Genomic DNA, 288,358 nt, shown 5'->3' with positions numbered 1-288,358 from the left:
CTGAGTCAGCTTTCTTTATTCTCTATCAGTGATTCTGAATTTCTTTGCTAAGTGGGGAGAGAGGTGTCCATTACCCAACTCTTCTTTGTTTCTGATCCTTGAACTCCTGGTTTGGGGAGACATTATTTCCTGCCTCTTTCTTCTTCCATTTGTCTCTCAAGCTTTGCTACCCTCTTACTGAAACAAAGGAGAAAACCACTAGACTCTACTGTTGCAAAGTATAGCAGTAGCAATAGCAGTTAAACATATATTGCTTCATAGTGCTTTTATAGCCTCCCTTTACAATATCAGCATGCTGCCCCCAACAATGTGGCTCCTCATTTTACTGACCTTGGGAGGATGGAAGGCAGAGTTAACACTGAACCAGTTAGAATTGAACCCTTTCAGTGAGCAGTGAGTTAGCCAGCTTATGTGGTGATGCAGCTCAAAATAAGATGCTGCTTGATAGGAATAGTTGCCTGGTGAAGCTAAATCTTCTTTGAAATTACTAAACATGATTTCTCTCTTTTCCCCTTCCTTCCCCACTCTTTCCTAACTCCTTTCCTACCCCATCCCTTCCCTACTCACCTCAATAACATCTGGTTTTACTCCTTTTGTCACACTTCCTCTTGCTCCACCTTCAACTTCCCCTTCCCTTTTCTGTTTCTGATTAAAGGTAGCAGGAGAAGGTGTTTGCATTTGATTAAATTGGCATATAAGAAAACCAGAACTGTTGATGCTTGCAAGGGGAAATCAATTATATTGTGCTTTATTTTACAAGCAGTTAATTTTGATTGATTTTTATACATTCAATTAATAAAAATTAGGCTGTTTTTGTGAGAGGGACAACCCTGGCCCTTCCCTTTTCTTGGAATGTGACTTTTGTCAGGCATATATTCATATATACCTAGAGACACACATGCGTGTCATGTGCATATTCTTTATGGAGAAAACAAAATCTCTTGGTTTCCATTAGAGTTGGTACCCTGAGGTTGACTTGGTTTGGGGAAATAGATCATTACACAAGATATGTTGCTTTTCTATTCTTTCTTTTGAGGGAAAGGAAGAACTGCCTTAGAATGAAGGATTGTCTTCTTTTTGCAGATAATTGGTACCAAAGCATGTAAAATGGTCAAAACTTTCACAGTGGATTGGTTCCAGATATAAGATTTCTTAAATATCTAAATACCTTGGGCTGTGTCTCATCTCATCATTGTAGTTGACTAGCATCTAAGTTAAATGGCAGTTCTCCTTTTTTGCTTCTTTCCTTCACTCCTTTCTTTTCATTAAGACAGAAGTGGTTTACTTGAGCTTTCTTTTAATTTCCCAGGAAGCCTATAACCAAGCAGTAGGAAGTCTGATCTTACTTGGTTTCTAAACCCAGACATGGCTAACTAGATGTTGCCATCTGCTGCAGCTAAACAGGCTTCACACATTAAATGGTAGAGTCTTATACACTTGTCCTATTGATCTCACCAGTATTTAACAGTATTTAGAGAGGCATTTTGTTGTAGCATGTAAATTTCTGGGTTAAATAGTGGGAGATTCTTATGGACATGAAAGCTGGCAAAGTGATATTTGGCCAGTCATTCTCTCTTAGCTCAATTCATTTCATTCATCTCTCTTGTTGTGGGGAGAAAAGGAGGTAAGAACAAAATAGTTGTACAAAATAAGGGAAGATATAAATCTAATTAATAATAATTCAATGCTAATTTACTGAGCTCAGGAATACAGTCTTTCATTACATAGTCTGTCAAGTCTTATGCATAGAGATGCCACGTGAAAGAGATTTCTTTGTTGAATGCTGTTATTTGAAAACTAATCAGCCTATATCTCGAAAAACCCTAGCATATTTATTTGCAATTTATTTTTTGAGAAGAGAACTGGAAATTCTCTTTGCATATTATTACTTTCATATGTAATTTATACAATTTATTTGAAAAATGCTATGAAGTGTCATGCTCTCTACAAATGTGCATTACATGACAACAAAATAAGAATTACCTTCTTTAATCATATTTTCCCCAAGAAAACCATGCTTGAGTTGATTAGAGAGTTTTCTAAACAAAAAGAAAAGGAGCCCTCAGAATCTTTTCTCCCCAACATATGAAATCCCCCCTCCCCTCCATCCTCAACTATATTTTTTCCAAACTAGCATCTAAATCAGAGGTTTTCAAACTTGGAAGCTTTAAAATGTGTGAACTTCAACTCCCAGAATTTCCCAGCTCAATTCAAGTTGTATACCACCCAAAACCTCTCTCTGAAGGAAATGGGCCATTAAGAAATGGGAAAACAAGCAAACAAACAAATAAATACACAAGTAAAATAAAGTCCATCTATATTTATAACACTCTGTCATATTTGGAGCCATTCACAACAGCCTAGCCCTTTCAACCTCACAGAATTTGAATATAAAACACATAATAATAGGGTTAGAATCCCAAAAGTACTTTTTCAAGAGGCAACTGGACATTTTGGTTTTTCTTTGAAGATGTTTTGCTTCTCATCCAAGAAGCTTCTTCAGCTCTGAGCTGGGTGACTAAGAATCTCCATATACCATAGAGTTAGAAAGTACCTTGGAGGTCATTTAGTTCAAACTAAAGCAGGAGATCTCCAAACTATGGCCCACGAACTATCCCTGACACCCAGAAGATTCCTTCTAGCCCACCAGTTCCTCCTATATGCTATGCTCTGATTCTTTTCAAACAGTACAGGGAGGGAAAGAAGGGTTGTATTCACCAGTTTTTGGAAAGGAGGGAGGCAGTCCCTCAATTTTTCTGAAGCGGGTTGCAAGCCAGCTGAAAGATTGCTGAACAAGGAAGGGGAAGCATCTTCTTCCCTTCTCTTTAAAATTTGTGCCAGCATTGAGCTGGCTGAAGGGTTGTTTCCTTTGCTTCCTTTGTGGGGAGGGAGTGATCCAAGCCCCCCCCCCTTAGATCATTTGCCTGCCACCATGTGAAGAAAGTCCTGTCCAAACTGGCTTAGGGATGGCTGGACAAGAAAGAGGAAGACAGCTGGAGGGTTGCTTCCTTTGCCTACATGGGGGAGAGGAGTGATCTGGACTGGTTGGACATTATTTGGACTGGCTGGGCACCAGCATAGCTTCTTTCTCTTTTTATGTTTTATGCCAGACATAAGATCTGATGGCACCCACTGCTCTTTGTTTAGTGCAGATATTCAGTTATACATTTCTTTTTTGCTGTGTTTGTGAATCATACCACACTGAGGAAACTAAAACACATTCATTCAATTAAACTTTATTCGCTCATTTATAAAATTGGTTTTTTTTTCCCTTGAATGTTTGCAAAATGTCCAATGTAGCCCTCAGACTGAAAAGTTTGGAGACCTCTGCCCTATATTATTCTGGACAAATGACTGCCCAGTCTTTTCCTAAAAACTACCAGTGATAGAGCACCCACAACTTCCAGAGGTAAATATTAGAGGAACTGCTATATATATTGCCTTGAGCTCTTGGCCTCCAGCAGAACAAAAATCTAATTACTGAATTAATAAGCATTTACTTAGAAGAAAATAGCTTCAGGAACCAAGGGCCACTATAGCTTTAGAAAGGAAAGGGGGGAAATACTCACTTTTCAGAAGAGATTTCTGTCTTGTCTTTATCCTTCTTCAGTGTTAAGAAGATGCTAACTGCAAAAATTTATAAATGAACATATTTCAAATCTTACGCCAGTTGAAGAGAAAGGGGCCTGTCCTTATAAATCATTTTTTTCTAATTGTTACATATTCATAAATCATTTGCCATTTAAACCGATCTTCCTGCATGTTGTTAATGTCACCCTTCTACTGACAGTAACGCTGACTGAAATACAGAATCAACTGAGACTTCATACTGTAAAGCAATCCAGAATAGAAGACCTTTTAGTTATGGGTATTCAGTCAAAGCTGTCCAGATCTCAGCAGGAGATTCTGCTAAACATATTTACAAGATGTCTGGTCAAAGTAATTATACAAATCATGAAGTGAAACAAAAACAAGAAATAACACATATTCTGCCAAAAATTTATATATATGTGTGTGTGTGTGTGTGTGTATGTGTGTGTGTATGTATATGTATATGTATATGTATATGTATATGTATATGTATGTATGTATGTATGGTATTCAGCTTTGTTCGGGTATTTTCCCACGTCATTATAGTTGTGCTTTTAAAGTTGTAGCTAGAGTTGTAGAAGATATTAGAAACACCAATCAAGCATAACACAGCAAACTCCAAAACCAATAAACACAGACCAAGACTCCCAACCAATCAGGATAAAGAAAAAACCATTCTGGCACAGCAATAGGCTGCCCCAAATTCAAATCTGAAACCACTGTAAAAGTCTGACTCACAGACGGACACAATACAGAAGCCTGATGATGGCAGATGAGATTCTGCTGAAACGTTGCTACAACTTTAAAAGAACAACTACAATGACGTGGGAAAATACCGAACCAAGCCGAACACCATACATGTAAGTACCTGAAAACTTAAGAAAATATATATATATATATATATATATATATATATATATATATATATATATATATATATATATATATATATATGGATTTTACTTTATTTGTATTATTTATGGCATGTTCAATATTCAGATTTTGGAAATACTTTCCAAAAATACCGTACAATTAAAAGTGAATTAACAAGAGTGATATAGACTAGAATTCAAAATTTAATTTTTAAATTTCCTGGCTGTCTATTATTTTGGGTTTTTTTTTGTCAGGTTTGACCCTTCCTGCACATATTTAGTACAAATAAGAGCCAGGACCATGTACCTCTTCATGGACAAACTCTTAGAGATAAAGTCTTCTACAGGAGTTGATCTAGTAAAGTGTATGTCTCAACTTTGGCAATTGTAAGATGTGCAGACTTCAATTCCCAGATTTGAATTCTGGAAGTAGAAGTCCACAAATCTTAAAGTTGTTAAGATTGAAAAACACTTATCTAGTGTAATCTCACATACATGGAAGTTTGCATGTGCAGCCTTTTCTGAGTTGGTGGCCCTATCTAATTTATACAGCTTGAGGATAGGGTTGCTCTAACATTGTTAGTTTGGAAATGTATTTAGTATCCTTTAATGCTTGGAACTCCTTGGAAAGATTTTTTTTTACAAATAATTTATAGGCTTACCACAGAGTAGTAAATTATCAGAATCCGTTGCACTAAAACAGAAACATGGACACTGTTTTCTCAGTATGATGCACAGTTTTATCAGATAAGCAGCAATTAAGGCCAACAGGGAACAATTATATTCTGAACTTTGCAGGACATTGCTATCACATAAAACTATATTCTTGTATGATACTATGACAGCCGTTCATATCACTGCCTGAACATCTTAACAACATATAACCAACTGGTCCATCGTATTGCAAGAAATCCTTTACGCCACCACAATAAAAAGAGGATATTACTATATGAATTTTAAATAAAATAGTGTCTTATTAGCCAACATATTATTAGCTGGAATTGGGTATGTCTAGTTTAATTAAAAGAAGGACTAGGGGTGATAGCAGTGTCCCAATATCTCTGGGGTTGCCACAAAGAAGAAAGGATCATGCTATTTGCCAAAGCACCTGAAGGCAGGACAAGAGGCAATGGATGGAGCTAATCAAGGAAAGAAGCAACCTAGAATAAGAAGAAATTTCCTGACAGTTAGAACAATTAATCTGTGGAACAACTTGCCTCCAGAAGTTGTAAACATTCCAACACTGGAAGTTTTTAAGAAGAGATTGGGCAACAACCATTTGTCTGAAATGGTATAAGCTTTCCTACCTGAGCAGGGTGTTGGACTAGAAGATCTCCCATGTCCCTTCCAACTCTGTTATTCTATTCTATTCATACTGTTTTAGGAAAAATAAAACAGATTTCTTCATCTTTATTTTTTAATTTTAATTTTCCCCCTATCATTGTAGCTTTATTGTTGACAACTGAGATATAGGATTTCCTTTGTCAAACTGTCATTGTGTTTTAAAGGTACTTTTTGGAGAGAGATTTAATCTGTCAAATCAGGAATGGCTGAACAAGAAACAATGGATGGAAACTAATCAAAGAGAGAAGCAACCTGGAATAAGGAGCAACTTCATAACCGTGAGGACAATTAACCAGTGAAACAGCTTGCCTCCAAAAATCATGGGCCTCCATCACTGGATGTTTTTAAGAAGAGTCTAGACAGTCACCTATCTGAAATGGCATAGGTTCTCCTGCTTGAGCAGTGGGCTGGGCTAGAAGACCTCCAAGGTCCCTTCCAGCTCATTCATTCATTCATATGAATCAGCACAGAATAAGGTATGTGGTCTTTTGGCTCACTATATCCCTCATCTCCATAATTCACATGTGACTAAGTAACTCTTGTGCCTCTTCTACATTCTGAAAGAGAAAGGATAATTAGTATAAAACCAAAAGGGTCTTTACAGAAATGTTTTTCATCTCTATTTTTTCCAGTTTCAACTTCCTTGCTAAATCCATGTCTGAAATCTGAATGCCACATCAATCTGAAAGAAATGGAGCTATAAATTTTCAATATGATATAACCAGGCTTAAGTAATGTTATGTGTCATTTCAGCAGGAAAATCCAAGAACATCTGAAAACATTTCTGCAAGTGACTTATAATTAACTGTGGGAAGGAATGCTTTAGTCTTCAGATCATCAACATAACTGTTGACAGGCATTGAAGGTAGGGCGAATGGAAAGTGGTACATGACTCCAATATCATACTTTGCAAAAGGGAAAATCAGTTCTGTCAAGAAAATCTGTTGGGAGACACTAGAAATCTGTGAAATCATTAGGCTGCTTCCCAAAGTTTAAAAGAATTTTCCTTGGGATGCCCATCAGGAAAGTTTGAAGATACTTGATATCTCCTACTGTTCAACAGTTAATATTTATGGCCAGCTGTGAATGAATTAAAATTTCATTTTAAACACCCTTTCCAACATTGACAGACTTTTAGACCTTTTCATAAATGTGTCAATCTGAACTGTTACAACTCTGTAAATTAATTAGATATTATATGGGTTGCTTTCTTTTTCTGATCATAATCAATGGCCCATTCATTTCACTGACTGGACAAAAATTGTAGTAGAAGGTGGAGAAAAAAAAATTTCTACAGACACACTCTCCTCATTCATACATTTCTGATTCTCCAGAGCATCCCAAGGATGCTTTACCAAAAGGCATCTGGACTTCCTTGATTTTGTTTTCCTTTCCAACAAAGTCCAGTTGCCTTTTGGAAAAGCACATATCAGACAACCATGATCTGGATGATTGAGAATTTCCATAGACTTTGTTTAATTTTTTAAGTCATATCATTCTTTATAACTCTTCCAAAATATACACCAAAAGTGATCATGTCTCCCCCTTTTTTTTTTTAAATAGCAATGATTTTTACTGCTTAATTTACTTTGTGGTCATAAGTTTTACTTTTCAGAGAAGAGCCATCTTTTGAAGCACAGTCCTCAAACTGCTTTCAGTTTGAAAACATCACATCTGATGCAAATCTCTTTAAAGATAATGAAAAGCAAGAAAGAAGAGCAGCAATGGCTTTAAAAGTGTTCACTGGCAGTTATAGTAGCAACTCAGCTGTTTGTCTCCCATATGTTGAGATGTGTTGCATTCCAATATAATTTGTAGTAATTATTTCTAACTATAAAAACCAATTTGGTGTAGTGGTTAAGACACCAGGTTAGAAACCTGGAAACTCTGAGTTCTTGTCCTGCTTTAGGCACAAAGCTTAGGTGACCTTGGGCCAGACACTCTCTCTTAGCCCATGAAATCAGCCAATGGCAAAAACCACATCTAAAAAAGCATGCCAAGAAAACTGTAGGGACCTGTATAAGCAGTTGCCAAGAGTACACGATTACTGAAAAGCACCTCCCCAAAATATCTAACTATAAGTGACTCTGTCTATAAATTAACAGATGTGTCTACTCTGCTGCTGTAGAAGAACTTGTCCAAAGGAAAATCCTCTTTGCCAATGCTAGCAGAGCTAATTGACAAGATTCTGTTGCTCCCAACAGTGCTTGTATTTTATATATATTGAATCCTCCAATAATTTCCCCACACATATATTTCTTTTGGTTTAAACATATACCCAGCCTGAAATACTGTTTGGTTCTTACTAGCTCAGTGCTTCAGCTTTCAGGATGCAGGCATGTTCTTTCCATTCCTACACGGTCTTTGTGAAATACGCTTGTGAGATGATTGGCTGACCTAAATTATTCTTCCGCTTCAAACAAGATGGTGGAAGCTTATGCAAATTTGGGCATCATTTCACCCACATCTCATAGTGTGCCCATCTTATATTTGATCCACCACATTTTTTGTGGATATTGTGCTGCTTCCCTAGTATGCACATGAAGGTGCCTAGCCAATAAAGTTCTCATATTTTTCACTTCACATGACAGTATGATTATCTTCCTCTCCCTCCCTCCCTCCCTCCCTCCTTCTCTCTCTCTTTTTCTCTCTCTCTTTCATACCTTCACTGCAGTGAGGTTTTTTTTTTTCAAATTCTACAAAATTGATGTTGTTTAATATTGATTGTTGCAGACAAATTTCACTCCAGTTCGTAAATGCAGATCTAATTGCAATCCATCAACTGGTGTATATTGGGCTAACTGGAAAGACTTTTTATAAGAGAAAAGAGGAGAACCTCACTTAATAAAGAGCATATCAAGACTCCAGCTGTGGCTAATGTGCATAAAAAATTCAGCCTGTCAGATCTTCACTTTTCTAATTCAGTAATCTAAATAATTTATTTGACATTTTAGCTCAAGATGACCTTTCCAGGGAAAAAATTACTGTTTTAAACTTTTAGCAAGTGCAGCCACTGCAGCAGAGTGCTGGTTGAAGTCTGCTTTTCCCAAACGAGCAAAGGTTAATCTTGTACAGCTCAAACACATCTCTGACCCTTTTAAACAAGATCACCAAATGTCAGTTATTTTTTAAAAATCTAATTTAAATTAGGTTGTAATATTTGTGTGTAACTAGTCCCCTAATTTCCTAAGTCTGAGGTTTTGTTTCTTAGGCACAGAGACCACCTGACATACATTTTAGTTTGGAAGGATATAATGAAATGGTTTGTCTCACGAAAATCATGTTGTTCTAAGAATTAACCATCATAAAGCATTGTCTGAGAAACAAAATCCAAAATATAGAATGATAAACATGATTAAAAGTTATTGTTTCTCCAACAATACGGCCTCCCCCAATAGGAAGTCCCAGCATGTTTTATAGGCATGAAATGAAATTAAGCCCCTCCCCCAAATTAAGGCCTATATTAAAACATGTGAAATGGGGGGGAGATGGGGGGGCTTGCTGTTAGGAAGTACTTTTGTTGCACACCCGGATATGGTGCTGCCTGCGTTGACCCCGATACTAAGTGCCTAACCAACGCCAAGGTCAACATCCAAGCCGTCGCCGCCCGCCTGCCCAAAGATGCAAGGGGGGGGAATTAAGTCACCCCCGAAAAGACGGCCTAGCCATTTTTTCGGGGCTCAAAAAAAAATAAGACCCGGCCTTATTATATGAGAAACACGGTAGTGACAATATATATGTTTGGATATGAGGGTCTCGAAACCTGTGGAAATGAGTTCATGAACTACAGTATGTCTAGAATGTAATAAGTGTATTCCTTGTTTTCTTTATAGCTAAAATGTGTCATTGGTTTCTTAGAAATTTTATTATAAAATAATAATATAAATAATATAGTTTTATGTAAAATAAATATAAAATATTATTATATTATAATTATATCATAATTTTCATTGCAAGTTGCCATTTGTTTAGCTAGCTTTGAACTTTAAAGAAAAGACTTTCTTGAGACAGCATATTTTCTTCTTTTCACGTAATTTTAGATACATGGTGATTTTAGATACATTCTTGGCCTTCCACTTTAGGAATCCATTGGAAATGCAATACTGAAATCCCTGTGTCTTGGTTATTTTTGTTCACCATTCTTTTTTTTTTTTAAGGGAACGAAATGGATTTTTGTTCTCCAATCTAGCTACACATTCAAAGGTGCATTATGATTAGAACTCTTTGGATCTACAGCACTGAATGGTGAGGCAATATCAGTATGGATGAAAAATACAGATTTAAATCCCCCTTTTTCAGGTAGCCTTCTCATTCATTTTTGCCTCTCTCAGCTTCCTATTTCAGCTTCTTTCCCAATACATTAAAAATCAATGACATTGCAATGCTCTAAGTTGCTTAAATAGAAAATGAAAATAATAGATCTCTAACTCATGTCCTGTTCTTATAGCATAAACTTTTTTGGCTATAAAAATGCCAAAAATGTCATGATTTAAGACAGCATTCCCATGTCTTCTTCAGATGCTGTCCAGTGGCCTCTTTCAACTGAAAATGAGTAAAAGAGTTTCTCCCTAATTTGATCAGAAAACAAAGGAAAATTTAGAATAAACCCTGAAATAAGTGTAACAGAGGTTTAAACAGGCTTTGTTAAGCCCATACTTCCCTGCTGCTGGAAACATATCAAAAAGCCCATCTCTGTCCTAATGTGCTATGATAGCAATAGCACTTAGACTTATATACCACTTTACAGTGCTTTACAGCCCTCTCTAAGCGGTTTTGCAGAGTATTTGGGTCCTCATTTTATCTACCTCGGAAGCATGGAGGGCTGAGTCAACCTTGAGCCTGGTGAGATTTGAACTGCCAAATTGCAGACAGCTGGCAATCAGCAGAAGTAATCTGCAGTACTGCACTCTAACCACCATGCCACCGTGGCTCATGATACATGCTTTGTATCATAGCTGAAAACACCTTTAAATATCTTTCCCATTCACTCATTTACTAAACAGGATTCTATCTGATCTCTTTCTCTAACAATGTTCTCATTTACTTACTGTACTTCACCTAACTGACTTTGGCTTATCTTAAAAAGCTAGGTAGGAATTAATCTGGTTAGTAGTTGAATGGGTTATAGATTTTTCTGAGAAGTTGAAAAAAAATATCCTGAAAAAAAGCAGTGGTAAACCATCTCCGTGACGTTGCCAAGGAAAATACATGGTTATGTCCATGCAGTTACCAGAAGGCAGTAAATATTTTTATACTTCCGTTCCATGAAAAAGCCACCAAGCTGGTATAAAACATGTGAAAACATAATGCTGTAAAAATATTCTTTAAACCACTACTAAAATTATCCTGACATATCAACAGTAAAAAATAGATCATTATAAAATATTTTTTTAAGTTCTGCCTTAACACTTCCTTAAAAAGCTGAGGGAATAGGGTTAATCCTAGCTTAAAAGAGATGATAAGTTACTGTTTAGGTCCAACACCAGAAAAAGCCTTTTATTGATCTTTAGCAAACAGTCCTCTCAGGTTGGCACCAGCTTCCAAAGATCCCCTTTTGGTGATGCTGATAATTGGATAGCCCTACATTTTTAAGGTGAGACACTAGTACAGATGTCAAAATCTTCAAATAGCTTCAAACATGTTGTGTGTGTGTGTGAGAGAGAGAGAGAGAGATGGGGGGGATTTATCTAGAGTGTCAAACCATAGCTAAACCAGATTGCCTCTGCAAAAGCCCCAGCTGACAACTAAGTATAGTTGTCTCAAAATACTCCTGGGCACTGCTGCCAGCTGAAAACCTAGGGCCACAAAGGATTTAAGAGAAGCCTTATTATTGATTGATTGATTGGTTAGATTTATATGCTGTCCATCAGACTATCAAGATCAATTATCATGACAGGAACTGCCAGAATTATTTGCTGAATGAAACAGAACATCAGGCTCAAAGTCTAAGAAAACAAAGAAGACTCCAGCAGTATTCACAAAGTATGGATAAAAAATGCAAAGAGAGTGACCACAATAGTGTTATTTTTTTTTCTTTTGAATGACCCTGTAATCCCTTGCATTGGGCTGGAGTTGGGGTATCTGAATGGAGCCTGAGAGTTTTCTGGCTGGATACCCTTCCTGATGCTTATATGGAGTTCACAGCAGATAGTTATTCATTGCACCCAGATAAGCCTCCTGATTGTGAAGCAATAATTCCATCTCTAGGCCATCCTGCTGCTTGACCACAATAGTGTTATTTATTTATTTGTTTGTTTTGTTTATTCTGACCCAAACCTGTTTCCAAGAGAGCAAACACAAGACAAAGGCAGCAGCACAACCTTTTAATGTTTCATCTATGAACTCTGTTTCTTCACAGATAAAGGGCTGCTTCTAACTAATTAGCTCTGACAAGAAAGAGCCATGCCAAGTTTTTGCGAGGCTGCCAAAAAACAACAGATAAGAAATAGTTTACAACACAAGAGTCTTCAAATACCAACTGTAATGTCCACGAGGCTGAGTTTCAAAACGTCTTTACTTCCTACAAAAAATGTTCGCTGCACAGCTGCCTTTTATCTTCTTGAAGGAGGGGCCATTACCTTGCAGCCTTAGTCCTGAGTCGCCCGTATCTGCTCTTTCCTGTGAGCAGCCCTGCACGCACGCACACTTGGCACAAGCTCCTTGGAAACCTCCTCATTGCTGCTGCCAGCCCCCACAATCTCTGAAGGCAGCAGTCCACTCCCTAATGGTCCTGGCCCCCATCTGAGTCCTCGCTCTCCTCAGCTGTCCACACCTGCTGTGGCTAACCACAACAGATACTAGTGGCTAAATGATGCAATAAAAATGTAATGTAATGCATGTTAGGTATAACATTGATACCAAATATGGTTTGGGTGAATAAATATATAAAACTTAGATATCATGGTTTAAGTGCTTATCACTTTAAGCACAATGCAGCAGGCAATTAGCCGATTAAGGGTGCGGTTAGAAGTTACTATATAAGGAAGCATCAGAAGCTGGAAAGCTTACTGTGAGTTACTGTCTGCTGTCTGTTACTGTCTGGCTGTAACTGTGTGCTACTGTAACTGTGTGCTGCCGCGACTAACTGTGATTACTGACTGTGAGTGCCTGTGACTGAACTGTTCTTGTTTGCTACTGTTTGCTGAATATCCAGCGTTGGTTTCTCTGGAGAGTGAAACCGAGGAGGAGAAGATATCTTATCGGCTGATAAAGATATTGCAAGGACTCTTAACTTGGACTATACTAGTGAGTCTTACTGGATGGAAATACTGTGAATGACTTAATGGACTGAATGACAATGCTTAAACTCTAACTGGATTAAAAACTATTTAAACTACAAACAGTGTTTGTGTTCAGTGTGTGTATACTCTGGGGCCCTTCCGCTCTCCTTTGGTTGCCTGGATTGACTACTGCTGCAATACTCTGCTAGGGTTAATCCTCAAACCCTAACATTGGTTATGGGCCCAGCAGCATAGTCTGACTAACCAGGATATAGCAGAGAGAGTTGGTGTGAGTTGCACATTACTGTAAAAACAAACTGTTTTAATTAGTTTAAAATAGTCAAAATATCTGAAGAGTAATGGCACAAGTAAATTTGTCACAACTGTCCATGATATCCAGGCTGGATGGAACAAACTATGTTTCATGGTCAATGAAATGTAGTTTACTTCTACGCAGAGAAGGATTGTGGGACATTATAGCAAACCCACCAGATGTGAGTAGCTGGGATCCTGCTAATGATGATGATAACGAAAAGTTACAAGACTTTAAACTGAAGAATGAGCAGGCTTTATGCATCATAGGACTGACTCTCTGTGATCAGCAGCTTGTCCATATTCGTGGAGAAGAAAATGCTGCAAACTGCTGGGAGAACCTCAGGAAGATTTATGTTCGGGACAGTGTAGGAGCACATATAAATCTTACACGAAGCTTTTTCGAACGCATCTTCAGAGGAATGGAGATATGTTAGTTCATTTAAACTGTATGAAAAGCATTTTTCAAGAATTGCAAGAAAAAGAGCTTATATTTAATGAACTGCAACAAGTCTACATAATATTATCTTCATTAGATCAAAGCTATGATGACTATGTAACTTCGTTAGAGGTATTGCCAAAAGAAAGCCTCTCATTAACCGAGATTACAGGCAGGCTACTAGAAGAAGCCAGAAGAAGGCGTGAACGTGACGAGCTGAGAGAAGATAAGAAAGAAGAGAAATTATCTTCAAAGTTTGAAAGAAACCAGCAAAGCAAAGTAAAGCACCTGGAAGAAGAGAATTTATCTTCAACGGCATACACAATTAAAAAGTGTTTTAATTGTGGAGGCAGAGGACATTTGGCAAGATTTTGCAAAAAGAGAAAAAGCCAGAATGTAAGAAAGCCAAAGAAAGCATTTGAACTAGCCACGTTTAGCAACTCTGATGTGAAGAATAATTTATGGGTGGTTGACAGTGGCGCATCCCACTGCATCACAAGAGATAAGACAAAATTTATAAAAATGTCTACAAGTTCTCAACATATATCTCTTGCTAACGGCTGGAAACTGAAAGCTAAAGGTCAAGGTTTTGCACGTTGTCCGTACATAAACCAGGATATAAAAATGTTGTATGTACCCAACTAAAGTTTAATTTGCTTTCAGTAAGGGTATTAGATAAATTAGGTTATGTAATTACTTTTAAAGATAATAATTGCATAATTGAAAAAGATAACAAAAGTGTAACTGCAGCTTTAAATGGAACATTATATGTATTAGATAATAGTAAGAAAGGGGAGGCTCAAACTGTATTTAATAATATAAAGCCTCATGAAGAATGTATCCATTTATTGCATAGGCGTTTGGGGCATGTAAATTTTAAAATGCTAAAACGTACAGTTGAGTTATCTGAAGGAATAAGGTTAAAACCTTTGTGATAAATATTTGCGTTGTAATGTTTGCTGTGAAGATAAGAGCAAGATATTGCCTGCAAATAGGCTAAATGGTTTCAAAACAAAAGAACCTTTAGAAGTAGTATTTGCAGACATAATAGGTCCAAAGAAACCCAGTATGGGGGTGCTAGATATATACTGAGCATTATGGATCATTATTCTAGATATGGGTTTTGCTATTTAATGAAAAGCAAAACTGAAACATATCAACATTTTTTCAATTGGCTTAGGTTTGCTGAAAGAAAGTCTAAACGACAACTGATAACCCTGGTGACAGATAATGGTACGGAATTTATTAATAACAAATTCCAGAACAGACTTAAAGTAGCTGGAATAGAGCATAAGAAGTCTGCTCCATACAGGCCAGAACATAACGCTTTTATTGAAAGAAGAGGCCAAACACTACAGGCAATGGTTAGAACAATGTTAAATGATTCTGGGTTACCTGATTCTTTGTGGGGGAGGCTACAATGTGTGCTAATAACATATTGAACAACGTTGTTAATACAACGACAGGTGAAATACCATTTACCAGATGGCATGGCAGGAAACCTGATCTAAGTTACCTGCACACATTTGGTGCACCAGCATGGGTGCATATTCCTGCACAACTCAGAAAAAAGGGCAACATAGAGCTAAAAGATTTTTCTTCGTTGGTTATCAGGCAAACCATAGGGCATATAGATTTTGGGAGAAAGGCACATCTAAAGTCTTATGTAGTGCTAGTGCCCAATTTCTAGAACATGAAGGATGGGAGAAAATAGAACAGGATGCCAATAAAGATGTAATTATTGAATCCTATAGAAATCCCATTAGTTATCCCTGTAAATTTAAAAATAAAGTAAAGAGACAAATACAGGATGAAATACTGCCCATAGAGGAAGAAAAAGATTCAATAGCTGAACAGGATGAGGAAGATGAACAGGTAGTAGTTCAAGAAAGTCCTCCTGTAAGCCCTGTAATTCCCAGAAGAACTACACGTATATCTAGACCGCCTGATAGGTACCAGGCTAACACAGTGTGCCAGATTAATCAAGTTCCTAATTCTGTAGAAGAAATTAAAAAGTATCCTAATAAGGAAAAAGAAAGATGGTATGCAGCAATGAATAAGGAACTGAATTCATTAAGTGATATGAAGGTGTTTGAAAATGCCAAATTACCTGTAGGAAAGAAATCCATTGGCTGCAAATGGATATTTAAGGTAAAAATAGATAAAGATGGTAATTTAATCCATAAGGCAAGGTTAGTAGCCCAAGGTTTTAGGCAGAATGCTAATGACTACGATGAGGTGTTTGCACCTAGTCTTAAGGCAGCAACCTTGAGGGCAGCTTTAGTGTGGGCAGCTAGTAAAAACTATATAGTTAACCATCTAGATGTGGAAACTGCTTACTTGCACGCCCCATTAAAACATAATATTTATATGAAAAAGCCTGTTGGTATTAAAAGTGAAAGTAAGGATAATAATGATTGTTGGTTGTTAAAGAAAAGTCTCTATGGTCTTAAACAATCAGGCTATGAATGGAACCAGTATATTGTAAAGGAACTAGACAATATAGGATTTAAAGCTGGTTTAGCCGATCCATGTCTGTTTAAGAGGGAGACAAATGGGAAAGTATCATTATTATTACTATTCACAGATGACATTGCATTGATAACTGAAACTAATGATGAAGCAAATAAAATAATAGCATCATTAGGAAAGAGAATAAAGATCAAGCAATTAGGGGAGATAAAGAAGTATCTCGGTTTGAATATAAAGAAAACACGGAAAGGTTTTAAGATATCTCAGGAAGATAAGATAAGCAAATTGCTAAAAGATTACAAGATGGAGCTTTGTAAGCCAGCTAAGACTCCAATGAGTCAGGAGTTTAGCAACACTGATGTACAAAGCCCTGAGTTTGATAAGGTGATTTATCAATCTTTAATTGGTAGTTTGAGTTATATTAGTAATTGGTCTAGACCAGATATATCGTACTGCGTGAATCAGTTGGCTAGATTCAATTCTGCACCATGTGAAAGACACTGGATTGCAGCTAAGAGGATATTAAGATATCTTAAAAAGACAATGAATTATTCATTGTATTTAGAACCAAAGGGTGATTTAATTTTGTGTGCTTATGCAGATGCTAGTTTTGCATCTGAAAGAGACACTAGAAAGTCGACTTCAGGAACAGCCATAATGCTGGGTAATACATTAATAGGCTGGAAGTCAATAAGACAACAGCATATAAGTTTGTCTACTATGGAGGCAGAATTCTCCTGTTTATCATTGTTATGTACAGAGTTAATAATGTATAAACAAATGTTAATTGATATAGGTATAACTGTAGATTATCCTATAATTATACATGAAGATAATCAGGCAGCAATTCAAATGGCCACAAATATTGGAGTAAAAACAAGGAGCAAGCATACAGATCTAAGATATCTAAACGTGAGACAATCTGTAAGAAGCAAGATGATTCAGCTAGAGTACTGTATGTCGGAGGACAATTTAGCTGATAATTTTACTAAAGCCCAAGGTGCCAGTAAGCACCAGGAGAGTTGTGAAAAATATGGGATAAGATTGTGAAGGTATTATATATTTATTTCACCCAAAAGGGGAGTATGTTAGGTATAACATTGATACCAAATATGGTTTGGGTGAATAAATATATAAAACTTAGATATCATGGTTTAAGTGCTTATCACTTTAAGCACAATGCAGCAGGCAATTAGCCGATTAAGGGTGCGGTTAGAAGTTACTATATAAGGAAGCATCAGAAGCTGGAAAGCTTACTGTGAGTTACTGTCTGCTGTCTGTTACTGTCTGGCTGTAACTGTGTGCTACTGTAACTGTGTGCTGCCGCGACTAACTGTGATTACTGACTGTGAGTGCCTGTGACTGAACTGTTCTTGTTTGCTACTGTTTGCTGAATATCCAGCGTTGGTTTCTCTGGAGAGTGAAACCGGAGGAGGAGAAGATATCTTTATCGGCTGATAAAGATATTGCAAGGACTCTTAACTTGGACTATACTAGTGAGTCTTACTGGATGGAAATACTGTGAATGACTTAATGGACTGAATGACAATGCTTAAACTCTAACTGGATTAAAAACTATTTAAACTACAAACAGTGTTTGTGTTCAGTGTGTGTATACTCTGGGGCCCTTCCGCTCTCCTTTGGTTGCCTGGATTGACTACTGCTGCAATACTCTGCTAGGGGTTAATCCTCAAACCCTAACATACAATGTAATTTGATAAAAACCTATAACAATCTGGTCCCTTGGAGAGAAAATATTATAAACATTGGAGAAACTTTTTCAAAGTTATCACCTTCACAGCATCCCCATGATCATGTAATCAAAATTCAGATACTTGGTATCTGGTTCATGTTTATGATCATTGCTGTGTCAAGGTCATGTAATAACCTTTTGCGACCTTTTGACAAGCAAAATTAATGGGAAAGCCAGATTCACTTAACAACCTGGTTACTAACTAATCCACTGCAGTGATTCACTTAACAACTGTGGCAAGAAAGGTCGTAAAATGAGGCAAAACTCACAACAAATCTCTCACTTAACCACAGAAATGTTGGGCTCAATCGTGGTCATAAGTTGACTAGCAATTATATTGCTTCCTCCATCAAATAGAATGAAAAGCTAAATTCACTCCCCATAATTCTCTTTCAGTAAAAAATAAAAAAACCCATAATAAGGCTAGAAAACCAACTAGCAGGGAAAAGAAGAGCAAAAACCTGAAGAGCAGTGGTGGTATTCTACAGGTTCGACCTGGTTCTGCCGAGCCAGTAGGGGCAATGAGCAGCGAAGACCAAACTAGTTCTCTAAGACGCTCTGCGGTTGGGCCCACCTGCCTGCCTGGGCTCCCATACTAACTTTTATGTTGTGCTTTTGAAGCGCAGCTGCTTTGCGCAGCACAGCAATTGCCGTGCAGCATCTGCTGAAGTGTCAGGAAGAGTGCAGGATTGCAGGAAGTGACTCAAAATGCCTCTGCGCCTGTGCAAAGTGCACATTTGGTCCAAGTGCATGCTCAAAGTGTGTGCAGATGCACAAAATGCACCCATCAAGCCATGCCCACCGAACCGGTGGTAAAAATATTTGGAACACACCACTGCTGAATAGGTTTCACTGTTGATTCTGCACATGTTATTGTCAGTTTATTTTTACTGTAGTTCTTGTTTTTAGTTTAATAAGGGTGCAGATGGATTCACATGATGCCCCTTTGGATTTAATTTACTATTTTTAAAATGTTTGGGTAAGCAACTTTGGAAATTCTTCTGCTTTGAAAGATGCCCTATACAATTCAATTAAATAAAAGTGAAATGGCTTAAAATGTAGAGCAATTCGTCAAACCAAGTGATTAGTTCAGGAGACAAAGAATTGAACATATGCTCCCAAGCAAAACCAAGAAAGAAAGATTTGTGAAATATCTCTTTTTTTTAATATACATATTATGGGTCTTGAAAAAAACAATCAGAAGAGCAAAATTGCTCACAGGCAGAGGGGGGAAAAAACCCAGTTTCATAAAAAATTTTGTTCCCGGAATATACCTATTGAGTTCTGTAAAAATTCAGACTCTGGCATGATAAGCACATAAACATCTTTTGACTCTATGATAACAAAGTATATGAATGTTGCAGTACTGGTGTTAATTTTCTGGTTGTCTGTTTATTTTCATTTGCGTATATCAATATGAATTTCCAATATATCCTATGTGTTAATAGAATTATAGCCCCATTAGTAATAAATATAAAGAGCTTTCCAGATGTCCCATTTGTTTCTCCTCAAATCACAAGTAAAATTTGTTTATTTTTTAAAACTGTCAGGAAAATCTATCAGCAGCATAAATCAAAGAGAAAAGTTCTGTGGCATTGAGGTATTCACTAAAGTATTTAAGGGCCCATTGTGCTAAATGGAATTTGTATGGAATATAAAATCAGAAAGGCATGTTTTTAGTTGGGGATCAATATATGCTGCCTTATACGCATATGGTTAAAAAGCAAGTCAGTCACTTTAGGAGAAAGACCCTCTCATTAAAAAAGGTGATGGTTAGAAGGAACAAAAATGACTTTCCAAGAAACATAGTTGTATTTTTATAAACAACTGCATAGCAGGTATTTTAGACTGTTACATTTTTTCTTCATTATTTTCTTCATACTTTTCAAAGCAGTAAGAATCACAGTCTCAAAGTTGGCAACTTTAAGATGTGAGAACTTCAACTCCCAGAAAGGCTGGGAATTCTGGGGACTGAAGTCTACACAACTTAAAGTTGTCAACTTTGAAAAACACTGAAAGAAACATTTGCAATCCCCGATGAGTCTAAATTCAACATATAAGTTATTTTAAAAGTGAGACGTTTGAAAGCGGCACATTTTAAATCGACAACATTTATCTATAACCAGTTAGTAATTTTTAAAAACTGCAGATGCTATACTCTTTTTCAGAAGATATTCTGTATAGAAGTCTACATACCCATTTCACTATGCCCTTTCAGAACAAACAGTGGTATGCAGTACAAGGAGAAAAAATGAGTAAGAACCAGCAAACCATAAAAATTTTAAAAAAATGTATTAATAAGAAGAGAAATTAGTTTAGAAGCCAAAATTAGTTTACACCAATTCCATTTATTTTACCTCTCCACAGTTTTCAATTTTTGAAAAGTAGCCTTGTTTCCACCATTGTCATATATCACTTTATACAGATTTTACTCTTTAGAAGTTACTTTGCTTTACTAAAAATATCATTGTTTGCTTATGTTCTTATAAATACTTCTCTTTGTTCAAACATTGTTTCTCAAACTTTTTGGGCGCACTGAGCCTGAAGGAGGGAAAGAGAAGTCTTGCCCCTCAAAACTATATTGACCTAGATTAGGTTCTCCAAATTCTCTAGTTCATTAATTCCTTCATGAATTTTTGGATTGTTCATTGACTGCCATAGATTCATTACATGAAAATAATTTAATAAGTACTACTTTAACTAATAGTATTACAAATCATAGTTATAGCAATAAAATAGTAAAGATAATGGCATAAACCAGCCCTGTGGTACCAGTGATTATCAGCACAGTGGGTACCATACCAAAAGATCTTGGATGGCATTCAGAAAATCTGCACATTGACAAAATTTCCATCTGTCAATTGCAAAAGTCCTTAGATCAGGGGTGGGATTCTACCAGTTCGCACCTATTCGCTAGAACCGGTTGTTAACATTCTAAGCAGTTCAGAGAACTGGTTGTTAGAAGAAATTACTGGCCTAATTCTGCAAGGAAGGCAGGAAGGAAACATTCTGGTGTTGCTTATAGAAACTGCCTCTCGGTTAACCCTTATTACATTCTAGGCAGGACTAGACTTCCTGTCTCAGGAACATCTCTGGAGTTTTTTTCCCTTCCTTTGCTGGTACTTAGCTTGTGTGGAGGACCATTCAAAGTTACAATGGCACTGAAAAAAGTGACTTATGACCATTTTTCATACTTACGACTGTTGCAGCATCTCCACAGTCTTGACAGGCCAGGCGAGGAGATGCGTGTCTCGATGTGAGTGATATTGAGTTGGCCACATCCAGCCAATAACATAACCATCAAGCCATGTCCACCCAGTCACATGACCACCAAGCCACACCCACCACCTAAGCCACACCCACAGAACCGGTTGTTGAAAAATTTGAATCCCACCCCTGCCTTTAGCACAAGGGTGTCAAACTTACATTCTAAGTTCTTGGGAAGAACTTGATGTGTATGAAGGTCAAAACAGCTGGCAACTATGACTTCACATTGTTGTGAACAGATAATAATAATGTTAGACATTTATTGTCCTCTTGGATAGGGGGTGGGGTCAATACCGACCATTATAGAGAACCAAGTCCTAGAGCAAGGAAATTGCTAGGATTGCAGGACATAGCTGGAGACCAACTTTCATTATTTTAGCAGTTGAATATGGAGTAATAATCTTAAAGTTCAAAGTTATAATTGCAAAAGCATTATTTTTTTATCTTCACTTCAACCACGTGCTTGCAAACTAAAGACAAGGTGGAAATGGAGGATCATACATGCTTTATGAGCAAAAGACTGCGTAACTTTCCTTTCTACCAATATTCCAGTAACATTTCTCAAAGTCTGTCTCACTTCTTATACCCCAGCCAGGAAAGCAAAGCAAATGGCTATAGTAACAATCTGGGAAGGAAGTGAAGTTCCACGACCCCTGCTTTTAGCTCTTAAACAAAGCTAAAGCTCCACGACATATGCTTTTAGCTCTTAAGCAAAGATTTTCTCTGTCTCACCACCACCACCACCAATTATTATGACATTTAAAATCTTCTAAACCAGCTGCTTCCCTATTCATTGTAAATATATATGAACAGAGATATTCTGTGCTAAGGTACTGAAAATAGCCTTGGGAGTCAGAGGTGATAAAGTGTTTAAGTAAAATGGCTTCTCTTTTTGTACATTTATTGTTGTTGAAGTTGCCTGCCTGAGTCAAGCTCAAAGTGTTAAACCTCACATTTCAATTGTAAAAAGCTCCCAATATGTTTTCCCCCTGTTGTTCCTATCAGTCTTCTTTCTGAAGTCCTTCAGTCTAATTGATTTCATTTCCCATTATTTCACTCGCCTTGCCCCTTGTCACATCCCTGAGTGAGGGAATAATGTCATTTTACCAACAGATGGTGATGTTTATTTTAGTGTTAGTGACAGACATCTTGCTAGGCTTTTTTTTACAAGGGAAGTGGGTGAGAAGGAAATATTGAGTTACAACAGGCTGGGCTCCCCAGCAGCAGAGAGCTAAGAGCAGGTCTTTCCTTGATCCCACCACCATCGCTGGACCTCCTGGGTTGCACACATGTTGATGAAGAGGAGGGCATCTGTCCCTGCTCACATTCTCTGAACAGAAGGAAAGGTGCAAAATAACATTAGAAATAGCAGGAACGTATCTCTTGGGTAAAAAAAATATATGTGAATTTGGCACCTGTTAAAAATATGACAGAGGCAGCTCTGCAAAGATTACAAGAGAAGCAAAAGAATTCAGTTACCTGCCATTGAGAAAATCAGACATACATTTAGTATTTTAGGAGTCATGATGATGGTGCAGTGGTTAGAATCAGTATTGCAGACTTATTCTGCTGACTGCCCGCAGTTTGTTTCCTTCAATCCTGACTGGCTCAAGGTTGACTCACTGTCCATCCTTCCAAGGTGGGCAATGTGCTGACTCTGTAAATCGCTTTGAGAGGGCTGTAAAGTACTATGGAGTAGTATATACAGCAAATCTAAGTGCTATTGCTATTGCTATTTTGCATTTCTGTTGAAATCACCCTGGTACCTCGTCAAGGGTGCCCTATCTCACCTTGATTCGCCTGACATTGGCTAAAGCGGGTACTTCACTACATATGCAAAGTCTGGTATTAAACAGAATATCCTGGGTATCTATGGACCTTTCAAAGGAGGATAACCAGCTTGGTATTGATACCCAGCTTTCCTATTGATATTGCTCTCCAATGATTGGATCAACATATCCCTACTAAAAGAATATGCTACACTTTCCAGACTAAGAGCCAGACCAAGCTGACTGGGAAAGGGGTGGCAGACTTTAAAAGCACTGGTCGCAGGGATTGAGGCAAAACAGTGTTTATTTCACAAATGAAGGCAAATATACATATTCAGGTGTGAGAAATGTTCCAAAACTTTGAACTTTGGCTCCAGCATGAGTCCAAAAACTTGGAAGACTAAACCTCTGGTCTTGGTGACTGACCCAGATTGGATCCTGCAGTGTTTATTTCACTCTATTTAAGTAAATTTATGCTGAATCCTTTCTCTTTGTCTCACAATTAAACTTACCACTTGGTGAAACTTTTGACAATCTTTTGGAGTATATCCAAGGTTTATGAGGCCATGCAAGCCTTGACTCTCAGGCTGGCAATCTGATACCACAGACAGAACAAAAATCCATTCTTGCTGAATCATGGTTAACTTTGCAGGCCAATATTGAACAACAATCAATCTTTTTGTTTAAAAAAAATATGTTCAGGCTGATCTCTCTTGTTTGTCAGTGGGTACAATATACTCTTCAAATATTTTAATAATATTTCAGTATTTCTAGTATAGAAGGAGAGGGATGTTTGTATAGTTTAGATCAATAAGTGAAAAATAACATTTAGTAATAAAACCCTGGGAAATAACTGCCCCCAGAATTCCCACTAGATCAATGTTTATCAATTTTGGCAATTTTAAGATGTGCAGACTTCAACATTCAAATTCCAAACATCTTAAAGTTGCTGAGGTTGGGAAATACTGCACTAAAACATCCTAAAGACATGATATTGGACATAATATTGTCCAAACCCAGGTGCAGATAATGGAGACCACAGATAAAATAAAAATACTATTTTCATAAGTAAAAAAAATAGGGAGTCAAAAGTAGATGTCCTCAGCAGTTACTGTATCTAGAGGTAAGTCAGTGTTTCTCAATATTGATAACACGAAGATGTTTGGACTTCAGCTCCCAGAATTCTGGGAGCTAAAATCCACAGAACTTAAAAGTTTTCAAGGTTGAGAAACACTGAGCTAAGCAATGAGGCAAAGCAATCGGCCAGGCAAAAGTCTTCAATCCATTTGCTGCTTTAGCATGAATGTGAATGAAATGTATGAATGAAAACTTGAGGGGAAGGAGGAGGAAGGAAGGAAAGAATAATCACTACCTGCTCAATATAGGATTAAATAGCTCAGAAAAGAATCAGAAATAAAAATATTGCTTTAGCACCCCTTTTTTTTAAAAGCGTTTTCAGTATAGTTCCCATTTAGCCACTTGTAATTTAATATGCTCACATCTCTAGGAAGCATACACAGCAGCCAGTGTCAAATTGACATGTGCTGCAGGCCAAGTAGTGCCTGTTAAGGAATCCACTTTTTTGGCATTTCTCAGGATCATCAGGCTATTATACCAAACCAAAGGGAATTGACCTTCTTCCCCCCATCCCCATTCCCAACCCAACAACTTCCTTTCATGTCAGCTTTATTGGGAAAGGAAATGTCTATAACAGAAGAAAAACCTCCTATCTGCGTGTAGATACCTACAATCAGTGGTGGGATTCAGCCAGTTCGCACCACTTCGGGAGAGCCGATTGTTACCTTTCTGAGCAGTTTGGTGAACTGGTTGTTGGAAGAAATCATTAGGGCAGAGAACTGGTTGTTAAATTATTTGAATCCCACCACTGCCTGCAATGTCATTTTTTTCCATTCTTACAATCCTTTAAAACTACATTTTCTACAAAGCCAGTCAAATTTCACTTTAGCCTTCGGACTTGTAGGTGTAAGAAGCCGTTGTAACAGGAAGACTCATATATTCATTCTGTCATTATCTTTACCTCCATTTCCATTCAATTCTCTCTTGTATCCCTCCTGTGAATTGGTTGACCCTTAACTCTTTAGAAAAATGTCTATCTTCTCCTTGTTTGAGTATATGAATGAGGATGTGTGATTCTGCACAAACTTGTGCCTAATATATATAGTAGATGTATGCATGCTAAAGCATAAATATGGAGTTGTCTTTCCCTACAACTAGTTTACAACTAGTCCCTACAACTAGTTTTAGCTAAAGCATAAATATGGAGTTGTCTTTCCCTACAACTAGTTTGAAATGTGTTGCTTCTATTATTTACACGTCCTATTTTTCTCCCACTCATTTTATCCCAAGTTCATTTTCCAAGGAACTTAGGACTTCATGATGATTGTATCTTGTTATGAAGTTTATCTTCACCATAATTCTGATTGTTTGATTAGTTTGGGGGGGGGGTGGAGTGACTTCTCTGAGATCCCTCCCATCACCAACTAGCTACACAATTCTGTAAAGAATTAAACCAAGACCTCCCTGGAGTAAATATGGTGTATTTATTATTAAACTACACTGGCTTTAGAAAATAAGCTTGTTAGGGATATTATTGAAATGCTTTTTGCATATAATCTTTCTCCTGCAAATAAAATTAATATGAAGAACACAGTTGTTTGTTTAATATATTTTCCCAAAGGGATCTGCTGTTTATTTCAGATTTCAGATGTCTGCTTTGAGATATATTCAAAGGCCCTGAATAAAATTGCATAAAAACACACATTTAAAAGAAAGACATGGTGATGTTTGCTGTATTCTTCCTTTTTTTATTTACACATCATAACGTGAAGTGTTCTCAACATAGTATAACTCAACCTATTTTAGAACATAGAGATACATGCTTTTAATTCAAATTCATAAAATCCAGGGCTGACTATCATTACAGTGGTCAAGCTGTAGAATTCATATTGCCATCCTCCTGTATTGCAGATGATGCTGTTCTGTTATTTCAAACATCAATTGGCTTAAAGCAAGCTTTGTGTCCTTCAGCTGCACGCTGTAGTACAGAAGTATTCAAAATTAACTATGCAATAATTTGCTTTACTAAGAACCTAAAATTCAATAATTCTGAACAGATTAAAATCTTCCAGTATTTAAGGGTAGTGTTTTATACTACTAATAAATGCAGCATGCATATCGAGTACAAGTAGCCCTCACTTAATAACCACAATTGGGACTGGCAATTCTGTCACTAAGTGACAGAGTCATTAAATGACTCATTGTGTAATGGCAACAGATTTACAAACTCACTTCGCCCATGGTTATTACTTGAGACATCACATGACTACAACTTATGATTTTATTGTCATGTTCTCCATTGACTGTGCCTGTCAGAAGCTGACTGTGTAGTGTGCATTTGGAGCTCACGTAACAGCAGGGTTCTGCAAAGTTCATAATTGCATGCCAGTTGCCAAACACCTGAATCTCAATCATGTGACTCTGATGACGGTTGTAAGTGTGAGGTCTAGTCACACAGTTACTTTTTCAGTGCTTTTGTAACTTTGAAGGATTGCTAAACAGAGCAATCATTAAGCAATGACTATCTGTACACTGTCCAAAATCCACAGAAGTCAGCAACAGCCTTGAAGTCTTTCTATTACAGGATACCTGCTGTGCTAAAATAATGTTATCTAATTTTTGGTTGCAATCTGGGCATAGGTTTAGCTCACAGCTCAATTGGGACCATTTAGTTCCTCCTTAGAGCTGTCTACATTCTTTCAGGTCTAATATTTGTTCTTAATGTCATGTTGCACAATAAGACTGGCATGACCAAAATGGAAACTCATGTTTACACAAGCATCCTATCCTATTGGCTAAGTTACTTTTTTTTCCCCTGAGGGCTTGACAGCTCTGATTTTAACTGATGACCTTGTTTCCTTTGAGGATAGGGCATTGCATGAGAATCTGAAATGCTATCGTTTCTCAACCAATGCAATCCTGAGGACGGGACATGAGCATGTGGTAGCAATTTTTCAACAGCATACACAGGGACCTGGAAGTCCAATCAGACAGGCCACCATACACAGATGGTATGTATTCTTATTTATCAAATTTATTGGCCACCCATCTTACTGCAAGGTAACTTTTGGGTGTTCTTGGGTAGCCATTTGCCTTCATTTTTTTTTCAAGCCAGATAGATATTTTAGTCAAATAATAGTTTCCAAGTTCAAAACAACTTCATCCTGGCAAAATTAAATGCCTTTCCAATAGCTGTTTTTGAGGGGAAGTTATGGGGTATCCCATTTGAACTTTGCCCTATGGTAAAAAATTCCTTAAACAATAAGCCAAGATACTATGTTGCTCATATTACAAAGTTGTTCGGCTGCAGGAAATAAGTCCCCATTTAGTCAGATTTCCAGGCATGCCACTTATATCCATTTTATTTACAAATGTTACTGTGGATCAATGTGATTTTATTTCTATGAATGCAGCTATACTTTGTTTTGCTGTTGACAAAATACACCATATTTTGACTTCATTGGTTTTATGGGTTTTCTTTTTAAATTGCTATCTCAGAATTTGTTTTGTTTTTTGTTATTGTCTTTGAGTCAAAACTAAAAAGTTTTGTAATAAAGTTTACTTCTTCTACTACCCCATGCCATCGCTCTGCTAAACACATAATTCCCATAGCACTGTCTTATGCCTAAGGATATCTAACCATATAGTAGGACTGTATTACTATTGTTCCTTCCTATTACCACTCTTATTGGTATCTTATGACTATCACTTTGTTGGTTGTGCCTCATAATTTATCACGTTGTTGTTTGTATATATACTAATAGCTTATGCATCGGAGACAAATTTCTTGTTTGTCCAATCACATTTGGCCAATTCTATTCTATTCTATTGGTCACCATGATGTAAAAAAGGTGTTGAGACTCTAGAAAGACTGCAGAGAAGAGCAACAAAGATGATTAGGGGACTGGAGGCTAAAACATATAAAGAACAGTTGCTGGAATTGGTTATGTCTAATAGCTTAATGAAAAGAAGGACTAAGGGTGATATGATAGCAGTCTTCCAATATCTCAGAGGCTGCCATTAAGAAGAGGGAATCAAGCTATTCTCCAAAGCACCTGAGGGCAGGACAACAAGCGATGGATAGAAACTAATCAAGGAGAGAAGCAACCTAGAACTAAGAAGAACTTTCCTGATAGTTAGAACAATTAACCGGTGGAACAACTTGCCTCCAGAAGTTGTGAATCCTCCAACACTGGAAGTTTTTAAGAAGAGATTGGACAACCATTTGTCTGAAATGGTATAGGGTTTCTAGTTGGACTAAAAGACCTCCCAGGTCCTTTCCAAGTCATCTCTTCTCTTCTCATTCTCTTCTCTTCTCATTCTCTTCTCTTCTACAGTACTTCTACTATATCCAAGAAACCCTGCATGCTTTCCATGCCAACCATGCCCAGATTCTTTAAAAAAAAATGATTAGCAGGATCCAGCCACAAGCACACCATGCAAGAGCAGATATGATGGTAGCAAAGGCAAGATAGAAAGAGTATTGTTTACAATAAATATTTGAGATCACTATAAGTTAAGGATAAATGTTTCCTTTAGATCTTCTCATCCTTGATTTTCCTCCCATCGAAATAAGTAGTGGCACAAAAGAAGAAATGTTTAAACTAGTTTATCTCAAGCTTTATCTAGACTTTTGATTGGAAATCCTTTCTGGAAGACAAGCAACCTAGAAATAGGATCTTCCCCCATGCTCAGATGTCTGGCAAATGCTTTTGTGCAGCTGTACTAAATTATTCACCACCTTCATTAGAAGGTTTCTATATTTAATCCCTTATTTGATGAGTGGCCTAATAGGTTAAAAAGCTATGGAACATTGTGTTGAGATGTTTAGACTTGTTTGAACAGGTCATAGACCAGGAGGTAGAATGATCACATGGGTGCTATTCAAAGAAGAAAGATAATATTTTACTGTGCTCTATGTTCCAAATGACAATAAATCCACAAATGATACAAAATTGAAGTAGCTGTTTCAATCACCTTTGTGTTTAAGCTTGTCGCCTCCGCAATTTAGTGCAAAGGAGCGTAGTTTCAAAGTAATAATTAAAAGACAAAAAAATGCAATTCACAATAAAGAAAATCTCCCTTGCCCAAACATTCTTTCTAGCTATATAGCTATATTGTAGAACCATCCTTAATGTTTGTGTTTGTATGCTTGTGTATATATGTATCCACATTAAGTGTAAGGGAAAAATACTGTTTTTAAAAAAAGCTGAATAAATAAATATGATCAAATAGCTGCTGTTTTTTTCATTATGATTTCTACTATTGCTACGAGTCTTATTATTATACACATTTTAAAAACATAATCATTAGGCATGTAAGTGGAAACAAATCTGTTTCCTGGAGAAACCAGCAAATGTTTCAGGCATGTAGCATAATTTCTTTTATTTTGCAAGTATTAGTTAATGCTTTGATCCCCCCTTAGAGCACCATTCTCAATGTGCTTGCCCTTGTTTAAACATATTTCAATGAAGCTGGTGAGTTTAACTTATCTGATTTCCCCAGCCAGAAAATGCCCTGTTATTCTGTGTACTGTTATTCTGTAAATGTTTTCTTGCTGTCATACTTGCCAGACTTTAGAGCCCTGAATCTGCCTTTGGTCACACTATTTGCTCCTCTATGGTCACCTCTGAGAAGATTAACCCTTTCATTAAGAAACCTTAGCCAGGGTCAAACTACCGCCTGGCTCTCGGCTCTAACACCGCTTTGATCTCCCAGCTACGGAGAAATTATTAGCAAATTCTAAGCCTTCCCATGTGATTTGTTTTTGTAAATTTGTAGAAATTATTCCTAATCCTATTACGTGGCCTAGGGCAAACCTGCATTAAGTATATGAGCCTTTTTGTTATGCGGCAGATGGATAATAAAGGAATGCTGAATGCAGCCCCATTCCAAGTTATGGGAATCTGGGCACTTCATCAGCATTCACTTAATCCTCTGCCATGGCCTGTGCCTTTGATGAATACTCTCATTTATGGCCACTGATGCCACTCACTTAATTTCAGAGCAGGAAAAATAATACCTTAAGTGTTAATGTGAATATCTGAGTGTAGGCCTCTCCAGTGAATAATTGTGACATTATCAAGGGAACATCTTCTTATACATTATTCACTTGTATAGAGACCACATTAACCCAAGAGGGAGCAACATGGAAGGAGGGAGAAAGAGCAGAGGAGAGAGAGAGAGAGAGAGAGAGAGAGAGAGGAAATTTGCAATTTTGTCTCTTCCATCCTCTTTGGAAAGTAGACACCGTGCAGACAAAAGTCAGTGTCTTAACCCAAATTCTAGCTGACAGCGCGTATCAGCCCTCACTATATTTTGCTCATTGTGGTACCAATCTTCTGCTTCACCAATGACATTTTTTCAAAGAAAGAGTGGATTTCCTAGAGACTCTACCCCATGCAACTTCCATCACTTATTACTGAATAGGAAAATGTACCCCTCCGTTCTCTTTTCATGCTGTTGCCAGGCAGGACGTCTGTAAGTTTGGGATGAAAATTAAGACAGCACATACTGGGCTGCTTACTTTTTATTTAATTTATTAAAAGGCCTTAACTTTACTTTTCTGACAAGTTCACTCGTGAAATTTCTTTAACTTTTACAGTTAAAAAAAAAACCTGAAATCTCTAACTATCCTTTTCATAATGAGCAATTGAGGCAAGACAATGACACCAAAATGTGGTCACTGGCCTCATATGCTTTAAGGTAAATCTTGTTTCAAAAAGTCCTATGATCAAATATATCTTTTTTAAACCTCTGTTACAATATAAAGAATTTTGTTGCACAAGATGACTATTTTAAACATCACCTATTCCACACCTTTTCTACTTCATTCAATATGTTGCACTAAACTCACAAATCCCTAGAAAACCATTTTCCTCTAAATTTTAGTATTTTAGTAAACTTTAGCAAGTTGGTAATTGTGATAATGAGATTAATATGTATGTGTGTGTGTGTGTGTGTGTGTATGTATATATATATATATATATATATATATATATATATATATATATATATATATATATATATATATATATATATATATATATATATATATATATATGGCATTCAGCTTTGTTCGGTATTTTCCCAATGTCATAGTAGTTGTGCTTTTAAAGTTGTAGCGACGTTTGGCGGAGAATACAATTTCAACATACAACTTTAAAGCCTAACACACATGACAGGGAAATTCCAATTAAAGAATGAATGCTTACATGCACAGGTACCTCTGTGAAAACTTAAGAAAACATATATATATATATATATTCTTAAGTTTTTGCGGTACTTACATGTATGGCATTCGGCTTTGTTCGGTATTTTCCCGTCATTGTAGTTGTGCTTTTAAAGTTGTAGCAACGTTTCGGCAGAATCTCATCTGCCATCATCAGGCTTCTGTATAGTGATCATCTGTGAGTCAGATTTTTACAGTGGTTTCAGATTTAAATTTGGGGCAGCCTATTGCTGTGCCAGAATGGTTTTTCTTCATCCTGATTGATTGGGAGTCTTGGTCTGTGTTTATTGGTCTTGGAGTTTGCTGTGTTCTGCTTGATTGGTGTTTCTAATATCTTCTGTCTGTTTTTGGCTCTTTTTGTATCTTGATTGGCTGGCAACATTGTGTTACTTTATTGGAGGCCTTTAGTGCAGCTTGGCTCCGGGTAAATGGACGGCTATCATTAGTTGGGAAGCTAGGTTTCATCTGGGTGCCTGGTTGGGGTGTGTTTGAGCTGGAGGTATCAGGGGATCTGTTTGTGCCCAGGTGTTTGCCTGGCTTGTGGTGTGGAGATTTTTTTGTTTGTGAGTGCAGGCTTCCAAATGATTGACAGTCTGGTGGAATCATCTCTTCTATTCATGCTTTCTGGTCTTTTTCAATCTCTATGGCTTCTCTGATGATTCTGTGGCTGGGGTTTTCTATAGTGGCTAGGGTTTTGGTGCCATTGAAGTTGATGCTATGACCTGTGGCTTTCATGTGTTGGACTAGTGAGGAAGTGTGTTCCAGCTTTTTACTGCATTTTTGTGTTCATCCAGGCGGGTACTTATTCTTCTATTGGTCTGTCCAATGTATGTGGCCAGGCATGATGCACAGGGGACTTCGTATATGCCTTGGTTTTCCAGGTCAATTTTATCTTTGGGGTTTCTAAGGATGGCTGCTATTTTTCTGTCTGTTTTGAAGGCAGTCTTGATGTGATGTCTGTGTAGTATCTTACTAATTTTGTCTGTAGTACCTCTTATGTAGGGCAGGACAGCTGTTCCATAGGTCTGTTCATCTTCTAGGTCTCCATTATGCCTCAGTGTGTTTTTCAGTGTATCTTCAATGTATCTTAACCATAGTTTGGGTTTGTGGGTGGCATTAGTTAGGGCTGTGGATTCGAATTCTTCCATGAACAAAGCTGAATACCATACATGTAAGTACCTGCGAAAACTTAAGAAAACAAATGTATGTGTGTGTGTGTGTGTGTGTGTGTGTGTGTGTGTGTGTGTGTATATATATATATATATATATATATATATATATATATATTTTTCTGAGGTTCTCGGTATTTGTGTGTGGATCTTGTTATTGGGTTTCTGTAAGATTGAACTCAGCGCGTTCGATGAAGTCTCATTCATCATCTTCAGGCTTCTGTCTTCAGCTCTGTGCTTCTCACTCTGAGAAGCACAGAGCTGAAGACAGAAGCCTAAGATGATGAATGACTCACGAAACGTTGCCTAGATACTTCCAATCTTACGCGAGAAACCGAATAACAAAGATATAAATATATATATATATATATATATATATATATATATATATATATATATATATATATGTGTGTGTGTGTGTGTGTGTGTGTGTGTGTGTGTTTTTTTCCATTTGTACATACCAAAAATAAATCCAGAGATAAATGGATAGCTGTGTTATAATTTCAGTAAAGAGGAGCAAAAACATGAGCATTTCCGAGAAAGAGTTTTAAATCCCTTTCTAGCTAATTCAATGTTTAAACATTTTAATCAATATTATAATGGAGGTGGCAGCACCTGGTTGACTTCGGAAGCTAAGTGAGGTTGGGTGTTATTACTATTTGGATGGAAGATCATTTAGAATCCCATGGCTGTAAACTGCCCTCAGAAATATAAAGAGCTTTGCAAAATGAGGTAATTGCAAATCACTTCTGTATCAATGCTAAAAATAAAACTGCTTCATTGCACCCATGAAGTCACCAGCAGTTGACGTCAACTCAAAGAGTACCTTACCAATAACTTAACCAACAATTTGCATCTGTTTTGTTCAACTTTGATAGAAACAAAAGGAAAGGTGTTGATGGGCAAACCTGGAAAAGACTGTGGCTCTGACCTAATTTTATTTTCTGTAAAGAAGAAGGTGGGGGGGGGATGAAGAAAACATTAGTTGTTCCTGCTCTGGTGGGGAAAAAAAGTTTAGTCTTTAAATGGTAGGAATGTACAGTAGTTCAACACCAAATATCAGTTATTAGGTCCAATTTTTAATCTTAAATATCCAGTATTCCCAGCAAACAGTGTTCCCATTGTAGTCCGAATGCAAAAAATATAAAATCTAAGTCTCATAATAAGCTCCTAACATTTCTCTGTTGAGCTTATTGGAGGTGAATCTTTAAGGCCACTGAAATGCCAAAGATATTTTAGAATGAGAGATTCTTATTTGAGTAGGTGACTTTCAAAACTTTAAGCTGCAAATTGGTACCCATGGAGTAACCATCTTTACTCAGTTTATTTTGAGGGAGATTACATATCATCATTACTATATATTGACTATTAAGGATAAAAGATACAATACTGATTGTTAAAGGTAGTGTGTACTTTCTGATGACCACAAATATTAAAAAAATGGACACTGGTGTGAAATATATTTTAAAAGATATTTGGGGGGTTATTGCCAAGTTGTTTTGATGCACCAGCTTTAATACAGTACTAGTTCACTTGAATGCCTCCTTTTATCTCCTGAATCATTTGAAGAATTGAGAACAAAGAAGAATTTTAAACCCTTCTTATTTTCATGGCCGCTTTTAAAATTATACTTCCATGCTATTAAGAGGAAGGTATGCTTTGTTAAAATCATCTTTTTAGACTTATTTATATCCCTGGAGAATCATGCATAGTCTCTGAGGCCAGAATAAAATTATTTTATTTCCTTTATATTTCAGTAAAAATTAAAAATACAGTAATAAAGTACAAATTCTCTAGATGTGTATTTAATTATGTTCTCTTTTTACCATATTAACAAATTACAAATTGATGCTAACTTGATCAGTCTCAAGTTGGAGGCATTCAGGCCAAAAAGACAAAAGCTGCATTGTGATATTGTACCACAAACTTTGTTCGTTTTGTATATACTGTATGTGTGACATCCTGAAGCACTGGCAAAAGGGGTGGAACTTACAATGCTGTGTTACAATTCTGCTTTCATCATTTGACCTACCTTGAACCCAGGGGTGGGATTCTACCAGTTCGCAACTATTCGCTAGAACCACTTGTTAACATTCTAAGCAGTTCAGAGAACCAGTTGTTAGAAGAAATTACTGGCCTAATCCTGTAAGGAAGGCAGGAAGGAAACATTCTGGTGTTGCTTACAGAAACTGCCTCTCCATTAACCCTTAATACATTCTTGGCAGGACTAGACTTCCTGTTTCAGGATCGTCTCTGGAGTTTTTTCCCTTCCTTTGCTGGTAATTTGCTTGTGTGGAGTGACCATTCAAAGTTACAGTGGCACTGAAGAAGTGACTTATGACCATTTTTCACACTTATGACTGTTGCAGCATCCCCACAGTCATGAGAGGCCAGGGGAGGAGATGAGTGCCTTGATGTGAGTGATATTGAGTTGGCCACACCCAGCCAATAACATGACTACTGAGCCATGTCCACCCAGTCACATGACCACCAAGCCATGTCCACCACCTAAGTCACACCCACAGAATTGGTTGTTAAAAAAATTGAATCCCACCCCTGCTTGAACCTCCTGGAGATGCCTCTTCACCTTCAGGGGCCTTGGTAATCTGAAAAGAGAAGTATTTTATGATCTTCAGAAGAACTCACAAGAGTTTCATCATCCTTAGCTTTGTTTGTAGTGAACAATTGTAAAGCAGTGAACAACTGTAGAGCAGATAAGGAGCAAACCTTCATTCCTTGAAGAGGCAACTGTAGGAGGCAGGTCCAAAATGTCATGACATTTTTGCCAGATGACAGCTGACACTGCACAATTGAAGCCTTGCACTTTTTTCATGCATCATGGATGCAACACATATTTTTTAAAAAAACAAGTGGAGTTTTGATCACACAGTCACGACCATCTCAACATTTGTACTCTTCCTCCCGGATACTCCGGTCATAAGACCATAAATATCAGAACTATTAATTTAGGGTCCTATGGTAAAAGTAATTTATTTCAGAATTAAATAAAGAAGAGCCACTGCTAAGAACCACTCTAAGAGCTATCACGGCACAGTGGCTAGAATGCAGTATTGCAAGCAAATTCTGCTCACTGCTGACTGCCAGCAATTCGGAAGTTCAATTCTCACCAGGCTCAAGGTTGATTCAGCCTTCCATCCTTCCAAGGTCAGTAAAAAGAGGACACAGCTTGTTGGGCACAACATGTTGACTCTGTAAACCGCTTAGAGCAGTGGTGGATTTAAATATTTTTACTACCACTTATGTGGGTGTGGCTTGGTGGGCGTGATGTGGCTTGGTGGGTGTAGCGGGGAAGGATACTGTAAAATCTCCATTCCCCTCCCAATCCTGGGGGAAGGATACTGCAAAATCCCATTTCCTCCCTACCCCACTAACTGCTTTCCAGTCCATTCTCCTGTGCAGGCCAACCAAAGAAGACCCAGCCAATCAGCTGGAACTCGGGACACAGAGAATAGATGGGGCGGGGCCAGCCAGAGGTGGTATTTGCCGGTTCTCTACCAGTTCTCCAGAACTGGTCAGAACCTGCTGAGTACCACCGCTGGCTTAGAGAGGGATGTAAAGCACTGTGAAGTGGTATATAAGGATTTTGCTTTCTATGAGAATGGATACTGCAATAGGTGGCCTTTATTAATCATGTTAATTTGCTAAAATATGCTACCTAAATTATGAATCTTACTTTCAAAATATTTATTTTACAAATAGCTGATGTGCCATAAAAACATACAATGCAATATCAGTCCAGCTTCTACTGGTTTTACTAAAATATGTATGTGTTTATTTACGTACATATTAAGGAATATAATTTTTAAGAAGTCTCTAAGTATATTTCAGGATTGTACCTGGTTATATACCCGAAGAACTGGATAATATATTTTAAAAGTTCAAAAATACAGCTATTTTAATGTACATGGTTAGAAAGTATTTCAATTATTATTTCTTCCCGCTGTCATTGGGAAGAAGAGTACTGGCTCAAATCTACCTGTGAAGACTTTCCTCTGGGGGTTAAAGTTACGCTTTTTAAAAACCAGGGTAAAGAATTCCTTCGAAGTAGATAAAGTTATACCAGGTCCTTACCATAATAACTGAGGAGAGCGGAAATTGGCTACTGTCTTCAGCCTGATACAATCTGTCATTTTAGAATCCCTTATTTGCATTTAATTAAAAGCCTAGCTTCAGTGTAGCCTTTCAAAAAAACTTTGGGGACAGAGAAAGTAACATCCATTCAAGGTGTATATAGATAAGGCTTTATTTGTATAGAATTTCTCACTTCCTAATCCTCATTCTAGGTTTGGCAATGTAGCAAGGCATTTCAGTTGAATCTTTTTTGTAACTTGGAGATCTAGCTATTCAGGTCATCAGAACTAAAATTAGCAATGGATTTTTGTGTGTGTTTCTTTGAAATATGCTATCAGTTTCTAAGAAGTATCAGTTGTCAAGCACAAAAAATTATATAGGTTTATATAGGTTGCAGCATAATGATTTCTTGAAGCCTATACACAAGAATCTGGCCAACTAACAGTCAGCATTAAACTGGCTGTTAAGGGTTTAAACTGGTAAGGGTCAACAGAATTCATGGAAGGGGCTGGACTTGAATTTCTTGAGGCAATGCAAGGACTCTAAACTGATGATGCATTTAACTCTGCCCTTCCTAGCTCTGCTTGTGCTTCTCCTATATCAGATGAGATTTAGGGAAGATCTTACCTTTGCCTGAACACAAATGGAGAAGAGTGTTTTGTTTGTAGATGTAGAAGAAAACCAATTGCAGAGTATTAGAGTTCCAAAATCCTGGGAATTTTCTGGCACACAGAACTCTTCTGAATCCAATGATAGCTTCAGGCCTTCCAAATATCCTTTACTCTGGTCATTCTGAATCTGGCCCTTCCTGAAAAGGGTTTTAACATGTCCAAACACACTATCCAATTTTCACAGGACATTCCAGCTATATAGTTTTGGGTAAAAAAAAAAGTACCAAATATAAAATAAATTTACTTCATTTGTCTTAAAAAAAAACTGCATATTTTCCTCCAACTCAGCTTCAGTGGGAAAATTCTAAACATTGATTTATCACAAGCTACTGTGCAATCCTAAAGAGAATTTCTTAGAGAAAAGGCATTTATTTAAAAAGTTTGCTTAAGATAGCCAACAATTGTTGTATGGGTCCTGGAATACATGCACAAACACGCCACAATTATGAGGTAGTGCCGGGATTAAATGACATGCTCACAGAATTAATAGTGGAAAAAATTACTGAAGCTACCTTCAGTGGTTCAGATCATGAGGAATGAACCTTCACATATCCAGGTTTGATGTGATTACATTATTGTTATGCTTGAATTGAGCATGTCTGATATACGATTATAACAAAATATGTGTAACAATAAATATTCCATCCTTTCCACTGTTCAGTAGCAGCCTTCTTTGCTCCCTCCCGCTCTGTTAACAGCACAAGGTATAATCTTCCAAGGGTTGACTGTAAATAATCCAGTTAAGCACAAGGCTACTGTTACATTTACAAGTAGAGAAAGCTGTAAAGATTTTCATAAGATTCTGACTTAAAGTACTTCCTTTAGGTCCACTCAAACCGTTGTTCTTGATCTTAAAGATGATAGGTATTCACTTTCTGAGTATTTGATAAAGAAACAATATGCGTACTTGATGCTTTTTTATGAAGAGTCTATTACATTGTCTACACCCTTCGCAGTTGAAATATGATGCTGGAAATGACTGTATTTTAATCCCATTTAGATTTACAAAGCTATACAATATCTAGGAGATCAAAAATGGTGCCTTTATCATGGGCTGGCTCTAAAATAAGCAATGCCTCATGTGAAGAATGGCTTCAATATTCAGTTCACAAATAAATGCATACTGCTCTTTTAAAAAATTATTTATAATGCCTATAGGATAAAAATAGTATTTATATTTCGAGTACACACAATGCTTGGCAAATCTGCCCCAAAGGGAAACTGAAATTTGTTTTTATTTAGAATGGATGGTATCAAATGGGAAATTGTAAAAAGAAGAAAAAAGTGTAAAAAGAACAAAAATACTATAAGGCTGGTAAAAAAAATCATTTTTATAGTGTGTCTAAATCATCTAAAACTTGGGAAAGGACAAGTTTTTTTTTTAAGCCATTGTTTATTTAAATCTAACTCACTGCAAAGCCATATTGCATAATACATAAATTAATAAATGCTAAATCACAAACTTTAGCAGGAAGAACGAAACCAGTAGTAATTTGCCTGAACACGGGTTGGACTACAAGGTCCTTTCCAACCCTGTTATTCTGTTAATCTGGATAAATGAGATATAACTTCCCTAAGATATTTACTTCCATGATTCCAGCTGCGTTCTGATCATTTCCCATGCTAACCCAGAACATGGTAAAAAGATCCAACATATTCCAACACATTAATATCAATGGAATATCATCACCGTTCTTGATAATCGATTTTAACTGAGCCTGTAGCCAGCAAAGAGGCCATTTGAATTTGTCCAGAAAGGTGAGCCATGTCCACTAACTGACCTTAATTTATGTAAAATTATAAAAGTATCAAGGTGGAATAAAATGATTCCTGTATCAAAGGGAAAAGTTGCAGTTTCACCATCCAATAAAACTTCTAGATGTAGTACCAGTGAAAGATTTGGCCAGGTAATAACACCAACTACTAGATTTAATGTCCATTTAAATCTAACTGACTAAATTAAGGAAACCAAAATTATACAGTAAGGCAATATAAATTATTTGTCTTGTGCCTATATTAAATATTCCACCTTTGTGCATATGTTAGGGAAGAGTTCTCCAATTTCTAGCACAACTTCATAGATGTTCCATCACATCACAACAGGATTCTCCAATTTGGTCTACAGTTTCCCTAATTCTCCTAGAATAACATATTTGAAAAGGTTGTACTGCTCATCCCTTTTACTTTGAGAAGCAAATCCCTTAAATGTGACCACTTCCCTTGAATGTTGCACAGCTAATCTACTGAGAGCCTCACACATGCCATCCCTGGGTATGAAGATTTTTTTTTCTCCATATTACATGCTTAGCTATCATTACAGCTTGCAGACCTCAAAATTTAAAGTTCAAAATAGACTTCCTTCCTACCGGTATTGTGGATTTTACTTTAAAGCATACAACTTTTTTTTGATGGTAGCAAACTTAAGCCTGGTGTCCTTCTGAATCAAAAAAGCTATTTAAAATATGTGTGATCAATTGCAACAACAACAAAAATAACAACAAAGGGCATTTGTTTAATATCTGAATGAAATAGGAATCTCAATTGCAGTCCAAAGTATTTAAATAAGCTATTACAAAGGAGTGCTAAAAGCCATTATATTGCATGATTTCCTGTGAATAATAGAACTGCTTTCTACCAGGTATTTTTACTTTAATGTTGGAGAGAGATTGTGTTCAGCCACTGAATCCTTTCAAACCACCACTACTGGTATTGTTATAACTTTTTCTCTAAAAGAAGATAGTATGAATATATTAAAAATAGACGCTGCAACTTAGGAAGAAGCAGAGCTTTAAACCTCTTATGCATTAGTCTCCCCATCTGCTGCCAGTATGTCACTTAAGCCGTGACATCCATGTAGAATTACAGCATTGTGATGCAGAAAATGCCTGTCACACACAAACAACATTATAGCACTCTTTTAGTATAATACTGTATGTCTATAGCATGCGATAGTTCTAATGATGTACACTGTTTTTTAAGTTGCTCTAGAAAGTTTTTAAGAGGAAAAAATGCATTTATCATATACATAGTGATGTATGCCTAAGTGTGGCCCCCAACTGTGATTTTAAAGGGAAAGGATTTGAACCCTACATTCTTGGCCATGATCTTCCCCATAACAAGTCAGCCATAATAGTGCCCTTTGGGATGAGAAGAGCAGTCCGTCCTTTCAGTACTGTCTGAACTTGCTTGCTGTGGTACAAGATGTTCCATAATCAGAAGTTAAAACTAGAATCTGGAATAAATACCTACATTCATTACATGTTTACATTAAGTCATTTCTTTCTCAAGCAAAGAATTCTAGTTCCCAGAAAGGGAGCGGCAATCATGTAAGGAACAAAGCATTTCTTCCAGATCATTTTGACTGACATGATAGATTTCTGAAGACTGGGTGATTTGCTAATCTGTAGGACTTGGTGAGAGTTACGCATAGCAATTTATACAATATCTGGCTTGTACAGAAATAAGCCATATCAGTACATAGTTTATGACTTGGATTTATCTCCAGTTACACATAGGCACTGGTATCATCCATAGGGATTACATTTTAAACTTTAAAATAAATATACCAAAATACTATTTAAGAGATCTCATAAATATTTTTGCTCTTTTTACTATTGTAAGATGAAATACTGAAATATTAACAGTATCTCATAGTAAGAATACTTTTGCAGGTATGATTTCTTTCCTAAAGAACAATCACTAAAACACTGGTTGCTTGTTTGTATTCAGTATTTAGTTTAGTTTATTTCATTTAATTCACTGTTTTCTTCTATGCATTTATGTATACAATATTTATTCCCCACACCTAAGCTAATGGGATTTATGAATCTTATGGAGACAGATGGAATTACCATTATTATTTTTTTCTACATTGTCACACATTTTTATTAAATAAACATGTAAGGTTGAAGAAATGATCAGAAGGCAACTAACAGCAGAAAGATATAGTTGTTCAATGGTTTTCCCATTTACAGTTGTCAGAAGGATTCAAAATGTATAAAAAGACTTAGAGCAAAGTAAGGCAGAATTTGAAGTATAATTGTGCACCGGTGACGATGAACATGTAATTGCTAAAATGTATAAACTTTTGTTGAAATTGGAAACAGAGGAGGAACAGATCATTAAAGAGTATATAATAAAGTAAGCGAAGAATTTTGGTTATAATATGCAGATGAATTAATGAAAATATGTGGTTAAAAGTTTTAAATTTAGATTATGTTGTGATCTTAAAGATCTTAAAGAGAATTTTTTTTAAAAAAAAAAGATATATCACAGGTACATGAGACAAAAGAAGTTACCTAGAAACTATAAAGGAATTTCAAATGTATGTTGGAAATAGGAACAAGATGAAGGAACATTCTATCATGCTTGGTGGACATGGACTCATGGTCCATGGAAATGGACTCAAATACATACATTCATATAGAAGATATTAAAGATTAATATTCAGCTGAAGCCTGTTCAATTAAATATTCATTCAAAATATTCAACAGGATTAAGTTAACAGGAAAAAAGGCATGAAAAATTATGTCAATATATAATTACTGTGGCAAAATTATTATGCATATCAAGATAAGAAGATTCATCACTAGCTACCATGGAGGAATGGTTGATGAAATTGACAGAATTTATGAGCTAGATAAATTGATTTTTTGATTAGAGAAAAGACACTACTTACATTTATTGGTAACTGGAAAACCCTTATGGACATTATATGTAAAAATGAAAAAAATGATATTGTGATTTATGGTTTTGGTATATGCACAATAGATTATAGAAAGAATAGAGTTATGATGTAACTTTAGAGACGTTAAAATATAATTGTACTTATAACTGCTGTGAACCTATTTCTTTATGCCTTTATATCTTTCTATATTTGTACTTTATTTTTATTTTCTTTTCTTGTTGCCCTTTTAGCTTTTTCTGTTATTTTTATCTTTTCCACTTTTTCTGTTCCCTTTTAGTTTGTACTTATTATTCTTAAAACTTTTAATGAAAATTATAAGCAACAAGTGATAAGCCATACATAATCTTCAGCTATTGGTGCCCTATTTTATGAGAAAAAATGTTTCTGCCATTACAAATAAAAAATGCAAGAGGATCACACTTTTGACTTTTTAGAACATTCATAATAGTATACAGGAGTTTCTTAGCATTAAATATATTATGAGGAAGTGTAATTGGATGTCTACTAAAGTAATGCAGTACAACACTGCTAGGAATCAAATCTAGTATTTTAATCTGAACGAGATTATCACCTGGATAAAACAGAGACCAAAATAAATACACAACTAAACTACGAATAGCTGTGAAGCCATATTCTATATTCTATATTCTTTACTCTTAATGGGCCAACAATGAGTACTATGAGTGTCCTTAAGTTCATGAAATTAGACCTTTGCATCCATGTCACACTTCATAGTTAGCTTTCCCAGATCATTTTAACACATATCCCTCTCTAGCTGAGAACAACTGAACATTTCTACTGTTCCACATAGATCAATCAATAAATGACTGGTGGTAAGAAACACTCTTGCTTCTCATATTATATCTGCTGTAAAAATGTGAAGAGATGATCCCAAAGCCAAACCACAGTACAGACATTTCACAAATATGTAGTTTAATACAGCAGTCAAGGACTGAACCTTCATTCTGAAGTAGTCTCATCCCATTCAGACCAATGCTTCATAGTAATCTTTTAGAGAAGTGCTTCATTAAGGCAGCTGTCTGCTGTGTTTTTTTTTTATACATCAGCTTCAACACGGAGACCATCAGAGAAATTGTTGTCATTTAAAGGACTCGTTTTCCCATCACCCAACCTTCCTGCCGTCTTTGTTGAACCAGGTGGGATGTTGAAATGCATAAGAGGCTTTTTAGACAAACATACAGTTCTCAACACACCTGGTTATATTTACACAAAAAATCTCTCACTTGCCTGCAGACAACTAGAATGATCCAAACCAGCCTAAATTTATCTGTTAAGGGTATAGTAGGCCCCTATTTAAGAGTCATCAGCAATAAAGGAAAATATATCGAATTATTTCAAGTGCACGCTAATCATTTAATGTAATAAATGAAGCAACTCTAATTATCTCCAGAGGAAATGATTTCACAGTGAAACAATGGCAACAGAGGTTGCTTCAGAAACAGTAGTTACAGTCTGAAATTTTACTCATCTGAATGTGGAGGTTATTTCACATTAAAATAAAAAAGAAGACACTTAGGTTTCCTATTATTCAGCTAAGATTATAGGGAAGAATGTGAGTAATCCACCCCAAGAACATGTGTTTTCCCCAGTTCAGTAACACAGTTTTCAAAACAGTAACAACTAAATTGAAAAACAAATCTTTTTTATTTTGAAAAGGTTTTAAAAAGCATTAGGTAACTATTCTTCTATTTGAAACATCCATTTTAATAGTGACTTAAATTTTCATTTTCTTTCCCCCAAGTCTCTTTCTGAAAGGCATGAATACACACCATTTTGCTCACACTCCACTCAGAAAGAAGCAGAGAGTATGGAAAATGTGACCATAGTTTTCTTCTCTTGGAAATAAAGAGGAGCTATGCTCAAACTTTCAAGTACTAGCACCAAATTCATAGAAGGGTGTTTAAATGAGTCATCCTCTAAAGGAATTGATTTGCTTGTGAGTTACAATATCTGGTTAAATTATGTACTTTTGTTCTTTTTTGTTGTTGAAGAAGCAGACAAAATGAGCACCGTTTTCTATGCCACTGAGAAACATGTCCCTATTATACCAGAATTTCCTGTGCCAGAGCACACAATTTCTTCAGAGGGCAATGTGATCTGTTTTCTCCTTAATTGATTTTGAATCTGAAATTAAAAGACAGGTTGGAATTAATCCTACCCAACCACTGAACTCATTTCTTAAGAAACTTAGCATTTTAAGCATTTTTATACAAACCTAATACACATCCTCATGAGGATTTTTGTGTTGATATTTTAACAGACTTCTTTCCTGCACTCCATATTAATCTTTATTAATACATAAAGTATAATTTATTTACATTTTAGCCATGATTTACATTTATATTTCCTGCACATAATACTAAGAGATATTATCTTAGAGAATAGGAATGAGAGTTTTGATTGGCATAAGGTATGAGTAAAACAGCAGCAACAAGGAGGGGGGGAATCCTTGTGATAACTTTTGGATATCTGCATGAGGCTGACATCTATATTTCGTAAGGGGCAAGGGGAGAGGAGCAATTCTTTTATTATAAGATCACCATGTACAAGAAAACAATGGATATAAAGCAGGAAGTTAATTGGAATCAACTGCAGCAGTCTTTATAGGAATTTACTCACAATGTCTGCCATTCAGAGCTGGCTTACCATAATATTCTCTATGGAACAGTTGACCACAAGATTCTCATTCACAAACAGCCAGGTTAAACAGTTAAATGCTAGCAAATCCTGCATAGCCCTGTGGGAAATTTCACTTTAATCCTGAATTTATAAGAGGACAATCAAAGCCCAAAGCCTAGGTAACAAATCTGATCCTCTGTTGCAATCCCGTCCTCATGGGAAGCCCAGAGATGCTCCCAATACAAGCTAGAGATGGATAAATACCTAAATGATGAGATAGATGGGGAACGCAGAAGAAGCGTCTGGCTTCAGCCGTTCGCTTCCAATTTCACATTACACTGTGAAAGGCAATTCTTGTGCGGCTCAGGAACAGCCAGTCCTGATTACTATAAGTTGAAGTGTGGCTTAAGGAATGATTAATGACAGTGTCAGGACAAAACAAAGCACAATGAGAGTTATCTCTAATCCACCTGCTTGCAGATGCTCTAGTAAGGGAATGGGAATGGCCCCACTGAGCCCCGATAATAAAAAAATCAAAATAGAAAGGTGCAAAGCCGTAGATATGTATTAATCTGATATATAAAAAACTCGGTCTTAGCTTGAATAAAGCATTAGGCATGAATGGAGCCCCATAGGTGATAGATATTAAAGCATAGAGGACTTTGCATTGTCTGTATTTTTTAAATCAAACAGAACTGTTCCCTTCAGTATTGCCTTTGACATTAATAGGTTGGTATTTGAAAAGTCACAGTTCACTAGATGAGCAGGCTTGTGAGTTCAAGCTCATTAAACAAAACCCCTTTTTCTGTTGTTGTTATTGCTGCTGCTGTGCTGCTTGGGGGCAAAAATAACACCACACCACCACCGTGTGGCCTTTGGTTGTAGAAACACCAAGAAGGAGGCTCCTGAGTTTCCTTTGGCAAGAAATGGGAGAATCCCCTACAAAACATAATTATAATATCTGATTGCTTCTTCATATGTAGGCAGGTTTATGATCCCTCTCAGTCCTGACAACTGCTTGATAGATGCTGATTGTTGTCATTGTGGGAAGGAAGTTTTGGGGACCACCTCAGATCGTTCTCATTACACTTTTATTGTTATTTCTAATTAGGTAGATACTATAGCTATAAGAACAGCCAAAAGACCACTACTTTGTGACTGTCAATGACAGTGTCAATGAGAATGCTCTGTTTTCTATTCTCTTGCTAGATGAATCTTCTTCTAAAATCATCATACCAATCATTCCAAGAATCTACACTGGTGACTTTTTGCTTGCTGTAAGAAGTGTGTGAATTGTGTTCTGCACAGTCTACTCACATTAAAGATGGCATTTTGTTTCTTCACTGGCTATTTTACCTTGTCTCGGACGGAAAGATCAGTGTTCGGATCTCAGCTTAGGAATCCACCTGGTTGAAGTTTGCCATTCTTATACTCTTGGCATTTAAATCAAGTTATAATTTAATTGCAGGCAGGATTCCACTTAATAATAATTCCTTCAGCATGTCAGTTGCGAGATTACTTATCTGTAATTACGATCTTAATGCAACCAAGGTTTGGGAACACTGAGCTTACATTGTCAATATGAGTAACATTTTCCTCTCTTAATAATGACAGCAACAAGTAGAATATTTCACAGAAATATTTTAATACAGAAAATCTCTAATGAAGATTTAGCACTCAGTTTTTAGCAAGTCTGACATAGCTGTTGAAAGAAAGCAAATACATTATTTTAATTAATACCAAATCATGCAGGCTTCGGATTTATACATTCAGCAAAAGGAAACTTTCATAGTCTATTCTTGATTCTTGCATATTAACTCAGAAACTTTGTTACAAGCAGCAGTGTATAATGCAAAAGGAGAAGCATGTAGAGGCTTTACATTAGGTATCTGACCTCATTACCCAGTCTTTTCTTCTTTCTCAAGATAAAAACCTATCCATACATTTTTGTCTGCTGACATTTCCTACTGTTGCATTTTCAGGTAGAATTATTTGAAGATTAGAACAATATGGAACTTTTGAAAAGGGGGCAAATTCATATAGCAAAATTTGTGGCAGCCCCTCAAATACTGGAATCCTATCACTAGGGGTAACATGCTAGCAATATTCCAATATTTGAGGGACTGCCACAAAGATGAGGGGGGTCAACTTGTTTTCCAAAGCTCTAGAAGGCAAGACAAGAAACAATGGATGAAATCTAAATAAGGAGAGAAGCAACCTCTAGAATTAAGGAGAAACTTCCTAACGGTGAAAAAAATTAACCAGTGGAACAGCTTGCCAGAAGTTGTAGGTGCTTCATTACTGGAGGTTTTTAAGAAAAAACTGGACATACACCTGAAATGGTATAAGGTTTTCTGCTTAAACTAGAAGACCTCCAAGATCCCTTCCAGCTTATTCTGATTGATTTATTGATCTACCACATTTAACATGTAATATTTAGAAAACTCCAGACATGACTAGGCATGCTATATTACACTTTTCTCAGAACTGCACATTCTGGCATGGCAATAGAAACATATTCCAAGTTAACTTTTGTTGATGATGAGGCTGATAGACATTAAAATGCTTTGCCTTTTCCAACATGCAACAAAATATTTATGTCCTGGAACACTTTTTATACTGAATTATAAACAATTCAAATGTGACATTTCACAGTTCCCTCTGCAAAGCTATTTCACATCACTATAATGACAATCTGAATCAAAATCTTTCCCCAACTTGGTACTTTTCTGTTAGGTTCACAATATCTGCTGGTAACTTAATCTAATATACTATAATACATTTCCTATGTATTTTGGTGCTCATCCAGCCATCAGACACTGGAACAAATGAATTATAAAAATTAATTGTATGTACTGGGTACTCTAAAGCAGAGTTCCCCAACTTTTTTGGTGGGAGGAGTAGAACGGATGGATATGTATGTGTGGTGGGCAAGCGTACATGTGCACGCCACTCATACAAATGGAGCATGCAAATGGAACCAACAGTGGGTGGCTGTGCACACTCCCACGGCCACTCACTGTTTGTGCAAGTGGAGATGCACACACACATGTGATCACCCACCACTTTCATTTCCAAAAGTCTAAGGCCTTGTAGTGGGCCACAGTGTGTTGTGGTTAGCCGGCAGCAGGTGCAGATGGCTGAGGAGACCAAAGACTCAGATGAGGGGCCAGGACCATTAGGGAGTAGACTGCTGCCTTCAGAGATTGTGGGGGCTGGCAACAGTGATGAGGAGCCTGTGCCAAGTGCACGTGCACTCAGGACTGCTTACAGGAAAGAGCTACTGCAACAGCACGGGCAACTCGGAAGTAAGGCTGCAAGGTAATGTCTCCTCCTTCAAGAAGATAAAAGGCAGCTGTGAAGCAAACGTTCTTTGCAGAAAGCAAAGACGTTTTGAAACTCAGCCTCATGGACATTACAGTATCTTAAGTTGGTATTTGAAGACACTTGTGCTGTGAAATATTTCTTATCTGTGATTCTTGGCAGTCTCGTACATTTTGGCAAGGTTTGTGCTTATCAAAGTTAATTAGTTTGCAGCCGCATTTTAACCGGGGATTCGTAAGACTCATTAAAAGGTTCTGTTGCCTTTGGTTATTGTTTGTCTTATTGGAAAAGGGTTTGGGTCAGAACACAGTGCAAGGGTTGGGGACCACTGCTGTAAAGGGTTTAAATCTTAATATAGGTCGTTTAAATTAGAGTATTTTGAAGCAGTAGCAAAACAATGCCTTTCTATGTTGTAACATTAATTTTTTTCATTATTTACTCTTTTATCATAACACCCAAAGAGAATGTGGAAGAAAACATGTTATTTGTATATTTATTTTCAGAGGCCTTACTTATTCTATATCAGGGATGTCAAACTCAATTTCATTGAGGGCCACATCAGGGTTATGTTTGACCTCGGGGAACCAGAGTAGGTGTGGCCATGTGGGTGTAGCCAGCTCAACATTACTCGTGTCAGGGGTGCCTGTGGTGGCCCAAGTGCTCTGCCAGAGAAAATGGGCTCCCAAGTTCAGTTTTCGGCTGCGATGGCTTCCTGCAACTCTCTGCCAGCAAAAATGGATCTCAGAGGGGAAGCATGCAGTCCTCCCAAGCTCCATTTTCACTGGCAGAGGTACCACAGGTCAGTCCTTCACTGTTTCCAGGATGGCCCTGCAGGCCAGATCTAAGCACCCCATGGGCTGGATCTGGCTCCGGGCCTTGATTTTGACACTCCTATTCTATATTCAATAATTCATGTAACTCTAAAAATGTCCTATTTCTACCTAACCAATAAAAAAGTGTTTGTGCTCCAGTACAAAAATTATAACAGCTAAAATAAAGAATTGACATGTTTTTTGCCAAGAACTTGTCAATCCTATATTACATGCCATCGAGCATTAATATTGGGGGGAAAAGTTATTTAAGACCATTTCCAACACTTTCAATGAAAACGCTTTTTGCCTTACCTTTTTAACCTAAAAAAACCCCATTCATCTTATCAGTTTGGGTCCCATTGGGTTGAAAACCACTCCATCCAATTTCTCCAGGAATTGAATGAAAGATAATTGATTAACTTGAATTAATCAACTATTTAAAGCAGCAGCCTCTTGTGAAAATCTGAACAAGGGCTCATCTAAAAGAATGGAAGTGCTGTGTTCATATTCATGAGCCTAAATCATTTATAACAGGGGTCCCCAACCACCGGTCCGTGGACCGGTACCGGTCCGCGGAACAGGTCCTACCGGGCCGCTGGCTTGCTGGGCGCCACCATCTTTTTGATGAAAAAGTGCTTCCGGTGAGCTTTTCCGGGTAGAAAGCTCACCGGAAGCACGTTTCATCAAAAAAGATAGCGGCCCCAGCGCTTCCGTGAGCTTTTCTGGGTAGAAAGCTGACTGGAAGCACGTTTTCATCAAAAAAAGATGGCGGCGCCAGCGCTTCTGGTGAGCTTTTCCAGGTAGAAAGCTCACCGGAAGCACTTTTTCATCAAAAAAAGATGGCGGCGCCCAGCTGATGCCGGTAGCGGGCCGCGGCACGCAGCTGATGCCGGTACCGGGCCGCGGCGTAAAAAAGGTTGGGGATCACTGATTTATAAATCATGTTTAAGTTGGGCAGAGACCTAAGACTAAGACTAAGACTAAGACTAAGACTAAGACTAAGACTAAGACTAAGACTAAGACTAAGACTAAGACTAAGTAGGCAAAAACTGACTCGGTTTGGGTATTCCTACAACATAGCCTAGGCCCGTTTTAGTCTAAATGTACCCCTTGAGGTTAGTCACCACCCATTTATCCACACAAATATATTACAAGACCAGAGTTACATGTATCTTTCTCTGTTGATTCCTTAGCAGCAGAGTGATGTGGGCATCCAGAAGTTACTCACCTCTCTCAACACTAGAGACATTGGGTTCCCCATCCCTGGATTAGTCCAGATTCAGAGGTAGACCTTCAACAACAAATCAGCATTCATAGTCATACCAGGGTTTCAATGTGGCTTTTATTTCCTCTCCTCTTCATTTGTTAAGTCTAAGATTCTTTGCCTTCATGCTTGGAGGTAGAGTTGCTCCTGGCAATATTTTATGTTCACCCATTAGTTTATTTTTTTAGGACTAAGAAAATGTAGTTCTGTGTTATAAATTATTTATAAATACGAGAACAAAGGCTGGCTGTCAGGAAAGCTGGTTCTTTGAGAAAACATGGGGTGGGGGAAAGAGTTATGGGTGTATAAAGAGTACAGTTTTATAAGTCAGAAAAAGGGGTTTTAAACCACTAATTATTAACACTCATTGGCAGACAAAGACCTGAAAGGATAGGATTAGAGAGATCTATTTACATCTGTCACAAACCAAAATCTCATTAATGCTTTATCAGTCTGTCAACCCAACTTTTTCTCTTATATTAAACTTGATATTACTTACTTTGGGGTGTTTTAAATATAGATTAAAAATAAAATACTTCTAACAGTGTAATTTTGAGCACTTCAGACTGCAAGCTTGCTAATAAACATGGAGGGGAAAATGTTATAAAGATCACCAAAAAATTTTAAATGTGTGGTTTATATGATGATACATGCAAGGTATAAAAATTGTCAAAATGAGTAGAAATGGTGCAAGTGGGCCATGCTTTCAGGGAACTCCTATTAATCCCAGCTGGTTTATACAGAAAAATAAAATCCAAGGTAATTTTTGCAACATAGATTTTTTTTTCCTAAGAATTAGAGAATGTTGATATGTTAAGATTCTGAGCCATCAGTTCTCAAAATAATCAAGCTTTTAGTATGTTCAGTCAAAATGATGCATTTCAAAAGCTCGCAGATTTCAATCCATACACATGGAATTTTCACAAAGAAGTCAGAGAAGTTTAACTGTGTTTATTCAGAATAAAATTCCTCTGAGTTCTATGGTGCAGGGTCATGGGGAAATATGTAATGGATCACAGCCTAAAATATGTCCCTCCAGCCAGATCGCGTCAATCATGTCCAGCCTTTACTATAAAAGGTTGTATAACTCACTCAATATTTCACCAGAGATTCTAGCCCTTAAAATGCTTTTAAAAATTCTGAATGCTATCCATGCATGTCTGACCCCCAAACAAAAATCCATGTCTTTTTTTTTTAATATTAACTCGATCTTTGTGGAACTTTCTCTGTTTCTCTTCTTCATCTCCATTGCTGTTCCTGCTCCCCATTCACTCTTCTTTCCTTCTGGGGTCCAATCCAACTGTTGGTAACATAGTCTAGCAATATGACAAATAGTGCAGACAGTAGTACCACAGCTGGTAACTGCTTGTTTTAATCCATCAGTGGGGGTGGGGGGAATGGATAATAAGCAATAACAGTCACTCAGTGCTGAACAATGAGGTTACACAAGAACTGTGCCCAACTGGTGCCATCCTGGTTCCTCAGGCACCTTGGAAAGGAGGTCCAGGAGCTAACAAATATAAAAGGCACCAGCTGGGGAAGTTTTCTACCAACTGAGTAAATAGATAGCCATCTTGTAGCTAAGCCTCTTCTTCTCTGTTATTATTTATGTTACTTCAACATCCCATTTTCCTCTGAGAATTTAAAGCAGTGACATGACATTTCTCTTCATTGCACTTTCCACTACAGTACTTGAGGGAATGTGGGATAAGTGACTGTAACTAGTTCAAAGTCACCCAGTGTCCCCTAAGATATTTCCAGCTTGCTCTTCCAAGAAGGACTTCTTCCTCACATACAGCTCAATCCAGTGATAGAACTCCACCTCAGCATTTATTAATGCCTTGCAAGGATTTATATCATTGGCATATTATTTTAATTGATAGTTGAAAAATAATGTTATTACTCCCCCAATCAGTGGATTAGGTTTACGCAGCTCAAACCTGATTTTCCAACTAAACTTCCATCCTAACTACATGATTAATGCTTCAAAGAGCTGTGGACATTTAGTTCAATCTAGGATGAATTAATGTTATAAGGAAAAATGCACAATGTTCTTGGCACTGAGTGATTGTGTGTGTGTGTGTGTGTGTGTGTGTGTGTGTGTGTGTGTGTATGATTGTATATTAATACAATTGAGAGAGTTCAGAAATATTTCACGAGAAGAGTCCTCCACTCCTCTATTCACAACCAGAATGTTCTATGCCTCCAGGCTTGAAATTTTAGGCTTAGATAACTTAGAACTACACCGCCTTTGGTCTGAGCTAAGCATAGTACATAAAATTATCCATTACAAAGTCCTACCTGTCAATGACTGCTTCAGCCTCAACCTCAACCATACCTGAGCACACAATAGATACAAACTCAGGGTAAACTGCACAAAACTCGATTGCAGGAAATACAACTTAAGCAACAGAGTGGTCAATGCCTGGAATACTCTACCTGACTCTGTGGTTTCTTCCACTAATCTCAAACACTTTAACCTCAGACTGTCTACTGTTGACCTCACCCCATTCCTAAGAGGTCTGTAAGGGCACACCAATGTACCTACCATCCCTGTCCTAATGTCCCCTTTTATTCGTATCTATTTCAAGTATTAATAATCATGTTTATACTTATATATATTATCAAATGCTTGCTTGAACTATATCTATATCTATATCTATATCTATATCTATATCTATATCTATATCTAATCTATATCTATATCTATATCTATATCTATATCTATATCTATATCTAATCTATATCTATATCTATATCTATATCTATATCTATATCTATCTATATCTATATCTATATCTATATCTATATCTATATCTATATCTATATCTATCTATCTATCTATCTATCTATCTATCTATCTATCTATCTATCTATCTATCCATCCATCTATCTATCTATCTATACCCTGTTTCTCCAACAATACGGCCTCCCCCAATAGGAAGTCCCAGCATGTTTTATAGGCATGAAATGAAATTAAGCCCCTCCCCCCAAATTAAGGCCTATATTAAAACACGCAAAATGGGGGGGGGAATGGCGGGGGGGTTGCTGTTAGGAAGTACTTTTGTTGCATACCCGGATATGGTGCTGCCTGCATTGACCCCGATACAAAGTGCCCCACCAACACCGAGGTCAACATCCAAGCCGTCGCCGCCTGCCTGCCCGAAGATGCAAGGGGGGGGGGAATTAAGTCACCCCCAAAAAGACGGCCTAGCCATTTTTTCAGGGCTCAAAAAAAAATAAGACCTGGCCTTATTATATGAGAAACACGGCTGGGAGCTGTGCCCAAGCTTTTTGGGAACCACATATAACCTTGGGTCTCCAAGATGTGCTTCCCTAGTATAGATCATGTGCTTCACCATTCCACTATAGAACCTTTTTTAAAAAGTGTAGCTTTTCACCTGTTTGGACCTGGGGAGTTTTTTGTTTTTTTTTAATGAAGTCCAATTCTTTGTTGCTTCATCAGCAAATCAACGAGAGAAAGGAAAGAAGGAAAGCAAGCAAGCAGTTCCTCCAAATGATGCAACCAATCCAGAATAAAATGGCCATGCCATCAGGGACAGTGATGGAGGGGCCATTCCCATCATGGTGCAGAACAAGCTAATCAGAGCAAAGATCTATGAAAGTCTGAAGAACAGCAGGAGAAGTAATTAGCATGGCTTGAAATCAAGAAATGCTACTTTTAATTAAAAGCAAGAAAAAGCTGGATGAATATTGCCTTCAGTAGGGGTTTGGGCATCTTTCTGGTCTTAAGAAATGGTTATCAGGCTATCCTCTGTGAAAACAGGAGATACAAATCAACTTTTAATCATCAGCTTTAAAACTGCAACAATCAACAGTGAAGTTATTCTGATACTGAAAAGCAGCATTTTCACCTGTTAATTGCTGCAGATCAAGTTTTTCTTAAAGTTATACCTGGCTAGAAAATCTGATGAAGGCTTACAAAAATACTATTTTTGTAAATCTATTGCTACAAGAGCAAAACGCAAAATATTTGCAAATGTATCATCCAAAAAGTAAAATATACTTTCCCAAAACTGTTTCACTTGTATGGATCAGCCTTCTCCAATCTAATCTCCACCATATATGACCATGATGCTGTCTGGAATATCTGGTTTAGGGAAGGCTGGGTTCCTTGTGTAATTTCTGTGTAAAGTGCTTTTTCTCCCCTCATTTAACAATGGATTTTCTTCTTAAAGGTGTGTATTTGCTTGTTTGCCTGCAAATGCTATTAGCTGGTGTGTGATTCTACATTACTGAAATTTTGCATTTCTGAAATCCAGTTTCAGTAATTCAAAATCTATTTAGAAACCTCCAAGTGCCCTCTATTGATAAAATGCCAGAAATGCAAGCACTTTTTTTCTAAGCTACCTAGGCTAAAGAAAGCACAATGTAACTTATTGTCACTGGTGGAAAGAAACATTCAAATAGAATGTCAGGTTTAGTCCTAAATTCTTCTGACTCCTCAGTAGAGAATTTTATTTACTAACTTACAACTTTGAATAAAACATGCAAATCTTCCAAAGGAACACCTGGCTTTTCACAAAAGTGAAGAATATATATTTTTACACCTGATTTTTTTTCAAGATCCCTTTTTCAGACACTCAAGATTAGGACTCTTTTTGCAACTTGGAACTTATATGAATTTTTATTTCAGGCAGGAAAGAAAATACAGAAAAGTTGCTGGTCCGTTAGAAAGTAGTTTTCACAGCTTGCCTTCTTCAGATCATATGCAGAAAGTAGACCTGCAACCTTCATTGGACAGGAGCACTGGATACAAATGAAAAGGCTTTTAGATTCTTCAAATGTCTCAGTATAATTTATTACAGAGAGCACAGGTCACATAGCAAACTATTATTTTAGCTTGACCAGGAAAGTCTTATTTTCAGAGTCCTGCTCTACAGGAAAAAATGATATCCAGCAAAGGCTGAGGTTGGGTTATCCTCCATTACAGAGAAATTAAGTTTTCCAGCCAGCAGCTCCTTCTGCGTGATGCATGGGCTTATCATTGGTGAAAATAGAGTATTTGCTACAGCTGTCCATTTAAGCCTTCTCTCTGTTTTCTTCTCTGTCATTCCAAAATATCCAAGATAAAGGGAATGTGGATGAGTGAACAAACTATTCAACTATAAAATTACCCAGATTCAAAAAGTTTCTTACACTTTCCCTAGGTTTTTGTGCTATTTAAGTTCTGGTAATAATACCAGCATGCCAATATTTAAATTAATAAAAAGACAGCATGCCAATATTTAAATTGATAAGAAGTTGCAGATTCTGGGACATTTGATCTCACACACACTTTTCTATGAGACTCAATGATTTTAATGGGATTTATTCTTGAAAAATGTATTCTGTTGTAGAATACTATATAATATAATAATGCCAATAATAATTAACTTCAATTCTATATTGATGTGTGAGATTGATATGGTTTGTAGGGCAATTAAGCTTCTTATCCCTGCTTTTTTTGAATGTCCATTTTGTACTTTACCTCAGATGTACTGCTAGGGTGACGCTCAACCATGGTTACTAAAGTTACTAAAATCTGGCTTTGCCATCGTCTGAGGCCCTGATGGTAAGCCCATTTCTTGGTGTGGTTATACTGAATGTAGATTGTCTTGAGTGTTCCTGATTACTATTTATGTTGTTTATGTTATTTTTCATTTTGTTTTGTGGTGTTTACTGTTTTTATTCTGTTTTAATTGTTAGTCACCCAAGTTATGCAATTGAGATGGACAGCTATATCAATTTATTTTTTAAAAAATGTATGTGAATTAAAAACTTGAAATTTTGAAGTACTATAATTTTAAAATTACCAAAATAATAACTATTTAAGTTAATTTAAGGAGCCACTTTGGTTTAGTAGGTACAACTAGGAGTCTGTGAGTTCTTGGCGTCTCTTAGGTATGAAAGCAGCTAGGTGACTTTGTCACTCTCAGCCCAACCCACCTCACAAGATAGTTGTTGTGGGAAAATTAGGAAGCAGGTGTATTAGATTTATTCACCACCTTGAATGATAGATGGGGAGGGAGAGGGAGGGAGGGAGGGGCAGGGAGAGAGAGAGAGTGAGAAATAATTTTATTTACTTACAGCTTTGAATAAAACACGCATTTTTTTATTATGAGCATATAGTACTACAACATGTCCTATTTTTGAAGTGCTAACCAAAAGTATCTTTCTGCCTATTAATGTCTTCAGGGAACAGCAGCAAATAGTTTCAAAAAAGGCATAAACATATCATATTAATTCTGTGCTAGGTGCCTATTCACATTTCCTAGTTCTGTTTAACAAAAGTTAAAGACTTCATTTGAGCCACCATGGATAGAAAAAAAATTGTGGTTCATTAATTTCATTTCTTTAAAAAAAAAATACAGCAGTGGCACATACTGTTTTTTTCTGTCAACTTTTCCTTTGTGGGAGTCATCATAATTTCAAGAGTATTTTCTTCTCTGGTAAGTAAGGGAAGTTATTTGCTTGGATGTTTTATTGCTAGAGAGCTGGGAATTAAGCATTCCTTCAAGATATATTGTTGAACAGATTCTCACTAGGGACACACCATTAGTATCTAAACAATGAAGCATTTCTATCCAAACCTCTGGAAACAGAACTTTCCCCCCAGCTGATTCAGCTCTTGGGCTTCTATTGCCTGCTATCCAGTATAAGTCCAATTCAGTTGCAGAAAAAGAAAGAAAACAGAGGCATAAGAGTTTCCTCTTTCTTCCTTTCAAATAAACCAGTACAGGTAGCAGATCAGAGGAAGAAAATAGACCCGAGGTATCCACGGGGTATGGTCAAAAAGTCCAGATGGCAGCTATATTGATACAATCAAAGCTTAGCCCATGAAGTGCTTAAAAACATTAATTACACTGTTGTGGCTTCCCTTGTGGCTTTTTTTTTTTAACCATATCCTGTGGACACCCCTGAAGGAGCTGATGACAGCATTTACTGAGTAGACTCTCCCAACTTGTGTTGCAGAATGCTTAAGGGTTCTGGATAAAGAGGAGTGATGTCCTTGTGACAACTAGGAGGTTCAGTTCACCATATTTATTTGTGTGTATGTGTGCACACACATGCGCATATGTGCATTCATGCAAACATACACTGTTATACATGTCATGACCTTATCCACCCCATATCTTCTTTTTTTCTAAATCTTCATAGAGTTCCAGCAAAATAAAAATCATTTTGTGCTGGCTAGCAGTTGAGAGAAACCAGCGACCATTATCCTTTCATGTGGCTTGATTAATTCCTTCCCATAGCCTGCTGAAATCACACACACTGCTATTACTGATATGGTCAATTTGCACAGTTAAGTTTCCTAAATTATCCCCCAGCTGATTTGTGGTTGAGGGAAACCAGTAGAAAAGGCAAATCTTTTCTTTCCACTTTTCTTGTCAGGAGGAGTCAGGAAAGGACAAATAACATTCTTCAGGGAAGCCAAGAACCTGCACCCCCCTCAGTACATGCTGATGATCTTGCAGGTTGGATAGCTTAAGTGAAGTCTACTGTAATGGGTTATGAGAATAACCTTGAAGAATAGGAGGAAGAGTCACAACTAAGACAATGGTCAGATAAAACAAACCTGAGTGCAAAGCAAAAATCTAATTTGAGAAACATCTCAGTTCTCCTGTGGATGAAAGCAGGGAAAGAGGAGGTACTTTCAGACTTTCAAGATTCTGTTAGAATAACTCTAGAATAAAGGGTGTATTCATAACTTTGATTTCCTAAGGTGATCTACTCTGAAGGACTAATAATTAAGAACACTATCCACTCTTCTGTCCTTCAGGAAATGCCTTGAAAGCATTGTCTTGGGTACCTGAAAGAGAAGCTGTTGGTTGGAAAAGGCTAGTATGGTAATAGAGAAGAATGCACCACTTCTTAGCTCTAAATCCATGGGGTTTTTTTAGTTTGTTTTAATTTTTTATAATTTTAATCTGTTTTTATACTTAGGTTTACATTTACATCCATATGTTTTATTATATTGGAAGCCACTAACTCATACCGTACCATGAGATGAGTGGCATAACTGGTGGCACAGTGGTCAGAATGCAATATTGCAGGCAAACTCTGCCCACAGCCTGCAATTCAATCCTGACAGATTACGATTGACTCAGAGCTTACGATTGACTCAGCCTTCCATCCTCCTGAGGTCAGTAAAATGAAGACCAGATTGTTGGGGGAAATATGCTGACATTGCAAACCTCCCAGACAGTGCTGTAATGCATAGTGGGGTGGTATATAAGTCTGCTATTGTTATATAAATTTGATGAATAAATAAACTATGGAAAACCCCTGATGTGAGCAGTCTGGAAGCTAGGAACTATGGATATAGTGAAAGAAGGAGAAGTGGCTACAGTACTCCATGCATTCATCAAGCCTGGTCATGTAGATGGGAATCATAGAGAAAAGCAATAAATAAGGAAAGAGAAAGTTTGAAGAAGGGATGAGTCATTGGGCAAGTGGGGCTGGACCATGTGGTACAAGTGCCCTCAAACACCCTTCTCCATGGTTTATTCTTGGCTGCTCTCTTCCCCTTCTCCTGAGACCTTCTGGAATTGCAAAGCACTGCTACAATGGTGGTGGAGCAAAAGCAACCATTGTCTTTTTCGCTATTGTCCTCTTTTTTCTCCTTCTCTCATGCACTTTCAAATAGCCTTGGGAGAGTGTCAGCATTTTTATCCTTGGAGCATCTCATTGCCTTGTGGCTCAGAGAGTTCTATGTATACCCTTGGGAATATTTTCAGCAGTGCTGAGATAAGCTAACAGAAAACCGTGAGAGGGCGGAGGTGGCGTCGCGACGATACGGCATGCGATCTTGGAGGTCTGAGATTGCTGCCGATATCTTTGCTCCTGGGTGGTCCAAATGGATCTAAACCATCCCGAAGAGACAGTGAATGTAAACAGTGCATCCTGTCGATCCCAGAGATATTGCAAAGTCCCTGGTAGATCCAGGAGAAGCTCTTTTTGCCAGCGGCAAAGAAGCAGCCATTAAAGCTGCTGAAGTTGGGACAGCTCCGAAACGGAAGGGAACGGAAAGAGAAAGTGTGCCAGTTTGGTGAGAATTTTTATTTTTTTTTACTTTAAGATTTGAAAGGACACCCTAAGGAAAAGAAGGAATCTGTAAAATTTTAGACAGAAGTGACTAAGCAGCTATTTTAAACAGGAAGTCAACGTAATTTTTTTTTGTTTTTGTTTGCTGGACTTTTTACATATAATTTTATATTTTGAAACTGGACTGAGTTTTTTGTACCTATTTTTTCTCTCCTTTTTGACTTTATAACATTTTAGGCTAGAGATTCCCTTCTAGTCATCTTTTTTAATATCTTTTTCCCTTTTTAATTAATTTTTATTATATCTTGTTTGGAAAAGGAGGGGGAAAGTGAAAGCAGAAAAAACTTTGTAACACTGCCAACTAGAGGCTTGGAAATATTGTATCTCTTTTTTTTTTCTCTTGACCAGACAAAGCTGAGAAAGATCTGAGACTTCTTCTCTTTTTTTTTTTTTTAAAACAAGTTTTATTAAAAGTTTCAACAACAAACAAATCATTACATATTAAATCTTTCCCTGTCTTTCTACAATAATTTCCCCAATATTTTCATAAAACACAAACAAACACAAACAAACATAAAAAATCTTTTAGTAAAGTACCTTGGCCCCAGTTACCTCTCTTTGCATGGGCTAAAATAATAGCACATATCACTCTTCACAATTCTATCTTATTTAATCCATCTTAATTAAATCATTAAATTTGTATCTTTTGCCCATTCATTATCCCTCTATCTCTTCTTATAATAAAAAGAATTTCTCCTGGAATCACTAATCAGAGTATGATGCCTTTCTATCCTCCCCTAAGTTAGTAAAATTAAAATTCAACATAACAAATACCCAATTTGGTTCTGCTTGGTACATTCTATCCACCAAAAATGTTTAAATACATTGTATCCTCCTTTCCTTCGATATTTTATTACATTTCAAAAATCAATCATTATTAAATCAATCATTATTAAAAACTTCAACATTTCAATTTTAAACTTCAACATTTTAATTTCTTATTAAATCTTAAACCATTCTAATTTACTATTTCAAATATAAATGTTACAATACCATCTTCTGTACCTTAGCAGAATCTTTCTTACAGAAATTTATATTTCATCCTTTGTCTCTAAAAAAATCCCTCTTCTCCCATCCAATTTTAAAGCTTTGAGGCTTTTCTCCGCCTTTCCCCTTTCTTTCTTCCCCCACCAAATCTTCCTACCCCCTTCTTCTTCTAACCTCTGCCTTGCTGGGATCCCTTCTCTGTTGTGTTCCCTTTTCTCTTGTTTGTTATCATTATATTTATTTTGCATCATATTTTTCTCTTTCTCAAATGTTTTTTTAAATCTTAAGTCCTTCATTTTCCTTGCTCTCTTCCTTCCTTCTTCCTTAGATAAGTTTTGGGATTCAATGAAGATGGCGTCTTCGTCTCTTCCTTGTTGTTCTTCTTCCGTTTCCATCTGTTCCATTGTCTGTTGGTAATTGACCAGCGCCATTTCTAGAAATAGAAAAGCTTTTTCCATGCCATCTTTGCAGGCTGCTTTTGTTTGCTCATATTCATCCCTCAGGTCTTCAAAAAGGAAAGCCATTATAAATAAATCTTTTCTTTTCTTTATTCCTCTTCCTTCTTACACCAACCAAATATTCCGAGAGAAAGGCAAAACAATCCCAAAATCCACAATCCTCAATAAATCCAAGCAAGCCAAAATTCCCCTTCCTCTTCCAGGGTGGTATCAAACAAATAAAAAAAAAAGAGTCCAAATCTATATTTTAAAGCCTTATTAAGATTATATTTCTGTCCTCAAGTCTTCAAGGCATCTCCTCCAACAAAATCCAAATTTATATATTTTCTTTATCCTCTCCCTTCCGGCTTAATTCATCGGGGAGGAGAGTAAACTTTCCCTTCAGCACCTCAAAATAGCCGCTTTTTTTTTCCTTTGTGGTAAAAATCATCAAAAAACCATCTTTTCCAGGAATTAAATTAGATAAATCTCAAAGCCCTGGGTCAACCAAGAAGAACTTTCACTTTCAATAACTTTCTCTTCTTCCTCCTGCGCATACTTGCCCGGCTGTCAACTTCTTTGTGGCGGCCATTACGGACCGCCGCTGCACCGTCCTGGTAAAAGGGGTTCTGCCGGCCAGGGAGGGGTCTGCAACACCCCCAAACCCTTCCTCCGGATCCCCCTTACCTTCAGCTGCCCCTGCAGGTGAGCCTTGCTCCGCACCCGTCCGGGTTGGAGCCCCAAAGCGGCTAGCGCGGCAGGGATCGCGCAGCTTCGCGAATCCCTACCGCTCGCGAAGCCGACAAACCGGAAACCCTGAGACTTCTTCTCAAGGACTTCGAGCCTGTTGATAAGATAGAGGGAAGAACATGGGAGAGTATTATTGCAGGTGCTCTTCTGGGTTTCTATCAGTATCTGGAGTCTGGTGTTGAAGTTTACAGGAAAAAAAGACGATAAGACTTTAGAGAAGAGAGTTATAAATTTTAACAAAAGCCTTGGATAACTAAATAAGGTGCAGTGTGCTCTTTCTACTTTTTTTAAAGCTGGGCTATTTCTTACTTTAACAAACACCCTCCTTACTAGCTTACTTTTTGTAATAGCTATTTGGATCTTTGGCCTTCTGGAACTTGTTTTAGTCCTTCTTTTTGTTTTTGAAGTCTAATTTTTACATTTGCATTTTATTTTAAAGGAAAAGCTTTAGTATTAATGTTTTCGTTCTTTTTTTTTTTCTTTTAAGGGAGTAGTCTCTTTTCTTTTTTCTCTCTCCCTCCCCTGTATTTTTTATTACTTTCCATATTGGGGTTTTTTTGTGGCTTTTTTTTGTACATCTTTTTATACCTGAGACTTCTTAATTGGATTAAGGTGTTGAAGAACCTGAAGAACTCCTTTTTTTTCTTCTTTAGTTTTTTATCTTCTATTTTTCCATCTCCTCCAGGATTTAACAATTTTTTCCTTTTTCTGATTATGGTCTTTTCTTCCTTTTTTGATTTTTTTCTGCTATCTAACCAATCGATTGGATTAAGGTATACAAGAACCTGAAGAAATTTTCTTTTTATTATTACTATTATTTGGCTTCTTTTCCCCCACTATTTTTACTTGGAATTACAATTGGCTATTTCACTAGTGGGTTAAGGTCTAGAAGAACCTGAAGATTTTGAATTGTCTGAAATGAGTAGGAAACTAACAGAGGCTGGTCCTTCAACTTCTACTTTTTCCTCTTCACCATCTGGAGGACAACGCTCAATACAGACGATGTTACAGCTAGAAAAAGAACAGGAAAAGGTGACACTGCAGATGATTATGCAAGGAATTCAAAATATACAAACAAGAACAGAGAATATTGAAAAGAGAACAGAGAACACTGAACAAAGAACAGGAAAAACTGATGGAAAGGTGGAGAACATTCAAAAATGATGATGAAGTATGACGAGAGAGTCCAAAAAATTGAAGAAGATAAACAAAGAGATAAGAAGATTGGAGATATTGATAGCAGATTAACTGTGGTTGAACAAGATAAAAGTGGGTTGCTGAGATAGGAGATGGACTGATCAGAATTTTATCTCAGATTCCAAAACATAGAGGAAGAAAAGGGACAAAACCTAGCTGAGATAATGAAAGAAATCTTGGCTGAAGCTTTGGAAATAACCAAAGAGAAGATGTTGGATGGAATAGACGAGGTTTATCGAGTCTTCACAAGATATGCAATGAGAAATAGCTTACCAAGAGAAGTTCACATCAGATTTACAAAGAAAGCCATTAAAACGCAAATATTGCAAGTGGCAAGAGAGAAAACATTGAAATATAAAGATAAGGAGATTGAAACAAGTACCCAGAAGAGTCAGAGAGATGAGAAGGGAATACTGATTTCTGACTAAAATTCTACTTAAAAAAGAGGTGAATAATAGATGGCAGATTCCAGAAGGTTTAATGTTCACATGGCAAGAACAGAGACATAGAATTGATTCAATTGAGAAGGCTGAATTATTTTGCACAGAATATTTTGGAGGGAAAGAGGAGGAGACTGAAAAAGAAGTGTCACTAATTGAATTCCAGGAGGACTGCCAAATAGCGACCGAAAAAGAAGAAGGTGCAGTAGGCAGAAAGGTGGAAGTTAAAGAACAACATGAACCAAGATCTACGAGAGCTGCTAAACCTACCTATAAAATATAACCATGGAAGAGAAAAAACTGATTACAATTAACATAAACGGACTTAACTCAGCTGTTAAAAGAAGGAAAACTTTCCATAAATTAGAGCAATTAAAATTTGATATAATCTGCCTACAAGAAGTACATATTAAAAAGCAACATGAACAACTGCTGATACAGCCAAAATTAGGGAAAATATTTACTTCTTTGACACAATGCAAAAAAAGAGGAGTGGTTTTATACATTAAAGATATTATCCCAGTGAAATTGATCCATACCGATGATGATGGAAGATTATTAATGGTGGAAATAGTGGACAATAATATGAAAACACTCCTGATTGCAATCTATGCCCCGAATGATAATCAAGAAGAATTTTATAGAAAACTGCATATGAAAATAATCGAACTGGACTATGCTAATACAGTTATGATGGGAGACTTTAATGGAATTGTAGACAACAAACTGGACTATACAGCACAGAAAACAACAAAACAAAACAGAAAGACTCTCCCTAAATCCTTTTTTAAAATGATAGATGAAATAAATTTAAAAGATACATGGAAAGAAAGAAATGCTAAGACTAAACAATACACCTTCTATTCAAACAGACATTTATCATGGTCCATAATAGATCTGATATGGATGTCAACAGAATTGTTAGCTAATATCCAAGAAATAAATATTGAAACAAGTACTTGGGCAGACCATAATCCAGTGACAATTAAATGGAAAGGACAAAGAAGAAGATCTAGATGGACGTTAAATAATACTATACTAAAAGAAAAAGACTTCATACAGAGGATGGAGAAAGAACTGGCTTTTTTGTTTAGAGAAAATAAAAAAGAAGACACATCAATGCAGAACGTATAGGACACAATTAAGGCATATGCCAGAGGCTTGACAATAGACTATACAAGGAAAAGAAATACCACGAAAAGACTAGCCTCTAAGACATTAGAGGATGAGTATAAAGGACTTGAAAAAGAGTTACAGAAAATGCCACAGAAAAAGGACATTAAGTTAAAAATGGATATAATTAAACATAAAATGGGACTAATGGAAAAAGAAGAACTAACATAGAAAATCAGAGGTGCAAAGCAGAACTATTTTGAGGATGCAAACAAACCAGGTAGATGGTTAGCATATAAACTGAGAAAGGAGAAAGAATCAAGGAAAATATTGCAATTAATAGATGATCAAGGCCAAGTTTGCTATGGAATTAAAGAGAAGAAGGAAATTATACCAGACTATTATGGGAAACTATACAAACAAGATAATATTGACAAGGAAAGAGTTAAACAGTACTTACAGAATGCTAATCTATCCCAGATACCTAAAGAGATTGAAACAATGTTAGAAAGCAATATAATGATGATGGAGTTAACTGAAGCATTTAAGAAGCAAAACAATGGAAAGGCACCAGGCCCAGAAGGACTTCCAGCAGAATTCTACAAAACACTACAAGAATCATTGAACCTTCCATTACTAGAAGTTATGAATGAAGTTATGTTAAAGAAGAAGATACCTAAATCATGGTCAGAAGCTTATATTACACTTATCCCAAAAGACGAGGCCGATCCATTACAAATCAAGAAATATAGACCTATTTCCTTACTAAACGCAGATTATAAAATTTCTGCTTTAATATTGGCAGAAAGACTTAAAAAATACAATTTTATTCATCCTGATCAAAATGGATTTCTGCCAAAGAGACAAATTAAAGACAATATGAGAGTAATCTTGGACACTTTGGAATACTACAAGGCACACCCTGAAAAACTAATGGCTTTGATATTTTTAGATGCACAGAAGGCATTTGATAATGTGAATTGGCGATTCATGTTATTACAGCTGGAACAGATGGGCTTTGGTAAAAAATTTATTCATGCAATAGAAGCTGTATATCATAAGCAAATGGCAAAGGTAATGATAGAGGGAGAACTGACAGACTCTACTGATATAAGAAAAGGAACGAGACAAGGGTGCCCACTGTCACCTTTGTTGTTTGTGTTAACCTTGGAAGTGTTAAACAGAAATATTAGAGAAGAAAAGGATATAAAAGGGATGAAAATTAAAAAGGAAGAATTTAAGTTGCAAGCATTCATAGATGATCTGGTTTTCATTTTAGAAGACCCACTAGCATTAAAATTGATAGAAAAGATAGAGATGGGAAGGTGGCTCATTTGAAAATAAATAAAATAAAGATTTTGACAAAGAATATGTTATCAAGACAAAAGGAAGAATTGGCGGATGTATTCAAAATCCAGGTCACGAATAAGATCACTTACTTGGGGATACATTTGACAGCAAGATGTAGTACACTAAAAGAGAATAACTATATTAAACTTAAGCAGCAGATAGCGCTAGATTTGGAGAAATGGGAAAATTTACAACTGTCATTAATAGGAAGAATATCAACAATCAAGATGAATATACTACCCAGAATTTTATATTTATTCCAAACAATTCCAGTTAGGCTTGGAAAAGATTATTTTGAAGATTTAAATAAAATTGTGTTGAAATATATATGGCAAGGTAAGAAAGCGAGAATAAAATTAAAACTTTTGCAAGATGCTAGAATAAGAGGAGGATTTGTTTGCCTAATTGGGAGTTGTACTACCAAGCTAAAAATTTGATGTGGGTTAAGGAATGGATAACATTAAGAAATGCTAGATTGTTGACATTAGAAAGACATGATCTGTTGCTGGGGTGGCATGCTTTTTTATGGTATAAAGGAACTAAAACACAGGGGTACTTTAGAAGACACTATATACAGGAGTCTTTGTGGTTAAACGGGGAGAAGACTAAAAGGCAATGTTATTTGAAAATTCCAGTCTGGCTATCAACTATTGAAGCATTTTCCTATCCTATAATATATAAAAAGGAACAAACAGTTAGATATGGTGAAATATTGAATGAAAAGGGTGAACTTAAATCTATGCAAAAATTAGAGGAACAAGGTATAAAGATGAATTGGTTTTCATATGCGCAAATACATTCAAGGTATGATAAAGATTCTAAAACAGGTTTCTGTGATAAACTGATTTAGATAAGATTTTGATAGGTACTGATGAAAAGGTGATTAAAAATTGTATGGATATTTATTAGAAATTAAACTAGAAGAAGAACAGGTTAAAGAAACAATGATTACTTGGGGGAAGAATTTTGGATATGGGATTGATCTAGAGAAATGGCAAAAATTGTGGTCTCAAAATTATAAAATGACAATGTCAACAGCATATAAAGAAAATTTGTATAAGATGTTTTACAGGTGGCATTTTCCCCCAACAAGAATAGCAAGAATGTTCAAGAACATATCTGAAAAATGTTGAAAATGTCAACAGGTACCTGGCTCATATTACCATATGTGGTGGATTTGTGCGGATGCCAAAAAATATTGGACTAAAATCCACACATAGTTGGAAAAAAATGACAAAAAAAGCATATAGACTTGAAACCAGAGATATTTTTATTGGGAATTTTACCTGAAATATACAGTAAAGAATTGAAATATCTGATTGTAAATGTGTTAACAGCAGCTAGGATAGTATTTGCTAAAAACTGGAAAAATGAGAAAATACCATCACAGGAGGAAATTATTAAGAAAATATTGGAATGTGCTGAAATAAGTAGACTGACATTTGAAATCAGAGAACAAGATGATAAACAATTTTATAAAATTTGGGATCTATTCTATCAATGGTTAGACAATAAAACATGGTAATGAAATATGTAGATTTTTAGAAAATAATGAATATATAAAGATGTATTTTTTCTTTTTATTATAGCTACAAAATGATTGTAGGATAGATTTGAGATGATAATATGAACTGTCATAAAACAAATTAAGTAAAGTATGGGTTATCTTGTAAATCATGAATGAATAATAGTATAGTCAAATGATTGATTAACAATGATATTAATGTATTTTATTTGATTGACAATATGAGAATATATACAATGTAATTGTAATTGAAGACTACGAAGTGGAAGCACAAAACAATTTGTAAACCAACTGACAAACTGTATGTATATATATGGAAGATGGCTTGATGTTTTTATGTTTTGTTTGTCTTAAAAAACAATAAAATTTATAAAAGAAAAAGAAAGCCCTAACAGAAAACAGCTCATGACTAGCCAAAAGTTTTTTACTTAAAACAACTGTAAGTCTTTTGGGCTTGGTTGAAGCAAATCAGCAATTGGGAAAGGATGGCCCAGCCCAGAACCAACTGTACTGCCAAACCTATAGTACACATTGCTTTATCAAGACTGATTTGCATCACTTCATCATTCCATAAATCCAAACAAATTATGCAAGATCAGAAGATGTCATGTAATCACCAAAAGTCAGACTTGGTCTGGTCATGGAATCACCAAATGTTAAACTTGCCTGAATGGATATCATCCTCATCATCCATAGGGAAGGTCAAAAAGTAACAAAATCCCACCTCTTTTTAGGTGCAGATGTCACATAAAAATGGGTAGGGTTTCAACTGTCCAATTGCATCCACCATATTGACTATTTTAACACCCACTCTGTGGATGCCCTTGCACTTTACAGGGGCCTACTATTTTGTCTTTTGTTCACTTTGACTATGGATTTCTTCCCAATGTTATATTTCAGACTGAAATGAAAACTATCATAGACATATTCATCATTTTTACTAGAGTGCCTAATAGAACAGAAATAAAAATTTACAAGCAATTGCTCTGAAATAGAATACTATAGTCAATTTGGCAGTTGTAAATCCTTCTCCAGACTTTTTCTAATATTTCCTTCACAAATAAAAGCAAAATTACACACCATAAATCTCTCATTAATTTATAGTGTTTCAATTTTATAAACAATTAGAAGGATAAATATATAAAATAGTTCTCTGTGCAATCCACACACTATTAAAAGTTTATTTTATAAAACCATATCTTGCTTATTTTGAGTCTGAGGTGAAGTGAACAATCTATACAATCTACAACAAACCATGTTATCTTACTCAGAAACCTTACTAAATTTGATTACTCCAAAGGAAACATGTATAAAGAGCCTTACAAAGTAGACATAAATTGGATTAGATTAACAAATACTCTAGCTGTTTTAATGAGATAATAAAAACATTGCATTGAGAAAAGGGTTTCCTTCTTCTGACTTTATTAGTAAATGTACACATTTCTTTACAAAATAATTAATATCGTGCATCACACAGCCAGATATTCATACTGGATTTGGTATTTTTATCCACTTATTGAGTCTTTCACAAGGTCCTCAGATAGGCAGATGTTGGATGTTGGAGGGTGTTAAAGGTATCATCGCAGGATGTAAGCTGTTCAGAGTAATGATGCCCTTTGCAATTAACACTGGTGTTTTTCTCAATGACAACAGTGTCTAAAACAGTCCCAATTGTTTTGGGATTGCACCCAAGGTGCCTAATACTATTGGGTCTACCTTTGCTTTCTTTTGCCACAGTTGTTCTATTTCTATTTGCAGAAGTTTGTATTTTGTTATCTTCTTCAATTCTTTCCTAACTGCTGTCTCCAGGTATTGCACAACCACTATCCAGACCTTTTTTAAAAAATTGATATATTGATACTTATTAAGTAGTGTGGATAATTATTAAGTAAAGTGTTACTATGTATCAGGTAGGTGTCTGTTTGAATTATAAAGAGCACCTTAGCTTCTTCATTTTCTATTACTTTCTCTATTTAATGATCCACCAGTTCTTACTTGCAGGCAAATGGCTTTTCTTGCAGATCTTCCATGCACCGTTATTGCTACTTTGTCATGCCATTGTTTATAGTTAGTCTCTGTGATCTTGCAGCAGCTCACCATGTAGTCTGCTGTTTCTTCAGCTGCTCTGCAAAGGTAGCACTTGCTATCTATTGTTATCTTCTCAATTCAGGCTGTGTATGCATTTGTTCTTAAGGTTTGGTATTGTGCAGCCAAAATTAGCTCCTCTCTCTTCTTTCAACTTTTCCGTTCTTAGCCATTGCCATGTCTTGTTATTATCTGCTTTGCCTGTTATTTTTTTACTGTACTGGCCTTGTAATACTATTATTATTAGGGTTTGTTGTACAGTCAGCCAGATATTCAGGCTGGATTTTGCTTTTTTTTTTAAATCTACCTATAAGTCCTTCCCAAGGACCTGGAATAGACAATGTTGATGTTTGATAGTATTAAAGGAATTGTCACATCATCATCATCATCATCATTAAATTTATTTTCCACCTAACTTGTGGTTTTTGGGTGATTTTGAGCAATTATCCTTAAAGTGTACAAAAGGTTATGAATTCAAAACTTTATCTCAAAAGAGTCTTTGAAATTGAGCACTCAGTGATTAGCCTGTATGTAAGCATCAACAAGATTACTACAATATATTTAAGTTCACTGACTCTACTAAGTTCCAGGTAATTTTGTCACTATATAATTATCTAGGTGATGATAATGTTCTCTTTTGCCATTCTAATATATGTTTGTCCAATCTCCTTTAGAATCATACCTGCTGAAAATGGCAAAAATGCTTCCTTTTCTATGCTCTGTTCAAATCATCTCATAATTATTCTGGCATTTCGATCAGACAACTTGGCTAGCTCTAAGATATATCAGATGTTTTTCACATGCTTGCTGAGGCTCAGACAAATCCTGCATTGTTTTATTGTGTCAGCTTTATCATGGAACATCATGCAACCATCTGGGAAGAAAAACAACATAGTCCAGGAGCAGCTGGTGAATTGGGAATGGCCAAATAAATACTGGCAGTCAACCTACATGAGGTGAGATAAGAAGGACAAGCTGGAGCCCAAAGGGACAATTCTGCAGGATGCTAGCCACCTTTTCCCTCTCACCTTATTTTTAAACAATAGTATAATTCATGCTAGTGCAACTATGTCATTATGCTGAATGTCGTTTCTAAAACATTTGGAAACACACACAAGCAGGTATGTAATGAATGTCTTGGTTAGTGTATAAAACAAAAGATGTCCAGTGAAAGCAGCCTGTACTTCTCCAGGTGTTGGTCTCATCTTTCTTAGGAAATACAGGTAGGAGTTGTAGCCCAGCAACATGTAGAATAGTGCCAAAAGTCCATCTCTAAAAAACAATCCCTTTAGTAAATCCAAAACATCCCAAATTAAGAAAGTGTCTTTTTTCTGTGCAGTATGCACACTTTTAATCAACACAAAGGAAGTCAACCCTCATCCATATTTTCTGAGTATTTCTTTAGGTTCTATATGAAGCCCAGAGACATATAGCATAGGTTCCCATTCCATGTCTTTCTTTAATTAAAATAATCTTTTAAACAATCAAGGAACCTGGGTAATATCTCTGAAATATTAAAGCTGAAGGTGACCAGATCATCTTCCCATGATCTAGTGAGCCATGGCCTTATTTATTTCATTATTTACCTGAATCACTGTCCTTACAGCTTATCCAAATTAAAAGGAAAGACAAGAAAGGAAAATAAAAGGGGTTTGGGATTCACCAGAAGCACTTTCTATTTGGTCATATTACAAGTTATTCATTTATCACATATTTTAATACGTCACCAATTTCTGTAGCTGGGAGAGCAATGGACTATTTCAGAACATAATTAAGGATGAGCAAATGGGTTTGGGGTTAGCTTTGTCTACAAAAACAATTACAAGCATTGTAATTCCATTCCATTGTTGCTATGCTAATAATTGCTAATACCAAACAATAGCAATAAACAGTAGCTTGCTGACCACAATTCCGGAACTTCCAGTTGCCATTGTTAAGCAAATCACTATCATCATTAGGCAAGGAAGTTATATGATCACCATTTGCCAGTTCCTGATGGCTTCCCTATTGACATTTTTCTAGGAATTCAGCAAAGGAGGTCATAAATGGCAATCATATGACCCCCATGGAGAACTGTAATAAGTATGAGGATCTGTCATTAACTTCTAATAGTTGCTAAATTAGTGACATTAAACAAGGACCACCTATATTAGCTATTTGGTCCAGAAAAAAGAGGTTTACACAGGTCTCAGCGACCCCATTTTAATGAATGCCAATAAAATCCTAATGTCCTGATATAATTAGTTTCCAAGATTCTATACATTAACCCTTTACTTTTTAAACTATGAATGAGACTCATTTAGCCTCTGACTTATATGAAGCTGACTTATAGGTTAAGAGACTTATATGAGGCTGTTAAAGACTTGATAGCATTCTGACTTATAGGAGGCTGTTCTGATTTATATGAGGCTGTTAAGAGACTTGATAGCAACCCTATTGACCCTCCTATACCTATCATAGCTTTGGATACCATTGAGCACATCTTGGTGAGCCACCTGTAGTGATTGGAAGTCATTTTATGGTAGTTCTGCTGCCACATTTGTGGGAAGTATGGAGAAGAGCAGTCAACTCTGATTTCTGCAAAAACTGATGCAACAAAAGTTTGCCTTTACATCTATAATGAAGCACACATGTGTCAGTTTGGATTGAGCAATTATCAATAAGCTTTACAACCTAGCTTTACATCCGAATTTACATTAGAATTCTGGGCCAATATGTAGTCATTGTGAGAGTTATAATCTGGGAAAGTAGATTAGACTTAATACCAACCAAAAAGAAAGTTACAATTTGTCCAGAAACTATATAATTGTGATTAGGAGATCACAATCTATTAAATCTGAAGTAATAATCATATTACACCTATGTTTGTGACAAAAACAAGAGTCCTTTGCTTATTGTAGCATGCCTTTATGGACTGAATCTGTTTCATGCCATCAATCAAGGCACAGATTGAATCCATAAAACTATAAATTATCATGAAGTGGGTAATACTTAGGAAAACATGAAGCTTTTCTATTTAGGAACAAACTATCCATTCTTGAAAAGCTACATTTCTAGCCATGAGGTGGCACTATATACCAAGAATTACTACACCGGGTAAAAATAACTGGTGGGATGTTTATGTGTGTACAATAAATTTAGAAAGGGGGAATCCAACATAAATTTAATAAGAGTGTATGACTACAGTATTCAAAGCAGCCTAAAATTGTTTCCTTCCAGGACAGGTAAGACTGAGATTATTAAATTCTTGATAAGATAAAAACATTTACATCTTAAGATACACAAATATAATTCAGTACTATTCAGTGCTAGCTTCATCTTTCTGTATTGCAATATAGTAATAATATTTTAAGCATTTAATTAATTTTATTAATGCACAAGCATTGAATAAAAAATGAGATAAAAATAGAAATGCAAGAGGATACACTTATAATAAAAATAGATTATGAAAAGAAGCATTCAATAACATCCATTCTTCCTTTCATTTTTTCCTTCAACCATTAACTGCCACATAGATATTTATACTTTAAAGAAAAGTATAGTTGTTTATACCCATTTCAGTCTTTTTCCAGTAATAGTATTTTTCTTTATTATTCCATTCAACCTGATGCCTCATAATCAATCAATACATTTTTATTTACACTCATGGGCCAATGTGCTATACCATATACAAATAAAAGAAAAACTTAGAAATGTAAAAATAAAACTAAAAGTGGTTGAATCATTGAAAAGAAAGAAGAGAATGACATTAATCTAATAATATAACACAAATAAATGAATTTGGAATATACAAGTTTTCATCTCTAGGTCCTAAACCAGCAAATCTTATTATTAATTATGATTTGACACACAATCAGCCTGATGTTCAGACTGGATTTGGCATTTTTGTCTGCTTATCAAATCCTTCCCAAGGATCTGGGATAGGCAGATATGCATGTTTGATGGTGCTACAGATCTCATCACAGGGTACAAGTTGTTCTGAGTAAAGCTGCAATTAATTTTGCAATTAACTGATGATAAATTTGTCAATCACAATCAAATGGTGCTCAGTTGTTTTAGAATTGCATTCAGGGTACCCATTACTATTGGTACCTAGACAGGATATATTGTAATATGCTACAATGGATCATAAGAATGTCTTAACCATTTTCATAATCTGCCTTGAGTAACTAGTCAATTGGACAGTTATCTAAATCAAATATTTTTTTTCATGTGCCATTGTTGTCAGTTACTCATAATATTTTCTTACTTTCTATATTTTGTTTCAGTGAATGGCAGAAAACATACAATTTGCTATGAGAGAAGTCAAAATAATATTTTTCAAACTTTATAGCTACAACCTAAGCATCAAGAATTCATAACAGATTTTCCTGAGCATTTTAAAACATGTGAGATCAATTTGCAGCAATCAAGTAAAAATCCACCTAAAAATAGATCGCAAGTTAATAGATGTAAAGTAAATATAGTGAAGTTAGTTCAGATACTTTTCCGTATTTGTTTCTGTTGATAGAACAAGAACAAGAAAATAAAATGTAAGGATGTTTCTAATATTTATGACATCAATCAATGAAACTAGTTCTAAAAATGTAATGTTTACATACAAAATTGCCTCCATCCTCATTTTGCTATAATGTGCTTCTGTTAATAAGGAACTGGTCATTAGTTGCAATTCATGGTTATAAAAGACGATGAAGTTCACTTCTCCAGATGACAGGAAGTTCTGTGGAAGAAACTTTTCAGAAATGATGGCCTCATAATGATGGACAATGCTGAAAATATGTTATGCTTGTAGTACAAATAAACAAGGAGAAAATTTAGAATGCAAACAGTTTTCCATAAGCAGTCAGTACAAATTCTAATCCTATATTTAATAGTCTTAAAATAACAGCTTGGATATCATTTAGGTTGTTTTTTTTACTAATGTTTTTCCATTTAGTTAATCATAGCTAAAATCCTAACTAAAAGCTATGAAATTTCAAAGACTGCAAAAATTTCCCATTAATATTCTTAGTAGGGTAGCAAATTGATCACTTGCATTTCTTCTAATACACTTTTAAGCAGAAACTATGGGCACATATAACATCATAAAGTGATTAATAAAATACTTTCAAAACATACATCAGAGACTTCATATAGTAAGACATCATCTTCATGAACTATTTTTAGAATTCTTTGTCATTTGATTCTGGCTTAGTGTAACCATCTTTCATGGCCTGAGAAAGATAGGAATTGTTAACCTAGCATAACTAGTGTGCCTCAGGATGGGGAAGGACTAGCATGATGTGTAATATGTCTGAATGAAACAGTATAAATACATCGCTAAAAATTTTAATTCTTTACTTCCAAGACTTTACAGAGAAATAGTGGCAGACTGTTATTATTCTGCTTGAATCTGTTCAGTTAAAGTTACCATCTGTCATTTTAATGTCATGTTACCCAATTAAAATGCTGTTACTGGATAACAGTCATTGGAAGAGACAATTGGACAGATTGCCCATCCCTCCCTAAAGCCTCTAGTTCCTGCTTTGCTGCCTCTGCAACCTGTTTAATGAAAGCACAGTTAAGAAACTGTGTATATTTAATTTGTGGACTGTGTTGCAAATAAGATCTACTTATATCCAATAAACATTTTATTTTAACTAATTGTAATCGTTTTTTAATCCCTCAGCAGGTTTTTTTTAGCAATAATTCCCCCCCCCCAAAAAAAAACCCGAGGTATAACAATGCATGCAGATGTTATAAGGCCAGTAAGAGGATCCTATAATAGTGAAACAACCCCAGTACAGATTCTGTGTGGCCCATTATATTCTACTTCTGAGCTTATATGTGTAAAACAGTTCCAAAGTTATATTCTGTTTTTGTTCCACAAATGTTAGGCATAAACACTGTTTACATTCCAGTATTTTATACCACAATAATTATTCTGCTTCCTTTTTAAAAAAAAATCCAAGGAATTCTTGGGAGACAAACTGTGCCAGTCAAACTGGAGAATTTTTTTTTCAAAGACTTGAATAGAAGAATTAGTAAATTTATTTGGCAAAAGAAAAAAGCAAGAGTAAAATATAAATTAATGCAGGATATTAAAAGCAAGGGAGGACTGTCCCTTCCCGACTTTGAGCTATATTACCAAGCTGCAGCGAGTACTTGGATTAAGGATTGGATTAACTTGGAGGATAAAAGAATATTGACAATAGAAGGTTTCCTGCTTGGCTGGCACACGTTTCTTTGGGATGGGAAAAACAGAACCCATAGCTACTTTCAAAAACACTGGATAAGAGACGCTCTATTATGTGTATGAGAGGCAATAAAAAAACACTATGTGAAAATACCTCTCTGGCTATCTCCAATGGAGGCATTAATATATCCTAATGCCATGGATCTGAATAAAACAATAAAATACAAAGAACTCATAACAGATGAAGGTGACCTGAAATCACAGATACAACTCAAAACACAAGGAATTGAAATTGGGTGGTGGCCATACCTCAAAATTCAAACAAAATATAAAAAAGAAAAGGAACAATCTGGATTTTACAACAAAGAACAGGAATTAGACAAAATATTACAAGGAAGTGAAAAAAATGATTACTAAATTATACAATTGCTTATTGGAATTTAAAATGGAAGAGGAAACGGTTAAGGAGAATATGATAATATGGGCTAAAAATTGTGGTCCAAACATCCACTTAGAACCATGGGAACAAACATGGCAAATCAACTATAAATTAATGTTATCAGTATCATATAAAATATTCTATCGCTGGCACCTTCCACTGGCAAGATTGGCAAAAAAGTTTCCCAATATGTCACCCAAATGCTGGAAGTGCAATTATAGCCAGGGAACGTATTTTCACATGTGGTAGACATGCCCCAAAGCTCGAAAATACTGGTCTAAAATACAGGGATGGCTGGAAGAGATGACAAAATTAAAGATTAAACTCAACCCAGAGACCTTCTTATTGGGAACACCAGAACTGTCATAGAGTAAAAAACAACAGCATCTAATACTACACATCATCACAGCAGCAAGAATAGCCTTTGCTCAAAATTGGAAATTAACAATGGTACCCACAGATTTAGCAGTAATCAACAAAATTTACCAATGCGCAGAAATGATTAGATTAACCATGATATTAAAAAAAAAAGGAAGAGGGAGAATTTTTTACAACATGGAATACATGGTACAAATGGTTAAATGAAAAGGAAATAAAGATGTATAATGAAAATGATTAAAGAAACATTATGGAACAACAGAAATAAGGATAAATGTATAGCTACCCTGTTTCTCCAACAATATGGCCTCCCCCAATAGGAAGTCCCAGCATGTTTTATAGGCATGAAATGAAATTAAGCCCCTCCCCCCAAATTAAGGCCTATATTAAAACATGCGAAATGGGGGGAATGGTGGGGGGGCTTGCCATTAGGAAGTACTTTTGTTGCACACCCGGATATGGTGCTGCTTGCGTTGACCCCAATACGAAGTGCCCCACCAATGCCGAGGTCAACATTCAAGCCATCGCCACCCGCCTGCCCGAAGATGCAAGGGGGGGAAAAATTAAGTCACCCCTGAAAAGACGGCCTAGCCAATTTTTCGGGGCTCAAAAAAAAATAAGACCCGGCCTTATTATATGAGAAACACGGTATGAATATATGTATAGTATAGCTATGTATATAGGTGTAGTAGTGTAGTAACATAGGACAACAAACAATGTATCACGATGTATTAATAACATAGATAAGTAAGAAATCAGGAATTAGATTTAAGATATCTTTGTAGTAAATGATCTTAAGTAACACTAATAGAGATGTACACTGTTATGAAAACACTGTAAAATGTGAGAACATGATTCTCTTTTTAAAATATTTTTTCTTGAATAAAAACTATTTAAAATAAAAAAGTTTTGGAACCCTGGTTATTGTTTTTCTTTTCATTTGCTTTTTTTAAAGCCAAAGGTAAGATACTCTCAGCAGATATTTAAAATCGATACATGTGACTCCTAGATCAGAAAAACACTTAGTCACAATTTTAATATTTAGTCCTGAACAAAACAGGTCATGCTATATATGGAAATAAAAAGTGATGTTTGTTTGTTTGTTTGTTTGTATTATCTTCTACTGATTTTTTAAAAAAATAAATGCAAGTGATATGTACGCAGACAGATAGATTGCTATCTCAGATATTGACATTCAATAATATTCAATTTCATTTAAGAAGCTGTCTTAAATGTCTACCATTAGCCAACTATAGGCTTTGGTGATGGCTCATTAATTTAATGGTACTATGTATCACTGACGTCAATAGTCTCTCATTCTTTCTTAACTTACCCCCTTTGATGTAGTGCTATCTAAAATATCAAAACCTGCACAGATTTTATCTATTGGTTCAGCGCTCAGTAGCTTTCACCAACCTGTTACCTGAAAGATGTTTTGAACAAGAGAGTTGGGCAGTTATAACAACTTTGAATAAATAAAAGTAAGTAAACAAATTTTGAAGATTCTCAAGCAGCATGGGTCTGTAGATTTTGGGAAAGAATGATTGCTGAGATCTCTGCTTTTGATTAAAGCAATGTTTATTCATTGAAATAAGCCCAAACCTGGAACTATTTATTGGAAGATACTAGAAAACAACACATCAGCAGTAATCTAGGGAACATGAAGTAGAAAAACTTAGCTTAACCTAATTATTTGCCTTTACTTCACTGACAACAGCTTCAGATAGACTCTCCAAATCACTGCCTTTCTAATGGATGCATACCTACAGTGGCAGACATGTGATGTCTTTAATCTGTGGGCATAATACAACAATATGTGAGGAATAGGAGAAGAAACAAGAGATTCTGCTGAGTTATTGGTCTTCTGGCACAGAACTAATATAGAGTTAAGACCATTCAGCTAATACCATGCATAAGACAACTTCAACAAGAATTTCTTTCTAATGTAACATGAGATGAATTTTTTAATGAATAATGTCTGGGATTCTTAGTTTTATTCTAAAAAGGAAAATGAATGGGATGTTTTTCTTTTCTTTCTTTCTTTTACTGTGAAGAACTCACTGTAAGGATATTACTGTCGCTTTATCACTGCATATTATTGTCATCTTTGGAAGTCTAAAGTTAGAAAACAAACTGCAAAAACTTCATGCATCCTAAAAAAAAAAAAAAAAAAAACAAAAACTTCAGCAATAGAGTGGTCAATGTCTGGAATACTCTACCCGACTCTGTAGTCTCTTCCCAAACCCCAAAAACTTTAACCTTAGACTGTCTACTATTGACCTCACCCCTTTCCTAAGAGGTCTGTAGGGGCGTGCATAAGCGCACCAACGTGCCTACCGTCCCTGTCCTATTGTTTCTCTTATTCTTTTATTTTTCTTATATGTACCCATTTCATATATTCACAACTATGTATACACTTGTACTTATTATCTTGTAAACAATTGACAAATCAAATAAATAAATAAATAAATAAATAAAATGATGCATGTATATAAGTGGTGAGATTCAATTTTTTTACTACCAGTTCTGTGGGCGTGGCTTGGTGGGCCTAGCAGGGGAAGGATACTGTAAAATCTCCAGTCAGAGGTAGCATTTGTCAGTTCTCTGAACTACTCAAAATTTCCGCTACTGGTTCTCCAGAACTGGTCAGAACCTGCTGAATACCACCTCTGATGTATACGTATATAAAGGTATAGGAACACCTGTACAACAAAAACAAACAAAAAGGGCATGGTTGTGGATCACAAATATTTATTTTAATGTAATTTCACGGCATAAATATCATTAAGTAATATGTCTGATAGCAACTGCCATTATGCAAAATCATATTCATTTTCTTATATACAATAACATTTGCAAATAATTTTTTTTAGCTCTGCTGTAAATCATGTTTTTGTTTGCTTTTTGCACACTTATGCCTCAACTAGCATTTTACTAGAGCAGGGGTCTTCAAACTTGACAGCTTTAAGACTTGTGGACTTCAACTCCAAGAATTCCTCCTCCAGTCATGTTAGCTCAGGAATTCTGGGAGTTGAAATCCACAAGTCTTAAACTTGCCAAGTTTGAAGACTCTTGCACTAGAGCTTGGATTCTGAAATTCAGTGCTTAAAACCTGAAAGCATTCAGATGATTTTGAATATACTTAATTGGCTGTGTTCAAAATGAGTACAATATAGTAAAATTCCATAAAGTTCTTAAGATGGTGATGACTTAAATTCAAACCCCAAACAAATATGTGAGGGGGAAAAATCAAAGAAAGGCATTTTCACAACTACAATGTCTTTTTAAAATGAACAAGAATAGATGTTCCTGTCTAAAGAGTATTTGGAAGAAAACACCAGTTAATTTGCAATAAAACAGAGGGAAATATTGCTGGAACTAATGCACTTTTGAATGTTTATTATGTTAATAACTATGAGAAAACCCAGATTTAACCTTCAGTCTTGGAAGGTCATTAACTGATTTTGATGAGTCACAATTTTTCATTCTAACCTACACACTTCATGTTATGGAGAAAATGGATGTGTACTGAATGCCATATAGATCTCCTGAAAAAAAGATAAGATAGAAATCAAATGAATAATTCTATTTGCCCCCTACAATTGGATTGCCCAGATGTGTGGCTTATTGTTGGAGCAACAAGCTACACATCTATTTCTAACAAAACCAACAACATTGTAATAGTTTTAAAAAATCTTACTTTTCCAAATGTTGGTCCTAGATGAAAAGACAGAATCTGCCATGTTTATAAATATTTATAACTGATCTTTTCCTATCATTCACATTGCCTATAATATAAATATACTGTATATATTTCCACTAATATGGCAAATTTAATAATAGCATCTGATTAATAAAAACTGCATGTGGTATTGCTCTAAAATAAAACAAATAAGCTCCAGAAAAACCTATTTATTTTTATGTTTGCCATCCTTAAAGTAACTTTCCAGACTAAAAGCTTTAATAGGAGGTCACTGCCAGATTTTTACAAGTAATAGTCAAGAAAAATTAAAACACCAAAACTTAAGATAAAGTTTTAAAAAATAATTCGTAAACTCTATTCCCAACAAATCTTTTCCACTCATCAATTATCAGGTTACTTTGTTGAAGAAGTGTTATCCTTAATCACAACTGTGCTGTGCCAAGTGGTTTGGAACTAACTTGAATATTTTTATTACAAAGCCACTATGGGATTTTCCAAATGAAAGTCCCTTCCTTTCCCATAGGGAAAATGCAGCTGGTGATCAGCTCTGTCCTAACTAGTAAATGTCTCATTTTCATAGATTTAAAAGGAAGCTGATAGAACTACATTGTTATATCATACACTTAAGAACTAACCAGACCAAACAATTGGACATTATATAGTAAATGCATAATTAGAAACTGCATAATATATTAATATTTCTTGTTGAATATACAGAAATCTACTATTACAGCACCAGGACATTTAGATTATGATGTATCCCCTCCTCAAGAAGCTTTCACTGGACCCAATTGTACTGCACAATTTTTGTACAGTCTCCAATGGCCCCATTTTGGGGAAGGTATTGAGAAAGTGTTTTGGATTCAGCTACAGAGAGTCCTAGAAGAATCTAATTATGTAGTTCCCTTTTGGTTATTTTTCAGGCTAAGGCATATGCTGAGACAGTGCTTTTTGATGATCTCTGGCAGAGCTGGGCTCAGAGTAGTACAACCATTCTGGTTCTCCTTTACCTTTCAGAAACATTTGATACCTTCACCCTAGACTACCTGTAGGAATTTGGGGGCTGGGGAACATGGCATTGTTGTGATTCTCCTTTCCCTGTGATTGGGTCCATTCAATGTAATATCAGAGAAAAGGTCAAGTCCAAGGATAAGAGTTTATGGGGATAACTAATGACTCAATTCCAGATGAAGTCTCAATCCCAGATCAATTGATTGTCTGGATGGGAAATAACAATCTCAATTGCAGTTATGATAAGAATAAGTGATTATGGATCTTTAACCACTCCAGGATCAGGATGTTTCATCTTTATTTCTGAGCAGAATTACACATCATCTTTCAAGGATGATATATGATTTGGAGAGCATCTTTACAGTATATAATTTGGGGGGGAGGGTCGTCTTCATGTTTATTTCTGAGCAGAGTTACACCCTTCAAGGATGGTATATAATTTGGGGGATTTCTTGACTTCACAGCTCCTGCTCATGAACCAGCTGGTAGCTGTGACTAAGATAAATAAGTGAATAAATAAATGAAACTTTGGTTATCCTCTACTGTATATGATCTATTGCAATGTGCTGTATGGAACTGCACTTGGAAAATGAAACTCATTCAAAAGCAGTGGTACAAGCAATGATGGGCATATCACATCACATCTATGTAGCATCATTCACCATACTGGCTACCGATAAGCTTCCAAGTACAATTGAAAGTGCTGATATCACTTATACTGCTCTTCTTGGCAAAAGGCTTACCACGTACAAGCATGAAGAATTAACATATCCCAGTCCTCTCTGCTAACTAGTGTCATCTGATGGAGCTTAGGCAGTATGATTTTCACTGTTACAGAGCCTGTTCTGGGGGGGTGGCATTTCCCTGAGATCCATCTAGTTTTCCCATTCAACTTTGTGTCAAAGAACACCTCAAGCCTTGCTGAATAGTAGGTCATATATATACTGCACTGTTTTTAAAATGGTTGGTCTTATTATTATGGTTCTTCACATAGTCAGCCAAATGTTCAGACTGGATTTGGCATTTTTGTCTACCTACTGAAACATTTCCAAGGATAGGCAGATGTGGATGTTTGAGGGAGTTACAGATATTGCCATAGGATGTAAGCTGTTCTGATTAAAGCTGCCTTTGTCAATGCTAATGGTATTAAAGTTGTGCTCCAGATTTACAGGATAGGGTTAGGTCTCCGTGAATTCATAATAGATATCACCAAATAAATGTGTTGATATCTATTTTGTAGGTTTGGTATGCTTAGGGGAACTGACATCTTTCTAGACTGGCTTATTTGCCTTTCTTGGTAAAACTCATGGAAAAATCCCATTAGACTGAAAATCCAAATAGGGTTAGTGTAAGGTAAAGATTTGTATTAGCTCTCCATGAATTCCTCATGGAAACATTCCATGCTCACCCTTTTTCCTTGCTAAATAAAGTCTGACAACATTGTTGCGTGGATGAAGGGAATTATTCATTGTCATTATTTTTCTGGATTTCCTATCTACGGCCTTTAGTTCTGCTTTAGACCAATTCACTATTCTAGCAGGGTATCTAATGACTGTGTTAATTAGATTGCCTTGATGGTATTTCCTATACTAAGTTTGGGTTTTAAGATCTTCTTCACTCTCTTGATATATTCATTTCTAACATTTTTCTTGACTTCATTGTGTTTGATGTTGTCAGCTTGAAGGATGCCCCAGTATTTATAATGATCATCTTCATTGAGACTCTTGATATTATTTCCATAGGGCATCTAGATTCCATCAGTTTTCACTATTTTCCCTGTTTTGTGGCATGCATGGCCATTTATTTAGTCCAAATTCCATTGCAATATCTTGGTGCCGTATATGGACAGTGTTGAGCAGAAATTCTATTTCACACAGTGTTCTTCCATACAGCTTCAAATCATCCATGTAAAGAAGGAGGGATAGCGTGGCAGATGTTTTTGATATTTGATAGCCATGCCCTGAGTGATTCAGTATGTGTACAGAGGAATCAGTGCAATGACAAATAGTAGTGGTGATAGTGAGTCTTCTTGGAAGATTCCTGTCTTGTTGTTAACCTCTTCCATTCTATCACCATAGTGTCTTCTATTGTACCATCAACCTTTGCACAAAGCTTCTGCCTTTTCTACTGTGTTCTTGAAATGTTCCAATATCTAAGTGGCTGCCACAAAGAAGAGGGGGATCAACCTGTTATCCAATGTCCCTGAAAACAGGACAAGAAGCAATGGATGGAAACTAATCAAGGAGAGATCCAACCTAGAACTAAGGAGGACAGTTAGAACATCTAAAAAGTGGAATGATTTGCCTCCAGAAGTTGTGGGTACTCCAACACTGGAGGTTTTTAAGAAGAGATTGAACAATCATTTCTCTGAAATGGTATAGGGTTTCCTGCCTAAGCAGAGGGTGGGAATAGAAGACATCCAACGTCCCTTCCAACTCTGTTATTCTGTTATACTGATTCCTATTATTTCTAGGTACTTGATTATTCAATCATATTGCAGAGAGTTGAATGCCTTCCTGTAATTAATCCATGATATATTCAAGTTTGTTTTCCTTCTCTTACAGTTTCTGCACCTCTATAACTGTCTGGTTTGGTTCTGCAACCCAACAGGACAGACACAGACTTCAGAGGATAATTAGGACTGCAGAAAAAACAATTAGTACCAACCTGCCTTCCATTGAGGACCTGTATAATACACAAGTCAAAAAGAGGACTGTGAAAATATTTACAGACCCCTCACATCCCGGACATAAACTGTTTCAACTCCTACCCTATAGAGCACTGCACACCAGAATAACTATACACAAGAACCGTTATTTCCCGAATGCCTTCACTCTGCTAAACAAATAATTCCCTCAACACTGTCCAACTATTTATAAAGTCTGCATTATTATTACTATTAATCTTCTCATCACTCCTTATCACCCATCCCCTCCCACTTGTGACTGTATGGCTGTAACTTTGTCATTTGTATCCTTACGATTTATATTGACCGTTTCCTAGTATGATTTGATTGCTTATTGTACCCTATGACTTTTTTTTTAAACAAATTTTATTAATTTTAAAGACAAACAAACCATCATTAACCATTGGATACATAAAATCTCTTTCCATTATAAATTTTACAAGTCAAATAAAACATTATTTTATATACCATAATTCTATTTTACACCATTTCCATATGAACATATAAATATCTCTTAGCAAATTTCTCATTATTTCTCTTTACTCTTTTTCAATTTCATTATTATTATTATTTTTTCCTATATTTATCCAATTTATAGTTATCATCTTCATTTCTCTCTGACGATTACCATTATTCTCATCCAACATTCCTCCAAGGTTTTATTAGTTCTCACACAGACATAAACACACAAAACACAAAAAACATAAAACTTCTTTTAAGAAAGTAACTTGGCCCCAGATTACCTCTCTCTATATGGACTTCAATTAAATTCATGCTCATCTTATATACCATTACCTATCTTATTTACCATTCTATATCTTCTATATAGCTTCTCCGCTTTTCACTCTTCTTAATTCTATTTTATTTAATTCATTTTAATTTAAGTCATTATACTTGAATCTTTTGTCCATTCCTGAATAATCCATTTATCTCATTCCCTATAGTGAAAAAAAAAAAAATTCTCCTGGAATCACAAATCAGAGTATGATGCCTTTCTATCGTCCCCCTAAATTAACATTTAAAATAACGCCTAGTACCCAATCTGATTCTGCTTAGTACATTCTACCTACTAACTTTTAAAAAGAAGAAAAAATAATAAATCCAAAATGGTTAAATACATAATTAAATAATAAATCTAAATATTGAATCTTGTAACATTCCAATTATCTATTTCAAAAACAAATGCTACAGTAATAAATTTATAATAATATCAACACAATAGTCAATCAAACTCTTTAATTAAACTCAATATTCTAAACATTCCCTTTAATATTTTATTAAATTTTAAAGTCTATCATTACTAAACATTTCAATATTTTAATCTTTTATTAATTCTTATAACATTCTAGTTTTCTATTTCTAATACAAATACTACAATACCATCTTATGTACCTTGCAGAATCTTCTTTTTTAAAAAAAATTATACATTACCCTTTGTCCCTAAAAAAACTTCCTTTTTTCCCATCTTGTTTCAAACCTTTGTGGCTTTTTTTCCCCTTTTCCCTTCCTTTCTTTTCCCACCTGACCTTTTTACCCCCCCCCCCCTCCTAACCTCTGCCTTGTTGGCTTCCCCTCTCTGTTGTATTCCTTTTTTCTTTTGCTTTCCAACATTGTGTTGATTTTGCATCTTATTTTTCTCTTTCTTGGGTGTTTTTTTAAGTCTTAAGTCCTTCATTTTCCTTCCTCTCTTTCTCCTTTCTTTCTTAATTAGATTTTTGAATTCATTAAAGATGGCATCTTCTTCTGCTGCTGCTTTCTCCATCTGTTGTTGTGTTTGCTGGTAAATAGCAAGCACCATTTCTAAAAAGAGAAAGGCTTCTTTCACAGCGTCCTTGCCTTCTTTCTTTATTTTTTCATATTCCTTTCTAAGTTCATCAACAAGTAAAGCCATTGTAAATCTTTTCTTTTTTTCCTTCTTCTTAAAACAACCAAGATGTTTCAAAAGTTAGAACAGTCCCAAAGTCCCAGAGTCATCAATCAGTCCAAGCAAAGCACAAAGTTCTCACTTTCTCTTCCTGGGGTAATATCAATTAAAAAAAAGAAAAGAAAAGCCCAATCTGTATTTTAAAGCCTTGTTGCAATTAATTTCTAGTCTCAAAATCTTCAAGGCATCTCCTCCAACAAAATCTCAATATTTTTTTTTGTCCTCTCCCTTCCCATTTATCACAAGAAGCCAAATTTTTTGATTCCATAGGGAAGGAGAGTAAACTTTCCTTTCAGCACCTCAAATCTGCTGCTTAAAATTCTCCTCTGGAAACAGAATATCATTCAAAAAGTCATAGCTTTCAGGATGTTAGGTACATCTTATAGTCCTGGGTCAGCCAAGAAAAACTTTCTCTTCACAAACTTTCTCCCTCTTCCTCCTGCACAGTCTTACCCAGCTGCCGTCTTCTTTGTGGCGGCCATTACAGACCGCCGCTCCACCGTCTTGAGAAAAGGGGATTTTGCCGGCTGGGGAGGGGGTCTGCAACACCCCCAAGCCCCTCTCCGGATCCCCCTGTCTTCGGCTGCCTCTACGGGGCAGCCCCAGCCTCCAAACCCGTCCGGATCGGAGGCACCAAGACGGCTAGCGCCGCAGGGATCGCGCAGTATCGCGAATCCCTGCCGCTGCCGAAGCCGACAAACCGGAAGTCCTGTACCCTATGACTATTATTAAGTGTTGTATCTGATGATTCTTGACTCTTGACAAATGTATCATTTCTTTTATGTACACTGACAGCATTTGCACCAAGACAAATTCCTTGTGTGTCCAATCACACTTGGCCAATAAAGAATTCTATTCTATTCTATTTTTCAGAATCATCTTGCCAATTAGAATTTGATCTTTGTTCCTCTGCTGTTTGGGCAGCTTCCTTTCTGCTCAGATGGAAATGGTTTATTTTCAAGTATATGCTGTTGGACTGCATCAGCTATCATGCAAGTTAACAATTAGAAAGTTGTTAGTAAACAGGTAATTGGCCTGTAGTTGCCGGGTGCTGCTTCTTTTGTTGGATCTTTTATTATCAGGTAGGTTTTGCCAGATGCTAACCACTCTTCAATTTCATCTCCTTTGCAACAAGTGGGTGTAGACTAGTCAGATGTTTCAGCCAAAATCAATGCAATTCATCTTCACCTTGTGTTGACCAATTCTAAATCTTCCTTTCTCTTTTCTCCATCATTTCTGCTATTATTACAGGTTCTTTCATTTCACCTTCTTTTTTATTCTTATCCACCTCCTTTAATCACCTCTGCCCAGAACTGTGCTGTTTCTTCCTTGTTCAAGTACTGATTGATTCACTACTATCTCTCCATTGATAGACTGGTAAAAACGTTTCTGATTAAATTGAAATTGGAGATTCTGCTTATAATGTACTGCTACCGGTACTACTACCACTACTACTACAAAACTAAATAATATTAATAATAATCCTGAAATAATGGAAAATATAGGATGCTTTAAAATTAAAACAACTATGCCTAATTCTAACATGCTCTACTAAATGTATCCAATTATAGTGATCATATGATGAACACTATAATTGTTCATCACATGATCACTATAATTGGATGCATCCCCAAAACACATGTTATCATTCACTTTAATGAAAGAGTAAATAGAAAAAAATCTTGACTGAGATAACTCCATATTGCAATATTTATTGAAGGTCCTTCCCATAATGTTTTTAAAAGCCAGCTGTCCTAGATATATCGCTCCTGGAATTGTACATTTGGACATTAGAAGAAGCCCTTTTTACATAAAAAAATAACTTATTTTATTTTTATTTATTTTTATTTGTCAATTGCTTACAAAATAATAGGTATAAGTATATACATAGTTATGAATACATGAAATGGGTACATATAAGAAAAATAAAAGAAACCATAGGACAGGGACGGTAGGCATGTTGATGCGCTTATGCATACCCCCTACAGACCTCTTAGGAAAGGGGTGAGGTCAATAGTAGACAGTCTAAGGTTAAAGTTTTTGGGGTTTGGGGAAGAAACCACAGGGTCAGGTAGAGTATTCCAGACATTGACCACTCTGTTGCTGAAGACATATTTCCTGCAATCAAGTTTGGTGCAGTTAACCTTGAGTTTGTATCTATTGTGTGCTCTTGTGTTGTTATGGTTGAAGCAGAAGTATTCATTGACAGGAAAGTCAATGCAATGTATGATTTTATATACCATACTTAGATCAGACCGAAGACGGTGTAAATCAAGGTTTTCTAGGTCTAGAATTTCAAGTCTGGTGGCATAAGGTATTCTAAAACGAGTAGAGGAGTGGAGAACTCTTCTTGTGAAATATTTCTGGACTTTCTCAACTGTGTTAATATCAGATACGTAATGTGGGTTCCAGACTGATGAGCTGTATTCGAGTATTGGTCTAGCAAATGTTTTGTATGCTCTAGTTAGTAGTGTGATATTACCAGAGAAAAAGCTATGTAAGATTAGGTTAACAACTCTTAACGCCTTTTTGGCTATGTAGTTACAGTGGGCTCTAGCACTTAGATCATTAGAGATGAATACTCCAAGGTCCTTGACAGAGCTTGGATCCTCAACAAGGTCTTGACTATTCAGCTTGTATTTTATTTTCTGATTATTATTATTTTTGCCCATATGTAGGACAGAGCATTTATTTGTTGAGATTTGAAGTTGCCATTTGTTTGACCATTCTGATATATAGTCAAGATCCTTTTGAAGGGTAGCTGTATTGTCTGTGGTATTGAACAGCTTTACATCATCAGCGAAGAGAGCGCAGTTGCTCTTAATGTGATCACAGAGGTCATATATGGAACTATATGGAACTATCTGCTCTAAGAGAGCCTCTTCAGTAAATAAATGCACTCTGTTGTGTGCTTACATTTACTCAACGTCAAGTGTATTTAAAATCTAAACTCATGATTAACTAGATAAATTTACAGCATTAAATTCTCACAGTTCTGTTTTATCATGGTACTCCCCTACAGTAGTGCTGGCCATCTAAGTGTACTGTACTGTATAACATGAATTGACCACTAGGTGGCCTGTGAAGGCCTCTGCCCCAGCAAAGGCACTTCAGGAGGCTGTCCCCTATATCGGCCCAGTAGCTAACTCTTTTTATTAAGCTATGCTGGCTTTATTATGCCCTTAATTGCTTTACAACTTTCATAGTCCATTATACAAACTTAGCCTTTGTGTTATAATTTCAGTACTGCTAATAGATCTTTTTTACAAAGTATATCTCTTTATGCAGGTCCAAATATTAGCATGGCAGAGTATAATCATTTATTGGGCTCACATAGATGAATGGTACAAGACCTAATAGCATACTGTCCAAATTATAACAGCACAAAGCATGTCCCCTCTGCAGGTAACCCTGTTGGTTCATCATGCAAATTTCTATTCTTCCTTCAATGTCATCAGGACCTCTGAGAACATAGGTTTCACCCATCCACCCACCCCCATGACAGGGATCTTTTGTCTTTATTGTTGAATGGAAGGGAGAAATTCAGGTGGTCAAACATACTGTATCAGTGTTACACAAAGGCTGACATTTGTTGGACAGGAACAGGGATTCCCAAAGTTGGGTACCTCCAAATGCCATCATCCCGAAAACACTGATTATACTACACAAAGGTAATAACAATAGAAGGGCAATATAGGGCAACTTAAGCTTGGGAACTTCGGAATCAAATGTCTTTATTATCTAGGTCAGGGGTGTCAAACTCGTGTTGTCATGTGACGTATCGGGACTTTTTTCCCCTTTGCTAAACCAGGTGGGGCGGGGCCAGCACGTGACACATCCGGCCCACAGGCTACGAGTTTGACACCCCTGATTTAGGTAGATATTGTAGCAAAGAGGAAATTGCTTTGGATTTTATAGCCCTGTTAAATGTTCCTCCTTGTTTATTTGTTATATATGCTTCTCATTTTATTCTAATTTTATTCTAATTCTTAAAGTAATATGTACTTTAAGAAATAATATGTACTTTAAGAAATAAAGATTTAGTCATTTGGACAATACCATTCACAAAACCAGGGGTTGTTTTTTAATTGTTCTCTCCCCAGTTCATATATAAAAGCATCTGAAAGCTCACAATGCATAAAGATATTTAATTTCACATCATTTTGTTTTCACTCTCAGAACAACCTGGCATACACAATGTGTGTGATGCCTAGGTTGACTTCAGTGTTAAATATATTTGTACTTATATTTTGTTGCAAATGGATGCAAATATGTCTTCAGGATACTTTCTAGGAAATTTAACATAATATTCTCTGACTGCTGCTCTTCCATTGGAGTACAAAGCACAGACTACCCAGGGAACATAAAGGCCATAATAACAATAACATAATTACAGTATTTTTGTCATACTATTGGACATCCTTAGAGTTGTGCAAAAGGGTGTGTAAAAGCAAGGAACCCTTTTTTCTACTTTAAGAGTAAACTTTGTTTCAAAGTGTTGAAGTTAGTCGTTCATACTGAAAATGGAGGTGGGTACAATTTCCATTCTATTTTCCATAAATAACATCCTCTCTAAAGATGGAAATGTTTTAAGATGTTTTAAAATGTCTTCCTAATTTAATACCCCCAATGTATAAATCGAAAGAATAAATGTGATGTATTTGCATATTCAAAATGCAGGTGAGTGTGGCTGTATGATTTTGGGTCAAATTTATGACTGAAACTATGTGAACTGTATGATCTTAAGGAAGTGGCTAGGAGAGAGCTTGTGTGCGTTAAATATACAGTCCTGCATGTATGAAATATTTTAACAGAAGCCAGGTTTTTTTAATGGAAAATGTTCAAAGCCCCCCCACCCCCAGCAGTTGTAAAGCTGTGATAAGAGATTTCTGAGAAGAAGAAAAATCTGGTATTCCAATTTTGAAATGACAAAAGTATATAGGAGCAACTCAACATCTTCCAGAGAAAGCTTTGTTGCAATTACAGAAATGGTTAAATTGTCAGTCTAGAGATCAGACTTACAAGATCATTAAAAGGTGTACTGAAAGTCCATGATAAAAGTGAAGATTTTCCCCTATGCAGATATGACATGTCCCTTATTTTAACAAAGAAAAGCAATAATAAGTGGCCTATGTCACAAAAAGGTATTTTATTTCCCCAGTATTCTAATCTTTACTCAGCTGGCTCCTCCCAGATAATTGGAGGGGGAATCAAAAGCTGTATCAGCAAACTTCATTCCTAATTTATAACATATTCACTTGAATATGCACTGCACTTGAAAAAAAAATCATGCATTGATAGGAGGAAAAGACAAGCATGCTAAATGGCTCAAGGCAAAATGTGGAGCAGGTTTTCTTCATTTATCACTGCACAGGTAAAGAGGGTGTTTGAATCAGAGCCATGACAAAATTATAAGAGTAGAAAAATACTGTCTACTCTTTTCCTTTGAAACCGTAACCCCAATCCAAATTCAAGTCATTGAAAAGCAAAAGCACTGCCACTCCTATCCATGCTATTCCAACTCAAATTATGCCTTACCCCTGCATTGCTGATTTCAGCAGGAAAAAAAATCAGGAAGTACAATTGTTCACATCACATTTCATATCACATTTTTCAGTTTTGGCTTGCCAGGCTTGTGCTGTCAGCAAAACAGTAATTTTAGCATATATTTTCTGTATGAAAGTCCTACCTAGGAGGGGCACTACCTTCTTCTTACAATAACACCCAAATTATTTTCCCCAAATCTGCCCAAGTCTACATAATTATCTGTTCACTATATTGTTTCCCATTCATCTCTGAGCAGAGGGTTTCTTTATATACAATGGGACTTTTCTCCCTTTAGAGCCTCACCATATTCCTCTAAATGATTTCCAGATGTTTCCCATTCTCTGAACAAGATATTTAGTGTGCATGGTGGATTGCAAGCTGGAAGGGACATTATTTTTCCCCCATTCAGCTATGGGTAGATAGAATTTGTATGTCAATATCAATTCATTCTCTTTATCTTTATGCTTCTATTGATTTCACTAATTATGGATAGTTGACCAGATAATGATAGATAGATAGATAGATAGATAGATAGATAGATAGATAGATAGATAGATAGATAGATAGATAGATAGAATTCTTTAGTGGCCAAGTGTGATTGGACACACAAGGAATTTGTCTAATCTGGCGCATAACAATTTTGTAGTGGCTGATATCCAAGCCAACCTTTTTGTAGTTGATTAACTGGTTACCTTTCCCTGTTAAGTTATCAATCCACTCCCTTAAATGTCAGGTCATCATGATGTATTACAAATAGGGTGATGAAAATTAATCTTTGTCAAACACTGTTTTTAACCAGTGTCAGCAAATCTGAGCAGGAACAATTGTAGTTTGCAATATATTTGTCAGTTTACAATTCTGTCCTTTGGTCAGTGAAAGGTAATCTTGATGACACAGAGAGTTATGATTTATGTAAGTAATTTTACATAAGCCATGGCTCTGGATTCTTAACCAGAATACTTACATTAACTGTTATTATTGGCATGAAGCAGTTCAAATTATATCCTAAACTTAATCACTATATACTTTAACAAGTTGTCTGAACATGTTTTTTGGTTTATATTCTCAAATATAAGCACACAGTCTTCTTCAGACAATGTAACTTGCATCTTCACAGGGCTTTATAGAATATTGTGTACTGGCTCCAGCTCAAACCAAATTCTAAGTGTAATTCTAAGTTTATAAAGATTCTGTGGTCATATAAGAAAAAGTCTGATTTCCTATAAAAGATCCATAACTGAATAGGAATTTAGTGATGATTCATGGGAAGGTGACATTTCAGAGTAATGCAAAAATAAATAAAGTCACAAAGTTAATATAAAACTCCCAAGTAGACTAGATAGGAAATACAATGAGATGAGCTAATTCTACTTTATTGTAAGAATCTTGCAAGTCTGAGAATATAAATCTCTCACAGTCCTTTTTTTACTACCTGAAGTCAAGGTTTTTTTTTTCTCTGCCCATTGTTCAGCTATGGGCTTCTCTCCATTTTTGGCGATTGTTCCTTAGGAACATCTCTCCCCCCACCGCCCCGCCAATCTCTCAAGGCCATTCTCACATTCCATTACCAATACAACTGATTTGATATCAAATGGGCTTTTGAAAAGATGAAAAAGTATAATCTAAAAGGTGAACAGATCAGACCCTTCCAGGAAAAAAGGGTGGACTGAAGATGTCTCTGCAAAAATCACAGCTAACATTTGCAGCTAAGCACCGGGAATAAGTAGATCAGACAAAAAGCAATGAAAATCATCCAAGCAATGTTCCACAATGTTTCTTCTTACAGAACACTTCAAAGTAGCAGAATCCCAGGATAGTAGAACTGGGAGCTAAAGAATTTGTCATACAGGTAGTCTTCAACTTATGACCACAATTGAGTCCAAAATTTATGTCCTTAAGTGAGAAATTTGTTGAGTGAGTTTTGTCCTATTTTACAACTTTTCTTGCCATATTTGTTAAGTGAATCACTGCAGTTGTTAATTTAATAACATGGTTAAGTGAATCTGCTTTCCCCATTGACTTTGCTGGTCAGAAAATCACAAAAGGCAATTACATGACTCCTGGACACTGCAATTGTCATAAATGTGAGTCAGTTGTCAAACATCCAAATCATGTGACCATGGGGATACTGCAACGGTTGAACAGTTGAACAGCTTGCCCTCAGAAGTTGTGGGAGCACCATCACTTGAGACCTTCAAGAAGAGATTGGACTGCCATTTGTCAGAAATGGTGTAGGGTCTCCCGCTTGGGTGGGGGATTGGACTAGATGACCTATAAGGTCCCTTCCAACTCTGATTATCTGATCTGATAAATGTGAAAAATGGTCATAAATCACTTTTTTCAGTGATGTTGTAACTTTGAACGGTCACTAAACTAACTGTTGTAAATCAAGGACTACCTGTACTTGCTCCAGACACAAATGGACCTTTTAAAAGACACTAAGTTCACCTATATTTACTAATCACTTTCAGAAATTTTCTATTAATTGCTTTAAAGAACTACAACACCTTCAGAATGACAAGACTGGAAATGTCAAATGAATACTTTCAGTCTCTAATATAAAGTGAAGATTTATCGTTATAATCCTTAAGAATGTAAAGTACAACAAGACAAAGTTTTGGTTATAGAAAGTTTCAAATAGATTAAGGGACCAGAAAACTTTTGCACATTTGATTTTGAATAAAATTTTAAAGAATAAATGAACTTTTGTGTGAAAACAAAATAATTTTGATATTTACTTTACTTTACTTTATTGTCATTGCACCTCATGCAACAAAACCAACCACCATCTTTAGTGCACATCATGACCATGAAAATAAACACAAACACACATCCTTCACACTCCACACATTGAACCGAAAACCCCCAACACCGCACCAACACTGCACTATACAATAGAATTCAAAAGAGCTACTGCCCTGGGATAGAAGCTGTTTTTCAGCCTATTTGTCCTTGTTTTTATTATTCTGTTCTGTCTGCCAGGTGGTAATAGTTCAGAAAAAGAGTGCCCAGGATGAGATGGATCTTTGAGAATGTTTTAAACTTTCTTAAGGCAGCGGGAGCTATAAAGAGGGGAAAGGGCAACCAATGGTTTGTTGGTCTAGGGCAATGATGTTAACCCTCTGGAGTGCTTTCCTATCTGCCAGTATGCAATTGGCAAACTATAAAGAGGTGCAGTAAGTTAAGATACTCTCTATGGTGCAGCAGTAGAAGGTCACCAGCAGTTTTTCATTCAGTTGTTGTTTTCTGAGAAGTCTCAGGTAGTATAATCTCTGCTGGGCCTTTTGACCAGTGCTGCAATGTGAGCACCCCAGGTCAGGTCCTCTTTTATGGTAACACCCAGAAACTTAAAACTGGTCACTTGCTCCACTTGGTCTCCATTGATAAGCAAGGGCTAGATATCTGATCTGTTCCTTTTATAGTCCACTATAAGCTCCTTGGTCTTATTGGTGTTAAGGACCAAGTTATTGTCTCCACACCATGAAAGCAACCAGTCCACCTAATATCATTAGGCAGACTCATCCCCCCGGAGATGAGTCCCACCACTGTTGTATCATCTGCAAATTTAGTAATAGTATTACTAGTGTGAGTGGGAATGCAGTCATGCATATAAAGAGTATAGAGTAAGGGACTCAACATGCAACCCTGTGGTGTACCAGTGTTAAGAATAAGGGCTGAAGAGATATGATTATCTAATCTGACTGTCTGTGAGCGGCCAGACAGGAAATCCATAATCCAAAGGCAGATTTAATTTAAAAAGTCCAAGGTCCAGAAGTTTAGACACTAGTCTATGTGGAAGAATTGTGTTAAATGCAGAACTAAAATCTACAAGAAGCATCCTCACATAGCCCCCCCCCCCACTGTTCTAGATGAGTCAGAGCAGTGTGAAGAGTGATGGCTATAGCGCCCTCTGTAGATCTATTTCTTCTGCATGCAAACTGGTGTTTATCAAATATATGCAGAAGATCAGAAATTATGTGCCAGCAGACCAATTTTTCAAAGTACTTCATGATTATAGGAGTGAGTGCCACTGGTCTGTAATTGTTGAGGTTATTGATAGGAAACTCTTTTGGCAGTGGAACAATGGTGGAAACCTTCAAACAAGATGGAATAGTGGACTGGGATAAACACCGATTGAAGATCCTGGTAAAGACTCCAGCCAACTGATCAGCACAGTCTTTAAGCATTCAGCCAGAGATACCATCAGGACCGGCAGCCTTTCTAGGGTCCATAGCTCTCAGAATGGTCCTCACCTCTTGCTCCTCCGCAATGAGGTGGGGGCTACAATTGGCTAATATTGGAGACATAACAAGAAAAAACAATTTATAATGGCATAAAGAGACATTTTTTGAAGAACTGCATTGACCTTTGAATCAATGATGTCAACTGGGAATAGTTTGTTCAAAGAAGATGCTAGAGAAAAAGATGTGCAACAAAGATGAACAAGAATTTGAACAAAAATTTGTCATTAAACATTTTTTAAATGGATGAAGCTTTAACAATAAGGTTACATAAATGACAATCCCACAGAGTGATTGGATTTTCTTTTTACTAGGCTTACCAAAAGCTGTTTAAAGTTTGAAGAAATTAAAAACGAGAACACAACCATCTGAATGGATTAAAGAGAGATATTGGGTTTGTTTGTTTTTAAGAGAAGGAATACAGTGTCAGTTTATTTGATCAGAATTGATATGGGGCATTTTTGGTGGTTCATTTTGGATTGCTAACTTCTGGATTAAAGATGTTGGGTATTAGATTTGCTTACAGTTAACATGGTGTTAAAGCCCACACTTACTTTGTGTTTTCTAATCTGATAGCATTTAATTTGGTTTTATACTTAATTGTCTTTTCACTTAAAGTAAGAGATATTAGTGAGTTTGTTCTTTTTTAAAGAAAAATTGTCCCTGTTTGTCATGTTAAATTTTAGTCTATTGTTCACACTAGGCTCTAGGACCACTTTATGCTTGTAATATAGATTTGCTTACAGTTAAGAGTTGAGATGTAGAATGGTGATTTTTATATGTATTAATTAATGTTACTATTTTAGGCTCTCTTTGGACTTTTTGCTGACACTTGGATTGGAGACAACATTATTTATTGAATTGGCCTATTGTTAAGAGATGAATTATGGGATGAAGAGATTCATATCTCTTAATTAAAAAGAGATGAAGAGATAGTAAAATTGTTTATACTTTTCATGATAAGGATGGGAATTTGCTTTCTTAAAACTCACTCTCTCTCATATACATACATACATACATACATACATACATACATACATACATACATACATGGTATTCAGCTTTGTTCGGGTATTTTCCCATGTCATTATAGTTGTGCTTTTAAAGTTGTAGCAACGTTTCGGCAGAATCTCATCTGCCATCATCAGGCTTCTGTATTTTGTTCATCTGTTTCTGCCGAAACATTGCTACAACTTTAAAAGCACAACTATAATGACGTGGGAAAATACTCCAACAAAGCTGAATACCATACATGTAAGTATTCACGAAAACTTAAGAATATATATATATATATATATATATATATATATATATATATATATATATATATATATATATATATATATATATATGTGGATCTTTGGTTATTCGGGTTTTCTCCGCGTAAGATTCAAAGTATCTAGGCAACGTTTCGGCGAGGTCCCACTCGCCATCTTCAGGCTGGTGCTTTCGGCTTAGTGCCAGTGCAAGCAGTGTGTGACCGGAGCTGCCATCTCTATATATACAAGTGGTGGGGGATGGTGTGCTGGGCTGGTTGGCTGTGCTGCAGCCTCTTGATTGGTTGATGGAGTTGATGTTGGTATAATGGGCTGTGTAATGGCCTTTTGTTGTAGAGATATCCTGGATCTTGTGCTGTCATCTCCTGGGTCGTTAGCCTCTTGTGTTTTAACGGCTTGGGTAATGGGTTGTGTGATGGGCTTGTGAGTTCTTTTGTTGTGGTATCCTGGGTCTTGCGTTGTAATCTCCTGGGTCGCTTTGTGTTTTGATCTCTTTCGATTAGCCTCCTGTGTAGTAACAGCTTGGGTAATGGGTTGTGTGATGACCTTGTGAGATTTATTGCTGTGGTATCCTTGGTCTTGTGCTGTGATATCCTGGGTCATTTGCTGTGTTGTGACTTCTTGAGTTCTTGAGGTGTAATTTCTTGAGTTTTCTGATGTGATGTCCTGAGCGGGTGGCTGTGATGTAGCATTTTGGGTTTTAATATGGCTTTGAGTTTGGGGTCTGGGTCTGTGTTCGTTTGGCTTCGAGTTCGTGGTCGTGCCACATCTTCATGGTGGGGGTCAGTTCGCTTCATGTATGGTTCAGAGGAGTTTGAAGTGGGTAGTGATGCAGCTGCAGTGCGGCTTCTGGTCTGTGGTCGTGTCTCATCTTCTGTGTGGGTGTGAGTCTGATTTTTACGTGGAAGTGTGGTGGTGGCATCTTGTGTGGCCCTCATGGGTGTGGGTCTGGTGTCATTTATCATGTTGGGTACTCGTCTGTTCATGAGGGCGGGTTTCCAAATGGCTGGTAAGCAGGAGGTGTCATCTCTTTTATTCATGCTGTGTGGGCGTTTTTCTATCTCTATGGCTTCTCTGATTATTCTGCTGCTGTGGTGTTCAGTTTTGGCGATAGTTCTGGTATTTTTAAAGTCAATCTCATGTCCTGTGGCTTTGAGGTGTTGGACCAGGGAAGAGGTTGGTTCTTCTTTTTTGATTGAGTTCTTATGTTCTTCAACGCGTGCACTTATTCTTCTGTTAGTTTGTCCAATGTATGTGGTGAGGCAGGCAGTGCAGGGGATTTCATATACTCCTTGGTTTTCTAACTCGATTTTGCCTGCCTCACCACATACATTGGACAAACTAACAGAAGAATACTCTTGCATCTTTTATTTTTTAAGTTTGTATTATCTTTTAGTCTCCTAATTAAAATTAAAAATAAAAGATAAAAAATAAAAGCTGAAGAGATCAGTTTCAAAATACTTCTTGATATTTAATATAAATCCATAAATCTTACATTCATGTTCAACATGCAATTTTTTTCTTCTTCTTTTGGGTAACTGCCCTGCATATCATACATATTATGTTCTGGGACCTGGCATGCAACAGTTGCCTCCTGCTGTAGTATAAATGGCAGTATGATTGTCTGTTTTCCTGTTACTGCTACTCATTTATCAGAAATGCTTTTTTACCAAAAAATTGTATTAAATCATTGAGGGAAATGTCCCACTAAATCCATTGCCTTTTCTAAGTAAGGATTATGTCAATTCAACATATTCATTCCATATGCCAAGTTGCAGTAAAGTCTGATGAAAAAAATAACTAAATTGCAAATTTGTAAAGACTGGGATTATGAGTGAAGGATTTTATGTCAGCTTTATGTAAAATGGCTAGGTATTTGTCATACTTTAATTGATAACAGAGCATGCAATGTTCCAGTTTATATTGGTTTGCAATCACAGTAGATGTTAAAGCAACTTTTATCCTGGCCCAAATAATACCATTCATAACAAAAAGATTAAAAGTCCAGTTTACGACAGAGAAACAGTTTATCTGGGATGGCTTACTCACTCATGTGCTATTCAAAGACAACCAAGATAAGCTTCACTGTTGAAGGATGAAAAGACATAACAATGCTCTACAATGGGAGTCATCTGAATATAAATTTGAAGTATTAACATTCAAGAGAATAGTTAATTTATCCTCAGCTGAAGATGGTTCAAAATGGATGTTGAAGAAACCTGCAAAGTTATACTGCAAAGTTATACTGGTGCATGTCCAAACCTTATTTTGTGCAGCTGCATAAAGTGAGCCCTCCAGGCAGCCAAAGAAAAACAGATGGTTTCTTTTGAAATGTTAAAATTAGCTCCATATATTGAGATAAGATGAGAAGAACACCAATGGATAATTCAAGTCTGTGGCACTATCAGTAGCACATTGCCTGTAAGAAACTCAGTTGTGTTAAAAAGGGGTGGAATTAAATTAAAACCCAAGACAATTAATAAATTCAACTGTACAGTAAGTTTACTGTAGATAATTCTGGGTAGATATGCATAAGATTACAAAGCAAATCTAATATGGCAAAATGAGACAAGGAAAGCAAAGCAATGTATATCTAAGAAACCTGGAGAGCCATATAGAGAAAAATGAACATATTAACAACAAATGTAATCATATTTGAGGTAGGCCTTGACTTATGACCACAACTGGAAATCCAGTTTTAAGTCATTGCGGTTATAACTCAAGGACCACCTATAGGCAAATTATATTGATTTATCTTTTAAAGCCAACATCTTTAACATATTCTTCGGCTCAGTATTTGTAAACAGCAATGGATCATGCCCAGTATTTCCTAGCCGTACCACAGATAACAACAATGATCTAATACATATCGATTTTACAGAAGACAATGTTGAAAAAGCACTACGCAATCTAAAACCATCTCTATCTATTGGACCAGATGGAATATGTGCCTACTTCTTAAAAAAGCTATCCACTACCATAGCCAAACCTCTAAGCATAATCTTTGAAAAATCTTTCAGGACCAGCTCCTTGCCTAACCTATGGTCACAAGCCACAGTCATCCCCATCTTCAAAAAGGGAGACCCAAGCCTAGTTGAAAATTACAGACCAATCTCCTTATGCTGCGGCACCTGTAAAGTCATGGAATCAATTATTAACCAATCCATCATCCTCCACTTAGAGACAAACAACCTACTCTCCAATAAACAATTTGGTTTCAGAAAAAAACTATCCTGTAATCTGCAACTCTTACACTGCAAAAACATATGGATGACACAACTCGACCAGGGCAAAGCAATAGACGCAATCTACATAGACTTCTGTAAAGCCTTTGATTCAGTGGTACACGACAAACTACTCCTAAAAATAAAATCCTACGGTATCTCTGGACAACTGCATAACTGGATAGAAGCATTCCTGGCAAACAGACAACAAATGGTCAAAATTGGGAGCGTCCTATCAAATTCTGTACCTGTCAATAGTGGTGTCCCCCAAAGCAGTGTTCTAGGACCAACTCTCTTCATACTCTACATAAATGACCTCTGTGGTCATATTAAGAGCAATTGCATTCTTTTCGCTGATGATGTAAAGCTGTTCAATACCACAGACAATACTGCTACCCTACAAAAAGATCTTGACTATGTATCAGAATGGTCAAACAAATGGCAACTTCAAATCTCAACAAATAAATGCTCTGTCTTACATATTGGCAAAAAAAATCAGAAAATAAAATACAAGCTGAATAGTCAAGATCTTGTTGATGACCCAAGCTCTGTAAAGGACCTTGGAATACTCACCTCTAATGATCTAAGTGCTATAGCCCACTGCAACTACATAGCCAAAAAGGAGTTAAGAGTTGTTAACCTAATCCTATGTAGCTTTTTCTCTGGTAATATCACACTACTAACCAGAGCATACAAAACATTTGCTAGACCAATACTCGAATACAGTTCATCAGTCTGGAACCCACATTACGTATCTGATATTAGCACAATTGAGAAATATTTCACAAGAAGAGTTCTCCACTCCTCTACTTGTTGTAGAAAACCTTATGCCACCAGACTTGAAATTCTAGAACTAGAAAACCTTGAATTATGCCGTCTTCGGTCTGATTTAAGCATGGTATATAAAATCATACATTGCAATGTCCTACCTGTCAATGAATACTTCAGCTTCAACCATAACAACACAAGAGCTCACAATAGATACAAACTCAAAGTTAACCGCACCAAACTTGATTGCAGGAAATACGACTTCAGCAATAGAGTGGTCAATGTCTGGAATACTTTACCCCAGGGGTCCTCAACCACCAGGCCGCGGACCAGTACCAGTCCGTGGAGCACTCTGTACTGGGCCGCAAAGAAAAAAAAATTAAAAAATGGTGGCTTTCTTCGCCTTCGGTGAATACTGCTGGGATCGGGGATCAAGGACAGAAATGAAAGAAGGGGAGGGAGGAAGCAACCGAAGCCTGTCCTGCTCTCTGGCTCAGCAGCTTCGGTTTCCTCCCGCCTCGTTCCTCTCTCAGTCGCTCTGTCGCTCCTCCACCAGCCCAGGAAGAAACTGCTTCAAAGAAGCCGGGGGGGTGGCTTTTCCTGTCGCCGCAGCACCTCCGAAGCGCCCGTTCACCCCCACCTCGCCCGCCCGCGCGTGGTTCAATCCACAGTGCTCCGTTCTGCCTGCCTGCCTGCCTTCTTCGTTTCTGGTGAGAATAATAACTATTCGCCTCTTTTTATCAGCCGAACCTGCTCCGAAACGAAGGCAAGCAGGCAGGCAGGCAGGCAGAATGGAGCACTGTGGATTGAACTGCACGTGGGCAGGCAGGGTGGGGGTAAACTGGTGCTTCGGAGGTGCTGCAGCGACAGGAAAAGCCAACCCTTCCGGCTTCTTTGAAGCAGTTTCTTCCTGGGCTGGTGGAGCAGCGAGAGAGCGACTGAGAGAGGAACGAGGCAGACACCTGAGGGAGGGAGGGAGACACCTGAGGGATGGGGCTGAGGGAGGCAGGGCCGAGGCGCTCCCTGAACTTGGTGGTTTGCTGGCAGACATTTTATTACCCGACTAGGTAACAACATCAGATGTTACCTAGTCAGGTAATGAAACGTCTGCAAGCAAACCACCAAACTCGGATTCTCTCCCCCCCGGTCCTTGAAAAAATGTTTCTGCTTGAAACTGGTCCCTGGCACAAAAAAGGTTGGGGACCACTGCTCTACCCGACTCTGTAGTTTCTTCCCCAAACCCCAAAAACTTTAACCTTAGACTGTCTACTATTGACCTCACCCCTTTCCTAAGAGGTCTGTAGGGGGCGTGCATAAGCGCACCAACGTGCCTACCGTCCCTGTCCTATTGTTTCTCTTATTCTTCTTTTATTTTTCTTATATGTACCCATTTCATGTATTCACAACTATGTATACACTTATACTTATTATCTTGTAAACAATTGGCAAATCAAATAAATAAATAAAATTAATAAAATTAATAAATAGATTAAGCAGATTGGCTTTAGCAGAAGACTACTTGATCCTAGAAGATGATTATGATGGCATCCAAATGAAACTGGGTAGGAGTTGTTCTCAGATGTAAAGATGCTTCTTGCGAGGAAATGTAGCTCTGCCATTATCTTCCAATGCAGAGGTTGAATCCTTGTGGAAGTTCCACCCCTCCAGACATCTTTAAGACTGCACAATTAACTAAAAACCCTTTAAGCAGAACATAAGTTCATAATGAAGTGCCCTACTAGATCACATCCATTATCCATCTAGTCCAGCAGTCTGTTCTCACAATGGCCAGTCAACTGCACAAGGAAGCTACCTAATCTCCTAGCAGGTGGTCTTCAGAAGAATCCCACTGCCAGGGAGAAGGCGGAGCTTCGTCGCTGCGATACAGCTGCAATCTCGGGGCTCCGAGATCGCAGCTGATATCTTCGCCCCTGGTCGGTCCCAACGGACCTAAACCGTCCCGTAGAGACGGTGACAGTAAGGGGCGCATTCTGTAGATCCCAGGGACATCACAAGTCCCTGGTTGATCCAGAAGAAGCCCTTTTACCATTGGCGGAGAGGCAGCCATTAAGCTGCTGAAGTTGGGACAGCTCTGGAAGGACGAGATAGAAAGAGAAGTGTATCAGCTGGTGAGGATCTTTTTTTTTTACTTGGGACTTAAGGACACCCTAAAATGAGAAGAAATCTGTAAAATTCTTGACAAAATTTGACTTAGCGGCGATTTTTTCTTTAAGAATGTCAAAGTGAGGCTTGGCTTTTTATTTTTACTTTTTTTTTTCTCTTCATTGAACTTCTATTGCGATCTAGTTAATCAGACTGGTTTTTTCTTTTATATTTACTTGCTCTCTTTTCTCCTTTTTGACTGTTTATATTATATAAAATAGAGGCCCCCTTTAGTATCTTTTTAAAAAAAATATACAGATATATATATACTTTTTCTTTCTTTTTAGGCTTTTTTTAGGGGGAAAGAAGGGGGAGTGAGACTTGAAAATATTTTATTTGTAGTTGAGAGCTGGGAAAAAAAAATTCTTCTCAAGGCTACTGGAAGCGATAAGATAGAGGGAAGAGCACTGGAGGATGTTTATACAGGTGCTCTTTGGGACTTCTATTATCAACTGAATATTTGAAGCTTGGCCTTGAAATTTGTGGAGAAGCCAAATAAGAGCCTTGGATAAATAAAAGGCAGTGTGTGCTTTTTTTATTTTTTATTAACTGTTTTATCCCTCCCCTCCAACCCCACAGTATTTTGTAATATTGGTATATTTTTATTATTATTTTTTATTTTACCTCATTTTTATTTTTTTTAAAGGGGAAGCCTCAGAATATTTGTTTTTCGTTTTTATTTTTTTTATTGGGATATTTGCCTCTATCTCTACTTTTGACTTATTTTTATGGCTATTTTCCATTTTTTGAGGTCTTTTAATTGGATGAAGGTGGGAAGAACCTGAAGAACTCCTTTTTTTTCTTTGCTTATTATTTTTTAATATTGTTGGGTTTTATTTTGTCTTTTTTTCTCTTTATTTTTAATTTTTACTTTTGAATTATAATTGAGTATTTCACAACTGGATTAAGGTCTTGAAGAACCTGAAGAATTTCTCTTTTCTAATTTTGGGCTTTTTACTTTTTACTGGTTTTTTTTGGGGGGGGGTGTTTTCCTTTTTGCTAATTGGATTACAATTGGTTATCTTATTAATTGGATTAAAAGAGCCGGGAGACTCTGAGCTACGGAATGAGTAAGAAAATTTTACCTTTGGGCATTTCAACTTCTGCTCCTGTCTCCCCATCATCTGGAGGACGACTTTCAATAATGGCGAAGCAAGATAAAGCACAAGTGGATTTAACGACAGTTATGCAAGGAATACAAGAACTAAAAATGAGTATGGAACAAAGAATGGAGAGTATTGACCAAAGAATTGGGAAGATTGATGAAAAATTTGAAAATGTTCAACAAATGATGGTGAAACATGATGAGAGAATCCAAAAAATAGAAGAGAAAGACAAGCAAAGAGATGACACAATTGGAAATATTGATAGCAGATTAACAATGGTTGAACAAGAAAAAAGTGGGATGTTGAAGTGGGAGATGGACAGGTCAGAATTTTACCTTAGATTCCAAAATATTGAGGAAGAAAAAGGACAAAATTTGGCTGCAGTAATGATTGAAATCTTGGCTGGAGCCTTGGAAATAACAGAGGAAAAGATGATGGATGGAGTAGATGAGATATATCGAGTCTTCACAAGATATGCGATGAGGAACCAATTACCAAGAGAGGTTCATGTCAGATTCACCAAAAAAAACTATTAAAACCCAAATATTACAAGTGGCAAGAGAGAAGGTGTTGAAATACAAAGACAAAGAGATTGTGGTCTTAAAACAAGTACCCAGAAAAGTGAGAGAGATTAGAAGAGAATATCGATTTTTGACCAAAATACTATTGAAAAAAGAGGTGAACTATAGATGGCTGATTCCAGAAGGATTAATGTTTACATGGCAAGAACAGAGACACAGAATTGATTCAATTGAGAAAGCAGAAATATTCTACAAGGAATTTTTCGAAAGAAGAGAAATGGAGATAGAAAAAGAGAACATTTTAACTGAATTTGAAGAGGACCAAATGGGAATGGGAAAAGAAGAAGGCGCAATAGGTGGACAAGTGGAGACCAAAGAAAAACGTGAAGTAAGATCCACGAGAGCTGTTAGACCTAAATATAAAGCATAACCATGGAGGAAAAAAAACTGATTTCCATGAATATAAATGGACTGAATTCAGCTACCAAAAGAAGAAAAACTTTTCACAAATTAGAGAAGCTAAAATTTGATATAATTTGCCTACAAGAAGTACACATTAAAAAACAACACGAACAATTACTGGCACAATCAAAATTAGGGAAAATATTTACTTCTCTGACTCACTGTAAAAAAAGAGGAGTGGTTTTGTACATTAAAGAAACCATTCCAGCAAAACTGATTTATACTGATGAAGACGGAAGAGTATTAATGGTTGAAATAGTGGATAATAATACAAAAACACTCTTGGTTGCAATTTATGCCCCGAATGATAAACAAGAAGAATTCTATAAAAAATTACACATGAAAATAATTGAACTGGACTATGCTAATATACTTATGATGGGAGATTTCAATGGAATTGTAGACAATAAACTGGACTATACATCAAAAGCAACACGACAAAATAGGAAGACTCTCCCTAAATCCTTTTTTAAAATGACAAATGAATTAAACTTAAAAGATATATGGAAAGAAAGAAATGCTAAAATTCAACAATATACTTTTTATTCCAATAGACATTTATCATGGTCCAGAATAGATATGATTTGGACATCAACAGAATTATTATCCAATATTCAAGAAATAAATATTTAAACAAGTACATGGGCAGACCACAATCCAATGACAATTAAATGGAAAGGACAAAAAGAAGATCTAGATGGACATTAAACAATACTATTTTAAAGGAAAAAACTTTACACAATGGATGGAAAAAGAATTGGCCTTCTTCTTTAATGAAAACAAAAAAGAAGATACTTCAATACAGAATGTTTGGGATACAATGAAGGCATATGCAAGAGGATTAATAATAGACTATACAAAGAAAAAGAACATTAGGAAGAGGCAAATGATTAAAGCTCTAGAAGATGACCATAAAAAACTGGAAAAAGAATTACAGAAAACGCCACAGAAAAAAGATATTACATTTAAAATGGATATAATCAAACATAAAATGGATCAAGTAGAAAAAGAAGAACTGGCACAAAAAATTAGAAGTGCTAAACAGAACTATTTTGAAGATGCAAATAGGCCAGGTAGATGGTTAGCATATAAATTGAGAAAAGAGAAAGAATCAAGGAAAATATTACAGTTAATAGACGATCAAGGTCAAATTTGTTAGGGTAATAAAGAGAAAAAGGCAATCATTCGAGACTTCTATGGACAATTATATAAACAGGAGGATCTTGATGAGGAAAAAATTAAACAGTATTTACAAAATGCTAACCTACCTAAGATACCTGATGAATCTGGGAAAATGTTAGAAAGTGCTATAACAATGATGGAACTAACTGAAGCACTCAACAGACAGAACAATGGAAAAGCACCAGGACCAGATGGTCTCCCGGCAGAATTTTATAAAACACTACAAGAATCGTTGAGCACTTCACTGTTAGAAGTCATGAATGAAGTTATGATAAACAAGAAAATACCTAAAACATGGTCAGAAGCTTATATTACACTTATCCCAAAAGAAGGGGTTGACCCATTACAAATTAAGAACTATAGACCTATTTCCTTATTGAATGCAGATTATAAAATCTTTGCTTCAATCTTGGCAGAGAGGCTTAAAAAATACTTAAACAACTTTATTCACCCTGATCAGAATGGATTTTTACCAAAGAGACAAATTAAAGACAATATGAGGGTAATCCTGGACACATTGGAATATTACGAGGCGCACCCTGAAAAACAAATGGCTTTGATATTCTTAGATGCCCAAAAGGCATTCGATAATGTGAATTGGAGATTTATGTTATTATTATTGGAACAGATGGGCTTTGCTAGAAAATTTATCCAAGCAATAGAAGCCATATATTATAAGCAAACAGCAAAAGTAATGATAGATGGAGAATTTACAGATTCTATTAATATTAAAAAAGGTACAAGACAAGGATGCCCATTATCTCCTTTGTTATTTATATTGACCTTGGAAGTGTTAAATAGAAATATTAGAGAGGATACAAACATAAAAGGAATGAAAGTTAAAAAGGAGGAATTTAAATTGCAAGCCTTTGCAGACGACTTGGTTTTTATTTTGGAAGATCCTCTAGAGACAGCTTTAAAACTATTGGAAAAGATAGAGATGTATGGTGAGATGGCTGGCTTGAAAATAAATAAAGACAAAACAAAGATTCTGACAAAGAACATGTTGTTAAGACAAAGAGAAGAGCTGGCAGACCTATTGAAAATTCAAGTTACGAACAAAGTTAAATATTTGGGGATATATTTGGCGTCAAGATGTACTACACTGAAAGAGAATAACTATATTAAACTTAAACAGCAGATAGCATCTGATCTGAAAAAATGGGAAAACCTACAATTGTCATTGATAGGTAGAATTTCAACAATTAAGATGAATATTTTACCCAGAATTTTATATTTGTTCCAAACAATACCAATTAGGTTAGGTAAGGATTACTTTGAAGAATTAAATAAAATTGTGTTGAAGTATATATGGCAAGGTAAGAAAGCGAGAATAAAATTAAAACTCTTACAGGATGCTAGAATTAGAGGAGGTTTTGGCCTTCCTAATTGGGAGTTGTATTATCAAGCTGCAAACTTAATGTGGGTTAAAGAATGGATAACGTTAAGAAAGACTAGATTGTTGGCATTAGAAGGACATGATTTATTATTGGGTTGGCATGCTTTTTTATGGTATAAGGAACTAAATCACAGGGTTACTTTAGAAGGCATTATATACGGGAATCGTTATGGTTGAATTGGGAGAAAATTAAGAAACAATGTTATTTGAAAATCCCAGTTTGGTTATCAACTATTGAAGCTTTTTCTTATCCTATAACCTATAAGAAGGAACAAACAGTTAGATATGGGGAATTACTAGATGAAAAGGGCGAACTTAAAACAATGCAAAATTTAGAAGAACAAGGCATAAAGATGAATTGGTTTTCATATGTGCAAATACATTCAAGGTATCTTAAAGATTCTAAAATGGAAGGATTTTATGATAAATTGACTGATTTAGATAGGATTTTGACAGGTACTGATGAAAAAGTGATCAAAAAATTATATAATTATTTGTTGGAAATTAAATTAGAGGAAGAACAAGTTAAAGAAACAATGATTGCTTGGGGGAAGAATTTTGGATATGGGATTGATTTAGAGAAATGGCAAAAATTGTGGTCTCAAAATTACAAAATGACAATGTCAACAGCATATAAAGAAAATTTGTATAAGATGTTTTATAGGTGGCACTTTCCCCCGACAAGAATTGCAAGAATGTTCAAGAACAAATCTGAAAAATGCTGGAAATGTCATCAGATACCTGGCTCATATTACCATATGTGGTGGACTTGTGAGGAGGCCAGGAAATACTGGACTAGAATTTGCATATGGTTGGAAAAAATGACAAAGAAACATAGATTTGAAACCAGAGATTTTTTTATTGGGAATCTTACCTGATACATATAATAAAAACTTAAAATATTTGATTGTAAATGTATTAACAGCGGCTAGGATTGTATTTGCTAAAAATTGGAAGAGTGAGAAAATACCATTAGAGGAAGAAATTATTAAGAAAATACTGGAATGTGCTGAAATGAGTAGATTGACATTTGAAATTAGAGAACAAGAAGATAAACAATTTTATGAAGTTTGGGATCTTTTTTACCAATGGTTAGATAATACAATATAATAATAGAATATTTAGAAACCTAGGAAATAACGAATATACATTTTTTTTTGGTTTTGATAACATCTTTAGAATGTTTTATTAAGATAGACTTGGTATGTTTTTATGATTTGTTATAAAATAAATTAACTAAATTATAGTTATCTCGCTTAAGTATGAATTAGTAAAATTATAGTCAAATGATTGTTTAATAATGATATTAGGATATATAATTGTTGATTGATAATGTGAGTTATTATGTAACATAATTATTATGATGACTATGAAATGGATGCACAAAAAGGAGTGGTAAACCAACCGATACACTGTCTGTAAATTTATGAAGAACGATGATGTTTTTATGTTATGTTTTATGTTTTATGTGTTTTTTGTTTGTTGTTAAAATCAATAAAACTTTTATCAAAAAAAAAAAAGAAGAATCCCACTGCCATCAAGATAGCCATTGATCCTCATGATTTCTGTGAACTGGTCCAACTCTTTTCTGAAGCCAGCCAAGCTGGTAATGATTTCCAAAGTAGAATGCATATTATATAAAAAATATTTACTTCTGTCTGTCCTGATTCTTTCAAGATTCCATTTCATTGGGTGACTTCTGCTTCTAATATTTTGAGAAGGGAAACATAGCTTCTTCTTGTTCACTTTTCCACACCATGTATAATCATGTAGACCTTAGTCAGGACTGTTTCACTTTCCTTTTTTCTAGAATAAAAAGTCACAAAGGTCACAAACTTTCCTCATGGAGAAGCTACTCCAATCCCTGATCATATTAGTTTTCCTCCTTTGAATGTTCATCAGATCTACTATATCCTTTTCATACACCGATTTGAAGCTAGACAGGCCACATTCCAATTCAAAAGTAGCTTGTTCCTCCACTGCTAGAGACAACTACAGTTATATTCAAGAGGTCCTGGCTACACTTATAATTCTTCTCCATATATCAATATCTGTTCTTAAACTGGCTTCTTCTACAATCTCTAGGCATATAAGAACACCAGATACAATAAAGACTTAAGTATTATTGCAACATTACCAGGAATAGCCTTAAAAGTCTGAGGTTTGCATAATTTTATCCTACACAAACCATACTGTCTTTTAATGTACAAGTTTCCAACTGGAAAAAGAAACTTCTGATGTAAACTCCATACTTCATTTCAGAGCAATAGGTGATTCATAGCAACAAGTAAAAAAAAAAATGTACAAACTGCACATCCATCTGTGTGTGGGAAAGAAAAACTGGAGATGGAGGAGTGGGAGTGGAATTCCTTATTTATAATTATACTCATGGGAAGTGAACAAGGGTGCTCTCTCATTAGATTTTTATTTTTAAAAGATTATGCAAATGCATCCTTAAAGTTGGGTATTCTTTAGTCTCCCGCTGCCTCCCCACAACCCGGAAATACCATGATTCATTGAGGCTACATCAGTCATGCAGTGAAATCATTTTAAGTGAAGGATGTGATACATTAAAGTGGTAACATCCTCCCAGAAAAGCTCAGGCAAGTCGTGATTTATGACAGGAATTAACATTTAAAGGACTTCAGAATAATAAACCTTCTTCAAAGAATTTTAGCCCTTCTTAGCTCTATACTTTTAATGTCTGCTTTCTGCCCACCCGTTTCCTAGCTGAAGTTCAAAAAGATGCACTCTCATATTTGATCAAAAATTTCTTCAGATGGTTGCTATTAAGACCCTTAAATCACTGAAATAACTCCTTTTTCTCTTCCAACAGCTGAAATTTGGATTCAATAACTATTTTCAAAATAAGACAGAAAGTGGGGTTCTTTCCTTCAAGTTTTCCTTGACAACAAGCAGGAAAAGAGAGAAATCTTAAAGACTTTGAATTTGATTCAAGCTGATTCCCAGATGTGCTGGGTTTGCAATTCCTAGAATTCCCTACACATCTGGAGAGTGCCAGCCTAAAGAAGGCTATCCTAGTCACTAATTTAGCATTGAAGAAAATGACAGTGTAATTAGAAACAGTGCTGCTTTCCTTGATAAACAGATGTTCCCTTCATTTAAATGTTGCACACATTTGCCAACAAAAGTGGTTTTCCTGAGGCAGCAAGATAATTTCCATCCTGTGGCCCCTAATTTCAGATGAAGTGCTTCCTACCCATCAGTTTGGCCTTTGGAGCTATTCTGAACATTGGAACTTTACATACATTTTCCTGATAACCACCTTGATGTCAATGGGCCAATATCCAAACAAACACAATCAACCTATACACTTTAACCCTCTTATTTGGTAAACAATAAATTATTTAGATTTTTTAAAGGATGTATACCACAATGAATTATTTAGATTTTTGAAAGCTGTATACCATATTGAATTATTTAAGTTTTTAAAACATGTATACCTATTAGATCACTCATATCCAAATTCATGATTGCCCTAGCACAAATATCAATAATAGTCTAAACTTTAATCAAGATAGTTACTATTTAGTCAGTTTTAAAGTTGTTTGTTTGACTGGCTGTAATACTATTAAACAAGTAAAGTCCAAACTTTATCCTGTTATGTGTGCAAAAAGCATTAAGAAATAAGTATATAATATTATGAACTTTTTAAAAACATGCCAGCATTACAGAGGCATGTTTTGAAAAAGTTCATAATATTATATCCTTATTATTGTTAAGAGTGGGGAGTGGAGGTGGACAAACTGTAAGAACAAGGGTCAGCCTAGTTCAACAACCTGCTAACTACAAAGACTAAGCAGATGTCTTTGAAAATCTCTGAAAACGGATATATCTATGCAACAGCCATTTCCCTAAGCTTTTCTTCAGTGAGTTGAATTTGATGACATATTTCCTCTGAGCATACAGTCATAATTACTAATGCAATCAATAGAACCTTGCTTCCATGAATCTGTCTAAATCCTTTTTAAAACAATTTAATCACAAAGCTTACCTTGTATGGCAGTTTAAAGTGGGAGGGAGTTCATGAGATTAACATATCTCAATTTTGTCACTTGAGTGATTAAGTCTGTATGTATCAATCCATTTTCTGTTTTCATTGCAATACAAATTCAAAGTGGCAGTTCTTGTGTAACTTTACTGTAAATCCACCCATTATTGTCTCATTTTTGTGTTCATTTCTTGCTCGAGAAAACCAAATACTCCTGTCCAGTTTTGTTTTGTTTTTAATTTATTCTTTACCGTTAGGGAAATTTATTTTGGGTTTCTTTTCTTCCTTATTTAATGAGAACAGATTGTGATAATTAAGAACTCTGAGTAAATAAAGTTCAGGAGTCAGCATTCAAACTATTTCAAAATTGTGACCCAGCATGTATGAAGGCCAGATCTTTAATTTAAGACTTCTTGAGGTATATTAAATATAAATTGAATAGATGAAGATATATGCAGGGCTTTAGTCTGACATTGAACATATGCTGTAGGAAATATCTACAGGTGATCCTCATTTAATTTAATTTTAATTCACACAGTGATCAACTTATAAAAGTGCTCATTGAGTGGCAGTTATGACTGATCCTTGTACTTATGTCATTATTAGCGACCAGAAGATCCAGAATTTTTGTCATTAAGCAACATGATAATGTCATGACTGCATTGCTTAGCATTCTGGTCCCCAATGCCATAATTAAGCAAAGACTTTATGTAACTGCTCCATATTAGTGTCTGGTCCACTGGGACATGTGTGCCTTTTTAGATACAGGTAGTCCTTGACTTACAACCAAAATTGAGCCCAAAAATTCTGTTGCTAAGTCAGACAATTAAGTTAATTTTGCCCCATTTTATGACCTTTCTTGCCATGGTTGTTAAGTGAATACTGCTGTTGTTAGGTTAATGACACGGTTCTTAAGTGAATCTGGCTTCCCCATTGACTTTGCTTGTCAGAAAGTTGCAAAAGACTAGTGGTGGGATTCAAAAAATTTTACTAGAGGTTCTGTGGGTATGGCTTGATGGGCATGGCAGGGGAAGGATACTGTAAAATCTTCATTCTCTCCCCATTCCTGGGGGAAGGTTCCTGCAAAATCCCATTCCCTCCCCAGCCCACTAACCTGCTTTCCAGCTCTGTTCTCCTGTGCAGGGCAACAAAAGAAGTCCCAGCCAATCAGCTGGGACTTGGGAGGCAGAGAATAGATGGGGGTGGGGCCTGTTAGAGATGGTATTTGCTGGTTTTCTGAACTACTCAAAATTTCCACTACCGGTTCTCCAGAATTGGTCAGAACCTACTGAATACCACCTCTGCAAAAGACCGTGGAACAGTCCGACCATCATAAATATTAGTCAGTTGACAAACATCTGAATTTTGATCATAGGAATGGCCCAATGGATGTAAGTGTGAAATCCAGTCATAAGTCACTTTTTTCTGTGCCATTATAACTTTATAACGGTCAATAAATGAACTGTTGTAAATCAAGGATTACATGTATTCACTCTAAATCTCCAAAGAATGTATGCTAAATAAGAGTTGGATATAATTTAATATAATTTAAATGGCTTGGGGGCAGGTCAAGTTACTTGAGGGACCATCTCTTCCCAATCACATCTACTCATCCATGTCATCTGATGGGACTCAAGAGGACAGTCTTTTCTTTCTCAATGCCTGCCTGCCCATCAGTCCAACCTTGCTGGCCTTCCAGAAGGGCCAGAGACATGACTTCTGCACCTTGCTTGGAGTTCTGGAAGTGGTGGGTTAATTGTTAGTAAATTGACTGCTCTCTCCTGCTTATATTTGTATGGTTTTTAATAGCTGTCGTGGTTTTAATGCTTTTGTACTTAAGTAGTTGGAGGTGAGTTGCAAAGGTGAATTTTGGAATTGGTTTTGCATTTTTGACTTTGTAAATCATCCAGTCGCATAGCTGAAATGGGAAGATATATAAACTGAATGAATAAAATATGAAAATTGAGAATACAAATGCTTTCTGATAACTCCTGTAGCAATATATTGTTAATTTACAGTTTAAAAAAATTAACCAAATTGTCACCATTTTCATTCAGTCAAATCAATTTTTATTTGGCTAGAACCAAAACAAAGCTTGCATTATGGTTTGTGTGGTTTTCCTGTATTTCTTTCCAACATGGGTTAACCAATGAGTATAAGTTCCAGGACGTTCTATGATCTTTTTTTTAAAAAAAAACCAGATGCATGCCAAGAACAGCTGCCAAAATTAGTTCTTTGGCTACTGAAATGCCACAATTTGAGGGAGAGGGGAAAGAGAAAGAGAAATACATGGCACAAATGTACAAATACATTCAAATAAATGAATAATTTAGTAAATGTATAAAGGAAACAAATGAAGGAAGCAGACTTAACAATAAACTGAAACAGAACAAAATAATAAAAGTCTTCTATTTCTCCAACTCCAATTTCCAGAATTTATTATTGTAAGTAAGACTTCATCCAATCATCTATTAACAAAAAAGAAGAAAAGTTTCTTTTTATCAGATTATATCCACTCTATAAACATTATCTGATTTAAAATTATAGTTATAGTAAATTATAAAAGTTTATAATTCATCTTTAAGATTTGCTGTCATCTAATAGAAATACAGTTCTTAAGATTTTGGGGAGGAAAATAGTGGCAATAGTAGCAGCTAAACAAGACTTTGTATTTGGAGTGTAAATACAGTCTTAAATCTTAAATCGTTCTGTAACAGAGTAGATAAAATGTCATTTACACTGTTGCAGAAATTGTTATTTGACACTCTGATATTTTAATATAGTATCTGTCAAACCCGCACCTGAATTTTGTTTTATTTTTCCTGAAACTTGTTTTCCTTTAATATACAGTACATTAGATTTCACAGAAATACTGCAAATGCTGGTTTTCCTTGTGTTCTGTGAAATTGCTGTTACTTGTATAGAGACCTCTAGTGTTTCATTTCTTGTAACTTAAGGGGTCTATTTAGAAAATAAATGTGTTATGGGAAAGCAATATTTTGTTTCTGTCATAACTTTTCCTGAGGAGAGATTTTAGGATTTTTGTTACTTCACTTCTAGCAACACATGTACTGTTACAATGATATATTGAATTTAAACATTCTAAAATCCAATGCCAATATATGAGCAAACTTAAAAGATAGTGATAGTAAAATATAATAAGCTATGAATATGTTCATCTGTGTTGCTTGTGTAATGTGTATATTTTGTTCAGTGTAAAAACCTCACACAGTATATTCTTAAATTTAGCCTTTATCCAGCGATACACATATATGCACGCCTTTTGTGACTTGAACATAGATTAAAAAGTATTAAAACAAACTACAATTCTTGGTTGTAATTGGAAATTTTGACATGGAAAGTTAGAAGCAATCAATGCCTGGCACACAAAAATGTGCCTTATCATTCAGGAAAATTCTTTGTTTTATTGTGTTATCTTAGCATTTACTTTTCCTCCAATTTCTCTAAATTAACAAACCCTTCTCTTAGTGCAGCAAAAGCCAAATAAAGGCCTGTTGCTCCTCGGTACAAGAAATCTCCTTTTTTCCTCTCATCATGTTTGTGACTTGAGTGAAATGCTGTGAATTAAAAGTTATTTTCTAGAGCCACTAACATTTTCTCTTCCTTTCTGATCAAAAGAAACAAGATGGGGAGTCAGCGGGCATCTCATTCCCATTCCGTCCTCATACAGCTACTGTTGTATTACAGGTCCTGCAGAATGTAACTGCTGCGGCTGGACAAAGGCCCTATTCAGGATGGAGGCAACGTCTCTTCCGCACCACTCTCCAGTCACAGAGAGCTTGGCTTGTGCATGCTATCTGACAGACACAGGATTATCTGATTAAACAAAACACCCAAAGGATTTCAATTTATCCTTCAGAATTTGTCTACTGAGATGAAGACTTCCCCATTCAGTGCCAGAAGAACCTGAAAAATCAGCTGCAGTTCACTTTTCTACACATATATGGAACAGTATTTTGCTGATCTCAAAATACTGTTTCGTGTACTGTTTGCTGCCCTGGGTAACCCCCTCCTCTTTGCTCTGGTTGGTATGTTCCAAAGTTGCTGAAGTTGTAAGAAGATATTGTTTCTAATCTACTGCCTCTGAAATCCCATTGCAGGGGTCATTTCCTGACTTTTATGTCATTTCAATCAAGTCCCTTAAAAGTTCCATTCCCTTGTGACCAAATAAACTGAGAACATAATTGCCATGTTTTCCCATAACAATTCCATGACTTAGCCACTGAAATGTACATTTATAGTTTTAACTACACAGGAGATGGGGATAAAAAACATGTGAGAACCTAAATGGAGACATATGAGTTGCTCTTCAAAATGTTATCTATCTGTAAGGGCATGAGTTGACTAAGGAAGAGCAAATAAGCCTATTGATTTCAGGGGAAGATTAATTTTTTTATTGAAATCTCTCTCTCTACTAAATAAATATAAACTTAGCCAAATTATACCAATATAATAAATGTACACACAGACAGAGATATAAATGTTTCAGACTAAGGATGTACGCTATCCTTAGACATATTTTCCAATAATAGGGAAGCTAATACTGATATAAATTCATTTGGATACACAGATTACAGGTAGTCTCTCAAAAATAAAATCTAATAAATGATCCAAATAATAAAATTATCTCAATAGGTGCATACAAATCTGTGTGGAAAGATTGAACACTCTTCTTCAGGGATGGGATTCTACTGGTTCGGACCGGTTCTATAGAACCGGTTATCATTCTGTGCAGTTCAGAGAACTGGCAAATCGTTCCCCTGGCTGGCCCCACCCGTCTCCTCCCACCCCTCCCCTCCTCGCCCAGTCAGTCCTTATCGCGCATGCCCCCCCCATGCTCTGTTTTTTCCTTCCTGAGCCCCAGGGAAACCTTCTGGGAGCAAAAACACCACTCCAGGAGGCTTCCCTGAGGCCCTGAAGGCCCAAAAATGGGAGGGGGGTTGCTGCCAAAAAGAAGAAGAAGCCATGCCCACCCAGTCATATGGCCATGCCCACCTAGCCACACCCACAGAACCGGTTGTTACAAAATTTGAATCCCATCCCTGCTCTTCTTCATGGATATTTTAATATCACAGTTACAGATTCTTATGATCTCATCTGCCTCAATATGTGCTTTTGTTTTAGGCAAAATTAAATTGGTCATGGAAATATATTAGTATTTGTGAGAGGTAATCAGATGAAACTGGGGTGGGGGTGGGGAGGAATGATTGCACAGATTATCATCCCGGTTTCCAGACTATAGATACATAGAGATAAAATCAGATTCATTCTGAAAACTATTCTACTCAGCCATCAAATCTTGATAGTTTATATCCTTTGTAGTGTTAAATATACATGAAAGAGTCTTGCTGAAAGGAGAATATGTTCTGCTGATCTCAAAGAAGTCTGTGCTCTATGCTTGGTACAAAGCAGCAGAGTGTAACTGCTTGGGGAATGAGAACTGTGCTTGGCTTTGAATGGGATGCCAAGAACTACATCAAGAAATTACTGGACAGTGCCAGGACAAAAATGAAGTCTGGTTTAATATAATTTAAATAAAATGCAATTTAATAAAGTGCAATAATATGATGGCTTCCCTTTTTTTTTTTTTTTTTTGCCTGCCTTTCTCCTTAAAAATTTCAGGGGCATTTTTTTTTTTTTTTTTGCAGGTCTCCGTGGATAGACTTCAAAGCTTAGAAGAGACACAGGTTACACATTCTGTGATGGAAAGAATAGCCATGTTTTGCCCAAAAATCTAACACCTGGAGAACATGCACAATACCTCAGTGCTATACCCATTGTTTCATCAGAATTAACTTCTTCCTTGTTTCTCTTTTAAAAGAGAGCATGCAATCATAAATCCTATTAACCATCAAATGAAAATTCAAATATCGAAAAGAATACATGTCAGTGTTGCAAACTGCAAATCAGATTTATATAATTTGTCCTTCCAAAGCTACATGGGGGAGGGATTGTCATCCCCCATGCACAAATAGTTCAACATTCTTTATATCTTGATATGTTCCAAACATCATATTTATAGCCAAAAATTATGCATCCTTGATATAGTTAAAGCCATCTGCATGAACAATTCATTCTTGTATGCCATTATTGAGTTTTGACCCTAGAGAAGTATATTGCTTCAGTAATTCACGGAGGTCTCTTTTTAATTTTAACACTGGGTGGGTTAATTAGTGGGGGGGGGAGAAGAAAAATGCAAGACGGAACTGATCAAGTTCACTCCCCTCCTTTGGAATTTGTTAACAAGCATAATTTTCAATGTGACAACTTGGTACAAAGTAGAAAAAGGCTAGAATGTAGACATACTAGAAATTCCTACATTAGCAGTACAAACTGAACAAGACACCTAGGAATGGAGATAATAAGTGTATGGAAGACTGAAATTATTTAAAAAGAGATAATCATAATATATTGTATAACTTTGACCTCAGTGCATTCACGTACAGAAACATGGATAAGATAGCTTGTAGGTGGACTGCAAGTTCCAGTTCAGATAACAGATAACAGAGTGACAAAAAAAAAATCTATTTAACCTTTAGTTTTGTTAAAAGAGTTTTGCTTTTAAATTTCAGGAACAATAATAGATATAAATGCATGGGTTCTGATTCCAAATAACAAAAAGGGTGGGTTATCTAGGAAAAGATATCACCCACATAAAACAGTGAGCAGATTCAATTGCCTATGATTCCTGTTACAATTTTTGGAAAATTATTTAGCTTTTTTTTTTTTAGGAGGAGGAGGAAGAGAGGAAGCTGAAAGAGTAAGGTGCGTCAAAGAAAATTGCCTCTCTCCTCCGTCAACATAATTCCTTTGGCAAGATGGGATGAAATGGCTGCTAGCCATGCTCCATTTTAGCAAGCATTTATTATTAAACTGGTTAAAATATATGCTATGATTTACAAGTGTTTATGGCTATATTATTTGTTCCACAAAACAATGTACTGCACTGTAACGACCAAATTCAATGCTGATAATCTTTGATTTATGACCATATGTTTAACAACAGCAAATTTGTTTTTTGAAGTATTAATATAAGGATTCAACTTAAACCTAAAGGGAAATATCTGTTACAAATGATGTGTCACTTGCAAATACTAACCTGGGGCAGAAAGGATTCCAGGAACTGAAATGTTATATCACCTTTCTCTTGTGCTCATGTTATAAACCAAAATACTAAGGCTTGCTTACTCCTTCCTTCCTTCTTTCCTTCCTTCCTTCCTTCCTTCCTTCCTTCCTTCCTTCCTTCCTTCCTTCCTTCCTTCCTTCCTTCCTTCCTTCCTTCATTATATTCATATTCTGTGTTTCTCACGTACTAAAAGGAGCATACATGGTACTGTTCCAGCTATTTTCTTGAAATAAGGGGTGGTCTGAACTGAGAGGGATTGAGTGGGCTTCCACACCCCTTAGTAAACAATCAACTGGTTGGATCAATTCTGGTCCAATACAATTGGTCTGACCTTAATCACTATACTACACTGGTTCTAAGCATCTATAACAGAATAACAAAAGTGACAAATGCCATCTATCTGTCCTATGGTTACAACACTGTAATATTATGTTGCATATTATAATGAAGTGTGGCACCAAAATGTGTATTAATAATCATGGTAGATACTTGTTCGTAGGCCTAGCAGCAACTGGGTTATAAAAAAATGTCAGCACACTGGTGATTAAAAAACCAATATTGATCTTGCTTGTTTCTTGCCAAGTTAACATTCTATATGTTCGGTAGGTTTTAGGCAGTCCCACAGGCAAAGTATTCTTTGAGGATCAAGGGAATGAACTGGATTGGACCTGGAACTTCATAGGCAAGAGGAAAATAGATCTAAAATTTGAGAATAGGATAAACCTCTCCCTGCCAAAGATTTCTGCCTCATTTCTAAGGAGTGCCCAATTGCTCTCAAACCTTATTCCACAGCCAATCCATTATTAGTGTTCAAAAGCTTCTACAGTTTTGACATTGGTCCAGTCACAAATATGGTTGAAGGTCTTCCACAAGAGGTATTACTGCTTCAACATTTTGAAAACTTGTATTAACATATTATAATGCTGTTGAGGAGTAGAAATATTAATTCATATATTCTTTTGTCAGAATCACTATTTTGTACATCAATCAAAAAAGTCTTTCAGTCATCTTTACTTTCTTTTGAGGGGCATATCAGGAGATGTCATGCCTTCCTTCTGTGAAGGAGCTGTATGTAAAAAAATGAAGGGCTTCCTCTTTACATTTTTTGTTATTATTGAAAGATGGCAGGAGTGTGGTTAACTCCTAGCCCATTCATGAAGTTTCTATTTATAATGCTTATAAGCAACAAAAAAAGGGAAAGCAGAATATGGGAAATAACTATATTTGATGATTTTGCAAGTTCAAAAAGCTTAATTTGGATTTCAGCCTGTCTTGTGGAAGTGAAAGGCAAAACTCCCACAGATTTTTGTAGAAATAAGCCAGAGACATCAAAAGCTCAAGAATGCATCTGCTGTTATATATTCCTGTGGTTTTAAAAAATAATGAAAAAAGACTTTGATAATGAAATAGCTACTCAAATGCAAGATACTGAAGACAAATTAAGGTGCCAATGTAGAACTGTCCCTTGATCCTCAAAAAGTACTTACTGTACAATGTCAACACGCAAGATACCTTAGAAGCTATCCCCATCTTCCAAGAGCCTCTGGTATTGGAAGTACATGAGTTTTATCAGTACCCAATTATTATCAGTTTGGAAGGCTACAGGAATTTATGGAATATTTATGGAAACATAATAGGAAGAATAACTAAAAAAGAATAACTAAAGATTTTAATCAAACTACACTAGCAAATCTGGAGAACAATACAGAATGAAAGATCTCAGGCTATGTACAAATACAAAAAAGGACAGATAAGCAAGTGTGCAAAGCACCAGTCCCTTAAAACCATCTCTCAAATGATTAATATTGAATGCTGTCTTCTTGCTTCAATTACTTTAGTCACTTGTCCAAATTGCTACCATGTTCAAACTAATAATGTGCACTCAATTTATACATCTGTTTCTGAGAATAATGTGTATGTGCTGCCGGGAATCCAGAAGAACCTGGAAATCTCTCAGGAAATATAGCCAAACCATTCTCAATGTACATTTGAAAAAGAAATTGAGAAAATACTTTCAGGGTTTGACATAATAGCAGTAAAATAAAACACATTTTTAAAGTGTCATTTTCATCTCTGAGATTGACTTTGGAAAAGAGAACAGGCTGATCCGCCATGCAGCCTTCCTATAAGGAGGCTGTGTGTGGGCACTATTTTGGGAGCAGCCACTATTGCAATCTGAGAATTGTGGCTGCTTCCAAAATGATGTCCATTTCCAGGACAGCACCAGAATCCCTCCTGTAGAAAGACTGCACGGCAGATCAGCCAGTTCTCCTTTCCAAAGGCAATCTTTGGAAAAGGTAAGTGCAGAGAGATATGATGGGGAGAAAGGAGGCTCAAGGGCATGGAACTTTGCTGCCCCACTCTCCTCTCCCCCCCCCCCACACACACACATACAAGAGTCTATAAGTGTTTGTTCAAACCCTTCCAACAGGTCCTCAGAAAGCACCCCGGTTGCACAGATCTGGATTCTGAGTTCAGCATGGCAAGAGTCACTGGGCAATCAAGTCCAATAGGTACACACAAAGTCCAGGAAAACAGGTTAGGAGTGAAACAGGCCAGGATATATGGCATGAACACACAAGGCACAGAACTGGGCACATTGCTCCAGGAATGCTCAAGTTCTCAGGGCAAGATTAAACAGGCAATGCTGGTGCAGCTCTTCATGAGAGGTGAGGTTTCCTCCTCACTAATAGTCTAGCTGTCTCCTCTCTGCTCTACGTGTCCTTGGATCAGGAGGAGATGTAGACTCCATCTCATCCTCATTGCTAATGGACGGCAGCTGCCCCTGGTCCTCACCTGAAACCTTCTGGCCAACTTGCAGCAGCTGTGTTCACTTGCTCAGCTTCAGCCTGTCACTTATTCGATTGACCCAGCTGAAGCTGCTCTGTCAAGATAGCACTCTCAAGCCCCCTTCCTGACCAACACTCAGCTCTGCACTTTCCTCTGCCAACTCTAACTCACCCTCCTCCTCTGAACTTGTGTCCAGAACTTGTGGGCAGACCTATGATGGGGACCCAGTGGGGTGGGAAGGAGGTCCAAGACTCATCAGGATGGGATGGGAGAAAGACAGGCAGATGGGAAGCACTGCAGTTTTTTAAAAAAGCACTATGTTTCAAAAAATCAGCTTTGCAATCAATCCTAGTATTTTATGACTGTCACATTGTTCTGCAATCCCATGATCACCATTTTCATGCTTCCCAAATGGCTACCAGAACTAGAGCTAATGGAGAATGCAAAAGTGAAATTGCAAGCCATGGTCACATAACATTTTGCCTAATGACCACAATGACTTGCTTAATGACTGAATGGGAAATATCATAAGTCTGTTATGGTTAGGTGAGTCTCTGCTTAGCAAGTGTGGCATTTAGCGGCATTTAGTAAACGAGTTACCAATCCCAATTGTGGTTGTTAAGCAAGGACTACTTGCAATATAATTTCACACACTTCCTGTGATATTCTCTTTTCATTCTGTTCCAAATAGCTTCCATAACTTATTTAAGTTCACATTCCATTCATTCTGTGAGATTCTATTATCTTCTAATTGTTCTTCATGCAGAAATCATATTTTCAATTCTTGTAGCTGTTGTTTTTATTTTTATTTCTTTCACTGCTGTTCTTTTTCCATGTCTTTTTTTCCCAACATGCTAACATCAGTTTTGGCACATTTTGGAAAATATTCCATGAACAGAATTCAAGCATAAGTAGACCCTAAACCTGTTCTCATTATTCTTGGTAAGCTAAGATCTCCAGTCTAGGGAGTTCTTTGTAAACAATAAGTACTGTGGTACACAACTAACAGTTACACTCAATATACACATTCAATATACTGACGCACATTAGACTAAGCTAACTTATAACTTATAACTGCATAACTGGATAGAAGCATTCCTGTCAAACAGACAACAAATGGTCAAAATTGGGAGCGTCCTATCAAATTCTGTACCTGTCAACAGTGGTGTCCCCCAAGGCAGTGTTCTAGGACCAACTCTTTTCATACTCTACATAAATGACCTCTGTGATCATATCAAGAGCAACTGCGTTCTCTTCGCTGATGATATAAAGTTATTCAACACCACAGACAATACTGCTACCCTTCAAAAAGACCTTGACTATGTATCAGAATGGTCAACAAATGGCAACTTCAAATCTCAACAAATAAATGCTCTGTCCTACATATTGGCAAAAAAATCAGAAAATAAAATGCAGGCTGAATAGTCAAGACCTTGCTGATGATCCAAACTCTGTCAAGGATCTTGGAGTACTCATCTCTAATGACCTAAGTGCTAGAGCCCACTGTAACTACATAGCCAAAAAGGCGTTAAGAGTTGTTAACCTAATCTTACTTAGCTTTTTCTCTGGTAATATTACACTAATAACTAGAGCATACAAAACATTTGCTAGACCAATATTCGAATACAGCTCATCAGTCTGGAACCCATATTACATATCTGATATTAACACAGTTGAGAAAGTCCAGAAATATTTCACAAGAAGAGTTCTCCACTCCTCTACTTGTTGCAGAATACCTTATGCCACCAGACTCGAAATTCTAGACCTAGAAATCTAGAACTATGCCGCCTTAGGTCCAATCTAAGTATATAGAACCAGTAGTAAAAAAATTTGAATCCCACCACTGCATTAACTCTCAAAAAACTAAGATGAACCAATATTAAGTATCAATCACAATTAACAAATACTCTTCATGAAAAACAAACTAATTATTAAAAGAAATCCAAGAAAGATCCTGACTACATACAAATTTAAAACTAAAGATGTTAATAGATTACTCTTGACTCCTGATGAGATTTTACCATTGCCTGCTTCCAGAAGACAGAGCTAGCTAGACAGATAATTTTATTTTGCAATCTAACCTGTAGCTTGTTATTCAAGAATTTTCATATTTTTTTCAATGTTTGTTTGTTTTAAAATCCTAGAACTCTTGTTCAAGATGTAAAGCTATAGTGATAGGAAAATGGCTGTATTTAAAAGAAGTTTTTGCCCTTAATTTCTCATAGACCCCTCAAGTATTAAAAAGGTTCAACCAAACCTAATATGAAAGAGCCAAAAAGTGCTGACCAGATGCAGACAACAGACTGAGGCAAATATACATAAAGATGGAATGTGCTGAAATGAGTAGATTGACATTTGAAATTAGAGAACAAGAAGATAAACAATTTTATGAAGTTTGGGATCTTTTTTATCAATGGTTAGATAAAACAATATAATAATAGAATATTTAGAAACTTAGGAAACAATGAATATATATTTTTTTTTTGGTTTTGATAATATTTTTAGAATATTTTATTAAGATAGATTTGGTATGTTTTTATGATTTGTTATAAAATAAATTAACTAAATTATAGTTATCTCGCTCAAGTATGAATTAGTAAAATTATAGTCAAATGATTGTTTAATAATGATATTAGGATATATAATTGTTGATTGATAATATGAGTTATTATGTAACATAATTATTATGATGACTATGAAATGGACGCACAAAAAGGAGTGGTAAACCAACCGATACACTGTCTGTAAATTTATGAAGAATGATGATGTTTTTATGTTATGTTTTATGTTTTATGTGTTTTTATTTGTTGTTAAAATCAATAAAACTTTTATTAAAAAAAAAAAAAGGCAGAGCCAATAATGCTAATTCAGAATGTGGAAAGACTTGGAAAATACTTTCAGTCAACCTGCTTCTGAGGAGGTTTCTGCCCCATATATTTGGCCAATGCCTCTGGCCTAGACCACACTGCTGTCCACAGGGATTCCTAGGAGTTTACTGAAATGGCTTATTCACTCAGAAGGAACAGTGTGTTAGCAGGTCACAATGAAAAAGAAAGGAATATTAATTCCTGGGACATTTAAATAGCCAACACTTAGTGCTGGCGTTGTTGTATTGCTGTATTGTAATGCTGGGAATACTGTACTCCTGATGCTGCCCTTAGTTTGTGGCTGTTAACCATAATTCAGAAAGGCAGGAAATATATTAGGGCCTCATCTGAAGGCCAAAGTGGGAGCAGATTTACATTGCAATGCCAGGCAGGCAATCTGTACCACCTAGTAATAAGAACTTTACATTTATAGATGTAAAAGTACATAGGAATAGCACAACATTTAGGTAAAGTATATTTCCATATTAGTTATAAAATTTACAGAAAGAGAGGGGGGAGGGAGGGAGGGAGGGAGGGAGAGAGTATATACTCTATTCATACACCTTTTTGGAAGAGTTGAAGTACCAGCTTTGAAGACACATCCTCATGGACAAAATCTGTGATTGCTAAGAATTAATGCTACTGTAACTTGAATCAATCAACACACACATATGTGTGAATGAATGTATAATTAATTTATATGTTGCCAATTTCAAAAATGTAACCCTGGATGGCTAACAAAGATTTAAAAATGCAATCTAAATACATACATATACATACAAATAACTTCCTCAGCCAACTAATACAAAGCAACTCTTGAAAGCACCATTCATCAGCAGCATGGACCCAATTACTCTCCTGACCCCCATGATTGGAAAAATGATCAGATCGTCAAAGCTTTTGAAAGTTAAACAGAGTGGGGCCAGCCAGATCGTGGGTCACATGGTGTTCCAGAAGGCAGACACAGCTATGAAAAAGGCACACTTCAAGAGTCCCACTAAATGACAATCCATGATTGATAGGATCAGAGCATATCCCTTCTCCCTGACTTATTGGGATCAGTAAAAACAATGGGAGTATTGCAATATTCCCCAAATATCCTGGGCCCATGCCATGTGAGGCTTTATAGGTAAGAACCAGCATCTTAAATTTTAGCTGGAAGCAAATTGAGGGCCAGTGTAGCAAATTAAATTCTCTGAAGACTGTAAGCCTGGGTTGGGTTGGGCTGCATTCTGCCAGCACAGCCATGAATTGCAGGAGCTTTAGCAGGGAGGTTGCTACTCTGCAGATGAGTTGCCCATCTTATCACTGGCACCCAATTTTATATACGTATTTAGGCATTCACACAGGTATTACAATGTTTACACTCTGGAAACATTTTATTTTCCTTATGTGTGATTCCAGGTATCTGTTTTCTGTCATACTTGAACTAAATTTTGCAAGGATAGCAGGAGCCAAATAAATGTTTCAGAGGATTCCAGAAAAACACAAATTGCTATTCGGCCAGCTCAGATATAATAATGTTTTAATATTATTCCTAGTATTTATCTTTATAATATGAGAAGCTGATAACTATAGTTTGGTACTAATTGTTTTGAATTTTAGGATATTTTTATTATTTGAGGAAAATAATTGCATGTTATTGGTAGTGCACACATTTAAATGATTAATATTAATATGATTGTACAATGTTCTCCATTTAATCGCACAGATCTGGATAGCATTATATATCTGCACACGAGATAGCTTTTTGTTTTGAAAGTTTTACATCTGTGAAGCAAGTTAACATGATCAAAAACCGATCTGTTCCGTCGATTATTTATCTAAATGAGAGAATGGTTTAAGTTAATTTCAGTCACATGTACCCTGTAGCTATGTGGTTAGATGAAAAGCCTAGGTTGGAGAGTATACTTTTTAAACATTAAAGTTAGTCAGAAAATGATACTGCTACTATTTTATTAATTTGTTCTGAATTTCAAGTTTACCTTCTTGCTAATACAACTGCAACAATGACAAAAATAATTATTATTACTACAATGATACAACATGATTGTCCTTTAGGGTCCTTCTACATTCTTTTAGAACATTTGAAAAGAGTCCCATAAAGAGGAAGTAAAGGCTCTAGAAATCAATCATGAGGGACCATCCCATTATAAAGGGGTATAATTTTAAGAAGCTTGAAAGATGGCAAAAACAGAGAAAACAGATGCTGCAAGACTTAAAGCAATGCAGTATGCAGACAAGATGGGTACATTTATAGAAGCAAAGAGGCTAAAAAGGCTATTTACTCCATTTACTTACATTGGCAGCAAGAACACTACAGCAGAACTGAATTGTATTTGTGATACCAACAATTCTTTAAGTATTCTTATTTTCTGTTAACAGATTTAGTTGGTTTCTATCTATTATGTCTATGGAGATTCTTAGTCATCCAGGTCATGGTTATCCTGAAGGTGCTACCAGTTGCCTCTTGAAAAAGCACCTTTGGGATTTCCATCCATTATGGAATGTAGTGTCAAATGAAACTGGATTGTTACAGATCAGATTGAATTTTCAGATCTTTTCATCTGAATGGAAAATTGTGATCTAAATTGAATATTTAACATCTGATATCAATCAAATATGTTGTCCAGTTGAGATTTTGGGGACTTGTTCAGCTACAAAAGATCAACAACAGTTTTTGTAAATTATTATTTTCGTTGTTTTCACATATACAGCAAGAGCTTATAGGCTTTTTCATAAACAAATTTCCATACCAGAAGAGGAATATAGAAATCAAATGCAGCACAGTATCCTACTTAAGCTAAATTATTACTTACAGTATTCTATTATCTCCTAACCTTGTGCCATCAGACAAGTAGGCCATCAGTTCCCAGAATTACTAATCAGTTTTTACCTTGCTCACTAGCAATTTTGATTTTGGGGGAAAACTTCTTTACTCTGATCACAACCCTAACTTTTTGCAGAAATCTCATATTTAAGTATTCTCTCATCTTGTATCATCTATTTTGATCAAATGGATTTTAGTTCTGTGAATACTTTGTCAACAGCCAAGAAAGAATTTTTTAACATGGCATTATAAAGTCCATTTTTTCTTTACTCTGTCTGATCACTACTAACTGCAGAAAAGAGTTAAGGCACATCTCTGTTATTTATTCATGATGTTAATGTACTCTTTAAGCTCATTTAGTTTATTTGATGTGGTCTAGTGGAGGGTTTAATAACTTTCTGCTTTTGCTCCAGGCTTTCTACAGATCTTAAAAGCAGGAAATAGATTACAGAAGTTAGGGTGAGTTTTTTTCATCCCCCATTCATGAGATGTCTGTGGTTAAGCACAAATGAACAATTCTTGAGGTTCAGATATCACTGTAGATACCATGTTTCTTCACTTCTTACTTATTAAGGGCTCATCCTCATGATCCTTGATACAAATGTGCCATGGTAGCCATTTTTATCTGACATGTCCTCATGATGTTGCCATTATTTACAACAAAAAAAGGCTAACATCTCATACAGCTGTTTAAAGTCAAGTTTTCCTTCTTCTCTGACACAATTTTGGTCATGAACACTATCTAGCATGAAACAACTTTAGGCTGCTGAGAACATCTCTCTTCCCTTCTGGTCTTTTGACTTGGACTTCAGGACAAATTTAGATGCCTGACTTTTGCAGAAACATCTGCCTGCAAACAGTCTGATTGTGTTTGTTAAGTCTTACAGGGATTCCTTTTTTATATATGTTTAGCTCTTTTTTGAAAGAGTGCTATACCTGATTTTAACTACTGATAGTTAGCATATTTTTGAATAAGCCCTAAACCTATGTTTAAAAAACAGGACTAGCATTCTTCACAGAAGGTAGATACAATTAAATTCTATCAGCTACATGTTGCTTGGTCTCACACCAATGGATACATTAGATATTTTCCAATACTTCTAACCAGGTCTTGGTGTGAATATGTTTTTATTTTGAATATTTATTTTGAATATTGTTTTTACTTCTTTCTGAGAAACACCATTCTGCCTGTTTCACAGGCTACTTCCAGCTATGGCCACTTGCTGCAGCACGCCCATTCCCTTGTAGCATACACTCAGAATACTTCCTCTGCATCTATGTGCATTAGTTTTAGTTATAGGTTTAGTGCACTTTCAAAGGATCCATGTTCAGAAATAACCTGACTCCAATCTGCAGCCTATTAATTGGGCATATTGGCTAAATCTACTGTCCAGAGCATCTATCTTGCATCTGTCAGGCTCTTCTGCATCACACCACATGTTAAGAAAGGCAGTTACTGATTGCTTTTCTGGCCAGAATGTAATGCTCCGAGTGAGAATAATGAAGCCAGGAGAATACACCAATCAGTTCCATTAATTTCTCCCATACTGCATTGAAACTGTAAGGACAGAGGAAGGACTCAAATGACCTTGAAAGCAGAGGTGAAATAGGGCTAGACTATCAGGGCAGAACAGTTGATTCCCATATACTTAGTGGCTTGCTCTTTGATGCATCTGTCTGGCTGTACACTAATTTAACGATATATTTGAAGTATCCTTAGACATACCAAACAATAATAAATGGACCTAATTATTATAAAATAAATATGTAAATTTACTATAAATAATTGAATGTTTATTGCTTGAAGAAGACAATCTAACAGGCTCACATTCTCACATAAAACACCAGGGACTACATTAGACCTGATGGTCATGATGTCAACATGTGCTGAATATATCACATAGGATTGTTTCATTACAGAAGGCAGATGGAGGTTCTAGTAATAGGTAGCATCACCAGGTGAAGAGAAAGAGATGATACAGGAAGTAGCTAAAATAGTAGTCGTAGCTATTCTTCCAATGTAATGTAATTCCAACCTATCTCTGTCTATGAGGGGTCCTTGGTGCTCTCTGAGCTTGGTTGTTTACTTGCAGACATTTCATTACACAAATTAGATAACATAATTAGAGCTGGTATTAGTACTAGAGTAGTACTGATGATGTTAGCTAGTTTGGGTAATGAAACATTGACAAGAAAACAGTCAAGCTCAGAGAAAACTAAGGACCCCTCATTTCAACCCTAAGTTACAAATATTCTCCTTTATATCCAGAGGTGGGATTCTACCGGTTCGAACTGATTCTATAGAACCGGTTGTTATGATTCTGTGCAGTTCAGAGAACCAACAAATCATGCCCCTGGCTGGGCCCGCCTCTCTCTGCCTGCCCCTCCCCTCCCTGCCCGTCCTTATCACGCATGTGCGACATCGCACACATACCCGACATTGTTGACTGCATTCTTTCCCACCCAGTCACTCCTTAAGGTATTTCTTTTTTTTCTTCCCGACAATCATCTGTGCTGGGATCCCCCTTACTATCTTACTGCTTTGCCCAGGAAGCTTCCTGAGGCCCAGGGCGGCTGCGCACTCCCCCTCTGCTCCATTTTTTTGCCTTTCTGGGCCTCAGAGAAGCCTCCTGGGGAGCCGTTTTTGCTCCCAGAAGGCTTCCCTGAGGCCCAGGAGGCCCAAAAATGGAGCGCAAAAAATAGTCCAGAAATATTTCACAAGAAGAGTTCTCCACTCTTCTACTCGTTGTAGAATACCTTATGCCACCAGACTTGAAATTCTAGAACTAGAAAACCTTGAATTACGCCATCTTCGGTCTGACTTAAGCATGGTATATAAAACCATACATTGCAATGTCCTACCTGTCAATGAATACTTCAACTTCAACCATAACAACACAAGAGCACACAATAGATACAAACTCAAAGTAAACCGCACCAAACTTGATTGCAGGAAATACGACCTCAGTAATAGAGTGGTCAATGTCTGGAATACTCTACCCGACTCTGTAGTCTCTTCCCCAAACCCCAAAAACTTTAACCTTAGACTGTCTACTATTGACCTCACCCCTTTCCTAAGAGGTCTGTAGGGGGCGTGCATAAGCGCACCAACGTGCCTACCGTCCCTGTCCTATTGTTTCTCTTATTCTTTTATTTTTCTTATATGTACCCATTTCATGTATTCACAACTATGTATACACTTATACTTATTATCTTGTAAACAATTGGCAAATCAAATCAAATCAAATAAATAAATAAATAAATAAACAAACAAACAAACAAACAAATAAATAAATAAATAAATAAATAAATAAATAAATAAATAAATAAATAAATAATAAAGACAGGGTTCTTGTTTTCCAATCCATCGTGGGATTGTGAAGCTTCATCCACTCCAATCCCCAAATGATTAAAACGTAAGTGGCTTGTTACATTCAGTATCAATATGTTGGGCTATAACTATTTGCATAGGATCATGGCATGTGGTAATTGGGTCTGCTTTCAAAGCTTGAGCATCTTTTGTTTATACTTGCACTGGCTTGGCCAAAGTGACTATAGGGGTCTGTAATCCTTTAACCATTGCAAAGTCTATAAAGTTGGCCTTTGCCACAGAATCATCTAACACTGTAATCCCTTCTTCCTGCCTGTTCCTGTTGGCATATGTGGGAGAACTATGAATAGTTAGGTGTGATACTGGCTGGCTGTGTCATCCAAATCGGCTTCGAATCTCTTCCGAACATGAATCAGTGATAATAAAATTAGTACATTTGGTCTAGAGTCTGTAGAACCCTTTGTCTAATGAGCTCAGTTCCAATTTGACCATTCAGTCCTTGTCTGAACTGAGCAATTAGAGCTGCCTTACTCTGGCCTATGTCTGCTGTGATTAATTTGAATTTTGTTATGTAAAGTCTGATCTTTTGATTACCCTGTTTAAGCTGATGAATTTTGTAGGTCACTGTAACCTCTCTTATTGGATCTCTGAAGTGGCTCCTGAAGTTAACCATGAAGTTATTCATAATGGAGTCTTTCGTTTCAGTGATCAAGAGTGCCTGTTGAGCTGCTGAGGCTGTCAGTAAATGCACACAAAGGAGATGTGTGGCTGGTGAATTGGAAATTCTGCCATTCAGGTTCACATAAACAAGTCACATTGCACTTTGAAGGTTCTCATCCTTTCTGATTCTCCTCCAGATCTTTTCGGCAAGCTTCCATGACTACTCTGTAATACGGTAATGTCAGAGCTACAGTGGTGTGGGCTGCACCAAATCCTACATCTATTGCACTGGTCGGTGCACCATTGCTGACAAATTGCATAATTGTTTCTCCATACTATACTGACAGCATAGAACAATGTCTACAGTTGTTTTGTCAACTGCTGCTCCTGCTTATGGATCACATGCCATGTGAGTTAACAAGGTAACAGAGTCGGAAGGGATCTTGGAGGTCTTCTATTTCAGATCCTTCTCAGATCCTTACACCATTTCATTTGATATTTTTGTGAGTTGAGAAGTTTAATGTCAGGTCCACGCCTGAAGGTTTAATTTAACTGATTTATTACTAAAGCCTATACATAGGAATCTTCTCAACTAATGGTCAGCACCTGGTTAGAGCTAGATAAGGATCAGTGGCAAGGGAGGAAAAGGGGCTGGACTTAGCTTGTGGCTATGTAACAACTCTAAACTGACTCCTCATTCTTGGTTCTGCCAGTCCTTCTCTTACAGCTTGTTTCTTTTTATGAAAGTGGATAGCATCATTCTGTGGTTTAATCTGCAGATGGCAGTAGACTTAATTATCACTGGGTAGACTGAAGCATCCCTATTCCTAAAGAAAAACAATAACATTATTTCCTAATTAGAGCTTCCTCTTAGCTTGATTCATGTATAGTGGTGGTCCAGTAAAAGTCAAGGGAAATTTACCTCCAACAACTTTTGCCTGGGCTAAAAGAAACCGGTTATATAAATCCAAATTCTGAAGATCTTGGGGTGCTGCCAAGGTTTGCTTTCAGCAGTATCCCATGATACTTTCATGGGACACAGAAGATGCCATTTGCAACATTTGACCAGCTGTTCATGTACTCAGATTCTGAAGGCAAGCAAAATGCTTTTGAATTTTAAAAAACAAATGTTCATAAATATTTTAGCTTCTGTATTCATGAACAGAAATAGATAGATTGATTTTATTTTTGCCACATTTCCTAGCATTCTTTTTATGAGAAGCCCCGAAATTCCCTTTATTTCCAGGCATCTACATTCTCCTTCCTGTTCACCATCTCCTCCTTTAATAGCCTTTGGCTAGATCTCTGCACTCAGCCAGCTGCCAGCTGCATTAAGAAAGCAAATAAGAGAAAAGCCACCATATTAAATTATTCCCTCTGTCTCTAAAGAAGTGGTTAACATATCATGTAGGAAATTTATCCTCTATGCAACTGCATTCATGCTAAAAAGGTTGCGCTAGAATCCTCTATTGTGCAATACTTTCAGATGCTCAGGACTAGGCTAACTAAATGATTGCAGATATGAACTACAAATCTCATTGCCTCTCTTTTGAGGTTTACACACATATGCAGGTTGTTAGTGACCTTAATGATTAGCAAATATATATAATGTATATTCAATTTATGTATTATATGTATATATGTTGTGTGTGTGTGTGTGTGTATACACACACACACACATACACATATACACATGTGTGTGTGTGTGTGTGTACGGTTCAAGTATATTCCAAATGATTGACAGCCTGGTGGAATCATCTCTTCTGTTCATGCTTTCTGGTCCAGGCTGTCAATCATTTGGAAGCCTGCACTCACAAACAAAAAAATCTCCACACCACAAGCCAGGCAAACACCTGGGCACAAACAGATCCCCCCTGATACCTCCAGCTCAAACACACCCCAACCAGGCACCCAGATGAAACCCAGCTTCCTAACTAATGATAGCCGTCCATTTACCGGAAGCCAAGCTGCACTAAAGGCCTCCAATAAAGTAACACAATGTTGCCAGCCAATCAAGATACAAAAAGAGCCAAAAAAACAGACAGAAGATATTAGAAGCAGAACATAGCAAACTCCAAGACCAATAAACACAGACCAAGACTCTCAACCAATCAGGATGAAGAAAAAACCATTCTGGCACAGCAATAGGCTGCTCCAAATTTAAATCTGAAACCACTGTAAAAGTCTAACTCACAGATGAACACAATACAAAAGCCTGATGGTGGCAGATGAGATTCTGCTGAAACGTTGCTACAACTTTAAAAGCACCACTACTATGACGTGGGAAAATACCTGGACAAAGCTGAAGGCCATACATGTAAGTACCCGCGAAAACTTAAGAATATATATATATGTATGTATGTATGTATGTATGTATGTATGTATGTACCAACACAGCATGTGTAGGTGGGTGTGATGGAGAGGCAATCATTTTGTGAAGAGCCCTTGACATGCTCTTGAGGTAGTCCCTAAAGATACTTAAGACATTCAATCTCAAAACTTACAACCTTTGAGTCTGTGAACATCTATGAGGCTATTTTGTTACCCTGACAATTAGGAAAAAATCTAATTTATATTCACACCCCCGAACATCACATCACTTATCTCCTACGGTAGTACATATGCTTATGAATTTGGCCATAATAATAGTCTCCATAGCAGTCTCTTCCCTCTGGAATAAAGTTTCCCCCAAGATCTGAATGGCTCGCTGTTGTTTAGAGAAGCCATGAAGACTTGGTTCTTGACCCAAAACTTTGGCCAAGACATGGTGTGTGTTTGGGTAGCTATTCACTTTCTCTTGAAGAGCAGGCAACAGAATTTCATTTTTAATGTGGGCCAGCATGCTCACAGTAAAAAAATGACAATAAAAGTTATCTTATCATGTTATTTTATCTAAAGTATGTTGTTGTTGTTGTTGTTGTACACAAAAATGACAGTATACACAGCAGACGAGATAACCATGCTGGGTTTTATATCACAAATCACTAGTCGAACACTTCCCAAGTGTTTAGGACTGTGTGATGTATCAGCGGATTATGCAAGTAGATCCCAGTAAGGTGGCCTTCTGCAGCTGACCAATGGTGATTTTGTCAGCACCAATTGTTTTTAAGTGCTTGTCTAGGTCTTTAGGCACGGCACCCAGTGTGCCGAGTTCCACTGGAACCACCTGCACTGGTTTATGCCAGAGTCTCTGCAGTTTGATTCTCAAGTCCTGATATCTGGTGACTTTTTCAAGTTGTTTCTTGTTGATTCTGCTATCACCAGGTACAGCAATGTCGATGATCCACACTTTCGACATTGCTATTATTATTATTATTATTATTATTATTATTATTATTATTATTATTATTATTATTATTATTATTATTATTATTATCTGTATGTTGCTTTTATTATTTTTACAAATAGTAACTCAAGGTGGAGAACATAGTTTCTGCTTTAGGCCAATTCCACAGTTTTTTTAAAAATATGGCATCGTGCAACAAGAATAATAGAGAAAAGACTGCATTTGGTGATTACTTTACTGCACTAATGTTGAGTTTATATATGATAAGGGCAAAATGGGATGTTGTTTGGAGGATACATGACTGGTTTAAAAACAAACAAACAAACAAACAAAAAAGACTCCAGAGTTGAAACACAGCCACTGGAATGCTGCAGAGTTTCTCATAGTAGTGACATAGTAGACATTAGGCAAATCTTCTGTTTTTCCTTTTTCCTGCAAGTGAGGAAACAACAGATAGAGAAAAGGCTGACTGTAAAAAGTACTTTCAGACAAAGGGTTCTGTTGTAGAGCGGCGGTTACAGAGAGAGACGGAACCAGGCTGAGGCTAACAAGCTTTATTCTAACGAATAAAGGGTCGCCACGGCTGCCGAGGCTATCTGACAGCCAGCTGGCGGCGACAGCTGATGCCGTTTGACAGCTCCCTTTTATAGCCGGCTGTCAAACGGCATCAGCCAATGGGAGCGATCGACGCTCCCGCGTCGGCGGCGGACCAGAGGGAGGACTGCTGCTAGTCCTTGAACACAGCACTCCTTCCCCCTGGCTACGAGCATGCGTAGTCCTGCAGCCGGGACGGCCACTTTCGCTCGCGGCCTGATCTTCGTAGTTCCAGGGGCTTTTCGGCTGCTACCGAGTTCAGTTCTTCCCGGGCGGCGACAGGAGCCTGCGGAGGGTCGTCGGCCATCCTAGACCTGCTGTCCGGATGTTGCTCGGGTGAGTCCTCTCGCGACGGTCGGTTGGTTGGGTTGTCGGGCGGCTGGTAGACCAGGTCCTTCGGCGGGTCGGCTGGGGCAGGCGGTAAGTAGACCAGGTCGTCCGGCGGCTGGTTGACCGGGATTTTGGCGGCAGGCCTGTTCCAGCGTCTCCTCAGCTGGTCCACGTGCCTTCTCCAAATTCGACCGTCTTCCAGGAGGACTCTGTATGACCTGGGCCCTGTAACAGAAACTATCTGCCCTGGCAGCCATAAGGGGTGCCCTGCATAGTTCCTGGCATAAACCAGGTCTTGCAGGGCGAATTCCCTGGCATGGCTGTCAGAAGCCAGTGGTGTGCTAGGAGCGTAGTGGGGGTGCAACCTGTCCAGGGTGGTCCTGAGGCGTCTGCCCATCAAAAGTTCAGCAGGGGACTTGTTGGTGGTGGGGCATGGAGTAGCGTGTTGCGTGAGTAGGTAAGTGGACAGTTTGGAGTGCCAGTCTGCTTGGCCTAGCTTGGCCAAAACTTCCTTGACAGACCTAACAGCCCTTTCTGCCATCCCGTTACTTGCAAGGTGAAAGGGGGCTGTGAGAGCATGTCTGATGCCCAGGTTGGCTGCGAAGATGGCGAACTCATTAGAACTGAATTGGGGGCCATTATCTGAAACTAAAGTGTCAGGAAGTCCATGTGTAACAAACAGTCTGGTCAAGGCCCTTGTGACAGCCAGTGTCGTGGTGGAGGGTAACAAGGCCACTTCAGCCCATTTGGAGAATGAGTCTATAACAACCAAAAATGTCCTCCCCTGCATGGGACCAGCCAGGTCAATATGCAGCCTGGCCCAAGGGGCCCCCGTATCCTCCCATCTGGTTGGGGCAGCTGTTGGAGGGGCTGCTCTTGTTGCCTGGCAGGGTTGGCATGTGCTAACCCAGTTGGCAATCCGGGCATCCAATCCTGGCCACCAGACGTAGCTGCGGGCCAAGGCCTTCATCCTTACGATGCCAGGATGACTCTCGTGCAGTGCCCTTAAAACTGGTTCTTGCAAGGTGGGTGGTATGACCACCCTTGTCCCCCATAACAGGCAGCCCTGTAGTGAAGACAACTCCTGCCTGCGGGTCTTAAATGGCATGAATTCAGGGGCGAACTGAATATCAGGCCACCCCCTACCCACCCAGTCCAGGACTTGGGAAATCACATGGTCTCTTTTGGAGTGTGCTGCAATATCCTCAGCTGAGACTGGCAGGTCTAGTTCATTGCAGTCGAAAATTGCGTGGATGGGAGCTGGGTCCTCGACTGGTGTTGGCAGGGGGCATCTGCTGAGGGCATCTGCATGGCACAGGTTCTTCCCCAGGCGATGTACCAGTGTGTATGAGTAAGCGGCAAGAAACAGAGTCCATCTGGTTATTCTCGGGGATAGCACCTGTGGGGTTTGCTTATCACCAGCTAACAGTCCCAATAGTGGTTTGTGATCCGTTACAAGTTCAAAAAAATGGCCATAGAGAAACTTGTGGAATTTTTTTACAGCAGCCACAGCTGCTAAGGCCTCCTTATCGATCTGACTATAGTTCCTCTCTGCAGCAGAGAATGTTCTTGAAAAATAGGCGATGGGTGCCTCAGATCCATTTGGGAGCCTATGGCTCAATACTGCTCCTATACCAAAGGGAGAGGCATCAGAGGCCAACACCAGGGGCAGGTTTTGGTTAAATTGAATTAACACAGCGTTTGAAGTTAAAAGAGACTTTACTGCCTGGAAAGAGTTGGCTTCTCTCTGTCCCCAGTGCCAGGGAGCCTTCTTATCTAGGAGCCTATGTAGGGGTTCAGCTACAGAGACCTTGTGAGGCAGAAAAGATGCATAAAAATTCAGGAGTCCTAGAAAAGCCTGCAATTCAGTTTTGTTAGAGGGTGTGGGTGCCTCATGAATAGCTCTAACTTTACTTTCTATGGGGTGAATTCCCGAGGCGTCAATTCGATAACCAAGGAAGTCTACTTGTTTGGTGGCAATGGTGCATTTGTCTTTTTTCAATTTAAGCCCGTTTTGCCTAAACCTGTCAAGGACAGATCTCACTCTGAGTAACAATTGTGTTTTGTTGGTGGCAGAGACCAAAAATGTCATCGAAGTATGGAACAACCCCTGGTAGGCCCTGGAGGATTCTTTCCATGAGCAATTGAAAAATGCCTGGGGCTACGCTAACTCCAAATTGTAAACATTTGCATCTAAAAGCGCCCCTGTGTGTAACTATAGTTTGTAGGTCAGCAGTGTGTTGGTCCACGGGAAATTGCTGGTATGCTTGGGACATGTCTAACTTTGCAAAAATTATGCCTGGCTCAAAGGAGTGGAGCAGGTGTTGGATTACAGGTACTGGATATGCACTAATTTGGAGGAAACGGTTGAGGGACGTTTTATAGTCAGCGCAAATTCTCACGCTGCCATCTTTTTTTAAGGGGGTGACTATGGGCGTCTCCCACTTGGCGAAATCTACCTGTTCCAGCACTCCTTGTTTAATAAGTTTGTCTAATTCCGTATCCAATTTAGGCCGAATGGCGAAGGGTACCCTTCGAGGTTTTAGACGAATTGGGGTGGCTTGTGGACCCACATCGAAAGATATGGGGGTGCCTGAATAACAACCTAGCTCACTGCTGAAAACATCAGAGTAGTCCCTAAAAAGGGCATCTACTTCAGAATTTACTACAGAGTGAATCCCTGTAATGTTAAGGCCCAGGGCAGGGAACCAATCTAGTACTAGCAAGCTAGGAAGGGCACCATCTACAACCACCAGTGGCAAGTGACCTCTAAAGTTTTGGAATTGAATGAGGAATTTTCCCTTACCCAGGACTGGAATGGTCTTCCCCTGGTAGTCTCGAAGAGCCAGGTGGCAGTTGATCAGCTTCTTCTTTGACAGCGAAGGCAGCAACTTCTTCAGGGTGGCCCACGAGATGATGGAGAGGGCTGACCCGGTGTCTACCTCCATCCGGCAGGGCTTACCTTCTATAAAAAGAGAAATGCTTATTTTGTTAGACCTAGGGGTGGTATTGTTTGCGTGGTAACAAGTGTAGCAATTTTCCACTTGCCTTTGGAAGGAGGCAGAAACTTGAGGTCTTTGTGTGGAGGCCTGCTCAGCTTGGCAAACCCTGGCTATGTGCACTCTCTTCTGGCAGTTCAGACAGATAATGTTTCTGAACCTGCAAGTTGATCTATGGTGGTTACCCCCGCAGCTCATACACTGGGGTTGCTGTTTGGTTGTCTGGCTGTTGTTTTTCTTAGGTGGGCCTAGGGGGGGTCTTGGACGTGTGAGGCGGTTTACCTCAAGAGGTTCTTCTTCTTCTTCTTGGGAGACCTCATCATAGTGGATTGTAGCCTGCCCTTGCTTTGAGGTGTTTCCCTGAATTTCAGCTGCTGATAGTTCTGACAATTCAGCAGCCTGAGCTTCCTCAATAGCTAAGGCTAGGGTTAAATCTTTTTTAGCCAGTAACCGCCTCTGAAGCTTTAGGTCCCTAACTCCTCCCACAATTTGGTCAAGCAGCATGTCCTCAAGGTAATCCCTAAATCCACAGTGTATGGCAGCTGATCTTAATGCTGCTATGTACTGACTCACAGTTTCCCCTTCAGCTTGAACTCTCCTCCTAAAAGCCAGTCTCCTAGCTATCTGAGAGGGTCTGGGGGAATAGTGGTTTGACAAGATTTCCCTCAACTCATTCCAGGGAATAGCCTTTATAGAACTTGGGGACACTAGCGCAGAGGCTGTGTCAAAAACTGTAGCCCCACAGAAGCTTAAAAAATAGGACCTTTTCCTCAGTCCGTAGCTTCAGGCAAATCAATGGCATTTAAAAAGCATTTGAATCTGCTCATATATGATTCCCATGTCTCTGCCCCCGGCTGGAATTGAGGGAATGTTGGATTTGAGGCCATTAGAGTGGCAGCGTTGGTTTCCTCAACTGAAAAGCGTTTCTGGCTGCGCCTGTCAGAGGCGTTTGGCTCCTCAGCTGGAGAGCTTTAAAGTTCGCGCCCTTTGGAAAGCGTCAGCGGCGGTGACTTCGATCAGCTCGTAGTGGCTTCGGCTCTTTCTTATTGGGACTTCGGCTCAATTGTCTTGCCTGGTCATCTTTGCTGCATCCCATCCTCGTCGCCAGTGTTGTAGAGTGGCGGTTACAGAGAGAGACGGAACCAGGCTGAGGCTAACAAGCTTTATTCTAACGAATAAAGGGTCGCCGTGGCTGCCGAGGCTATCTGACAGCCAGCTGGCGGCGACAGCTGATGCTGTTTGACAGCTCCCTTTTATAGCCGGCTGTCAAACGGCATCAGCCAATGGGAGCGATCGACGCTCCTGTGTCGGCGGCGGACCAGAGGGAGGACTGCTGCTAGTCCTTGAACACAGCAGGTTCCCACTGCCCTATTCAGCAAAATTTCATTTTATTAAAAAGTTAAAGAAAAGAAAAAATTAGAAAGTTAGCATATTCTTGTTCATAGCCCAGCTTACAAAAACTTCCAAATTCTGTCTCTTCTGCGTCTAGTTAATAAAAAAGGGGAGGGCATTATAAATGCATTGAGATCTAGGACAAACAAATTTAATAAATAATGAAATGAAATGAAATAACACACTTTATCAATATTTCAGGGCAGACAGCAAGGCTTTTTCTCCAAGGAAAAATGACCACATATGAACTCTTTCAAAGACTGAGAACACAACCATTTTTGACGTTCTTCAGTTCCCCAAAGAATCATATGAACAAGCATCCTCCTTTCTTCCTTAAATCATGCAGCAGTTGGTTCTCCACAATACAGCAACTTATGTATATGGATATTTGGATTTAAAATAATACAGATTTTATCTTAATGCCTAGTTTTGCCCTGGGTTACTGGCAGCGGGCTTCCAAGATTCCAGAAGAGATCTTTATGTCATTGGTACTTTCGAATTGCCTGAACCCATTTTTTATATTTTCTAAATACAAGGTGGGGCGCCTCATATTAATCTAAAGCCTTTTTCAATACCTGTTGCCTGTCCTGGCTGTGAGCGGCTACATTTTTCTAACCTCTTGTATCTCTAACTGTAAGAATGTCATGAAAAAATTCAGAGTTCAAAGCAATAAAATAATTCCCTACATTTTTAACTACTAATGTTGACCATTGTCATACATACATATTCCTAGCTTTTTTGCACAGGTAAAGGAAATGCAGCCCCTCACGGACCTGTCCAGAGTTTCAGGACTTAAATCATGTCACAAATATTTGTATTCTGTTTCTTAAAACCATTAGAGCAAATGGGCCAAGGAGGGCTTTCCATTCAACTCCACATCTTTGTTCATTGGATCAGATGACCCCAGATGATTAATCTTTTTCTATTATTGACAAAGAGCTTCCAGAAATGATTGAGCTTGCTCCATATGACAACTTGGGACATCAGGGAGATCAGATTTTCCTTCTGTATTACCAGTAAAACCATGCTTGCTTATCTGATTATAACCTGTCTCTGTTTTATGAAATATTTGACTTTTGAGTTTTATGCTGCCAGAGATGGTCTAAAAGAATTAATAGTCTTTCTTTGTTCCTGAGATCAGAGACTTGGGATCAGGCTAGAACACTAGTGAAAGACCTCCAAAGCTCTGGAAGACATTAGCTATTTCAATCAGGTGCCTTGATATAAACTCTATTACTGATTTATATTTCCATAGCTTATTTTAGTTCTTAATGCTACCTCTCACAGCTCCTATGTCTAGTGGTAAAGGTAAAGGTTCCCCTCGCACATGCATGCTAGTCACTTCCAGCTTTCAAACTGCTAGGTTGGCAGAAGCTGGGACAAGTAATGGGAGCTCACTCCATTATGCGGTGCTAGGGATTCGAACCACCAAACTGCCGATCTTTCTGATCGACAAGCTTAGCGTCTTAGCCACTGAGCCACCATGTGCCCTTGTCTAGTGGTACAATGGCTTAGAATGTTTCTTCTGTAAGAACAATAAAAGATATTTTCCCCCCTCATTGCCATACTGATTTTACCAGAAGTGGTAGAAAAAATTTGGTAATGAGAGGGCATTCTAGAAAGTTTAGGAATGTTGAGTTTAAAGCTTCAGTGTTGGTCTAGAATTAGCATTTGACCTAAGACATTTATGGTTCTTTACTTATAAGATATTAGTTCTCTCTTTTCAGAAAGGTAAAAAGATGAACAGATTAGTAATAATAACTACCATTATAAGATCAAATATTTAGTTTTTTTAATTTAAGTTTTGCAAATCAACTCTTATTCAGGTCAACAAACCATCTTGTACTGATTTCAACATAACCTGATCCTTTAAAGGAGAGATTAAAATAGCCATATATGAGTAAGAACATCCATTTACAAGCCATAATTTACTTCTAAATAAGAGAATTGTGCATGAGGTGTGGGGGTGGTTACATAGTGAATCATTTTCTTCAAGGTCAAGTAACAGTTGAATTCAAGTGAAGATTCAAAAAGTTCATGATATTGCCAAAAGTCTGTCAGGATGGAGGTGGCTTCTTTTCTGGCAAGAGGTTAAAGGTCAAACAACATCCAAAATCATTTACAAAAACATTGTAAAGAATATCACTGATATTAAAAGATGGAGGGAGAAACTTGTTTTGGAAAATCAGACATAGCTGTGGCTGTTTCTAGAGTCTCCGTTTATACCTAATTTTAGATATAGACCACTGGGTGGTGGATTATTGTTCCTTCATCTCCACCAACATCATTTCCTGACCATATGACTCAACATATCTTGGAGAAGATCTTGCTGGGTGGTAAGTGCTGAAAAATTAGAGAACATTTCTATGTTCTCTGCTTCATAATTGCAGATTCAAGGGCACAATTTCACTCTGAGTGGAACAACTTGCTCAGTCACACAAGTTGTGTATGTTTGCTTCCCATATACTGTTGGCATGCTGCTTTTACTCCATGGCTGACTCACTAAGATGACAATATGGCATTAGCACATTTAGGCTTTGGTATTTATTTCAGCCTTTCCAACTACCTGTTCACAATAATCTGTATATGCATGTGACTCAGCCTGGCTCCAGATCTCAAGAGGGAACAATGTACCGTATTATTTGGACTAATAGACGCACTTCCCTCCCCCCCCAAAAGTGGGTGAAAATGCCTGTGCATCTTATAGAGTGAATGTTGCCGAAGCCCCACTCACCCATCAGCCCTCACCCTTTGGCCTCTGCCTCCCAGCAATTTGCCTCCTTGCAGCAAATAGCAAACAGCCTGATCAGCTTCAGCACAGCCTGATTTAGCACAAGCAGCTGATTGGCGGTTGGATCAGTTTCCTGGAATACCGGTGATTAGCTGTTCCAGGCTGCGGGGATTGCTACCACCCATCGATGCCGTCTCCAGTCATCACTGCTGCCACCTATTGCCTCTGCATGCCCCATTTTCGGCCTCTGTGCATCCTGTTTTTGGCTTCCGCGCACCCCATTTTCACTGCTGCCTATCCCTGCTGCCTGGAATGGGCCAAAAAATGGACGTGCGGAGGCCAAAAATGAGGCACGTGCAAGCTAAAAACGGGATGCGCAGAGGGCAAAAATGGGGTCCACAGAGGCGGCAATAGGTGGCAGCAGTGATGGGTGGTGATAACCAGCAGCAATCCCCACAGCCTGGAACAGCTGATCGTCAGTATTCTGGGAGCTGCTCATGCTAAATCAGGCTGTGCTGAAGCTGACCAGGCTGTTTGCTGTTTGCTGCAAGGAGGCAAATTGCTGGGAGGCAGAGGCATTTTTTTCTTGTTTTCCTCCCCAAAAGTTAGATACGTCTTATACTTTGGAGCATCTTCTAGTCTGAAAAATATGGTAAATCAAAACAGATGTTCATTTCTCTGTGGTACAAAAGCCTGAATTTGATCAGTTCTAGGTCTCCATGAGTTCCAATTTTTCTAGAGCAGCAGCATACTGCAAAGATCACAATAGTATCATCGCCATCTAGATCAGGGGTGTCAAACTGGCGGCCCATGGGCCGTATGCATCATGTGCAGGCCATGCCCACCCTGGCTCTGCAAAGGCAAAAAAAATGTCATGATACATCCCATGACTTCATGTGATGTGATCAAGTGTGATCTAGATAAAATGTGAAGAAAGTTACATTCAGTAAGAGACAGATCAATCTTCAAATTAGAGCTTTACAATTAAGCCACCATTAGTCATCCATAATCACAGCATTTTGTAGGTAGAGAAGTCTTAGAAATAAAAAGAGAACTTTCATTTATCCATTTGCTCCAAGCAGCTGCACATCATCGTCTAACTGCTTGTCCTGAATGATTATGTAACATACTTTTCTCAGTTGCATGAGCTGGCTAGTAGCTAATTTTTCTATTGAAAAGTCCCACAAATGACAATTTATATTACCACAGCAACCCTAACAATCAAAATCCCTGTATTTAGAAAATGGCATCGCCTTTTTCTTATGAACACCCCGTGTTTTTTTTTGCATGGACTCCTTTTAATTTGGCACAGGTGTTTGGAAACCTATATTTAATCTCTACCCCAGAATTCAAAGGGATATCTCACACACTGGACTAATTAGTATAAATCTTTCAAGATTATATTCACACAAGTTAGCAGTTCAAAATTAGGGTTGGGCATGTCTATGGTTGCTGACTTTGAGAGCTCAGTTGGCATTTCTCTGACCAATTTATTTGAAACCAGAGCAACACTATTCTTTTCCATATATATCTGGAGCTTGTAGGCATATTGTTCACCCTTTGGTGAAAACTCTTGCTTCTTCTTACCTTAGGTCACCCAGATTAAAACAAACCACGGCATTTCACCATTCAAATGAAAAAAACAAAAAACCCAGACAACTCTATTTTGAATGTTGGTCAGTTTCTCCATCCAAAAGAAGAGGAAGTAGGCAGAATTCTTGCCAATTTCACATCTGCTCACTTGCCTTGGGTACTACAGTAGAGTAAGCATTAAATGGGAGAAATTTCAAGGATCCTAAAGCAAATAATACAGCCCAGATTCCTTTTGGCTTCATTTTGAAATGTAATTTGTGCAGCCTTTCTTCATTGTTTAATAACTATCTCATGTTCTGTTCCATTCCAGATGCTATAGTAGCATGTAACCATGACTAGAGATACTAAAAAAAGTATCTCATTGCAAAATAGCCAATATGATATGGTGTAATTTTAGGTGCTTTATATGTAATACAATAATGGCAGCAAGGAGATTGGATGTATTCTTTCAAATTGTCACTAGGTTCTCTTTATATGAACCTGGATATGGTATTGTGGCAGAATATTATTTTATTTTCTTTGTATTAGTATAGTGGAGTGGAGAATATGGGATATTTCTTTTTCCAAACAATGAAAGCTTAGCATTAGGGCTGGCATTTTTGTGCTTTCCTTTCCAACCTCTGAAGATAGCTCTAATGGTTCCTTGTCATCTCAAAAAAAAAAGTGTATTAAGTCTTGCAGTGGTAAACATAATCACAGATCAATTACTATCTGCTTTGGGGCAGAGGTGGTATTCAGCAGGTTCGACCAATTTTAGAAAACCGGTAGCGGAAATTTTGAATAGTTCAGACGACATGCAAATACCACCTCTGACTGGAGATTTTACATTATCCTTCCCCGCCACGCCCATCAAGCCATGCCCACAGAACTAGTAGTAAAAAAATTTGAATCCTACCACTGGCAGGGGTCTTCAAACTTGACAGCTTTAAGACTTGTGGACTCCAACTCCCAGAATTCCTCCTCCAGTCATGTTAGCTCAGGAATTCTGGGAGTTGAAGTCCACAAGTCTTAAACTTGCTAAGTTTGAAGACCCTTGGATTCGAGAATAAATGTAGTAGTTTAAGCACCTTTAAGAATTGCACCAAAATCATATCCACACATCATGTAGACTTTTATTTTAAACCATACCCTACTTTCAAAATTCTGAAACATATTCTTCTTCCGCGTATTCTACTATTTATTTCCTGCAGCTGCAAATTTAATTCAGTTTTTTCCCCTTATTGTCTGATTACCTAGGATGAACTATTGTAATACCATGTTTCATGGGACAGGCAACTACTCTAGGTCTCCAAAGACCAGACTAAGCCTACTTCATTCATTCAGACAGCAGGATTCTCTTTTTCTTAGAATTATTTGTAGACAATAATAGAAAGGTTGCTATTCCTTAGATTTAATAATTTTGTACAATAAGAAAATATCAAGGTTCCAAAGTGGTTTATAAATGCAAGCACTCTCTAAATGTGCCTAAAACAATTCATACGTTTTCATCAAATCTATATTCCGTGTGTCCAGTAAAATGGACTAATACATATTCTGCACTGATTTTTTGGAACAATGGAGTATAGATACCAGTAATCCTCGATTTGCAACAGATTTACAACAGTTCATTTAGCAAACTAGAAAAAAGCACTGGCACTGAAAAAAGAAACTTATGACCTTTCCTTACACAACCATTGCACATACCCATGGCCACGTGATCAAAATTGGAAACTAGAAACTTGGAAACTGACTTGCATTTATGATAGTTGCAATGTCCCAGGGTCATGTGATGCCCTTTTGTGACCTTCTGAAAAATAAAGTCAATAGGGAAGCCAGATTCACTTAACAACCATATGACAAACTTAAGAACTACAGTGATTCACTTAACAACTATGGCAAGAAAGGTCATAAAATGGGGAAAATTCACTTAACACATGTCTCACTCTGCAACAGAAATTATGGGCTCAATTGTGTTTGTAAGCTCAGGACTACCTCTAATACATCTTTCATTTCCTGAACAGGAGAAAATGTTTGACACAGAATTTGGGCCACATTTCATTTCAAAACAGTGAGAGCACCGCTGATATGTTGAGCCATGCCATAGGACCTCCTGTGCAGAAGATATTTAGGTACAGCATTTATAACTTCCATTGTGTGCTGTCCAGCCAGTTATAGTTAAAGGGAATTGGATAGTTTGTTAGGAATTGGGAGCTATCCCCTTAAGGGAATATATCATGGTAAATGTAGTTAAGGTATCCTGGAAAATATAGATCATGTCATGTGGCCACATCTGTAACCCTGATTGGTCACTGAATTGACCCTTGGTGGGTTGAGGGAGGTTTCTTCATTCTTGCCTGAACACAGCCTCATGGTAGCATCTCTACCCCTGGCTTCTACGATATGGGATGAAAGGGATAAGAGATAACCATCTTTTTACCCAGAAAGACAGATATGCAAAGGATTGGACATTAAGAAGAATCTCGTCATAACTGTGATTTAGTGAGGATGCCTGATGAACCAATTAAAAAAGACTTTGTATGGATTGCTTTGTGGAGTTTATCTATCTGCCTTTGTACAGGACAGAGTACATTGACACTCTTGTCTGTCTCTGACATATGAAACTACCTTAAGCCAATGACACTTTTTTCACCCAAAGACTCACTTCTTTTGAACCAACTTGTTTGATTCCTTGCTTTTCTAGGAAGCTGGAAAAACTACTAGGAGAGAGAACTTGAACAACAGTTGAGAACTTAGGATAAATTAAACAGAAATGGGAAAAGAGAAGCTGAGCCTTGACTTAATTTGTATGCTGCTATCAATTGTTTCAGACTCCCAAAGAGCAAGTATTCTGGCAGTTAGTTATTTCTCCTTTCTTCCTAGAAGATTTCAGGAGAAGATTAGAGTCACTCCTTGTCTTCCAATTGGCTTCTTATGATAATACTTCATCATTTACTATTAGGATATAACTCATAACCTCTCTGAAGCCTTCTAGGAATTACCACGGGTGGTTTGGGGGCGTGGTGGGGGTGGGTTAAGGGGTTAAGGGGGAGTGAAAGGAACTGGGTCTGACTGTGATTACTGTGCTGCGCGCCGCTTCCCCTTGCACGTCCCTAGGCGGAGGAGCGGGAAAGACCCGGGGGGGGGCGGCGAGTCCAAAGGTACTTCCCAGGGTCGGGGTAACCTGGGGCCGCGTGCTGGCTTCCTGCGTCCTGGGTCCTACAACCACAAATGATATAAATGAAGGGGATGGGGCAAATTTGCACACTGAAAAGCATTCATAATAAATAATACAGATTTCGAGCCCAACAATGGACAAATGGCTGCAAAAGTTGATGGAGTTAGCAGCGATAGCTAAATTGACTGCTTTCTTCAGGGGAAAAATGCAAATACTTTTGTTTTTACCTGGAAACCACTTTTGGACTTTGAGCTTGAGATAGAAAAAAAAAAGAAAATTTAATTTTGGGTTTTACCGATTAGATAGATATGGTGTTATGGAAATGGCTAGTTTAAACTACTATGTAAAACGAAAAAGTTGTGGTTTGATGTTGTACAAAGTTAGTACCCACTCCTCTCCTAGAAGAATGAAATATTTTGGGAAATATTAAAAATATTAAAAATATTATATTTATATTACATTTCCTCTTCATTACATCATCACTCCCCAGCTTCAACCAAACCTAGAAACTCAGACAAACATGACCCCATAGGAATCTGACAACAGCAAAGAGAATACATGTTCTTGAACAGGAAGCTCAAGTGCAAAACATAAGAGAAGGTATAAATACCCCTCACTCTCAACTCCATGTGTTCAGCTGGATCAGAAGCACAAAGATGTGCTTCTGTTTATCAATAAATAGACTCTCTTTCCAATCAGCCTCCAGCCTCCATTTTGTCTCCAGTGCCTCTGTCCCGGCTTGGAACTGAACCAGATGGAGTTTCTTCCAACAATCTTATTACCCTATTCTAGGAAATTCCTTTTCTTTCTTTTTTTCCACACTTTTCCCTTCCTCTACTTCTGCTTCTTTTTGCTTTTGTATTTTTTTATATGTTATCATAAATTAATAAAATTGTTATAAACAGACACACACAAATAAATAAATAAATAAATAATAGAGATGTGTGCTTTAAAATTATTTAGGAGAAAAGAAAGTTATGACCGTCACCACTTCTTATACACATTCAATCCCATACTGCACATTTGCAATGACTGCAGCTTTAAGAAGGCTTGGGAGGAGTGACTCTAGTCCTGTTAACCAAATGGCGCCTAAATATACTGTTCTCCAGGATATGGCCACAATAACAGATTACTTAAAGTGGTTTTCAGCTATTCAATGCCCAATATTATGCTTCTAACAAAATGCGGAAGTCTAAAATATCTCTGTAATTATGGTAAACACAGACAACAATCACTGAAATTGTAGAGTACTACTCTCTCTCCTTAACCTACAGGCTGTATATAGAAAGCTAAATGAAATAGTTTTTCTTCTCCTGTGTAATTAGATATGTACTACATTCCAGGTGTTGGGAGATTATAGGGAGCTTGCTTTTGCTGGGGGCCAAATTCTAATTCATTTCCTTTCCCAGTTTGTGCTGTTAGTTGCATTTTGAGTAGAAAAACGGAGACATTTTAAGCAAGCCCCACTGTCTTCTATTAAATGTGTTTCAGTTCAACTTTAGGGGCAAGATGAAAATGTAGCTCCTTGCTGAAAAACATTGTAAAACTATATGTTAGCTATTAGATTTGACATTCTCATAAATTTCATTCTCATCCTTCTTTCATATATCTAGGATCAAAATGATTATGTTAAAACTGCACTAATTGTGAGAGAAGCAAACATATGTATTTATTTAAAGAAAAACAATGATACCTCCCTTTCTCCTTGATGAGAAACCATCCAAAGGAGCTCAGACTCTGAAGAAGTGTTCTGGGGTGTGTGGGAGTAAAAATACAGCTTTTTTGACTGATCCATATCTTTTTCAAGTATTCTGCATGAGCCTTAAAAAGGTATAATTGTTATAAAGAGTATATGTATTATTAACGTGGCTGTATCTTTAATATATTTGATACAGACACATCTTCTTTTCAAGTTTACCCAGAGCCTGAGTACATGCATGCTTAGTAAAAATCTAACATGTAATTAATTTTAAGGCATGAATCTAAATATTTGTAAAATTAATTTTTGCTATTTGTTTGCCTTTTTTCTTCATTATTTTTTTGTAATTTTTGCTATTTATTATACTTTGTAGTTTATTCTCTTGGCCTGTGCGGTCTCTTCAGAGTATTTTTATTGACGTAAAAAATAGAATTAAAATAAATAAATCTACATGTAATAGTTTTATTTTTCTTTATTTTTACAGTGAAAATCTTATTTTATATACTTACAAAATGTTCATTTCAATTTTAATCAGTACATAAAAATAAAAGTCAATAAAATGAATAATAGTTGAGCTGTCAAATTCACTCTGTGCCCTTAACTGCTTTTCTCTAATATCTAGTTCTCAAACTGACTAAATAGCCTGATGGATGATTAACTATGTTTCACTGGTTTTCATTTTAAAGTTCAGTTCTCTTTAGAAGGCAAAAAATTAAATGTTTCCAAAACATATTTCTGGCTGACTCAAATATTCTTCAAGTTCTAATTCCAGAACCATGCTCTTAATATTTAGTTTGCCTGCTTATCTTTAATATATTTTACTGGCTTTGAAGTATGATCTGTCTTTGTAATGCTTTTACAGGCATATTCATGGCTCATTGATCCATCCTTATATTTGGCCATTATTTATTTATTTATTTATTTGATTTGCCAATTGTTTACAAGATAATAAGTATAAGTGTATACATAGCTGTGAATACATGAAATGGGTACATATAAGAAAAATAAAAGAAGAATAAGAGAAACAATAGGACAGGGACGGTAGGCACGTTGGTGCGCTTATGCACGCCCCCTACAGACCTCTTAGGAAAGGGGTGAGGTCAATAGTAGACAGTCTAAGGTTAAAGTTTTTGGGGTTTGGGGAAGAAACTACAGAGTTGGGTAGAGTATTCCAGACATTGACCACTCTATTGCTGAAGTCATATTTCCTGCAATCAAATTTGGTGCGGTTAACATTGAGTTTGTATCTATTGTGTGCTCTTGTGTTGTTATGGTTGAAGCTGAAGTATTCATTGACAGGTAGGACATTGCAATGTATGATTTTATATACCATGCTTAAATCAGACCGAAGACGGCGTAGTTCAAGGTTTTCTAGTTCTAGAATTTCAAGTCTGGTGGCATAAGGTATTCTACAACGAGTAGAGGAGCGCAGAACTCTTCTTGTGAAATATTTCTGGACTTTCTCAATTGTGCTAATATCAGATATGTAATGTGGGTTCCAGACTGATGAACTGTATTCGAGTATTGGTCTAGCAAATGTTTTGTATGCCCTGGTTAGTAGTGTGATATTACCAGAGAAAAAGCTACGTAGGATTAGGTTAACAACTCTTAATGCCTTTTTGGCTATGTAGTTGCAGTGGGCTCTAGCACTTAGATCATTAGAGGTGAGTATTCCAAGGTCCTTTACAGAGCTTGGGTCATCAACAAGATCTTGACTATTCAGCTTGTATTTTATTTTCTGGTGTTTTTTTTTTTTTTTTTTTTTGCCAATATGTAAGACAGAGCATTTATTTGTTGAGATTTGAAGTTGCCATTTGTTTGACCATTCTGATACATAGTCAAGATCTTTTTGTAGGGTAGCAGTATTGTCTGTGGTATTGAACAGCTTTACATCATCAGCGAAAAGAACGCAATTGCTCTTAATATGATCACAGAGGTCATTTATGTAGAGTATGAAGAGAGTTGGTCCTAGAACACTGCCTTGGGGGACACCACTATTGACAGGTACAGAATTTGATAGGACGCTCCCAATTTTGACCATTTGTTGTCTGTTTGCCAGGAATGCTTCTATCCAGTTATTCAGTTGTCCAGTGATACCATAGGATTTTATTTTTAAGAGTAGTTTGTCGTGAACCACTGAATCGAAGGCTTTACAGAAGTCTATGTAGATTGCGTCTATTGCTTTGCCCTGGTCGAGTTGTGTCGTCCATATGTTTTTGCAGTGTAAGAGTTGCAGATTACAGGATAGTTTTTTTCTGAAACCAAATTGTTTATTGGAGAGTAGGTTGTTTGTCTCTAAGTGGAGGATGATGGATTGGTTAATAATTGATTCCATGACTTTACAGGTGACGCAGCATAAGGAGATTGGTCTGTAATTTTCAACTAGGCTTGGGTCTCCCTTTTTGAAGATGGGGATGACTGTGGCTTGTGACCATAGGTTAGGCAAGGAGCTGGTCCTGAAAGATTTTTCAAAGATTATGCTTAGAGGTTTGGCTATGGCAGTGGATAGCTTTTTTAAGAAGTAGGCACATATTCCATCCGGTCCAATAGATAGAGATGGTTTTAGATTGCGTAGTGCTTTTTCAACATTGTCTTCTGTAAAATCGATATGTATTAGATCATTGTTGTTATCTGTGGTACGGCTAGGAAATACTGGGCATGATCCATTGCTGTTTACAAATACTGAGCCGATAACTACCAACTATCCTAGTTTGTCAAAGATCATGGATTTCATAAAACATTTAGATAAAGGAAGTCACCACATTATAAAAAAGATGTTGAGACTTTAGAAAAAGTGCAAAGAAGAGCAACCAGGATTAGGGGACTGGAGACTAAGGCATATGAAGAATGGTTGTAGGAATTGGGCTTGGCTAGTCTGATGAAGAGAAGGACCAGGGGAGACATGATAGCAGTGTTCCAATATTTGAGGGGCTGCCACAGAGAGGAAGGGTTTAATCTATTTTCTAAAGTGCCTGTAGGCCAGACAAGGAATAATGGATGGAAGCTGAACAAGGAGAGATTTAACCTAGAAATAAGGAGAAACTTTCAGACAGTGAAAACAATCAACCAATGGAACAGCTTGCCCTTGGAAGTTGTGGGGGTGTCATCACTTGAGATTTTCAAGACGAGATTGGACTGCCATTTGTTAGAAATGGTGTAGGGTCTCCTGCTTGGGTGGGGGGTTAGACTAGATGACCTATAAGGTCCCTTCCAAGTCTGATTATCTGTTATCTGTTATATCTCACAGCGATTGTGGTAGACATGAAACAATCATCATTATTTTGTAGATGTAAGGAAGCTTTAGTTTTAAACAAAATCAGATTACTGGTTGTTGTTTTTCAGCAATAGTAACCAAGCACTTTATAAATTTTACAAATTCTTTTTCTTCATATTGTTCTCAAAGATATATTGATCTATATATTAAATGAAATTTTGCCCTTCTGAAAAATCCCATTTAGATGTTGGCACGGTATGGGATCACAGCATGGAACTCAGAATAGTTAGCCTCAGGATATTGGTTTTGAAGATGTAATCAGCAGGGGTGTGTTCAAACAAGAATGTAAGGAGCTGAACTTCTGCATTTAATTCAGGAAACTTATTATCTATCAGGAAGAGGGAAAATGGGGGGAAACAACTTTGAACTTTGAACTAGTACTCATTGTCCTCACTCCATTGGTGCTAGGGCCCTATCCTCCATGTTCTTCCTAGCATAGTACTTCATAGCAACAGAGGCTAAGTCTCTCAGTCTTTAACTAAGGCATGGGGAAGGGGCCTAAGTCATCCATTTTAGTTGAACTATGCTTTATGATTCTACCACCATGCTAGACTCTTTTGATTAATTCATTATTACTAACAATTTCAGTTTGGTAGTATTATTGAAAACTATGATTGCTGTCCCTGACATAGCATTTCCCCAGCTTTTAGCTTTTTCTACCTTCTGAACCTACTGCATCAACATTTTCATGTAGTCAATCATTTAATGTACAGCAGTACATTTTGAGACCTCCATGTGGTTCAGTCTCCTATACTACAAATACAGACATCAGTGGATGGAAAGGCTAAGCCCTTCACACAGTGTTCAGAGCTATTGGCAGGGATACATGGCTATTGGCAGGGATAAGAGGCAGGTGAAATCATGCCAAATGAGAAAATTATTACTGTGTATTATTTCTATGACAATGACGTCTACCTACTTCTACCTAGCTATGAATCTGACTCTTCTCTTGGTTTAAATTTTATTAATGTGTTATCAAAAACAAACCTGGATAAGATTAGTATATATGTGTGCCTGGGGTTTTCCCCCCAAAAATGATGATTGATGATGATGATATATTTTGGGATTTATTCTGGGGTGGATGTAAAAAAAAAAGATAAGATCATTTCAGTAATAAAATTCAGTTTCTGCTACTTTTTACAAGGTAGCCAGAAAATATGACCCTTCAGTTTGGACTTTGTGTTTAGTTCTTAGCCAATAAAATTCCTAACAAAACTATATTATTTGAAGGTAACATGAGTCTTTCCAAACAGGCCTACTGATTCCTCATGGTATTTATGAGAGATACATGATGATACAACTCCCACAAGGGGCCATATGCAGCTTGTTCCTTCTCACATCCTACTTTAGCTTTCTATATTCAGATCCATGAATGAGAGGAAGTGGGCAGGATATTGCAAAATCAGCTGATTCCCATTCTGTGTGGGAAGAAGCCTTTGTGTGATCAGTTCCTGCTGTGTTTGTGCATGCATGTCAAGATGTTGAGTCCTGCCTGAGCTATTTTGCAATGAATTGTCCAGTTTTTTTAAAAAAAAACTGTGGTCCAAAAAACATAATTCCATTTCCAGCTTAGCAACAGCATTTGAGTCACATGGATACTTCGGCCAGGCTTCCTCTTTTGGGAGATTTATCATTCAATCAACCAGAATGTCAGACTGAAAAAAGAATCAGAGAGGAAGTTTAAGAAGCAGTTTCTTTTTTTAAAAAAAAAAGTAGTAGCAGCTCTATAAAGTTATTGAATAATAAATTCTATCCACTGTCAGAAAAGAGATCCACAGCTAAATCTATAAAATGCATACCAGACTGTTGTGTATTAATAATTTTTCTTTAGAAACAGAATCCACTAAAAGCAAGATAACTGAACCTCTTGTTCATGAAAATACCTAATTTTGCCCAGGATTTTCCTTGTTACATTTCAAAGCACTCAAAATCTCTTCTGATTGTATGATGCTCTTCTGCAAATCCTTATAATCTGTTTGTGATCTGACATGATTTGTCTTTCATTTATCTATGTTCCATTTATCATGCAGTCCTCCCTACCTAAATTCCCTGCCTCCTTTTATTGTCCAAAGCCTGCCTTGTTAGTGCCAAAACCTAGAATATCACTTTGTTAAATATTGTTATACTGGGGAGGAGTGTTTGGTTTCATCCACTTGTGAAGGGCAGCCCTGAGCAGATATTCCCCTGACCTGAAAAACATTGCTTACTGCTGTGTTATAACGTTCAATAAATCAATCACAATAACATAACATGCCCTTGAATACCACATGGAAGCTTTCACTAGTCCAGATTTCACTAGTTCTTGATAAGCACATATGATAGCCCTGCTGGGGCAGCTGCTAATTTGCCTCAGGGTGCAATATAAGGTGCTGGTTTTAACCTACAAAGCTCTACATTGCAAACAGCCTATCTTCCATTCCTCACACACTGTGGTCCCGCAGTGTTCAAAATGGCCATTATGTCTGATTGGCTGATTTGCATAGAGAGAATTGATATGCTCCAGGTTACTCCAATTAAAAATGCCACCTATCAGTGTTAGATATTAACATACTCACTGCTGATTGGCTGAGTCATGGGAGTGGGAAAACAAACAGCTGTCACTGGTCGAAGCCATGGACAGCTCTGCTGTAAAAGGAGCTGCCACAGCTGGAGTTTTCAGTCCTGTAAGAATGAATAAAAGAAGTTGAACGAGCTGAGCGTCCTGAGTCTCTTTGCACCCACAATCCAACACTGACGATGAAGGTGGGATTCTGAGACGAGACAGGACCAGAGAGCACGTGGCAACTGCAGCCATAGCTACAAACAGAATCGGAACAATGGCCAGATCCAACTCACCACCCGCACCTTTTGATCCCATAGCAGAGGACTGGGAATTGTACATCGACCGATTCCACATGTTCCTGGAAGGGAGCGAACTCCTTAATATTTCCAAACAGAGAAAACGAGCGGTTTTCCTCACTGTGGTCCCGCAGTGTTCAAAATGGCCAAAGCATTATCAGCACCCAGCAATGAAAAGACGATGGCATGGCTGGGCCAGGAAAGAATGCTGAGGGCACACTATATGCTCCTGGCCTCGTGTTTGATAAGGAGGAATGAATTCTACCAGCAAGAACAGAAGGAAGGAGAGAGCATCAGCGATTTCATCGCAAACCTATGAGACATTGCCAGAGCCTGCGAATTCCTCATCATGGACAAAGCGATGAGGGATCACGTAGTACTGGGACTCTGAGACTTAATGCTGCAGAGCCGCCTCCTAATCAAACCAAAAATAACACTCAAGGAGGCAATTGAGCATCAGCTGTGGAAGCGTCCCAGAAATCTGCCACCGCCATGAGAAAGATGAACAAGCTACTGCAGCCACCGCCAAAAGAAGCTGCCACCATCTACCATGAGGACATTAAGTCGGAGCCAGAGTCAGATGACGATGACGTGCACCAACTCTGATCTGAGCAAGGCCAAAGAAACCAGGATCGAAAGAGGAAGGAATTTTGGTGCACCAGATGCGAGTGGAATCACCCATGGTCGGAATGCCATTTGCCAGCGATGCAACTGATGGGGACACATCGCAAGGGCATGCCAAACAATGCAACCCAATAACCAAAGATAAAGACCAAGCATCCCCCCTCCCAGAACAGAACAAACCAAACGGGAACCCAATGAAGCCAATTCAGCTGGAACCGAAGAAATGATGAGCCAGCCACCAAGGCAGGCGAGACACACCAGACAGTGACTGTGGGCCACTCCAGCACATTGGTTTCTGACCAATGCACAGAAACTTTACATCCAAGTGACCAAAGAGGGTAAGCCGTGCTGGATGGAACTGGATTCTGGGTCGTACCTGTCAATGGTATCCTGGGACACCATCAAACAACTGAATCCCAGCATAACCAAAGACCAACTGAAAAAAATAGAGACTGACACTAAAGGACTACCAGAGGAAGAAGATTCCTGTGATCAGCATTGGGGATTTCAGAGTGACATTCAAAAACTACTTGGGATACCTGCCATTAACAATCATCGACCAGGACTGATCTAGCCTGCTGGGGCAAGAATGGTTCCAACCGCGAGGCATTGAAGTCACCGGAATAAACAGCATCACCAAGAGTGAGTGGGAGGACAGCCTGATGGAGGAGTTCCAGGATGTCTTCGATGGAAAATTGGGCAAGTACTCAGGGTCACCCATCTCCTTTAATCTAGACCTGACCATAGTCCCCTTCAGACTAAAAGTGAGGCATAACCAAACCAAAGGCATAACCATTTGTGCTAAGGCCAAAAATAAACGAGCAACTAGATAAGCTCATCACCCAGGGAATACTAGAACCCACTGACCATGCAAAATAGGAGACCCCTATTGTCACCCCATAAAGCCAGATGGGTCAGTGCACATCTGTGCTGATTACAAGGCAACTCTGAAACACGCCCTTTAACAAAGCGCTTACCCCGTCCCAGTGGTGCAAAATCTGTTGCACTCCCTGGGGTGTGGAAAGGTCTTTGCAAAGCTCAACCTCACACAAACATACCAACAATTACCAGTGGACGCTGAGACAGCAGAAGCCCAGACAATCATGACACACAGAGGGGCATTTAAATGCAAGCGGCTACAATTCAGGATCAGTATAGCCTCGGGGCTATTCCAAAGCCTCATGGGACACCTCCTACAAGGGTTAGAAGGGGTGGTGCCCTGGTTCGATGATGTCCTTATATCAGCTAAGGACAGAGAACAATTACAAAAACGCCTAAGGGAAGTGCTAAGCCATTTCCAAGAGGTGGGGCTAAAAGTGAAAAAAAGAAAAATGCCAACTAGCAGCAGACAAAGTAGAATTCCTAGGATACCTGACAGACCGCGAAGGAATCCACCCCACAGAGAGAAAAATTAAAGCAATCAAAGAAGCCCCCAGGCTGAAGAACAAAACAGACTTACAAGCCTTCTTAGAACTAATTAACTTTTACAACATATTTTACCGCAGAAGGTGACAGTCGTGGAGCCACTACACAGACTGCTTGACAAGAAGGCAGCCTAGGCCTGGGGGCAGAAGGAAGAAGCTACATTCAAAGGAATCAAAAACATACTCACATCAGATTGCGTATTAATCCCATACTAGCGAAACATTACCACTGATCCTAACATGCAACGCATCACCATTTGGGGTCGGTGCAATAATCAGCCACATACTGCCAAATGGAAAAGAAGCCCCTATAGCACTCTACTCAAAGACATCCAAACCGGAACGAAATTATAGCCAGCTTGGCAAAGAAGCTTTAGTGGCAGTAACCGGAATCAAGTGGTTCCATGAATACATCTACGGCAAGAGATTCACCCTGGTAACCAATCACAGACCACTCTGACCATTCTGTCGCCCAGGATGACGAGATGGACAAAGTTCCTAGCCACATACGAATATGACTTAATATACCGACCCGGGAAGGACATAGATCATGCCGACCCACCCAGTCAATGCCCCCTGCCCAATCAGGACGAGGACCCAGCACCATCCACATCCACACTGCTAATAGAGTCTCTCGAAATAGCACTGGTGACAGCAGCCGACATTGCGAGAGCAAGCGCAAAGGACAAAATGAATATTGCACTGGGTGGTGAGGGGATGGCCAGAGACTGAGACGGCCGAAGAAACCAGACCTTTCAGGAATCGACAAACGGAACCGTCAGCACGAAAAGGGTGCGTACTATGGGGGGACCGGGTAATAATTCCAGAAAAACTATGGGAAGACATACTAGACATGCTGCATACAGGGCATCCGGGGATAGTTAAGATGAAATCCTTGGCAAGAAGCTACGTGTGGTGGCCAGGGATGAATAAAGAGATAGGGGCCTGGGGGGCAACCTGCAAAGCCTGCCAAGAATCCAGGCCAGCACCCCCACAGCACCCAACCACGAATGGGAAATGCCATGGGGACCTTAGTCGAGGGTACACATAGATTTTGCTGGGCCAGTCAAGGGACAAACATTCCTGGTAGTGGTAGACACATACTCTAAATGGTTGGAGATCAGCATCATGCAGTCCACCACAACCAAAGCAGTAATTAGAACCCTCAGAAAATTATTTGCAACACACAGGTCATCAAACATAATAGCATCTGACAATGGACCGCAGTTCACGGCCACTCAGTTCGAGGGATTTTTAGTACAAAATGGGATACAACATGCCCTAACAGCACCAGGTCACTCCTCCATGAATGGACAAGCAGAGAGAATAGTGCAATCCATGAAGGAAACCTTAACCAAATTAAGGCCCGGGGACACACAGGCTAAAATAGACAAACTACTAAGCCTCCAACACATAACTCCCAGCACGACAACCAACAAGAGCCCCACTGAACTATTGATGGGAAGGAAACTAAGATCGCAGCTAGACAGGCTGCACCCCCATTATAACACAGGCATTCCAGTAAATTCATCCAGCAGATGCCGGACATTCCAAACGGGTGACCCAGTATACGCCCGAAACCTAACAGGGGAAGCCAATGGATACCAGCAAAGGTGTCCCAAGTAACAGGCCCCCAATCATACAGGGTTGAAACAGCCGATGGCAGGAGTTGGAGAAGACACATCAACCAACTCAGGGGCCAACAAATAAGGGGAGAAGCAGAAACACCAGGCACACCCAGGGAGGAAAGGCAAGACCTCTCCCAATGAAAAAATTAAACAGAACAGGCCCTGACAACTAACGAGGCACACCCTCAACAATTAATGATAGCCCCAAACAAAAAGTGCGAACGCGTACCTGAAATCCAGCAGTGGGTCAGCATGGCCAGAGAAGAGCAGATACGGGAAAGGAGTGAAAGGGCATCCTCTAGTGGAAATAAAATGGCCACTGCAGCCAGAAAGTTCCAGGAAGCCATACCGGAGAAACAATAAGTCCCCCCAAACAGTTTGATGACCAGCTGATGACTGACCTGCGTAGGTCAAATTGTACCCACAAAAGCCCCACCTACTGTACACTAGGTGAAACTGGATTGGGTGAGATTAGACCAGTGGGAGGGGTGTTAGATATTAGCATACTCACCGCTGATTGGCCAAGTTGCAGGAGCGGGAAAACAAACAGCTGTCACTGGTCAAAGCCGCAGACAGCTCTGCTGTAAAAGGAGCTGCCACGGCTGGAGTTTTCTGTCCTGTAAGAATGAATAAAAGAAGTTGAACGAGCTGAGCATCCTGCATCTCTTTGCACCCACAATCCAACAATCAGCAACCAGAAAGTGGGCCTTCTCAGTTGCATTTTCTGTCCTCCGGAGTGTGATTCCCCCTGAGATTTAGATTGGTTCTGCACACTCATTGCTCAAAAGACCAGTAAAGATCTGGCTGTCCTTTGAGCCTTGGGATAGGGTGGTTTGGGGGCCCCCATCTGCTAGACATTAGATGTGAGTGGGATGTTTTGGTATTTGCCAGGTCGCCATTTTGCCAGGTTGTTATGGTATATTTTAAATTATCTACAGGCATTTAGAAGCAAGAAACAATAAATTGAATAAATAAATAAATAAATAAACAAACAAATATAAAAGCAGCAATCAGTAAAACTTTATAACCCTAACATGTAATTGTCATTGGATTGTGATCTGCCCAAGTACTTGTTTCAATATTTATTTCTTGAATATTAGTTAACAATTCTGTTGACATCCATATCATATCTATTCTGGACCATGATAAATGTCTATTTGAGTAGAAGGTATATTGTTTGGTTTTAGCATTTCTTTCTCTCCATGTATCTTTTAAGTTTATTTCATTTACCATTTTTAAAAAAAGATTTAGGGAGGGTCTTTCTGTTTTGCTTTATTGTTTTCTGTGCTGTATAGTCCAGTTTATTGTCTACAATTCCATTAAAATCTCCCATCATAACTATATTAGCATAGTCCAGTTCAATTATTTTCATATGTAATTTTTTATAAAATTCTTCTTGATTGTCATTCGGGGCATAGATTGCAATCAGGAGTGTTTTTGTATTATTGTCCATTATTTCCACCATTAGTATACTTCCGTTGTCGTCAGTATAAATCAATTTCGCTGGGATAATATCTTTAATGTATAAAACCACTCCTCTTTTCTTGCATTGTGTCAAAGAAGTAAATATTTTCCCTAATTTTGGCTGTATCAACAATTGTTCATATTGCTTTTTAATATGTACTTCTTGTAGGCAGATTATATCAAATTTTAATTGCTCTAATTTATGGAAGGTTTTCCTTCTTTTAACAGCTGAGTTAAGTCCATTTATATTAATTGTAATCATTTTTTCTCTTCCATGGTTATATTTTGTAGTTAGGTTTAACAGCTCTCGTAGATCTTGGTTCACGTTGTTCTTTGGCTTACTCCTTTCCACCTACTGCACCTTCTTTTTCAGTCATCATTTTGCAGTCCTCTTGGAATTCAATTAGTGAAATTTCTTTTTCTGCCTCTTCCTCTTTCCCTCTAAAAAATTCTGTATAAAATGATTCAGCTTTCTCAATTGAGTCAATTCTATATCTCTGTTCTTGCCATGGGAACATTAAACCTTCTGGAATCAGCCATCTATAATTCACCTCTTTTTTAGGAAGCATTTTGGTCAGGAATCGGTATTCTCTTCTCATCTCTCTCACTCTTCTGGGTACTTGTTTCAAGACCACAATCTCCTTGTCTTTGTATTTCAATGTTTTCTCTCTTGCCACTTGCAATATTTGCATTTTAATGGCTTTCTTTGTAAATCTGATGTGAACTTCTCTTGGTAAGCTATTTCTCATTGCATATCTTGTGAAGACTTGATAGACCTCATCTATTCCATCCATCATCTTCTCTTCAGTTATTTCCAAAGCTTCAGCCAATATTTCTATCATTATCTCAGCTAGGTTTTGTCCCTTTTCTTCCTCTATGTTTTGGAATCTAAGATAAAATTCTGATCTGTCCATCTCCCATCTCAGCATACCACTTTTATCTTGTTCAACCACAGTTAATCTGTTATCAATATCTCCAATCTTCTTGTCTCTTTGTTTATCTTCTTCTTCAATTTTTTGGAATCTCTCATCGTACTTCATCATCATTTGTTGGATGTTCTCCACCTTTTCATCGGTTTTCCCTGTTCTTTGTTCAATATTCTCTGTTCTTGTTTGAATATTTTGAATTCCTTGCATAATCATCTGCAGGGTCACTTTTTCTTTTTCTTTTTCTAGCTGTAACATTGTCTGTATTGAATATTGTCCTCCAGATGCTGGAAAGGAAAAAGTAGAAGTTGAGGAACCAGGGGCTGTTAATTTCCTACTCATTTCGAGCAATTCAAAATTTTCAGGTTCTTCTAGACCTTAATCCCATTGTGAAATAACTAATTGCAATTCCAAATAAAAATAGTAGGAAAAAAGAAGCCAAATAGTAATAATAATAAAAAAAGAAAAAAAATTCTTCAGGTTCTTGTATACCTTAATCCAATCGATTGGTTAGATAACAGTAAAAATTCAAAAATGAAGGAAAAGACCATAAACACACACAAAAAAGAAAAAGTTGTAAAATCCTTAAAAAGGTGGAAAAGTGAAAAATAAAAAGCTAAAAAAGAGAAAGGGAAAATTCTTCAGGTTCTTCAACACCTTAATCCAATTAACAGGTCTCAAATATAAAAGGATGCATAAGAGAAAAAAAGAAGGCCAGAAAAATAAAGAAAAAAAGAAAAAAAGCCAATATGAAAGGTAGATGGAAAAACAAAAATATCAGGGAGGGGGAGGGAAAAAAAGAAAAAAAAGACTACTCCCTTAAAAAGAAAAGGAAGAAAATCATTAATACTAAAGCTTTTCCTTTAAAATAAAGAGCAAGTGTAGAAATTTAACTTCCAAAGACAAGAAAAAAACAAACAAAGACAAGTTCCAAAGGGCCAGAAATCCAAATAGCTATTACAAAAAGTAAACTGATGAGGGGTAGCGCAGCTTAGAAAAAATAAAAAGAGCACACTGCATTTTGTTTAGTTATCCAAGGCTCTTGTTATAACTCTCTTCTCCAGAGACTTATCACCTTTTCTTTTGCTATGAGCTTCAACACCAGACTCCAGATGTTGATAGAAACCCAGAAGAGTGCCTGTAATAATACTCTCCCATGCTCTTCCCTCTATCTTATCAAATAGCAATGTCCTTGAAAAGAAGTCTCAGTTCTTTCTCAGCTTTGTCTGGTCAAAAGAGAAATAGAATATTTCCAAGCCTCTAGTTGGCAGTGTTACAAAGTTTCTTTTGCTTTCACTTTCCCCCTCCTTTTCCAAGCAAAATATAATAATTAATTAAAAAAAGAAAAAGATGTTTAAAAAAAATAACTAAAAGGGAGTCTCTAGCCTAAAATATTATAAAATCAAAAAAGAGAAAAAGAAGAGATAAAAGAAGAGAAAAAAACCAGTCCAGTTTCAAAGTATAAGATTGTGTGTAAAAAATCCAGCAATGAAAAAAAATAAAAAATACAAATATTACTTTGACATTCCTGTTTAAAATCGCTGCTTAGTCACTTCTGTCAAAACTTTTACAGATTCTTTCTTTTCCTTAGGGTGTCCTTTCAAATCTTAAAATAAAGAAAAAGTTCTCACCAAACCAGCACACTCTCTCTTTCCGTTCTCTTTCATTTCGGAGCTGTCCCAACTTCAGCAGCTTTAATGGCTGCCTCTTTGCCGCTGGCAAAAGAGCTTCTCCCGGATCTACCAGGGACTTTGTGATATCCCTGGGATCGACAGGATGTGCTCTTTACTTTCACCGTCTCTTCGGGATAGTTTAGGTCCGATTGGACCATCCAGGAGCAAAGATATCGGCAGTGATCTCAGACCTCCAAGATCGCATGCCGTATCGTCGCGATAGTTATGATGGGAGACTTTAATGGAATTGTAGACAACAAACTGGACTATACAGCACAGAAAATAACAAAACAAAACAGAAAGACTCTCCCTAAATCCTTTTTTAAAATGATAGATGAAATGAATTTAAAAGATACATGGAGAGAAAGAAATGCTAAAATTAAACAATATACCCTCCATTCAAGCAGACATTTATCATGGTCCAGAATAGATATGATATGGATGTCAACAGAATTTTTAGCTATTATCCAAGAAATAAATATTGAAACAAGTACTTGGGCAGACCACAATCCAATGACAATTAAATGGAAAGGACAAAGAAGAAGATCTAGATGGACGTTAAATAATACTATTTTAAAGGGAAAAGACTTCACACAGTGGATGGAGAAAGAATTGCCTTTTTTCTTTAGAGAAAACAAAAAAGAAGATACATCAATCCAGAACGTATGGGATACAATGAAGGCATATGCCAGAGGCTTGATAATAGACTATACAAGGAAAAGAAATACCATGAAAAGATTAGCCTCTAAGGCATTAGAGGATGAGTATAAAGGACTTGAAAAAGAGTTACAGAAAATGCCACAGAAAAAGGACATTAAGTTAAAAATGGATATAACCAAACATAAAATGGGTCTAATAAAAAAAGAAGAACTAGCACAGAAAATTAGAGGTGCTAAACAGAACTACTTTGAAGATGCAAATAAACCAGGTAGATGGTTAGCATATAAATTGAGAAAGGAGAAAGAATCAAGGAAAATATTGCAATTAATAGACGACCAAGGCCAAGTTTGCTATGGTAATAAAGAGAAGAAGGAAATCATATGAGACTATTATGGGAAACTATACACACAAGAGAATATTGATGAGGAAAGAGTTAAACAGTATTTACAGAATGCTAATCTACCCCAGATACCTAAAGAGATTGAAACAATGTTAGAAAGCAATATAACGATGATGGAGTTAACTGAAGCACTCAAGAAGCAAAATAATGGAAAGTCACCAGGCCCAGATGGACTTCCAGCAGAATTTTACAAAACATTACAAGAATCACTGAACCTTCCATTGCTAGAAGTTATGAATGAAGTTATGTTAAAGAAGAGGATACCTAAATCATGGTCAGAAGCTTATATTACACTTATTCCAAAAGAGGAGGCTGATCCATTACAAATCAAGAAATATAGACCTATTTCCTTACTAAACGCAGATTATAAAATTTTTGCTTTAATATTGGCAGAAAGACTTAAAAAATACAATTTTATCCATCCTGATCAAAATGGATTTCTGCCAAAGAGACAAATTAAAGACAATATGAGAGTAATCTTGGACACTTTGGAATACTACGAGGCACATCCTGAAAAACAAATGGCTTTGATGTTTCTAGATGCACAGAAGGCATTTGATAATGTGAATTGGCGATTCATGTTATTACTGCTGGAACAGATGGGCTTTGCTAAAAAATTTATTCAAGCAATAGAAGCTATATATCATAAGCAAATGGCAAAGGTAATGATAGAGGGAGAACTGACAGACTCTATCGATATAAGAAAAGGAACAAGACAAGGGTGCCCACTATCACCTCTGTTGTTTGTGTTAACCTTGGAAGTGCTAAATAGAAATATTAGAGATGAAAAGAATATAAAAGGGATGAAAATTAAAAAGGAAGAATTTAAATTGCAAGCATTTGCAGATGATCTGGTTTTCATTTTAGAAGACCCACTAGAAACAGCATCAAAATTGATAGAAAAGATAGAGACATATGGAAAGGTGGCTGGCTTGAAAATAAATAAAGATAAAACAAAGATCTTGACAAAGAATATGTTATCAAGACAAAAGGAAGAATGGGCAGATCTATTGAAAATCCAGGTAACAAATAAGATCAAGTACTTGGGGATATATTTGACAGCAAGATGTAGTACACTAAAAGAGAATAACTATATCAAACTTAAGCAGCAGATAGCGCTAGATCTGGCGAAATGGGAAAATTTACAACTGTCATTAATAGAGAGAATATCAACAATCAAGATGAATATATTACCCAGAATTTTATATTTGTTCCAAACAATTCCAATTAGGCTTGGAAAAGATTACTTTGAAGATTTAAATAAAATTGTGTTGAAATATATATGGCAAGGTAAGAAAGCGAGAATAAAGTTAAAACTTTTGCAAGATGCTAGAATAAAAGGGGGATTTGGTTTGCCTAATTGGGAGTTGTACTACCAAGCTACAAATTTGATGTGGGTTAAGGAATGGATAACATTAAGAAATACTAGATTGTTGACATTAGAAGGACATGATCTGTTGTTGGGGTGGCATGCTTTTTTATGGTATAAAGGAACTAAAACACAGGGGTACTTTAGAAGACATTATATACAGGAGTCTCTGTGGTTAAACTGGGAGAAGATTAAAAGACAATGTTATTTGAAAATTCCAGTCTGGTTATCGACTATTGAAGCATTTTCTTATCCTATAATATACAAAAAGGAACAAACAGTTAGATATGGTGAAATATTGAATGAAAAGGGTGAACTTAAATCTATGCAAAAATTAGAGGAACAAGGTATAAAGATGAATTGTTTTTCATATGCGCAAATACATTCAAGGTATGATAAAGATTCTAAAACAGGTTTCTATGATAAATTGACTGATCTAGATAAGATTTTGACAGGTACTGATGAAAAGGTGATTAAAAAATTGTATGGATATTTATTAGAAATGAAACTAGAAGAAGAACAAGTTAAAGAAACTATGATTGCTTGGGGGAAGAATTTTGGATATGGAATTGATCTAGAGAAATGGCAAAAACTGTGGTCTCAAAATTATAAAATGACAATGTCAACAGCATATAAAGAAAATTTGTATAAGATGTTTTACAGGTGGCATTTCCCCCCAATAAGAATAGCAAGAATGTTCAAAAAAATCTGAAAAATGTTGAAAATGTCATCAGACACTTGGCTCATATTACCATATGTGGTGGACTTGTGCGGATGCTAAAAATACTGGACTAAAATCCACACATAGTTGGAAAAAATGACAAAAAAGCATATAGATTTGAAACCAGAGATATTTTTATTGGGAATTTTACCTGAAATATACAGTAAAGAATTGAAATATCTGATTGTAAATGTGTTAACAGCGGCTAGGATAGTATTTGCTAAAAACTGGAAAAATGAGAAAATACCATCACAGGAGGAAATTATTAAGAAAATATTGGAATGTGCTGAAATAAGTAGACTGACATTTGAAATCAGAGAACAAGATGATAAACAATTTTATAAAATTTGGGATCTATTCTATCAATGGTTAAAACATGGTAATGAAATATGTAGATTTTTAGAAAATAATAAATATATAAAGATGTATTCTTTTCTTATTATATCTACAAAATGATTTTAGGATAGATTTGGGATGATAATATGAACCGTTATAAAACAAATTAAGTAAAATATGATTATTTCGTAAAACATGAACGAATAAAAGTATAGTCAAATGATTGATTAATAATGATATTAATGCATTTAATATTTGATTGAAAGTACGAGAGTATATACAATGTAATTGTAATTGAAGACTACGAAATGGAAGCACAAAACAATTTGTAAACCAACCGGCACATTGTATGTATATATATGGAAGATGGCTTGATGTTTTTATGTTTTGTTTGTTCATGTTTGTTTTAAAAATCAATAAAAATTTAAAATAAAAATAAAAATAATGGCCTAACATGTTTGGGTAAATGAATTTATTAGCTGGCCTCTAAAATCCATAAAAATAAAAATAAAAAGATGGAGTCAGTGATACAAGGTTAATTAGAATACTTTAAAGAAAGACACACAAAAAAAGTATTTCTGTCACCATTATAACCAATGAATCCAGGTGCATTAATGGACTTTTGTTTCTGAATCATATAAAAGAAGAGGTGAAGCTTATTGAGCTTATTTCAGTGTATGCATGAAAATTGTTTCTAACATACTGTATCATTCTTGTCTATCAGTTCTCTTGGAATTGTATGATATGTAACAATAGCTTTGTCCACTGCTACCACATTGCTCTGATACAGTGGCTCTTACCAACACTGTTACATAAAATCATCTTGGATCAACTCATGAACAAGCATGATGCAATATTGTTTTCAGACAACTGTCACAGAATCACATCCCTTGGATTTAGGCATTTATTTTCTTTGGTGGATCCAGCCTTTATATTTGGAATACCCAAGAACCCACCAAATCTTTTTTTAAAAAACAAAATAACCACACGGTCATCCTAACTAGAATATTAGTTCATAACTGAGAAAGCTCCACAGAAAGTTTCCTTACTGCTAAACTTCTGTTGACCTGCTTAGAATGAAGTCAGTTTAAGTAAGAATGGGGATAAGACCTATATTTAAAATGTTCTGCCACACCAAGCCCACAATTAGTGAACCCTTTCATTTTAAATGGAGTTGAGTGGAAGATTTTCCATGAGGAATATATTGTAGCAGAATCCTCTCTATTTCAAAGTTCTCAATGATCTCAGTGAGAATTAGTTCTAAGTAAACACACAGAGTGTCAAGTGCCTTATATAGCCTCTTTGCTCAGAAGGAATACAGTTTTAAACTGACTGAAACTCAGGCTTTACATTTTCAATGGACATTATGGCAAAGTGTTGATTATATTTTGTCTATGAGAACCCATCCAGTGTAGAATAGAATAGAATTCTTTATTGACCAAGTGGACACACAAGGAATTTGTCTTGGTGAAAATGCTCTCAGTATATATAAAAGAAAAGATACATTCGTCAAGAGTCAAGAATCATAAGGTACAACACTTAATAAAAGTCATAGGGTACAATAAGCAATCAAATCATACTAGGAAACAGTCAATATAAATCAAAAGAATACAAGCGACAAAGTTACAGTCATACAGTCACAAGTGGGAGGGGAGATAAGGAATGATAAGATATTTTACAAAGTGTTAAACCATGTCATGGTTCATATATCTATCCTGGTTACTGTATAGCTATGGCACGGCTTTGCACTGGCAAAAACATGTAAAAACCAGTATATTAAACAGAGGTGATGATGGTAGCAGAAGAGAGGATTATTGGGTTGTATGTTTATTTGTTTATACAACTATTTGTATGCCATCTATTCTCTCAGGTGACCTCGGAATGCTATGACTGGCCATATAGGAGAACTGGTTGCCAAGTGCCAAAAGTGGGAATGTGGAATTTGAGTGCAGCCATTGGAAGTTCACAACATCTCATAAGTAGCTTAGTTTTCCATCAAAATTTTAAAGAATTCCTAATCAACCTGTTGTTAAGTGAGGAGTATGTGTATATGTAAAGGGAAATTTAAACCTATCAACATATTAAGAATATGATTGTTAATTTCAGTTGAGAGTGCTAAATATATCTTCACTGTGATTTTGTTTTTTAAAAGTTTACAACAGCTTATCAGGTAATTTATCATAAGTGTGTGTAGGACTGCACGTTTAACAAGTGAAGAGCTCAGATGCATAAAAGAATTCAGGTGCATTTCCATCCTGTGATATCTATCAAATTACAGAGCAGTGGGGCTTAAGTAAAATACAAGTACTAGTTTTCATTTTAAAATGTGCTAAATTGGGGGGGGGGAACCCAGCATTTTCAAAATAGATAAATAAGAAATCCTAACCCACCATTGTTGATAATTACAGGAAGTTTGCTTCTTCTGCATTTATTTAAAACTGTTCATCTCCCTCCCTACTTACCTTCTTTATATTTACAGTTCTTTATTTTGCTAGTTTGGTGCTAAGTGCTACATAAACATCTTGCTGAGCAAAGAATGAATTTTTGGATAACTCAAAATAGTAAACTGGAGTGCTGTGTGCTTTTCTTTTTTCTTAATTGTCAGTATAAAGAGTTAACTTTTAACAATGAACAATGACACATTAGTATTCTCATGCTGATATTAATTACTCATAGAGTATAATTTTAACAGAGAAGATGGCCAGGATGTAAAACTTTTAAGGAACAGAAAATAGGAATGTTTGCAAAGAAGGGGAGAACCCAGAGAGACAGAGACACAGAGAGAGAGAAACAAAGGGATTAAAAAGGGGGAAATGAAACTGATGTACAAAAATAGCATCAGCAATCAGATGAGCTGTACTACAGTACCATAAACAGAATACTAGATAATGAATATGTTTAGAAGTCCTAAGTTGGGTTGCCAAAAAGAAGCATCAAATTCAAACACCAGAACAAGATATAACAGGTGATACCTGGCTACTGAATAATCACAGTTTATTTCTTTTTTTTTTTATTAAAGATTTTCACAAAAGTAAAAGAAAACATGAATTAATATAGAGGAAGATTAAAAACAAAAAACAAAAAAAGATACCAAAATGTGAAAAGAAAAGAAACATAAAAAAGTTACTTTCAATCCTATTTACAAGTTACAAACTTATCTCTGTTCTCCTTGAATGTAATTACATTAAAATTCCCTTCTTCTCATGTTCAACCCCTTTTAATTTTAATTTTAGAAGAAACCCTCCTTTAGAAGAAACCCTCCCATACTACCACCTCTTACAATACTAGACAACACCATATCAACAATAGGTTCTACTGTATCACATGACCTAAAATGGAAGCCTAACATCAAAAACGTCATCAAAAAAGCACAACAAAGAATGTTCTTTCTGCAGCAACTCAGAAAGCTCAAACTGCCCAAGGAGCATACAGTTCTACAGAGGAATCATTGAGTTTATCATCTGCACCTCTATAACTGTCTGGTTTGGTTCTGCAACCCAACAGGACAAACACAGACTTCAGAGAGTAATTGGACTGCAGAAAAAACAATTGCTACCAACCTGCCTTCAATCAAGGACCTGTATACTGCACAAGTCAAAAAGAGGGCTGTGAAAATATTTACAGTCCCCTCACATCCCGGACATAAACTGTTTCAACTCCTTCCCTCAAAATGATGCTATAGAGCATTGCACACCAGAACAACTAGACACAAGAACATTTTTTTCCCCAAAAGCCATCACTCTGCTAAACAAATAATTCCCTCAACCCTGTTCAACTATTACAAAGTCTGCACTACTATTACTGTTAATCTTGTCATAACTCCTTATCACCCATCCCTTCTCACTTGTGACTGTATGACTGTAACTTTGTCGCTTATATACTTACGATTTAGATTGACTGTTTCATAGTATGATTTGATTGCTTATTGTACCCTATGACTATCATTAAGTGTCGTACCTTATGATTCTCGACTCTTGATGAATGTATCTTTTCTTTTATACATACTGAAAGTATTTACACCAAGACAAATTCCTTGTGTGTCCAATCACACTTGGCCAATAAAGTATTCTACATTCTATCTATCAGCAAATCCATCAATCACACAGTTCATTTCCACCCCCCCATTTTCAGCAAAAAGTCCATAGGATTTCCAGTCTTTAATAAAAAGTACTTACAGTCTTATCCCTGGTCAAACAAGTCATTTTTACTATTTCCATAAATTCTATCATCTTCACAACCCATTCCTCTAACGTGGGTATTTCAGTATTTTTCCATCTTTTTGTATATAATAGTATCACTGCAGTTGCCATATATAAAACCAGTTTTACAGTTGTCTTTTCTAATTGGCTACCCTGAATAATTACAGTTTACATCTTCTGTTCCAGGACAGCCTTTTGGCAAAGGACATTTACAAAGGATATTTACAAAAGGACAAGAGAGACATTCATCATCTTCACTGAGCCATCATCCACCAACTTCCAGCTTTCCTTTAGGAAAAAAAAGTAGATGAAATGACCTTAGGTAGCTAAAGGAGCTCAAGCAAAACATTAGAAATCATTCTGGTTTTCCATTCCAAATGGTACTCACAGAAATTAGCAATTCCTAATCTGCTTTTTGAGTGATCAAAGGCATTTCTAACATATCTATCTATCTATCTATCTATCTATCTATCTATCTATCTATCTATCTATCTATCTATCTATCTATCTATCTATCCATCCATCCATCCATCCATCCATATATACATGTACATGTACATATACATATACATATACATACATACATACATACATACATACATACATACATACATACATACATACATACATATATATATATATATATATATATATATATTCTTAAGTTTTTGCGGGTACTTACATGTATGGTATTCAGCTTTGTTCGGGTATTTTCCCACGTCATTATAGTTGTGCTTTTAAAGTTGTAGCAACATTTCGGCAGAAACAGACAAACACAATACAGAAGCCTGATGATGGCAGATGAGATTCTGCCAAAACTTTGCTACAACTTTAAAAGCACAACTATAATGACGTGGGAAAATACCCGAACAAAGCTGAATACCATACATACATACATACATACATACATACATACATGCAGATACAGATAATCAGAGTTGGAAGGGACCTTGTAGGTCATCTAGTCCAACCCCCAACCAAGCGGGAGACCCTACACCATTTCTGACAAATGGCAGTCCAATCTCTTCTTGAAAGTCTCAACTGATGGCGCTCCCACAACTTCCGAGGGCAAGCTGTTGATTGTTCTCACTGTCAGAAAGTTTCTCCTTGTTTCCAGGTTAAATCTCTCCTTGTTCAGTTTCCATCCATTATTCCTTGTCTGGTCTACAGGAGCTTTAGAAAATAGCTTGACCCCTTCCTCCCTGTGGCAGCCCCTCAAATATTGGAAGACCGCTATCATGTCTCCCCTGGTCCTTCTCTTTACTAGACTAGCCAAGCCCAGTTCCTGCAACCGTTTGTTGTATGTTTTAGCCTCCAGTCCCCTAATCATCCTGGTTGCTCTTCTCTGTACTTTTTCTAGAGTCTCAACATCTTTTTATAATGTGGTGACCAAAACTGGATGCAGTACTCTAGGTGTGGTCTTACTAAGGCTTTATAGAGTAGTATTAGTACTTCCCTTGATCTTGACTGTATCTCTCTGTTAATACAACTTAGGATTGCATTAGCTTTTTGGCGGCTGCTGCACACTGCTGGCTCATATTTAGCTGGTTAAGACTCCAAGATCCCTCTCACAGTTACTGCTATTGAGCCTGGTTTCACCCAGTCTATATGTGTACTTTTGGTTTTTCTTGCCTAAGTGTAGGACTTTACTTTTCTCTATATTGAATTTCATTTTATTAGATATGGCCCAGTGTTCTAGTCTGTCAAGATCCATCTGGATCTTGAGCCTATCTTCTTAGGTGTTAGCTATTCCTGCCAGCTTAGTATCATCTGCAAATTTGGTAAGTTCCCCTTCTATTCCCTCATCTAAGTCGTTAATGAAGATATTGAAGAGTACTGGGCCTAAGATGGAACCTTGTGGCACCCCACTGCTTACTTCCCTCCATGTAGACTTAGACTCATTAAGGACTACTCATTGAGTATGGTTTGTCAGCCAGTTAAGAGTCCATCTAGTGGTGGTGCTACCTATTCCACTTTTTTCTAGCTTACTAAGAAGTAGGTTGTGGTCTACTTTATCGAATGCCTTGCTGAAATCTAAATATATTATGTCCACAGTATTTTGCCAGTCTACTAATTTAGCCACTGTGTTGAAGAATGAAATAAGATTGGTTTGGCATGATCTGTTTTTAACAAACCCGTGCTGACTGCTAATTATTACTTTACTTGTTTCTAGATGTTGGCAGGTCTGTTTTTTTATTATATTTTCCAGTATCTTCCCGGGTATTGATGTTAGGCTGATTGGTCTATAGTTTCCTGGGTCCGTTTTTTTTTCCTTTTTTGAAGATGGGAACCACATCAGCTCTTTTCCAGTCCTCTGGTAGTTCCCCGGTGCTCCAGGATTTTTGAAAGATATGGTGCAGTGGTTCTGAGATGACCTCTGCCAGCTCCTTTAAAACTCTGGGATGTAATCCAACAGGCCCCGGCGATTTGTTTTCATCAAGATCAGACAGGTGTTCTCTTACTATTTTTTTGCTTATTTTAACTTTTATTTCTGGTCTGTCTTTTACAGTTATGTTTTTGGTAGATTGAGCTATAGTTTCTTTTTCCGTGAAGACAGAGGCAAATAATGAGTTAAGCAGTTCTTAATATGCAGGTCTTGGCATGTTTGGGTCTTTTCCCATGTAAGATTGAGAGTATCTTGTCAAAGTTTCAATGAGGTCCCACTTACCATCTTCAGGCTGGTGGTTTTGGCTTCGTGCTTGTGTGAGAAAAGTGTGATCAGAGCTGCCATCTCTCTATAAATACTGATGAGGAGGTTGGCTGTGTTGTCATTTCTTGATTGGTTGATGGAGTTGATGTTTGCAGATTGGCTGGCTTTTTTGTAAGAACATTTGTGGTTGAGGTATTGGTTGTAACGACCTGGGTAATGGGCTGTGTGATGACCTTCTGAGTTCTATTGTTTTGACATCCTGAGGTTTTGTGCTGTAATTTCCTGGGTTGTAATGACCTGGGGTGTGTGATGACCTTCTGAGTTCTATTATTGTGACATCCTGGGTTTTGTGCTGTAATCTCCTGGGACATTGGCTGTGTTGTAACATCCTGAGGTTTTGTGGTATAACCTCCTGAGTTCTGTGATATGATATCCTGAGCGGGTGGCTGTGATGTGATGTTCCAGGTTTTGGTTTGGCCCCGAGTTTGAGGCCTGGATATGTGCTCATGGCATGTGACAGTTTGCTTGGTTTGGGGGTCGGGGTGTGTGGCAGCTGGTGATGCAGCCATGGTCTGGTTTCTGGATGGTGGTTGCCTTTCATCTATGGGATGGGTTTGGGTTTGAGTCTGGGGAGGGAGATTGGTGGTGGCGTCGTGTATTGTTTTGGGTCCGGTGTTGGTTTTTGTGGCTGGGACTCATTTGTTGATAAGGGCTAGTTTCCAGATGTCTGGTAGGTGGGAGGTATCATCCCATTTATTCATGTTATATATATTTCGATGGCTTTCCTGATTATCATTAAGGAGGTTACACCACAAAACCTCAGGATGTTACAATACAGCCAATGACCCAGGAGGCTACAACACAAGACCCAGGATGTCAAAACAGTAGAACTCAGAAGGTCATCACAAAGCCCATTACCCAGATCGTTACAACACAGGAGGCTGATAGACACACAGCCAATACCTCAGCCACACATGTTCTTACGAAAAAGCCAGCCAATCTGCAAACATCAACTCCATCAACCAATCAAGAAATGACAACACAGCCAACCTCCCCACCAGTATTTATAGAGAGACGGCAGCTCCGATCATGCTTTGCTCACACAAGCATGAAGCCAAAAGCACCAGCCTGAAGATTGTGAGTGGGACCTTGTTGAAACATCATCAAGATACTCTCAATCTTACACGGGAAAAGACCTAAACACACCAAGACCTGCATACCTGTACCTGTGAAAATCTACGAGTGTGTGTTTGTGTGTGTGTGTGTGTAAAAACATACTGAAGTAGAACTAGGGTTTTTTTGGGGGGAAGCATCATAAAAGCAGTTAGCCACTATGTTGTTTTTTTAGTTTCCTAAGTCAAGCTAATATGACTGATACCAAGTTCTATTTTACTGTGTTTCTCACAAAATAAGGCCGGGTCTTTTTTTTTTTTTTTTTTTTTGAGCCCCGAAAAAATGGCTAGGCCGTCTTCCCAAGTCCCTCCAGCATGAACCCGAAGAGGCTACTGGGAGAGGCTGCCCGAGGCAGTGATAGCGCCCACCCGTCTGTGGACAGGGAGGCGAGGTGATGGCAGCGCTGCTTCCCTGGCCGGTGGAGAAAGCCCGAAGCTGCCTATCCTTTCCACCCCTCACCCAGCCCGTCACATCTCCAAATGCGCCAGCAGCTCCAAACACTGCAGTGGAACGGGCATCAGGCAGAGGCACTGACTTGGCGGGCCTCAGTTCAGAGGAGGACGCGGCGCAGGCTGTCACCTTGCCTCACTGTCCATGGATGGGTGGGCGCTATCACTGCCTCGGGTGGCCTCTCCCGGTGGCCCCTTCAGGTTTGGGCTGGAGGGACTTGAGAAGGAAGCCAAGCTTGGGTCGGCCCGGCTCTTTTGCTTGGCAGGCGGGCGCGCACCTGCGGCTTGCTTTCCCGGCTCTGCCCAGCCTGCACGGTTCTGGCGTGGCCCTGACAGGATGAGCAGAGGGTCCAGCAGGGAGGCGCTCGCTGCCTTGGCGAGCTCCGCCACTGGGCAGGAGGGCCCACCTGTCAGCTGCACTGGGCACTGCAGGTGAAGCTCTTCGCACTCTGCCCGGCGCCAGGCAGGGATGGCGGCTGGGTGCTTCTCCCAGGGTGGGCCGATGCTGCGCTGCGGCCCTGGGAGATTCGCCTCCCCACGTGGGGTTGGGCTGCCCTCTCAGGCAGGGGAGGCTTTGTCGTACCGGTAGTAGGGTGTCGTTTTTAAAAGAATTGGCTTTGCCTTTTAAGGTGAAGGGAAGGTGGCGACAGGAGCGCCTGAAGCCGAATGTCTCCGCTGGGCTCCGGTTGCAGGGAGAAGCCCTGGCTGGCTGCGCGTGGCTGCGCCAAACGCTGCGGCATTGCTCTAAATGCTGCGGCAGCAAGGGAGAAGGGAAAGCAACAGTGGAGGAAGGTCTCCTGATATGAAGTTCCCCACCAATGCCAAAGTCAACGCAGGCAGCACCATATCCGGGTATGCAACAAAAGTACTTCTTAACGGCAAGCCCCCCCCCCCGCCATTCCCCCCCATTTCATATGTTTAATATAGGCCTTAATTTGGGGGGGAGGGGCTTAATTTGATTTTATGCCGATAAAACATGCTGGGCCTTCCTATTGGTGGAGGCCGTATTGTTGGAGAAACATGGTAGGATGAAAACCTCATTAGGATTTCTGCCCTTGAGGCTTTTGCAATGTTTTGTCACAATTTATCAAGCAGTATATTTAAAAGCATTTGCATATAAAAACAACAGTTAACACAAGCCAGTGTATATGAGTTTGCAAATTATGCTAAAGTAATCATATATATGGACTTAAGTTGGCTAAATGACCATATTCCCAAGGTATGTTGTACAAGCTATCAGCTAATGGAGTAGGCTACCACAGTAAGAGATATCAGTTCTTCATAATAAATCAGACTGTGAAACCTGTAGGTCAGTATTACTCTTAATGTAAAGCTATAGTATAAAATATTTCAAGGCGGAATACACTTCCCCCTCCCTTTCTTTATCTTTGTGTGATCTAGGGAGGAGCTTGTTTAAAATGTTTACTTCTCTTACCTTCTTGTCCCAGGCTTAGATCCCTTTTATGTGATTTTAGCTTTGGTAGCAGCCCTTCCTCTTCCTTGGTAGTTAGCTATCCAAAAAATAGGTAATGTCCACAAATGTCATTTTTCTTAACCTTACAGCTTCTATAATTGAGAAATAAAGGCGGAATACACAATTAAATACTCCATGCTGATTACATTAAAAGAAAAAAACCTTACTTTTTTGTGGCAGGAATCATATGGTTTCAACCTTTGATCTTTTTTTATTTACCCCGTCATGTCTTTGATCTAATCTGTTGCATATGTAGGTTTGCTAGAATGCATATTATAATCTTAAATGGGATCTATAAAGTGTATCTTCTCCAAAAGGAAGAAAAGCGGAAATTCACAACTGGGTTTTATCATTCTATTTTAAAGTCAGTAGTAACAAATAAAAGGTTGACTTCTCTAATCTTTATATATTTAATTGTCTGGGATTCTTCTTGGCTTGAGTTATATAATTATTTACACTCTATTTTTTCATCTTAATGGGTCCCATGAACAGCTTACACTTAAACTAAACCATAAAAACGTCATGTAAAAAACAAAACAAAAGCAGCATCCTGAAAACATTAAAAAAAAGTACAACAATCTAGTGTCACATTCAATTTAGCCTCAAGAGCAAAGGCATTTTGCAAAACAGCTTTCCGTAACCTATTGTTTTCCAGATGTCTTGGAACTACAATTCCCAACTCGTCAACATCTGATAATTTTGGAAACGTAGACCCCAAAACATGAATATTCAACATATGAATCCAGAAACTTTGGAGGGAATTTTACAATATCAATACAAAATGGCACAATTGTTTATATTCTGAAACTGAATTAAGTTTATTATAAATATTGGTGACATCGGATTCAGTAATATAACCTGAATTCTTATTGCCATAATCTTTTAATAACTGATTTCATACTTGTCCATAAAATTGTTCAGAATTTATTTCTCTGTAGTGGTAATTTCTCCAATTAAGTCCTACATTTTTGCTTCTTTTAACAGTTTCCCGAAAGCTGAGCGAATATTCAGTTTGAAAATTTGTTCTGAAGAAACAATTGTTAAATTGCCCCTTTAACATAAATGTTCAAATCAGACCAGATGTCTTTAAATCAAATCATATCAAAAAGATTCAGATCCGGTTCATGCATTTGGACAGATATTTGTCTATGTAAAAATACCCATTTTCCAAGCTGTTCTCACAGTTTGAAGAAAACCAATTCAATTCAAATATTTGAATCAATTCAAATTTTTGAATCAATTTTTTAAAAATCTAAGGGTCCTGGATTTTCCTAATTTTTAATTTTCTGTAATACCCTGGCTTTTCTGTTTAGTAGTCAGATGTTATACTAGATTTAGGCTGTAAAGAACCTTCATCGCCTTTCCTACAGTCTAAAATATTGGAGACTCTTTAGCTTGAAAAAAAAAGAAGCAGGGATATGATTCAGCAGGGATGTGACTGAAACATATGAATTCCTGCCTTATGGAGAAAATGAGCAATTTCTCCTCTCTTTGTGGGGACAGGGTGTCTTCTACTCATACTGACTCCTGGCAATTGTCTGGAATAGTCCCTGCAGTTTTCCCAACAGCATTTTCAGAAGTGGTCTGCTATTATTTTCTTCCTATGGCTGAGGAAAATAACTGAACCATAATCACCCAGCTGGCTTTGTGCCTAAGGTAAAATGAGAACTCACAAGTCTCTAGCCTGATACCTTAACCACCAAAATGCCTTTATCTCCCTCACTGGTGCTGGATGGTGAGATGTCAAACATGCTCTAGTGAATCCTGCACTGAGCAGGGAGGTGATATCTAATTCACTTTCAACTTGATTCTAGGATTATAATTGATATAGTAGCCTACTACTATAAGTACACTCCTTGGAGTGTCTCTTTTCAGAAAGTTCCACATTTACCAAACCTGATGAGTTGACCCTCTGTTCTTTCTGCAGCTGAAACTGAATCCCTGAATTCTTTCCCTGTTCCCCTTCACTCCTTTATCACTTTCTTTCAAATATTTACACGCTATCTGTCATGCAATGAATCTCCAGGCAGTTTACAGAAACAGAAGACTTTTACATAAATACAATCATATAAAAACAAACTTGTCCACCATCATAGCTGTTAACACTGTATATGAGTGCCTCATAAATACAGTATTTCATCTCTGCAATCATGAGCTCTCAAATGCTTAGGTGAGTTAAAAAAAAATAACAATCCTCTCCCCTAAGATTCAGAAGGCCTCACACTTTTAGATTTCCAGAAGACTACGAAGAGCTGGTTTTCCCTAAGTGCTGGGCTAAGATGAGACAGTAATGCATTGGGGAGTATGGTCTTTGAGGCACCATGAACTGTAGTTTTGATGTTACTGTTTTTGTTTTCTTTTTATGTTTTATTGTTGCTATTAACTTCTCAGAATTATTGTATATAAGAGGAATGGTCATATAAATATTGAACAGAATGAAACCAAACACTCAACTCCATTCCTGCCTTTCCTCAAACCTCATATTTAGAAGTTCTGAACAGGAGTTTTAGCTGTGTTCCTTCAAAATGAGGGCAATTTCTCAAATGACCTGACATCAGAATTAAAAGCAAGATCCAAAAATGTGTCCATAGATGTTCTCACCTTCAAGGGATTGAAAGTAGATATTTTAGATCGGCCATTGCAATATGTGGTAAGAGCAAAAGACACTGCCTGCACCAGAGTTATACCTTATTGTTTTCCACATTGAATTTCTTTTTTATTCAGATGAATGTCAAAATGAGATTAGTTCTTGCTTTATTTCTAATAGTGTGTTCTCCAAACATATTAATAGAGAAAGCCCTATTCCAGGTAGCACTGTTACTAAAATCACCTTTATAAATAATATTTTGCAGTTACCTAGAAACAAATAAAATATGTAAAATATTATTTAGACTTTACTACAATTATAATACTGTTTCTCCAACAATACACGTTCCCAATAGGAAGTTCCAGCACTGTTTTAAAGGCATGAGGTGAAATTAAGCCCCGCCCCTAAAATTTGGGCGTAACCCCACCATTTCTCACATCACTTGAATGAGGTGAAATGGGGGGAAGGGTGGGGGGAAACTTGCCGTTAGGAGTGCCCCGCGGGCATCCTCGGATAGAGCACCCCACGAGCCGACTCACCTCACCACCATGCCGCTTCTAATGGCTGTTAGGAGCATCCTGTGGGCAGCCACGCCTCACCACCAGCCGCTTCTATCAGCCATTAGGAGCATTCCATGGGCAGACTCACCTTGCCACCAGGCTGCTTCTAACTGCTGATCATGGCGGAGCGCAGACAGCTCCCTACTCCTGCCAAGCGCCTTTGCTGCAGACCTGGGTATGATGCTGGCTGCAGGCAGGTCAACAGGTGGGCGGCGGCGGCGTGGATGTCGGCCTCAGCGGCAGCAGGGCACTTTGCATCACGGGACCTTCATCAGCCATCACCTCTGCTTCTTCCGCCGCCATCACTTTCCCTTCTGCCCTCGCCATGGCTTATGCTGCATTTGGAGTGCTGCCATTGGGCAAGACACAGAGCCTGGAGTCCCTGCGGGACATCGCGGCATGGTGGATAGTGGAGAAGTGGCCCTTCCAGCAGGTGCAGGAATGGTTCGAGTGCATCCAGGAGCCCGTGCAGCACTGCATCATGTACTGGTCCTTCCCCCACAGTGAGAGAGAGATCTGCATGTATTCTTCCTTCAACAGTGGCGCTGCTGCCAAGGATTCCTCCACCGGCAGCATTTCAGCTGCTTCCTCGGGCGGGGGAGCAGCCTCCATTGCTTCCATGGTTCCCGCTGGTGGTTGTGCCTCTCTCGCTAGCACCATCTCCAACAACAGCTGGAGAAGCGGGGGGGGACCAAGACAGGAGATTTAAAGGAGGAGACACTACTGGGAGGGGAGGAGGGAGGAGGAAGCTGCCTGGCCAGTCTGTATTCTTAGGGAACTGATGGAGGGAATGAGAATAAAGAAAACTTAAAGAGGGGGAAAGGTCCATGGGGAGTTTTTGGGTGGCTGAAGCAAGAGGAGAGCAGCTGACTGTACAGATGAATGAGCCAAGAGAGTCCGCTTGAAAAATGTGGCCGGGAGGGACAGACTCCAATGAAACCATGACCCGAAGCTCTGGGGCAGGAAGAAAAGCGGGGCATGGGGGGGAGAGAAATGATGGCATCACCCTCCCACCGCCGTTTCCACCCACCAAAGCCCAAATGACTCACCGACTTGCAGGATGTTGTCGACGCAGCCGCCGTCAAACAAAGCAATGCCCTTGTGGAAGGGTAGGCAGTTCTCATTGGCAGCGGGGTCTGTTCTGCCATTGCTGCTGCTGCCAGCGAGGCACTGTTGATCTCCCTGCTTCCGCTGCTGTTGTTGGAGACGGCGCTGGCGAGAGAGGCGCCACCATCAGGAACCATGGAAGCTACAGAGGTGGCCCCCACCCCAGGAAGTGGCTGAAATGCTGCCGGTGGAGGAATCCTCAGCAGTGGCAGTGGTATTGAAGGAAAAATACATGCAGATCTCTCTCTCGCTGCGGGGGAAGGAGCCGTAGATGATGCGGCACTGCACGGGCTCTGGGATGTGCTCGAACCATTCCTCCACCCGCTGGAAGGGCCACTTCTCTGCTACCCACTGCACAGTGATGTCCAGCAGAGCTCTGAGTCTTACCCAATGGCAGCACTCCGAACCCGGCATAAGCCATGGCGAAGGCAGAAGGGAAAGTGACGGTGGTGGAGGAAGCGGAGGCAGAGGCCGACGAAGGTCCCATGATGCAAAGTGCCCCGCCACTGCTGCCACCCGCTGACCCAGCCTGCAGCCAGCACCATACCTGGGTCTGCAGCAAAGGTGCTTGGTGGGAGTAGGGAGCTGTCCGTGCTCTGCCATGATCGCCCATTGGGAGTGGTCTGGTGGCAATGCGAGTCTGCCCGCGGGATGCTCCTAATGGCTGATAGAAGTAGCTGGTGGCGAGGCGTGGCTGCCTGTGGGACACTCTAGGTGAGGGTGCGCATGGGAGGAAATTAAGTCACCCCCGAAAAGACCGCCTAGCCATTTTGGGGGGGGGGGGGTCAAAAATAATAAGACCCAGGCTTATTTTATGAGAAACACGGTAGATGTATTGTATTTGTACCGAATTTGTATAGAAGTTTACAGAATACAATTATGATAGATATAATATAACAGGTAAAAAGATGTTGAGACTCTAGAAAGAGTGCAAAGAAGAGCAACTAAGATGATTAGGAGACTGGAAACTAAAACATATAAAGAACAGTTGCTGGAACTGGATATGTCTAGTCTTATGAAAAGAAAGACTAGGGGTGACATGATAGCAGTGTTCCAATATCTAAGGGACAGCCACAAGGAAAAGGGATCAAGTTATTCTCCAAAGCACCTGAGGGTAGAACAAGAAGCAATGGTGGAAACTAATCAAGGAGAGAAGCAACTTAGAACTAAGGAGAAATTTCCTGATAGTTAGAACAATTAATCAGTAGAACAACTTGTCTTCAGGAGTTGTAAATGCTCCAACACTGGAAGTGTTTAAGAAGATTCATTTGTCTGAAGTGATGTAGGGTTTCCTGCCTAACCAGGGGTCACCTGCCTAACTAGAAGACCTTCAAGGTCCCTTCCAAATCTGTTATTCTATGTTCTATAATAGTGTTCCAATCCACTCCTTCTGGTTCAGAGGTGGTATTCAGCAGGTTCTGACCAGTTCTGGAGAACTGGTAGCAGAAATTTTGAATAGTTTGGAGAACCGGCTGGAGAAATTTTGAGTAGTTTAGAATACCCCCTCTTACTGGCCCCACCCCATCTATTTTCTGCCTCCTTTCCTTGTAGTGGGGTGGGAATGGAGATTTTACAGTATCCTTCCCCTGCCATGCCCACCAAGCCACGCCCACAGACGCCCACAGAACTGGTAGTAAAAATTTTTGAATCCCACCACTGTTCTGGTTGTAAAACAAATCCAGTCATATAAGGTTAAAGTAGCCTAGGATTGAAAGTAAGGAAGATGATATATATTGACAGAGATATACAGGCTTCATTGCCTAAGCATAAAGAGTTGAAGCCTTTTCTAGGTCCACAAGAAGATAATATTTGGAAGTGGCTCAGGCAGACATTCTCTGTAATTCACTACAGTATAATAAGGAGCAGGTACAGCACAATCAGACTTGCAAGATTCAATTATGATTTCCAAGTTCAATAAAAATAATTTCAGCCTTCCTACGGAGTTCCTTTCCTGGCCTTTTCTATCTTGTACATCTAATAATCAATCAAAATCTAGTTATCGGACAAACTAGAAGAATATGTAAACTCAATAAGTTGTATTCAAACGTTTCTGTCTGCCAACTGAATGCACACAACTGAAAAAATGTATTTTCTTTCCTTCCCTCTTTAGCCTCCTATGTCTATGTTAAAGGATGGGAATCCCCTTTGCAGCAGATTTGCAGAAGGAAGTGTAAAAAATGGTAGAAAAGAGGAAGATGGTAGAGCAACAGGAACTTCATTCACACAACTATGGATATCAGCTAATAAATGAAGTCCACATTTCATGAATAATTCGATAAAATAATGAGCATATAAGTAGAAAACACAAGGAAATGATGCATTTGTAAGCAGATAATTTTTTTTAGTTAATTTTTTTTTATTTTAAACAAACAAAACATTAAACCATCTTCCAGTTACATAGATAAATTTTTTATGACAGGATAAAAATAATTACCTGTTTTTCATGTTTAATACAATGGGAAGGTTAAGGTTAGCTCCAAGGAAACAAGTAAACTATGGCTAGAGAGCAACATACAACTCAGCCAAGAAATCTGGACCAAGGGACCATAACCAAAGAGGAATTTCAAACAAATACATTTACTCAAAGAATTAGCATGCATATACAGTTTGACAGCACAGCAAATTTGCCCAAACTGTGCTTGAACAAATTAACTGAACGTTTGCTTCTAAGTTTGTCTTTTCACTATCCAAAACATTAGTCCATGTTCCTTTTATAACAATACCAGACTATACAAAAATACTAACAAGTGAAGATATATTTTGAAACATGTCTGTTATTATCTTCAGTTTGACCTCACACCATCTCCCGTATCTGTCTGTGTGGGGTTATCAAAAATCAAATCTGGGACCAAATCCAGGTTCTTTCATTCAGATGTTTAAAAACATGGACAATCCAAAAGAGCAACCTGCTTTCATGAGCCAAAGTCTTGTTCCATCCAGGCTTTTGAACTTCTGTTTGCATCTCCAACTTTTCTTAGGGCAAAACCACTGGGTAAGGACAAAAAGAGGATGTTTGTGATGCCCATGAGTCAGAAGAATTTAAAAATCAAGATGGTAGCCACCGAATCAAAGCCTTGCTGTCATGTTTTCTGTAGTGTACTTGTTTTGCATACTCGTAATACTGCATTCCTATTGGGTAGTTAACATTGCTTAACGATTGGTAGATAACTACAGTTTCGGATTGGCTGCCTAAGTGGCGGGAAGTTTAAATAAATGCCATTGGTTGCGAGCCGCAAGCAGCCGCTATAAAAAGGGCTGCATGCGGCTCGACTTTGGTTGAAGTTACTGAATGCTAATAAAGAGCTGAATTCAACTCCGGTCTCGAGTCTGTCTTGTTCTGGCGATAGAACACTGGCGACGAGGATGGGATCGAAGAAACAAAGACCGTAAGCACGTGGCAATGAAAGCCGAAAGACCAACGAGATGGCTGGCAACAATTCACCACCGCACCATTCAACCCAGCCAAAGAAGACTGGGAATTATATATTGACAGGTTCCTGATGTTCTTAGAAAGCAACGAACTACAAGGAATCACTGACCAGAGGAAGAGAGCTGACGACGCTACCCTACAGAGCAAACCACTTAATCGACCCAACATTACCGCAAATGAGGCCATCGCTGAAGCTACTGCAGCCGAAGCAGCAAAGAAGTCTGCGGCAAAAATGAAGCAGATGAATACAACCAACAGCCTGAGCCAGAACAAAGAAAAGAAAGCGAAGGGTGCCCAGAAGCATACTACTGCAACCTCTCACCATGAAGACATCGAGTCATTAACCGACTCCGAGGAAGAAGAAGGCGAAGGGGTAAACAGACTCCAATCAGAAAGGAACCAGAGAGAGAGAAGAGGAGAAAACCTGACTTTCAGTGTGCGGGATGCGGAGGAAATCATCCGCGTTCTGAGTGTCGTTTTTTGGATGCCATCTGCAGAAATTGTGAAAAGCGGGGGCACATTACAAGGGTCTGCCGAAACAAAAAGAGCTATAGTCCAAAGAGGCGAGGCAGTACCCCCCAGAACTAAGGAGAAGCCAACCGGAAGTCACTGGAGCCGGGAACATAGAAGCCAATGACTCCATGAGAAGGAAGAGACACATCAGACAATCACTATTGGGACGGCCAGAACAACTAATACTAAGAAGGTTCGAGTAACGGCCAAATAGAAGGAGAGCCATGCGAAATGGAAGTAGACTCCGGTTCGTATTTGTCAATGGTATCATGGAACACGATAAAAAACTTGATACCAGACATACGACAAAAAGAACTCGAAGAGCAAAGCCTGACAATAAAAGACTACCAGGGTAACAAGATACCGGTGGTTGGATTAGGACATTTCAAGGTAAAGTTTAAGAAACACACCGAAATTCTTCCATTGATCATCGTTGACCGAGACCGACCCAGCCTGCTTGGTTTAGAATGGTTCGAGCCTCTAGGAATCGAAGTGACAGGAATCAACAGCATCACCGTGACAGACTGGGAAAAAGACCTGATGGAGGAGATCCATGACGTATTCGACGGGACCTTAGGCAAGTACCATGGGACCCCTATATCATTTAGCCTAAACCCAAACATAGCCCCCATCAGGCTTAAAGCCAGACGTGTACCATTTGCGTTAAAGCCAAAAATTGATGAGCAACTGAACAAACTCAACAAACAAACAAAGGGGTATTAGAGCCAATTGACCATGCAAGATGGGAAACCCCGATTGTAACCCCCATAAAACCAGACGGGTCCGTGTGCATCTGTGGTGACTATAAGGCCACCCTGAACCATGCATTGCAGCAGAGCGCATATCCCGTCCCAGTAGTCCAGCACCTGTTGCATTCTTTGGGGGGAGGAAAAATCTTTGCAAAGCTCGATCTCGCGCAGGCATATCAACAGTTACCAGTTGATCCCAAGACGGCAGAGGCACAAACTATCGTAACACATAGAGGAGCCTTTAAGTGCAACAGATTACAATTCGGTGTCAGTGTGGCTCCCGGCGTTTTCCAAAGCCTGATGGAACGCTTCCTCCAAGGACTAAAAGGGGTGGTTCTCTATTTCGATGATGTACTAATATCAGCTGGAAATAAAAAACAACTAAAAGACCGGTTAAGGGCAGTCTTGTTAAAGTTTAGAGAAGCAGGACTCAAGGTCAAAAAAGAAAAATGCCAACTTTCCACAAATCAGGTCGAGTTCCTAGGATATCTTATTGATGAAGCAGGAATCTACCCCACAAAAAAAAAAAATACGAGCAATGAAAGAAGCTCCCAGACCTAAAAACAAAACGGACTTGCAGGCATTCTTGGGACTCATTAATTTTTATCATGTCTTTCTGCCACAGAAGGCAACAATAGCGGAACCACTGCATAGACTACTCGATAAAAAAGCCATCTGGAAATGGGGCTGATAAGAAGAAGCTGCATTCCAAAGAATTAAGGACTTAATCACATCTAAATCTGTATTGATCCAATACAGCAACACACTACCTCTGGCTGTTACCTGCGATGCTTCACCTTTTGGCGTAGGCGCAATACTTAGCCACACACTACCGGACGGCAGAAAAGCACCGGACGCAATACTTGGCCACACACTACCGGACGGCAGATTGCTTTTTATTCCAAAACGTTGTCCAAGGCCGAAAGGAACTACAGCCAACTGGATAGGGAAGCCTTGGCCGCCATCTCAGGGGTAAAACGTTTCCACGAATACCTATATGGTAGGACATTTTCTTTAATTACCAACCACAAACCACTGCTAGGAATCCTGGCCGGAGACAGGGCCACCCCCAACATCCTGTCTCCAAGAATGACAAGATGGTCAGAATTTCTCGCAGCCTACAATTACAAACTCATTTATCGACCAGGGAAAGCCATACCCCACGCAGACGCATTGAGCCGCTCACCACTACCAGGTCATGATGACGACCCAGCTCCCACCACACACACCCTGCAAATTGAAATTATTCCGAATTGGCTCATCACCGCATTGGACATTGCAAGGGAAACAGCAAAAGATGCACTGATGGCCCGAATCCTGAACTGGGTAGGGTGGGGCTGGCCAGAAAATGAAAAAAACCGAGACTTTTAAACTGTTCAAAAACCGGCAAACTGAATTGTCAATTGAGAAAGGATGCATACTGTGGGGAGATAGGGTTGTTGTTCCAAAAATGTTGCAAGGAGACATGCTAAACATGTTACATGAAGGACACCCGGGCATGGTAAAGATGAAGTCCCTGGCCAGAAGCTACGTCTGGTGGCCAGGAATAGATAAGGACATTGAAACCTGGGTCAAAACATGTAACAAATGCCAGTCATCCAGACCCACTCCCCCTTTAGCACCGGTCCTTGACTGGGAGACACCCAGAGGCCCCTGGTCAAGGATCCACATAGACTTTGCCAGACCCACAAAAGGATATACATATTTAATCACCGTTGATGCCTATTCGAACTGGTTAGAAGTCAGCATCATGAATTCAACAACGACTGAAGCCATCGCCAAACAATTAAAGAAACTTTTCGCCATCCACGGTCTACCAGATGTAGTAGTATCGGACAATGGGCCACAGTTTACAGCTTTGGCGTTTGAACAATTCCTCGCAGAACAAGGAATACGACATGCTCTGACAGCGCCAGCTCATCCAGTGGCGAACGGAAGGGCAGAACGCATGGTTCGTTACACAAAAGAAGCATTAGAAAAACTCGAAGGAAGTGACATGCAAGACAAAATCAACACCATGCTCACCATCCAACATATAACGCCATGCACATCAACAAACAAGAGCCCAGCTGAACTCCTAATGGGCAGAAAATTGCACTCATATTTGGACACATTGCACCCCACCTACAACCCCGAAAAGCCACCAGACTCTTTGAGTAAGTACCGCACATTCATACCAGGCGACCTTGTATATGCAAAAAATCTTACCGGAGAACCGTTGTGGCTACCGGCAACAATCACACAAATCACAGGTCCCCGATCGTACCGACTAGTAACAACCGATGGCAGATCATGGAAAAGACACATTGATCAATTATGGTCTCGATACATCGAACGCAACACTGACACACCCCACAACATGGAACAGATACAGCTACAAGCACCATTGGACAGTAATAATAAAAAAACCAGAGAGGGGGGGGTGAACCCTTAAATAATAAAGGAAAAGAAAACCCTCCGTTAACAAACCACCAACCAGAAGCGGAAAACCCAGAAAGAAATAAAAACCACTTACAATTAGCTGAAGTCGGAAAAAGAGAGCTGAAGGAAGGCCAGGAAAGAAGCAGCTGAACCAACTCAACATGCCCGCACATCTTGGAAAGGAGCAGCGGAGACCATCCAACCAACCCAACAAGGCATGGCGGGAGCGGCATGGCTGAGTCACCCTTCCAGGAGGTTCCAGAGAGAAGAGCGGGAAGGACAGCGGACCTGTCCTAACTGGTGGAGGCCAACGCAGAGACTGAACTGCGCAGGTCAACTAGGACCCACAAAAGCCCCGCCTACTTGCGCGATTACGTCACGTAATTTTGGATCAAACCAAGAGGGGAGGGGTGTAGTGTACTTGTTTTGCATACTCGTAATACTGCATTCCTATTGGATAGTTTGCTTAACGATTGGTAGATAACTACAGTTTCGGATTGGCCGCCTAAGCGGTGGGAAGTTTAAATAAATGCCATTGGTTGTGAGCCGTGAGCAGCCGCTATAAAAAGGGCTGCCGTGGCTCAACTTTAGTTGAAGTTACTGAATGCTAATAAAAAGCTGAATTCAACTCCGGTCTCCGAGTCTGTCTTGTTCTGGCGATAGAACATTTTCCACCTCTTTAGTACTCAAAGCACAAAAACACTGGTAACCTGCCTTTGGTATGGTCATTTTGATCTTTCCTGAAAGAAATGACCTGGCGATAGCCCTTTGAAGCAGGCCAGATCACAAAACAAATACAGGAGACATTCAATGAATGCCTATTTCGTTGTTGTAGGGAAGTTGAAGTCCACAAGGCTTAAAGTTGCCAAGTTTGGAGACCTCTGTTGTAGGGTATGGATTCTTATGAGGTGAGGTTATTTTAAGCTTCTTTCTCATACTTACTCCAATTTCTATATAATCTCTTTTCCAAGTTCCTTCTTAACAGCCCTTCTATATCTTTCCCAAATTCAACTCTAAATTTCTTTAGACCTGGCCCAATAATTTATGCTGTAATACCTGCTTAATTAGATTTTTACAATCTATGTAACTGCAGCATTTATAATATATATATCAGGCTTCTGTATTGTGTCCGTCTGTGAGTCAGACTTTTACAGTGGTTTCAGATTTAAATTTGGGGCAGCCTATTGCTGTGCCAGAATGGTTTTTTCTTCATCCTGATTGGTTGGGAGTCTTGGTCTGTGTTTATTGGTCTCGGGGTTTGCTGTGTTCTGCTTGATTGGTGTCTCTAATATCTTCTGTCTGTTTTTTGGCTCTTTTTGTATCTTGATTGGCTGGCAGCATTGTGTTACTTTATTGGAGGCCTTTAGTGCAGCTTGGCTTTGGGTAAATGGACGGCTATCATTAGTTAGGAAGCTGGGTTTCATCTGGGTGCCTGGTTGGGATGTGTTTGAGCTGGAGATATCAGGGGGGATCTGTTTGTGCCCAGAAGCCTGATGATGGCAGATGAGATTCTGCTGAAACATTGCTACAACTTTAAAAGCACCACTACTATGACGTGGGGGAAAATACCCGAACAAAGCTGAAGGCCACACATGTAAGTACCAGAAAACTTAAGAAAACATATATATATATATATATGTTTTCTTAAGTTTCGTTCACTACATATATATATATATATATATATATATATATATATATATATATATATATATATATATATATATTGTTTTCTGAGGTTCTCGCGGGTATTTGTATGTGGATCTTTGGTTATTGGGTTTTCTCCGCGTAAGATTCAAAGTATCTAGGCAACTTTTGGCGAGGTCCCACTCGCCATCTTCAGGCTGGTGCTTTGGCTTAGTGCCAGTGCAAGCAGTGTGTGACCGGGCTGCCATCTCTCTATATACAAGTGGTGGGGGATGGTGTGCTGGGCTGGTTGGCTGTGCTGCAGCCTCTTGATTGGTTGATGGAGTTGATGTTGGTATAATGGGCTGTGTAATGGCCTTTTGTTGTAGAGATATCCTGGATCTTGTGCTGTCATCTCCTGGGTCGTTAGCCTCTTGTGTTTTGCGGCTTGGGTAATGGGTTGTGTGATGGGCTTGTGAGTTCTTTTGTTGTGGTATCCTGGGTCTTGCGTTGTAATCTCCATCGCCAAAACTGAACACCACAGCAGCAGAATAATCAGAGAAGCCATAGAGATAAAAAACGCCCACACAGCATGAATAAAAGAGATGACACCTCCGCTTACCAGCCATTTGAAACCCGCCCTCATGAACAGGCGAGTACCCAACATGATAAATGACACCAGACCCACACCCATGAGGGCCACACAAGATGCCACCACCACACTTCCACGTAAAAATCAGACTCACACCCACACAGAAGATGAGACACGACCACAGACCAGAAGCCGCACTGCAGCTGCATCACTACCCACTTCAAACTCCTCTGAACCATACATGAAGCGAACTGACCCCCACCATGAAGATGTGGCACGACCACGAACTCGAAGCCAAAGCGAACACAGACCCAGACCCCAAACTCAAAGCCATATTAAAAACCCAAAATGCTACATCACAGCCACCCGCTCAGGACATCACATCAGAAAACTCAAGAAATTACACCTCAAGAACTCAAGAAGTCACAACACAGCAAATGACCCAGGATATCACAGCACAAGACCAAGGATACCACAGCAATAAATCTCACAAGGTCATCACACAACCCATTACCAAGCTGTTACTACACAGGAGGCTAATCGAAAGAGATCAAAACACAAACGACCCAGGAGATTACAACGCAAGACCCAGGATACCACAACAAAAGAACTCACAAGCCCATCACACAACCCATTACCCAAGCCGTCAAAACACAAGAGGCTAACGACCCAGGAGATGACAGCACAAGATCCAGGATATCTCTACAACAAAAGGCCATTACACAGCCCATTATACCAACATCAACTCCATCAACCAATCAAGAGGCTGCAGCACAGCCATCCCCCACCACTTGTATATATAGAGAGTGGCAGCTCCGGTCACACACTGCTTGCACTGGCACTAAGCCAGCACCAGCCTGAAGATGGCGAGTGGGACCTCGCACGTTGCCTAGATACTTTGAATCTTACGGGAAAACCCGAATAACCAAGATCCATATATATATATATATATATATATATATATATATATATATATATATATATATATATATATATATATATATATATATATACACACACACATATACATATACATACACACACACACACACACATATATATATATACACACACACATACACATACACATACACATACACATATACATATACACATACACAGTGGTCCCCAACCTTTTTTGTACCAGGGACCGGTTTCAAGCAGAAACACTTTTTCAAGGACCGGGGGAGGAGGCTTCGGTTTCCTCCCGCCTCGTTCCTCTCTCAGTCGCTCTCTTGCTGCTCCACCAGCCCAGGAAGAAACTGCTTCAAAGAAGCCGGGGGTGGCTTTTCCTGTCGCCGCAGCTCCTCCGAGCGCCCGTTTCACTCCCACCCCACCCCGCCCGCCCGCGCGTGGTTCAACCCAGTGCTCCGTTCTGCCTGCCTGCCTGCCTGCCTTAGTTTCTGGTTGTTTGGGAGCAGCTTCGGCTGAGAATAATAACTATTCGCCTCTTTTACTCAGCCGAAGCTGTTCGAATCAACCATTAACGAAGGCAGGCAGGCAGGCAGGCAGGCAGGCAGGCAGGCAGGCAGAGCGGGCACTGAATTGAACCGCGGGCGGGCGGGCGGGGTGGGGGTAAGCACGCGCTCGGAGGAGCTGCGGCGACAGGAAAAGCCACCCCAGCTTCTTTGAAGCAGTTTCTTCCTGGGCTGGTGGAGCAGCGAGAGAGCGACTGAGAGAGGAACGAGGCGGGAGGAAACCGAGCCGCTGAGCCAGAGAGCAGGACAGGCTTCGGTTGCTTCCTCCCTCCCCTTCTTTCATTCCAGCAGCATTCAGAAGCGCCATTGTCCTTGATCCCGATCCCAGCAGCATTGACGATGATTCTGAGTGGGGGAAGCTGACAGATCGTGGTTTGACGCCAGAACTAGGAGGAGACTGAAACGTCAAGCTGAGGGGAGGCGTCAAGTCAGACAGTGATTAGGGAGATTGACACGCCAATCCAGGTGATTTAAGGAGGCGTGATGAGTCTCAAGTGTTTGATGTGTCTAAAGGATACGTGGGGAGCGGCCTTTGTAATTTATGGACATTCTGAATTACCAGACAGATTCCAGGAAGTCTGCCAAGGACTGGAATATAGCATTATTAACCCTTTTGTGATCTGCTTCTGTTTTGTTTGAATGTTTTGAAACTGTGGAACTTTGTATTCTCACTTGTGAATATAGGTGAGACATAACATAACAGCATTAGCCATTTATTTATATATGTGTATTAAATATGCTAATAAATGCTGGAAATTGTATTTTATATATTTTCCTAAATTTGGGGTGGTTGCATTCCTGGTTCCCAAATTATTTTCCCACTACTTCAAAATTTCTAGTAATTTTACATGTTTACATTCTGCACCTATTAATTCTAAGAAATTCATTTAAATTTCATTCTTTAATAAACTATAGCTCATATTAGGAATCTCCCCAGCATAGAGCTTTTGAGCCAAGTGGTCAGATTACTGCAATTCCATCCAGTGTTCCTAGATGGGCATTAAAAGAAAGGCAGGGATTGAATGTTAAATCAGGCAAGAAACCAGAAAGTTGCTATTGAATAATTTCTATTGGTAGCCTTCTTCCTGAAGAACTTCTCAATAATATTGCACATTCCTTATCCATATAATGTACAATTGGTCATAGGTTCAACAGTAAATGCCAGGTAAATAAAGAGAAATCTTCCCTGTGACCAGGCATAGGATTGTGTGTTACAAAATATAAAGTTTATATCATTGAAGAAATCTGGTTAAAGTTATTTGAAATACAGGTAGAAATAGGACTGCAGAAGTACTCAATTTACTTGGTTAAAAGATTCTAAATTTTTAAAAAATGAAACATTGATTTTACATTGTGGTGATTAGATCAATTTTGTGGTTAAAGAAATGTTTTGTATCTACTACAAATGTCAAGCAAAAAGATGAAGATGTAACTTTTTTGTACTCTAATGTACTGAAAAAAGCGGAAATCACTGCTTTTTCCCCTTTTCCTTTCTATATCTTTGAGCTCTTTCTTTTCTTCTATTCCCTTTCTTTTCCAATTTTTGTTTCTATTTGCATTTAAAATTATAATAAGCTTTTATAAAATTTTTGGAGAAAAAAAAAGGCAAACCCTTTAACCATTTCTTTCCCAGAAATGTTTCATTTCAAACTGGTCATTATAGACTGGATGGTATTATAGCATTGTTCACAAAACAGATACAACTGGTAGACTTTAAACCGCTTTCATATTTTTATTATCTTCCATATATGCATATGTTCTTCATTTCCAAGTCTAATGAAGGCCCAGTAATGAAAGAAATGAGTCCACCAATCTCTAAATCATCAGTCAGCTAGAGGAAGCTACCCATGAGATATAACTTTAAGAGAAACAAAAAAGAAAAAGAAACCCAAATTTTCTGAACCTAGATTAGGGTTCTCAGAATCATTAAGCTTGACTAGAAAGCCAAAAAAAAAATCCTGGAAAGTAATGACAAGTTACTTACATACTATTGCAGGAAAGTGACAGAAGTATGTCCATGTAATCACCATGAGTTGAGCTGAATGTGAGGAAACCTTTTAAATATGAACAATTCTTTCAGTCCTTCTTATTCCTATCCATCATAAAATATATTCACAATAATTATATTATCAGTATTAATAATTACCATCACATTTTTGGCTTATTGTGGCATGCTTTTTACGTTGGGTTTGGGAACTGAAGATGATAAGGTAAATGATGAAAGAACCAGGTACCATTGAACTTAGCAGACCAAAGTGGCTACTTCTAAGAAAGGAGTCCCTGTGGATTTTACTATGCTACTTGTTGCTGATTATAGGGTGAGGTGCTCATATTTCTGTTTCAAGGCCATTGAGCCAGTGCTGTACAAAGACATTTCTGTGGCCATCATGATGTCTGGAGTGCTGTTACCTTCCTACTGTAGTGGTACCTATTTATCTACTCACGTTTGCATGTTTTTGAACTGATAATTTAGTAGGCACTAAGGCAATGACAGGAGCTCACCTCGTCATCTGACCCTTGGGTCTCGAAGCTGGGCTGCCAGTTTTACAGTCAACAAGCCCAGCATCTTAACCACTGAGACTCCTTGCATCCCTGATATTTTAATAGTGTTATTTAAATTCTTCAGCAAATCACAACTACTAGATTTTAAAATTGTTGTTTTGAATTCTAGTGGGCCCACAATTCCCCCTGAGGCATATGTGGTCAAAGTTGCCTCTTTCTAGCTTGGAAAATATTTATCCACTTACTTAAAATATTTTTGGTCCAGTGTTCAAGCAAAAATTACTCCAAGCACTAATTTTTTAAACAAAAAATATTTTAATAAAAATGTTTTTGTTATGAATGCAACGTTCACTTAAAATTAGAAAATACTGCATATATATACTGAAGTATATTTACTTGTATGTATATATGTATTTGTGTGTGTGTGTGTGTGTGTGTGTACTTACAAAATGAACAAATAAAACTAGCAAATGCTATAGGTAAACCCAGGACTTTACTCCTTCATGCTGAAAAATATATTACTCAGTACAAATTTCTGCCACATAATTACAAAAATTATGCAGAATCAAAGGGCAATTAACAGTCCTGGGGATGATATTGTGTATAGGCAGAAAAGGAACTTTGATGATCCAGCCAGATCAACTCTTAAGGAAATTAATGGAAATTATTAAAGTACATTCATCTTTTTTCATTGCTGTACCAACTATTTTTTCCATTTTTATTTTATTATTCCTCTTGTTTTGCAAGAGGAAAATTGTGCAAATACTCAGTTTCCCAGGCATGTGATATTATAAAACACCTTATAAATAAATCCACTGCTGGAATCAATAAAATGCTTGACAAAAGTAAATAAAAATAACTTGGATTTGTTTGATTCCTTTTCTTCTCTTTTCTCTGATATTTGAGAAGAGTAGTTAGACCAAAGCTATGAGGACATTTTGGGAGAAGACATCAGAAAACAGGTTCTTAGCAAGTTCATGTAAGGTAGGTAGGCTGGCACACACCAAGCTCTTGGCATTGTGCAGCCAACTCTACAAAGTACTCCAAATCTATCAATCAGTGGAAAAATTAGAAGCTTTGCTGGAATTCTGCCTTTCCAAATGGAACATTTTTACTTAATGGATTTCATAATTCTGCAAACAGGCACGAAGTAAGTATTTTTTTTTCTTTTTCTTTCATTCAATCATGTCTGATTCGCAAAAACTGGCTGGACAAATTCCAGCAGTTTTCTTGGCAAGATTTTTCAGAAGTAGCCTGCCATTGCCTCCTTTCTCAGGCTGATAAAAAATGACTGGCCCCATGGTCATCCCTCTGGCTCCATCACCATGGTGGGACTACAACTCACAGTGTCTAGCCCAATGCTTACACCAAACTGGCTCTCACAAGTAGTTAAAATTTCTGCAGCTTATTCTTGGTGCCTTAGACCAAATCAAAATAAGTAGTAATTTACACAGCAATATTAATCAGAGTGCTACAACATTCCTTATTATCAAGCGCTTAAGAGAACCTCTTTCATCAAACCAGAAGTGTACTGTATATTGTGAAGTTTTAAATGTACATATTATGTGACCACTATTAAAAACCTGTTTTTCTGCATTACATTTATTACTGTAACATTTGATATCCAACCTTTCAAGGAAAGTTCTCAAGGCTCCACATCCCAAAGAAAATAAGACTAAAGTTTATTATGTTTCATACAATGCTTTCCATTCATATATAGTTGAAGGACCAGAGGAAAACAGAAATGCAATATCTTTCCTAATGTGCATTGCAAGAAGGTCTATTGGGAAATACAGAATTTACTTTTCAGTAAATAATGGGAATTGAGATGAAAATATACCACTATTTAAGAGTAGCCTAGTCGGAAGAAGCCACTGCTTAAATAACCCTACAAATTAATGGCTACATATTATGTTCTTAAAATAACACTAACCTATTACAACTAAACTTGGATTTTTTAAACTATTTTTTGTAAAGAACAGCTTCCATATATTCACTGGTGTTGATACAGCCTAAAAGGCAAGGGCTTTAAAACATTTATGACCACAAATTTTCATTGATGTCATATGGTGCTCACATAGCAGTCTCAACTTATGATCAAACATAGAAGCTTTATTCTACACATAGAAGCTAACCCAAAAAATTGTTCTAATACCTTTGACCGTACCTGCTTATAACAAACCATTCTGGATAAAAAAAATTACCTCCAGCTCAATGAGTGCATATTAAGAGCCTATTTGCATAAGTGAATAGGATAAAAAAAAGACCCAGTTTAAACCCATCCTAACCAGACAAGTTCCCAGGATGACACAAGATTAATTATTATTTCTAGCACAGACAATATTGCAAGATATTGGAGAAGGGGCAGCAGTGTATACTGTCTTCACTGTGAAAGGGGAAATGGCACATAAATCCAGTAAATAAAATTAAGAAATAAAAAAGAAAATGAATATCTCTTGAATTATCAGTTTGAACATTTATGCCAGAGGTCAATTCCACAAGTCTTAAAGTTGCCAAGTTTGGGGGCCCCTGATTTATGCAAAGCCTTCATTACTGCCTCACCAAGTGCTAGTCCCTTTCTTCTGAACTACTGCTTCCTTTCTTTCGCTAATTAATACTAAAAGACAAGCAAAAAAAAGAAAGAAATCCGCCCATTGTCAGTTTTGATTTCTGTTTTCTGTTGTCATTGGTTTAGTCTTTTTAATTTTTAATCAGAGATTTTTTTCACTGTACTCCTTGACTTTCATTATAGATATTCACATATCATTTGTTTTAGTTATCAGAGTACTATCATTCAATAGGGCAGGTTATGGATGCTTTTTCCTCCCTATTTTGAAACTACACTCAACTTCTTGCAATCTGCCTTCCCTCGATGTATATATTCAGTAAATAGGTTCAATAGGTATATAACCGTATCTCATTCCTTTGACAATCTGGAACTAGTTGTTACACTATGTTCTGTTTTGACTATGATTTTATATCCTATGTGTACATTTTGTGTGAGGACAATGAGATTTCATTTCATTTACTAAACTGTATGGCCAGTCAGCACCTCATGACTCTGATTGGGGTACAATATAAAAACTGTTTAATAATACAGACAACAGAACAATAGACATCTGGAGTAGGGTAGACCAATAATCTCTAAAGGAAGCAATGTGACATAGTCCAAAATGCCTTTGCTTTGCTTTATCCCAAGATCCAGGGAAAAACCCGTTTTGAGGACTCTTTTAAACAAATGTTTGTGGGAGTTGTTCCAGACAGCAGGTACATCAACAGAGAAAGGCACACTTGCTGGGTCCTATCAAGTGAAATTCTTTACGGGATGGGGCCTGAATTATGTACGTGATTATGTATGCGTTAGGATTACCCATATTAATTTAGAATCCTTACTCACAAAGTATTTTCTGAAGATTAAGAGTAAAATATTCCAAACATTTTATTTTACAATGAACAAATTTGGAGGACCATTTAACACATTAAGATTCATCACTCAGAATCTGTATCATAGCATTATCACCATACAATTATTATTTTCAGCTCATTGCAATACCACTTCTAGCTTGTGATGGCTCTAAAAAATTGTGGTTTTAAAAATTAGATGTTTAAACATTTCTCTAACATGGTCAGGCTTAAGACAGGTGGTAAACTGAGGGCTACCTGGGGGCTTGTATGTGGGGGGGAGGTTTTAATTGTCCAGACGTTGTTGCTGGCTTCATGTTGGCAATGAACCTAAAGCAAGCTGTGTGACTCAGTGACAGTTGCAGTCCAGACACTAGAAAGACAAAGAACTAATACACTGGAAAATTGTAGCCATGGATGTCTTGAGTAGTAAGAGATGCTGTTTATTTCTATACAAAATTAATAGATTGAGTGCTTGCTTAAAGTAGCTATTTATCTTTATTATAGCTGAAAATATTTTTGACCATCTTTAAGGGGTAAAATCCATTCTAAAGCAAATTCCCCATTATAAATGGAGCAAAATATGAGTAAATCAATCTTAAAAGCAATCTACGCAATTAAAATGCCAAAGTATTAAACGTCCAATCACAACTGTAACCTCAGGCAGAGCAATTTGCTGATTCACACAATTTGATTGTCAGCTGCATACATTCAACATGCAAAACTTTGTACATTTTAACCTTGGTTAGATTTTCTCTACTTGACTGTCTTTGTGTGTGATGAACAAACCCTGCCTAGTTGTCTATTTGTACTGTGAAACTGGAAAATGGGTTAATTCAGTAATCCAGTTAAGTGTCTTGTGCACATCCATTCAGGGAAAAGTTTGGGTAAATGAATGGAACTTTAGAGCTTTCTTACAACCTGGAAATAATACGCCCTAATGAATTCCAGATGGCTAGGCATGTACAGGGCCACTTCAGAAAAGGTAGTTCTTTAATTAAAAAGAGATTGGGTTTATACATCACACTGGAGTATAATGTGATTTGTTTGAGTTTCCTTTAAGTCTGTTGTGTGAACCAAGCCATTATATTTATAAGCATTAATTTGGTATGTTTTGTGAACATAGCCGAATTTGGTTTGTTCAGTAAGCTATGGTTTACCAATGACTTAAGAAATCGATAATTGACATAGGCATTTCTCTATGCATGACATGAAATTTCACTGGGGTCCTTTGGGAAGAATGGAAAATAAACTGAAGTTAATTCAGTTATTCCTTAAGTTATTCCTGAAATTGATAACATTAAGGACTAGGACAAAAATTCTTACCTGTAATGGGCAAAAATAAAACTCTCCTGTGCCATGTAATCATTTGTTACTGGGGACAAGTAAATTTCCTATAGTTTTTTTTCTGGCGGGTGGAAAGGACCAGGTGGAGATGCAATATCTGAGATTTTCAAGAGTGCAATGACTGTTCCATGTTGCTCTTGCAGACTTACCCAGCATAATTTTCATATCAAACCCAATTGACCCATGATCCTAAATACCAGCTTTTGCCTGAAAATTCTACTAGGGGAAATCTGGCACCTTTTTGAAGTGTTGAGACTGCAGTTTGGAGGATTTCCTAGCCAGGGAAACTAAATGCCATGCTGGCTTGAATTTTCTTGAGTTACACTCCAGTATGAGAGAGGCTGGTTTAAGTATCTAATTCTCTAACAGTAATCTTATTTTCTCCATAGAACATTTGTATGCTGAATCCTGTTTAGAAATTTAATCAACAAGATATCATTGAACTAGTAACATAAGCAGCTAAATACAACTAAATCTGTATTAGCAGAATCTGGGTACTGGCCAGTAACAGCCGAAGGATTTTTAACTGTAGGAAATAAAGTAATAGTAAGGATTCAAGTCTGCACAGGATTGGGCTAATTACATCATGTCAAAGTCGCCAAGAGTTTAAAAGGAATGGCATTATAGCCACTACTAATCATTTTCAAAAGACTATGCAGTAAAAACTATCAATCCTGCTGCAATACAACATTGATTATCCACAAGGCCTCTTCATGGAAGCTTTTACTTATCATAATACAAAAAAGGAATACAAGTATTCATAGTAAAACAACTGCAACCAAAGGATGTTGTTAACATGGTTTAATAAAGAAGTATTTGGATCTAATAATATTTGTGGATGGAAAATGTATATTCAGAACAATTCATTTACCCAGTTGTTTTTTTCTCCATGTGTATATTTCCCAAACAAGGCCATTCCTGTACAGCTAATAAACCAGTGGAATTAATTTTGTTATCAGTGTTATTACATTTATCAGTAGACCAGAACGGTTGGGTGGGATGGAAGGGAAGTGAGAATCAAATCTCTTGAAAACTGAAAATATGTTTTTAAGTTTTGCCTAACCTGGTAAGGAGAAAGCAGCAACTCTCCAATTTAAGAAATGGTATAGAGCAGGGCTGTCAAACTCCTGGCCCATGGCCATGCTCACACCCTGTTTAGCAAAGGCGGGGAAAGTCCCAATACATCATGTGATGCTGCCGTGACATGAGTTTGACACCTCTGGTATAGTGAGATTATCTGGGGTGAATTTGCAACTTTAGCTTGAAGAGAACATAAGAATGAAATTACTCCCGTGATCTCTTCCTGAAGACCTAATCTATAGGATTAGCACTTGCGTGATGTCTCATGGTACCCCTTTCATTTTTATACAGGTAGTCCTCAATTTAAGACTGCAATTGGGAATGGAATTTTTGTTGTAAGTTCTGATGGTTTGTAAGTCAAAGTATCCACTTGACCAGACCTAATTTTACAACTGTTAAGATGGCAGTTAAGCAAATCATGTGGTCATAAGTGCGAAGTCATTCTCCTGCATGGGTGGTTTTTTTTGCCAGAAACCAGCAAAAACATTGCAAATTGCTATCACAGGACCACAAAACATAGCAACCAATTATAAATCTGACCCAATTGCCAAGCACCTGAAATGTGGCAATGTGACTCTGGAAAAGCAATGGTGTAATATTTTACCACAACCGCTTTATGGGTCATAAAACAATTTTTCTGAGGCTATCATAACTCTAAATTGTTGTTAAATAACTGGTCATAAATCAAGGACTGCCTAAATCTACTTTGACCAAACAGATACATGCTTCTAGGAAAGGCTTTATTTCTGTTAAAGTTTTAGCAACCGTTGGTAAGAAAAATTCAGCAGCCTGAGAGAAACCCAATTTAGGTGCCTTTAAAAGAAAACTAGAGGATCAGATGGAGAATAGGACTATCAAAATCTAACATCTTTAAACGGCTTCAAAAATCTAGTTCCAGAATCAGATAGAAATTACCTAAAATATCAAGACAAATAGCTATGATTCTTGTGTTGTCCTTATATTTGAGGGGCTGCCATAGAGAGGAGGTGGGGTCAACCTATTTTCCAAAGCACCTGAAGGCCAGACATGGGATAATGGATAGAAACTTATCAACTTATTCAACTTACAAATAAGGAGAAATTTTCTGACAGAACAATCAACCAATGGAACAGCTTGCTTTCAGAAGTTGTGGGAGATTCATCACTGGAAGCTTTCAAGAAGAAACTGGACTGCCATCTGTCAGAAATGGTGTAGGATCTCCTGCTGGGTGGTGGGGGGGTGGACTAGATCAGCGGTCACCAACCGGTGAGCCTTGAGAAAATTTTGGTGGGCTGCAGAGAAATCTCACCCCCAGAGCACCCCCCCAAAGCAATTAATCCAGGCTGTGCAGAAACACAAGGCTGTGCCGCCACATGGCCCGCAGGAATGCTCCCCGCCCACTCACTCCTTACCTGGCAAACTTGCCTGCTAAAATTGCTATTTTTCCTTTTTCTGACCATCATCTGTTCTGCTGTGCCGGGAGATTTAGATTAGCTAGGAAGCAGGAAATGGTTAGATTAATTGCTTTCTAGCTAGTCTTTAGATCTTCGGCTCTGCTTCCCTTAGGACTGAAGGTTTGCTTGTAAGCAAATTCAGTGCAGACTCACGGCAAGCAAATTTGAGAGACTGAGCTAGCCGATGGCAGATAGATAGATCACTGAATGATTCTGTGAGCAACTCAACCTGCCTGCTTTGCCTGATTTTGGGTAAAAATTACTCTTTTTTAATAAAAAAATTTCAATATTTACATACATGGTGTGTTGTAAGTTAATTTTGTGAGTTTGCTTGCTAGCAAATTTTATGAGTTTGCTTGCAAGCAAATTTTATGTGACAGACTGAGCTAGCCAATGGCAGATAGATAGATCTCTGAATGAATTTGTGATTCTGTGAGCAACTCAATCTGCCTGCTTGCTTTGCCTGATTTTGGGTAAAAGTTGCTTTTTATAAAAAATTCAATATTTATATAAATATTTAAAATATTTACATACAAGCCATGCCCAGCCAGTCACATGACAAAGCCACACCCACAAATTAGGCCACACCCACAGAACCGGTTAGTGGGTCCCTGGGATTTAAAATTATGAGTTTGGTGGTCCCAGAGGTCCAAAAGGTTGGCAACCCCTGGACTAGATGACCTACAAGGTCCCTTCCTATTCTGTTATTTACTTATGCATTTCACAGATGCATCTCATTGGCTTTTATATGACAAAAAGTGTTGACTGAAGTAGGTCTGCTCCAGCAGAACTTTCTTTCCTTTCCAGAGTTTAATAAAGAGCCATACGGTCTGGAGTCTGGACCGTATGTGATCTGTCACTGAATTTGATCTGGTTGCCCCAATTGGAAGAAATGGGTGTTCTCAGGAAGACAGTCAACATCTGGATAGGCCATTAATATGAAGAAGTCTGTTTCTTTCAACTTGTCAAACCACATCCTTGCTGAAAAAGATAAAACACTGAAACATGCTTGTCAACCATTCTTTAAACTATCTGAATCACAAGAAAAACATTTAAACATGCATGAATATTTTGATAGGATTGTATTTTACATGAAAAAAATGAAAATGAAGCAAATACTACAAAGTAATCTTATTCTGCAACAGATGCTGCAACAGTTATAAGGGCGAAGAACAGTTGTGACATTTTTCAGTGATAGTATAACTTTGGTCTCTAAACGAACTGTTGTAAGTTGAGGACTATTCAGAGATAAAAATTTAGTAAGTTAGGAAAAGTGTGCCAAACGAGACCTCTGATATTTGTTCTTAACCCTTAATAATAGTCTCTGGGTCATATGACTGTGAATGGCCCAGAATGAAACAGTCATCAATTTTTGAGCCCTTGCCCAACAAATCTGTCCCAAAAAGAATATTTTTTTCCTAATTTTTTGTCTTTAAAAATCTCGATCTTTCCTGTCCCACCAAAACTGACAGAGTTAATAAACACTTCTTTGATCTCAACTATTTATGATCAACTGGACTTCACTCCAACATATGACAGTGATCTAAAAGAAATTGTATAGTATGCTGCTGAGGGTCAGATGCCGTCAGCTGGAGAAGGAAAACACCACAAAACATCACAGTCAATTGACTTATATCACAAATAGTCAAGTCTCACTCACAGGCTGGAGTCAAGATGAAAACACATAAGAGTATAGTAGGAAAATAGTTGTGGCATGACTCTTCCATGGTTAAGACCAGAAGAGGAAAGTTTCTCAACTCCATTGTTTTCCACCAGTGTTTTTCAATCCCCTGAACCTAAAGATGTGTGGACTTTAACTCCCAGGATTGAAGCTGAAATCCACATAACCTAAATGCTAGCTGGAGAATTCTAGAAGTTGAAATCCACACATCTTAAAAGTTGCTGAGATTATAAAAGACTGGTCTACACACAGCCTCTGGCATTTATACCCAGCATATCCAGAGGTTGGGGATTTGGAAACAAATGAACACCACATTAGGAATGCTTGCAAGGACTTTAGTATTCTTTCAGTCACTCCTTAGAAATGCATGCCAACATTTAGCAGCCTCCTCAATTCTAACTTCCTGTAGAATTGAGAAACGCCTCTCAACCCCACGTGGGGAGAGGAGGAAAAAAAATGCTGGTTACTTGAATGAAAATCGGAATGCAAGACAGGAATGCATGCTCAGGATAGGAAACTCAACTAGCGTAGGGAAACATTACATAACGATATAAGAGCGTCCTGCTCTCATCCCAGATCAAAGACACCGCTTACTTAATCATCCCGGCTGGTTGACATTGCACCATTCGTCTTCAGCAGCAAAGCAACTTTTGGCTGAATTAACTTGATTCCAGCTGGGCAGCCCTGGCTTCCACGCAAGATACAGATTTCTAGAATAGTAGCTTGTGTAACAGAAGGGGAAGAGTCACTCACGTCCCAAGGGTGAGAAAATCTTCCCAGCTTTGGACAAAAGGGAAGGACTTCAAGAGACAATGCGGTGGTTTTGTTTTTGTTTTTTTTGCAAAACTTCGCTCCACTATTCCAGACTTCCCGTTCACCCTCCTACCCCCACCCCCACCCTCGGGTACATGAAGTACTCAGCCGCTTCAAAGTCTCAAGAGCCCCCCCCTCCCACTCCGGAAAAGAGCGGGTGCGTGTTGAATTGTGCAGAACACCAGATATCCCTCCGCTTCCACCGTGCAACACTTCCAACAACATCACACACACACACAAAACCGAAGGAAGGGCGAACTATTTTCAGGAAACTAGTAGAAATCAATTGGCCGTCCAGGAAGGGAGCGGGGATTATTGCCCTTTCCCTTCTCATTTTTGGCCTCGGTAAAACTACCCCCTTTTTTTTTTTATTGAGAGAGAGAGAGAGATTCTTGCAGTGTCGGCAGGCGGGCGACTCAAGAACCGGAGAGCCTTCGCAAACTGATAATCCGAGATTGATCGGTGGAGCAGACTCGGTCTCACGGCTCCTCTTAAGCTCCTCCCTTTGGAAGTCGGCTCGGGCCCCGATCCGTGCGGGCCTTCAAAGCCTTTAGTAAGGGTTGGGGGAGAGAGCTCTAGCTCCCTCCCTCTGCGCTTAGAGCAGTGCACTTTACTCAAGACCACCCCATGAACTAAAAATTCCATGCCTGAGATACAATACTGAGCTTTGCCCGGCGGGAGGGGGGGGACGGGGACAGGTCGCTATCCCTTCAAGCATGTTGGTTGCATGTGCTTGGGGAACGGAAAGGAGCTCTCTTCCCCGCCCGTCGACGGCTCTCCGCTACCAAATACAGTGGATCAGCTAAGGGAACGGAGCCAAGTGGTTTGTAGCACTTTTTGGGAGCGAGCGAAGGGGGGTCGTTGTGTGCGACCGAAGCAGGCCGGGGCTGCTCCCTCCGCACGCCCACCCACCCACCCCTCCTCTCACCACCCCCACCGCCGACGGTGTGCAGCCGAGGGTTCATGCCGCTCCCCTGACAGCAGCTTCCCGATCGGCCCTTTGGCCAAGACTCTGAGATCGCCTTTGGCCTCCCGGCCTTGGCGGCGGAAGGAGCTTAAAGTCAACGCTTCCGCCCAGTTCTCCCGAAGGAGGGGGCTGGGGAAAGCGGCGCGGTTCCTTCTGGGGGTTGGGGCGCCGTGGTTAAAGTTGCTTTTCCTTCTGCTCCGGAGAGGGGACGAGAGTCCTGCTCTTTCGTCCGCTTGGCTTCTTCCTTCTCAACCACCAGCTGCTGGTGACGCATCCGCCCTCCCTCGTCTCCGGGCTGCTTTAAAATACACCCTCCCCCTTCTTCTTCTTCTTCTTTTTTTTTTCCACCTTCCCTCCTCCCTCCCTCTTCCTCTCGCTCCGGGCTGAATTAGTTCCTCTCCCAGTGTGGCGTCTGCTTGCTCCCAGAGCTCGTTTCTTCTTCTTCTTTTTTCGCGCGCTCTGCGATTTGGGGCCGCCGGTTCCTGTTTGTGGAGTCTAGAGGAATTTCGGTGACTCTCCTTTTCCTTTCTGGCAGCAAGAGAGGGAAAGGCAACGGCGGCGGCGGAGGCCAGTGTGCGGATGAAGGACCTGCTGCAGGAGCGGGCAATGTGGGCTTCTGTCCGGGTGCAGCTGCAGCTCCACAAGGACGTTGGTCGGGAGCTGCGCTGCAGCTGAGCGAAGGGGCTCCGCTCGTCACCGCCGCCACCGGGATCGGCGACGGTCAACCTTTTCCAAGCGGGGGAAAAAAGAAAAAAGAAAAAGCAGAAGCTGCGATCGGTGCCGCTGACGCCCCCCTCCCCCCCCTTGCAAAAGCCAGTCTGAGTCTCCGGAGGAAGGCTGCTGTTTTAACACACACACACACACACAAACTCAAGGATTGAGGCCATTCTGGAGGAAGGGTGCGAAGGGGGGCTAGATCTGGGGTTTAACAATGGTGGGGCTTCTGGTGAGCTCCTGCTGCGCCCTGGCCGCGTCGGTGCTGCTCCATCCCGGTTTGGGATCTCGGTGAGGAAAAAATGAACGAAGAGACGGCGAATTCTAACCAAGAGTAAGTTGCCTTTCATCTCTACTGATTGGGTTGATTAAGAGGACGGTCCCTTTCCCTGGTGCCCCCACCCCCGTTGCCGTGCAGCTTTTCTCTAGCCGAAATGCTTGTCTCTTGCCTAATTATCTATAGGAAATCTCGTTTTATTCCCTTGCTTTGGAAAGTCACGGCAGTCTGGGATATGGCGGGAGGTGGTGGTGGTGATGTTTATGCTTATCCCGGATTAGCAATGGCCTATACTCCGCCTCTTGATTAACCTTTTTTTTTTCTCATGTGTGTGTTTTATATTTCGAGTAAAGTGTGGGAGCTGCTTCATCCTGTAGGAAACTGGCCCTGAATTTTAATTGGATGAGTCAGTCAGTATAACTATTGTTAAACCTTCCCCTGAAGCTTACTTTTATAATGAGCTGTTAAGACGTTTCCTCCATGAACTAGAAATTGGAATAAAGAGGATGCTTCACATATTTACAATAATCGATTTCTAATAGGAAGTAAGCCCCTTTGAGTTCATTCCCAGATGAGCTGTTTTAGGATTTGTAGCATTCATGGGTTTGCAGAATGGCAATTTTCAAAACATTTGTTGCAAGTAAAGTGAAACATCTTTATTATAAATGGAAAGCACGCTAGCCTTGTCACAGATCCTGAACTTTCCCAATTCTTTTAGGCAATGAATGTTGACATTACCTATGACGCCTACATTTTTAATAGTTACTGTTATTTTAAGGAATGAATAACAAATTATTTATTGGATATATTTTGAATTATGAAAAAAGCATTTCCCCCCCACAAATGTCTGCGGTAGTTAAATGTTAGACATAATTCTTGGGTTTGGGTGGGGAAGAGACACTTGTCACTTGCAGATGCCCTTCCAAATAAAACAGTAATCCTTTCAGATGTGTTGGTCAGAACCTTGTTCTTTTGTTATGTGCTTTATTCTTAAACTAAAACGTCAGTGGATGAACCTAGACTGCAATAGACAAAGTACAAAACATTTGTACCCAGTCACTTGATAAGGTGAAGTGTTGCAATACTGCTAGAACTGCGAGGGAAGCAGCCGCCGCCATATTTTCTTTTTTTGTGAATTGTTCTAATTTGCATACCACAGTTTTCATTCATAAAAAAATAATTAAACCTTCGCCAGTTTTGCCATTGCGGGTCCTGCTTGACAGGGAGTGGACTTTTCGTAGAAAGGTTAAAAAAAAGATTAATCGGTACAAGAGTTAGGATTCTCTGGTTTCTTGTGTTGAAAAATGCTGCTTCTCTAGTTGTTGACACTGTTATGTGGGAAATATCAGCTCGGGAAGTGCTGAGAGCACGTGATCCACTCCATTCATAAAATACCTGGCTGGCCATTCACAATGCAGTGCACTGTCTACATGGAGCAATTTCCAGATCAAACCTGATTTTTTTTTTTTTTTTTTTTGAGGAAGATAATACATCTTACAATGTATATCAGCATTACTTTTCTGGCAAATGCATAGAAAAGTAGCATGCTTTGAAAAGAAAATTTAAGGGAATTCCAGTAAAACGGTAATGACACTGGGGATTGTTGCTCTTTATTTTAAAGTGCAGAATATTCCAGTATATGCTTCACTTTTAAGATATAGCACATCTAACAGTAGTTATAAATGAAGGACAAATGGTTGCATGAAAGTTGTTACATGAAACACAATTGAGAATTAAAAAGCTTGACTGCAATTCTTGTAGCTCTTGGCATATACATTGTACATATACAATTGTACATATACAATCTGCTTTAATTTCAGAAATTTTAATATATTTGGCAATGAAATTTTAATTTAATAAATAGTTGTGTTTTTATAGCTCTCTCAATTGTCACTTAAGCATTTTCAATCAGCAGGAATGTTATAAGCATAAATCTTTTGACCAACACTTGAAATTCTGGGATAGAAAAACGATTATAATGTAAAATATGTTGAAATTTTTTTTAGTTAGTGGCACATTCATTATTCTTTTGTTCTTACAACAAAATATATTATAGTTAAAAGTGCTATGTTGTTAGCTGATATTCCACCCATACTTAACAGACTGCTTTTTTTTCCTGAAATGTGGTAACCAATTATTTAGTTAATGTTAATTCACATAAATTTTGTATTAAAAAGCTCATATTCTATTGAATTGCACAAGTCCACACTTTGTTATTAAAATATAGATCTACAGTAATATCAACTAATATTTAACACTCTAATAGGCACAGTCTAGCAGAATTGGGTTCTAATATAATAAAAGTGTATGTGCGCACATACACATACACACTTCCTCCAAAGAATTTGCCATGAACAGCCAGTAATATTTTCCAGTGAGCATATTTTTTATTTTTACTTTTCTGGTTATGTATTTATAGTTATATGAGTTTTTTTAAAAAACAACAACAGAGAACTGCCAGAGCATTTTACTCAGCCAGAGAAAGCATTTTATGGTTGAATAATGCTGTGCATTATGTGAACAGAATTGACAAATACTTGCTAATTCAAGCTTGCATTGTTTGTGTTTAAACATCCAGATCATAGCAATGATTTTTTTTTTTAAAAAAAAAATACTGCTTGCTTTAAAGGGTCATACTACTGGCATTTTTCATAGTATTCGGCCATTGGATTAATCAGAAGCTAATATTTTTTCATAAGTACAGATCAAGTAAATACTTTTTGCTTATGAAGTTAAAATTGTATTATTGATTCTGAATAATTGATGTTGTGAAGGCCATTTTAGGAAACGTATTTTAAATTATAGGTCCATCTTAGCATATATTTTACCTGGTTTCTTTTTAGTTTTCACTTGAAGCTGTCCCAAAGTACCATTCTAATTCAGAGTTTATTCCTAAAAACCATTTTATTGGCAAAGTATAGTATTCTTAGGTTATGAGTGAAAGGCTAAAATTGTAACTATTTCCCCCCTATTTTTTTAGCAAAAATCCTGAAACTTACTGTTTTATTGTCTTGTTCTCACATAAACCTGGTTGCAGTAACCTCTTGCGTACAGTTAATCATATACAGTTGACAGTTAGTGAAAGGACTTTCATTTCGATCGAGTTTGCTCTCTAACTTTGCAATGTGCCAGAAAGTCTGACTTTATTATTAAAGGTCAGAAATGCTTTGTTAATGTTATTTGGGGAAGATTTGGCTGAAAATCACGCAAGGGTAAATGAAAGAACTAAATATCTTAAAATGAGGACAGCTATTTGAATAGCTCTGTTGTAGGTTGGAACTAATGTAGCTTTGCCAGCTGCATATGTGATGGCCTACATATATGCTTCTTGATTTTACGATCCAGCTTTTATTATGACATGACTTTCAAGGAATGCTTATTGTACATTTACAGAAGAACTAAAATGTTGATATTGCAGACATTTCATTGATAATGAAATTTAATTGACATTTTGTGTGTGTTAAGCACTGGTTGTATGAAGTTTTAGATTTAAAATATAAAGATTTGCCTACTTAATAAAGTTCTTTCAATAATAAATAGCAGCATGTATCCATATGACTATTTGCATTTTATGGAGACAGAAGTTACTTAACGTTGGTGTCCATTTTATATATTGATAACTATGTTTATACTTATACCTGTTATCTTATAATCGCTTGACAAAATAAATAAATAAATAAACTCGGTATATTTATTTATTTATAATGTTGATTGACTGTCCATCTTACCATAGAGTAATTCTGGGCAGCTTACAGTCATAAAAATATATCTATACATATACATTTTAAAAAACCAAACATTAAAATCTAAGGAAATGTATAAGCCTAATATATTAAGAAAACTCAAACTTTATGGTATTTATTGTTAATGCCTTATATTGTTAATGCATATTGATATCTTCAGTAAAATAGTTTACTTAATAAGTTGCAAAAAGAACATTTGCAATGAAAAGAGCATGAAAATTAGAAAAGAGAAGTAAAAGTTAAGTAGCACTAAAATCAGCATAAGCCGAAGGAAAAAATAAATGAAAAAAATAAATATTAGCTTGAAGTAAGGAAACGGAGACGATAAATTGAAAGTTATAAATGGTATCAATACATGTCATTTCATGTAGTAATTATTGTAAAGGAATTAGATGTGATACATTTTAAAATTTTAAACATCTCTGTAAATATTTAATTGAAATAAACCCTGCTGAAGTTACCATTGTACTATGTTGTAAACTTTTTTGCACCTAAATAAACACAATTTTAAGAATATTTGGTATTTATAGTTCAGCTACAAGATGAAAACAATGACATTCCTACATAAACCCCATTTATTTTTACTATTTTTTATTTGAAATGTGCTTTCCTTGCATTATGGTAGCCCTCGAAACCCCTCCAGACTTTACATGGAATCATTTTTTTCTGATATTGGTAGGAGTCTTATGAGTATCTTCTATAAAGGTATAAAAAAGGAAATAGTAACAACCACATTTGAATATTTCTTCTTTTTTTAAAATGGAATACAGTAGCTAGAGTGGTGACATTACCCAGTATGGTTTCAATTGCTGTGGGAGACGCAATTCCAAACATTCTTACAACACTGAATATTGTAAAATTTACTTTTGAATATTGATAGGACTGTGCATCAACCACAATTGAGCCCAAAAGTTATGTTGCTAAGAGAAACAGTTGTTAAGTGAGTTTGCTCCATTTTATGACTTTTCTTCCCATATTTGTTAAGTGAATCATTGCATATCTTAAGTTAATAACATGGTTGTTAAGTGAATCTGAATTCCCCATTGACTTTGCTTGTCAGAAGGTCACAAAAGCTGATCACATGACCCCAGGACATTGCAACTATCATAAATATGATCCACTTGCTAAGCATCTGAATTTTGATCATGTGACCATGGGGATGCTGCAATGGTCAAAAGGGTGAAAAATGGTCATAAGTCACTTTTTTCAGTGCCGTTGTAACTTTGAACAGTCACTAAATGAACTATTGTATGTCGAAGACTACCTGTATAAATAAAGGTCTGATTAGAGTCAAATGAAAGTGAATTCAAATCTTTATCAAGTCAAGTTTACTGTAATTCCTAGTGACGAGGTATGGAAAGAATTCAAAATAGGCATTTCACAATGTTACATGCTTGTCATGTTGCATACTTCTACATCACATGAATACTTTTGAATGCCTTGCACAGCAAAGCATAATGCTAACAACACAGACATATCCATGTTGTCTTTTTGATGACAGGATGGAAATGGTTTGCCATTACCTTCCTGTAGGAAGTCTTGTCAACTTTGTAAGGATTTCCTGGTAGTCTCCCATTCTGACATTAATCTTGTCTGACCCTGCTTAACTGTTTCAGGATCACCCAAGATTGCCCTAGTGCCATGATGGTGAACCTATGGCACCCATGCCACAGGTGGCATGCAAAGCCATTTGTGCCGTCACATGAGCCTTGGGCAGACTTACCTCACTGCGCGTGTGCACACCTCACAGCTGATTTTTGACCTCCCAGAGGCTTGAAGACAGCTTCTGCAGCCTTTGCAGGCCGAAAATAGGCTCGTTTCATCACTTCCTGTAATACCGGAAGTGACAAAACGGGCCTATTTTTCAGCCTGGGTGCAGGTAAGGGGGCAGTGGTGAGGGTGTTCGCAGGGACTGCCTTCTGGGTGCTGGCACATGAGCGTGCGCAAGCCCACCCAATGTTTGCCACAGGAGCCCAAAAAGGTTAGTCTCCACTGCCCTAATGCTTCTATTGGCTGAAACTGAAGGATACCCATCCTCATTGAAATTAAAATAAAAGGATTGGGATAATTTTTTCTATTAGTTTTTAGTTTCTTAGGGCAAGTTTAGTGTATAAATGCAAAGAGCAAAATTCTCTTATTTCAATGTCATGTTTAGAACATTCTGACTCATTAAAAGGAATTAAAATGAATCATTTTTAAAAAGCATGAATTTGCCATATTGATCCTTTGAGTGTAATCCCTAAAATAGCTGTTCCAAAAGTCTTTCATTCTGGTTTTCATTTAAACCATTGGCTGCTTATTTATAAAAAAATAATAATAAAAAGTGATCATGATCAGAATTTCTGTTGCTAAGCAACATTGTCGTAAAGTGTGTGATCATGTTGCTGTGTTGCTTAGCAACGACAGTCTCCATTGCCATTGTTAAATGAATCCCACTGGTCATTAGGTGGAAATCCAACCCAAGCTATTCCCAGCTTGGTTTCTCTCAGCATTGAGCCTTGGTAAGGTAAGGGACTGCCTTGTCTGTTCTTCTGCCATTCCCCCCACCTGCCTATCTCTCTCCCCTCATGTCCCTTTTGGTCACCTGACATAGCAGTACTCTTTAGTGGTGGCAGCGCTAGGTTTTCGGCAGTCTCAGCTGGCCACCATTGCTCCTGGGCCTCTACTTCAGCCCCAGTGCTGCTGCCATGGAGTACTATCTTAAGTCCTGTGCTGTAGCAGCTGTCACAATGCAAAGCTCCCACCACGCGTTTCACCAACCTTGCTGCACCCAGCTGATCTTTATCGTCTTCTCAACGCATCATGAGGATGGAATGCATGAATCGGAGAACGGTGCGTGTGGCCTTTTTGCAAGACTTCAAAATCCTTCCAAAGCATTGTGAGAATGGTGCATATGATTTGGAAAATTCTCCAAATGCTATTTGGGCAATGCATAGCCATCATCTGCTTCACATGGGGCCAGACTTGCCAGCAGTGGAAGAATGACAGTAAAGGGTAGCAGGGCCTGAGGAGGTGGTGGAGGCTTTGAGCTGTGGCGCTGGGATAGATGGCTGCAGCACGGAGCTCCTTGATGGAACTGAGGCTGAAGTGGAGGCATGGGGTTGTGTTGGTGACCTGAGACAGCTGAAGGCCCTAAGGCCTTTAGTTCAGCTTCAGTTTGCTGTTACAGCCAAAGATTGCCACTGTACAGGGCATCCAAAGGACAGAGGTGGGGAGGAGATAACTGGGTGGGGAGAATTAAATGCTCCTGTGGTTGTAAGTACAAGCAGGCTGCCAATCACCTAAATTTTGTTTACCTGATCATAGGAGTGCTGTAGCAACTGTAACTTCGGGGATCACTTGTACATACTCTTTGTTCAGCACAACTGTAACTTCAAATGGTTGCTGAACAAACAGTTATTAAGTGAGTACTACCTATACTTCAGTCTTCCTTGGATAGAAATGGGATCTATTTCTATTTCTATTGGATAGAAATAGGATCCATTTTTTATTAATGGATGGAAATCAATCAAGGAGAGAAGCAACCTGGAATTAAGGAGAAACTTCCTAACATTGAGAACAATTAACCAGTGGAAAAGTTTGCTGTCAGAAGTTATGGGTGCTTCATCACTGGAGGTTTTTAAGAGGGCAGTGGACAGCCATTTGTCTGAAATAGTATAGGGCCATGATGGCGAACCTATGGCATGCGTGCCACAGGTGGCACGCAGAGCCATTTGTGCAGGCACAACAGCCCCAGGCAAACTTATCTCACTGCACACGCACACGCCTCCCGGATGATTTTTGGCCCATTTGAGGCCTTTTTCAGCCTACCTGATGCTTGAGGGAAGCCTTTGCAGGCTGCAAAATAGGCCCGTTTTGTCACTTCCAGTATTTCTGGAAATACAGGAAATGATGAAACGGGCCTACTTTTCCGCTTGCAAAGGCTGCAGAGGCTTCCCTCAAGCCTCACGTAGGCCGAAAAAGGCCTCAAACGGGCCAAAAATCAGCTGGAAGGCGCAGTGCAGGTAAGGGGGTGGTGGGGATCACGCGTGCATACACGGGGTGGGGGGGTTCACGCACATTGCCTTCTGGGTGTTGGCATGCAAGCGCTAGCATGCACACAATTTTTGGCACAGGAACCCAAAAAGGTTAGCCACCACTGGTATAGGGTCTCCTGCTTGAGCAGGGGTTGGGCTAGAAGACCTCTAGTGTCCCTTTCAGCTGTATTCTGATTGATTTATAAAAAACAGATTCTCTAAATTATCAGTTTCCTTGCCACAGTGAAATGACAGACATTTATTTTCATTTTAGCCATTATAACTTAATGACATGAGAAGGTTATTTTTATTGTTGGAAACTAAATTTCGCAGTCTTGTTTGATGCCACAAATAAATTAGCTGGAGTTACTGTCTTGTTAAAACTGCTTTAATTGGAACAATTTTAATCTTTTAGGTATAGGTTTCAGCTAACTTCATAAAGTAAGCTTCCATATTTTAAAAAGGGGATAGCAAAAGTAATCCAGGAGAAAAATAAATTCATTATGTCATCAGTGTCAAGTGACTTTTGCATGCTAAATAAAAGGCACTTGCCATCGTTTATTGGACTTCTGATATTCCAACTGTCTAGCAAGGGTTGCTAGAATTTTGCCATTGAAACACATTCTCCTATTTTAAGAATGATTGATAATCTTAGTCCTTCAAATCCAGGACTACGAGCAAGGTTGCATTCAGCCATAATGAAAAAATAAATTTTGAATTTGATTACAGTCTGAATCTGAAGCCTGTCTCCATGTTTAATAAATGAATTGAAGTATGCCATTTCATTCCTTATATCATCAGCTTAAACATCTTTTTTTCAAAGCCGAACCGCACACACCTATAAATGCTCACCCAATGTTGCTATGGCAATGGAAACATTTCTGCATACTTAACAAGCCAAAGTCAGGTAATAGAAGCTTTGCAAAAATAAGTTCAGTTAAGTATTTGCCTAGGGCATTGAAAAATAAAGTTGCTCATAAAAGCTACTTATCAAAACAAAAAAAGCTTAGTGGATTTAATAAACTTGTTATAGTTTAGGTAGTCCTCTGATCTAACAATATTATTAAGGTTGGAGATTTTTCAGCAAATAGGGTAAACATATTGCTGCAGAATGATGATTTCTTTGTTAAGCGGGTGTTGTGCAACATGGGTCATGCTGCATACAGTAATAAGATGAAATACAATCCAGCTATCAAAAGTTGAATTACAGTTACATTCAATAAGTACTTCATTTCTGTCTATTTGCATGAACAAGCTTTGTACACGTGTGGTTTTAAACTAAGGGCAGTAGCATTAATGTATATAAAATAAATATAAATAATATATAAAATATATATTGTCTAAGATTTTATTGCTGCCTAAATATATTTCTAGGAAAGCTGTCTTGTAAAATTCATCAATCATTTTATTAAAGCCTGCTATTTTAAAAGGAGTGCTTGTTTTATAATGAAGTCTGACCTTGATTATAGCTAACTTTGGTTTACTTGTAACCAGATTTTTTTGTAACCAGTGTTGTTGGCCTGCTTGCTCTGTGGGGATTATGTTGCAGAATTCAGGGCAGCAGGGGCTCCTTATCAAGGGATCCTAAAGTCCTATCAAGATTCAAGGGAAGTACTTTATTATTTCTTCCCCTTCTGGTGCTTTCTGCTTTTAAACTTATTCTGTAGAAACCAGTGGGTGTCAAACTGAATAACAGTTTGCAGTATCTTTTGCCTGTTTCTAGTCCCCATCAGAGGCTCATTTCTCCCTGTCAGAATTAGTAGCAGCATAGCTTGCTATAGAAAGACCTGTAGTACTGCATCTCTAGTCACTAATCCTGGAGAAAGTTCATAGTAACTTGGCAATATCTTCCTTTCTTTTTGCTTTCATGATTGGAAATGAGACTTAAAGAGGACTCTCAGAATTGTTTTTTCAACAGGTGTTGACAGATTGATATGCTAAAGCAGGGCTGACAAACTTGTGCCCTGCCAGCCAGATGTCTCACGTGCTGGCCATGCCCACCCCCGGTTTACTGAAGGAGGAAAAAAGTCCCAATATATCATATGACGCCGCCATGATGATGTAAGTTTGACACCCTTGTACTAAAGGAAGGGGTGGGATTCAAACTTTTAACAACCGGTTTTGTGGTCATGTCTTAGTTGGTGGCATGGCTTGGTGGTCATGTGACTGGGTGGACGTGGCTTGGCGGTCATGTTATTGGCTGGGTGTGGCCAACTCAATATCACTCACATCGAGGCACGCATCTCCTCGCCTGGCCTCTCATGACTGTGGGGATGCTGCAACAGTCGTAAGTGTGAAAAATGGTCATAAGTCATTTTTTTCAGTGCCATTGTAATTTTGAATGGTCACTCCACACAAGCAAAGTATCAGCAAAGGAGGGGAAAAAAATTCCAGAGAAGTTCCTGAGACAGGAAGACTAGTCGTGCCAAGAATGTAATAAGGGTTAACGGAGAGGCAGTTTCTGTAAGCAATACCAGAATGTTTCCTTCCTGCCTTCCTTACAGGATTAGGCCAGTAATTTCTTCTAACAACCGGTTCTCCAAACTGCTTAGAGTGTTAACAACCGGTTCTAGCAAATAGGTGCAAACTGGTAGAACCCCACCCCTGGCTAAAGGGTTTCTGGTTAATAGTTGCAGGGGTGGAAGATTGATTCATTGGTTGTGTTTTCTTATTCAGTATGCAGATGGTAGTAAGGGCTTAGATGCTAGTTCAGCTGTTGCTGGCCCTTGAACAAATTGCAGTTGCCTATTTTTCCTTATGTAAAAGATTTGTCTCAATATTGATAGAACGAGTGTGTTCAACATTTTGGACTAAGCATTCAAACTGTGAAACACTTGCAAAATGTCCAAGCTTTATAGTAGTGAGAGAACATTTATGTCGCTGTCTTGTCTCTACTAAATTTGAGTAATCAATGAATGGAGAAGTATTTCAAATGTAAACAGACATTCTGTAAAGATAGCTGTAAAATTTTATTGATTGCTCTTACTCACTGAACTGCATTAATTCAGGCATTTCCTTGCCCTGGAAACCTCAGTACTGAATAAAAACACTATGCTAAAATGCTAAGATTTTACACAGCGTTTGAATGGATTTATCTGTACATAATCCTATTTTGTTCCAATCCCTGTTTCTTTTGGCAATTGTAGGGGCCTTCTTGTTTTCCCGCATCTCTATCATTCATCACATGTGTTGGGTGAAGGCAGTTCCTGTTGTATATTTGTTTTTCTTCTGGCAATCACCTCCTGGTTTTGTTCATACTGCATTTTATCAACTCTTTTATCACTGGAATACACTTTTATGAATAAATTTATGGTGACTTTTTAATGTCTATTATAAAATAAATGTTAAAAATGTGTGTACTATATTTTAAGACTACAAAACTGATCTTCTGCCCTGTACTGTGCAAATGTAGTACAATAATTCTGCCTTGGTTTTATTAATGAACTGCTTATGTTAAATTATTTCCTAATGAAGGTGATTTCTATTTTCTAGTAGTCAGGTTTGTAATGCAGATCATGTTGTGCCATGAAATAAAAATGCAACAATAGCACATAAAATAAATTTTAAGTCTTGTAACTTACATTTAACTAACTATATTAAAAATGGAAATCTAGAATTGCTAATATTTTACATGTTATTGAAGCTGAAAACATACTTTTAAATAAAATGTACATGTTTTAAGTATTTTGGTATGTTTTAAATATACTATTAAAATCTATTCTGTTTCTGAAATGGAAACACATTTTGATTTTTAATTATGTTCTTATTTCAGATAGGCATATTCCATTCAAATCAGACATAATAGTTCTGAAGTTCAGTTTCAGTTTTATTCTTTGAAAATGGGTTTTAATGCACACAAATAGAAAGTGGTGATTGGACTAAACTCTCTAATCATTTGTATTTTTTTTAAAAAAATAAAACTACATAAACTATGCATATTTTCATTCAGCTGTTCCTATCTAGCAATTGGCATCGATACTCGGATGTTTAATAGCATACAGCCACAGATTTAAGAAAACAATATCATGAAGCGCCCCTGTTTTCAACAACAATCTTTTAAATTTATATTTTCAGCTTTAGCAGAATACAGAAAATTGCAGGCACAATACCTCAATATCTTTCCTGGGATTTCTCTACTGGAATCTTATCTATCCCAGATGCTCAGATAAGAAACCTCCATTTGGAAGCAACATAAAAACCTCCCCTGGAGCTATGACTAAGGTGGCATTCCCACCTACAGGGATAGGATACAATGTGTTGATTTAAATTATATATTTTTTGTTTCTTATCACCTATATTAAATAGATAAATAATTCTGTTTTAAAAACCCAATGTTTGTCAGGAGGTATCCTTGTACAACATGGCATCTAATCTTAGAGAATGAGAACTGGAAATTTCTTGGTTCTGCTTAGTTTAAGGAAGCAATTTGAAATGTGCCTGTTTTGTGATTTGCAATCTCTGCAGTCTGATTTTTGTTTGTCCTTTGTTTCTTCCTACAGAATGAAATACAATAAGTCATATTGATTTTACAGTTTGTCAGTTACTAGTACACAAATGCAAAATGCAATAAAACAATTCATAGAACTTTTATGTGTTATGCAGTCTTTTCCATAATTGGTTCAAATGAGCTGCTGAGTAAGTGGATTCTTGAAATGCAATGAATTTGTAATCAGTCTACATGTTCTATGAGAAATATGTGGCTGAGATACTATAACAGGTAGCTCTGATAAGGTTTGTTTTCTTTAGCTTAGTATTTGTATTGCCCATCATTGTGTGCACAGTGTGATCTGAGTCCAGACAATTATAATTCAATTAAAAAAACATGGTTATTTTATTATTTCTATGATTCATAAAAGTATTCATGGAGCTATGGTTAAGCAATAACTTAGTATGTGTGAGACCTCAGACTGAAATGTCTGACAAAGTACCGTATACGTGTATTACACTGCTAATGCTACTGTTACAACATCATGTAGGAGAGACCTGCAAAATCGTTAATTTAAAAAAATTATTGTCAATATTAGAGAAAAAGATACAAAATTGATCAAAAATGTAAGTTGCTGTGTTGTCCCACAAATGTATTTTCACTGCAAAAATGTGCATTGTTGAGCCTTTTTTGCCTGAGATCGATAAGCCCGTGTTAATATTTGTTAAATTTCTGGAATAATGCCTTATATCACCAAAGTTCTGCAAATTATTATTCAGATTAAATTGGAATGCAAATTTCTTCCCCTGTCAAATTTCAGAAATGGGAATTGAAGTTATGGTTTCTATTTCCACGCAAAAGCCACTTTTTATTCAAAAGTATCAAATTCCAGAGCTGTTAGTTAGATTGAATAATTGAAGAAACAGCCTCTAAAAAGTGTCATAACTTTACTGAATTATTGACAAGAGAACTTGTGGCAATGTCCATATAATAATAATAATAATAATACAGGTAGTCCTTAACTTGCAATCACAATTAAGTCCAAAATTTCTGTTGCTAAGGATCCAAATTTTGATCACATGAGGTTGGGGATGCTGCATTGGCTGTAAGTGTGAATAACAGTCATGTCACTTTTTTCAGTGCCATTGTAACTTATTACATTAATCATTAATCAAATGATTGTAAGTCACCTACATATAGCATATAGTAATCAGGAGCTGAGTTTGACTTGTGAAACTTAATAGTTCAGAAGAACAGCAGTTGAAGTTCTGTGGAAAAAAATAGAAAAGACTCTTAAAGGAATTTAACTGGAGGTAAGTTGAAAATAATACTTCTGTTTTTAAATTATGGACAATAATGGAATTGAACCAGTGTACTATCAATAATAGAAATGTAGGGTAGAAGTTCCCCCACTTAGAAAAGTGAGTAGCAGGTATCAAATTCAGAAGAGCTAGCTTTCATCATTTTGAAATAATATACTTTATTATCTAAAGAACTTTCACCTATTCAGTAAAACCATGAAGTCCAAAGTATAAAAGTACCTAACAGCATCAGAGATTTCCATTAAATATTTGACAGTGAGTTAATAGACTATAATAGTTCAGGCACAAAGCACAAAGAAAACATAGCCTCCCATCGAATAATATTACATTGTAACTTGTATTATATAAAGTTGGCCTAATGTATATTTACCATATAGTATGAAGTCATGAGAAGATTAAAATGCATGCAGTGAGATTAAAATATCAGTGTGCTGTAATGGTTAAAATGTTGCATTAGGACCATTGCATAAGTCCAGCTTCAGCCATAGAAGTTATTCATATGGCATATTCACAGGGGAGGGATTCTACCAGTTCAGACTGGTTTGGGTGAACTGGATGTTAAATTTGTATCTGGTTCGCTGAACCAGTATTTGAACCGACCGGCTGGCCCCAGGGATCCCTCCCACGCGGCCCATTTTCGAATCAGGTAAGTGCAGAGTCTGCACGAAGGCTCTGGGAGGGGGAAAAATGGGCCTTCTGGCCTGTTTTCGGCTTCCAGAGGGCCTCCAGAGCCCGAGGGAGGCCTTTTACGCCCTCCCAGAGGCCCGAGGGAAGCCTCCAAACCCTTGAGAAGGCGAAAAACGGCCCTACCGGAAGTATCAGAAGTTGCTAAATGGGCCTGTTTCCGGTTCTGGAGGGCCTCCAGAGCCAGAGGGAAGCCTCTGGACCCTTGGGAAGGTGAAATATGGCCCTCCTGGAAGTTCTGGAAGGCCACGCCCACCCAGCAACTGGACAGCGAACCATCTGCTGGGTTTTTTGAATCCCACCCCTGGCCAACCATACTCTTTTCAGTCCCTTCTATTTCACATGGTTATGGTTTTGAAGGTAACATGGAAGCAGGCGATGTTGTGTATGTTGTCTTGATCTCCTAAGTGAATAGTAGGATATAAGTCAAATCTTTGGGTCTCTGGTGCAATTGTATCAGCCAATAAAAAAGGTTGCCTTTATACTTCTACCCTTCGGTGTCCTTCTAAATCTGCTCTAGTATCTCAAGAAGATTTTTGGGAACATACAAGAGGAAGGAGGTATTGGGAAAATTCCACAATATCAAAGCATGTCTGTTCACACAGTGTTGGATATAATATATAACTTTTAACATTTTGAAAAGTTGTAGGGTATTATGGGGACAATTATACATCTGGTAGGTGATTGCTGCTGATTTTTAAAACCTTAGCAACTGGAAAGCCCTGCTAAATAATGAATGTCTAGTTACTTGTTTGAATAAATAAGGAAAAGCCCACTGAAGTATTTGCACGCATGGTGGAGAGACAAGGGGCAAAGATGTGCATTGTTGATGATTTATTGTATCTATATTAATAAAGTATGCAGATCTGATGAATGATGGAACCGTAATTAAACTCCCTTCAACTGGATTGTTTTAGGACTTTAGTATTAGCTACGAGTGAAGCTCTCCTTAAACCACCACTAAAGCAGCAGTATGCCTTAGAAGAGTTATGCTACTGCTTTAGAAGTTTTCTCCTGCTTTTTTCATGTGTTCTGTGAACAGACGCTTTACTTTGCTGGTGATCCCAATGGGACTATTGTCTGGGCAAATTGTTGGGAATATCCTTCAAAGCAGAGAAGAATATCCCTCAGCTTTCCAGAGACGTGATTGTTTTAACACTTTGAGGTTGTTTTATTTGTGCTAATACACTTTCTAAAGCATAACTTTTGAATGCTGTGCAGGGGCTGTTAAACATGTTCTTTTATTTCAGTCATAACAACAGGCTACTTTTGAAACAAAAGATCTACCCAGTATTTAATTTTAATGGTTTTTTCCCCAGATTTTTTTTATCCTGCCTTTGTTATCTTTATAAATGACTCAACACAACAAACATATCGAATATTCCTTCCTCCTCCTTTTTTTCCCTGTAACAACAACCCAGTGAGGTGAGATGAGGTGAGAGATAGTGACTGGCCCAAATTACCCAATTGGCTTTCATGGCTAAGGCAGGATGAGAATTCACAAGTCAGTTTCCCGGTTTCTAGACTGGTGCCTAACCACTAGATCAAACTAGTTCACCTTTTCTCCAGAAGCTCAGAACAGTTTTATTATATGTTAAAATATATGTCCCTGTCTCTGATGCATAAGTACCAAAGCATTTTAGAAATTGTGCTTTGTGTGATAAAATAACTAGGCACACATGGATAAACTAGAGTGTTCCTTCCCACTCCCTCCAACCTCTTGCAGCTGCTTTTGATTTAAATCAATAACTGGCTTCACACATTGTTCTGGTCCATAACGTTGTTTGGTTGCTTTAGATTTAGTGGTGATATGTGAACGCAGCTGTTGTTTGTAAGGCAAGATTTATGGTTCACCATTATGACCAGGCTACTAAAATTTGTTTAGGAAACCATGGTTAATCTGATAGGCTAACTAACACTGCCAATAAATGAGGAGATACCAAGTAGGTATCTTACATAGTTTCAGTATCAGGATTTACAAATACAGGTAGTCTCAGGATAGAAAAGGGCCTGGGGTGTGCTGACTGTTTGCAAATGCTTTTCAGTATATCACCCTTGATCTAAAAGATTGATTCCACCTCCTGACTGCTATAATTTTCAACTAAAGATAATGATATGGGAAATCTGACAAGAGAACCTGCTAAAACGAAGCTAAAATGCTGAAATAAGTTGGGGTAGTTTATATTCTATATTTTTAGAGACCTTCTAAAGTGTGGTTTATTTTTAAAGCAGTCACACGCAATAATAGAGGAACAGTGCAACAGCATAATCACTATAAATGAAATATCATTAAAACAATTCTGAAAAGGCTGGATGGAACTGAAGGATTTCAATTAAAATAATATTCTTGATATTGGTGCTGAAAGATCTTTTATTTTATTGCACATATTCAGATGTATGGGTTGTTTTTTTCCTACAACATGGTTGTCCAACTTTTTTGCTTGTGTGGGCTGCATTGAGGGAAGAAGAATTGCCTTGGGTTGTATATATAATAGATTTTATAGATAATGTATATAAAGACATAAGTTTACAATTTTGTGGGGTTGCATTACGAGCTGTTGAAACCCATATGTGGCCCATGGGCCATGAGTTGGACATGCCTGTTCTAAAATATTTTCTATGCTACTTATGGAAAACATTCTATATCCTGACGTGTTACCCTGATTAGTGGAAAAATATTGTTTAAATGTGTCTATGTTGCTTTTAAATTTGATAGTGATATTCATCCCTGCCTTATAAAAGTTAATTGAGAAAGTCCTAATTCAATTTACATGAAAAATCATTCTTATTTTTGTATTAATCTTGTTAATGAGTCTCATAATATGTAATGGTCTGATCTAACCTTGCATATTAGTAATGAATCTGAAATGTGGACTCAAGATCAAACCCAATTATATAAGCTGGAATAGTATTTGATAAGTGCATTTGATTTCTAGAGGCATATCAGTATGCAGGATGCAAACAAACCACAAAAAGAACCAAGAACTGTTATAAAGGGATCTAACTTTCATCATAACTTTATTTGGGAAATAGTGGAAAACTCTGGTTTTAAATGATAAAAACCGTACACTGCATGAAGCTTCTACACTGCTTTTAAGCATTGGTCAATAGTGGACTGACTTTTCTTGGCGCTAGTCACTTCTTCCATTAAAATATTTTTTGTACTACTTTCAATCCCTCAATTTTCAACACAGAGTTTATGTCTCATCTACATGAATAATGAAGATAAAATAAAATCAGGGCTTGGGCAAAAAGAGTGCATTGTGTCTATATGTTTTTCATGGAAGGAAGGGAGAAGTTTCAAATCTGGCGAAGTTGGTGGGAACTGTTGCCAGGAAAGCTTGGGTTACTGAGAGAAGGGGGGGTAGTGGTTAATTTTTTAAAGCTTCAGTTATGCATTTTCCAGGCCATAAAAAAACCATAGCACTCATATGGGTAGAAAAGAATCTTTTGCTTCTTTTCTTTCTGTGCTTCGGTTTTTAAAACTGAAGGATGCGTTTAGAATGGAACATGCTGTTTTCTGTCCCTTTCCGACACGTTTAACTGTGACATGCATATTATGAAGAATAAAATGGGTTTTTGCATCATTTTGCCTTTCTGGAATCATGCTACTTCAAGGCCTCTCTACTGCTGATATTTTCTGTTTGCTTTACAGTCTTCATGTTAATATATCAAATCCGGTCATAAGACAGCACAGAAAGACAAATAACATTTGTTTAGCTAATGTTCCTTTCTTAAGAATGAAGTTGCATGTCAAAAAGGACTTTCTTCTTTTTAAGTGAGAAAAAGAGTTGTGCAACATACCTTTATTCATTCAAGAAAAGTATGACTATTATGAGTGCCCATGTGTTTTAACATACATGTGCAGAGTAGTAAACGTTAATTTTCTCTTGCATGTGTGATATAGTTGGGTTTGGCTTAAATATTTTGTTCCTAGGGTATCTTCCCGAGAAATAAGACCACAATATTTTAAATTATTTTTTGAAAACGGATTTATAAAAGGTAGGAACTGAGTATAAAATACAGTTAAAATGAAATAAAATTGGTTTTTGAAATCCCATTTCCTTGATCAAACAATACTGTGTTGTGTTAAAATGAATACTATGATTGTAAATTTATACAATTAACAGTTTGGTTATAATAACTGAAGAAATATTGTCTATAACAGGGGTGTCAAACTCAAGACCCACGGACTGGATGCAGCCTGCAGGGTGCTTAGAACTGGTCCACGGGGCCGGCCTGAAAATAGTGAAGGACAGCAGGCCCACTGTGCCTCTTCCAGCAAAAATGGAGCTCGGGGGGGGGGCATGTGCAGCCTTGCCAAGCTCTGTTTTTGGTTGCGATGGCCTCTTGCAACACTCTGCCAGCAAAAACGGAGCTCGGGAGGGCCGCATGCAGTCCTCCCGAGCTCCGTTTTTGCTGGCAGAACACTGCAAGAGGCCATCACAGCCGAAAATGGAAACTGGGGGGATGCCCACCCAACTAGAGTGACATTGAGCTGGCCACACCCATCCCAGCCACACCCACCTGGCCTCTGAGGTCAAAAAGAACCCTGATGTGACCCTCAATGAAATCGAGTTTGACACCTTGGTCTATAATGAAGGTAGATATACTGCTTGTGTTCAGAATGGTTGTAAGGATGTGACATTAAACCAGCTTTAGAAAAATAAACTGAATATGCTCTACTTCCCTCTATTTACAAAGATGATAAGAACTTCTAAATTCTGTTTAGTAAAGGTACATTTTGTATATTATGTCAAACCTTAGTCAGATTTCTGTAGTTTATAATCTTCATTAGGAATAGTTTATGATAGTAAGACTAACACTTTTTGACTTCTGTGTTATCTGTCTGTGTGACACAAATATATTGTGGCAAGCTACAAGTCACCTTCATTTTCAGATTAGCAAAGGCAAAGTTAATTTTGAGAATGGAGAATGTAATATGACATGTATGGTGAAAAGACACAATTCCTTCCGATCATTAAAAAAGTATCGCTGTAATTTTAAACATGTAGTTGAAAACAAATTATAATTGTTGGGATCAAAATCAAAGTAAAAATGTTCAGCATTAACATGCAATAATCTTTACTCTAAAATTATTATGTGAATAACACATAATAATTACCAACAACTACCTTGCATTATTCATAATTTTTCTTTTCTTACCTCAAATTGCATAAATATATATGCTTTTGAAATCACTCATTCAGAAATCTTCCATGACAGCAGGACTATTCATCAAATTCAAGTAAGAAATCCTGACTGAGAAATATGAAGTGCTTAGTTTCTTCTATTCATTGTAGAAGAAACACACATGGTGAACGTGGAAAGAAAATTGGGATGGTGTTTTTGTTTAGCTGCTTAAGATCTAGATGGATGAATCTTTTGGTCTTGCTTGCTCTCCTATTTGATCAGTTTAGTCTTCGTGTTCTTTCTGTCTTGACATTTATAACATTTATTAAAATGAGAATCGTTCACCATATTTATATGACAAAAAAATAGAATTTATTTTATCTAGAGCAGGGATCCCCAACCTTTTCGACGCCGCGGCCCGGTTCCGGCATTAGCTGGGCACCGCGCCGGTACAGCGCCAACTGGGCGCCGCCATCTTTTTATGACGAAAAGGCGCTTCCGGTGACGTCACCGGGCGCTGTTTCGTCAAAAAGATGGCGGCGCCAGCGCTTCTGGTGAGCTTTTTCGGGTAGAAATGGCTTTCTACCGGAAAAGCTCACCGAAGCGCTGGCGCCACCATCTTTTATGACGAAAAGCGCTTCCGGTGAGCTTTCTACCCGAAAAGCTCACCGGAAGCGCTGGCGCCGCCATCTTTTTATGACGAAAAGCGCTTCCGGTGAGCTTTCTACCGGAAAAGCTCACCGGAAGCGCTTTTTACCAAAAAGATGGCGGCGCCCAGCGGCCCGGTAAGGCTTGTTCCCGTCCGTACCGTCCGCGGACCGGCGGTTGGGGACCCCTGATCTAGAGGACAGAGCTCAAAAGAAGTTTTTCCCCACTCCTTGAGAGAAGCCACTTCAATACTCTGGTTTCAAAGAGAATAGTGATATCTCATTTACATCTTCTGTTCCTCCTGGAGGAGCAGATTTGAAAGAAAAAAAGAAGAAATATCTGAAGATAGAAAATCAGGCTGACAAAAAACAGCAAATTCAAGTATTTTTCACAGAGAGCCCCCAAGACAAAGAGTTGACCACTTTATCTACCGTGTTTCTCACATAATAAGGCCGGGCCTTATTTTTGACCAAAAACCGGCTAGGCCGTCTTTTCGGGGTGACTAATTCCCCCTTGCATCCTCGGGTGGGCGGGCGGCGACAGCTTGGATGTTGGGGAGACCTTCCGCCACCGTTAATTTCCCTTCTCCCTTGCTGCCGTGGCGTTACAGCAACGCCGCGGCGTTTGGCGCAGCCACGCAGCAGCCAGTGAGGGCTCCTCCCTGCAACCGGAGCCCTGAGGAGACACTGCTTCAGGCGCTCCTGTGGCGCGCTTCCCTTTGCCTTCGATGGTAAAGTGAATTATTTTAAAAACCTCCGCTCATCCTATCAGGGCCGTGCGAGCTGAGCAGAGCCGGAAAGCAAGCCGCGGGTGTTTCCTGGTTCTGCCCAGCCCGTGCACGGCTCTGCCATGCCCCTGGCGGGATGAGCGGAGGTTTTAAAATAATTCACTTTACCTTCGAAGGCAAAGGGAAGGCGGCCACAGGAGCGCCTGAGCCAAGTATACCAACAACAAAGGCAAATCCTCAAGGTGGGCTGGAGGGAGGTGGCTACGTGCCCCCGGCTGCTTCAATGCAAGGTCCTGACTTGCAGCATCCTGCCGTTGCCGCCACGTCCTTTTCGCCGCCGCCTCCTCCCTCTCCGACTGCGAAACTCGTGTGCTTCGCCAACGCTCCGAGCGAGGCGAGCTCTTTCATACATAGAGAGAGAGAGGGAAAGACGCCGGCGTGCTCCGAGAGGCTGGCTCTTTTCTCTAGCCGAGGCTGACATCTGACTGAATCTCTATCCTGCTCCTTTATCCTCACGACGGGTCGGCAGTGACGCCTCTGGTGCGGCCACCTCAGCTTGCCAGCCTTGCCCGCTATGAGACGATACTGTGACAGCTGCTGCTGCCGCACTCCCTTCTCTTTCCTCGCCTCTCTCCCTTCGCCGGCAGGAGTGTGCGCGCCTGCTGCCACTGCCGCCGCTCCTGAGGCCATCTGGGGCGGGCAGGTGGGAAAGCAAGCAAGGTGGCTGCGCTGTCTTCTTTTCCCTCAGCGAGCGCCGCCGCTTGCCGCCGCCACCGCCACCTGCGATGGGCGAGGAGGCGGCGGAGGCACCCGAAATGTCACCAAGGCAACGAGTGCCTCCCCGCCGGGCCCTCCGCTCATCCCGCCAGGGCCGTGGCAGAGCCGTGCAGCGCTGGGCAGAACCAGGAAACATCCGCGGCTTGCCTGCCACGGCCCTGGAGGCACTTCCTGTCAGCCTCGGCTAGAGAAAAGAGCCAGCCTCTCGGAGCACGCCGCGTCTTTCCCTCTCTCTCTATGTATGAAAGAGCTCGCCTCGCTCGGAGCGTTGGCGAAGCACACGAGTTTCGCAGTCGGAGAGGGGGGCGGCGGCGGCGAAAGGACGTGGCGGCAACGGCAGGATGCTGCAAGTCAGGACCTTGCATTGAAGCAGCCCGGGGGCACGTAGCCACCTCCCTCCAGCCCACCTTGAGGATTTGCCTTTTTGTTGTTGGTATACCTGGCTTCAGGCGCTCCTGTGGCGCCTTCCTTTTGCCTTGAGGTAAAGTGAATTATTTTAAAACCTCCGCTCATCCCGCCAGGGCTTGCGGCTGAGCCGCACGGGCTGGGCAGAACCAGGAAACACCCGCGGCTTGCTTTCCCGGCTCTGCTCAGCTCGCACGGCCCTGATAGGATGAGCGGAGGTTTTTAAAATAATTCACTTTACCATCGAAGGCAAAGGGAAGGCCCTTGGCCACAGGAGCGCCTGAAAATGTCTCCTCAGGGCTCCGGTTGCAGGGAGGAGCCCTGACTGGCTGCACCTGGCTGCGCCAAACGCCGCGGCGTTGCTGTAACGCCACGGCAGCAAGGGAGAAGGGAAATTAATGGTGGCGGAAGGTCTCCGATATGAAGTGCTCCACCAACACAGGCAGCACCATATCCGGGCATGCAACAAAGTACTTCCTAACGGCAAGCCCCCCGCCATTCCCCCCCCTCATTTCGCATGTTTAATATGGGCCTTAATTTGGGGGGAGGGGCTTAATTTGATTTTATGCCAATAAATCATGCTGGGGCTTCCTATTGGTGGAGGCCGTATTGTTGGAGAAACACGGTAACCTTACAACTGGCCAGTCAGATTGGAAAATTATTTATCCAGTAGCAAGAATAAGCTTTGCAATATTCAGTTGATACATATGTTTGTATTCAGTAAATTGTCCCAAAGAGATGGAAAAAGCAACAGAATTGTGTAGCAGACAATACACAAAGAGAGGGGAAATGTACTGAACTCAGTATTGAAAACCATAACTAATAAGCCACACTTTTGGGTGACATCCACCCAGTAACAGCCGAGTAACACTGGGAAATGTTTGCTTGCCTGAGTGACCAAGGGACCAGCACCTAACATTCTTCTCCCATATTCCATCAATACTACAAGGTGACAGTGGAAAAAAATCAGTGATAAGTGCAAAAATATATTTATTTATTAAAATAAATGTATATATTTATATAACTATATTTTGGAAAAGAAGAAAGAAAGCCAACGCAGGAAACCATAAGATAATGGCAAAAAGTGTGAGCAGCCACAGGTACATGAGAAAGGTACAGAAACACTGAAAAACCCTCTAAATCAGTTTAGAGAAATACAGAATCTAACTGCACTCCTCTTTCCATGAGCAGAACTCTGATGCCCTTCTTTGAACAATTTTTATTCAAAAGTATAATAATAGAGGGATATCTAACTCTATATTCTAAGAAGTAACCGACAAGAAAGAATCTTCCATTTCAAGGAACACTTACAGTCCTTATTTCCATGAATTATTTAGCAGAGTACAGATCATAGCGGATCAGTCTACCTGGCTTTTGTGGTTTATCTGCCAACTTAGTTAATGTAGGAAGTATACTTAGAATCCATATCCAGCCAGTGGAAACAGTCCTGAGGTAGGGCCTGACCCAGAACAAGTCAGTTTTCTCAACTATGCACATTTAACATTTTGTCTGTTAGATGTGTGTAGCTGATACACAAATCTTTTGCTTAATATTTTGTAACATTCACAGACATTAAGCTCCTATTTATGAACATAACTGGGTGAAATGTGCTCTTTGCTATGTGTTCCTGAGCATGGCATTCCCTATACAAATAAAAGCCTAGCATTGACTCAATTGTTGAAGACAATTGAGTCAACCCTCCTGTTCATATCAAACACTGTAGGTGGTTTAGGATTATTCAGTAAGAAAGTTTTGCTCATTGCTCCAGATGTGTGGCTAAAAAAGCCCTTCTAGGGAACAGCACCTACAGTATCTCACAGAAGTGAGTACACCCCCTCACATTTTGTAAATATTTAAGTATGTCTTTTCATGTGACAACACTGAAGAAATGACACTTTGGTACAATGTAAAGTAGTGAATATACAACTTGTATAACAGTGTAAATGTGTTGTCCCCTCAAAATAATACAACACACAGCAATTAACGTCTAAATCCCTCGTAACAAACGTGAGTACACCCCTACGTGATAATGTCCAAATGGGGCCCAAGTAGCCGTTTTCCCTCCCTGGTGTCATGTGACTTGTTAGTGTTACAAAGTCTCAGGTGTGAAGGGGGAACAGGTATGTTAAATTTGGTGTTATCGCTCTTACTCATACTGGTCACTGGAAGTTCAACATGGCACCTCCTGGCAATGAACTCTTTGAGGATCTAAAAAAGCGAAATGTTGCTCTACATAAAGATGGCCTAGGCTATAAGAAGATTGCCAAGACCCTGAAACTGAGCTGCAGCATGATGACCAAGACCATACAGCGATTTAACAGGACCAATTCCACTCAGAACAGGCCTCATCATGGTTGACCAAAGAAGTTGAGTGCCTGTGCTCAGGATCATATCCAGACATTGGCTTTGGGAAATAGATGTATGAGTGCTGCCAGCACTGCTGCAGAGGTTGAAGGGGGGAAGGTCAGCCTGTCAGTGCTCAGACCATACGCCGCATGCTGCATCAAAATGGTCTGCAGGGCTATTGTCCCAGAAGGAAACCTCTTCTAAAGAAAGCCCACAAACTGTTTGCTACAGACAAGCAGACTAAGGATATGGATTTCTGGAACCATGTCCTGTGGTACGCTGAGACCAAGACAAACTTATTTGTGATGATCCAGGGTGGGATACAAAAGCAACAAAGTCACAAAAACAGGTGAAGTCCCTTTAATTCCTTCAACTTGGCTTCAAAGGTCCAATTATCATTGACTGGAGAAAAAACTTCCCCACAAACAGTTGCGAAAAGGAAGAACTTTCTTTCAAACTCAAAATACATATAAATTATAAATAAAATAAAAAAACACAAACCACACTGAAGAAATTAATGAGACAAGGCAGGATAAGGGCTTGAAGACATCCACAGATATCGAAATACACACACTGGGAAGGACGCCAAAACTCAAATAAGAACTGACAAACTAGATACATTTTCATGCTTTGCTTCCAGCACTGGCCCATGCACAGTTTGTCCTTTTAAACAGTCCTCACAGCTGCAGCCCATGAAGGGGATCAAGGCCCTTTCCTCCCCCATAGACCACACCATTCACGTTTCTCCCTTATCCAGTCCTCCCTGCATACCCTAGGATGAAGAGGGGATGGGCCTGGGTCTTCCTCTGAATGCCCAGCTGGCCTGTGCCTTTCCCCAGTTTCCTCCACAATCTCCGGAGCCACACTCCCACTCCCTGTCGGCTGTTCCTCCTCTCCCTCAGAGTCAGATTCTAATGGGCATGACATTATTTGGTTCAGATGGTGTCAAGCATGTGTGGCAGCAACCAGGTGAGGAGTACAAAGACAAGTGTGTCTTGCCTGCAGTCAGGCATGGTGGTAGGAATGTCATGGTCTGGGGCTGCATGAGTGCTGCCAGCACCAGGGAACTACAGCTCATTGAGGAAACCTGAATGCCAACAAGTACTGTAACATACTGAAGCAGAGCATGATCTTCGGAGACTGGGCCGCAGGGCAGTATTCCAACATGGTAATGACCCTAAACACACCTCCAAAACAACCACTGCCTTGCTAAAGAAGCTGAGGGTAAAGGTGATAGACCAGCCAAGCATGTCTCCAGACCTAAACCCTATTGAGCATCTGTGGGGTATCCTGAAACAGAAGGTGGAGGTGGGCAAGATCTCTAATATCCACCAGCTCTCTGACATCGTCATGGAGGAGTGGAAGAGGACTCCAGTGGCAACCTGTGAAGCTCTGGTGAACTCTATGCCCAAAAGGGTTAAGGCAGTGCTGGAAAATAATGTCGGCCACACAAAATATTGACACTTTGGGCCCAATTTGGACGTTAACACTTAGGGATGTACTCACGTTTGTTGCCAGGGGTTTAGACATGGTTGTGTGTTTTGTTATTTTGAGGGGACAGCACATTTACATTGTTACACAAGCTGCATACTCATTTCTTTACATTGTAGCCAAATGTCATTTTTTCAGTGTTGTCACATGAAAAGATACACTTAAATATTTACAAAATGTGAAGGGGTGTACTCTACTTTTGGCTCTAAGAACCAGCAAAAGATTATGTGGAGAACTGTAGGCTAGTGGTTGCTTCAGTGGGGAAACTTTTAAGGAAGTTTTTGATGTGGAGTTAGCTGGAGACTTTTAGTCTACCATACCTGAGTACCATCTAAGATTGTCAACTGACTTCCCAAAAGTGTTGGGACTTGGGCCCTGATCTAGACTCAGTTTCAGTCAGGAATCCTAAGATTTGTCAAAACTCCATTGCCTTTACTTCCTGGCAACGCCTGCCATTTGGCTTCTTTGTGGGCAGCTCCTGAACAAGCCACTTGCCTCAGATATGTGTGCAGTGGCAAGGTTATACACTTTGAAGGTAGTGATTTTACAACATCACTGTTGTAACCATTAATCACTGGAAACCATTAATCTTACTCTCACATTGCTCCAATATAAAAGATTTTACGTGCAGTTGAATTGCTCTCGAAGTTTTTTTTTTTCTGAAGCTGAATCTTACTTTATTTCTGTTATGCTAAGGGCAATGTAATTTTTTAAAAAAGAATGTGATTGTCCGAAATGCTTCTTCTTTTCCTTTGAAAGTGGATTGCTCCACACTTCTCATATTGGTTGTGGATCTTTATGCAGCTTTGCTTCAGATAGTCTAGTTGTTGTACTTTTTTAAAAAAAATGTATATCTATGATTATATTACTTCGTTGATTTTAAAAAGTATTTCTGTAGTGCAAACCTAGCTATGTTTGCTAAATCAAAATCTATATTTGGTAGGACTTACTTGGAAATATATTTAGGATTACATAACATTTATTTTAAAATTCAAACCAGCTTTAGGATTAGGAGAGATGCTTTCATTTTAGGATTTGGTATAAGTCCTAAATTTTAAAATTTAAATCTTTAAAAAGACTTAAAAGGGAAATGTCGAGCTCTGGCTTGGAGCTTGCCAAGAACCTGGACCGCGCCTGCCTCCCTTCCAATTGCCTGCCAGCTGATGAAGCCCAAAATGCGCTGCAGTGGCTTGTGGGGGCGGTGCCTGCCAGCTGACAGAGCCTGAGATGCACTATGGTGGCTTGTGAGGGTGGTGCAGATCTCTATGAGAACAGTGGCAATATGGTGGACTGATGGAGGCAACAGAGGACTCCAGCTGATCGGCGATGGAGCGGCGGCGGTGGGGACGCTAGAACGGTGCTTCCTGGATGGTGGCTGTTTGCTCCGCGTTATCAGCTACTGGATGGTGGCTACCGGAGCAGAACGGAGATTGGAAACACGTGGGGGTGGGATTAGGTATTTAACAGCGCTGGGAGGCAGATGCCGCCAGCACTGACTTTATGTGGGCTACCTTTTAGTTACCTTGCTCAGTACTTCCTGGGACTTGGTGGTAGAAAAGAACACCAAGAATAAAGACAGTGTTGGACCAGATAACCGGTCTGAATTGGTTCTTTCATGCTAATTGCCAGGCTTGCTCAGGAGTAGCTGAGAGGAAGCTTTTGTCAGCATAATGCATTGTAAGGACAAAATGATATGTAAATATATGTTTAAATCTTCATTTGCCATGGTGTTTGATAAGATGAAATTTGAACAAAATTTAAACACGTTTTATTTGCTTGTTTATCTATAGATTGTCCTCTTTAGTAACATTTAATTCTGGAGTTTATTAGACTAGATCTAGACTTATCGATAGAACTTTCTGGATGAAACAGCCTGTCAGGATGGACAGTGAGGCTGCTAAATGGAATATTTTTTTCTATTTTCACTGGCAAGTTGTGCACCAAGTTGTGCTATTCATTCTTCGTTTTTCAGCCATTATATTCCACAGGCAACGTAACTTGTGAGACAAATATAACTCCATTAGTCAGCTTGCGTGGGTTGCTGATATAGAATGCAGTCAGTAATTTATCCTGGTGAATTTAGAAACAATCTTTTGCATCTATTTAAGCTGCCATTAGGAAATGGCAACTTGGGCAGTCTTTGGATAGGTACATTTTCCTATTTTGTTTCCCAAGCTAAAACTCATAATAGGAACATAGCAAGAGAATTTTGAGGAAAATCCCTATTAAACAAAAACTTTCAGAGATGTGAGTTGTAGAGGCTGAAATTATGGTAATGGCACCAGTAATGAGAATCTAGTGTGATTTTTATTGATAAATAAGGTCAGGCTGCTTGCTGAAATATATATCCAAAATACTTTGAAATTGTACTAATGTGTATGAATACTTTTTATCAGAACATAAGAGGGTAGGAGATTGACATGAGAGTCAGTTTGATCTAGTGATTAAGGGACCAGGCTAAAAATCAGGAAACTTGAGTTCTGTTCCCACTTTAGGCCTGAAAACCTGTTGGGTGACTTTGGATCACTGATTGGTTCTCCAGAATGGTGTCAATAAGATCCAGATAGCGTGGGATAACTCTGGTCTGCTTGCTCTTTAGACTGAGTTGTTTAAACTGAGGACATGCCTCTCCCTCCCTAACAGTCCCCAGTTTTTGACTCAGTCTACTGCTCAATTAGACATGCTTTCTTAAGCTCTTCCAAAGATTCTTCTCATAGCCCCTCACTGACCCAGACATGATTTGTGGACCTGGTCGGTCTCTCAATAACCAGACCATGGATAATCCCCCCCGAAAGGATCTCCCTCAGCCACGGGCCGATCGACCATCTGGAGCCTCAGTGGCTCCAATTGGCCTTCTGGCACTTGAGAGGAGAATTCTGATGGGGGACAACTTCTCCTCCTGCGTGATCTAAACCATTCAGGTGGTCAGAAGACCATTTACTACCAGAATTTATGATGCAACATGGAAGGCCTGATGAGTGAAGAAGGGATTTCAGCCCATTTCAGCGACAGTGGCTCAAGTACTGGACTTTTTGCAGGTGGGGCTAGATAAGGGCCTGGTACCCACCACTATTCACAGACAGGTGACAGCCCTTTCAACGGTTTTGACTTTTGGGAACTTTTAAGTCCCTATCACAGCTCCTGATGGTACGTAGGTTTCTCAAAGGAGCCACCAATTTGAAACCGCCATTGCTTCATAGGTACTCCACCTGGGATCTACCCAAGGTGCTTCAGACGCTTACGACTGCACCTTTTGAGCCTTTGAGAACTGTCAGCCTACATTTTCTGATTTACAAGGTAGTATTCCTCGCCATAACATCTGCCAGGAGGATATCGGAGTTGGCGGCCCTATCCGTCAGGGAGGACCTCTGCGTTTTCCATGCCAACAGAGTAGGCCTACAGTTGGACCCAGCCTTCATCCCTAAGGTTAATTCCTATTTCCATCAACCTCAGGAATTGATATTGATGGACTTCTGCCTGACACCATCTCATGCGTAGGAGAGGGTCTGGCACACATTGGATTAAGGTGGGCCCTCTATATATATATCAGATGGACTGCGGTTTTCAGAAGGACAGAAGCCGTGTTTGTGTTGTTCCAACTGACTACAATGGGACAGAAAATTACACCATCGACCATCAGCAGATAGATTAGAAGATGCATTACTAAGCCATATGAAGTGCAAGGACTGGCCAAGCCAAGCCAGATTACAGCTCACTCCACGGAAGCATGGCCATGACAGCTGTGTGGGCCACTCAGGCTTCGGTGGAGCAAATTTGTAGAGTGGCGACCTGGCCATCGCCTTCACCTTTTAATAGGCACTATAGACTTGAGACATTTGCCTTGGTGGAAGCTGCTTTCGGAAGACGGGTCTTGCAAAGAGTGCTTTCTGCACCACAGACTCAGGACCAGCCAGAGACCCACCCTTAGGAGGTCAGCTTTGGTATGTCCCACGCTGTCTGGATCCTATCAACACACTCTGAAGAAGGGACATTGGTATTATCTCAGACGCTCCTTCTCAGAGGGTGGAGATAGGATCCAGCCCCACCCTGGAGACCATCTGGTCCGGGGTGCGGGTGTACAGTTGCCATCGACAACCACTTGCATCACTTCAGCCTCATTGAAAACTGGGGACCGTTGGGGAGGAAGAGGTGCGTCCTCAGTTTAAACAACTCAGTCTAAAGAGCAAGCAGACCAGAGTCATCCCACGCTGTCTGGATCCTATCTTCACCCTCTGAGAAGGAGCGTCTCAGGTAAGACCAATACCCCTTCTCAGCCCAAACTACCTTACAGGGTTGTTGTGGGGAAAATAGGAGAAGGAAGAAGTACAGGTAGTCCTCAACTTATGACTACAATTGAGCCCCAAATTTCTGTTGTTATGTGAGAATTTGTTAAGTGAGTTTTTGTCCCATTTTATGACATTTCTTGTCACCTTTGTTAAGTGAATCATTGCATTTGTTAAGTTAGCCACACGGTTAAGTGAATCTGGTTTCTCCATTCACTTTGCTTCTCAAAGGTTTGCAAAAAGTGATCACATGACCTTGGGACATAGCAACCATCATAAATATGAACCAGTTGCCAAGCATTTGAATGGTGATCGCAAGTCCATGGCAATGCTGCAAAGATTGTAATTGTGAAAAATGGTGATAAGTCACTTTTTCAGTGCCACTTTTTCAGTGACTTTGAACAGTCACTAAATGAGCTGTTGTAAGTTGAGGACTACCTGTGTTAGGTATGTTGGCCCCTTGAGTTAGTTATGAAAATAATAAAAGGTGGGATAACAATAGATCACATATTATATTTGCCAAATTTTACAGTTGAGTGCCTGAAAAGCTAGAGATGTTATGTTCCATATATCTTTATAGGATTAGTTATTCCTTTGTTAGCTACAGGAAAAATGAATAGTATTTCATATGAAACATATAAGAGAGAATATGCAAATAGGGAAAAATGCAACTTTATGTCTAATACAGATGAAACTGGCAGAAGCAAAATGAACTCTTCTCATGTTGGATGCAAAAGCCTAACATTTCAATAATGTAGAGAAATTCTATAAATGTTATATAACAATATGATTCATCCTGTTATCTTTTAAATGAGTGGGTTTTCTTAGCTTGTGAACAAACAAGGAGAATAGACAATTATCAATATTAAGAAAGCACATGAAGGTTATTGCTGAGATACTTCTATCAAGGAATAGGCCTTTTGGTCATCATTTTCAGATAATGTTAGAGAAAGAAAGGAAAGAAATGACATTTGACTGACTATTGCTTTATACATACAAATGCTACATTTGGTCCAATAATTTTGCATCACTTATCTTTAATATAGCTTGTGATGCATTTGGGAAAATGGCAAAGTTGTTGGACTGTGACCTTATAAATTTATGCTATAGAGTAGGTTATAAGTAGCGCACTTTCCTGTTGTCCAAGGATCAAAGGCTATGTTCCCTATGATTAATTTCACCTTTACACACTGATTTATCAATCCCACTTAGAGATTTCAAAATTTAAAGGTATAGTTAGACTTTTTCACTCTTCTAAGAACTTCTGCATGCTCCAATTTTTCTGTATTCCCAAATTAGAATGAATTCTTGCCATCTGACAAATAAACTTGTAAACATGAGAAACCATTGAAATAGCTCATTTTATCTAATTGCTACTATAACCTATCTGTGACATTTTAATTTTTATTAAGCAGACAGTATTTATTGCATCAAAAATGTGTGGGTATTATAATGCAATTGTGAAGACGTAGCAGAATAAGTTGCGCAATCTGTCTCTGATAGAAGGTCCTATGATTGGTCACAATTGTATTTATTCTTTGAAAAATTCTTAGGTTCTCCAGCCATTCTGAAATGAATTTAGAACTAGAAACTGCTACTTATAAATAAGAAAACATATATGCATTGTACCTTTATAGTGATCTATGTTATATAATTCTTTAGAGCTATGTTTGTAAAACTATTTCTTATGCAAGAATTTTCAGAAGAAACTAATGGAAGGGAATGTAGCTTGGCTTTTTGCATAACCTCGGATTAAAGGGACACTATTTTTGGCTAACAGAGGAGTAAAATTAATTACCTCCTTCTATGCAAATTAAGTTATACTTTTGAAATGTAGTTTGAGAACTTAGTAGACTTCTCCATCAGGGATACCCAAGGTGCTGGAATAATACCAAGAAGTCAATTTCAAAATAAAATCATTATAATTATCTTTATTTGCAGAAAGGAGTTTAGCTTAACCTACTATACATACCCAGGGTGTTTATATACACTGGTTATATATGTGCCCAATCTTTTTTTTCCTCATCCTGAAAAGTTCTATGAGATGTTTGCTGGAAATGGCTCTATAGCCCATTAGAATCTGTTGATCCAATATTTTAATCCAACTGGGAATGACAATAAATTCCATAGAATATGTTGGAATGTATGACTACCTTTATTCCATGTATATAGTCATTTGTTATCTATAGATATGATATGTGTCACCTTCCCTTTATACACTTTTATATATAATGAATTGTGAACATTGTCTCCCAGATTTCTCCTGCTGATATGTCTGGTGGTATGAGTTTTCCTTTGCTTTGTTTGAATGCCAGAGAACACTTTTTAAAGATATTTCTATTGAGTACTAAAACAAAGAGAGCTAGTTTGAAACAGCAGTCAAGGTACCAGGCTAGAAATCTGGAGACCACGACTTCTAGTTCTGCCTTAGACATGAATTCAGCTACAGTGGCTTTGAACCAGTCAGCATCACTCAAATAAGTTTTCTCAAAAGTGTTTTTTTTAACTGCTATAAATGAAAGTGAAATTAAATTATTAGCAATGAATTTCATAACAAATTAATTCATTAGTATGTTTTGTATATTTCGGTGATCTAATTCATTAGCAAGCTGTGTTTTTCTCATTTTTTTTCTAAATAAAGTGACCATAGATGTATTATATTTCATCTACAAATTGAGAACTCTTTTCCTCTTGCATGAAATACAGGACATTTTATTTCAGAAACCTTAGGAAGGCAAATGACAATTGAACCACCTATTGCTATTATTTTAGCTAAAAATATTCTTATCAAATATTTCCATATCCCTAACCCTTTAGATATATAAATAAACTTAGATTTTTTTGTACAAATTGGACCCTTAATTACTTTCCCAACATCCTGTTTGCTTGTCTTTCATAATAGACCCACTGCTTTTTTATTTAGATATTTTAATATATATGGGAATCGACACAATTTACAATCAGTGCTTCAAATTCAGTACCAAAGTCTTTGAAAGCATAAATGGTTTTGAATTTTGAACTTCAGATGTGGTTTTGAGGGTTTTTTAAAAATTGGTTTGATGTATTTAATTCTGCTTATGTTGTGAACCATCAGAATGATAAATAAACAGAAACTTTAAAACTGTTGCATTGTTTGCCAAATCTCATGGCAACCACATGATCTCTAGAAAAGATGTGGTTGTTCTAAAGAGTTCTATGCTGGTGTTGCAAACACATTAAATATTGAAATATTTTCAAAGCATTGCGTAGTTCTGGAAATATCTATTTTAACTTATGAAGTATACAACTTTTGCTTAATGTTTAAAAACCAGCGAAGAGATAGAATGAACTTATATAAACAGTGATTTCCAGATGGTACTGCCACTTAAAAGCTCAGCTTTGGTTTACTATAGACCCAGTGGGGAATAGACCCAGAGGGGGGAAATATAGCTTGCCAGCTTGGGCTGAATTATAGTTCTCGGCAATTCCAAACAGCAAGAGTGAATTACAATTCAGCAATATTTAGTCAGATGCAATATCCCTTACTTTGCTTTTTCCTACATTATGGAAAAAAATAATTATTTCATTAAAGGCTATGACTCATGCATATTGTTGTTTTAAAATGACTACAGGACTATAGATATTAATGATTTTGACAGGGAAATGGAAAAAATGGTTATTAGACTCCAGATAAGATAAGAATGGGCAAGATAGCTAATAGCTTAGACAAGCAGTTCTCAAACTTTGTCCTGAGGTTCTGCAACAAACTCAGAGGGGCTAGTCCAGGATATTTTAAATTTTGGAAGGAAACATGGCTATGCTTGATATCTGTTGGGTACTGCATGAACTACTAGCCTAGGCATACAATGAAAATAATTACTGAGATATTAAGGGCATTATGAACTGAGACAATTTAGGATGTCTGGATTAAATGGTAGGCATAAAATTCGATAAATGGAGACATAGAGTGAAAATAACAATGAAATTTAATAAAGGAGGAATATAAAGTTATTTAAGAAAAAAATCAGATGGAGTTCTCATGAAAGAGATTTTGGGACGATAGTTGATTATGAATAATATGAATCTCAGTGAATATGACTTTAAAAATTAAATTTAGAAGGATAGCATTTAAGTTAGAGTGAGAAATTGTTTCACTTTATTCTACAATAGTCACAGTTCACCTCAAATAGTGTGTCCATTATCAGAACCTAAATATGATTTAGACAAACTAAAACAGGTTTGGAGAAAGATAACAAGGGTGATTTGGAGATTAGAAATTAAATCCTGAAAAAAATGGAAAAGGAAGTGCTTAGACTTGAGAGGAGAACGCTGAGCAAGTATTATAGCAGTTTTCAAATAATTTACGGGATATCACACACAAAAATATGATATACTCACTGCTTTGAAGAAGCCACTTTTTTCAACTTCTCTAAATCAGGATCAGCATGGTGTAGCAAAACTAAGTGCAGATAAATGATAGTGCCAATGTGTGTCAGAGACAGGTCAGAGACCAAACCAGCACCACTATCAAATAGTACTGCTATTCCAAAGTGCATTAAACTGGATGAATTTACAAGTAAATTTAATATCAATTTATAATTTATATCTGTGATTGTATGATCTCTGCATATACCATATGCCAGGGGTGTCAAACTCAGGGCCATATCAGCATTACAGTTGCCCTTAAAGGGCCAGTTGAGTAAAAAGATAGTCCTTGACTTACGACCACAATTCAGCCCAAAATTTCTATTGTTAGGTGAGACATTTGTTAAGTGGATTTTGTCCCATTTTACAACTTTTCTTGCCACTGTTAAGTGAATCACTGCAATTGATAAGTTGGTAACATGGTTGTTAAGTGAATGTGGCTTTTTCATTGATTTTGCTTATCAAAAGGTTGCAAAACCACCAGTCCTCGCATACTTGCCTCCTATACACGTGCCCGGGGAGCAGCGGGCTGAGGCGGCAGGGGCCAGCCCCTCGCCATCTCCAGGACAGTCCCATGGGCCAGATTTAAAAAAATTGTGGGCTGGATCTGGCCCATGGGCCTTGTGTTTGACATGTCTGCCATACGCTAAATAAAATAAATAAGAATTTATAGGTTCTGTGTTGTTTATGCACCTATCATATGAGCCAGATGGCACAGTGTGCAGTATTGCAGGGTACTTGGCTGACTGCTGACGTTTGGAAGTTCAAATCTCTTCAGGCTCAAGGTTGACTCAGCTTTCCAGCCTTCCGAGGTGGGTAAAATGTGGACCCAGATTGTTGGGGGCAATATGCTGACTCTGTAAATTGCTTAGAGAGGGCTGTAAAGCACTACAAAGCGATATATAAGTCTTTAAAGTGCTAGTGCTGTGATGGTGAACCTATGGCATGCGTGCCCTAGGTGGCATGCAGAGCCATTTGTGCAGGCATGCGAGCTCCAGCCAAACTTACCTGCATTGCACATGTGTGTGCCTCCCTGCTGATTTTCGGCCCATTTGAGGCTGTTTTTGCCCTCCCTGAGGCTCGAGGGAAGCCTCTGCAGCTTTGGGAAGCCAAAAAATGGGCCTTCCGGAAATACTAAAAATGTTGAAAAGTGCCCATTTTCAGGCTCCAGAGGCTTCCCTGAGCTCCAGAGGCCCTCCGGAGGCTGAAAACTGGCATTTCCGGTATTTCTGAAAGGCCCATATTTTGGCCTCCCGAGGCTGCAGAGGCTTCCCTCAAGCCTCCAGGAAGGCAAAAAGAGCCTCAAACAGGCTGAAAATCAGTTGGGAGGTGCGCGCATGCGCAGTGCAGGTAAGGAGGCAGGGGTGTTGCGCGCACATGTGCAGGGGGGGCAGGATGTATTGTATTGTGGGTGCTGGTGCCACACGCTTTCAGCACAACACAACAAAAAGGTTTGCTATCACTGAGCTAGTGCTATCATATACATTGTGGCTGCACCTTCGTACAAAAGAGACAACTTCTAATTGAATTCTTCTATTCTTCAGACAGACTTTTTCCTTTGCATAGCAAGGTATGTGGTAAAACCACTCCAATTAAGGTTAGAATTTCACCTGAATTTGTTTTGATATCATCGATGAAAAAAATAGTTTACCAAGCACCAGCCTATTTGGTGAATCAGGATAAAAATGCATGCAGTACCTTGTTGAAAATTGTAGTTGACTGAAGCTATAATGATAAGCCAAGGAGCAACATTCTTAGTTTGATAATATACATCTTGGTTAGCTTAGCATTGTTTTCCTAACTAAATTCTTTCTTAAAGCATCACAGTAATGATAAAAAAAAAATACCCTGCACATTTTAAAGTATCCATCAGACAAATATATGGATGGGGAAATGGCAGAGCCCTTTCCCATTTCACTGTCACATGTATTCTTTATTCATATACTTAGTATTTTTCTTTGTACAATAAATATTGAAAGAACACTTTCCTATTACTTGGTTATTATTGTCAATCATTTTCCTGTGCAAATACTGAAATCCTCACTCTGGCTTTGAAGGAATGAATAGAATAATAACAGCTCATTTGCACTTCCTCTTTTACCAAAGAATGTCTTAATAAAGGATAAAATCAATTTAATCACAAAAAACATAATTGACATAATATACATCCCTAAATAGGAAAAAAGAGGGACTATAACAATTACTGAAAGTTAAAATGATAGGCCTAGAAAGCAGAGAAAGTAACCACATGCAATTATATATATTTCTAACTGCTTGTTCAGCCTTGCTTTCCTGGACTGGTGGAAATATGTAAAAATATGCAGCCCATATAAAACAATAAAAGCAATAGACATTGAATAACAATAATAACACCGCTAATAATAATATGATACTAGAGGATACCTTGAGTCAAACTCAGGTCCTTGCTGTTTTCTTAGTAGCATTATGGAAATATCTTCCAGAAATTTGTCACCATCACTGTCTTCTAGACATTTTTTAAATTAAACTTTCTTGCCTGCCATTTCAATGTGGAATTTACAGATGGTTCTGATCCAAGTACCTGCCAAAGTCTACATATTACTTCAAACTAGCAGCAAAACTATAATCAGTAACTGTAAATTGTTTCATAAATTTGGGGGGGGGGGGGATTTTTTTTAATGTGTACATCAGAGGTGGTATTCAGTAGTTTCTGACCAGTTCTGGAGAACTGGTAACAGAAATTTTGAGTAGTTCAGAGGACCAGCAAATACCACTTCTGACTGGCCCTTCCCCCATTTATTCTCTGCCTCCAAGCCCCAGCTGATTGGCTGGGTCTTCTTTTGTTGCCCTGCACAGGAGAACAGAGCTAGAAAGCAGGTTAGTGGGGTAGGGTGGGGTGGGGAGGGGATGGAGATTTTGCAGTATCCTTCCCCTGGAGTGGGGTGGGAATGCAGTTTTTACAGTATACTTCCCCTGCCATGCCCACCAAGCCACGCCCACAGAACCAGTAATAAAAAAATTTGAATCCTGCCACTGGTATACATAGCCCACTCCCAAGAACAACAGTTCATAATAACAAAATAAGCTGTTTGAATTCGTGCTAGAGTTTCAAATAGTACTTGAATTCATTCAATTTTAATAACTGATGTTCAGATAACAAAAAAAAATCAATATTTTTGGTTAGAAATTCTGGGTACAACAGGAATTATATTGAAGTGGAGTATAAACCTTGTTAAGTGAAGATATATACTCCACTTATATATACAACTTCTTCTCCTTTATATCTTACATACTGCTCTTGTTCCAAGCAATTGAAGAATTTGAAGGCCTTGTTACCAGCTCATTCACTGGCAAGAACAAGAGTGTTTAGCATGCCACACCTGCTCTGAAAAAGTTCTTTAGCTTTGTTATGCCTGTGTTCCTCTTGCTGCACATAGCACTCTTCAGTACTGTTGAAATATATTACATCATAGGCATTCAATTTCAAGTTAGTGGGAAAGCCACATAGAATTGGGTGATGAGGGTGCTGGGGAAGTCATTTGTTATATAAACCCTAACCCTTCCAACTCTGTTACTCTGTTTTCTGTTGGCTTCAGAGGGCCTGGAACATTTGCAGTAGCACAAGAACATTACAACAGGGAGAGAGGCAATGTTTTCCCTCATTTGTTTTGGTGTACAAATAAATGTATGTTAAGGTTTACAGAGGTTTGATATGTTTATTTCTCCAAAATATCAAAGAAAACATTACAGTGTTGAAAATGCAATTTGAGTGCCAAATTTTACTGGTATCAACAAAAAATATTTATAAATACTTTGTTGCATAAGGGAAATAGATAACTTGCATGGTAAAATATCAATGCATCTGGTTTTACCACTGTGTATAATGTATACTATGCTAGAATTGTTTGCTCAAAAATTAGCCTCATCAAATGCTTACTTCTAGGTATACAAGTATATGGTTGTTATCTAACAATATAGTCTTAGATAACTTTGCATGTATAGCATATTTGAAACCTCCCTTCAGAATTCCAGTAATTTCCAGTAATATTCAAATTTGAGTATAGTGAAATATTTTTAGATGCTTTATCTTTCTTTCCTTTAAGTACTAAGTAGTTAATTTAGACTTATATTTTTAGATCATTGTCTTGCTGAATCATCCAACCACTTTTCACCTTCAGTTCCTTCACTGACTGACATCAGCTTAAAGATCAAGAAAATCTCTATTAGAACTGTTCCTAAATTGGACAGATTGGTTAAACAACCACAGATCCTTATAAATATGTGCTAAACTTTTAGAGGATGCTGGAGGAGTGTGTCACAACCCCACAAGATTTTTGTATGGGAGAGTTGTCAGAAGAAAACAATTTCTCAGCTTGTTAAACTATCCATCCAGATTTATGAGGTAAATCTAAATATATATGAACCTAAGAAACTGATCTTTCTAGTGCTACAATGTCCCCAGGGCTGCAAACAAAGCTCTGTTTTGGAATTGAATCTGAAATCTTTTGCATATAAAATATACTACCATATGAATCATAAAAGGAATACGAGTGGAAGGCTTGAAGAAGAATTGTTCAACAGTTGCTACTGAATCACTCATCTGATGGTGGTGCTTGTAAATGTTAACTGCCAATAGCATGGACCACAAGTTCCTCGCCCTGCACAGGGCATCTACATTTGAGTTATTTTTAACCTATTATACAGTAATTGGAGTCATTGTAAAGCTGAAATTGACAATATAATCTGTTCATAATGGATTTACTTGGATTTGAAAGTTTACTTTGAACTGTTTGTGGTATAGTGTGCATTTCCTGGTGTGTGGGAAGTTCATACAAAGAGTGACTTGGACTCTGTAAACAGACATAAAGATAGAAAGGTAGGTGTAATCTGGATATCTGATTACCCTTATACTTCCTTGACTCTAACATACAAAATACAATCTCATTTGTCTAAATTGCCCAAGGAAATAACATTGAATGTTTGCATAACTAGGAGTTATAACTAGGAGTGCCACTATTTTAATTTTGAGACAACTGGTTCTTAAAATCACTTCTGTCTAAATCCTTCTAAACCCCAAATGAAGAATTAATAAGTGTAATATATGCTGATTTTCACATCTTCAGTTCATAAGGAGATTAAAATATTTTAGCAGGGGTGCTTATTTTCATCTCTTCAAGCTCCTCCTTCACATATACTATTACACAATATTTCTTGATGAGCTCAGCTTTGGTATCATGGGTTCAGAAGGTAATGGGGATTATAAGGGAGACAGGAAGGGAGGAGGCAGTTTTATTAGTGTTGTGTGGGTGCATCATTACAGGAAACATGGAGAATGATGGCTGAGATAGGCAATCACAATGAAGATATTGCTTGTGGGTTTTTCTATGACCTACACTCTATGGAGCATATAAAAGTAAAACAAACGAGTAAATAATCAAGCCATTGGAAAAAGCCAGGAATAATGATCAAGTGCATGCCAGGGTTCACACATTAGATTAGAGCATGAAAATCTCAATCTAACCACAATGTGAAAGTCAAGTTTAACGCTTCTTGGACTGTACAACTATCATCTATTACAACCTTTTGATGAAGGTGCCCCTGCTGAGTAGAACTTTGCTATTGAATAAGTCCATACTCAAAGAGGACATTTATTCTTGAATTGTATAGTATTTTGGGACACATGTTTCTTAAAACCTGGCAAGTTGTTGGACTTTTCTTCTGACTTGGTTTGAGAAATCCTCTGCCTGAAGTTGGTCTAAGCCCCGACCTGCATATCCCTCCTGTTTTTGACCAAGCAGGGTGTAATAAAAATACAATGATTTGTCCTTGGTCTTTGATATCTTTTACCCATAAAATCAAGATAATATAGTAGCAAGTGGAAAAACCTGCTGCTTCCCTGGTCAGATTGGCAAGATTGAGAGAAAAATATAATAAACTGTCCATTTAACAAACCACAGTTTAATGAACTTCAGTATCATTTTTTTTCCTTTTGGTCTTTACTCCCATTAATTTAGGCTTTTTTAAATCATAGATTTATTACAAATGGCATTCATATCATTTAAACATTGTTACCATTGTCTTATTTCCCATTTCAGCTGTAGCATTCAAGAAATGCTGGTGGTGGTAAGGATGCTTGTTTGCATCCTAAATTTTAACATTTTCCAGTCTGACACTGTGCAACAAAATAATAGAGGAAAAAAAATATGATTGGTAAAAGTGATTGATAAATTTTAAAAAATGTTCCAGTCTCAATCTTTCCCATTCAAGCTGAACTTTAATATCAGCATCCATGTCACTCTGCGTATCTTGACAATGAATCTACATATGTTGATTTGGTAATCATGTTTTATTGTTAAAATGAATAAGAATTTGTGAATTTTCAGATGACCCTGAAGTATAACTTCCAATGAGTTTGGCTAATGGAAGAGGGTGTCGGAACTTGCAACTTATATATGTTTTTTTTAATCTGAATAAATAACTGCATATAAATAGTAAGTGGATTCAAATTTACAGAAAAATGTGGTGCTTAATTTTAGCCATGTCAATATTGTTCACTTGAGATTCATTAAGAAGAATATTTTGTTCAGGGGTGCCCAATTTGGAAATAAATCTGTTTATAATACTAATAAAGAGTTTGGAAAATTAAAAATACCCTCAAGAAGCATTTATTTTACTTTAGTTGCTTAGAAAAATAGACTGTAATCCAATTTATATGTGGCTAGTATAAAGATTGTCTTTACAACATGAGGAGTGAGAAATCTAGGGTGTGGAGATTGAGATAACTTCTAAGTAATGTAGAGAAAGATAAGGAATGAGGTGTGAGGAAGAAGACAAAAGAAAATTAAGATCATCCTGTATCTCCCTTAAAGAAAACGATGTTGCAACAGATAATAGGAAAGAGGACATGACCTCAGTCAAGCTACTGGAGGGTAGGAATTACGAGAATTATACTCCTAACATGTATAGTTGATTGAGCAAAAATAGTGATTAACCAAACAAATCCTAATACATCAGCTTGTGCATATTGCTAAGCTTCTTTAAATCATTTTTCTAAACACTCTTTCAGAGAGCCCTATTAATTTTTGGCAGTCTCCTAATAATACTTTTCCATGATTGCTCCTAGTGGCGATTGATAATTACTAAGCTAGCTCACATAATCACAACTTTGGCCAACAGTATCTTATGTGAGCTAGCTTAGTAATTATCAATCGACTAAACTTTAACAAGGTTGTGCACGCATGTGCAGGGGGCTGGGGTCGCACATGCATTGCATTATGGGTGCAGGCATGCACTTTCGGCACGTGACAACGAAAAGGTTAGCTATCACTGATGTAGGATAAGCAGACATTGATGTTTGATGATGTTCTTCTGTTCTGTTGTCTCAAGTTATTGCCATGTCCACTAACCAGACTTTTTTTTGTCTTTCTTATCGACAGTTGTTAAGTCTGGGTGTTACGTAGCAAGTGCCTATCTGTTTGAACTATTAAGTGCCAGAGCACTTTGTCTTCTTCATTTTTCTATTCCTTTCTCTTATTTTATGCGTTCACCAGTTTTTGCTTGCAGGCAAATGGTATTGAGATCTTTCAATTTTCCCTTGTTGCTACTTTGTCATGCTGTTGTTTGTAGTCTATATTTATTATTATTATTGTTGTTGTTCATCACATAGTCAGCTGGATGTTCAAACTGAATTGGCATTTTTGTCCACTGAGTCCTTTTCAAAACCTGGGGTACTTAGATGTAGATATTTGATGATGTTAATGGTATCATTGTAAGGTGCAAGCTGTTCCGAGTAAAGCTGCCTTTTGCAATTGACTTTATCATTATTTTGTCAATGCCTATTATTATTGTTGTTGTTGTTGTTATTATTTGTCTTCCCCCCCCCCCCCAAAAAAAAATGAAGGCCCAGCACTGTTTTGTGCACATGCGGTTAAATTAAGGCTTGCCCCAAAATTTTGAGCCTGTTTAAGCGCATGTGCGGCTGCCAAAAGGAGCGGCCCCCCACGTGCCCCCTTGCTTGCCTACCTGTAACCTGCTGTAGTCCACTCTGGAAAGTCTGGCCACCGCACCACTTCTTTTCATCCCTGCTTTCCCTGCCACAGTCGTCACTCATCCAAAGCCACCACCACCCCGGGCATCTTGCCAGGCAGTGGATGACAGCAGGCTACAGGGAGGCAAGAAAGGAAGTGCATGAGGCGCTCCTTGCGGCTGCTAAAGAAGCGGCCCGGTGGAGAGGCAAGGGTGCGCGTGGGGGAAAAATTAAGACACCCCTCGAGGGGATCTAAAAAAAAATAAGCCCCTGCCTTATTTCCTGAGAAACATGGTATTATTATTATATACACAAAAATGTGAAATCACAGCTGCCAGTTCTTTAGTGGTTTTATTTATTTATTTAGCATATGGCAAATACATGGATTTATAGTAGTTCAAATGTTAATCTCCAGTCCACCCAGCCATTCAAGGACAGGATGGTCTATGTTGAAAAAAGCAGACATTGGGACATGTAAGCTCTTGATGGACATTCGGACACAATGTGATGGATATTTTGTTGAGGAGCACCACAGTCACACTGAGGGATAGAGACAAGACCCCACTTAAACAATGAGTCCTGGCAGACACCATGTTGGGTACGGATCCTGTTCAGAGTTGACCAATGCTGGTGATCTGTTGCCATGTATTTAGAGAGCCAGGAGTTTTACAAAGATGTCTGGCTGCCAACTGTCATTAACTGCCAATTCTTCAATGTAGTCTGGCTGCCAATTGTTGCTAGTCATTTGGTTCACACTACTAGGCTATCTACGGTGCACCACGAGGAGGCGAACTAGCATCAAACCCCAGTCTTTAGCTGGTGTTTGGCCTCCATAGAACCTAGGATGTTATAATGCAGGAGTGTCAAACAGGCAGCCTGCAGGCCAAATGCCTCACTTGCAGGCCATGCCCACCTCAGCTCCACAAAGGGAAAAAAAACATTGTGATACATCATGTGACACCCATATTGTAATGTATTGGCATAGAATATGTGCAAATCCAAGCATTGCTTTTCCTGCTTATTATTAAAATATACAGGATGTATAAACAACATAATTCTGAAATAAAAACTCAGTTTTTGATTTATAACGTGGAGGAAACAGAGAAAAAAACCTGGAGGAAACAGAGTTTCACTCTGTCCTTAAAATAAAAGTTCAGCAGATACCATTCTACTTTTTTAAAACCCTATTAGAAACCTAACCTCTGTTATTCAATATATAGAACACAATGTAATGGTGTAGAGGAGGGGTCCCCAATCCCAGGCCATTGCCCACTGTCCATTCAGAACCAGGTTGTGGAAACGGGCAAACAGTGGGCGAACATGTCTGCACGCTCCATTTGTGCCAGCTGCCGGCACGCGTGCCCACTGCTTGTGCAAATGGAGTTGTGCATGTTTGGTCACCCACTGCTCACATGGAACATCCCCTTCTCTCTCCCCCCCTTGTTGGTCTGCAAAGCCAGAAAGGTTAGGAAACTGGTATAGAGTAGAGTAACGCCATTGAAAGGAGATCCATCAAAAATGAGTGTCTGTTTTCATTTTTTTCTGAGCAAGATGTAAAACTTAAAAAGACAAAATTCTCGAACATATTTTTGTATGAAGGAATGTTGAAGGAGAATTCTCCAAGAGTAAGCGTTACTGTAGGAAACAGGCAGAAGTGATCCAGTAGATACTTGGACTTTGGACTAAGTCTAACATAAAAGACTAGAATAAACTGAGATGACCCTGAGTGAGGTAACAGGTCTGTTAACAGATTGGATAAAGAAAAGAAGCAGAGAAAAGAAATATTGTGTGCAGGGAATGAAAAAAAAATGGGTTGACTATAGTTCTAGTAATCAACCTTCAGACAGGATTGGAACAGTTGGAGTAAAAGCAATAAAACAATAAAAGCAACCAAAAGGCAACTAATTTTTCAGGCTTTTTAAATTGGAGGGTGGGGAGGAATGACTAACTTGTAGGGCATGATCTTAAAGTACAGTATGCCTAATACAATGAAAATGATTATATCATAAAATTCAAGGAAAATGAAACTAAATGACTTACTTAAATGCAATAGATTTGAATTGTTCATTTAAAATAAGCAGGTTTTTTTACCCAGGCACAGACCAGATCTTGAGTTTTCTTAACAATTGAATAATGGTATGTGGATTATAAATTAAATTATAATCCATGTGTATAATCCCTTTTATGATTGGCATGGCATAAGAAAACTACATAGAAAATGTCACATACTTTTCTAGCAAATATATCGGTAAATAGTTTTTTTTATCTGCTAGAAAACAAGACACATCATTTCAGTGTCTGAAATAACTCTACCATACTTTTCCATAGGTTTCTCCAACATTTTATTACTAGCTAGACAAGAAAAAACAAAATGTAAGCAAATAATTGTTGTTCAGAGGATTGTGTTAGAACAATCATTTCTGAAATCTCTGGATTTATTAAATTGATGTTACCATTATATAAAGTTTTAAACAGCCATATCTAAACTATTAGTTTAATTGCTTTAATTACTTTAATCAGCATTTAATTGATTCTGTAATGGTGGTAGTTGTAGTTTATTAGTGATAACAGTTATTATAATACAGCATCTTGAATTTATGGCTTGAATTGATAGCATCCTGCTCTTCATAAAAATTGGAGATGATTTGAAAAATTGGAGATGAACCTCTGTGGTTAAGGAGCTAGAACTAACCCCATAAATATAATTTGTTCCTCGTAGTTGGAACTCAGGTACCTATCATAGCTCAGTTGGTCCTTGTATCATATGCTAAAATATTATGTTTTTTTCATAGATAAATTGATTCATTTTAAAGCTAAAGGGTGAATAAGATTTTCATTTAAAAAAAAGATGTTAACTACAGTATATCCAATATCAACCTCTGAATAACTTTTTCCCTTTTGGTAGCAAGGTATGTCATTCAACAACTTAAGTCCTTGTTGTCTGAAATAAAGATACAGTTGTTTATTTCTAGCTTCTATGGGTTTATCTTTGCTCAACTGAAGTTAGAACTTTTATTTTGTAAATAATTTTGCATCATTGCTAATGGAAATTCTATTTGATTGAGGACTATTTACCTGAAGTTAATTAGCAATACCTATATGATGCCTAGGGGGGAAAAATTGACATTCTTAAGATAAAATAAATCTCCAAAGCCTGGATCTGTAATTTTTTCAGGATCAAAACATGTTGGTTTTTTGATTGATCATAGCTACTGGTCCCTGATATTAATCAGAGTTGATTGAACTATTATCTTCGAATATTTACATATTAACAATTACTTGGTCCACAAGATAAGCTACTGCACCAAACTTTTTTACCATAAGGAACTCAAATCTGAAAGAATACAATATTCCCTCTTTTCTACAGACATGTAAAAATTATATTCATAGTAAATGAAATTTTTAATTAAATTATTATATGAAGTGGTCTTTTTTTCCATTCCAAGAAATCTTTGGGGTTGGAGCTTAAAACTGTTGGAATAATTATTATTATATACACAGCTGTCAGTTGCTTAGCTAATGTTGGCCTTCATTTGCATCATGTTCTTCCCAAGAACCTAGGATGTCGTAATGTAATATTTGTACAAATCCAAACAGTGTGGTCTTTTGTAATTGACAGATGGAAATCAATGCTCAGCTTTTCTGAAGTGCCATCCAAAACTTCTTTCTTGGATAACTGCTGAAATCATGGTCACTTTATTATTATTTTGATGGTTGATCACATAGCCAAATGCTTAGACTGGATTTAACATTTTTACCCACCTATGGAGTCCTTCCCAAGGCACTCCGATAGGCAAATGTTGATGTTTGACGACATTAAAAGTATTTGCAGGATGTAGGCTGTTCTGAGTAAACCTGCCTTTTGCAATTGACCGATTTTGCTGGCACCAATGGTGTTCAAGTGGTTTTGAACATGTTTTGGGATTGCTCCCAGGGCACCTGTTACTATTGGTACTATCTTATGTTTTCTTTTGCCACAGTCATTTAACTTCTGTTGCAAACGTTTGTATTTTGAGATTTTTTTTTGGAGTAATTAAGTGGGAATTCATACAGCCTTCTTTTTATACTGTTCCAGGCAATATTACTGTTACTTCAGATCCATTATGTTTGTCTTACAACTTATACAAATTTGGAAAGATTATATGGGATCCATAGGGCAGGTGCTCACAAAGAATTTATACAAATGCCAACAGGTTCCTAACAGGGCTTTGTACAGGTACATAACCCATGAGTGTTAATTCATACAGTAGGTGACCGCTTGGAAGAACTATAATTACAAGTGAAACAGGCTGAGGTAGAAGGACTTGTTTATCTGTCAAACCCAACTGAGGGATACCAAAGTGACTTCAACATTCTGCTGTTTTGACAGATTTGACCGCTTGTTCTGTCGAAGGATTTGAGGTCATCTGCTCTACATCTTTTCATATATAATTAATGTTTCTAGGGTATAATTTACCTTTGGTGGTTGTTTGATGCAATATGATGTTTTGACTCTGTTTTTTTTATAATCAAAACTATCACTTTATCTGATTTCTTTGTAACAAAAGATTCTAAATATTGGAATGGACATTGCAAATTTAAATTAATTATGTATGTCCCTATATATGGCTGATAATAACAGTTACTAGCTTATGTGTTCTGTATTAGATTATTATTCTTACTTTATAAATGATACTAGAGATTTAATACATAATCACTTAACATATTATCTTTCATAGGTTATATGGAAGTAATAATTTAGGCAATGCTCATACATAAGATTGATTCTGTACAAAACACTATTATATTTGATCAGCTTTTTTACTTGATCACCACTTTGCTTTAGCATATATTTTTCTTATGGACAAATTAGAAATTAAGTTTAAAATAAACTTCCAAAAGCAATTGAAGGGCTAAAACTGGTTTGGAAATTGACTAGAGCAGGGGTTCCCAGCCCCCAGGCCGCAGATTGGTACCAGCATGGCTTGTTAACCAGGCTGTTAAAGTGGCATGCACACAAAGCTTCATTTGAGCATGTAAGGGATCTAGGTTGTGCACACGAACCCAACCCCTCCTCCACTGCCAGTCCTGGAGTCAGAAAGGTTGGGGGTCCCTGGACTAGAGTTTATTTTAGAGCACAATTTCTGGTTTGCACATTAAGGCAAGCCATAAATCTGCTAAAGAAAATCTAAATTCCAATGTATTTCTGTTTCCAGCTTTACAAGGAAAAAAATGTGAGAAGCTGTGCATATACTACAGGCATATACCTGTTACATAGAAACATAAAAAATGCATAGAAAAATATGGACATTTTTCAGATCCAGAGATTACTTTTTATATACCTCCCCCCTTTGCATAAATTGCATACTCCCACCAGAAGAGGGTGTATAAGTATGCATGTGCATGTATTCAACCTGTTTCTTTGTTTGGTCTTTTTGTTCCCTTTAGGAGAATCATGATGTGACCAAAGGGACAAAAAAGCTACCTTGCATTTTGCAGATATTGTGTATGGACAGTGAACTGAAAACTTTGCAAGGCAAATTAGCAAATAGCAAGGCCAGCTTCCAAGATTCCTTTCCTGTAATTCATCAAAATGGATACTGTCCTTGTCTCTCAGGGTTGAATTTGCATTTATTTGTATATGGGGTCATTCTTGGCGAGTGCAATAGAGAACCCCTTATCCTGATTGTTCCAGGAGCTTTACTTTAAAACCAGTTCTGAACCTCTCAGCAATCATTAAGTATTCAGGGTGGGAATGAGAAGGGAAGGAAACATAAGATCTGTTCTCAATCCTCCTCCATAGAGGGAAGAAGCAGTATTGTCCTAGCAGATTCCTGCTCTTTTAAAATGTAAGCTCTGTGTTCACCCCTTGATGTTTTGATATTTCTCCAAAGGAGAATATAGGTTATCATTGTATTAAAAATGGCTGACTATGAACCACTGAATCTTCATGCAAGTTTCAGTATAAGCCTTCCATACTTCAACACCATTTTGTATGTGGCCTTTAAAATCTGTTTCCCAATTTTGAAAAGCTTGTACAGTAGCAAACTAAAAGAAAATGCTTTCTTCGTTGACAACTAAGTCAAGAAGAATTCTTGCCAGGAACACATTGCATTCAACGCATTAGTACAGATTTGAATTTTGTTTACACTAAGTGAAGCAACTGAATGAATGAGTTTGTCATTTCTTTTAACCTCTCCCTTCATAGTCTCTCTCCAAACCTGGATATCCTAAAATACTGATTATAAGTTACTTTTGTTTTATTTATTTTTCCCCCACCCAACTTGAAGATTAAGTTAATTCTGCATTATGGTCTAATTAGCAATATTTAAATAGCAAAAAAAATAATACACCCTCTCTTCAGTGTTTTTGGTCTGTGTTTCATGTTTTTGTTCTTTTGGATTGTTACTCTTAGGTCTGGTCAGTGGTGGAATTCAAAAAAATTTACTACTGGTTCTGTGGGCATGGCTTGGTAGGCATGACAGGGGAAGTATACTGCAAAATCCCATTCCCTCCCCACCCCATTAACCTGCTTTCCAGCTCTGTTCTCTTGTGCAGGGCAACAAAAGAAGACAATGCCCTTAGGTTCCCAATAGGTCACTCCAGCATTTTTAGAAAACAATGGTGTGTAGCAACAGCCCACTACTCAGGGTGGATTCTACCGGTTCAGGCAAACCGGTAGCTCCGATGATCAGCTGTGAGCGAACTCAGCTGTGGCGAGATCAGCTGGGACTTGGGAGGCAGAGAATAGATGGGGGCAGGGGCAGTCAGAGGTAGAATTTGCCGGTCCTCCGAATTACTCAAAATTTCCACTATCCAGAACTAATCAGAACCTGATGAATACCACCTCTGGGTCTGATTTGATAGAAACACATACAAAGTGCAGTATGAAGTTACACTGTATTAACATTTCTCTGGTGTTTTGTCCAAATGTGAAGAAAATATACTTCGTTACTTAATGAAACTTTGTACGTTAAATGTTAATATGACAATGGGAAATAATTACTAAATGCATAATTGACATAGTTGCTTTTTTAAAGTAAATTATTATTTTTTAAATAAAAAGTTACCTTGAATATAGTAGGCATGCTTGCTGTCCCTATCGGCAGCTCCTTAAATCAGTTGTGCCATTTCTTGGGCTCACATAGAAACTGTGGTATCTATCCCACAGGATTGAATTAAAGTTATGGTGACAAGGCAGCAACATCCAGGCACATATTTTCTGGGGACTTTATGTTTTATTTAGCATATAGTGAGAATATGACAAAAGAGAACCGGGTGCTGCACAGCTACCATATGTATCCAGAAAAGGCACATCTTCTTTAAGGAGCCATTAATAGATACAGTGGGCATAACACACAAGACCCAAGGCAGTTTTCTGCTTTGAACTCAATATTATTGCATCCCTATTTATTTATTGCACTAGCATCTCTCCATACATGATTGCATTTCAGTGTGGTAATGAACGTGTGTATATTTATCTTTATTTTTGTGGTTTTGCACATTTAAATGTAGTTGATGAAAGTTAGACTATGTATGTTTGAATTTGTTATGCAATTGCTGTCCTCTCCCATAAATCACTGTAGCATGAAATTTACCCTTAGGAATCCTATGGGGATGTAGGGAGAAAAGGAAATTTGCTCTACTGACAATTACTGTTCTGTCAACAAATACATATATTTATTAGACATCCGATGTCCTGTTGGGTCATCATCTCAGAGATAGTTCCTTACCTAAACAGAAACAGAATGATCATGGGTCAAGTAATGGAAGTGGGAGCGACTTCCGACTACCAGCTGGCTTCCTCATTGATTTTGCTTGTGGAAATCTGGCAAGTGACATTGGACATCTTCCTCTCTCCCTCCCTCCTTTGAATTCTAGTCAGCTTTCCCATGTATTTTGCTTGTGGGAAGCTTGTGCAAGGAGAAAGTCCGTGGGGAAGCCAGCAGGAAATTATAAGTCCAAGGCCAGCAGGCAGTCAAATGGTGGCTGCTGGGTGGGGGAGGAAGCAAGGAAATGATGGCTTTTCCATATCAAAAAAGTGACATTTAAAGAAGCTGATTGAAGGGCATAGTCAGACTGGAGATTTCATAGTTGTCCTATATCCCTAATGTGAGGGGAAATTGGACATGGTACTGGTATATTTTTTTCTTTCTATTTTTGTTCACAGGAGAATGGAATAGAGCTTCATTTAATACTAACAGACAAAAAATGAATAAACTGTTCCCATTTCATATTTTCATATGCCCATAAACAGGATATCAAGTTTATAGACTTAATAGACAGAGATCTCTGATTGTGCAGAATTCTAACTAGGCTATAAGATTACCTGTTATTAAACATTTCAGAATTCCTTGTCACATCCCAAGATATTGTGCTGAAATGCAGTGACAACAGATAGAACATAAATTTGTTTACATTAAGGAGAATTATCCACATCCTTTTTTGCTTTTTCAATACAAAGAGTGGGTGAGCTTTCACACATTCGCAGTATAAATGGCGTTGCTTTTTCATAATTTGGGTTGGAAATAAAAGCAAAAGTTTTGGGATCCATTGAAAAATTATCTGAAGTGTAACATTTTTCAGACAAAAGAATGCATATGTAAGTACTTGAAATTGCTTATAAATAAATTTTGAGTGTCCTTTTCTATTAAAGTAATCTTGAATATGTTCCTCTGATGAATTTGCAACTTCCTGCTGGCTTCCCCACTGATTTTAGTAATGGGAATTGTGTAGATGTTCTTGGCTAAATCCAGTCTTTTAATCTACTAAAAGTACTAATAAACACTATATGGAACTCTTCCAGTATGTTTGAGTGGGTAATAATTGGATTCTGGTTGTATTATTGATAGTAAGGTATTTGTTGTTCTAATTTGTTTATCACATTGTATTATTTTTTATTATATTGGATCCATAGTAACAGTGCAGTGAAGTTCTTAAAGAAAAGATAAATCTGATTGGTACTAATATAGTAAAGAAGAATAGTGTTAATTTCAGATTATCCTTCATTAAAATGGTATGCTCTTATGTACTTGTGCCTTCCATCTTGAAATCTAATAAATTTGGTCCCTTACCTGATCTTTTGGCATTTTAGTACCAAAGACTAGCTAAAAGCATATTAACTGTTTTCTTTTAAATAAATGCATCAATGCCCTTTTTAAAAAGTTTTGTTTCCCACCTGATAAACAGGAAATTTAAAACTGTTCTTTATGCCCTGTACTTTATAATTAGATTACATTGGGGTGCCCTAAATGTCTCTTTCATAATCATTTAACTCTTCCTCCAAAAAGCTTCAACTTAAATATCAGGGTGCAAAAGGATGAATACAACATTAATCCTGTTGTTGTTTAATTTCTACTGGATGCTGACTTTCCATCATCATATCCCAAAAAGGCAGTGATGATAAAATTAAGTATGCATTTACTGGCAGTTAAGTGACTTTTTGCAGGAATCAAGTGAGCAAACATTGTGATTATCTCCTACTTAGTTGATGCTTTCTTGTGGCAAGTTATTATGATCCAATCTGTATCCACTCCTTTCTCACCAAATTAGAGAATGTACCACTGAATATAAACAGAACTGCATCAAATAATGTGTTGCCCTGGTTACCAGCCCTGACCAATATTGCCATGCTACACATGCTGATGCAAGACTATCACATCTAATGTGGTCTAGTAAATTTGGGAAGAGAAGATTTGTTAACAGTGTTTTGATCTTGCTTGGGCAATAAAGTGTCTATCTTGGATCCATTTTCCTATAAGAAACATTGGAAAACAGAGTCAGCATATTGCCCTCAACAATCTGGGCCTCATTTTATAGATCTTGGAAGGCTGGAAGACTGAGTCAGCCATGAGCCGGTCTGACGGATCAAAGTGCTGGCAGTCAGCAGAATTAGCCTACAATACTGCATTCTAACCACTGTGGCACCACAGCTCTTCAGTAATCAGTTCAGATTACCAAATAGATTCCCAATGCTGCTGACAATCATGGGATATCAAATGTTTTTGAAAACTGTATGATTAACTAGATGGCTTGAATAATTTAACGTGGCTATTGCACTGACTTAATTTAATCATATTCATTCCCAAAATAGAAAACTTATTTTTCTTTATCCTTAATCTGTTTCAGTAATAGTTATGCCCGTGTGCGAGCTGTGGTGATGACCCGTGATGACTCAAGTGGTGGATGGTTACCACTTGCAGGGGGTGGACTAAGCTGCGTCACCATTTTCAAAGTCATTCACCAAGAAGAAAGTGGCTGTGCTGATTTTCTTATACATGGGGAGCGTCTCAGGGATAAAACGGTAAAAATAATTATTATGTCTGTTTTGTGATATTAATTGTAAGTCAAAGGGAAGTAACTCCATAAGAAACAGTTTGCAACACCCTATTGTTTATACTTATGTGTTTGTTCCCCTACTCTTTTCTCTTTGTGAGTTTGTGTGTGTGTGCACATGCGCACTCACACAGACATATGTGCACATTTATATACACACCTAAACACATTTTAGTAAATGGTTTTAAATTTCAAAGTTCATAAAATGTTCTGATCATTTGGAAAATACTGTTGGTTGCAATAAAAAATGGTTAATTGAAAAAGCCATTGAATATTCCTATTTCTTGCATTAGAGACACCTAAAATTTGTTTAAAGTGATTTGTAATAATTATCACAATAAGAATTGCAAAATTTGAAAGAGATGTATTGTTGGTACTGTTAAATTTATTGCAGTGTTAAATGTTAAGACCGTGGTCTCCCATGTTGGCTGGGGAAGTTTGGGAGTTGAGGTCCATACATCTTAAAGTTGCCAAGTTTGAAAAACACTGTTTTAAATTAATCCATTTCAAGATAAGAATCACTATACAAATCATAGAAAAAGTGTAAGAAATAGTAAGCAAATTAATTGGAAGCAGAACTCAAATAAGATAAAATCTAATTCATACATTGCCTTTAGCTTTTTAAATTTCATGTCTCTTTTTGAGGATCTTTTTCTCTTTATTTTTCCTTCATAGATTGACTTTGTAATGTGCTTAATGCTCTCTGTCTGACCAAAATATCTCAATATCCTTCTTTCATACTAGTTACTTTTGTATTTAATCTACATTCATTCAAACTCATTCACTCCTGACCTTATCCCTTTATTTTGCCATACATATCCTTTTGCAACTAACAAAAATCTTTTTTCCCCTAGTTAAAATAGACTTTTGCCAGAAAAATGAAATGATAAATTGCAGGAAATCAGCAAACTAAATGGGTTATTAGTTTCCTGTTTGGAATAGAATTGTTCATTAGTATAATTCAGATATCCATTTCTTGCACATTATCATGCTTATAGGTGCAGCTGGATATAACTTCACTGAATTGCTCATAAATAAAGAGCTCTTTAAACATCAAGCACTAGCTTGATGAAAGTTACATTTACATAAGATTAGGGTTTCAACTCAGCCAGAAGGTTAGAGACCAAGATCTGGAATTGGCATTTGGAAACTCCCTAGATGGATTACTTTCTTTAAATGTTACCTATAGCCACTCAGAAGAGGCACTCAGAGAAAAGCAGCTCCCACATAACTGGGAAACCATCAGGCTGGCGCATAGTAATCCATGTAATATCTGCCCCCGAGTACCTGTTTTGCCATTTAAATTAAATGTAGAGCTTGTGAAATTGCTTTATTCTTATTCTCAACAGAGCAGCTGGTAAATAATAGTCTTTGAATATATAAAAATTTAGTCATAATCATTAGTGTTAAATATCTGATTTGCTATTTAAATGCATGCTGATTTTTAAAATCATGTATGTATGAAGTGGTCTGTAGATGTGGTGAAGCATGGTTGGTTTTTAGGGATATATAAAGCCATTGATAGAGAGTGGGGTTGCAAATTTAGATCCGGGTCCTTTTCTTATATTGCACATTTTTTGATGCCTACTTTTCTGCCCTTTTGTAACAACTTTCAATCCAAGGGTTAGTTAAGAGTTTCTTACATTGTAAGAAACCTGTTCCATGGTTGCCCCTTACAGTTTTGCATAATGTTGCCACCAGCAAAAAGTTGATAAGAATTTATACCTGAATATCTTCAAAAGTGTCATTTTAGAACCTGAAGCAAATTGTTCGAGTTAAGTAATGTTGGTAAAGTTTAGCATGGGAATAGTGAAATAATTGCTTCGCATAAGCTAAATCATGAAGAATAATATGGATGAGAGAAGGAGTTTCAGTGGATTGTCCAGTTATATATAGTAATATAATCCCACTTAGTACACACACACACACACACATTGAAATTGATGACTTTGCTTATTGTGCTTCTTCCTCTTTTCATCTTCTGTCTTAAATTTTACCACATTGTACTCCTGGCTTTCCAACTAAGCAATGCCTTTAGTACCATTGTTTCAATATAGTCAACAAATGGCATTGCTGCTGCCATCTTTTATTGACCCTTTTATTACCTGAAGAAAAAGGGAAATCTGGATTTCAAATATTTCTTTTCTTTGAAAAGATATTACCTTAGCTATCAAGTCAGAAAAAGCAGAGAACAAAAAGAAGAGAAGCCACTACCAGAGGGCAAACCATAGGAGAAGAAAGGAAGGAAAGATTTGGTGAAACAGTTTGCTTGCTTTCAGTGAAGAGCAGCTGTTTGTTCTTCTTCTGTACCTAGAATTGAGTATACAGTTCAGGAAATCAACAGACATTTGCTGTTTTCCAAATGATGTGGCCACTGTTGGCTAGTTGTAGAGGAAGGAAAAAGTGATAGAATTGGAAAGTCACTATCTATGGTACTTCTGTGTAAGGTGTGTCTTTATCCATCATTAAAAATGTACGAATGGAGAACAAGACGGCAACAATAATTATTCTCCTATCTGAAAATATATTACCATGTATATATTTGGCATGGACTCAAAGGTTCTGAGCAGCTAGAATGTACTTTTTATGATTTCTCACCATTTTTAACAAGTACAACTTTTTTCTTTCAGTGTAATATGTCAACAGTACGCTATTATAAGAAAAGTTTTGTAAAAGCTGCTTTGAAACAGTAATTAAGATTGAGCTAGCAAAAAATCTTGCTTCCCAGTAAGGCCACTATTTTGTCATTGCTGCTATTCCTTTTGCAATGTGTTCTTGTGTATATATGTACAGAATCACAAGGTAATACAACAATCAGAGGACTTTCAGTTTGGGCTTCTTCGGTGACAGACCAAAATCTGAGATCGTGCGCAGTTTCGATCCATGCTTGCTGCTGGAGTGCCCCGATCCTTTGGATTTGGGGCTGAAGCCACCCCTTAGAGGTGGCAAAGAGAGGGGAGACTGCTAGCTGAGTGGAGGCGAGCTGCATGTCTGGTCATTAGTCCCTTTCCCAAAGGCAGTTGCACCAGTGGTCAGAAATGGCCACCTCAAAGAGGAACCCAAAGGGACAAGTTTGAGCAGGAGGGAAGACAAAGGGGAGAGCTTGACAGACCGGGCTAAGCAGACGTAACATCTGAGCAAGAAACTAAAATTATTAAGAGTGTTGTTCCTAAAAGAAGATTTTTAAAGTGGCAGCGAAGAGAGGGAAAAGGAAAAAAATATTTTTTTTCTTTCTCACATGGACAGTTGCAATTGGCTTTGAATACTAAAAAAAAAGAGATTTAAGTAAGAAATTTGTGTTAATTTACTTTGACACTAACAGGCAATTTTAAGCTGAAATTAAAGTGTCACAGAGAAAATAAAGACTTTCTGGATATTCTAAAGCCTTCAAAAGGAGGAAAGTGGAGGGAAAAAGAAAGGGTGGAACTTGGAAACAACAGAGAGTACCACCTGGAAACAAAAAGAATTAACTGTGAAATTTTAACAAGACTTCCAAAGGATATATTGTAACTGAAACTTTGTTACAAGACAACAGAGCCCCAGGAAAGGGAAAATGGAAAAAAGGAGCAAGAAGAAACAGTTTTGGATTATTTGGTAATTTTTGGAAGTTTGGGTGTTGGATTTTTAGTGGTTTGAATTAAAATTAATCAGGTGGTTGTTTAAAAGTGTTTAAAATGGCAGTACTCCTTGAAGAATTAAAAATGGAACCTTAAGAGAATGAAAGAAGAGTCGCAAGAGGGAGGAGGATCCTTTGGCTTCGCACTTCAATTCTTAGAAATGGAGATTATGAACTATGAAAAACAACAAGAAATGCTTGAAGAACAAGAAGGGCTGGACAAAGAAGAAGCCATCTTTGACGACCAAACAATTCAACGTGGGGTAAAATGGAAAGCGGGGGGAAGGGAGTTAAAAATTCAAGATCTGAGGAAACAACTAAAATAAAGAATAGTCTGAAAAGTAAATATAACATTAGGAAGAAGCAGAAGATAGGATTACAGAGGGGAGTATCAGAGAGAGAGGGAGACAAAAAGGGTGATGAGAAAAAGACGGGAAAGATAAAAAGGAAAAGAAGTTATAAGGGACAGAAACAGGAAATAAAGAAACGGGAAACGTACAAGGATTAAAGGTATTTAAAAGACATAAAGATAATGGTTAAAAATATAAAAAGAGGATTCTGCAAGGGTACAAGAGATAGTGTTATATTGGAAATAGTAATGAGCTAGAAAATATGAAACATAGGTAATTTAAGTGAAAGAAAAAACTGGTATTGTTATGTAATGGAATGTTTGCTAATAATTAAATGAAATAAAGAGAGTAAGGGAATAAAAGTAAAAGAAGAGGGATTAAAAGGAAGGAATGAAAATACTTTAATTGTTCTTAATGATTTATAAAATACAATTGAAAAGAAATGTAGAAGATTTATAATGAAATCAATATCAATTGTCAGGATGAATTGGAATAGAATAACCATTTTATTCATTATTGTTATATAATTTTTCTTTTTTTAGAACTTGTGTGTATTTTTAAGGGAAAGTCCCAAGTGGAATTCGGTTGAAAGGAGTTATTTGATATAAAATAGATATTAGAAATTGAATGTTACAATTGTATAATGTATAAATTAAATGTTTAATGAGATTTGAAAGGATAACAATTATAAGATATAAATAAAGGTGACACACTCAACTTGGTAATCATAGGGGAAACCTTGTTTTTTCATGCCTGGAAGGGGAAGGAATTGGGTTTGTTTTTTTTTCCCCTTTCGGGATGATGATGAAAAAAGAATGTATGAAATTATAAACAGGACAGACAAAAGTACAAATATAATGACTAGAAAGATATAGAAATTTAGAAAAAGATATGTAATTGAATTAGAAAGGAATGAGATAATCATAAATAAGGTTGAGGAAAGTAAGGGAAGGGAAAAATTATTGAGAAATTGATAAAACAGTGACAAGATATGAAATTGAATACAAAGATGAATATGTTACTGAGATTATGTATGGAGATGTGATAACCTGGAATCATGCTGCTCTCAAAAAAGATATTTTATTTGTATTATGTTGTAAAAGTAAAACTTTTATATAAAAAAAAAACAATCAGAGGAAATTCTGATTAGCACTGATATCCAGAGCCTGTGAGAGAAAGAAAAGATGGGAGAAAGATTCAGCAGACAGCTGATTTGTCATGGGGGGGAGGCTGTCATAAACCACTAATTATAGGTCAGACTTAAACACTCATTAAGTAGCCCTGCCTTTGGTTTTTTTAGGAGTTGTCCTGTCATTCAATGTGGATGGACCGGTTTCCATACCTTTATTTTATCTTACTTCTACTCTTCAGCCCTGTAAAGCTTCTTTGACTGGTTGACTCAGTCTCTTCCAGCCCTCCAGATACATTGAACTTCCCATCTCAGCATTCCTGGCCATCCGGGTCACTAGGTTCAGGAGTTTAAGTCAAGATGCTCAAAATCATGAGTTGAAACCTCAGATAGTAAAGTGGAGTGAATTTAAAAGGAAGGCAAAAAGGAGGGATTGTACTTCACTTGATTTTTGAACCTTTAAAGCCTACTTGGCATTACATTATTAAAAATTTTCTTGCAGCAATTCACTCCTGAAATTAAGAATATAACTTAACTTGAAACAAACATACATTAGGATGTGCTTTGATGTATACTTGCTGCCTGTCTGTTTGGGTTGGGTAGCAAGAAAGATGTCCAGTTCAAAAGAGCAATGCATTGAAATTTAGACAGGGGAAGAGAATTCTGTGGGTGTGACTCCATCACATCTAGAAAGCACAAGATTAGAGAAGTCTTATGCAAGTAAAATCTTTTGAGTTATTTTGCTTTAATTGAGAGTACTTGTGGCAAAATACTAGGTGTACTTTCATGAATGAGAATACTTGCTTGACATGTTTTTGACAAACAATCTTCCTGGTATCTTGAAAAGCGATAGCACTGAGGAAATGAGTTTCACTTTGGAATGACAGAGACTATTTCTGGACTTGTTTACCCAGCTTGTTTAGACCTCTGTTGGAATGTAAAGCAGTTTTTTTTTCACTCTTTCTGCACAAAGCACCCTTGACATAATTGCACACTTCCTCCTTCATTATACTTCCCTTCTGAGATCTGGCTCCAGCCAGTCTAGTTTGAACAATTACCTTCCACTCTAACCTGGACAGGTCTGCTGCTGTTTTAAGCTATGTAAACATTGCCTGATAGTTCCTTTTATATGAAGCATTAAGCAGGCACGCAGGTTTCAGTATTTTAGATTGTCAGATGCTATTGCTTTTAAAGTGATACTTACTTTGCTTTCCAATTTTATAATGAGTTGGTTTGTTGCCTGTTGCATATCTTATTCTCTGTTGCCTTTGTTTAATCAATTCAGAACAGCATATTCAGACAAAGAAAAAGGCTTTTGAAACTTGTACCATTAAGGCTTCCAGAATAGGAATTTAAGAAGTAAAGAGACAATTTTTAAAATGTCATTGCTTGGTATCATGCTTCTTCCCTAATTTAGTGTTCAATGACTATGGAAATTTAGCACAATCAGATTTAGGAAGGAAAAAAGAGAGACAAAAAAAGATTGGAAATATTGAACTGAACAGAAAAATCTGGGTAATCCTGTCACAGGTTAGGGCTGTGACATAGGTTAAGGTGAGAAATCTTTGTATTACTTCTTGAAAGGGAGGATATCAGTGAATGAAACTAAAAGTTGGATAGATTAATCAGGGTTGTTGTTGAAAAAACCATCACATTTTTTTCTATAATTGCTAGTCCTGGATGCTATCCACATATTTTGAGCGGGTTTTTTTAATCAAAAATTGAAGAGGACGTAACAGCATTCTGTGGAAAGAAAATCAGTTTGGAAACAGAACATCATAAAACAAAAGCCAGTTGATGGAAATTGACTATGGCTGTAAAATGGTTTGGATTTGATTCTGAAATGGTGTTCACTATGTGTAAGGGCATAAATATAACATCTGTCTACAGCTCCTTAAAGCAACTACATCACAAGTCCATAATAAAGAAATCCCCATTTGTTTGCATAGATACAGAAAAGAAGAAGAAAACCTGGATTTGTTTAAATAAATAGAATACATTCATATACTGATTTTGTGAAATTATTTTCTTAGGGGAAAAACGTTTTAATGTACAGCACTAAGAACATTAACAGAGATATTAGACAGCAAAGCCCTAACAAATCAAGGGTTTTCTTTCAATAAAGGCCAACCAGATATGTATTTAGAATTATTTATGCTATAGGTAGTCCTTGACTTACAATCATTCATTTAACAACAGTCTGAAATTACAATGGCCTGAACCCCTGCAACAATCTTTTCATTCTTAAAGAGCTGACTACTGGAGGATGGAGCTGAAATCCTTCTGCAGGCAGCTTTCATTCTTCACACTTAATACTTGGGATTTTGCTTAATAGACACAATGGGAGTGCTGAGGTTGTGTTTTTTGAACAAAGCAATCATGTGACATGTCCTTTAACTATTGGTTCACTCCATGATCGAGATTCATAAGATCAGTGTTCATAAGATGAGGACTACTTGTATTTCTATTCTGCGTTTAATTCAGGAGCTCAAGGTGACATATATAGTTTTCCCTTTTCTATATTTCCACAGTGACTGGCCCAAAGCCATCAAATAGACTTCAGTTGCTAAGAGTAGACTACAATCTGGTTCTTTCTGATCCTGGTTCTTAACCACTATAATATAGTCAGTCTTAGTTACTGATATCCTAGTCACATCCAAATTAGGTTTGGACAGCCAGGGAAGAATGTTTGTGGTTCATTCATTCACTCATTTCATTCGTTCATTCAGTTTAGACCACCACCCAACTCCAGACTGAATCTGAGTGTCTGATAGTACAAAACAATGTAACAATAACAATCTACATAAAACAGTAAACAAATGGCAGATCCAATCAATACATAAAACATATGAGATATACCTAGCAATGGCTTCAAACCACCTTAGCCAAAGGTCTAGGAGAGGAACCAGGTCTTTAAGGATCTGCAGGACACCATTCAGGTGGAAGCCACCCACATATCATTAGGAATTTCATTCCAAAAGGCAGGTGCCACAAAGCGAAACACAAGATTAGTCAGTTGCCTAGAACCAGTTTGGTCTAGTAGTTAGGCCACCATGCTAGAAGGAGGGAAACCGTGACTTCTAGTCCCAGCTGAGCCATGAAAGCCAGTTGAGTGACTTGGGCCAGTCTCTCTCCCCCCTTCCCTCTCTCTCTCTCAACCCAAACCACCTGACAGGGCGGAAAATAAGAGGAGAAAGGTGTGTTGGATATGTTTGCTGCCTTGAGTTTGTTTGCAAAAATAATAAAAGTAGGTTACAAATAAATACGCAAACAGCCTTCTTGGGTCAAACTGGCCACAGTGCAGCTTGCAAAGCAGGGATATCACATGGGCATATCAAGCAATCTATTCCAATATTGTATCACTTGTGAAAGCTGTCACTTTCAAATACTATGTTTATGTAATAAATATGTTTATTACATATCTGAATAGTCCATAATCAGTTCACTTTAAAGACAGTTTCGCTTCTGTTCAGGTATAGCCAAACTTGCTGGCAGGGATGAAAAACCAGGGATATCTTGACAATGGTTCCCATTTATACAGCTTCCTTTTTATTTGTGTAAATGTTTCTGTTTCTGCTTTTGATTTCACATTAATTAATTTTTGGGATATGTGGAATAGGTTATTAAACTGATGGGCACTTGGGGCTAGCTTTTACAGCTTTGGTTATATTTACATTGTATAGTTTAGTAATTAGGTCTTTTATGCTGTGACTTGTTTCATTTTTTTTTTTTTTGAGAAAAGGTTTGATAATACAAAAATTGTTTAAATATACAAACACAGACAAGTCCTTTATAGTAACCTCCTCTTTTAACTTGGTTTCTTTTCAGGTGGTTTTGGAATGTATGTTAAAGAAGGAGCTTATTTACAATAAGGTTACGCCAACTTTCCACCACTGGAAGATTGATGAAAAAAAATTTGGCCTCACATTTCAAAGTCCTGCTGATGCAAGAGCATTTGATAGAGGAATTCGTAGGGCTGTTGAAGATATATCTCAAGGTATGCATTATTCAGGGATTGTTTTGTTTAAAAAGCTTACACCTCCCTTTTTTCTTTTTAGTTGTTCATTTCATCTGCTCTGACTAACCCACTTACTGCCACTTTTAAAGAATGAAAGCCAAAATGTATCACTGATATACACTGCTCAAAAAAATAAAGGGAACACTTAAACAACACAATGTAACTCCAAGTCAATCATACTTCTGTGAAATCAAACTGTCCACTTAGGTAGCAACACTGATTGACAATCAGTTTCACATGCTGTGTGCAAATGGAATAGACAACAGGTGGAAAGCATAGGCAGCTAGCAAGACATCCCCAATAAAGGAGTGGTTCTGCAGGTGGTGACCACAGACGACTTCTCAGTTCCTATGCTTTCTGGCTGATGGTTTGGTCACTTTTGAATGCTGGCAGTGCTTTCACTCTAGTGGTAGCATGAGACGGAGTCTACAACCCACACAAGTGGCTCAGGTAGTGCAGCTCATCCAGGATGGCACATCAATGCGAGCTGTGGCAAGAAGGTTTGCTCTGTCTGTCAGCGTAGTGTCCAGAGCATGGAGGTGCTACCAGGAGACAAGCCAGTACATCAGGAGACGTGGAGGAGGCCGTAGGAGGGCAACAACCCGGCATCAGGACCGCTACCTCCGCCTTTGTGCAAGGAGGGACAGGAGGAGCACTGCCAGAGCCCTGCAAAATGACCTCCAGCGGGCCACAAATGTGCATGTGGCTGCTCAAATGGTCAGAAACAGACTCCATGAGGGTGGTATGAGGGCCCGACATCTACAGGTGGGGGTTGTGCTTACAGCCCAACACAGTACAGGACGTTTGGCATTTGCCAGAGAACACCAAGATTGGCAAATTTGCCACTGGCACCCTGTGCTCTTCACAGATGAAAGCAGGTTCACACTGAGCAGATGTGACAGACGTGACAGGGTCTGGAGATGCCATGGAGAATGTTCTGCTGCCTGCAACATCCTCCAGCATGACTGGTTTGGCAGTGGGTCAGTAATGGTGTGGGGTGGCATTTCTTTAGGGGCCCGCACAGCCCTCCATGTGCTCGCCAGAGGTAACCTGGCTGCCATTAGGTACCAAGATGAGATCCTCAGACCCCTTGTGAGACCATATGCTGGTGCGGTTGGCCCTGGGTTCCTCCTAATGCATGATAATGCTAGACCTCATGTGGCTGGAGTGTGTCAGCAGTTCCTGCAAGACGAACGCATTGATGCTATGAACTGGCCCGCCCGTTCCCCAGACCTGAATCCAATTGAGCACATCTGGGACATCATGTCTCACTCCATCCACCAACGCCATGTTGCACCACAGACTGTTCAGGAGTTGGGGGATGCTTTAATGTGGGAGGAGATCCTCAGGAGACCATCCGCCACCTCATCAGGAGCATGCCCAGGCGTTGTAGGGAGGTCATACAGGCACGTGGAGGTCACACACACTACTGAGCCTCATTTTGACTTAAGGACATTACATCGAAGTTGGATCAGCCTGTAGTGTTTTTTTCCACTTTAATTTTGAGTGTAACTCCAAATCCAGACCTCCATGGGTTGCTAAATTTGATTTTTATTGATAATTTTTGTGTGATTTTGTTGCCAGCACATTCAACTATGTAATGAACAAAGTATTTAATAAGAATATTTCATTCATTCAGATTTAGGATGTCTTATTTTTGTGTTCCCTTTATTTTTTTGAGCAGTGTATATGCATACATATGCAAAAGAAAATGCTAACTTAAGTCTTTAATAAAAAAAAGAGCACTAAGTTTAACGGTAATAAAATCCAGATCTTATTTGGAAGAGAAAAAAAAACCTTCTGTAGTCGCCAAAGCTTTACTTTACTTCAAAAGTACTTAGTTCTCACCAGCCCCTTCTTCCAAATAGAGCAATGTCCATATTCTACATGAGAACCAGTTTGTAAACGTACCAGTTTGCTTACCAGTTTGTAAGCATCTGATCTGTTTTGGTCCTTGTTTCAAACTTTGTAATGTGCGTACTGTCCCTTGGCCTCAAATTGGGACTTCTGGGAACAGAGCAATCACCATTCAAAATCGGTGTATTAAAATAGATGTGTTCCTGTTTTCTAGCAGGAAAGGGATATGGGAACAAAATAGGCCACTGTCTAAAGTGTTTCCTCACATCATGTGTTTTATTGTATTCTGTATTGTGATGATATAAATATTGTTCTTTATAACATCGTTGTACTATGCTTAGTGAGAAACTCTGGAAAACAAATAAAAGCAGGTTAAAATTGTATGTTTGTGTCTTTCACCATAGGTTGTTTGACCTCACATGATGAAATCGAAGTGCCTGCAGATGGCTTTCCAGTAAGTGTTTCCCAGTCCATTATGTTAATTACGTTGGCTGAAATTACAATAATTCTTAATCTAAAAGACATGCTTACATTCATTTTTATCCGTGGGTAGCTAGTTTTGGGAGAGTCTTGCCTTGAGAAAGGCTAGTAGACATCTCTTACTCTTAGGACTGCACAACTATTACCTGTCCCAAGGAAAGCTGTTAATGAATCAGCATGGTTTTACAGACACACGAGTGGCAGGCTCTACAAGCTAATTATTAACTTTTCTAATCCCTGAAAAGAAATGATTCATTGACAGAAAAAGATGCTGAAACTGTGTTAGTAGTAACATATGGTTATGGATGCAGGAGAAATACAGGATTTAAGAAGGCAAGATTGCCAGATGTTGTGTTTTCAGTATTAGGGTTTAGCCCCAAAGCAGCTGGGTTTCTACTTCTAAATGTCTGCTGGGTGCCCTCCTGTCAAAACAGATTGCTGTCAGTCAGGAATTTACAGAAACAACATTGTAAAAGCTGTGCCTGGTTCAGCCTAAGCTTCCTAATGTACCTGTTCCGAATGCAGGTAATCCTCAACTTATGATCACAATGAAGCCCAGAATTTATGTTGTTAAGTGATAAATTTGTTAAGTGGGTTTCCCCCCCATTTTAAGACTTTTCTTGCCACGTTTGTTAAGTGAATCACCGCACTTGTTAAATTAGTAACACCGTTGTTAAGTGAATATGGCTTGCCCATTGACTTTGCTTGTCAGAAGGTCGCAAAAGATGATCACATGACCCCTGGACGCTGCAACCGTCAGAAATATGAACCAGTCGTCAAGCATCCGGCTGTAATTCACCTGACTGTGGGGATAATGCATCTGTCATAAGTGTGAAAAATGGTCAAAAGTCACTTTTTTCAAAGCCATTGTAACTTTGAACAGTCATTAAATAAACTGTTGTAAGTTGAGGACTCCCTGTATTCAGAAAAGCTTTTTTTTTTTAAATTTCCATATACTTGTGTCCCAACTTTATTCTGAAATGGTACTACCAATAGTCAGTATTATCTGAGAGCAAAAGCAACATTAAACTCTTGTTTTTTTAAACTTGCCAGAATTTGATTAAAAATTAGGAATGTACAGGAATAAAGTTTATGGATTTCATTAAGGAAAACAAACAACCTTTCCAAAACCATCAAGAGAATCTGACTGGGAAACATGGGTTGGAAAAGCTCTATAATTTAAACCCTGGAGCAGTGACCCATACGAAGCCTGTAGTGGGCAAATCTTTGTGTATACAACTTTATTGTTTCCTGCTGTAAAGAAAAGAATCCAGCTAAGTTAGTGTAGCTTTCTACACTGTGTAGCTTTCTGTTGAGCAACCAATTCCTGAGAAAGCATTTAACGTTTTTGGAGAGATTAGATTTACTGCTGACACCTGCTACCACTGAGGGCCGTCTCTTCCTTCTACTCTTATTGTATGAATTGAATGTATACTAGTGTGATAATTGAGTGTAATTTGTCTTTATGTTCTTACCATTCTGGAAAATGAAAAATTTCTCCAAGATCCTGAAGCACTGAGGATCACCTGTAGCTCACTCTTATTTCCACAATAAGCAAAGGAATCTTGCGACATGTTTGGGTTTTTTAAAGCAAGTTGCACATATCCACAGAGAATTGCTTCTGCCATCCCTTTTAAAATTTCTCGAATGTAAATACATCCACTTTGCATTTTTTTTCTAAATAGGTAAGCATCCTTCAAAACCAGGCTACTGTCAGCCACCATTTTTACTATTCAAAAAGTGAATGTGAAATAGCTCTATAAATCTTATAAATAAAAATGATACTAGTGCTTTTTAGTATTTGTTTCCCCATTTTTAGAATACATTGATTAATTCTGGTAAGGCAGGGAGCCTGACTTGTGTCAAGAGAGGTTTCCTTGTTAATTGCAGATACATTTCCTTACCCAAACTAGTCATTCTGGTTTGGAATACAGAATATGAGTCACGAGGCCAAACACACACACACACACACACACACAACAAAGGAGAGATCAACCTTTTCTTTTAATAAATACCCTGAACTTTTTATCTGCTTTCCTGTTTGCATATATGATATCAAGAGAAAAAAAACACCCTCAAATAGTGAATCTTTGATGAATGTACCTTCTTCCAAAAGGCAACAAACAGCTAATGTTAAGTAAGCAAAAAAACTGGCAGAGTTATTAGAACAAAGACAAAGCCAGTAACTTAGAACAAACTTTCATAGCAAGCTTGGTAATAAACTGAAGCTTATTTCCAAATTTAAAACTTTCTTACTGGTGATATTTGGAAAGGAAATGCATGTTTCAGGCAAGTCAACGTTTTAAATCATGTTTTCAAAGTAGTGTGTCCAACATAGATGATTTTACAGTTCACCGAATATAACTATAGAGGTGAAGTTATCTGAAAAGAAAAAGAAGTCTTCAGCTTTGCAAAAGGCAGTGAATGTCTGCATTGTCACAAATAACAGATAATCAGAGTTGGAAGGGACCTTGTAAGTCATCTAGTCCAACCCCCCGCCCAAGCGGGAGACCCTACACCATTTCTGACAAATGGCAGTCCAATCTCTTCTTGAAAGTCTCAACCGATGGTGCTCCCACAACTTCCGAGGGCAAGCTGTTTCATTGGTTGATTGTTCTCACTGTCTGAAAGTTTCTCCTTGTTTCCAGGTTAAATCTCTCCTTGTTCAGTTTCCATCCATTATTCCTTGTCTGGCCTACAGGCACTTTAGAAAATAGCTTGACCCCTTCCTCCCTGTGGCAGCCCCGCAAATGTTGGAAGACCGCTATCATGTCTCCCCTGGTCCTTCTCTTTACTAGACTCGCCAAGCCCAGTTCCTGCAACCGTTCATTGCATGTTTTTGCCTCCAGTCCCCTAATCATCCTGGATGCTCTTCTCTGCACTTTTTCTAGAGTCTCAACATCTTTTTTACAATGTGGTGAACCTTTAAATGTATTCTAGTTTGAAATTTTAAATTGGGCTAATGGAATCTCTTCCATGGTTTTCACTTGAATCCAGGCTTTCAGGGTTGGTGGATTTATTGATTTTTCATTAGTTCTAAAATAGACATCTGAATATAGATTAGAGCAGCGGTAGTCAACCTTTTTATACCTACTGCCCACTTTTGTATCTCTGTTAGTAGTAAAATTTTCTCTAACCGCCCACTGGTTCCACAGTAATGGTGATTTATAAAGTAGGGGACAAAATCCCTACTGCCCACCATGAAAGCTGGAACTCCACTAGTGGGTGGTAGGGACCAGGTTGACTACCACTGGATTAGAGTATTGGACTAACCCCGAAGGGTGTGTGTGTGTGTGTGTTCATAGTTCACCAATAGATCACATGTACTTGCAGGGCAAACCTTTATAAAGAAGCAATCACATTAGCTTCCTGGTAAGATAACTTATGACTACAATTTTCATTGCCTTGACTCAAGAGCCAGAGGTAACAACTATTTTGTGCCTTCCAGATATTCTGCTGAAATTCAGGAACAAAATATTGATAGATATAATTCATCCCATGGGGCAGGGGTGTTAAAAAAAATAAGGAAGAAAAATGTATTTTAAAGCTCTGGGAAGACGTTAAGACAACAATCACACTTTTTCATTAGTTCTAAAATAGACATCTGAATATGGATTAGAGTATTAATTGCTTCAAAATTATTGGGTGATTGCTTCCTGGTGGTGGGGGAAATGAGGGATGAATCTGTAGGCCTCTTTGAAGCTTACTTTTTAACATCTCACAGTGTAAGTTCTGTCAGATATTTTGACCACCCATTAAAATGATATTATGCCTTTACTGTTCATGTTTTCTTCAGCCTTTAGAGCAGGGGTGTCCAACCTTGGCCACTTTAAGACTTGTGGACTTCAACTCCCAGAGTTCCTCAGCCAGCTTTGCTGGCTGAGGAACTCTGGGAGTTGAAGTCCACAAGTCTTAAAGTGGCCAAGGTTGGACACCCCTGCTTTAGAGACTCAGAATGTTGTTTTTTCCACTATGCTTTATATATAAAGAGAAGTGCAAATTTGGAAATGTAATTGGTTGTCTATATTTTGAAGAGTAGAGCACCCTTATCAGTGATGGTATGCTACCGGTTCAGACCGGTTCAGCCAAACCGGTAGAAAAAAAAAAAAAAGCTGAGGATCAGCTGAGAGGAGGAAAAAAATCCTCCTCAGCTGAGAGGAAAAAGAAGAGAAAAAGCACAGGATCAGTCCTCCCACCCTCCCCTGCGCTTTTCTTTATCCTCTCAGCTGATTGGTGCTGCAGGTCTCAGGTGGTATGGGGAAAGCTGCACACCGGCATTAGGCAAAGCACACCCACCAAGCCATGCCCATCAAGCCACACCCACCAAACCGGTGGTAAAACAATTTGAATCCCACCACTGACCCTTATGTCATCTCTTTGTGTGTGTGTGTGTGTGTGTGTGTGTGTGTGTGTGTGTGTGTGTATTATATATATATATATATATATATATATATATAGCAAACCTTTGACAAATAAGTAGCAAAGATTCAAAAGCATAGCTTGACTTATCTCTTATCTGAAAATCAATTACTTTGTACCAGTGTTCAAATAAAATATACATATTTTGGTTATCGTATGCAGATACTAAAATGTAGAAGGAAATATAACGCAGCAGTCTTTTGAGAGACTGCTCAAAGAGATTCGGATTGTAATAAAAGAATGCATACAGAACAAAACCACAAAACAAAATAATATTTAAAATGAACAAGTTGTATACCAGTAGGAATACTTCAAGTCATTAAGTTACAATTATGTTGATAAAGCATTGTATTAAACAGAAACATTGAGTTGGAAGGAAGCACTAATTGATCGAGCTTGTTTTAATTTAATAATGTTGAAGTATTTGTTTTAGAAAGGAAGTCTGAGTCTTGAAATAGATAACACTAATTTGGAAGGTATTATGAGTACAGAAGGAGGACCAGGAAGTTGCACAGGAAGAACTGGAATCAGAGTAATAGAAATGGAATGAAATGAAGTCCTGCCAAGTAGAAGGCTATGAACTTGGAATGATAAGAGACATTTTTGGTTTTGGCTGAGAATTCAGCTGGAAGTAACTAAATAAAGAACCAGGAATCTTAGTTGATTAGAAAGTGACTGAGCTATTGAAGTAATGTGTAGCTGGAAAACCAAAATCAGTTTGGGATTGGTTATAGGTAGTTCTCGACTTACAACAACCACAGTTGAACCCAAAATTTCTGTTGTTAAGTGAGGCATTTGTTAAGTGGATTTTGCCCCATTTCACCATCTTTCTTGCCACAGTTGTTAAGTGAATCTCTGCAGTTGTTGCATTAGTAACACAGTTGTTAAGTGAACCTGACTTGGCCATTGAATTTGCTTGTCAGAAAGTCACAAATGGTGATCACATGACTCCAGGACACTATAGCGGTCATAAATATGAGTTCGATGCCAAAGCATTTGAATTTTGATCACGTGACCATGGGGATGCCACAACGGCCGTAAATGTGAAAAACAGTCCTAAGTCACATTTTTCAATGCCATTGTAACTTTGAATGGTCACTTAATGAACTGTTGTAAGTCGAGGACTACCGGTATTTTAAAATATCCAGGTAATACAGTTAAAACATAAAACTGTCAGACAGCCCAATTTGGAATGCTCATATATTGTTGAGGGTAGGGGGGGGGGAGGTTAAATTAGAAAAAGGTGTTAAGAAAAAAAATACTAGGATTGGTAAATAGTAAATTGTAACTATTTTGATAACCACTGTTGGATTTTTAACCTGCCTCAAACAATAATCAAACAATCTTCATAGTGTAAAAATTTCCTCCAGTTCACAAAGCCAAGGGAGATGTGGGTTTCCTGATCGCAAGGCCTCTGTAAACTACTTCTGGCAAGTCACACTTGCAAGAACAGAAGTTCCCAAAGGAGCATACTGCTGAAGAAATGATGTTCCAATAGAGAGGATCTTCAGGGCTAATAAAATTAAAAGCAGGTCTTCTCTCAGTGGAGAATCTGGGAAATCATTTCTTCTTCGTTTCTTTACATTCTCTATGTTTCAAACATCTGCAGCTAGCAGCCTTACATGCGGCACTTGAAACCCACTTAAAAAAAACATGTAGCTAAAATCTGCTGAGTGGTTTAAGGTTGGAAGGAGTGCTTTCTACCATTTGAATCTGGTATCTGAAAGCCTCAACACGTGATTTCTTAAACGTACATCAGTCTATGGATACTCTGTAATCATTTTAAATATATAGTTTGATTAAATTGAATTTAAATCAAAAGTTTGTTCTGGCATTTTTAATCTCTTTTTATCCAATAAATTTGAGGTGATTTAGTGAAGCTTTTCATAAGACTGAGTATAAAATGTGATCCTTAACCTAAAAGAAAAACAAATTAATTTGTTCTCCTTAACTACTTGATTGCATATTCATGAATCCCACTATCCATGTTTGTGGGAAGAAAGATATGAGGATTTGTGTAAACTCAGTTTGTGATTTATAAAACTTTCTATAACTACAGTAAAGGGGTGCTGCTAAAGGCATGTTCCCAGGAGAGACAACCCTGTTCTCTCTGAACATCTGGATAAGGGAGTTACTTATGAACCCTATCATAAAATGCTGTCCAGCTGTTGTGAAATAAAGGCTGTTTTCATGTGTGGCTTTTAGTGGTTGGGACAGGAGAATTTCTATTTTCAGCTTTCTTTCTTGAGCATGCCAGAAAACAGCAAGACATCATATTCTGCTTGTTCTCCTAAGGAATTGGCTTAATCTTCTTAAGCATCTGATGTGAGTGCTCTCTTAAAGTATAACTGTTTGATTGAGAGATAACTTATGCATAAAAATAGAGTTGGCCATGTTTGTAAAGAGATTCTCACTGATTTGATCAGCAACAGAGACTCTAGGCCAGGAGTGTCCAACTCAAGGCCCAGGGACCAGATCTGGCCCCTGGGTATTTAGATGTGGTTCATGAGGCCGACCTGGAAACAGCGAAGGACTGGCCCATGGTGCCTCTGGTGCAAAAATGGAGCTCGCTGGCAGAGGATTGCAGGAAGGCATCCCTCCCAAGCTCCATTCTTGGCACTTGTGAGCCTGTTTTCACTGGCAGAGTGCTCAGGCCATCACAGGCGTCCTTGACATGAGTGACATTGAACTGGCCATACCCACCCTGGCCCCCTGAGATCAAACACAACTCTGATGCGGCCCTCAATGAAATTGAGTTTGACACCCCTGCCCTAGGCCATGATTCTGAATATCCTTACATGACAGTAAACCAGTGGTGGGATTCAAAATTTTTTACTACCGGTTCTGTAGGAGTGGCTTGATGGGCGTGGCAGGGGAAGGATACTGTAAAATCTCCAGTCAGAGGTGGTATTTGCCAGTTCTCTGAACTACTCAAAATTTCCGCTACCGGTTCTCCAGAACTGGTCAGAACCTGCTGAATACCACCTCTGCAGTAAACCCACATTATGAAATATGTCCAGTAAACATCATTGGAAATAAAGTAGACAAAAAGTGGCAGCTTTGATAATGTGCATGCATTTGGATCCTGAAAAAAACAACTGCTGTATCTGTGGTTCACTCATGCTTTTAGCAAATGCTTTATGTGGGAAATGTTCTGTTTTAAATGGCTACATAAAATATTTCTTAGACCATAGGCTGCTTCTGAAGCTATTCAGGATGTAGGGCAAAAAGAATGCAACTAATTGGAGAGAATCCGTTGTTGGTATTGAAAGCAATTGTTGCTGTCTGTGAAATCATAAAGCGAGGATGATTTCAAATTTAATGTTTATGTTCTTAATCTTTTAAAATGTGTTCTAAAGAAGGGGGCTGATAAGTAAAATGCTTTCAGAAAATGTGGAAGATCCTATAAAAGGTAAACGAGTACAGTGCTGTTATCCCTTATTTTCATTTCACTTCTTAAATTACTGCCTTAACATGATTTGCAGAAGAGCACAATGTTCTCTCTTCCAAGCTTCATCCTGGGAAAAGTGTGGCAAGGAGGTTTGAAGAAGAGCAAATCCCAATCTGTTTTTCATTTTCTCTGCAGCTGTCTTCCAGCTTTGAGTTCTGCTGGACTGCTACAGCTGGAATCATTTTATTACTTTTATCCAACTTCCTTTTGCTTGTGCACACAGAAATGTTTTAATAGTCTTGGAAAAAAGTCAAAGTATGTCTTAGCAACCATAGAACAGTAATTATTATACCAGCAACTGAGAGCAAACCAGGTTTCTGCTGTGCATTAAAAATTGGTATAAGTTTCCTTTACAGGTGATAATGGGTAGTTTATGCCAGTGTTCCAAATGAAGGATATTGAATACAGGTGTGTAATTGCTTTGGCAGTAAAAAAGAATCAGGCATTTGTATATCTGTGTTTGTGTATAGTAAGATAGAGATCATAATGAATCTTAATGCAGCGAGGTTTTTTCATTTATTTTACTATAAAATGTTTGTTTTGGCTTTTTTAATATAATAACTTGTGTTGGGCCTCTTGTTGGAATTATGTTTCTGAGTATTTTTTTTGTTTTGTTTTGTTACTGTTTTATTAAGTTTTTTTTAAGGAATGAACCCATGCAAATTCAGAGTAACCTAAATGGAGAGTAAATAAATCACTTTACATTACTGTAGCTCTTCCTGATGCTTAAAGCCATATAGGTCAATATGTTGCCACAGTATAGGATAACTATACTGCATGTTCCCAGGACCTCAGGAATGCTTACATTGGCCAATGCTTATAAACTGGATCTGTCTTTTAGTGCGCAAACAGTGTTCAACTGGTTACATTCAGGAAGCTGCTTGTAAGTTCATTTTGTTTGCAAGGCCAAACAACATTCATATGTGGCATCCTTCTCTCAACTTCCAGGTTCTTCTAAATTGGATATAGGAACAGATTTGTTTGTATCATTAAAAGTTTGTAAGTAGAGTAATGTCTGTGTATGCTCTCTGAATTGAGCACAACTACTGACTTTAGTAATGGGATCCTAAATGCAGCTAGTTTTCCTTCAACTGGACATTAACAGATACTATCACCACAAATAGGACTGTCTTAGCCTCACTTGTATTGATGTTTTTTTAATCAACAATGTTTTGACATTAAAGGAATTATTTTTTGGATTAAAGCAATTGAATTTTTGATAGAAAAAGCTGTCTGCCTTTGTCTATGCCAATTACCTGATCTTAATAGCTCTGTTAGAATAGCCTTCCACAGCTGCATTCTGGGGGAAAAGAACTTTTCCCAGAATGCAAATAGAGCAGCGTTCCACTCCTTGAATATTTATTTCCTGGGCAGCTATTTTTCAGATCTGTGCAGCTTTACTTCAGTGGCAATTGCAAATGAAGTGTCCTTTGGGCATACACACACTCAGAGCATAGGGAAAAGGCTTCTGTACAGCTTTGATCAATGCATTCCACAGCCCTACAAAATAGTCCGTCTCATGGTGAAATAGATAATTTATGTGGATAACTTCTCTGTTAACATAAATGCTGCTATAGAAACATTTTGATAATTGATGAAACAAGTGGCTGTCATATCACTAGCTCTGTTATAAAATATAGCCTTGGTACCCATGTATTCTTCAATAGACAAAGAGTTGGAAGTGTCTCAGAAATTCATCATTGTACATCTAGTGAAGAATCTTTATGCCATGTCTAAAGCCCTTTCAAATAATTTTGTTTTTGGTGATTAAGACTTACAGGGTCTCGGTATTAAACTTGGCACTTTTCCTACCTGTGGCGTCCTAGAAATCCCTTTGTTATGTTTCTTCATCTCTTGGCTTGGTAGCAGTTATTGATATTTTCCTTGGAAAATTTGAGTTCACAGCCTATCACAAGACTTCTGTTTTCTGAATGGAACGTTCTTCTCCTTTATTTTTTCTCAAAATTCTGGCATTTTCAACTCTATTCTGAAAGTTCACATGCGTTTTGAAGCAAATTTGGGGGGAAATGTGAGAGGAAACTGCTCGTCCCTTCCCCCACTTTAAATGAATGGCTTTTCTTTTTTTGTGAAGCGTTAATTGGAAACCATGTTTCTCTATTTTTCATTGACAAAATAAGATATCCATGATCTGTATAATGTTTGATTACCCCCTTTTATTTTTTAAAAACATTTTGTGCTGTTATGTCCATTACCATATTTGTGTAAGATAACAAGAATTGGGTATATTTGGAGTATGTTGTTGACTTTTTTCCTTTCCATTATTTTTTCCTGTTGTCAGTATGTATATATGTATGTTTTAACAAAAGTAAATTACATTCTCCCTGTCCATGGAATGAATTATGTTTGTTCTATTTATTTATATGCATTACATTTTTATCCCACTTCTGTGTGAAACCTCAAAATGAATTATGGGAGGAGGTGTTCCCTAATTCATTTTCCACATCAAATATTCTTTTTAAAGAAGATTGTGTTAAAAAGAGAGAGGGAGGGGGAGAGAGAGAATGAGAGAGAGAGAGAGAGAGAGAGAGAGAGAGAGAGAGAGAACCCAATATGTTTTATGACATCTAAAAATTTTATTGCAAAGGTTTGGTTCAATTCTGTAATATGGATGTTGGACAACTTTGAATTGATCAAAGTATTAGCTTTGAATTAATAGTTTTCTCAGAACATAGAAAGGATATAGTAAACTATTGATCAAACAATAAACACTTTACTCCAGATTATTATAATAACTGAAAATGTCTCATTTTTATGGAAGTGCTGGCCAGTATACAATATTCTTTCAAGATGGACTTTGCCAGGTGATGTCTTATATATTAAGGCATGATTAAGGCATTTATCTGAAAGTAGCCTAAATTCCTAAAACTGTCTTTTGTCCCACTTTTTTATAGAGTTACAATAGTTATTATGGAAATGTTTGTTGTACTTACAGATCTCTTCTTTCTGTTCTGCAGAATTGAGACTTCTTAACTACATCATTCTATTTCACTACCGGCTACAAGAACAAGGAAAATTCTTGATTGATATTCTTAATTTGTCAAGCAAAACAGTTGTAGTGCTTGGGAAAATGATTAATACTCATTGGGAAAATGTTTAATACTTATTTAGATCTAGAGCAGTTTTCTATGTGACAAATATAAGAACAATTGTATGGTCATATACCCATATTGTGTGTCCGTGATGTTTGTAGATCTGGATGATTGCTTCCTTCCCTGAACTTCTGATAAAGTATGTCCACTGAGCAAGTACCTTTAAAAAGTGATATCCTCAAATTAATCTGCCTTCTTCTTTACTTCCTCTTTCATTGCTTTGGGTGACAACGGACTTCCAGTGTATTCATTAATGCTACCTCCATTTATTTTAAAATAGTATCTATGATGCATTTTTAATTATGTATGAAATGGGTACTTTGAGTATCATATGCAGCTTACTAACTGAAGTTCTAAACAACATTGCAGTGGATTTAATTTTATATAGGAGAAGCGAAGGGAAAAAAATCCCTAATTATGTATTTTAATATATAATCTTTTCCAGGCAATTCCAGAAAATACATCAAGTTTGCTAATGAAAGATCCGATTTTCCAACATGAATCTCAAGCAAGCAATGATCCTCACAAAACCTTATGCATAAGACCCTCGGTCTTTGAAGATTTGAACACCAGAAGATTGTACTTCCACAACCAGCCAAACCAGGTAATCCTTGAAAAGAAACTTGTATATTGAATGTGTCAAAAGATACCTCTGAAGGGCTACCAGAGTTTTGTCAACAAATATCACTTCTCCAGTTCAGATATAATGGAATAGAGGTTTCCCTGCAATTATGTGAAATGTCACGAAAGAGACTGGAATTTTCTGCTTTCAAACAAATCATAATTCTCGCTATGATTTGCCCATAATGAGTAACTGTTGCTTGATTAACAGCAGAACCAGGTGCTTTGAAGTCGCTTCTCTGGTTTGCATAGTTAATTGATGCATTGAAGATATTTCTACCCATGTTCTATGACAGAAATTCATTGCTTTTTTCCTTCACACACACACACGCCCGCGCACCCGCTGTGGAGGTGCTATGGCTCAGTGGTTAAAGACGTTGAGCTTGTTAGTTGAGAAGTGGACAACCAGTTCAAGACATGACAGAGTGAGCTCCCGTTATCTGTCCCAGCTCCTGCTCACCTAAACAATTCAAAAGAATGCAAATGTGAGTAGATAGCTAGGTACCACTTAGGTGGGAAGGTAACAGTATTTTGTGTACCTCGGTATGTAATCATGCTGGGCACATGACCATAGAAGTGTCTTCAGACAAAGCTGGCTCCCTCAGCTAAGAAATGGAGATGAGCTCCACCCCCTAGAGTCAGATTTGACTGAAAGAGGAAACCCTCATGTTTATCTTACCATCAACCAGCCTGTCATCTCACCAATGTCATACTCAGCAACCATTTAGAGTTACTAACAAGTCATGAAATTCATGGTTTTTATGGAAACTTTGATTTTAGGCTGAGAGAACTGAAATGCTTGGTTTTAAGTCTTTTCCAGTGCCAAAAAAATCCTTGATAAAATAAGTCTTTAAAATAAGTATATATTTCTAAAGTGGTACTGTGCAGTGGTAGGATTCAATTTTTTTTTTACTACCGGTTCTGTGGGCGTGGTTTGGTGGGCCTGGCAGGAAAGGATATTGTAAAATCTCCATTTCAGCCCCATTCCACTAACCTGCTTTCCAGCTCCATTCTCCTGTGCAGGGCAACAAAAGAAGACCTAGCCGATCAGCTGGGACTCTGGAGGCAGAGAATAGATGGGGGCAGGGCCAGTCAGAGGTGGTAATTGCCGGTTCTTCGTACTACTCAAAATTTCCACTACTGGTCAGAACCTGCTGAATACCACCTCTGTTACTGTGTTTCATTTCTCTTGCATCTGCTTGTGCTGAAGCATGGTGGAAGTATCTCACACATTGTTTTTTTCTGATTGAGTTTATTCAAATCTAGACAAGCTATGTTCTTGGGTCAAAATCATACATCTATAAATGTTTGAACAAATACCTGTTGTGTTTGTCCAAAGTTATGCTGGCTATATGATTCTGAACAGCATTGTACTGTAAGCCAGTTTCCATCCATGAATCAAACGATCCTTTTGTTACCATGCACACTGATTTTCCATAGTAATGACTGAACTACTTTGTAATTAAAATTCAGAAACATCTGTAACAAAAATTTTGATTTGCATGCCCTGCTTTAATTGAGAATGGAACTTGACTTGGATTCCAAAGAATTCCAAATTTAGCTTGCTCATTATGTAGAAAGTTTGAACCATTTGGCAAGAGTTATTTTCATTAGTTTGAGCCAAGTAAGTCATAGTGAATCTCAAATATTCCAGCATAAGGTTGCTCTGCCCTATAATAGAGCATCTTGTCTTTGCCTTTGGCAGGGATGGAAGACTGCTATTTGCTTTTTAATCTTTGCTCATAAACTAAAACATTATAGCAAACTTACTTAGTGAAAGATGCTTCTGTCATCAACAGCCAATCCTTTAGAAGGCTATGGAAAAGTTATTTCTGTCTCGGTTTTGTGGATTTCCATTGGATGCCAGCAAAGTGAACAACTTCTTTGGTCCTGGCTACAGTTCCTACCACAAGTGTTAATGTATTTATTAAGCAAGTACTTCAAGTAATCAAGGTTTTTTTTCCCTTCTAAAAGCATTTTGAAATAATTCAGGCCTGAGCTGCAAGGTTGCTTTTACTTATGCACCTGTACCAAATCTTACCTCTGTAACATGATTTAAAGCTCATGTTCACAAGGAACGTTCTAGGCTTAGCTCAACATGAATCACTTAAAACCACATTCTTTCTTTCAACCTGCCTAATTTAGCAGTAGATGTTTGAAATTGTAATACTACGAATTTAGGAAGAGATCAAACTGGAAAAAAAAAACCACCTTCTGAATCCTCTTGTGTTTGACAATTGTGTGCTTCAAAATTGTGGACTTCAAGCAAAATTAAAATTTCTTTTACTGAATTAGTTTTTACTGACAGTTTTTATTCCCCAGATATTGAGCATGCACAAGATCTATAGGGTGGGTGGAAACGAAATACAGATTTGCACCTTTAACTCTCACAAAACTGGATTCTGCCTTTATTATTAAATTCTGGTTGCCTATGTCTAAATGATATGTATATTTAATTAGACTGTTAATTGACCGATTGTTGTTGCTAGGGGAGGGAGGGTATTGCTTTTTATTGTTTTTTATGATAGTTTTTTTTTATCTCTGTAAGCTGCCCAGACTCATGAGAGTTCATATGGGCAGCTACATACATTTTCTTAAATAAATAAATGTGCTGTGTACACACAGTTACTGAATTTGCATTTGTCTCTAACAACATTATGTTTACTGTTACTTATTGAACAGATTTCCTGTTCCAAAGAATATAGCAGAAAAAAGAGTTAATATCCTCAAAACAGCAGCATTAGATAAAATAATTATTGAATATAATAATAAAATCATTGGAATGCAGAGCAGTACTTAAAAAGCAAGAAAGAAACCATGTGGATTTCTGGATAGGTGGAGTGAAAGGTCATTTCAGGATTATCAGAGCAACAATTGCTATGTGCTCAACACTCAACCTGATGACTTTCACAGATGGATTGGAAAGTAGGATCTTGGGTGTTATATATAAGCTTACTTTCAGATTGTCAATACCAATATGATGGCTTGGCTCTAGACATGAATCGGTTATCTATATAATTACAACAGAAATACATACACACAAACACATACATAGTTGAAATTTATACACTTTTTAAAGGATAGCCTCATATACAGTGTATTACTGTAAATCAGCTGGGATGTAACCAGAATTTGTGTCACCAATGCAATTAAATTCATTAAATAAGACTACATTTGGCAAGGAGTCCAAGCTGATAAATGGCATTGATGATGCTTCCTCTTCCAACAAAAAGAGCCAAGTCCAGGAACACTTGCCAGTTGCATATTTGGGCTTTTAAAAGAAATGAAATTCATCAGGTATAAATGTAAATTATTATCTGCAGAGATATTGGCTTGATTAAGCTTCATATTATTCACCCTTCTTTTTTACATTCCTGTTTCCAGATATTCACTGAGGGGGTTCCACTGTCTCCTTCAGTTTAAAATAATGTTAGAACTGCATATCATCCAAAGCTTGATGTGATCCCAGTCTAATTTTTAGATGCCTTCAAGGGATTGACATGAACTTTAAAAAATGTGCTACCTTCTTGAATTTATAATATTTAGACATGTCCTTTATTTTTAAATGTTTTGTGTGTTAGTGAATGTGAACTTAATATAAGGATTATCAGCACTGCAGTGCTTGGTTATTTGGACTGTTGAAAAAAACATTAAATATGGCAGATATATTCAATAAATTGTGCAGTTTAAAAAAATTATTCTCCTGAAACATCAGGCGTTATGACTTGATACTTTGCTTGTTTGAAGTAACGCACTCAATCATCAACATGGTTATATGTAATATTAAAGGGTTCTCTTTTTCCTTCTGTGTCCTCTCTTTTGTATATTATTATATGTATATGGTTATATGTAATATTAAAGGGTTCTCTTTTTCCTTCTGTGTCCTCTCTTTTGTAGATACCCCAGAAACCAGTCAGGAGTGTCACTTTTCAGGACGAAGAAGAAATTGTTCGGATAAACCCTCGTGATATTCTAATACGTCGCTATGCAGACTATCGGCATCCTGATATGTGGAAAAATGACTTGGATAGGGATGAAATAGATTCATCGCTGCACTGCCCAAAAGCAGACCATAAAAAATTGGACTATCTCTACCCATCCGGAGATGGACCTAAACTGAATTCCCTAAAAGATTCTAAGAGTTCTGTGGTACTCAAAACACAGCCTCCTTCTATCAAATTGAAAAAATCCAAAAAAAGGAAAGAGGATGGCGAACGCTCTCGCTGCATATACTGTCAAGAGAGGTTTAACCATGAAGAGAATGGCCGGGGGAAGTGCCAAGATGCTCCAGACCCGATTAGAAGATGCATATACCAAGTTAGCTGCATGCTTTGTGCCGAGAGCATGCTCTACCACTGCATGTCAGACTCTGAAGGCGATTTCTCTGACCCTTGCTCCTGTGACACGAGTGATGACAAGTTTTGCCTGCGATGGCTCGCCCTCATCACTCTGTCGTTCATTGCACCATGTATGTGCTGCTACCTCCCGCTGAGAGCGTGCCACCACTGTGGCGAAATCTGTGGATGCTGTGGAGGAAAACATAAAGCTGCAGGATGAAGCAGTCCGGTGCAGAAATGGGCTGACAAGTCTTTATTGCTGGGAAGTATCTAATTCATGGAAGCACTTGGCATGCAGAAGGGAACACCTACCCTGTAGGAAAGACCTCTTGTGGAAGACGTGTCAGAACTGTGGCATTTGACCAATGCAAGCCATGCCTAATCTCCTTTTTAAGCACGTAGGACAAATGGTGACGGAGTTATTGCAACCTGAAAGCCTTTCCTTCCAATTGGTCTTTGAAAGAAGTATAAACTGCAGTCTATACTTGAGCACTCTGTACATTTTGTGCTATAGGTGATGGGGTGGGGACACACATTTAAAATAATCCACTTGGCAGAACAGTTAACTAAACCTGCACTAGGGAAAGCTGATTGAAAACTAAAGGAAGTTAATGTCTTGGCAGATATGAAAAATTAAATTGATTTTCAATGCAACTAAATTACTTATAAATAGTTTTGGGAAACAGTTTTATGTACAAATAACAAATGTTTATATTTAACAAAATATACGGTACAAATTGTTAAATCTTTCTTCCACTTTCCAGTTCAGCAGTTATGGACCTTGTTTTCCAGGAACATTCCGTGATAGTATTTCTCAGTTTTAAATACTTAGTATTTTTATTCAAATAGAGAAATCAATATTTTCAGTCTTATTTCCCTTCAACTACATTTTTGTATTAATTTTCTTCTGTACATTCTGGTAATCTGAAAGCCTTTAAATATTAATTATTGTAGTCTTGAATGACCAATGTTTTGTTAAGCACAGATATAATTGTCTAATTCTCTTATGAGAACATAACATTTATTTTTATATATAAATAACTCTAATTTCAATGTAATGGCAAAATTTTACCCCTCCCTTTCTCACAGCCAGAAGATTTTCTTTTAGGATTTCCTCCTAAAAATGTTGATGACAGATGTTTGGGAAGAGAAAATTACCACTTTGAAATTGTTTAAAATATATGTGTATAACTCTTGTTTCAACTTTGTGCCAGTTATTTCTTTATATGTTTCCATTATTTTACTTTTATTTGACCTACCACAAGTTAAACTTATGCTATATGACAAACTGTAGTCCAGGTAGGAAAAAACAAGTTAATTTCTTGTTGAATGAAAATGGATTCTATTTTGTCTTTGAGTTGTAGCATATTAATGAATATATTTAACTTAACATTTGGCTGTGTGTTCTAAATGCCATTTCTGGTAATTCCTAAATGTTATCTATCATATGGCATAATAACATAATTAAGCATAGAGGATTTTTATTAATAAAAGTTTAAAGCAGTGAACCAGTCATTCATTCAAAAAGGTTAAAGGGTGTGAAGAAGGGAGTAAAATATGTCTTTAATATGTTTTTGGATTAAAATTAAAATTTCACAATTTTTAATATCTGTCTGTCTTCAGAAAAATATACATGTTGATTTTGTTTTCTTAGGATCATGTTCCATCATACAGTTTAACTTCCACTATACAATCTACATTTGTTAAAGCCCAGACATCAAAACCAAGCAATTGTACATAACACTGCAAAATATCTTTTTAAAGGGGCATTTATATTTTATACAGCTGCTTGAACTGACTACATTGTGTACATAGATCATCTTGAAGTATTATTTCACATTGAAAAGAAGAGAAATATATGGATAAGTATGGAAGTTAAGAGCTTCTTTCTAGTTTTGTACTTTTATCTAGAATAAATAACCTAAGTCAGCAAACATGATTCTTTAGCAGCAGTTGCCTTTCCTGCATTTTATATCTTTAAAAACTGCTGCATAGATGTCTTTCATGCTTCATATAGTCATTTAGTCAGCTAACTTGGTTGCCTAGGCAAACTGTTGGTTTTTTTTCCAAACAGAAAAAGGGAGAGTGAGAGAGAAGAGAAAAAATCCCTAATTTTTATTTCATTAATGGCATGAGAACAGCATGAATTGTGAATAGCAATGATTAAACGTTTGTTTTTTATTAAAAAGTGGGGCATGGCAACCAATAGCCATGAAAAGAACTTGCTGGCTGACCAAGAAAATGCTTTGGATCTCTCTGCGCACATACATATTTAGATATTTCAAGAAACAGTGAATCTATGTCTGACAAGCATTAATCAACATAATACATTGGTTCCTATAGTGTTTCCTATGGAATATGCTTTAATCCTTCTTTCTGAATACGTGCATTTCAGTGTGACAGGATCCAATCTGGATCGATCGGTCACCGGGACCAGAGGACATTATCCTAGGACAAGTATATTTGCCTCCATTCATTTCAGTGTGTACTTAAGCACTTTGCTGGTAAACACATATTATCCTTTATTATTGAATAAATTATGCTCCTTCTTGGGGAAGGCATTGAAATACAAACACAATACTGTAGGATTTTATGTCCTGTCCCATCCCCACTGACATCATCTAAAGTAACAGCATTGGTCCAATATATGTTTATTTTTTTAATGGAGTTGTTTGGTATTTAATGCAGGACTGAAGCAAAGTCCCTTCTTAGAATAACCATTATATTTTAACTTAATCTACTGACTCCTATTATTTAATGAAGTTTATTTAATAGTGTTTAGTCATACATTTTCAGTGTGTGTTTATCCACATGTTGGATGCATTTCTTGTTCATGGTTTTTTTTTCATCGTGCTTTGTCCAGAAAAGTATAATGAAAAGCTGTATTTTATAAAACATCAATTCAGACGCTTTTTAATAGATAAAGTTGCCTATTTTGATAAATCTCTGATATTTTTAGGCCTGGAAAAGTTCTTCCTAGTTTATTCTACATGAAAATAGCTCTGTTGCTTGGGCACCACCTGCTGGACAGACATGATTTAGAAATTGTGACGAGTCATACAGTCC

At 37.9% G+C, this 288,358-nt stretch overlaps 1 protein-coding gene and 1 long non-coding RNA gene across 3 annotated transcripts; one reads left to right on the top strand and one right to left on the bottom strand.

Moving 5' to 3' along the window:
- Positions 1-134,353: 134,353 nt before the first annotated feature.
- On the bottom strand, positions 134,354-203,562 carry LOC148133406 (uncharacterized). Of its 2 annotated transcripts, none has more exons than XR_015746753.1 (5): positions 203,004-203,562; positions 175,866-175,996; positions 158,922-159,027; positions 154,452-154,557; positions 134,354-134,562 (listed from the first exon to the last, which is right to left on the bottom strand). It is a non-coding gene; the product is annotated as an uncharacterized LOC148133406 (long non-coding RNA). The 2 variants fall into 2 exon arrangements; XR_015746752.1 differs by lacking the exon at positions 134,354-134,562 and adding an exon at positions 151,293-153,551.
- A 390-nt stretch (positions 203,563-203,952) lies between these two features.
- On the top strand, positions 203,953-286,898 carry SPRED1 (sprouty related EVH1 domain containing 1). Its single transcript, XM_026664552.2, has 6 exons — positions 203,953-205,237; positions 257,698-257,872; positions 266,828-266,996; positions 269,279-269,328; positions 280,780-280,938; positions 284,853-286,898. The coding sequence occupies exons 1-6, from the start codon at positions 205,206-205,208 to the stop codon at positions 285,510-285,512; spliced, it is 1,245 nt and encodes a 414-aa protein (XP_026520337.1). The 5' UTR covers positions 203,953-205,205; the 3' UTR covers positions 285,513-286,898.
- Positions 286,899-288,358: the final 1,460 nt, after the last annotated feature.

The sequence above is a fragment of the Notechis scutatus genome, chromosome 1, assembly GCF_049901735.1.
Source record: "Notechis scutatus isolate UNSWTSFEM ecotype Mainland chromosome 1, rNotScu1.2, whole genome shotgun sequence".
Classification (NCBI taxonomy): Eukaryota; Metazoa; Chordata; class Lepidosauria; order Squamata; family Elapidae; genus Notechis; species Notechis scutatus.
Note: the sequence above shows the minus strand (reverse complement) of the source record. Positions and strands in the feature narration are given on the sequence as shown.

Excerpts from the sequence above, each read along its gene's own strand:
- SPRED1 (XM_026664552.2), top strand. The coding sequence starts at position 205,206 with ATGAACGAAGAGACGGCGAATTCTAACCAAGA. Across the intron at positions 205,238-257,697 it reads ACGGCGAATTCTAACCAAGA|TAATAGTTATGCCCGTGTGC; the intron begins GTAAGTTGCCTT and ends AATCTGTTTCAG. Across the intron at positions 280,939-284,852 it reads TCCACAACCAGCCAAACCAG|ATACCCCAGAAACCAGTCAG; the intron begins GTAATCCTTGAA and ends TCTCTTTTGTAG.